The 288,358-nt window shown below is 36.9% G+C and overlaps 3 protein-coding genes and 1 non-coding gene across 4 annotated transcripts in view; all 4 read left to right on the plus strand.

Annotated features, from left to right (window-relative positions):
• The first annotated feature begins 10,379 nt into the window (after positions 1-10,379).
• On the plus strand, positions 10,380-148,205 carry LRRK2 (leucine rich repeat kinase 2). The gene is made up of 51 exons (XM_043563334.1): positions 10,380-10,745; positions 11,001-11,086; positions 15,918-16,027; positions 18,525-18,613; positions 21,583-21,717; positions 24,262-24,396; positions 27,546-27,677; positions 29,423-29,542; positions 30,242-30,381; positions 30,499-30,578; positions 31,902-32,008; positions 36,463-36,592; positions 38,765-38,889; positions 45,153-45,265; positions 51,557-51,701; positions 52,259-52,398; positions 56,835-56,963; positions 57,039-57,209; positions 62,559-62,817; positions 66,259-66,447; positions 73,275-73,393; positions 73,860-73,929; positions 74,437-74,654; positions 77,166-77,416; positions 77,708-77,856; positions 81,038-81,131; positions 83,912-84,098; positions 85,430-85,611; positions 88,425-88,654; positions 89,028-89,155; positions 90,851-91,069; positions 94,415-94,616; positions 95,651-95,739; positions 100,723-100,910; positions 101,759-101,913; positions 103,002-103,148; positions 103,291-103,482; positions 104,937-105,083; positions 108,733-108,833; positions 111,626-111,816; positions 117,289-117,449; positions 128,226-128,396; positions 129,630-129,730; positions 134,940-135,134; positions 136,417-136,610; positions 138,136-138,208; positions 138,995-139,179; positions 142,742-142,894; positions 144,574-144,782; positions 146,859-146,930; positions 147,547-148,205. The coding sequence occupies exons 1-51, from the start codon at positions 10,592-10,594 to the stop codon at positions 147,666-147,668; spliced, it is 7,584 nt and encodes a 2,527-aa protein (XP_043419269.1). The 5' UTR covers positions 10,380-10,591; the 3' UTR covers positions 147,669-148,205.
• Positions 148,206-162,863: 14,658 nt separating this feature from the next.
• On the plus strand, positions 162,864-186,090 carry LOC122473603 (mucin-19-like). The gene is made up of 4 exons (XM_043564257.1): positions 162,864-162,996; positions 183,045-183,209; positions 185,530-185,712; positions 185,847-186,090. Exons 1-4 carry the CDS (start codon positions 162,864-162,866, stop codon positions 186,056-186,058), a joined length of 693 nt encoding a protein of 230 aa, XP_043420192.1. The 3' UTR covers positions 186,059-186,090.
• A 6,836-nt stretch (positions 186,091-192,926) lies between these two features.
• The window catches only part of LOC122473605 (mucin-19-like), a 102,135-nt gene continuing 6,703 nt past the window's right edge, over positions 192,927-288,358 (plus strand). The window contains exons 1-68 of the mRNA XM_043564258.1: positions 192,927-192,977; positions 193,427-193,487; positions 193,713-193,810; positions 197,453-197,663; positions 198,379-198,501; positions 199,174-199,297; positions 200,902-201,037; positions 202,257-202,349; positions 203,307-203,391; positions 203,558-203,695; positions 204,657-204,806; positions 207,722-207,816; positions 208,441-208,567; positions 210,098-210,344; positions 212,059-212,111; positions 212,209-212,309; positions 212,550-212,701; positions 213,419-213,557; positions 214,595-214,699; positions 214,791-214,985; positions 215,977-216,216; positions 216,287-216,443; positions 217,395-217,520; positions 218,811-218,952; positions 219,580-219,611; positions 220,161-220,190; positions 221,443-221,484; positions 222,452-222,496; positions 233,192-233,230; positions 233,996-234,091; positions 236,087-236,182; positions 236,628-236,726; positions 237,967-238,032; positions 246,271-254,151; positions 254,269-260,328; positions 261,688-261,741; positions 263,565-263,600; positions 265,439-265,492; positions 265,638-265,691; positions 266,578-266,631; positions 267,324-267,377; positions 267,496-267,642; positions 267,763-267,816; positions 267,954-268,007; positions 268,735-268,788; positions 268,911-268,961; positions 270,804-270,848; positions 271,283-271,422; positions 272,303-272,540; positions 273,135-273,188; positions 274,906-274,959; positions 275,371-275,406; positions 275,650-275,703; positions 276,468-276,515; positions 276,764-276,814; positions 277,393-277,446; positions 277,536-277,589; positions 278,586-278,639; positions 278,892-278,942; positions 280,682-280,735; positions 281,185-281,238; positions 281,873-281,926; positions 282,541-282,594; positions 283,591-283,644; positions 283,770-283,820; positions 284,312-284,365; positions 284,535-284,582; positions 286,799-286,828. Of these exons, the coding sequence (XP_043420193.1) occupies positions 192,942-192,977; positions 193,427-193,487; positions 193,713-193,810; positions 197,453-197,663; positions 198,379-198,501; positions 199,174-199,297; positions 200,902-201,037; positions 202,257-202,349; positions 203,307-203,391; positions 203,558-203,695; positions 204,657-204,806; positions 207,722-207,816; positions 208,441-208,567; positions 210,098-210,344; positions 212,059-212,111; positions 212,209-212,309; positions 212,550-212,701; positions 213,419-213,557; positions 214,595-214,699; positions 214,791-214,985; positions 215,977-216,216; positions 216,287-216,443; positions 217,395-217,520; positions 218,811-218,952; positions 219,580-219,611; positions 220,161-220,190; positions 221,443-221,484; positions 222,452-222,496; positions 233,192-233,230; positions 233,996-234,091; positions 236,087-236,182; positions 236,628-236,726; positions 237,967-238,032; positions 246,271-254,151; positions 254,269-260,328; positions 261,688-261,741; positions 263,565-263,600; positions 265,439-265,492; positions 265,638-265,691; positions 266,578-266,631; positions 267,324-267,377; positions 267,496-267,642; positions 267,763-267,816; positions 267,954-268,007; positions 268,735-268,788; positions 268,911-268,961; positions 270,804-270,848; positions 271,283-271,422; positions 272,303-272,540; positions 273,135-273,188; positions 274,906-274,959; positions 275,371-275,406; positions 275,650-275,703; positions 276,468-276,515; positions 276,764-276,814; positions 277,393-277,446; positions 277,536-277,589; positions 278,586-278,639; positions 278,892-278,942; positions 280,682-280,735; positions 281,185-281,238; positions 281,873-281,926; positions 282,541-282,594; positions 283,591-283,644; positions 283,770-283,820; positions 284,312-284,365; positions 284,535-284,582; positions 286,799-286,828 (19,672 nt within the window). The 5' untranslated portion in view covers positions 192,927-192,941. The remainder of the gene's footprint in view (positions 192,978-193,426; positions 193,488-193,712; positions 193,811-197,452; positions 197,664-198,378; positions 198,502-199,173; positions 199,298-200,901; positions 201,038-202,256; positions 202,350-203,306; positions 203,392-203,557; positions 203,696-204,656; positions 204,807-207,721; positions 207,817-208,440; positions 208,568-210,097; positions 210,345-212,058; positions 212,112-212,208; positions 212,310-212,549; positions 212,702-213,418; positions 213,558-214,594; positions 214,700-214,790; positions 214,986-215,976; positions 216,217-216,286; positions 216,444-217,394; positions 217,521-218,810; positions 218,953-219,579; positions 219,612-220,160; positions 220,191-221,442; positions 221,485-222,451; positions 222,497-233,191; positions 233,231-233,995; positions 234,092-236,086; positions 236,183-236,627; positions 236,727-237,966; positions 238,033-246,270; positions 254,152-254,268; positions 260,329-261,687; positions 261,742-263,564; positions 263,601-265,438; positions 265,493-265,637; positions 265,692-266,577; positions 266,632-267,323; positions 267,378-267,495; positions 267,643-267,762; positions 267,817-267,953; positions 268,008-268,734; positions 268,789-268,910; positions 268,962-270,803; positions 270,849-271,282; positions 271,423-272,302; positions 272,541-273,134; positions 273,189-274,905; positions 274,960-275,370; positions 275,407-275,649; positions 275,704-276,467; positions 276,516-276,763; positions 276,815-277,392; positions 277,447-277,535; positions 277,590-278,585; positions 278,640-278,891; positions 278,943-280,681; positions 280,736-281,184; positions 281,239-281,872; positions 281,927-282,540; positions 282,595-283,590; positions 283,645-283,769; positions 283,821-284,311; positions 284,366-284,534; positions 284,583-286,798; positions 286,829-288,358) is intronic.
• On the plus strand, positions 279,723-279,826 carry LOC122474107. Its single transcript, XR_006294799.1, has one exon. It is a non-coding gene; the product is annotated as a U6 spliceosomal RNA (small nuclear RNA).

The raw sequence follows: 288,358 nt of genomic DNA on the forward strand, positions 1-288,358 counted from the left end.
GAGAAGGAGAGAGAACAAGCAGGGGAGGGGCAGAGACAGAGGGGGACAGAGGATCTGAAGCAGGCTCTATGCTGACAGCAGAGAGCCCAATGAGGGGCTTGAACTCATGAGCCATGAGATCATGGCTTGAGCCGAATTCGGATGCTTAACCGACTGAGCCACCCAGGTGCCCCTGAAGTACCCTACTCTTGAGGCCACCCCAAAACCACCTCCAGAATATATGCTTTCTTGGCCAGAGTTGAATTTTGAGTTGAACTCATTGACTCTTGACCCCTGTGGTCTGGCTTCAGCCCACACCACTCTCCTGGCATTGCTCTCAGAAGGGAACCACTGATCTCCCTGCCACGAATGCAGACACATGGTGGCACACATGTCCCTTGAGCCTATTGTCTCCCTGATCTCTCACTGCTCATTCTTCAGGCATGTTCCTCCTAACTCTTTGGCTACTCCTTATCATCTTTTTTGGACTCCTCCTTTCTTGTCTTAAGTGCTCCTTTGCTAGTATATAGCTTTTTATTTTTATTTTTTCCTGGAAGATTTCATTTTTTTCTCTGAGTCATTTATTATTTTTAAGTTGGAAGGAAACCTATCTATAGCCCACTTTTTCCTCTTAGCTTCTGACCCATAGCTATAACCACTTACCATTTGTATGTTGCTACAGACACACAACAACTATGATTCTAAAACCGAACTTGTTCCCTGCCTCCTTTCCCCTCCGCACTAGGCCTTGCTCCATTTCTGGTGGTTGTTGGCTTGATAAACAGCACTGCCCTCACTTAAAAAAAAAATAATGTTTACTTATTTTTGAGAGAGAGAAAGAGCACGAGCAGGGGAGGGACAGAAAGAGGGAGACACAGGATCCCAAGCAGCCTCCAGGCTCTGAGCTGTCTGCATAGAGCCCAACCTGGGGCTTGAAATCAGGAACCGTGAGATCATGACCTGAGCTGAAGTCGTACGCTACCGGCTGAGTCACCCAGGTGCCCCAACACTGTTCTCACTTAATTGGTAAAGTTTCATATTTCCTCCTTTGTACCTTTACGTCAAATTCATAACCAAATTCAATCTATTCTGTGATGAAAACTTCTTTCAAATCCATTAAACCCATCCATCCATCCTTCATCAAATCCATCCTTACTGCCATGGCCTTATTCAGGCTACCATAATCTCTCTCCTGGTTTCCTTCACAAGTCTCCAAACACAATCTTCTTTCTTCCAGTTTGATCCTTCAATCTCTTTTCCACCCTAAAACATTACCCTGCCATAGGGATCACTCAAAAACACAAATCTTTGTACATCACTATTTTAAGCAAAACTCTGCAGTACCCACTCTGTTGTTCTTAGGTTAAATCCGAAGTCACTGATTTACAAGGCCCTCCATGATGTGGTTTTGGCTCACCTTCCCAGATTTATCTCCCATCTTTCTTGCGATCATGCTGTGATTAATCTACTAGACCTGCCTTGAGGACTGGAAAGCTTTATTCTGCCAGCTACAGGGACTATTGTTAGCAGACAGCCCTCAGCTGTAGTCCCTTCTCAGAATTATCTTAGCTGAAGAGAATTCTCTTACACAAGGTTGGCACTCTCCACTACAAAAATTGCCTCTATCCAATGGCTGGTCTGCATAGAGTAATAAAGACTTGGTCTCATTATCACAACTCAGAAAAACCCTGAGGGCCATCTCAGTTCCAGAGCTTTTGGGGGGTTTGTTTGGCCTTCTCTCATCTTACTTTTCTATCCAAAAAGTTTCTCTTTTTAATATATTCTTATAGTAACTTATACATTCCTCATTACAGTACTTGCTACTCAGCACTGTAACGTCCCTAGATTGTAAACTCTATGTTTAGTTTTAACTAAACAGTTATGTTATATGCCTAGCACATAACAGATACTCACTAAACAACTGTTGAAGTAATTTATGTATTCATAGGTTCCTTCCTTTTTTCCTTTTCTTCTTTCTTTTTTCCTTTCCTTCCTTCATCTTGGTGATAGCATAACTTCATCAGAGGGTTTAAAAGCTAATGGTCAAGACACGCTATCCAACAGGGCAGTCTGCTTTTGCGTCACCGTTCTGTCAGAGTTTATCCGAACAATGACTTCTCCTGGATAAGCACTAAAGTTTACCTATTTTGTTCTTCACCTATATTTCCCTAGTTGACCTCCAATACCAATCAGATAAATACATTTGTTCTTTAGATATGTTAATATATTTCATTAGGTAAATATAGTGTTGCTAATCTGGGTGAAGGTGTTTCTCTGAAATGATTTCCATGTATCATTTTGGTCTTTTCTGCTTTTGTTGATTTTGTGCCTCATTTTTCCCCAAGTTCTTAAGGGGGTTGGGAGCTCCTCTCTCTGGTTCCCATGTTCTGGCTGCCAGTAACAACATACCCCTGGGGGTGTAAGGGACTGTGTCAATATTTTTCTCTCTTGGTTCTTTTTCTAGCTCACAATAAAACAAATAAATTTTCCAACTGTTGGTGGCAACTTAGGTTTTGGTTTTTTTTGTTGTTGTTGTTGTTTTTTAAGCAGGAGTTTTACTTGTAAATGGAAAGAAATGCTAATTTAGGGGGAAAGGTTAACATTCCAATATAGAGATAATCAGAGGCAAGAATTAGAGTCGTCTTACAGACATATACAATGTGAAAAACAGCACCTCAGTAATATCCAAATAATACCTGAAGACTAACACCACTTGTAAAACACTCATGCATTCCCATCTCTGTAATTGAGCTTTAGATTTCACCACTGTGCAGAACTGTTCTCCGGTGTTACCCAATTCAAAGGGTACTTTTAAGTCTTTCCTGCTCTTGACCTTACTGGTAAACACTTCCCCTTCCACATACTTTCCTCCATTCTCCCCTATTTTTCCTTTCACTCCCTCACTGTATACCTCCTGGGCCATTTGTTTCTCTTTCACTCCTCACATTCCAGGGTTCCCTCTCTTCCTCTGTTTACATGCATGGTGATTTCGTCAAGCCTCAAACATTTGCTAGGCAGTCTTGGTCCTTTCCTTTCTTCCCTTAGAATAATTCTGTGCTGTATTGCTTCACAATTGTCTGAAAATTGGTCTCACTAGACTATGAGCTACTATAGAGTACAGATTGTGTCTTTTGGGTCCCTAAGACACAACGCAGAGCTCAAACTGGGTAGGTATACAATATAGCAGTCCTCTCTTATCTGCGGGGGATATGTTCCAAGACTCACTGAATGGCTAAAACCGCAAATACTACTGAGCCCTCTATTCAGGCATACCTTGTTTTATTGTGCTTCCACAGATTCTACATTTTTTTCCCCTTAATTAAGGTTTTTGGCTACCCTGCAAAGACAAGTCTATCAGCACCATTTCCCCAACAGCATTTGTTCATTTCGTGTCTCTATGTCACATTTGCATAATTCTCCAACATTTCAAACTTTTTCATTATTATTATATTTGTTACGGTAATCTGTGATTATGACTTGATGAAAGCTCAGATGATGGTAAACCTACTTTAGCAATAGAGTATTTTTTAATTAAGTATGTGCATTTTTTTAGACATTATGCTATTGCACACTTAATAGGCTGTGGTATATGATAAATGTAAGTTTTATATGCACTGGGAAACAAAAATATTAATTTGACTCACTTTATTGAAATATTCACTTTATTGTGATGGTCTGGAACTGAACCTGCAATATCTCTGAGGTAACACACCTATGTAAAGTTTAATTCATAAATTAAGTACAGTAAGAAATTAGCATACTAACTATAAGAGTACAATTATAACAGCATACTGTAATAAAAGTTATATGAATGTGGTCTCTCTCAAAATATCTTATTGTACTGTATTCAACTGTCTTCTTGTGCTAATGTGGAAGATAAAATGCCCCTGGGCTAGATGAAGTATAGTGAAAGACTCAGGCAGGCATTGTGATGTGCCCTTAGGCTGCTTTTGACCTACCCACGGAGGATCCTCTACTTCCTGTCTGCAGTTGACCATAGGTAACTGAAATTGCGGAAAGTGAAACTGCAGATTAAAGGGGCCTACTGTAGTTGTTGACTTACTGACTGAATATCTGGGAATATTCTTCTGTTTATGGTCCAAATTTGTCTTCTTACTAATCTCAAAAAACTACTGCAAACTAATTCGACAATAAAAATTTTTAAATAGTGTAGAAAGATGTATACTCCTTACAATAGATTTAAATAAAATCATCCACTTAGGGAGCACCTGAGTGGCCCAGTTGGTTAAGTGTCTGATTCTTGATCTCAGCTCAGGTCTTGATCTCAGGGTTGTGAGTTCTAAGCCCCACGACGGGCTCAGTGCTGATCATGCAGCCTACTTAAAAAAAAAAAAAATCATCCACTTAGGATAGTCATCTAAATTTTCCAGAAACTAGTATTAGTGGTGGAAGATAAGATTAATATGTATCTCTTCATTTGGAACCCAAGTATGTATGTGCCTTTATATTCTAACTATCTTTGTTAGGGATATGAAACTATGTTCTTTTTTTTGTTTGTTTGTTTTAATGTTTGTTTTTGAGAGAGAGAGAGAGAGAGAGAGAGAGAGAAGGGTGGAGAGAGAAGGAGACACAGAATCCCAAGCAGTTTCCAGGCTCTGAGCTGTCAGCACAGAGCCCAATGCATGGCTTGAACCTATGAACCGTGAAATCATTACCTGAGCTGAAGTCTGACAACCGACTGAGCCACCCAGGTGCCCCATGAAACTATTTTCTAAAGATACCATTTATTTATCAGGTGGTAAAAACAATGTTTCTCCTAACATGAAATTTTTAGTAGCTTTTTTTTCTTATAAAAGAATGTAATAATAAATATTAATCATTTCATTATTTTTATTCTTAACATTATTTTACCAGCAGAGGTTAAGTACCGTGATCAAGAATTTATTTTATTTAACCCCCCAAATATTTTTAATTACTTATAAGGTGCCCAGCATCATATGGACAATGATCTATTGTGGGTGAAATAGATATTGGGTTAATTTTTTATGCTTTTGTTTCTGTTTTTCTATGGCACCCTTAATATATATATGCACTTCTAAAACTTTTAAACAAGGATATGATAACAGCATATAAATTTGGAAGGCTGCTTTCCTGAGCAAACCAAGCATGAAGACTACAGATATTCTGCTGTTATAATCTCAGAGTATCAGATTTGACTTTAATGAGAGATTATTTCAACTGATAGGAAAATATCATATCATGAGCACAGCTGTAATTTTTATCTGTAGTTCAGAAACCAGAAAAGAAAGTTGCTTTCTGAATAAATAAGGCACAGATGATAAAGGGTAAGTGAGGGTTCAGTGATTAGATAGCCTGTCTCTGGCTTAATGAAACTCACCTAAAAAAAAAAAAAAAAAAAAAAAACAAGAAAAAAACAAAGTGATGGAAAAAGTCTGGACGCAGAGTCTAAGAACTCAATGTGATGCAGTTCAGCTCTGCCTTCTAGTGATGACTCTGGGAAGATCATTTTACTCCTCTGGTCTGCCATTGCCATTCATTCACTTATTCCACCAAGTACCGGAAACTCATGGAAGGGTTGTTCTGTTCCAGAGACTCTTTTGTCAGGGTGTGGGTATAGAACGAAATCCAAGATGTTCTGTGGAATATACGACATCCGTGAAATATTTCTGAGAATTAGACTACATTACTTGGGTTATCATCTGTGGGCTATGTAGACTTTTGAATTATAGCACATATCCAATGAGTCCACTGGACTTCAGTAAGTCATATTCTCCAAATAAGTTTTCTACTTTTAAGGTAAAAAATTGTATTTTGTAAATTACTTTGCCTTATTTCTTGTTGTAATACACATTTACTGTGGAGAACTTGAAAAACACAGAAAAAGTATAAATACCATAAAAATCACTTGTAATTCTATCATCTAACAAGAACCACTATTATGCATGAGTTTATTTTATCTATTTTCAGCAGTTTCATTAGGCAGGTACATTTTTATTATTTATTAGCAAAATTTGGATCAAAAGTCTATAAATTTATGTCATAGTTTTATATGTTATGAATAATTTATTCTGTCCTCATGTACAAGCTTACAAATTTCAAAGACTTGTTAATTTGGTGAGTAAAAAGAATTAATCTGTTGCTTTATTGATTATTTTGAGCACCAGGGAAGTTGCACATACATCTGATTGTTTTTATTATGAAATAAGTTAGAAATATAGAGTATAGATAATTATATAATGAACATTCATGTACCCAATAATAAGCTTAAGAGAAAAAGGTTACAGACATAATTGTAGCTTCCAATTCTTCTTGGATGTGTTTCTACTTTCCTTTCCCCAGAGATAACCACTAGCTAGAATTTATTATTCCCATGTATAATTTTTGTACTGTTACTACATATGTATATATCCCTAAAGTAGATGCAACTTTGCATGTTTTATAACATTAGAGTATTGATATCATAGTAGAATATGTATCCTACTGTAACTTTTATAAAAGCCTAGTATTATACTTTCTGCTATTTAGTCATGTTGATACATGGAGCTCTAGTTCAATAATTTACACAGGTTTATATAAGTCCGTTATATAAATATATGCAATATAAGTGTTGATGGGACATTCAAGTGGTTTTCATTTTCATTATAAGCAAAAATGTTGCACTGAACATTTTTTTAGTCTTTTTAAAAATTTTTTTTAATGTTTATTTATTTCTGAGAGAGAAAGAAAGAGAGACAGAGAGAGAGAAAGAGAGAGTAAGAAGGGGAGGGGCAGAGAGAGAGTGAGACACAGAATCTGAAGCTGGCTCCAGGTTCAGAGCTGTCAACACAGAGCCTAATGCGGGGCTTGAACTCACGGACAGCAAGATCATGCCCTTAGCTGAAGTCAGATGCTCAGCTGACTGAGCCACCCAGGCACCGTTGCACTGAACATTTTTATACAACTTCCCTTGCGCATATGTGAGTGTCCCCATGGGATATCTGTGGAGAGAAAGTGCTGGGTCATAGGATGCACACATCTTCAGGTTTACTAGATACTGTCATATTGGTTTCCAAAGTGATTGTCCTGATTTACACCCCTACCAGTTCTGTGTAAGTATTCTGGTTGCTCCATATCCCACCCAATCATTGGTACTTTTTTTCCTCTGGAAAATTAACAAAAGGCAATGGAGGTCCTGACTCAATGTTTAATTGAGCAATTCTCTCACTTTGTCCTTCTTCAAAAGTGTCTTGGATATTCTAGGTCCTTCATTCTTGTTTAAATCTATAACATTTTTTTTTGCTGAGATTTTCATTAGACTTGCATTGTTTTTATTACCTTGTGGAGAACTACCATCCTTTTGACATTTAATCTTCTCATTAATTGACATGGTCCATCTATTTATTTATCCCTTATTAATGCCTTTTAACATAGTTTAATAATTTCTTCATAAGGATTTATTTATTATTTTTTTTATGTTTATTCTTGAGAGAGGAGAACACACGCGCTAGTGGGGGAGGGGCAGAGAGAGAGAGAAAGGGAGACACAGAATCCCAAGCAGGCTCCAGGCTCTGAGCTGTCAGCACAGAGCCCGACACGGGGGCTCGAACCCAGGAGCTGTGAGATCAAGACCCAAGTGAAGTCAGAAGCTCAATGGACTGAGCCAGCCAGGCGCCCCTCTTCATAAGTGATTTAAAAAATGTTACATCTATTCTCAAGTTCTCTTACTTTCTCACTATTGGTATTGTACACACATACACAGAGAATTACATTGTATCATTGTATGTTACTAATGTTGAGGAATACAATTTTTTGTATAGTTATGAACATAGTTTTCTTATTGTCCATTCATAGTGAATGTCCTGTTCAGATCTTTAACCCATTTTTTTCCTGGGATATCTGTGGAGTGCCTTTCCTCCTCCCACTGCCACCCCCTCCCCCAGTGATTTGTAAGAACTTTTAAAAGATTAAGTCTAATTGTTTTTTTTTCATATGTATTGCCCCCTTTTTTAAGTTTACCCTTTGCTTTTTACTCCTATTTTTTTTCCTTGACAGTAGAAAATTTAAGTTCTTAAGGAGTCACATATACTAATCTTCTGTGCTTTTTCTCTTAGCTTTTATGTTTCCCCATAAAATTTTGATTAAATAACTATTATCTATATTTTCTCTTTAAAATAATTTTCATTTAACATTTTTATCCACGTGGAATTTGTTTTAGTGTTTGCTGTAATTAGCCATGTATCTCATTTTTTTCTTCCTAGGAAGTTAGCCAAATATTCCAGCACCATTTTATTCTCCACTGAACACCACCCCTATCAAGAATTTTTGCCTGTAGCCTTCCTTTTCAGTCCTATTAACTATCTGCAGAGTTAATGTGTCTTGGGATTTTAGTTAATCAATTTAACATTTTTGAAAGCTAAGCAGATACTTTACCTGACCACTGCAGTAGTTTGACAGAATGCTTGCCGCAGAGAATTTATGTTTCTGTATTACCTCTCCGACAATCTGGGTAACACACAGTATTCAATAGTCAAGAGGTGGATGAAAGAATTGCGGACAAGAGGAGACACTTTTTAATTTAGATTTATTTTTCTTTGGAAGGGAGGTAGTTTTTGATTTTTTGCAAGAAAATATCCAGCAGACTGGGGAGGAGAAACAGAATCAGAGGAAAGGGGAGGAAGGCATGGAAGGGAGAATTTTTAGGAATGTTTGGAGATATTGATTGGTTAGTCAGAAGTTGAAACAAGTTCAGAAACCAATTAGAAAAGGATGTAATGCAGGTAAGATAAAGATAACAATGTTGAGAGTTTTTTGTTTTGTTTTCATTGTGGCAAATTTATACAGAGTAAATAGTGCCATAGACCACATGAACCCATCACCTATGTTTAACCACTATCCATTCAAAAGTTAGTATTATTTCATCTCTACATCCATCTGTATATATCACCCCTTTCTTCACTCCTGGATTACTCTGAAGCAAATCCTAGCGGTTCTCTCATTTGAACTGAAATATTAGCATGTGTCTGTGAAAGATAAAAACGTTTTTATGACAACATAGCATATTCACAATATTGAGATTGAATTAGAATTTGCAAATTTACTAACATATTAGGAAACCTAGCTCATTGTGATTAAAGGGGTAGAGTGTACAGAACCTTCAGCTTGGCATTAAGAGAACTACCTGGGTCAAGGCTCTCAGCTTCCTATCCGTGAGTGCGACTCTTACAATCGTCTTATCTTATCAACTCTAAATCTCAATGTCCTCATTAGTACAAGAAGGATAAGTAGTCCTCTTATCCGTTTCAGAATTGTCATCAGGATAAGGCAACTAAAGCAAAAGCAAGCCATCTAAAGCTGCAGAGCTAACTTCTGTGTATGACCCCCAGGACAGATCATCTGAAGGCAGTAGTTCATCTTTGTCCAACCTTGTCGACACCGGCTCTTGCTTTCTTGCTTAGGTTTCTCCTCCTGAAAAACACTTTACTTTGGTACTTTTTATTTTTTCTTTTTCTACTTTAGGGTTACAGACACTACTAAGTTTTTTTCAGTACCAACGGAACAATGTATCGGATTGTATGTTTCACCCTTTCTGGTTTTCTGTTTTTCTTTTCATTTCCCCAGTGTTTCTCTTTAGTTTTAATAGTGCTGAGGACTGATTACTTTGGAGTGCCCTGATTACGAAGACCCTACAGAGTGCGAACTGAAATTTTCCTGAAAAGTTAAGTTTAGTGGACTCACTTAAGCCAACAGAGCTTAGATAAGTGTGTGTGTGTGTGTGTGTGTGTGTGTGATTATTTCCTTCCCTGCAAAAAGCCACAACAACCATAGAAAAAAGTCTTCAGTTGGGCTCATTTTGATTGCAAAAATCTCTCTCCATCCCTGGGAGGGGGGGAGGTAGAGAATTACTCATCTCCCTATAGGGGGAACATGTTTTCCTAAAAGGGGCCAACTGGGCGGTGTCCTCCTTTCCCAACGCCCAGATTTCTATTCTTAGATCTGAGATAGGCGGAGGCTTTCCTTTTCCTTTTTCCTAGTTTCCAGACCCTCCGAGGGGCAGAAGGAGCTCAGGCGGTCGGGGTGGGGCGGGTCTCCCGCCGGGCTGCAGACCGCGCGCCTCCTCCCGCCGCGGCTGCGGGGCTCCGGGCCTGGGAGCCCGCCGGGCGCGCTGAGTCAGTTTCTTCCTCCGCGACTCCTGGCTGCGCCGCCACGGCGAGCGGGATCCGGTCCCGGGAGGCGGCGCCCTCCGGGGGTCGGGGGTCGGGTCTCGGGTCTCGGGTCTCGGCCCGCGCGGGGGCCGGGGCCGCGGTCCCCCGGCGGGGCCCCGCTCAGGCGGCGACCCGCAAGCCCGCCGCGGTTCTGCCGGGCGCCGTACCCCGGCCGAGCCTCGCGCAGGCCCCTGAGCTCGTGTTTGGAGCCTGGGTGGGGGAGGAGGAAGCCGAGGAGGAGGGCTGCAGAGAGGGAGGGCAGAGCTGGGCGGGGAGCCGCCGCCTTCCTCATAAACAGGCGGGCGCGGGTGCGGATGGGGCTGGCGGGGAGCGCTGGCTGCGGGCCGTGAACTGCGCTCGTCCCCGAGAGCCGCCGCGGCGCCCCTGCGCCTTGCCCGGACCGCCGGCCTTCGTGCGGGAGGGACGGTCGGCTTGGAGCAGGGTGCATCATGGCCAGTGGTAGCTGTCAGGGGTGCGAGGAGGAGGACGAGGAAACTCTGAAGAAGTTGATAGTCAGGCTGAACAATGTCCAGGAAGGAAAACAGATAGAGACCCTGGTCCAAATTCTGGAGGATTTGCTGGTGTTCACGTACGCGGACCACGGTAATCATCTGCAAGCAAACTATTTGCTTCCCCCCATCCCCCACCCCCGCGCTGCCTCTTTTGCAAACTTTCTCTCTCGCACTTTGGAGCTGCACAGACCTGGACTCTTGAGAAGCCACAAACGCTCTCTACTCCTTAGGGCAAGAAAGGAGCTGAGAATACCAGGAAGGTCTTGCGCCCACTTTTGTTTCCGACCCAAAAGGGGGTGCGTGAGTCCTCACTTTGCTTCTTTTCCCTTACCCCCTTCTTTTCCAGCCTCCAAGTTATTTCAAGGCAAAAATGTCCACGTGCCTGTGTTGATCGTCTTGGACTTGTATATGAGAGTCGCTAGTGTGCAGCAGGTAAAGGAATTGTTTTCATGTTGCCCATTCCCCCTTCTCTTTGGAAATACATGTTTTTCTGTCAATATTATGTGCCCAGAAGTGCTGGGTTATTTCTGACATTTGGCTTGACAGACCACTGACTGTGACTTTAAGAAGGAAGGGTTGTCAAATCATTATCAAATGTTAATGGTGCGAAAGGGCCCACTGAATGCCCCCTAATGGTTTTGTAGAGATGAATTTATACCACAGACCTACAGAACATGGTTGGTGGTGGGCAGGAAATACTAATGGGTTGAGATTTAGTTCTGTTATTGGCTGGATGAGTTCATCAGCATTTAATCAAATTATTCTAAGAATCTTTACCAATGTACAGCATGTCTTAGAGATGACACAAGAGTGAATAGTTTGGGAAAGGAGAATAAGTAACAGTAAGAAAGTTTAGTAATAGTTAAATTATTAAAAAGACGTAACTGGCCAATTTGCTAAATACCTCAAATATGTTAAAAAAAAGGGGGTCCTGAGGTGATAGTTAAGGATGATTTACAGTCAAAACAAATTATTGCCTAATGTATTAACTTCCTTTGTAGATTTTGAGATTTAGAGAACTGAAAGCAGCTTTGTCATTTGCATGCTGCTGGGTGCTAGAGGGAAAGAGATTTGAACTTTGAATTCTGTGAAGGTGTAGTCAGAAAGCCAGTGTTTTTTTTAATACTGGAGAGGTTAAACAGAAGTAAGAAATTATCTGGAGATCTCCAAATCTGTGTCTATCTACCTTCATCTTTTATGTTCATCTCTGTATCCAGCTATGTCTGGTTTGGATGAACCATACACCTACCTTCCTTTATCTTTATTTATTTTTTAAAATATTTTTTAATGTTTATTATTTTGAAAGAGAGAAAGCGAGAAAGAGCGTGAGGGGTAAAAAGAGAGGGAGACACAGAATCCGAAGCAGGTCCAGGCTCTGAGCTGTCACTGAGCCTGATGCGACGCCTGAACCCACAGACCCCAGGATCATGACCTGAGCTCAAGTCGACTGCTTAACCCAGACGCCCCATTCTGTGAGGATATTTCTACCTGGGATAAATGGTTATTTTAATTTTTCTTCAACTGAAATATTTCCCATCTGACTATTAATTTTCAGTTGTTAGCAGACAAAATCATGAAAAGATGGAGGCATGATAAAGACAATGTTCCATTTAGCACCCAGTGTCTGAATTTTGCCCATGAAATATGAGTCACATTGCTCTCCACCCACACCATCCCTTCTTACTTGCCTCTGCTTTTGTGTTCAAAAGTGCCTTGTCTGGCAGCCTGTCTTCCTTGGATTCCATGCTCGATAGAGAGAGTCCCCTTGTTGGGTGAAATTCAGAATCCTCAGGGCCCTGGGAGGGCTTGGTCTGCAGGGTGCAGAGGAGACAGTGCTAAACTTGAGAATCCAGGGGAAGCTGGAACATATGCACCATTTCATTCTTTGTTTTAGAAGCTGCCCAAGCCTGGACATGTTTGTCTGGAGTAGTTATGAATGTCACTTGATATCCTTGTCCAGTGGGTACCAGAGACAAAGGATGCAAGGAAATAAGGAATTGTCTTTTGATTTGGTATTTAATGGAATGAAATTATTAGTTTTAGCGCCATACGTGTATCAGTATGCAAAATGCGTTATGTATTTGACATCATTTGATTCTCACCGGAATCTCCGTGTCCTTTCAGAAATCTCACTGGCCACTTTTACCTCGGAGTTAAGTAGCTCAGTTAGGATCACAAAGCTAATGACAGAGCCAGGACTCAAGTCTTCATATATCTTCAGATTCACTTTCCACCTTGTAGTCCACTAGCTGCTGAATTCACAAGCTTTTTGTACAAGTAAGAAACACAGTGGTTTGCTGCAAATACCGTGGCCAAGCCAGGCACTATTACATTATCAATTTTAATTATCATGGGTCTTATGAAAGAGATGTAGAAACAGGTCTTTCTACTGATATTTAAACATTTTTTTATGTTTATTTATTTTTGAGAGAGAGAGAGAGCATGCAGGGGAGGGGCAGAGAGAGGGACACACACACACACAGAATCTGAAGCAGGCTGAGTTGTCAGCACAGAGCCCGACGCAAGGCTTGAACTCACAGACCCTGAGATCATGACTGCTCACCTGTGTGAGATTGGACGCTTAACTGAGCCACCCAGGCGCCGCTCTCTACTGATACTTTAATACCCCACTTAAAAGGAAGTGGGTTTTTTTTTGTTTCAAATTTCTTCATATTTGTGGCATAATTAGTACAGATATTCTTTAATGCTTTCTACATTGAATTAGTTGGAAGTGCGGAATTGAAACTTACTGAATGATGAATTTAAGAAGGTAAGGTGAATTCAAAAGTAAATATTAAAGTTTGTTTCCAGGGGCACCTGGGTGACTCAGTTGATTAAGTATCTGACTTTGGTTCAGGTCATGATCTCATAGCTCGAGAGTTCAAGCCCTGCATCGGGCTCTGTGCTGACAGCTTGGAGCCTGGAGCCTGCTTCAGATTCTGTGTCTCCCCCTCTCTCTCTGCCCCTCCTCCACATAGGCTCTGTCTGTCTCTCAAACATAAGTAAATATTAAAAAAATTAAAAAAAAAAGTTTGTTTCCAGAGTTCATTTAACATGATATTCCAGATTCCAAATTTGCATTTTCAAGGTCTTTTATATTTTATTAATGCCCCTTAATAAATGACAGTCTTTAGGGAATTAGTAGTTAGGCTAGCTGTCTTGTATTTTCCTTTTTCTGACAGGCATCTCATCATTTCTCTGTGCTCCTTAATTTTACGTTACTTGTATTTATCCACAGTTTCAACGTTTGAAGTAAGGGAGCAAAATAAATGAGAGTGACTAAAATTGCCTTTAACCCCTAGACTCTTTGCCATTGTGCATTAATTAGATGCTGGAATTTACGGAATAATTATAATAAGTGAAACTACCAATTTAATTGTATTATAACTGCATGGGATAGGAACCTTCTCTCTGGGAGATAAGCTTTTAATTGAATAGGTTAATGGGTCACCTGTTACCTCTGCTCTGCTGCCAGTGATTCTCTTTAATCCTAGAGGTTCAGTTGCCTCAGTCTTTTTGCAAAGCAATTACTGATGCTCCTTATTCACCAGCCAAAACAAAACAGGTTTTCTCCTTGAGCCAGTCATGCAGGTACAGAAGTGAGTAGTGCATTCTATGTGATTTGTGATTTATTTTCCACTGGAAGCTGTTCCAAATGTTATTTTCTTAAATACTTGGGAAAAATTCTCAGTGTGTTTTACGCAAGCACAAAAATAGCCAGTTTCTATGACAGCTGGATTGTCAATGTCTCTTCAGCTTACATGGAGGAGGATGTCCTACTTAAATATAGGTAAAAATAGCTGTCAGAAATTGCTGCCTTTTCAAGCAATTTGACATTATGTAAAAGGATGTAATGGCAGAGTAAAGCAATCCATGCTTAATTCAGAAAACATTAAGAAATAATGTTGTAAAGAGATCTTGTGGAATCATTTTTATTTTAGGAAATATACCTTGTTTATTCCTGTAAACAACAAACTTGTGCCATTATCCCTCATTGGATGCGCAGAAATTCTCATGCTGTTATTGAGCTCTGCATCACTTGGGTTCGTTTATGCATCCGGTTTTGTCTAGCAAGAGCCCTCCCGCAGCCCTATCTTTACCATTCAGCACCTTACTCTCCCTACAGCTTATCAGTTTCAGAGGCTTCCATTTCCCTTTTTGAATGCCCAGGTTTCTAATTCCTTTGAAATCTGGCTCAAGTCCTACCTTTCCTATTTTGTATCGTTCTCTGGGTAATTCTGACCAACAGTGAATCCCACTGTCAGGATTCATATAATATCGGCATTTATCACACATCATATTTAGACGCTTTTTCATAAATCTCTAGAGGCTACATATTTATGCATTTTCTATTTGGGTTTTCCTTTTTTGACTATATCAAATCTAGTTCTGTAGTATAGGAGAAAGAATGGAGGATTCCTTAAGTTTAGAAAGGACTATAGAGCGGAATGAGTTAAATTTAATCTCTTGTTTGAAATTCAAATACCGCATTTAAAAAAAAGTTGTATTTAAAAAAATTGTATTTTTCCAGAAGAGCAGCTTATTCAAGTTGGTATCATGTGAACGTACTGAAAGAAGATATATTTAAAATACATCAGTAAGATCATATTTCACTTGGAAATGTGAAAAAGTCTAGGGGCATTTCTGATGCCGACATCTCATCAACTCATATTTAGATGTTCTAAAGAAACCTAGAGGGATCCATTGATAAATTCTACCTCCTGTCTTTCTTACAGCGCCTTTCTCTTCTTCCTGTAACAGACATTAGCTTGCCGTCAGACAGTTCTACTTCTCTGCTAATTATTCTAGCTACCCTACCTGCGCGGGCAGTCTTTCCTAATAACTTACTTTGCTATCAAATCTCCAACTTCCTCTAATCCTCCATTTCAACCACTTCATTTTTTTTCCTACCACCAACTGTCAGGTAGATGTGACTTGAAAATCTTGTACTTCCATAATCTTGGTATGTCCTCTGAAACTACTTTTTGTGTTTCATTTCATTTCTTTTTATTTAGATAATAGACAGTCTATTTCCTTCATCATTCAGAAACGCTTTACTATTTTTTTGTATGCGCTTTTGGTATGATATTTGGAGAAAAATGTATTTTAATTATATGGCTTGCTTTCCTCAGTAAGCATTTTAGGATATCATTTTGTTTTAAAATAATTATTTAAAAATATTGTAGTCACCTATTCCACTTAGAATGAATCTGTTCCATTAGCATGTTTAAAAGATGTGAATATTTGATTTTCTTGCTTTCAGGTGGGTTGGTCACTTCTATGCAAATTGATAGAAATCTGTCCAAATACAATGCAAAGCTTAATGGGACCGCAGGATATTGGACGTGATTGGGAAGTACTTGGGATCCACCAGTAAGTATGACAGACGTGTAAAAACAAACCTTGTTATTTACCTGTACATATGACAGCCCCACCTTTTATATATCATATATTTGTAATCCAAGCCAATCTGGCAAAATCCTTTAAAATGCGGGTATTTTTTCTGAACCGATGGCTTATATTTATAGAGAGCTTTCGACTCAGGAGTATGTTCTCTAATTGAATTAGAAAGCCAGTATTTGAGGTAGAATTTAGGTGCTATTACTATTTTAATAATGTAATGATCCAGTTATGCAGTTGATTAAGTTTTAGATTTTTGATGACTACTTATGAATTCAAACCGAGAAGTATTTTAATTTTTAATTGTAGAACTGATATAAGCCACTAGTTGTTAAAAAAAATGAAGGGTACTGAAAAGTTCTGTAAATAGTAATTTTAAAGTTTATGCTTTACTGTCTTTAAAAAGTACCTTCCTCTATATTCATACATCTATATTTATGAGCTTAAACCACAGCTTTCAAAATGAAGAAAAAAGAGGAAATTACCTTTTAGCACATCTGCAGCCGAATCTTGATAGCTGTTTTACCAGCTATGTTGGTTACGGCAATTTGCAACACAATGACTTCATGGATGAGACCACTTCTTTAGCCATAATTAGTTAAGAAAAAATTTTCTGATGAAAAAAGTGTTTCCAGGAAAATCCCTTTTGGATAGCTTTTTTCCTTGACATTTAAAAATTGTCTTCTGGCATTAACCTTAGGTGTTCCGGGTAACTAATGTGACTTTTCTTTACCACAGAGAAGTGAATACCGATTGCTTTCAATGACATAATAGCTTGTAAAAAACGTTTTTTTTTATGCAAAACAAACGTAACATCTTTGTATTGCTTGTTAGTATCAACCATTGCTGCAAATCTAAACAGATCAGAGATGTTTGTTCATAGGTGACCCTATCTGTGCTTGTTTTTCCATCTTTGAAGTTTTATGTGTTGTTGTTCTTCAGTTTCCAGGATCTAAAGAGTGTTTTGAAAAGGACATATTCACATTTACTGTATGCTAATCATCTCCAAACCAATTTCTGAGATTCTATGAGTCAGTTCTAAAGTATATGGCATTTAATGTGGAATTATATAAAATTTAACTGTAATTAGTAACTGAAATGTTACATGTCCCTTGGTTTGGTTGAGAATTTCCAAAATCCCCAAAGATTAGCAATCTATAACTTAGGGAGTTTTAGAAAACTTATCTAGTCATATTCCAGTACAAACCGACTATTCAAATTAAATTACATGAACATTCCTATAGGGAGTCTCATTGACTCATTCATTCATTTATTCAGTTACCCTCCATTCATCATTTATTCACTCCTACTTTAGGCCTGAGGTAGTGTGAACAAGGTAGACACACTGCTTTCTGTAGTGGAGCATATTAGATCATTCCCAGCAAACTTTATTGTAAAACATAATCTCCCCATATTCAAGGGCTTTTCTCCACCAAAGGCTTACAGTATGAAAGAAGAAATCTGGTGTAGAGATGAAGTCAGGCGTGGGGTGTGGTGCAGGGGCTTGCAGGGCAATGCGGGGTTGGAAGAGAATTGACAGGGAGTAGAGGGACAGAGTGTCTCAGTTTCTCACCTTGCCAACTGGTGAATGTCACCAGGCTCTGTCTTCTAATGATGTAAAGCTAAGTACTAGTAGGTAGAGATAGACTAAAAATTGTATATTTTAGAAATGATTAGCTCAGGGAGAAATTTAATGAATTTGAACTAATTGAATATTGTTGATTAATACTGAGTTCACTATGATAAAATATTATTAATTCCTCTTTCAAAATTAGTAAAAATGAATGATTTAATTATTCATGTGGATTGTTAATTATCTGTACAAACTAACATCTTTATTACACCTCTGTATATTTTAATATATCAACATGCATAACATGTAATTCACAAGTTTATATCACACATAAAAATGAGCTTCATCTCTTGATGTATATAATTCTTTGTGATACTTTGGATATGGAGTTGAGTAAAAGTAATTAATAATTGAATTTGAATATTCGTAGGAAAAAGGTATAACTTCTTTATTGAGACTCATAATATTGCCCTCTTAATTGTTATAAGTCTGGCTCAGTTTTTTTTTTTTTTTAATTTTTTTTTTCAACGTTTATTTTATTTTTGGGACAGAGAGAGAGACAGAGCATGAACGGGGGAGGGGCAGAGAGAGAGGGAGACACAGATTCGGAAACAGGCTCCAGGCTCTGAGCCATCAGCCCAGAGCCTGACGCGGGGCTCGAACTCACGGACCGCGAGATCGTGACCTGGCTGAAGTTGGACGCTTAACCGACTGCGCCACCCAGGCGCCCCAAGTCTGGCTCAGTTTTAATGGAAGTAAAACTACACAAGATTCAATGTAGGGAATGAAATACAATGAGATGAATGAAAATATAGGGGAGTGAAACACAATATCTGAAAAAGCAAACATCTAGATATGATAATTCGCTCTTATCTTCATTTCTGTTTTTAATTACAGACTGATTCTTAAAATGCTAACAGTTCATAATGCCAGTGTAAACCTGTTAACAGTTGGACTAAAGGCCTTAGATCTCCTCCTAACTTCAGGTAATATATACACAGGTATGTTTTTAATGGTGACTCAAATTAAAGAAGTATTTTAAACGATTTGCCAAATGTCTTTTTAAAGAATAAGAATATAACCTAAATATCTGACTTCTAAAATTCTTTCTGTTTCTGTTTTCTCATCTTATCTCTTTTGCATATACTTTTTCCCTCAAAAATCCCACCCAATATCTTTGGCTTTAAGCATCACCTTATGTGTTTTTCCCAAACCTAATTTCTGTCCCCAGCTTTGCTCCCCAACCTGGCCCTACACGTCACATTCCCGTTAGCTTGTTGGCTAAACATGACCTTGTCATTATTACCTTTCTTCATTATATTTCTTATATGTTTTCTGTATATTCTAGGGTATGACATAATAGTAATATTTTAAAACTACATAACATTACTTCTTGAATGCATGTTAGATGCCGGGCTTCACATGTAAAATACTTCACATGCTTTTACAAACGTAATCCTCAGAATGTCTCTTGAGATAGGTATTGATCTCAGTTTTCTAGTGAGGGACATTTAAACACAAAGAGGTCGCCTCAGCCAATAACTAGTAGAAACAGGGTCTGAGTCCACATATCAGGTTCTTTCCTTGAGGACACTTCTGCTTGGAGGATTATGTACCTGAAAACAAAGAATCTTGGTTCAGTGCAATAGTTGTGATCATTGCTGTGATGGACACTTGCTATTATATAAGGTTCTGACAAGAAAGGTTGCTCACAGGGGAGCTAATCATGGTGATAGGGAGGGGTTTTCCCCCTCAAAGTGGTGGAGGGTGCATGCAAATACCCAGGAAGATACCTATCATGCTAAACATGATAAGGATTGAACCTGTTGGGTGGAAAGATTTGAAATGCCCTCACTGGCCCTGTTAAGTAATGAGGACAAGATGGGAGAAAGAGGAAGAAGGAGGGTGAAGTTCAGAGTATGAGAGGAGAGGGGTCAGATAGGCCAGAAGGTCCTCAACACAGCCTTTTATTACAATATACAGTGGGATGTGCCAGCTAGTCTTAACCATGATTTATTTTAAACCCATCCTTGGGAGCCTTTTTTTCTTTTTTGTTTGTTTTCCTTTCGCAATGGACAGGAAACTGAGAGTTTATGAATTTGAAAAATCTCCCAACACTGGAATATATTGAAGTCAGCAATGTGCAGACAATTAGAAAATTTTACATGGGTCTTGAAAAGACTGGTTACGTTAGTATTTTCCATATGACATGTAGAATTTTGCACTGTAAGACCATTTTTAATGTGTTTTAAAGTTCATTTCAGATACTTATCCGAGGTTAACTTATGGATTGTTTTTATTGTTTGGCTTATTAGTTAATTGATTTAGTAGCTGTTGGGCACTTACAGTTGTGCTTGATATCAGAGAATTCTAAGGCAGATGAGGCAACCTTCTTACGGTGTAGAAGTTCACAGTCCAGCACCAGAGTCTAATATAACTTTTTGCAATAAAGGATATGTTGCACCTTTCAGTATCATGGCAAGTAGCCATACGTGCTATCGAACACTTGAAACGTAGGAAACTAAATTTTAATTTAATCTATTTTTAATTAATTTAAATTTTAGTTTAAAAAGCCACATGTGCTTAGTGGCTACTGAATTGGACAGGACAGGCAAAGACATAAAAAGTAGTATAAGAAATCATTTCAATTTAATGAGAAAAGTCTTACAACAGGGAAAGGACAGAAACCACTGCAGGAACATTAGAGAAGAAGAGAGTAGCCAAACCCATTCAAAGGACTTAGGAGTATGGACATAAATTGCCTAAGGAATCCAACTCTGCTTCTTATTAGTTGTTGGACCTTGAACAGAGTCACTTTGGGTCACTTAACCTTTCTGTGCTTTAGTCTTCTTATCTCTAACATGGGGATCACACCTACCTTATGGAGTCGTGGTGGGTTTACATGTGTCGTTAGAGTGATCTGCTTTAACCCGTGGATGACATGTGATGTGCCAGACGTGTGTTTACTACTACTAACACTCCTATTCTGGTACTTGTGTTTATTAACAGGATGGGTGCTGTGTGTGGTTATCTCTTGAATTATGGCAGGAATATGTTTGGTGTGGGAAGGGGCAAGGGCATTCAGTGCAGCAGGTGCAAATGCAAAGAGATATCCAAGAAAGTGTTTAGTGATAAGCAGAAGACTTTAGCATGTGTGGGGTTGAGGCAATGCATAGAGTGAGTGGGGCTGATGAGGTTCATGAAGTGAGTTTGTAAAGGGTCTTGTTTGTCAGGCTGAACAGTATGAAAAGACCTTAGAATATTTTAGCATGGGATTTATAGGATCACATTTGTGTTTTAGAAATACAGTGCAGGGCATAAGCCAGTTAGGGAGGGATTTCAGCCTAGCAAAGCATTAAACAATTGGGTTTGCATTTCAAATGAGAGATGATGAGGTCCTGGATACAATAGGAAGGGGGGGGCACTTCAAAGGGAATTTTTAAGATAGTTAGAAGATAGACTTGAAGGACTTGGTAATGAATTGATTGGTAGGTAGACCAATTTTGGTAGACCAATTACCTACTTTGCTTAGGTAGACTGTAAGAAGAGAGAGGGAGGATGGAAGAAGGAAGATGAGTTGGTAGTTTCTCTCTTGGGTAACTTGGGTGATCGTATCACCGAAGATGATACGGAGCAGGAGCAGGCTAGATATGGGGGTGCCCATGGAATAGTCAAATGATGTTGTCTAAAAGGCAGATAGAAATGTGTTTCAGGAGTTGAGGGAAAGAAGTCTTGCCTACAGGTATTGACTAGGAATCATAGAATTGTAGTAAAGTGTACTGAGCATTTATTTTACTTAGAAAGATCATAGAGCTTGATAGGTCTAACATCTGGGGGAATTAAGTGGTTTATCAAAAAGAAGAGTCCACAGACTATAGTCATCGTGTAAAAACCAACACATTAAATGTTAAAGCAGCTATTTATCTGGGACATGTTTTTTTTTTTTTCCAAATAGGTAAAATCACTTTGCTGATATTGGATGAAGAGACTGATATTTTCTTGTTAATTTTTGATGCCATGCGCACATTTTCAGCCAATGACGAAGTCCAAAAACTTGGATGCAAAGCTTTATGTGTGCTGTTTGAAAGAGGTACTTAAAAATGTCAAAATCTCTATTTTTATATTTATAGAAGAAGCAAGGGTTTATTATGGGAAAAGTAAAATGCAATTATGGTAATAAGAAGGTATGTAAAATTTTATTCTTTATTAAGAAGTGGGAACTGTCAGTCTAGGATACATAATGGGGTTAATTAAGAAATATTGCTTGTTTTGTGGAATGAATTTTATTCATGGGTTATAAATTATGCCATTGTAGTAGACTGTCTTCCATTGCTTAACAAGGCATAAGATTCTCTTTGCAAACCGGATGTGTAGGAGTTAAGAAAGAAAAAATAAAACTATGAAGCCAAAGCATAGATTAAATTCAGATTTATGGTGTTGAGTCATCACCAGGGGTTTTAGAAATTGCTAGAGGCTCAGTATAAAGAACCAAGAGGTTTACAAAGTACCTCTTAGGAAAAAGACAAATAGGTATTTTATGGCATGGCACTAAGATTGATAACAGAGATTATTGTGTAATTTTGGACTTGGTTGGGACCAGTAGTCCTTCCATCAGCTTGGTGAGGAAATGGATTGGAGAGGTGACATGAGCAACGTGCCCATGGGCACACAGCTAGTCAGCACCACTGCAGTTCAATTTACCACCAATTTTCCGAGCATGTTCTGCATCATTAGGAGAACCAACAGTGCTGGAGGTTTAGGATAAGAATAACTTATGTGGGTTCTGTGTCTCTGTCAGTTTGCCATTTTAGTTTCTGGCAGCTCCAGGAATGGAGCTATTTAATTCCCTGTCTCGTTCCAGAAGGACTTTAAACAGCTTATAGTTATTTATAATAAAGGAGAGAAAAATGGATGAGGAAATGTATGAAGGGGAAACAATATAAAGCCTGGTTAAATTTACTGGTTACTTCAGGTCCTGTATACTTGCAGAAATCTGGCTCTCTGCTTCCTATGAGGCAAAGAGTTAAACATCGTCCGTTACAAAGTTACTTGAGATAAAAATAAACCCATTTATCAGGAGAAGTGATCAGTGTCATGGGAGACCTGAGGAAATACTCCCTTGGCTTTCCCTGGATGAGATGATAAAGTACACACATTTTATAAGGAGTACAAAGTGTATTTCAGTGAAAGAGATTCTATTAATAGTCAGAACAGCATGGTCCTGGAACCCAGCTCTCTGAAGATCGGGCTTGGTGGAGAAGACAGCTTACTGTGAGTGGGGAATCGAGGAACATCTTTTGGGATATCTTCTATAAATGTTGTATCTTGGAACTAAGCTTTTGAAGAGAACCAGGCAGAATGAGTCTTGCAAGGCCTGTAATCTGTGTTGCAGTTTAAGGGCATGGTCTCATTCATGGAAGAAGGGTTAACATCATTCTCTCCCCAGCATTGTGGGACCCATCCAGGACATATGGAGAAGGACCAGGGAATGTTAAAAGGAAGCCCTTATTCAAAAGAAATATCATCAGTGCTGACAGTGTTATGATTATAAATATGGAGTAGAAAATTTTCTGAATTTCCCAGGAAATCAAGTTCTCTGGATGTATTGGCACCTGTGAAGTGAATTTTCAAAATTTGAGAGTAGACTGTGGAAACTGTACCATAAAATGAGAAAGTTCCATAATACTCATTTATTAGAACCTAACCAATATCATATCATTTTACATGTACGGTTGGTATCAAGTTGAAAAATAAAAAAAGTAAGGTTGATCCTGAAGAGTGCTGAGTTTTCCAACATTTTTGTCAGCACAATTCTCAGGCTAGATAAACCAGACTTTCATACATGTTTTTGAGCTACCCACCCAATAAAATGACTCCAAATGGAACTCATTGGCTTGATCAAACTATTTTCATTATGAAAATTAATGATAATTCTGATGAAATCAAGGCCATTTAGATAGAGTATTTTGAAGTCTACGTAGTTGTCGTTTGCCAAAGTTCACCCCTCTTGGACTGATGGATTTAGCTGAGCTGCCTTTCAACAGTGTACCATTAACCACTCCTTTGAAGTATTGTGATATGTTCGCTTCCAGAAGGCCATTTAAAAATATTTTTTTTTATTGTTTAAGTTTATTTATTTATTTTGGGAAAGAGAGAGAGCAGGGGAAGGGCAGAGATAGAGGAAGAGAGAGAATCCCAAGCCGTCTCCATGTTGTCAGCATAGAGCCTGATGCGAGACTCAAACTCACGAAACCTGAGCTGAAACCAAGAGTTGGATGTTTAACCAACTGAGTCACCCAGGTGCCCCTCCAGTAGGCCATCTTTATTAGTCCTTGGTCAGTTTTCTCTATAATCTCCCAAATGCAATTATAAATTTTGTTTTTTTATAGAATTGTTTGGTCACTAACACTTCTGCATTTTAAAATATGGAGTAACTAATATAGGTCAAAAAGAAATTATTTTAATCTCAGTAGCTTTTTTTTTCCCATTATGAAATTCTTAGGAAGGATTTTGCTGAAATATGTATTTTAAAATTATGTCTGTTGTATTTACTGTATCTCATGATTGACATGAATATTATGTTTTTGAGTAAGTAAACTTTAAGCTTTTCAGTATTTTGTCTTTATTTTTCTAGTTTCAGAGGAGCAGCTGACTGAATTTGTTGAGAATAAAGATTATATGATCTTGCTAAATGCATTAAAAAAATTTAAAGATGAAGAGGAAATTGTGCTCCATGTAGTGCACTGTTTACACTCCCTAGCAATTCCTTGTAAGTACCCCATGTGCATGATTTCTTTTTTCTATATGAAAAATTACAGTTTACCTCATTTCTGAGTCCATTTTTTTATGTTTATTTATTTTTTGACAGAGACAGAGAGAGAGAGACAGACAGAGCAAGCTAGGGAGGAGGAGAGAGAGAAGGAGAGAGAGAGAGAATCCCAAGCAGGCTCTGCACTGTCAGCACAGAGCCCGATGTGGGGCTTGATCTCAAGAACTGTGAGATCCTGAGCTGAGCCGAAATCAGGAGTTGGATGTTTCATTGACTGAGCCACCCAGGCACCCCCTTTCTAAGTCCATTAATTTTTTTTTTTGATTTTGTAGAAACTTGTAGATACAAAACCCATTTCTTTATTTATTTGGTTAATTTTTATTTATTGATACTCTCCTGCAGCTGGTTCCTGTGCTGGGAAACAGTAGCAGAAAATATAGACATATTTCTTGCCTTCTCAGAACCCATGGCGTACCATGCCAGATATGGATAAGTATGTAGGTGATTACAATGTATTGTAAGGCAAGTGTTGGCACAAGTGGCTGGCCTTATGAGGGAAAAAGAAGGGAGGCAGGATCTCTTGGTAGAGACTTTGAGGAGCTCTTTGAGGAGAGCTTTGTGTGTAGGGATGTCTGAGGTGAAGTGGAAGGTGTAGGCAGAGTGTCCCAAGCAGTGAGCATCCTGTGTCAAGATCCTGGAGGAAGAGAGAGCAAGAGGGTAGAAGTAGCTTAGGAACCTTTGCACTTAAGAGTACGTGTGTGTGCATATGTGTGTGCATGTGCATGCCCAGCGCTGAGCAGAGGGTGTCTGCTTGTGTGTCATTTAATGGAAGCAGGGGCAGGGCTTGATAAGAGTCAGTGGATGAGGCTGGAGACACAAGCAGATCTTGAAGGGCTTGAAAAGCCACAGGAAGGAGTTTGAACTTTATAGTGATGCTTGTTGAGCGTTTTCTTGATGCTTTGAAATCTAGGCACTTTTATCACAAAATAAGTACAAATAAGAAGAAATTAATTTGCTGTGTATGCTACTAGTGATTGTCAATGGGCTGGAATAATGCTTCAGATTCTGTTACTTTTGTTTTGTAAGTGCACGTGAGCATTTTGTCACTATTCATGTATCGCCTGTGCCGGTTCATACAGGAGGTACACGTGCATTTATCTAGTGATGCTTTCATCTTCACACATGTGAAGTTGTGAGGATTAAATGGTGAAATGAGTTCGAAAATACGGAATAGTACCTGGTATGTAATAAGTGTGAAAACGTTTGATAGTATTTATTACATAATTTGTATTTCATACATGTGCACTGTAATGTGTTATGTATAATACACGTACATGGTTTCAGACATGGATATCTGTTGATATCTGCTGAGTTTTCAGTAAAAACCCAATCCCTTTATGAAGTAATGCTCTTTCTTCATGACTGTTATAAAATCCATCATTTTCTTTTCCGTGGGAAATTAAACATTTGAAAGTAGATGGAGTTGCATTACAGTTGAGGATGGACATACTTTAAAATTTCTGAGCCATCCACTGTCAACAAACTGAATATGTTTCTCATTTTACTTGTTTGTGAAACAAGTAAAATTTATTTGTTTTGGGCTGGCTGCTTTGAAATTCATTGTTTTCCACCCACATCTGACGTAACTACAGTGAAAAATGTGTCGATTCATCATACAAAGGTCAAAGGAGGCATCTAAAAATAAGAAAAATGAAATGTTTTAAACACTGAATCTTCTTTTTGTACTTTTTTCTGTTTAAATCCAAGTTAGTTAATATACAGTGTAGTAATGGTTTCAGGAGAATTTAGTGAATCATCACTTACATATCATACCCAGTGCTCATCACAGCAAGTGCCCTCTTAATGCCCATCACCCATTTAGCCCATCCGCTCACAAACGTCCCCTCTATCAGCCCTCAGTTTGTTCTCTGTATTTGAGAGTCTCTTAAGGTTTTCTTCCCTCTCTGTTTTGATTTTATTTTTCCTTCCCTTTCCCTGTGTTCATCTATTTTGTTTCTTAAATTCCACCTATAAGTGAAATCATATGATATTTGTCTTTCTTTGACTTATTTCGCTTGGCATAATACACTGTAGCTCCATCCATGTTGTTGCAAATGGCAAGATTTCATTATTTTTGATGCTGAGTAATATTCCATTATATGTATACATACTACATCTTCTTTATCCATTCATCAGTCTGTAAACACTGATTCTAACTGAAAGATGTTTGCCTTTGGGTCTTAGAGCAAATCATGTCTCATATTCTGAGTAAAGCAAATAATTATTTTCGGAAGCCATTTCTTTTCATTACAACATGTTTTCAATGCTCTTTAAAATACAATTAAACACTAAAAACATATTTTTTGAAAAACGGTTGGTTTGGTTATGCCAAAAAAGGCAGAAAAATGTTCTGTAATCACCTTTTCTGTTTGTTTTAATAATAGTCAACATTATTAAATATAGTTCACACACTCACTCTTGCTGTTGGCTACCTACCTTTCCCAGTAGATTCTTTCCTTCCTTTCTGGTTGACCCGTGTTTGTCTCTTAGTTACACATCCCCTGAGTCCCCCATTCTTTTCTCCATCTATCTCAGAGCCTTCAGGAAGCTTGATTTCGTTTCCTGGTACACTGGCTGCTCTGCTGCCTTTCTGAAATAGACAGGAAATAAGTCATAGCTGACTTTGGCTGTTCTATTATGTGACATGATTTTGGTTTTCTTTCTGTTGGTTTGAGGGAGAGGAACAATGTAAAAGCCATTATCCAAAGGAGTAGTGGCTCATTAGGGAAAGGCCCCACATTCATTTATTTGAAAACTTTCGGCCAAGACATTACGTTTTTAGACTTACATAAAAACACTCTCAATTATCCCTGTATTTTAAGTTTTTAAGCCTAGAAACAGGAGTAAATCAATTTTCCCTTAATGCTAGAGAAGAGTCCTAAATCCTATTATATTAGCAATGAACATGGTATTTTTTACAGCTATTGAGAGAACACTGACAGAACAGTATTGACAGAACATGGTACTTAAATTTGGAAATAGAGCCATTATCCTGCCATAGATTTGCAAAATGTATAGGGTGTTTTTGTATGTATATTTCAAGTGGGAAATTACTACCTTGTGGGTAATTATTATTTCTTTAAATTTAGGCAGTAATGTTGAAGTCCTCATGAGTGGCAACGTGAGGTGTTACAATATTGTGGTAGAAGCCATGAAAGCATTCCCTGACAATGAAAAAATTCAAGAAGTGAGTTGCTGCTTGCTCCATAGGCTTACCTTAGGTGAGTTCTAATTCTTGGTTAATTTGTTGTCACGGTTTATATGATGTAAGTGTATATACCATACATATGGAGGTTGTATGTTGGATAAGTAGCATATTGACATACACTGGATGGAAGTATTGTAAAGTAGCAAACTATCCTGCCATGCTTAGAATTTTTCTTTATTTTTTGAGAGAGCGAGAGAGAGCACATGCGTGTGTGCTATATTTAAAGTATAACTATGTATATAGCTGATCCAAACAAAAGAATAAGCATAACATGTAGAAAACGTGAAGCACAATGCAGAGGAATGCCCCACCCACCTGAAGTATTAGTACATTACCAATGCTGGTGAAGGTCCCCTGGGCTTCTTCTTCTCCCTGCTTTCCCTATAGAGTTAACACTATCCAGTATTAAAAAGCTGTCAACTTGATCTTCAGATAAGGATACCTTTCTTTTGTTCTCATTCATCTGTTAACAGATTATTTGTTCCATTTAATGACTAGAGAATTTATTGCCCCTGTTACTGTTTCAAAAGAAGCTTAACTTTCTCTTCGTAATTAAAAAACCCAAAGTCAATGAATAAATATTTAGCATTTTGTCAAATTATGTAACCTTATTATGGGTTTAATGCACATAAAGGCCTTATATAATTTACTATGTATTTTCATGTAAACTGTCTGAAAGTAAGATAAGGCCAGTGTCCCTGGTATTTGCCCAGAGTCATAGAGTTGGTGGATGGTAGAGCGGTTGTTGGCAGTGGTGTGGCAGGGAAGACAAGGTGAAGGGACAATGCAGGTTTAGAGAAGTTGGTAAAAGTAGAGGAGAGTCTTTTGAAATGACTTTCCAAGACTAGATATCACTAAGGGCGGGGGGGTATGTCTGCTTAGTGGGTGGATGTGAAAGAGGTAAGAACATAGGAAGGTGTTGAAAGAAGAGTTATACCTGATTAAGCTGCCTTTTGATATTGAAGCCGTTGATTGATATTTAGGCTTTTCAGATATATGATCTTTTCCAATTCTGGCTTTGTGTCCTAGGGATTATTTAATTAGACTTACAGCTAAATAGGAGTTTCATTCTTATTTCTGGAAGGAAACTGGTGACTGTTGTAGAGTTAGAAATAAGCTTAATTAGAAGGAGGCACGTATTTCTGGAATATCATTTAAAAATTCCTTCCTCATAATGACTTAGATTTTTGGGTTGTGTGTTGATTTCAGAAGAATGAGTGTAAAAAGGCGTGAGATTTCTTTCTGGTTTGGTTTAGAAGTGGTGAAGTGTTCTCTTACTCTTTTTTTCTAAAATCGCAGACAAAATCAAGTAACGAAGTGTGCCAGTGGCTTTTCTGAGCATTATTCCTTTAAGCGAAAGAAGAGTTCAGCGAAAGCATTTAATGACGAGGGAGGGAGTTTTTCTCCATCTTTACAAAATTAAGCTATTTTGTACAATGACTATTGTAGTGCCATGCATAACATACCATTGTTTTATGGGATGACAGGAGAAGGTGTCAAAGAACAAAAAATTAATGTAACCCAAACATATCATTATTTTTGCCTGGTCAGTTCCATTGTCTAAGATAACTTAATGACTACATGAAATAAATTTTCAAAACTTTATGCAATTATACTAAGCTACTTAAATTATGTATATTTTAATGTCATTAAAAATATTTACTACTCAAATTTGTTGATTTAAATACTGTTATACAATTCAAAGTAATTTAGGTTTCGCAGATGAGAATTCAGCTAAAATCTCACTTAACCTTTTAGGTAATTTTTTTAATATTCTTGTATTAAACGATGTACATGAGTTTGTGGTGAAAGCTGTGCGGCGGTATTCAGAGAACGCCACGTTACAAATTGCAGCGCTCAGCTGTTTAGCACTCCTCAGTAAGTAACTTTACTAAACAAGAAATTGTTATGGGGCATTTGATCTTGAATGGGAACCTTATAACAAGACAACATTATCGAGACAGTCATATGTAGGGAAGGAAGCATTAAATGCCTTTTCTGTCCTTATGTAATTTCTTTTCTTTTAAAAAATTTTGTTGAGTTTATTTATTGTAAGGGAGAGAGAGGAGGAGGAGGGACAGAGAGAGGGAGAGAATCCCAAGCAGGCTCCCTGCTGCCAACGCAGAGGCAGATGCGGGGTTTGATCTCATGCACCTTGAGATCATGACCTGAGCCAAAATCAAGAGTTAGATGCTTAACTGACTGAGCCACCCAGGCGCCCCTGTAGTTTGTTTTCTCATAGAAGATACTTTCAAGGGAACTAACAGTTGTGATTAGTACACCTTTCCTCTTCATACATGAGTAATTACATCCTTGATTTAGCTTTGTTAGCAGGCAGCTAATCTCAGTTCATCTTCCTCTAGTCTGTTAGTTTTGTTTGGTGTCCTCTTCCTCATTTGATCATTTGACTAACTGGAATAGCATTATTATGAGGTGTGTAATGTATTTTTTAAAGTCTTTGTAATGAATCAAGACCACTACTAAGGAATACCTCACTTCGTTCATAATGTTTCAAAATAGGGACTTCAAGTTGGTCATTCAGACTGTAAGTAAGTCATATACTTAAATTTTTTCAAGCTGAGACCATTTTCCTAAATCAAGATTTGGAGGAAAAGAATGAAAATCAGGAGAATGATGATGAGGAAGAAGAAAAATTGTTTTGGTTGGAAGCCTGTTACAAAGCGTTGACGTGGCATAGAAAGAACAAGCACGTGCAGGTCAGACACTTTTGTAAATATTATAGTTACTCAGAATTGTGCTTGTTTAATAATTTGTATTTTGACAGGTTCAATAATTTATATTTTGACAGGTTTCTTTTTTCTCCCCTGATCCAGGAAGCTGCATGCTGGGCCCTAAACAATCTCCTCATGTACCAAAATAGTCTCCATGAGAAGATCGGAGATGAAGACGGCCAGTCAGTAGTTTTGATTTTACATGATAGAGAATTGCAGTTACATTTTTAATCAATCCATATAAAATACCGTAATTGTAACTTTTATTTTTAGAAACATTTTTGATGTAGGCATATATGTTTCAAGTGTTGCCACAAAATAGTGGTGTATCCATAATATTTTGATCCCTAGTGTGATTGAGAATTATTACCCAGCGATTTGGAATCAAACATCATTCAGAAATTATGGGTCATCGAGAAAGAACCTTTCAGTTTTCTAGCTGATCATTAAAAATGCTGTATTAATTAATCTCAGGTGACAGAGATTGCAGAGCCATCTGTGACCTTCTCTGTTGCAGTGACTAGCCAGCAGGTTGTCGATATCAGGAGTTCAGTGTGGTCAGAAGCCTCCAAATTGATTCCCTACTTGATGTTGCAGTGTTGATGTGTCTTCTCTTTAGAGGCTTATTTGTAGCTGTCAGCTCTGGAGGAGGCTTTCTATGGGAGTGCCATTCAAGCCTCCTAAGAGCAGCCCTCTCTCTCAAAGATACAAACTGTAAACAGGAGTTTGGTGTGTATCAGAGTTGTTTCATGGCCGCAAGGCTCTGTGCTTTATGGCAATGCTTATACGTGTGATGTTTGCCCTGGGTATGCTCCTGCTTTAAGAACTTTTGAATGACTTTTCTTGGAAACTTAAGTAGTGATAGCGTACATCTCAAATCCTGGAAACCTGGATGCATATGGGTCCATTGCCCGTCGGGAGAGAATTAATGACACAAATGCTATTTAATTATATATCTCCATTTTAAAAGGCAACAATAATACTTTAGAAAACTGTATGTTAAACCAGCATCCTAATCCACTTTGAGCAATCTTTTTAAGATTAAGTTCTTGTTGCAGTTTATAAATTTCAGCTCATAGCACACTGATTTCCTTAATATCCATAGGAAACCTTTAAAATATATTAAAAGAATATATATTATGCTCTACACTTTTAAAACTCATGTTGTTTCTTTATGATTTTTTTCTTGTTTCCATTCTTTTTCTCACTTTATCTTTTTACTCTTAACACCTCTTTATATATTTGCTGGATCTTTTTCCCCCTTTACTGCTTATCAACTTTGAAGGAACAGAGAAATACTAATTTATTAGTATTTAGTGGATTTGAACTACCTTTTAAATGTAAAAACTGTTTACCTGTAATTCACAAAGTGACTTGTTAAAGTGGAGGTGACATGAAATCCTGTTTAAAGGCCTTGTTTGTTGTTAGAGTAGATAATGATAAGGGAATATTTGAACTAATTATTCAAAAGGTTCCCGTTAATATTGTGATTGAATTTGTGAAAGGTTCCCAGCTCACAGGGAAGTGATGCTCTCCATGCTGATGCATTCTTCATCGAAAGAAGTCTTCCAGGCCTCTGCAAATGCGTTGTCCACTCTGTTAGAACAAAATGGTAAGGAGTACATCATTTTTGAATAAAAGGAAATGCATTTTGTATTGTTTTAAACTTGTAAAGGTAATACATTACAAAAAATTCACATAAGTAGATATTTATCTGATATGTAGATGTGTTGATATATAGGTAAAAAGATAAAGAAGAAAAAAAACATTTTGATTTTTTTCCTGAATTTCTATGTGTGTAGTCACACATAACATGTATTGTATATATGTACAACATACATATATACAATATGTACAATATATTGTATATTTTCTATGTTTGCAGAAATGGGATAATATTAATACTTTTATAAACAGGTTGTATATGTTTTCTTTTTTGTGTTGATAAATGTAAAATTTTGTATTATCATTTTTTTAAAATTTTTTTTTCAACGTTTATTTATTTATTTATTTTTTTGGGGGGGACAGAGAGAGACAGAGCATGAACGGGGGAGGGGCAGAGAGAGAGGGAGACACAGAATCGGAAACAGGCTCCAGGCTCTGAGCCATCAGCCCAGAGCCTGACGCGGGGCTCGAACTCACGGACCGCGAGATCGTGACCTGGCTGAAGTCGGACGCTCAACCGACTGCGCCACCCAGGCGCCCCTGTATTATCATTTTTAATAGCAGTGTAGCTTCCCACATACACCTATACTCTATTTTATGAACCATTTTCTCATTGATAGACTTTTACTTTGTGTTGAGTGGGATTTTTTTTTTTTTTGGTACCTATAATAAACACCAAATGGTCACTTTTTTCCATTTTCTTTCATGTACTGTTCCTGTTATTTTTTTTTTAAAGAAAACTTTCTAGATAATGCAATGCGTAGAGAGATAGTCACCATGGTAAAATCTGTTAAAATTGTCCTTTACATGTAAGCGTTCTGTTATTAGGGAGAGAAAAATGGCTGTTATACCTTTGGAAAGACTCTGAGGTTTAAAATTGAGGCTCTGGATGTTCAGATTCCAGGCTCCCATGAACAGGAAATCCTGCCAGAAAATCTTGGGAGAAAACTCATCATAAAGGCATTTGGACTTGGCAGCTCTTTCAGAATATTTTTAGAGGGAGCAAAATAGAGAAAAACACTGAAAGCCCGAACCAGAGACCAGTGTTTGCACCACCTGTTAGTAGAGAACCTCCATAGAAGTGAAGGGAATCAACAAAACAGTCCATGCATGTTTCTCAATGCTGTTATTAAGTCGAATCAAGAGGAAAATAATTTATTCTTCCTTTTCCTTCTTTCTCACTTTACCTCTCAGGTGGCATTTTATTTATTTATTTATTTATTTGTTTGTTTGTTTGTTTGTTTGTTTTTAAGTGTTTGTTTTTATTTTTGAGAGAGAGAGAGAGCGGGAGAGGGTCAGAGAGAGAGGGAGACCCAAAATCAAAAATAGGCTCCAGGCTCTGCGCTTGTCAGCACAGAGACTGATGCAGGGCTTGAACCTGTGAGATCATGACCTGAGCCTAAGTCAGACGCTTAACAGACTGAGCCACCCAGGTGCCCCTCAGGTGGCACTTTAATAAAAAAACTTGAGCTGGGAAGAGCCCTCACAGACAGATAGGGGTATCCCTCTGGGATAGTAAGTCAGAGCAGGAGTGTTAGGAAAGGGAATTGCTGCCCTTAAATCTCCCATCTTCTACTGTGCGGAGACCTGGATAGGGATCTCCCTCCTGAAAATGAGGACCAGAGCCTCACTTGGTTGCTTTTGTGTGGCACATCGAGTAGAGGAGAGTAACCTTGGCTATATACAAATGTTGTGCTGGTGCTGTTGTTCTTTGCCCTGTGGAAATCTTTGATACGCCAACAAAACGACCAGTGTCTGAGGATTAGTTACATGTGGAGTCAGCTTTGATTTTGATCAGAATCAGTGCCCTGCTCTTCCTTGTTCCTTACTTCTTTGTTCTTGGCCACCTGCTAGGTAAACTGTACTCAGATCCCTTGTATTATTCTTGGAGTTCTGCCTTAGGAGAGTATTAAGACCTTGAGCAGCTTGGTCACCAACCTCTGTGGGCAACTTCTCATTGAAAGACACTTGGAAACATGGAGTATGCAGGGTTGGAATGGGTTTTCTTGAAAACCAACAGGACTGGCAGGCAGAACTGGTTTCTGCCATGACGTTACCCAGGCCAAAGCTTGAACATCTTGTGTGACATTTCCCTCAATTAATTAGTTATCTACTTAATGAATTAAGTTAATATTTATTGAGCTCCTGCTAGACAGTGACCTAGGCATTTGGATTATCATATAAATAGGATACTCCCAGGTTCAGGGAGCTTCAACTGTAGTGGGGAAGACAGATAATAAGATTATATAACATATGTGTGAGGTAGCTACGAAAGAAGAAAATGAATCAGAGAAGAAGGATGTGTGTGAGGGGTCAGAGGAGATAAAATGGTGACGAGGCAGCCAGGGAAGAAGGTGAATATTGGATAAAGAGCTGCAGGAAGTTACATATTATTATTGGCCTTTTAAAGCAGATAATTTATTACTAAAATGGAGCAGAAGAGGTCAGGACTTTATGCAGATATAAGGTAAAGGAGATAAGGTGTCTAAAATGTTCTGTGAACTCTGAAGTCACTGCATGATGTAATTTCTATTAGGTCCAGTGTTTGATGAAATTTCTGTTCTCAATTTTTAAGTCAAAGGTTAGGTGAATGTCTAGGACAGTATGGTGCCTGGACCAGTAACATCTCCAGGAAACTTGTTAAAAATGTAAATTCTAGGGCCCTGTTCAGACCTGCTGAACCACAGCCTCTGGGGTTAGACCCAGCAATCTGTTTTTCAGCAAGCCTTCTGAGTGATTCCACGTTTCTCTGCAGTGTGAGCGCTGCTGGTGTAGAGGGACTTCCATCTTTTAAAAGTATCCTCTTGGTTAGAAGTTAACCACTTTAGGAGGGGTTATTGAACCTTCTGACATGACCAAGCAAAATAACCCAACTTACCATATTTTAGTGTGTGTTATTCTGGGTGTCTTTAAAAGGTATGAATTTTTCAGATTTTGGCAGTATTGTAGAATGTGTATATCAATTCCACTTGTTTCTGACTTTTCCCGATTTTCTATCATTTCTTCCTGTCCCAATTTGAGGTTGATAACTCATTTTCAAAATACAGATCTTTCTTGACTTATGATGATGGGGTTTTGTCCAATAAACCTGTCATAAGTAGAAAATGTTGGAAGTTGAAAATGCATTTAATACACCTAACCTACTGATCATTATAGTTTAGCTTTGCTGAACTGAAATGTGCTCAGAAGACTTATGTTGGCCTGTAGTTGGGCAAAATCATCTAACGTGAAGCCTGTTTTATAACAAAGTGTTGAATGTTTCACGTAATTTACTGAATGCTATACTGAAAGTGAAAAACAGGATGAGAGGTAGAGTGTAAGTGCATCGGTTGTTTACTCTTGTTATTTTGTGGCTTGCGGCCACTCCCCAGCATTAAGAAAGAGTATTGTACTCTGCCTGAGAAAAGATCAAAATGCAAAATTTGAAGTATGGATTCTACTAAACGTGTATCACTTTCACACCATCACAAAGGTCGAAAAATCGATGGTCGAGCCATCTGAAGTCGGGACCCTCTGTGGTACTTAATCTAAGTTTCATTTCCTGCCCCTTTCCGAGTGTTGACCTGCAGTGTGTAATGTTGGAATGATATTTATACAGAGTCTTCAAGACAGTTTATACTTAAATAGACAGTATAAGATAATGTGCATTTAGTGAAGGAAGTTTATAACAAAGAAAAATTATTCTGTAATCATTATTGCTGGGATATAGTTATCTTCCCACATAGAGTATAAAATCAGTTGTAAAGCATATTTATTAAGCTTTGGCATTGTGAAATTATGTAATAATTTTGTCAGTGCTTTCCGTCCCTTTGCACATGATGGTGTACCTATAAATAATGTTTGTACAGTTCGCTGGGATGCATGGAGAAGGTAGCTCAAGGCTGAAGGCAGCCTGACATGGTTCCAGCCCCTGTCCCACCCTACTCCCCCTGCCCCCGCAAGGTTTGAGTGGATGGTCAGTACCTGCATGCACCTATAACTTATTCCCAGCTCACTAGTGTCTAACGTGCCTAGTAAGTCTGTGTAAGTGCGGTTATTTTGTGACACTGTTACAAATATTAGAATGAAATGTTAACTTTCATTCTTATTTTGGAGGGCATTATTTTAAAATATTTTCCTGCAAAAACACTCCTTTCACAGGGATAGGATTATATTGGAACCAGTCTTGTCTATGAATAAAACTTTAAAAATCAAAACCTCAACTGAAATTGTGAATAAGTGTGAAAAATTGAAAATGGTGCACATTTGAAAGATAAACATTAATGATCTTTAAGTTGCAATGAAATATAAATTCTACATGTACTTTTTTATGAATTTGGACTATCTTAGCATTTTGTGTCTACTGCAGAATTATGAAAGTGTGCTTTTATTTCTATGAGTAACGTTAAAAACATTTTATAGTTAATTTCAGAAAAATCCTCTTGTCAAAAGGAATATACCTGAATGTATTGGAGTTAATGCAGAAGCATATACATTCTCCTGAGGTTGCAGAAAGCGGCTGTAAAATGCTAAATCATCTTTTTGAAGGAAGGTAATACAGATTCATGAACTTATGCAGAATATATAAGGTTGGGCCAGGAATATATCAATGTTTCAAGCATATTTGTAAGAGTTAAAAGAAAAACATAAGACATTTGCAGATTGAAACATTGTGGAATATAATCTTATATCACCAATACTGTAGACTTATTTTATCTGACTGTGGAAAGGGATGGCAGAGATTGTAGAAACACGTTGAATTGGCTTTTGTACTTTGTGCTTGGTGCTGACCACATTTTGGAAAATGGCAGTTGTACAATCAATTTTTCAAATTATTGTGTATGAAAGGCATGAGATAAAATCAGAATATGGCTTCTGTTTTTTTTCACAACAAATATTTATTGCGATTCTTTCATTTGAATTAACCTGGTCTTCTCTTCCTGCTCTCATTCCTTAGCTGGGAAGTCCAAAGATGTTAAGATTCTATGGCTGGTTAGAGGCACAACAGGACCAGATCTGGGGTGGACGATAGGGCAGGGTTGGGGGGTAGAGTGGTGAGTGGGGGGGCTTAAGAAAAACCCGTTTAAAAGGCTAAAACTGAATTATGTACAGAAGGTGCCTACTGCAGGATATGCTCAGTGCCTTTTTGCATTTTATTAGGCCAAAGAATGGGAAGTAACTTTGGCCTAATCTGTGTGAATCTCAAACAAAAAAATAAGCTCTCTAGGAAACTGTAATGTGTAAAAGAAAAAATAATTAGCACAAATGTTGCAGTAGAAAATGATTTTGTGTCCTGGCTTTCCCACTAATTTGAGCCAGCCATTTGATGTCTAAACATCAGGTTCCTCTTTGGTAAAGAGGGATAAATAGTAATAACCTCATCAGTTGTAAGTTTATAATGTAAATATTAAATCACTTACTTCTTACAAAGTTAAGATAATGCCTATACATTGTAAGCACTCAATAAATCACAGCTATTATTATTAATACTGTTCTTAAATATGAATAAATGAAATGCAAATAGCATGGTAAAATGTATGTAGCACATTGGTAGGCTTTTAAGGAATAAGGTTATGTTGTTTTTAACATCCATCCAGCTAATTTATTTATGTTTATATATATCATATCTTTGAGTCATATTTCTTTTATTTAAATGTTGCTATTGAATATTTAAATGCAAAGTTGATCTCCAATGATGATTTTTATGGTCCCGGAAGTGTGCAAACCTTTATAAATGAGACAAAAACACCATGGAATAATCTACCCTTTAAGATTCTGTAGTTTATGTGCAATTAATGCTTCTGGCTGTTTCCTCATAGGTAAAATATACAGTTTTAGTCCTGGGGATTCAAAGATAACTATGACAGTGGGCGTGCCACTAAAAAACCCACTGTCTAGTTGGGGAGACTGATGTGTAAAGAGACAGTTACAGTAAATACTGTGTGATAATGCAGTGGCAGGGATGAGTAAGGGCACAGTGGTTAGAGGAGAGTGAATGAAGTGGGATGACCAAACAAGAGAAGCTTACCGTGACCACAGAACCACGCGAAGTGAGGGCTTGGTTGGAGTAATGCACAGGTTTCAGTTAACATGGCACTGTGCAAAGCAAGGCCTGCCTGTTTTACAGTTTGTAGTACCTACTGAAATCTAATCCAGTGGGATTTCTTCATATGGAAGAGAAAGAATAGACAAAATACCTTAGAGAAACTCAAGACTTCAACGCAGATGAAACTAATTAAGAATACCATACAGGGAGTCCAGTGGTGTTAATTTGGAAGATGCAGGTTGGTATGCTCTAAAGATCCCTGACCTTGGAGCTCAGACAGTTTTTGTGTTCCAGTCCTGGCTCTGTCACATTCTAGTTATAGGACCTTGATACGTCACCTCTGTCAGGCTAAACTCTTCATCTGGAAAATGCAGATAATAACACCTACTTTTTCAGGGTTGTTGCCAGTGACCCATGTGCAGATCAGAAGGGAGCTGTGTCTTGTGAAACTAAATAAAAGAATTCCCAGGTTATTAGGAATTCCACTTCTTGAGGTCAGGGTTTAATTAAATAATAATTAAAATAGGTGTGCTCATATTACTGAATGCAAATGCATTTCCATATCGCCTTTTCTGGTAAAATAGAATGGTTCTGTTTTCCTGTATTTGTTTAACCTGGGTGTTTGTACAATGAAATAAGATTGTACTTTTAATAAGCGTTTCAATCTTATATTTCCAGTAATGCTTCCATGGATACAATGGTGGTAGTGGCCCCCAAAATAATAACAGTTATGAAATATCATGAGGCATCATTATCAGTGCAGCTGGAGGCACTTCGAGCTATTTTACATTTTATAGTTCCAGGTAAGTCACATAATGGATATGGGAAGAGATGGCAATTTCAATGGATTTTTTTTGACTTCTTCCGAAATACCAACTTTCTAGGCGAAAATGAAAGGACCAGCTTTTCTCAACCAAAAGCAAATCTTCCCACTAATCCAAAAGTAAAAAGAGAGGAAAAATGATGACGTGGAAGGGTCAGATTAATTTATAAGAAAATTGGATAATTTATTTATACAAGCAATCACTATAATATAGAGTATGGAGCTTTGCTTCCAAGGAGAGTGTCAACCTCTGGTAATTTTTTCTATTTCTGTTGCCATCCAAGTTTTGTTTTGCTTCCTGTCTGAACTATAAACATAGCAAACTAATTTTCACACTTTCTCTTTTGCCTCTTTCCGGTCCTTCTTTCACTCTGTGGTTGAATGAATCTTTCTCAAATATAACCCTGTGGCTTTTATTTATTTACTTTTTAATTTTTTTTTTCAACGTTTATTTATTTTTGGGACAGAGAGAGACAGAGCATGAACGGGGGAGGGGCAGAGAGAGAGGGAGACACAGAATCCGAAACAGGCTCCAGGCTCTGAGCCATCAGCCCAGAGCCCGACGCGGGGCTCGAACTCACGGACTGCGAGATCGTGACCTGGCTGAAGTCGGACGCTTAACCGACTGCGCCATCCAGGCGCCCCTGTGGCTTTTATTTATTAACCTCAGTAGCTTCTGTTCTCTCCCCTTTACCCCCTGCTTACATCTGTTGTGACCTCACTTGTCCTTCCAAGCCTGTTTATTTTGTATTTATTTATTTTAATTTATTTTATGTTTTATATTTGAGAGAGAGAGAGATAGACAGAATGTGAGCAGGGGAGGGGCAGAGAGATGGAGACAGAATCTGAAGCAGGCTCCAGGCTCCAAGCTGTCAGCACAGAACCCGACGCAGGGCTTGAACTCACGAATGGTGAGATCATGACCTGAGCCGAAGTCAGACACTTAACTGACTGAGCCACCCAGGCACCCCCAAAGCCCATTTAAAACAACTGTTCCTCCATTCATTCAGTATATATTTATTAAGAACCTCCTTTGTTCTAAATATTGTGATGGCTGCCCAATGGTGAAAAATGAATGAAGAAGACATTACGGTACTGTTATTGGAGCTTAGAGGTAGATGGATATGTAAATAGATAATTACCAGACAGTATGAGCAGAGCTGTTACTGCCATAGTATAAAAGGCTGTGAGAATATTGGTGGAGGCACAAGTAATTTAATCAAAGGAGTAGGTCAAGATTGAGATATTTGAAGTTGAAGGGTGTGTGAAGCTGACCAGGTAGGAAGGTTGGGCAGGACCCTTCAGGCAGAAGGACAGAGTGCACATGGTCTTGGGTGAGTAAGGTGTGAGGAGATCAGTGCCTGTGGATGAATGTGGAAGGACTGGCGGAGGCCTGAGGTTAAGGGCCTGACCACAGCACTGAGCAAGTGTGTGGCTTTTTTGAACAGAAGTCAGTTCAGATTTATTAAAGGTGTTCAAAAACTTTAGTGTCATGAACAAGTCTGCAGTTTATAGTGAAAGCGCTGTGCTGTGGAGGATGATTGGCAGGGAGAAAGCCTCCTCCAGGGAGATTGCGTTGGAGGCCATGATGGTCAGGTGAGACGTGGTGGGGGCCCAGCGATGGAAGCAGGGGAGACGGTGGATCTGAGAGACAGTGAGGACATTCGTTTGATAGGACTTTCTGACTGCTGAATATCAAGGACGTAATTACTTTTTGTTGCTCTGTAAAATTCCTATTCTTTTACAGCCCAGGTTTGTTTTTTTTTTTTTTTTTTTGTATGCACTGTTTTTAAATGAAATCCTCATAAATCTACCACTATCTTTAATCATAATTGTATTTTATGTTTCTAAGAATAAAAGCATACTCGGTACAAGAATATACATTTTTTCAAGGAGGGGGCTTTCTTCAGTCGTTGTCGTTGTTGGTGTTTTTAATCCCCTGGCGTATTGAACTAAAATAGCTGTTCAATTAGTAGATTTTGAATTGAATCATGATGTGCTATTCATAGTTGTCATGCAACTTTTAAGGTATAACTTAACAGACATAATTTTGCTTGAAAATATTATTACAGTTTTTTTTGAACTTTGTAGATTGTAAAAAACAAAACAAAACAGAACCATTTTGATCATCCTTAAAGGTGCCAGCCTTAATCTTTTAAATTTTAAAGGTAAGCAGAAGACTTTCAGAATCAAATCTGTTAGTTAATAAAATAATATTCTTTTGGTTAAGAAACAAGTTTTGGGGGTGCCTTCAAGGCTGTCAGTTAAGTGTCCAACTTTGGCCTATGTCATGATCTTGCAGTCTGTGAGTTCGAGCCCTACGTCAGGCTCTGTGCTGACAGCTTGGAGCCTGGAGCCTCCTTCAGATTCTGTGTCTCCCTCGCTCTCTGCCCCTCCTCCACTCACACCCTCTCTCTCTCTCTCTCTCTCTCTCTCTCTCTCTCTCTCTCAAAAATAAATAAATATTTTAAAAAATCGTACTGGGGTCGCCTGGGTGGCTCAGTTGGTTAAGCGTCCGACTTCGGCTCAGGTCATGATCTCACAGTTCGTGAGTTTGAGCCCCTCCTCAGGCTCTGTGCTGACAGCTCAGAGCCTGGACCCTGCTTCCATTCTGTGTCTCCCTCTCTCTCTGCCCTGTCCCACTCACACTCTATCTTTCTCTCTCTCAAAAATAAATAAACATTAAAACATTTTTTGAAGATAATTTTGTTATTGTTTTTAGAATTGACTCTGAAGCCACATTGATAGCAATAATCATTAGATATGTGAACTTATGTATTTAAAAGGTCAATTAAGTGATTTTCTTATAATGATGTTTAGATCTATTAATGGGTACCCTTGGAAATAATTTTATAATTTTAGGGTTGTATTTCATGTGTAGAAATACGTATTTGTTGACACATTTATAAACATATCATTATATAAATACATTTCTTTATTGTTATCTATTTTATTCTATGCTCCCATACCGTATTACTATACCATACTACACAGTAATTTGCTGTATCTTAACCATTCTATGTATCAATGAGTTAACTATAGTATCAGTACCCCAGTAGTTTTGAGGTTGAATATGATTCTGGTTTGAGCATGTTAAGTTGAGGTAGGTGCCTATAATATCTCAGTTCATTTATTAACTAGCCCATATTCAGATTGTCTTAATTGTAACAAAGGTGTGTGTTATAGCAAATTTATATAATTCAGTGTCCAGTTCAGGCCCACATATGCATATGGGCTGTTAGGTTTCTTAAACTTCTTTCAATGTAGTAGTTTTCAATTTTTCCTCTTTTTTGGAACAATAAGTTACTGAAGTGATTGACCCGGTAGCTTTGTAAGATTTGTTTTTTTAATGTTTACTTATTTTTGAGAGAAAGAGAGGCAGAGCACGAGCAGGGGAGGGCAGAGAAAGAGAGGGAGACACAGAATCCGAAGCAGGCTCCAGGCTCTGAGCTGTCAGCACAGAGCCTGGGGTGGGGCTGAAACTCACACACCACAAGATCATGGATGCTTAACTGACTGAGCCACCCAGGAGTCCCTCCACTTTCTTCATTTTTTAAGATGAAGTAAACTTCACTTTACCCAAACTCCTTATAGTTTCTACAAATCTTGGGCACCTGACTTCATTTCTTTTGGTCATTACTTCTTCTTTCCCTTTTATTATTTGCACACACCTCTATTTTGTTAACCACTATAATAGTTTATTTACATATGTGTTCTAAAGCTAAGCATTGGGCTCGAGAAAGGCAGAAACTAGGTCTTCCTGTTCTATTTCAGCTACTAACACAAACCAGGATGAGAGTAGACCTTCAACTGTCTCTTTGAATGAAATAGTAGAAAGCATATGTGCAAAAATAGAACTTTTGGCAACTTTACCTATTACCCTTCAGAGGTACAAGATCAGAGTTGATGTAATTTCTGTCTTCATTTTATTTTTTTTATCAATGTGGACTGAGCTTAAAATGGAAGTCTAATTTTTTTTTTTTTACATTTTTTTAATGTTTATTTATTTCTGAGACACAGAGTATGAGCGGGGGAGGGACAGAGAAAGAGGGAGACACAGAATCCGAAGCAGGCTCCAGGCTCTGAGCTGTCAGCACAGAGCCCAGTACAGTACACAAACCACGAGATCATGACCTGAGCCGAAGTCAGATGCTCAATGGACTGAGCCACCCAGGTGCCTGACTCTGTGGCTTTAATAAAATGATAAGACAGCTATTTTAATAAAATATTGCGTTGGTTATTTTTCTTGACTTGGTGTCAGATCTAGAAGGAATAATGTAAAATTCTTTAAGAAAGGACTTATGCAAATTGGGAATTATATAGAGGAAGGTGATTATGAGTATAAAACCACATCTGAAAGAACATTAAGAGAAACTGAATTTGTTTAATCAGGAGATGGCTTAGGATGCTATGAAAACTGTAAAACACCCCATTCATTTGTAGTTAGTAACAATATGCTGAAAAACATGAAGAATTAAAATGTGTCAGGCATTGTTCAAAGTGCTTGATGTGTATGAATTTTTAAAATTCTCATAGCAACCCATGAGGCAGATACCTGTTTTTGTGTGTGTGCCATTTTACAGATGATGAAACAAGCATGAGAAGTAGAGATTTTAAGGTCACAACTTGTATAATGGAGTCAGGTATTCAACCTATGCAGCCTGACTCCTGAGTAGGCACTCCTATGTATACATTTGTGCAACAGGCATACATTGAATAACAGATCTAAAACACTATGCTTGGAACTCTTGGTGATCTGGAGATGATTAGGTTATGGATCCTGCCCTCAAAATTTTGCAGTATGTACAATTTAAAGGACTGTTACATGGAGAGGAGATTATATCCTTTATGGATAGTAAAAACTCAAGTGATATAACAAAGACCAGAGATGAAATTTATGGTAATGTTCATTTGGTCTTAATGTAAGAAGGATGTTTATTAAGACTTATTACATGTGATAAAGTTTTTATTACTCAACAGGCCTCCTCTTAGTGGTTACATCTGCTTGCGATGTAATCGGCCGTTTCAGAAATTAACGTGGGCTTGGTTACTGAAAATAAGGCAGAGAGTTTAAGCGACTTGCCTAAGGTCATACAGCTGTAGTGAATGTCTGAACCTGTCTGAATATATTCTAAAATGAGGACTGAAAGCTACAGGAGGGTGGAGATCCACCCAGCCTTTGTTATTCATTGTGTTATTCCCAACATGTAGCAACAGCTCTGGCATGTAGTTAGCATTTAAGTTTTTTTTGTTGTTGTTGTTAGGTAAATGAAAAGCTATATATGCAGCCAGTTAATAGTTTGTGTTAATAAAAATAATTTAAAAAATATTTTTTAATGTTTATTTTTAAGAGAGAACGAGCACAGGGGAGGGGTAGAGAGAGAGGGAGACACAGAATCGAAAGCAGGCTCCAGGCTCCAGGCTATCAGCACAGAGCCTGATGTGGAGCTGGAACTCAAGAAACATGAGATCATGACCTGGGCCGAAGTCTGACGCTTAACTGACTGAGCCACCCAGGTGCCCCTTGTTAATACAGATTATTAAAGTGAAAGATTATATAAAGAACTGCTTATTAATAATTATTTCTATAGGCATAGGTTTTGGAAACATCATCCATTCATAATAATTGTAGTATGCAGTATCAATTATGTAACCACTATTTTTTGACTTCTTATTTTTTAACAGTTTTAGGATAGTTTAATTACCATGTAGCTTAATAAGGAATATGTTTCCTGTGAGTAACTTAATACTATTATACAGCCTTAGAGGACTTTTAACAAAAGTACATGCTCTTTACCACCGTAACGCTGAAACTGAAATCTTTTTTCTTTTCACTGTTGTTCCAGCTGTTCTTTTATGTCTGCATTTCATATCTGACCTTTTTATGTGTAGCCCAAATAACTGAGCTTTTCTCAAGCTGTCCATTGTTGCATAAACATCTTGTATGAATACAGAGTATTCAGACAAAAAAAGTATTGTTTGCTCTAGAAAACCTCTCCAGGTAGTAGCTCTTGCTACTTCAGTAAACACCCACACACGTTGCATCTATTTTACATTCAATGATAAACTTTTTATAATTTCTGTAAAGATAAGGGTTATTTCTTTGATAAGGAACTATGCATTAGAAAATAGTACAACATGTGTATGTATTGTTAGGTTAATTATGATCACTTCTAGGAAGTGACAATCTGCTCAGCCTAAATCTTTATGAGAAACTTATTATTTATTTGTTTACTTATTTAGGCATGCCAGAAGAGTCCAAGGAAGATACAGAATATCAACATAAGCTACATATGGTTAAAAAACAGTGTTTCAGGAATGATATTCACAAACTGGTCCTAGCAGCGTTGAACAGGGTATGTACAATATAAGTTTTCTGCCTTTATACCATTCCCTGGACTATGGGATTTGGAGAAATAGAAGGGCTGTTTCAGTTTCAGTTTTCCATCTTCTGTTTACTATGATAGTAGGAAGTTATGTGGGTGGAGATGTAAGATGCCAACAGGGATGCAAGGTGTGAAGAGATGTACCATTCCAGCTGAGGGGAGTATACTATTGACCACACACGTGGACAGGTTCTTTAGATTGCTGGTAACATAAATCCACTCCAGTCTACTCAATCAGAGAGAGAACTAAAGAGCTAGATGTTAAGCTAAGCCTCATGAGTGATGTCAGGAACTGTGGCTGCTGTTGTCTTTCTTTTGGGTCTTTTCTGGTCTGAAAGGTTCAGTCCATGAAGACACAGGGCACAACATTAAAAGCTTCTTCAATTGCCTGGGCTCACTTTCATTGCTCTCCTCAGAGATAACCTCTGAAATGGTTCGGTGTGCATTGTTTCTGACCATTTTTAGATATTTACATATCTATATGCATTTACGTGTATTACATATATTTACGTATCGATCTACATTTGCAATAATATAATTACTATAATCAACAATCATACTAAGTATGAAAAAAGCAGGGAATTAAATCTACATTGTGAAATGCAAAAGGAATTGATGGAATTAAGATGGTTTGGAGGCTTAATGTAAGATGAATTGGTCTTTATAAAAGATGCAAGAGTAAAGATGTAAAGAATGATTAGAGTTAATGTTTTCGTGAGAGGAAGAGAGCAGTCAAGGTGATTAATGGAAATGATTCCTTGTGATTTAGTATACTTTGAAAAATGTCATAAATCAGAATAGCCTGTAGAGAGATCTCCTTTAACAATTCAATTTAAACTGAACTTTATAATGTAATTGTCTATGATATATTTGAGTCATTTGTACTGAAACCTTAGTATGATTTTTGAGTATAGCAATATAATGGCTTGAATTCAATTCCGGAAATATTTGATGAAAACAAGTATGTGGAAGGAACTGTGTTAGGCACTGGGAAGACAAAAATGAACATGATTTGTGCCCTTCTCTCTTGGATCTCACAGTTGGGTGAGGAGAATAACAACAACAGCCATGCGTAAACCACATGTTCTGCATTGGGACTTACGAACTATACTGGCTTTATGGACAATAGGCGTGTAGAGGAGGGGGTGGTTAATTTTATTCATGGTATATGTTGGTGAGAAGCAAGAGGTACCAGAACAACTTCACAGGTAACTGTGATTCTGGGTAGCCCATCTTTTCTAAAGTTATTGACTATAAGTGTGATATCGTAGAAGGAGTCAGCGATCAGGAGACCCCACCCTGTCAGTAAATACCGTGATGCCAAGAAAAGCTCCCAGGTCTTCCTTTCTTTTGCTTGCTACTTCCAGAAGCAGTGGTTGAGAAGCCTACCACTGCCTCCCCTATGTGTTCCGCCATTTCAACAGCTGAGCAATGACAAGGCATCTCACTAAACAGCGACTGTCATTTGGAGGCAGGGAGTTAAGGTCAGGGGAAATAGAAGTGACAGTGTTTTAGTTTTAAAAACCTCCCCTGTTTTTAATTCCTAAAAGTTATTCCCCTAATTCCTCACCACTTTTGAGGAAAAAAAATACTCTAAAAGAGGAATATAAGTATTTCTTTAGCTCTAAAATTCTGTGATTGCATGTCTCACTCTGAATAAATGTTACAAAGCATCAGAGATTTTGGGCCCAAATACTGCAGACACCTGAAACAAATCACCTTTAAAAGTAAGTCTATTCTTGGAAAGCAGAATTCCCAATTAGATAGAATTTGAGATTCAACTAAGGTTACAGTGCAAAGACTATTAAAAGTATTTATTTACTTATTTGTTTTGTTTTTTTTTTAATGTTTTAATGTTTTTATTTTTTTACTTTTGAGAAAGAGAGAGAGCAAGAGCAGGGGAGGGGCAGAGGGAGGAAGACGGGGGCAGAGGATCCGAAGCAGGCTTTACACTGACAGCAGAGAGCCCAGTGTGGGGCTGGAATCCATGAACCAGGAGATCATGACCTGAGCTGAAGTTGGACACTTAACCGACTAAGCCACCCAGGCACCCTGGAAAGTATTTATTAAAGTGAATTTATGTTTGGATATATATAAAACTCCAGTAACATTCAGACTGAAGTTCAAATCTTTTGTTCAAATGCTTTATATTTGAACTCTTGAAAAAACAGTTTGGTTGGGTGTAAAATATTGGGGTTTATTTTCTTTAAAAACTTGTAGGCATTTCACTGTCTTTTAGTGCTGAATGTTTTAGGGGAAAAGTCTAAAACCAGCTTGATTTTTTTTTTCTCACTTTAAAATGAGTGATATTTTCACCTGGATACCAAAGGATTCTTTTTCTTGAAATCCAGATATTTTATTATGTTGTATCTTTTTTTTTTATTTAAATTTTTTTTTTAACATTTATTTATTTTTGAGACAGAGAGAGACAGAGCATGAACGGGGGAGGGGCAGAGAGAGAGGGAGACACAGAATCCGAAACAGGCTCCAGGCTCCGAGCCATCAGCCCAGAGCCTGACACGGGGCTCGAACTCATGGACCGCGAGATCGTGACTTGGCTGAAGTCGGACGCTTAACCGACTGCGCCACCCAGGCGCCCCTGTTGTATCTTAATTTTAGTCCTGGACTACGGTGTCTTCTTGTTAGCTATACATTCCATATTTTTATTTTTTCTGGGAAGTTTTCTTGAATTGCAGTTGACGTAGCTGGCAGCTAGGAAAGAGACTATTTTTGAACCAGGTGACTTGAGCTGGCTAGTTAGCTCATTGAGGAAACCATTTTAATTATTTATGTATTTTCTGAAAAACTTGGAAAATTGTGGGGCATAGGCAATAAGATGTTTCTGTTTAACATCTCTATGTGTCCTTCCACTGGCATTTCCCAACATTTCATTCGGATAACATTGCTAAGTATAAACTAGTAAACTGATTTTAATTTCCATTTGAACAGCAATACATTATATCACTATTTTCAAGACAGAATATTTGATAACTGAAAGAGAAGACTACTGTAGGCTTGTAAATACAAATATATACATGTAACATACTTTTATAAGTTTATTTGGTTGGGGGGAGAGGGCGAGAGAGAGAGGGAGAGAGAGAGAATCCCAAGCAGGCTCTGGGCTGACAGTGTGGGGCTTGGTCTCACAAACTGTGACATCATGACCTGAGCTGAAATCAAGAGTTGGGAGCCTAACTGACTGAGCCACCCAGGTGCCCCTGTATAAATATTTTCAGATTTATGAATTGGTCAGAAGTCAAATACCACTATTTTAAATTATCCAACAGTTTATCTGCGCTCCATCGTATGTAGTAATGTGAAGCTGTCATTCTCTTTGCATGGACCAATCACAGGTTTCCTGATGTAAGGGAGTCGTTAGTCATCATCCAACTGTACCTGAAATAAATAGTTCAAGATTAGAGGAGTTTAAGGTAGCAGAACCAATAGTTGAGTAGAAACTTGTTAGAGGGATGGTATTAAGAACAAATATGTATGCTTTATAAATATCTTTTTATTTAATTTTTAGCGTAAAAAAATAAGCCTATGATGCATTTTGAGGTTAGGACTGGCTACCTGATTTGTGGGGCCCAGAACAAAATGAAAATGCAGGAATCCTTGCTTAAAAACTAAGAATTTCAAGATGGTGGTAGCAGAGCATTATACCGAGTGTGGGGCCCTTGGAAGCACAGAGAACTATGGCTGCGCAGGTGCGTACGCAGGAGGCTGGCCCTGCCTAGGAAGTAGGAATGGTGGTACTATTCGTCACACAGAAAGTTCAGACAGTCTACAATCTAACATTTTCCTTTTTCTGTTTTCCTGATAAGTTAATAAACTTTTAGCTTTGAACATCCGAGTTTAAGATACTAGCGTCAAGCATAGAGTAATGTGGGCTTAGAGCTTAAGAGACTTTAAACTTGTGCTCTGAGTTATCTGCTTAAAGGATTCCGAGTCTCAATTTTTTTCATCAGTGACATAGGGCTAATAATGGTGTTTCTACATTATAGGGTTATTGTGAGGATTACATGGGTTAATATATAAGAAGTGCTTAAAAGGATCTCTGGCACATAGCGAGTACTGCATAGATTTTGGTATTATTGTTGTGGTTGTCGCTATTGTTGTTACGGTGACATGAACCATGTTAGTGTACGAAGTCCCATCCATAAGTAGAAGGGTTTTAAGAAAAGAACTTTGGAAAAAGTTTGACATTGAAAGAAGAGATTGTAAAGGAGATGGGCAAATGAATGGTTTTAAAGTTTGAGAATAATTAGGGGTGTACCATGTCATGGAAATTAAGGGAGGAAAAAGCAGCAGTTTGGTTGTTAAAGGACTTTTTTCTTTGAATGGTTTTAATTCAGAGTGGTAAGGACAGAAGTCTGATTATATGAAATTAAGGGGTAGGGAGAATGTGGAGACAGTGGGCGTAGATGTTTCTATTAATAAGTTTAGAAATGGAGGAGAAATAGTAGCTTGATGGAATGGAAAACCAATTAAGGGACATTCTGTCTCCTGTTAGAAGTTTTTCATCTATGAGGAGGGTGGTTAGCCCAAGGCCTGAACCGTGGCCATCACTCAGGGTTTGTTGCACAGAAAGTGAGTCATCTCATTTCATCCTCATAACAACCCTCGATTTTTAGGATCAGTTTAAGGTGAGGAGGCAGAGACACATGAGCCATCCCTCCAGCTTCACTTTGAACTACTTTGAATTTCTTTTCATTTCTTGAATAATACCTTCTGAGTAAATACCATTAAATGTTATTTCATTAATTTTTAATGGAACTATTAAGTGAAAAGAGGTAGAATTTAAACCTAAATTTAACTGGCTCCAAATTGCTACTCAGAGAGTTGGTAAGATGGAAACAATGACAGGAAAGAGTATGAAGTGGGGCAAGGATATGAGTGTGTTGTTGAAATGATAGGTGAACTGATGTCCGAGCTGAGCAATTAGGGTGGAAGAGAAAGGCACAGGATGACAAAATGATGCTTCTCCTCATACCCTATGAAGAAAAAAAGATGCTGAATAAGGACAATTGAGAGGCATTGGAGGACTAGATTGGAAAGGAATGAAAGTCTGTTCGTTGACAGTATGGAAGTGAGAAAGGTTGGAGGGTAGATGGTTTTGGTTGAAAAAGCTGTAACAGAGCTTGAGATCTGACTTGAAGCTCTCAGCTCCGTGGTGTATACCCACAGTAGTGCCAATCACACATTTGGAGTAGAGATACCATGAAACCAGTGTCTGTGTAAACAAAAGTGCTGTGAAGGATAGCATTGTAATTTTTGAAAGGAAAGCTATTAGGTGGGCATTCATATCATGGAAAACATTATGGAAAAGCAGAGATGGCCCATCCCATATAAGAGTTAGCTATATGCCACGGGCTTTTAAGAGAGAAGGTGTAACTGTGATTGTCCATGGTTGGGAAGTGTATTGACTGTTTCTTCTTAGTTGATAAGTAGGATAGTTTGGAAAAAGAAGTGGCCTGTATTAGGATACCTGTAAATGATGTCAAATCATCTGGAAGAGTTGAGATTAAAAAGTTGGAAGAGGTAGCGATTAACCTCCTGTGCTTTCTTTTCTTTTTCTTCTTCCTCTTTTTCTTTTTTTTGTTGTTTTTTTTTGTTTTGTTTTTTGTTTTTGTTTTTGGCTCCTGAGTTTTTAAGGGAGACACATTTATATTAAAGTCCTAGACCTGACACATACTAGCTTTGTGATTTGAGCTCTTCATGTTCCCATATCTTTGAAATTTGGTGAATCTATCACATGAGGCTGTTGAGGGGTAATAAATGAGACATGACATATAAAACACTTAAAGAGTAGATTCTCGATTAGTATTTTCTGTAGGTGAGTGTCAGCATTGCATTTTACTGGCTAATACACAGTATACAGGCGAAGGGCTCCAACATCCCTGATTTGGTCTCATCTCAGCAATGTACAATCTGTGTGACTTTAGGAATATGCAACCTCTCTAACCCCCAGTAAACTCATCTGCTATTGGGAGTGATATTAGTATGGACTTTAGATTCGTGTGAAAAGAAAATGCATGTAAAGTACTAAGCATGCTGTGTGGCACAGAAGAGGTACTCAGTATTAAAATGGTAGCTCTTACCCTTAATCATAATTAAAAAGTAATTAGTAATGTAAGGCAAAATCAAAGGTAATAATCTTTATTTGGACTAGTTTGTATTTTGTCAGTCTGTAGCTGGCTTTAACTGAAGTATTAATAATTCATTTTAAATAGCAAATATCAATTGTCCTTTTGATTTCAGTTCATTGGAAATCCTGGGATTCAGAAATGTGGATTGAAAGTAATTTCTTCCTTAGCACATTTTCCTGATGCATTACAAGTATTATCCCTGGAAGGTGCTATTGATTCGGTACTTCACACACTTCAGATGTATCCAGATGACCAAGGTTGGTACCATTTGAAGTCAGGATTTAGGATAGATTTTTTAATGGTTTTATTTATTTATTTTTGAGAGAGAGAGACAGAGAGACAGACAGAGAGAGAGACACAGAATCCAAAGCAGGCTCCAGGATTCAAGCTGTCAGCACAGAGCCCGATGCAGGGCTCGAACCCATGGACCACAAGGTCATGACCTGAGCTGAAGTTGGATGCTTAACCGACTGAGCCACCCAGGCACTCTTAGGATAGATTTTTTTTTAATGTTTATTTATTTTGGAACGGCAGGGAGGGGCGAGCGGGTGAGGGGCAGAGAGCATCCCAAGCAGGCTCCCTGCTGTCAGTGCAGAGTCAGTGCAGAGCCTTATGCAGGGTTCGATCTTGTGGGTGAGATCATGACCTGAGCCAAAATCAACAGTTGGATGCTTAACTGACTGAGCCAGGCACCCCAGGATTAGGATAGATTTTGTATAAGCCTTTAGCTATTGGCTGGGTGTCTTCAAATTTTTTCTTTAGTTTTGAGATTTAAAACCACTAATTTTATTATTTTTTTCTTTTATTTTTCTAGAAATTCAATGTCTGGGTTTAGGTCTTATAGGATGCTTGATTACAAAGAAGAATTTATGCATAGGAACTGGGCATCTGCTGGCAAAAATTCTGGTTTCCAGTTTACAACGATTTAAGGATATGGCTGAAGTACAGATTAAAGTATGTGCATTTATCTTGAAAGGAATTTGGGATCTTGTGAAGATTTCTCTTTCAGAGCAGCTGGTACAATTCCCACTTTGCATTAATGGAGATAGTCTAGTTAATTGAAACCTATTTATCATTTTGTATTATTTTAATTATAGGTGAAGAGAATTGGATTGAATTGCAGAGATCCTGTGATTCATTATTAAATCTCTAAAATCAGCATATTTATTTGCCATTTGTCTTTTTCATGAAAGGGCAGAGAATGTGCTAGAGAAAGTCTAGCCAGCTGAGCTTTACTTGTTTAGATTTTAGGTAAATAGAAGTTATAATTTTTCAAGGTTTGTCATTCTCAATGTTTTATTATGGGATGCTTACCTCTAGTAGTTTTTCTCCTTGATATTTTTTTTCCTTGCAGTAAAATATTTTAAGTATTTTTCATCAAACAACATTTCACATGTGATATATAATAAGTGTTCCTTATTAAGAATGAAAGATGTTGGCTTAGGGGAGATTAAGAAAGAAATTGGCTCAGATTTTTTTCCCATCACATATTTATTTATTTTTATCGAAATATAATTGGCATACAATATCCTATTTTTTTGTTAATGTTTATTTATTTTTGAGAGGGAGAGATCATGACCTGAGCCGAAGTCAGGTGCTCAACTGACTGAGCCACCCAGGCGCCCTGACATACATTATCCTATTAATTTTGCATAGTGATTTGATATTTTTATGTATTACAAAATGATCTCCAATTTAAATGTAGTTACCATTTATCATCATATAAAGTTACTACAAAATTATTGACTATATTCACCATGCTATATGTTATATCCCCATGACTTATTTATTTTATTACTGGAAGTGTGTACCTCTTAATCCCCTTGACCTGTTTCACCTGCCCCCAACCCCTCCCCACTATGATACTGACAGTTTTTCCCTTTTGTCTATGAGTCTTTTTCTGTTTTGCATTTTTTGTTCATTTGTTTTGGTTTTTAGATTCCATGTATAAGTGAAATCATATGGTATTAGTCTTTCTCTGTTTGACTTGTTCCACTTAGCATAATACCCTCTAGGTCCATCTATGTTGTTGTAAATGGCAAGATTTCATTCCTTTTATGTTTGAGTAGTGTTCAATTTTGTGTATATGTGTGTACCCCATCTTCTTTATCGATACATTTGTCCATCAATGGACACTTAGGTTCTCATATTGGCTATTATAAATAATGCAGAAATGAACATAGGGATGCATATATCTCTTTGAATTGATGTTTTTATTTTCTTCGGGTAAATACCCAAGAGTAGAATTGCTGGGTCATATGATATGGGTATCTTTAATATTTTGAGGAACCTCCCTACTGTTCTCTATAGTGGCCACCCTAATTTACATTCTCGTCAACAGTGTACAAGGGTTCACATTTCTCTGCATATTTAACAACATTGTATTTTTTGTCTTTTTGATAATAGCCAATCTGATAGGTTTGAGGTGATATCTCATTATAGTTTTGATTTGTGTTTCCCTGATAATTAGTGATGTTGAGCAGATCAGCATCAACAGACATTGACCACATGTCTGTCTTCTTTGGAAAGATGTCTATTCAAGTCCTCTGCTCATGTTTTAATTGGGTTGTTTGTCTTTTTGGTTTTGAGTTCTATAAGTTCTTTATATATTTTGGACATTAACCCCATATTGGATGTATGATTTACGCATATCTTCTCCCATTCATTAGATTATATTTTCATTTTGTTGATGGCTTTCCTAGCTGTGCAGAAGCTGTTTGGTTTGATGCAATCTCATTTGTTTATTATAGCTTTTGTTGCCCTTCCCTGAAGAGTATGGTCCAAAAAAAATATTGCTAAAGCTGATGTCAAAGAGTTTACTGCTTGTGTTTTATGGTTTCAGGTCTTGCATTCAAGTCTTTAATCTATATTGAATTCATTTTGTATGTGGTGTAAGATAGTGATCCAGTTTCATTCTTTTGCATGTAAGCTGGTCCAGTTTTCCCAACACCATTTATTGAAGAGACTGTCTTTTCCCCTTTGTGTGTTATTGGTTAATTAATTAATCATATATACATGGGTTTATTTCTGGGCTCTCTGTTGTATATTATTGACCTATGTGTCTGCTTTCATGCCAGTACCATACTGTTTTGATTACTATAGCTTTGTAGTATAGTTTGAAGTCAGGGAGTGTGATACCTTCAACTTAATTTTTCTATCTCAAGACTGCTTTGGCTATTCAAGGTCTTCTGTGGTTCTATACAAATTTTAGAGTTTTTTGTTCTAGTTCTGTGAAAAATGCCATTGGTATTTTTATGGGGAATGCATTAAAGATGTAGATTGCTTAGGCCAGTATGGATATTTTGACAATATTGATTATTCCATTCTATGAGTATGGGGTATCTTTCCATTTTTTTGTGTTTACTTCAATTTCTTTCATCAGTGTTTTATAGTTTTCAGTGCAAAGGTCTTTCATCTTTTTGGTTAAATTTATTTTTAGGTGTCTTATTCTTTTTGATATAAATATAAATAGGATTCATTTCTTAATTACTCTTTCTGATAACTCATAATTAGTGTCTAGACATATAATCAATTTGTGTATTTTAATTTGTGTTCTACAACTTTACTGAATTCATTTATTAGTTCTAATGGTTTTCTGGTGGTGTCTTTAGGGTTTTCTATGTATAATATCAAATGATCTGCAAGTAATGACAGCTTAAATTCTTCCTTTCTAACTTGGATGCCTTTTATTTCTTTTTCTTGTCTAATTGTGGTGACTAGGATTTTTAATACTATGTTGAATAAAAGTGGTGAAAGTGGGCATCCTTGTCCTGATCTTAGAGGAAAAGCTTTCAGCTTTTCACCATTGAGTATGATGTTAGCTGTGGGTTTGCCATATATAGCTTTTATTATGTTGAGGTAGGTTCCTTCCATATCCACTTTGCTTTGAGTTAAAAAAAATTTTTTTTAATGTTAGCAAAACAAGTAGTCTCTTTAAGAGTTTCTGCTTTGGTTTTGTTTTTTTTTTGTTTGTTCGTTTGTTTTGTTTTGTTTTGGTAATGGAATTTGCAGCTTTCATAAACCACACTCAACCAATGTTTTCATAAATGGCAGAATTGACCAGGAATAAAAAAAAAATCCAGGCTATAACCTTGTCGCAGACATTACTAGTAAATGAGATAATGTATGTAAAGTTTTTAATTATAAAGTGCTGAACGTGCAGCATTCTTAGATTAAAAACAACAATGTGCTATATAAATCTGATTTTTATAATTTGCCTCAGGCAAGGATGACTAAAGCCAAGCCAGAACTGATTAAAAGTAATCCTAGAAAAAAGAGATAAATCTGTACAGCTATAGAGCTCTCAGTTTACTCAGTATTAATACATAAAGGTATAAATGTTAGGATCTCTGTAGTAGAGGTTTTCAACTATTGACCAATCGGCTAAATTTGGCCTGTCAACATATTTTATTTGGTCAGTTCAGTGTTTATAAGTTTTTATTTTGAATTATGTGCCTTCTGCACATTTGTATTACTTGCTTTTCTGGTGCATTCATTTGAATTTGCAGGGACCTCTAGTCTAGTGGTGGGTGGACCACATGTCCCTCAGACCTGCAAAAATTAAGACTACTTCTCTTATCAAATGTTAGTATTTGTCAAAATTCAGCATCTTAAAACCACAAAATAGTAACTATTAGACAATTTCATTAATATATTATATTGAAAGATAATAAAAATTTTTTAGGTTAAATTGATCTTTGATGAGTTTACCCAAGCTAAATAATAGTAAATTCCAAAGCTCATTCTTTCCTGAAACTCTCTCATGTGTGGAGAGCCCAGACAACTCTTAGGAATATGCTTGAGGTGGTTCTGAAAAGTAATGATGTGACTGACTAGTTCTTTATAAATAATTTGCTACAGAGGTGTAAACCTCAGACTGCCTTTAGAGCTTTTCTCAACTATATTCAACATGAATGAAATCTAGGAGCTCATATTCATCTTTTGCAGCTGAAATTTCACAAGAAGGCACCAAAATGTTAGCGAAATGCTAGGCTATCTAGAGAACTTAATCTGTAGTCTTGTAATAAGAAATACACTTTGCTGGCTGATTTGGGTATGTTGCTCTGCTGATTCAGCTCTTCTAATATTAATTAATATCTTGCTTTCATCCTGTGAGTATGGCTTATTTTTAATTCATTAGGGATTTTTTCTGCCTTGCTAGACAATGGCTTGTTAGCTTGCATTTTATTCTCTGTGTGCCTGCTCTATTTCTTAGTAATGAGAGAGCAAGCTTTGCTTATGGGAATGTTCCAAGATTTATAGCTTTTAAGTACAAACCCAATAAATATTATCTAGTTAGTTATCACATACAAATTATCTGTTTTATACTATTTATTTTTTATTCTTTTGGCCCAGAATTGCTTATGTTATTATTTTGGTCCCACTTTCAGGGATTTCAGACAATCTTAACAATACTGGAATTGTCAGTGTCTTTTTCCAACCTGCTGGTGCATCATTCCTTTGATTCGGTGATATTCCATCAGATGTCTTCCAGTATCATGGAACAAAAGGATCAACAGGTACAGTGTTTCTCACCTGTATGCTAACTGTTAATGGATTTAGCTCACTCTAATGCTCGTTTCCATTCTTTTCAGTTTCTAAACCTTTGTTGCAAGTGCTTTGCAAAATTAGCTATGGACGATGAGTTAAAAAGCGTGATGTTAGAGAAAGCATGTGATCAGAATAACAGTATCATGGTTGAATGCTTGCTTCTATTGGGAGCAGACGCCAATCGAACAAAGGAGGCAACTTCTTTAATTTGTCAGGTAAATATTCAAGGCCTAACTTTGGTCTTTCTGTGTTATTTGACTCTACCATTGTACAGCTCTTGCTTACATCCTGTTATTCTTTACTACAGAATTCACCAGTTTATTTCACAATTGCTTGTGATTTGTAGTAGGAATTTAGATTCACAGAATTTCAGAGGTAATAGGGTCCTTTAGGCATATCCGGTATAATCCTTCATTTTTTTTTTTAAATTTTTTATTATTTTTTTTAACGTTTATTTATTTTTGAGACAGAGAGAGACAGAGCATGAACGGGGGAGGGTCAGAGAGAGAGAGAGGGAGACACAGAATCTGAAACAGGCTCCAGGCTCTGAGCCATCAGCTCAGAGCCCGATGCGGGGCTCGAACTCACAGACCGTGAGATCATGACCTGAGCCGAAGTCGGCCGCTTAACCGACTGAGCCACCCAGGCCCCCCAATATAATCCTTCATTTTACTTGTTTACTTACCTTGTTATATTGTTAATAACTTTCCAAATGTGTCTCCTACAATGTATCTCTGTCCAGATTCTTTTCCAGGCACACTCCACACAACATTTGGTTCGGTTTGGTAATCTTTCAACCGTTTTCTCTCTGTTTCCAGTTTCTCTGATAGCAAATTCTCTCCTCAGTTGTACTGCATGTGGCCATGCAGGCGGTTACTACACCCCTTTGGGGACACTGTTCACGTTGGCATCCCCTGCCATTGACCACCCCCTTGGTTGTGTAGCACTGTGGTCCTGCCTTCCTTCCCTCCCTTCACTCATGCACTGGGCAAGCACCTCTATCTAAATGTTCTACTTTACCTTCAAAATCCAACCCAAATGCTCTTTCCTCAGTAAAGCCCTGCCGGCACCCCTGACCTCCATACAAAATAAAAGATTTACTTCTTTTGAGTCCATGACAATATATGTGATATACACAATGTATCTTTTATATTTTGTTAGTTGTATGAAAGTGGAAATGTACAGTGTTCATCTTCATGTCATTTAGAATACCTAACTCATTGCTTTACATACAGTGTGAATTTAGTAAGTATTTATTAAAGTGCATTACATGTTATTTCAGGGTTGTCATTGCATAAATTTCAGTTTATAATAGCATTTGGGTAGCACCATGTATATTTTCTAGAAATTAATAATATTTCTAACAAAGCAATTATGCAGTGATTTAATGCACATTATTAAATAACCAACAGAGTACTGTATTTTCCAGTAATTTACTTTAAAAGCCTTACTTTATTTAATTTCCCACTTGCCTATAGATTCAATTCAATTTGTCAACTGTAAATTAAGTTAGTACTAATTAGTACTCTACATAAAAAGGAACTGAACCTGTAACTTATTTTCATGCACAATTAATGTGTACATTAAGACCAAATAAATAATCAAATTACTTACATTTAGTCAAATTTCATTTAAGAAATCCACCTTAAAAATAATTGCTTCTCTATTATTAAAAGTAATTAAATTATTTCCCTCAATAATATAATACATTTTTATTGTGTATCTTTTGTGTGATCTGCACATCTTTGCACTAATATTACTGGAATATGCCAAGGAACTGAAAAGGAATTTCCCCTTCAAATTTTTTTTTTAGGGAAATAGCATACCCAAAGCACCCGAGTGTAATAATTTTAAATCTCTGACAGGAAATGCTTCCTGCTCTTCTCTCAATTTACCTAAATCTTTGTATAGGAGCTTTTTATTTTATTCTTCTTCTTGCATTCTTTTGGATTTAAGCACTTATTTATATATTTTTAAGCAAAATCAGATCTTTGCATCCATGGGTATGTTAAATTTAAAGAATTTATCATACTTGTCAGAGATTATTTGCCTCTAAAAAATATTGATTAAATTTTGTGGATAGATTGAACATACATTATTTTAGATACTAGTGTATAATGAGGTAATCACTATTTATGTACCAATGCTGTTTAATTAAGGACTATTCGGAGCAAAGATGGAGTTAATCTTGTTAGGCTTTCTGAGGAGAATTTAATGATGTAATATACATGATTCATATAGAAGAATATGGAAGACTGATACTGGGCATGAAAATACATGGATAGAGATCCAAAGATGAAAACCATCAGATCATGGTAGGAAGAACAACTGTGATGAAGTCTGAATAAAAGTAATAACAAACTGTTGTGGTATTCATTACCACCTGGGCACTGCTCTGAGTCCTTTACACAATTTAACCCTTGCAACAACCTTAGAAGTGGGGTCTAGTATTATTCCCATTTTACAGGGAAGGAATTGAGGCACAGACAGGTTAAGTAACTTGCCTAAGGACACTCTCCTGGTAAGTAGTGGAAAGTCGGCTTCCCAAATGCATGCTTTAATCTCATCTATACCATAGATTCTTGGTAGTGGTGGTGATAGGGAGGGGAGTAGGGAGAGTTGCTCACTGATTCTCAAAGGCTAGTCTAAAATATTTGGTTTTTATCATGGGCTGCATTATTGATAAATTTGAAGATGAGAGAGAAGATTGCAAAAGATAGTAAATTATACAGTTTTTAAAAGTTTATTTATTTTGGGAGAGAGACAGAGCATGAGCAGGGAGACAGAGGATCCCATGCAAGCTCCAAGCTGTCAGCACAGAGCCTGACATGGGGCTTAAACTCATGAACCACAAGGTCATGACCTGAGCTGAAACCAAGAGTTGGACACTCAACCAGCTTGTCTTTTGTCTGATACACTTTCTTATACATCTCTGGCTTCATCCCCATGTACCTAAAGTCAGCTGGGATCTTTTGGGCCCTCAAGGAAAATACTCTTTAAAAGTGTATTGAGCAATTTCTAGGTGGAGGGCACAGTGCTAGATAAGTAGTAAAGAATATACAAGGGTTTTTCTGTTTCTGGATGGATTCTTTCCAAGTGTGTATTGGGAAAGGAGAGAGGATAAAATGTAAATCATTTTAATATGAGGTAGGCAGTAAGTGCCAATTTAGACATAAAAAATTTGCTAGGCCACAGAGAGGGCATTTGTGATTGAGTTTTTTGGCCCCTCTGTCCCTCCGTCTTCCTTCCTCCCACTCCTTTTAAATTTCCTGGGGCGCCTGGGTGGCTCAGTTGGTTAAGCGTCCGACTTCAGCTCAGGTCACGATCTCGCGGTCCGTGAGTTCGAGCCCCGCGTTGGGCTCTGGGCTGATGGCTCAGAGCCTGGAGCCTGCTTCCGATTCTGTGTCTCCCTCTCTCTCTGCCCCTCCCCCGTTCATGCTCTGTCTCTCTCTGTCTCAAAAATAAACATTAAAAAAAAAAATTAAAAAAAAAATAAATTTCCTGTGGGCTTTTAAATAGGATATTAGTGATTTGTTAGTTAAATGAAAGATATTTCCTAGGCATTGTACTAGGCTATGGAGGTACAAATTGAATTGCAATAGCATCCAAGCCTTTCATTCTAGTTTTAAAACTGATAGGCGTTTTTGGTTTAGTGTGCTACGTGCTATGTGTAAGCAAATGGGACAGGAGTCTGGAGGAGGAAGAGTGTGTGTGGCTTTGGAGCTTAGTAGCAAGGACTTACCGTACAAGAGATTATGAAGCTGTTCCTTCAAGAATGAACATCTTTTGGGGTGCCTGAGTGGCTCAGTGAGTTGAGCGTCCACGTCTTGATTTTGGCTCAGGTAATGATCCCTGGGTCATGGGATTGAGCCCTGCATTGGGCTCTGCACTGAGCCTGGAGCCTGCTTGAGATTCTTTCTCTCCCACTCACGCTGTCTCTCTCTCTCTCTTTCTCTCTCTCTCTCTCTCTCTCTCTCTCTCAAAAAAAAAAAAAAAAAAAGGAATGAACATCTTTTTGCTGGATGCAGAGTAGAATTAGATATTTAGGGCAGTAGAAATAGTATAAATGAAGGTAATGAAGTTTTAGAAAAACCTCATGTTGTGTTTGGGGGAATGTCTTAGAGCAGAGGGGTTTAGAAGATTTCCGGGCAGTGACCTGCTCCTATCTGAAGTAGAAAGGTATGATAGTGGCTCTGGGGAGAATGGGTTGAAGGTAGGTAACCTGGAGACTAGTGGGCATTGAGTTGGTGCCATGAAACCACAGAATGATCCCCTCAAATCTCTTGAACATACATAATTCTAGAGAATTCAGGAATTTTCCCCAGTCTCCTTCCCCTCACCTGGTACCTTCGATCTTAGGGTCTTGGCTTGAAAAGAAAGAAAAGAAAGGAGAAAAGAAAAAAAGAAGATAAAAGAAAAAAGAAAAGAAAAAAAATTAATCCTTAATTATGGGCAGTGAAAGGAGCACAGGCTTGACTTGAAATCCAAGTCTCTTGTTGATTACCTCTAATAGGTTTGGAAAAATCACATACTTTTTCTAAATATTCATCTGTAAAATGGGGATAATAATTTTTATGACATAGACTTTTTTTTTAACGTTTATTTTGAGAGAGAGACAGAGCAGAGAGAGAGGGAGACACAGAATCTGAAGCAGGATCCAGGCTGAGCTGTGAGCACAGAGTCCAAAATGGGGCTCAAACCCATGAACCGTGAGATCATGACCTGAGCCGAAGTCAGATGCTAAACTGACTGAGCCACCCGGCGCCCCTGACAAAGGGTTTTTAATAAGGATTACAAATCAAGTGTATACAGAATTTAGCACAGTTCCTGACATACAATATTTCTATTATCTATTACTTTGATCTTCTTGTTAGCAGACCATCATTCCTTCACCTTTTAGAAGCTGCTTCTGTGTAGGCCAGTATGCTGTAGGTTGCTAAGCCTTCCCTCTGCTTACTGTGGTCACTGTAGTTTTTGTAGCATCCAGCATGCGAACCTACCTTGAGCACATGCTCTGAAAACAGTATTCAGGGGAAGGTAGAAAACAGATAAGAAATTTCTTTGTGGAAATTCAGGGTCTTGTGCTGGAAAGCCAGAAGCCTTTGTATGTGGCATTTACAAGTTTTATGATGTTCATATTCTCGTTTAGATATTCTATATCATGAATGAAGGCAGGGCAGTAGCCTTTACTGTGTATGGTACTAGTTTCCCAGATGTCTTACAAGGAGCAGACGGAATCCCAGAAGGTGTAAGCAATGTGTATCATTGGTGAGGCCTCAGCTTTCTTAAGTCAGGTGTTAAGAGCTTTTTCTCCATATGATGGTGCCTTTTTCATAATACCTGACTCATGTGGCAGATTATTTGGCTTCTGCTACTCTGATATTTGTGGTGCTAACCTTATTGTATTTTCCTAATCTATTTCAAGGATGAGTTTTGCCTTATTTTATTTTATTTCTGTCTAAATGAGGGTGTAGAGAAAAATCACACCAAATTCAATTTACATGTCTACCAAAAGGAAGACATACAGGCTTTTAATATGGTCACCTTCTTTTTTCCTTTAATAGGTATGTGAGAAAGCAAGCAGTCCCAAATTGGTGGAACTGTTACTGAATGGTGGTTCCCGTGAACAGGATGTCCGGAAAGCTCTGACAATAAGCATTGGAAAAGGTGACAGCCAGATCATCAGCTTACTCTTACGGAGACTTGCCCTGGATCTGGCCAATAATAGCATTTGCCTTGGAGGATTTTGTATAGGAAAAATCGAACCTTCATGGCTTGGTCCTTTGTTTCCAGATAGGACATCTAATTTAAGAAAAGAAACAAGTGAGTATTAGCAGGACGATTTTGTCCAAGTCTGGTTTTTATTAGTATTAAAAAAAATTTTTTTTTAACGTTTATTTATTTTTGAAACAGAAAGAGAGAGCATGAACGGGGGAGGGTCAGAGAGAGAGGGAGACACAGAACCTGAAACAGGCTCCAGTCTCTGAGCTGTCAGCACAGAGCCCGATGCGGGACTCGAACTCACGGACAGTGAGATGACCTGAGCCGAAGTTGGACCCTCAACCGACTGATCCACCCAGGCGCCCCTATTAGTATTTTTTTTTAAGTCACTAATATTTTCATTAGGTTTATTTCAATTTGGTACAACTTAAGCCAAAAATATTGTGAAGGTTTGGGTATCTTTTTGTTGTTGTTGTTGTTATCTTTTTTTTTTTTTTTGGTTATGAAATGCTTGAAAGTGATATTGTATTTAATTCTTCGTTTCCTAGCAAATGTTTTATAAAGATAGAGTGGGACAGTGGGATGTTTCTGAGCAGTTGCTTTTTAAAGAAACATATATTTTTTTATTATAAAACTAATCCATGCTCATTTTAAGAATAGGAAAACACATAAAAACTATAAGAAAGAAAATGACTATTTTGTCCCTTATCAATGTAGATTTTCTTACCAGATTTTTTATATGCTTACATATACATATGCATTAAAATGTATATGCAGAAACTTATACACATATATACTTTGAAAAAAAAATTTTACATTTATTTATTTTTGAGAGACAGAAAGAGACAGAGTACAAGTAGGGGAGGGGCAGAGAGAGGAGGAGACACAGAATCCGAAGCAGGCTGCAGGCTCTGAGCTGTCAGCACAGAGCTTGACGCTGTGCTCGAACTCATCAACCATGAGATCATGACCTGGGCTGAAGTTGGACGTTTAACTGAGCCACCCAGGTGCCTCATTCATATATACTTTGCATCTTCATATTAACATATTTAGTTTTCAGTTTTTCAATATTTCAGCTAAAAAGGTATTTTCTTGAAATTTTTGAGTTAATATATGTTTTGTACATATTAAATATATTAATGACAAGTTAGCATCATCCTCTGTTAAGATTTCTGTTATTTCAGATGTCAGTCACTCACGCTAAATGTGTTCTTAAAGTTTGAGCTCCCTATTTCCCTCTGTTAACTTAACTTCCATGCCTGCTTCCTTCCCTACAGTGATCGTCACCTTAAGTACTCTCTTGTTAACAACATGTTAGCTTTCCTGTCATTTTTCTGGTGCATTTACCTGGCAATATCCTATTCCTGTTCAGTCCAGTGGTCTGCTTTTTCCCTTCCCTTCACCAAGGTTGCTGAAAATGCTGCTGGAAGAAAGTATCCATCCATGCTTATTAGTGCCTCTACAAATTCCAGGTTTCCAACATTCTGGTGGGCCCTAGAAGATCCAGTCAGGCTAATTTCCCTAAGTTTCTCTCCTTTTTTTTTTTTTTTTTTTAAAGTAGGCTTCATGTCCAGTGTAGAGCCCAACACGAGGCTTGAACTCATGACCTTGAGATCAAGACCTGAGCTGATATCAAGGGTCAGATGCTTAACTGACTGAGCCACCCAGGCTCTCCTTCCCTCGGTTTCTAAAATGTGTCATAAAATGTGTCTAAATGTGTCATGTGTCTTCCAGTGTTAATGTAGCTACCTGCCTGCTTACCTTCTATCCACTTGTCTGTCTCTTCATTTCTATTTTTTTTTTTTTTTGCTTCAGCCCCAAATCACTTTTTAGAAGAAAACATTCCTGCCCATATGAAATCTGTGTGGAAGATCATCCTCCATATTCCTGTAGCACCTTGTTTCTTACCTGTAGTAGCATTTATTACATTATATAATTGTATTTTTTCTTTTTATGATCTACCTTTTGGTAGATTATATGCATCATGAAGTCAATGTCATTTTTTTCCAGTGTTGTAACTTTAGCATCTAACTAGTACTTTGCACATAGTAGGGCTAATTAAATATTCATAATATTGGCAAAAATAAGAAATTGGTAATTGTGTGGATAAACATAAGTGGAAATAGGCATTTCACACATTATTGATATAAATTCAAATTATCCTCTTTTGAGGACAATCTGGCAATATCCATTAATATTTTAAATGCACATCCATGCTTTTTTGACCAGCTACATACTGATAGGAATCCATGATGCAGGGGTGCACAATAAAATATTGTTTATAATACCCAGAGATTAGGGGAAAAATTCTAAGTATCCTTCAAAAGGAAGTATTTGAATCAATCATGGGACATTCATGCAGTGGAATGCTTTGCAATCATTGGAGAAAAAACCATCTAACAAATCCAAATGGTCAGATAGAGAGTGCATTATTAAGTAAAAAAATAATAAAAATAAAGAAGCACAGAGCAGTGTTTTTAGTATACTGATGTTGGTGAGATATGGTAGTCATAAATGTTTGAATATGAAAAGACTCTGTCACAAGAAAAACCCCAGAAATGTATTACTTGATTTCCCTCTGGGGACTTTGGAAACTAATGAAATATGATTAGATCCCATGTTCTATCACTTCAGTCTCCCGCCAGCAACCTGTTTACTTAAATCTCTGATTTCTGATGGACACTGGAGAGGGAAGAAGGGAGATTTCCTATCCACTGTATTCTCTTGTTCTACATGAAGTTTTTTACCTTTGATAAGTCTCACCTAATTAAAAAAATACAGTCATGTCATTTGATTGATTGGAGGGTATGACCATAATTATATTAGCGGTTCATCTGAGTAAAGAACATTTTGAATTCATAGCTTCAAAACATTTTTCAGGTACTACTTGACTGAGTCTCATACACGTCAGTCATGTGAGCTATGGAAGTAATATTTGAAGAGATTTTCCAGGCTGTACATAACACAATGAGAGTTCTGCCAACTAATTTCTTCATAACAAAGCATAATATAAGATGTAATAAAATAGGATGTTAACTTTTGAATTTCACCAAATTTCCCAGTAGAATGAATCACTTAGCAAATAGTTTATAAAAAAGTAACTATATCATTTATTGAGCATCTTCTGTGTTCTAAGCATTGTGCTAAGTAAACATTTTATTTTCACCATTTCCTTTAATATTTTCCATAATCCTACATTGTCATCTCCATTTCCCAAGTGAGGAAACTAACACTCAGAGAGCTTATGTAACTTGCAAGTGCTGTTACTGTTATTTGAGCACAGGTCTGTGTGGCTTCAAAGCCCAGGCTCTTTCCCGGGTCAAGTTCGTGTCATAAATATTCAGTTTTGTCACTTCCACCAAAGCTTTGAGTAAATTTTTATGATTTCTAAAAAATTTAAATTCACTGCCTGCTTTTTATGCAATATCATGGTTACAAAGTGACTTTGGAAAGAAGAATAAAAATTTCTCTGGAAAGAACTTTGGTATGATTTGTGTTTATGTTTGTTGATTTATAACTTGCTGGTGTATCTTTTTATTGTAGATATAGGATCCACCCTAGCAAGAATGGTGCTCAGATATCAGATGAAAAGCGTTGTGGAAGAAGGAGCAGCCTCAGGCAGCGATGGGAATTTTCCTGAAGAAGTTCTTGATAAAGTTGATGAATGGACCTTCATTCCAGACTCTTGTGTAGACAGTGTGTTTGGTCACAGTGACGACCTGGATAGTGAAGGTATGTATTACAAAGAAATATTCCCTTTATGTTTTAAAAAATTTACGCGCTGGTGTTGAACGACAGAAACTGAGACAAGAATCTGATTTAATTCGTTTGTAAAACTTGAGGAAACGTGTTCATCATTGGAAATAGTTAATGCTCACTAATTCCAGTTAAGGCAATGACTCAAGAAAATGTATCTGCACTTCCAAAGTATTAGAATATTAACCATGATCAGTTAATTGTGACTAATGTAGTGAAAACACTGAATCAGGCTAGAATTGGATTCCATGTTTCATCAGTGACAAGGTCCTTTTGTGGGTTTGTATGCTCCTCACCCTTACTGAAGATAGTGTTGCAAATCTTCTAGCATTAGAAAAAATGTATGTAAAATGTCTGGGAGAGTGCTTGCCAAATAGGAAATGCTTCATTAAAAAATTTTTACCTTTAGAGGAAATAAAGTAATTTTAATATTTTAATAACTCTCCTGAAATAACTTAAAATAATTGACATGGCAATATATTTAATGACAGTAACTAGGGTGGACATATTTAACATTATGCAATTTGGTAAAAATGGGGTGTAGTGCTTTTTTATTAACAGTATGATTGAAAACTTTGGGTGACCCATAAAGGTATTTGAGAAGGCAAACAGTAAGAGTTCTCCCCAAATCTCAAAATCTCTGGCCCACATATTTTCTTTTTTGGCCCAAGTATTTTTTAAAACCAACTTTATTTATATATAATTAATATGAAATAAAATGCACCCATTTTAAGTGTGTGTTTTCATGGGTTTTGAAAAATTTGTACATCCATGCAGTCATCACCACTATTAAATTATGCAACATTTCCATCATCTATAAAAGTTCCTTTTATGCCTTTTCACAAATCCCCCAATCCTTGGTCCCTGCAACTACTGATCTTTTTGTCGCTATAGATTAAATTAGTATTTTCTTAAGTTTTATATGAATAGGATGATACAGTATGTTCTCTTTTATGTCTGGTTGTTTTCCAAAGTAGTTACACCATGTACACTTCCTTCAGCAATATGAACTCTCTAGTTGCTGTACATCTTTGTCATACTATACTGCTTGATATCATCAGGCACTTTAATTTTAGCCGTTCTAGTGAAGGTGTAGTCCTAACTCATTTGGGCTTAATTTTCATTCCCTGATGACTATAGATATTGAGAATATTTTCATGTTTTTATTGACAATTCACATTTGTTTTTGCAAAGTATCTTTTCAGAACTTTTGCTGACTTTTAGTTGGGTTGTTGTCTTACTATTGTATTATAAGAGTTCTTTATGTCATAAAGAGTTCTTCATATTTAGGTAGAATTCCTTTGACAATATATAAATTGCAAATATTTTCTCCCTGTCATAGTTTGTCTTTCATTTTATTAATGTTATTTTTTAAAGAGCATAGATTTTAAATTTAGATAAAGTACAGGTTTTGAGTTTTTTCTTTTATGGTTTGTGTTTTTTATTCCTTTTAAGAAATATTTCCTATCCCAAATTTGTGACTATTTTTCCCGTGTTTCCTCATAGAAGTGTTAAAACCTTAGCTTTTACATTTAGTCTATAATCCATTTTAAGTAATTTTTATGTATGTCACTGAAGGATTGACAGTACTTTTTTTTACATATGGATATCCAGTTTTTCAACATCATTTTGTGAAAACACTATATTTCTTCATTGAATTAATGGCATTTTTGTCCAACTTAATTGACCATATAAGCGTAGTTCTATTTCTGCATTCTTTATTCTGTGGGATTAATTTATGTCTTCATCTGTATGCTGATGACATACTGCCTTGATTACTTTAGCTTAATGGTAGGTCTTGAAATCAGATAGTGTAAATCCTCTGGTGTTTTTTGTTTGTTTTTTCCAAAATTGCTCTCACTATTCTAGGTTTGTTGCATATCCGTATACATTTTGAGTCAACAAATTAATTTTGTGCTGGAGTTTTTATTAGAATTAAATACATACATTTAATGTAGAATTACCCTATTAATTATATACTATTAATATTACATAATATAGAATTAACATATGAATAATTTCTTCAGATAAATCTATAATAAATCTAGGAGAATTGATATCTTAATATGAGTCTTTTGACATATAAATGTATATATTTTCATTTATTATTTTAAGTTTCTCTAACCAATTTTTTTATTGTATATTTTCTGATGGTATTGTAAATAGTATTGTATTTGAATTCCAATTTCCAATTGTTCACTGATGGCATAGAGAAATACAGTTGATTTCTTTGTATATTAATATTGTATTTTGTGGACTTACTTGTTTAATGTGTGTCTCTAACAGCTTGTTGTTGACTCCACAGTTTTCTATGTTCACAATAAGGCCAATTGCTAATAAAGACAGATCTCTTCCTTTCTAATCTATATGTCTTTTTTGTTTTTCTTGTCTTATTGCATTGACTAGGACTTCTAGTACTATGTTGAATAGAAGTGTTCAGAGTAGGCATTGTTTCCTGGTTTCCAAATTTAGGGGGAAAGCATTCAGTCTCTCATCATTAAGTATGATATTATCTATACTTTTTTTCATAGATAGCCTTCATCAAGTAGAGGAAGTTCCTTTCAACTAATTGCTGAGCATTTTTATTACTAATGGGTTTTGGAAAATGCTTTTTTGCATCTGTTGAAATGGGCATATTTCCCCCCCTTATTCTATTAATATGGCTAGTTATGTTGATTGACTTCCTAATGTTAAACTAAACTTGCATTTGTGGGATAAATCTCACCTGGTGTGATACATTATCCTTTTTTATATATTATTGGCTTTGATTGTCTAAAATTTTGTTAAAGCATTTTGCATCTGTGAGGAGTATTGGTCTGTAGTTTTATGTTTTCTTATAATTATGAGAGTAATGCTAGCCTCTTTTAAATGAGTTGGGAAGTGTTTCCAACTCCACCATTGTCTTTAAAATTTTGTATAATAGAGGTTATTTCCTTCTTAAATGTTTGATAGGCTTCACCAGTAAAGCTATGTAGGTTTGGAAATTTATTTGGGGGGGGGGCTATTTTTATCATAAATTTAATAAGTTTAATAGCTTTATGGTTATTTTCATTTTCTATTACTTCTTGCTTCAGTTTTTGTAATTTTCAACTTTCAAGTAATTTGTCCATTTTACATAAGTTGCCAAACTTGTATTTAATGTCATTCATAATAATTCTCCTACTGTCCTGTTAACCTTTGTAAGAGATACCTGATCTTTAATTCTTTTTTTCAAGAACATTTATACATCTTTTTTATTAGATTAGCTTTAAAAGGAATTTGAGAGGTCTTTCATAATGAAACACTGCTTTTCAAATTGGCTTTATTGTCTATCTGTATATGAGTCCTGAAATTCTTTACCTGGTGTTGATAAAGGTCTGGGTTTTACAACTGGTTACTGTGTTGAGTTAGAAGCTTCCTCTTCAATCAGGATTAAACATATATAGGCCACAAGTAGTTTTAAATTTGTTTTAAAAGAGTCCTGCTTGGTGACAAGCTAATGGTCCCACTTAAATGAGCAGATTTTAAATGGATATTTAAAAAAAAAATGGCTATTCTGGATTTCTTGATCCATTCACAGTGATCTCCAAGAAATTAAATAAAAATTTCCAAAAAATACACAATATAGATCTGCCTAGAAAGCACAATGTATAGATAGTATAATGTGACACTTTGTACAACTCAGAGTTAGATATTTGAATGACACAGGGGCTCCCAGATAAAAAGGCTGTTGTAGTACACCTTTGCAATCACACAGACCAGCCCCCGCCCCCAATCAACAGAACACAATTTCTACTAGACCTCAAAATGCTTTAAATCTTGACATTGGTAATTTGTGTCTTTCCCTTTGTATGTTCATTGGCTCAAGTTTATTAATTTGATTGCTGTTTTCAAAGAATCCGCATTTTGTTTCATTGATTCTTCTCTGTCATTTGTCCATTTTCTTTTTTACTCATTTTTGCTTTAATCTTTGTTTCCTTTATTTTACTTATTTTCATTTGATTTGGCTCTTCTTTTTATAGATTCTTAATGTGGATGCTTAGAACACTGATTTTTAGACCTTTTTGTTATTTTCTAGTATAAACATTTAAGACCAATACAAATTCTTTTGGGGACCACGTTAGCTGCATCCCACAATTTTTGTATGTTCTGTTTATATTCAGTGTTGAAAATTTTCTGATTTCCTTTGTGATTTTTTTGGAGTCATGGATTATTTGGGAGAGTGTTGTTTGTTTTCCATATATTTGGAAACTTTTCCAATATCCCCTTGTTATTGATATCATATATAACTTTGTTGTGGTCAGAGAATCTAATGATTTATAGTCTTTTTAATTTATTGAGACTTGATTTTTGGACTACTGTCTGGTCTGTGTTGGTGAATGTTCTATGTGTCACTTAAAAGAATGTGTATTCCGCTATTGTGGGGTCAATTAGGTCAAATTGGTAGTATTTTTTAGGTCTTCTATATCTTTACTAATTTTTCTCTCTATTGTATTTGATGAATAAATGTTGAAATTGTAACCATGGATTTGTTAATTCTTCTTTTAATTCCATCTGTTTATGCTTTCTGTGTTATGGAGCTTTGTTATTGAATGCACAAAAATTAAGGATTGTAATTTTTTGGTGACTCAAACCCTCCATATGATCCATCTAGTATCCTTTTTTTCCTCTTGAAGAACTCCTGTTCACATTTCTTATAGTGCAAATCTGCTGGAAACCCCTGTGCCAATTACTGAAGCTCTTTTTTCAAGACTCTGCCCAGAACTCCCAGCTTAGTTAGTCTCCATGAGCATTGATCTCCACCTCTTCATCTCAGGAACACCATTGGGCTTTGTTTAAATTCCTTCTCCCTGTGCCTGTGGCCCTTAATGGTCTTCAGGCAGAAAGCCAGGGTGAGCGTAAGGCTTATATAATTTGTATCCCTTCTTTCAGGCACTACAGCATCCTGAACCTTTTGTTGGTTGCCTAGTGTTTGAAATCAGTTGTTCAAAATATTTCTTCCAAGTTTCTAGTTGTCTGTGGGGAGAGTTGTCAGGTTTGCTGTCTGTTACTCCATCATGCCTGAAAGAAGAATTCTTATTATGTATTTTTAAATAAAGAAAAATGTTAGAATTGCTGACATAAAAATAATTATAAAATGCCTTTGTTGCTTCTATAAACAATAAGCTCATAGAACTTTCACAAACATAAAGTGGGATAATTATGAAAATGTAATAATTATAAGATACAAAAATGTAATTAACTTTGAAGTCTATTTTATTAAGTTCCTTAAGCATGAAATAATTAAAATTATAGGGTAAATTAAATTTTAATAGTGAACCAAGTAGGAAGTATCTGTTTCAACTTTAAGATTTATATAAATATTACAAAATTGATTTTTGGATATGTAGATTTTATAATTTGTTTTGAAACTTAAAATTCATTCTTTATGCTTATAAGATAGAGTGCTAGGATTTATGATCTCATAATTTTTCAGTAATATATTTTTGTCCTTAAAAATATATTTATTGATTCTTATTTTGTTGAAAATGAGTAATTTTTTTTTTTTGAGAGAGAGAGAGTGCTAGCAAGGGAGGGGAAGAGGAAAGAGAGAGAGAGAGAGAGAGAGAGAGAGAGTGAATCTCAAGCAGTCTCCATGTTCAGTGTGGAGACCACTGCGGGCCTCAATTTACAACCATGAGATCACGACCTGAGCAGAAATCAAGAGTCACTCAGCCAACTGAGCAATCCAGGAGTCCTGGAAATCCATAATTTTAAAAGTAGTTCTTCTAGGGTGCCTGGTGGCTCAGTTGGTTGGGCGCCTGACTCTTGATTTCGGCTCAGGTCATGATCTCACAGTTTCATGAGTTTGAGCCTCATGTTAGACTTTGTGCTGACAGCGCAGAGCCTGTTTGGGATTCTTCCTCTCTTTCTGCCCTTCTCCCGCTTGCGATCTTTCTGTCTCTCTCAAAATAAATAAATACACATTACATTAAAAACATCTTTTTAATGTGTATTTATTTTTGAAAGAGAGAGAGAGAGAGAGAGAGCGTGAGTGGGGGAGGGACAGAGAGAGAGGGAGACACAGACTCTGAGGCAGGCTCCAGGCTCTGAGCTATCAGCACAGAGTCAGATGTGGGGCTCAAACCCACAGTGAGATCATGACCTGAGCTGAAGTCAGACACTTAACCGACTGAGTCACCCAGGTGTCCTTAAATAAAATTTTTTAAAAGAGAAGTAGTGCTCCTCTCCTCTATCTCAGCAGAATATTGACAACTAAACTCATTATTTTACTTTAACGTCATTTGATAAATGAAACCATATAATATGAAATTTAAATAGAGATGTTGTCAAGATTGCTGAATATTAAATAATTTAGTGTGATCCCAATATTTAAATAAAATTTGAAAATTTGCTAAAAGCAATTCAAAGAAACCAAGAAGAATAACATTGGTCAGATTTTTGTGTAAACTTTCTTTGCTTCCTGTACATACATGTATTTATTATAGCATGTAACTATTTTTTTAGTTGGCTTTTCCTACTGTACTATGAACTCAGATGAGGCATGGATTGTTTTTCCTGCTTATCTTTATTCTGCACTTATTCAGTATCTGGTCTAAGATAGCCATTCAGTAAATATTTATGGATGAAGAGAAATGTAGCTGAATTTTGAAAATGAAAAGCCAACATAGTTTATTATTTCCATTGTAAAACTGTTACAGTGGGAATTGGGAAATTTCCATCAATGAATATATGTGTTATCTTTTATGATTGTACTATGATACTAGCATCTTATGATTGAGTCAGCATTTCTTATTTGCCTTTATTTTATCATTTAAAAATAGGAAGTGAAGGCTCATTTCTTGTGAAAAGAAAATCCAATTCAATTAGTGTGGGAGAATTTTACCGAGATCGTGCCTTACAGCGTTGCTCACCAAATTTGCAGAGACATTCCAATTCATTGGTAAGTTATGATTAATTGTGATTATGTTGTGTGTTTTGTTATTAGTATTCTCTTGATAACTGAAATTATGTGTCAAAGCTAGGAGCTACTGGTACAGCAATTCCCTAATATTTGAAAACTTTATATACAGAATATATATATATATATATATATATATATATATATATACATTTATACACATATACATATAAACCATTCTAAATGTACATTTCTTGAGCTTTTGGGACCATATGTGTACTAAGTACACTTCAAAATGATTTATCTTTTTTTTTTTTTTTTTTTTTTTTTCAGAGCTCCGTATCTATGGAGCCCAGGCTAGGTCTCTCTGTCTTATGGTGTGGCTTGGTCCTCTGAGTACTTTTGCTGGAAGTCTTACAGTGATACTTAAGGAAACCAGATAGGAAACTGTTCTCTTCGCTGCAAGAAATGATAGTGATTTTATTATAAATGTCTATTTGTTTAATAGGGACCCATTTTCGATCATGAAGATTTACTGAGGCGAAAAAGAAAAATATTGTCTTCAGACGACTCACTCAGTAAGTATTTGACAATAATCGTAAATAAATAGATATTTTGAGGAGAATACAGTACTTTGTTAAATTTCCTCTGTTCAATTTTTTTGGGTGTTAATTTCATCGTACATAACCTTCAAATTCTGTGTACCTAATGATATCACACACTGTAGAAAAATGAAATACAGTTATAGATTTAAAACTTTACCTTTTATGATGCTATGTAGGACTGACTCTTTTATCCTTTCTACTACTTTCCTGAAAGGCAAATAGTACCGTCACCAATGCAACTCTTCATCTCTTTCTGCAGGTCTATTGTTTTTTTTTTTTACACTACTAATACCATTTGATTAAATATGTATTATTTATTGTCCACCTCTGCCACTGGAATGTAAGCTCTGTAGTTTGTTTTCTACTGAATCTCCAGTGCCTGGAAGGGATCCTGACAGTAGTAGGTGATCAGTAAGTATTTACCAAGTGAACTTAAATTACTTGCTTATGTTTCCATTGTTTGTTTGTTTTTGACAAAAGGGTCATCAAAACTTCAATCCCATATGAGGCATTCAGACAGCATTTCTTCCCTGACTTCTGAGAGAGAGTATATTACATCATTAGACCTTTCAGCAAATGAACTAAGAGACATTGATGCCCTAAGCCAGAAATGCTGTATAAGTGGTCATTTGGAGCATCTTGAAAAGCTGGAGCTTCACCAGAATGGACTCACGAACTTTCCACAACAATTGTGTGAAGTAAATTTAATTTATCCTTATTACTCTCAGGATATTTGAAGAGCTTTTGCAGTTTGATCTAATTTGCATGGTTAAATCTTTACAAAGAAGGATCTGCTTCTGCTTCATTGGATAGTAATTCCCCCTTTCTTGTAGTTGTCACATTAGTATCAGTCTATGTGGTGTTCAAGAACATCTTTGAGGATGGGGACCTGATGAAAAGGAATGCTAGGTTCTGTCCTGATGATACATGTGTACATGGTAGGATGTATCAAGGCTATACTTTCAGTTATTTACTTCTAGAAGACAACTTAAACTGTTTAAAGTAGGTAGACTGTTACACCTGGTTTAGTGGCACTGGCTCTGGCTTAGCTACCAGCTGTTTAACAATAAGTGTTACTTTGGCTGCTCTAAGCTTTCATTTCCTTACCTGCAGAAATACAGAGGCTCAGCTAAACTATCCGTAAGGCATTTATTGAGTTTTAAAATTATATGAGACTTAAAAGTTGATTCTTTTTGCTCAGAGTTCCTATTTTCAAAAATTAAAGTATTAGATGATCTGCCAATAGAATAGTCCTCTGAATATTGACTTTGTTCATCATTTTTATGTACTGTAGACAAGAGCCAAAGATACACTGATGAATTAAAATAATCTTAATAAAATATTTAAATTATTAAACTGAATTCTTAGACTGAACTGCAAAGTTTGATGAAAAAACTGTATTTTTCTTCCCTTTTCTCACCTATAAAGCTTACGATAATTTTGAGACTTTTTAAAGCAACATTAACGTTGCATTTTTTAAGTATATTTAAGTGGTGTTTTTCCTTTACAGTGTGTGTATTTGGAGAAAGGGAGGACAGTCTTCTTGCAACCCATGTCTGAAATGTGTTCACTCTCTCCTTCTCCCCCTCTTCGCCAGTCTAAATCCACCAAGTCACAAGGGTCCTTACCCTTTTCTTTTCTTCTCCTCTTCATCCCTCCAGACCAGGTTGGCTACACACCCGATTTACATTTCCATGGCATCCATGTTTTTCCCCCAGTGCTCATTCACTTATAAATTTTGATCTAAGGTATATTCTCTTCACTAAATTGTCAACTTCCTGAGAACAGGAACTGTTTCAGGCTTGTTCATGTCTGTTCTCAGTGCCTCATAATGTCTTCCATACAGTAGAGCCTTAATAGATGATTATTGAATTAATTCATGAAGGAATTAATGACTGACACTTGGTACACCTTCAATAAGTATTAGTTACAGAGTAAGTAAAATAGGACTAGAATATAGCTTAGCTAAAAAAAAAAAAAGAGGATTTGAAAAGAGCATGACAGGTTGAAAAACATCAGGGTATTTAAAGACCAGACCAGCTCAGAATCTCTTAAGGAAATTTTAAATTGGCACCAATAGATGGCAGTTTTTAAAATCACCGCTTGAGGGGCACCTGGGTGGCGCAGTCGGTTAAGCGTCCGACTTCAGCTCAGGTCACGATCTTGCGGTCCGGGAGTTCGAGCCCCGCGTCCGGGATCTGGGCTGATGGCTCAGAGCCTGGAGCCTGCTTCAGATTCTGTGTCTCCCTCTCTCTCTGCCCCTCCCCCGTTCATGCTCTGTCTCTCTCTGTCTCAAAAATAAATAAACGTTAAAAAAAAAAATAAAAAAAAATAAAAAAAAAATAAAATCACCGCTTGTAGGTGTCTATGCCAAAAAATTTCCTGGTTAAAATTTGGGAATGAATAATGTAAAAATACATTTTTTTGAATAATCTGGTAGGATCTGAAACAGTGATAGATATTTTGAAACAACTTCTGGGGCAAAGATCCATTAATATAAGCTTTATAATCATGTCAAACTCTAGATTTCTGTGAGGATAAATATATTGGTATATAACGAAGAGCAGAGAGAAGAGATTATTTTTTATATTGTAGCCCTTTGACGACAATCCATACCAAAGATTTAAAACATTGACATATAAATGGAAAGTTTCTTATTGTCATGGTAAAATTAGAAAGTGCTTAAAAATGGAAAATAGAGATTTGAAACAAAAAGTTTTATAAAAAAGAGGAAGTCCTAAAATGAAACCTGTATACAATGACTACTTTTTTGGTTAAGTCATATTTATATTAAAATGTATAACAGTTTCTAAAAGCTAGTATTTAAAAATGTATTCCCAGGATTATGTCATACTGTTTATTCATTAATTAATTCAAATATTTGTTGAGGCTTATTCTGCTTCCATTTCACTCTTTGCGGGAATAATTTGCAAAAACAAAACAAAACTGAAATAAGCTCTTAACCCCGTTTTTCTGAATTGCTTTTGACAGTTACCTGTTATGTTTTCCTGGTTTTTACCCATTTAATAGCAGGGATGGTTGGATTAGTCATTATACTGAGGCTCTCTTATGGATTGTGTTTTCAGGTTTTTGGAAAATTCTTAAAGGTTCTAGTTACCAGCGGTATGGAAGGCAGAAATATTAGCTAATTTGAAGTTTTTCAGATGGTTTTCAGATGGTTAGAGAATTTTAAAATATTGTCTTTCCAGACCCTGAAGTGTTTGACACATTTGGACTTGCACAGTAATAAATTTACATCATTTCCCTCTTACTTGTTGAAAATGAATTGTATTGCCAACCTTGATATCTCTCGAAACGACATCAACCCCTCAGTAGTTTTGGATCCTGCAGTGAAGTGCCCAACCTTGAAGCAGTTTAACTTGTCATATAATCAGCTGTCTTCTTTTCCTGAGAACCTTGGTGATGTGGTAGAGAAATTGGAACAGCTCATTTTAGAAGGGTAAGAAAGGGGCTCATTAAATACAAAAGGGTTGCCTTACATTGAAGTTTCATAAGAATGACAAAATATGCTGACATTATTTCTATAGCAATGGGTTTTAAACCATAATATGAGAAGAGACTGAGGGAATTAATATTATAGTTTCTATCAGTTGACTTAAATTTTTACAACTAATTTAAAACTTAATCAGTCTGCTTTGATGCTATTCTTTGAAGGCAAATTGTTTTGATTTTTTTCTTCAAAGCATATGAATTTATGCAATTTAATCCTCATTTTGTTTCTTATAACTAGAAATAAAATATCAGGAATATGTTCCCACTTAAGCCTGAAGGAACTGAAAATTTTAAACCTTAGTAAAAACCACATTACATCCCTATCAGAAGATTTCCTTGAGGCATGTCCTAAAGTGGAGAGTTTCAGTGCCCGAATGAATTATCTTGGTAAGTATCCTGTGGGAATCTCCTTTTAACCAGTATTAGAGGATGAGTCATACATGGACATTTCAGGTGGGGATATAAAGGTGGCATTTCACTTTAAATGTAATGGGGGAATTTCAGATATAAAGTTAACAGGTCAGTGATTTAAAAAAATGAGTTTTCAAGCCATGAAAACGTGGAAGAAACTTAAACGCATATTGCTGCATGAAAGAAGCCAATCTGAAGAGGCTACATGCTATATGATTCCAACTATATGACATTTTGGATAAGACAGAACTGTGGGGACAGTAAAATAACCAGTGATGGTCAGGAGTTTGGAGGGAGGGAGAGAGGAATGAGGAGGTGAGTGGGATTTTTAGGACAGTGAAACTATTCTGTGTGACGCTGTAAAGTGGGTACGTGTCATCATACATTTGTCCTAGAGGACATACAACATGAAGAGTGAACTTTATTGTAAATGATGACTTTTAGTTAATAATAATGTATTAATATTGGCTTACCAATTGTAACAAATACACCAAGCTATGCAAGTTATTAGTCATAAGAATAAAAATGTGTGTGTGTGGGGAGGGGGAGTGATGGTGAAGAGAGAAGGGCTTTAAGGGAACTCTTCGTACTTTCTGCTCAATTCTTCTGTACACCTGAAGCTACCCTAAAAACTAGTTTATTTTTAAATTCTAAAACATAAAAATTTTTAATACTGAAAAAATTTTCAATTTAAAAAATTGCAGCAGATTGCTGTTGTCATAGACTAAAATGACATTTCCTTGGACTCCCAGATAGTCCTTTATACTGTGGTTCATTTTAGTCTGGAAAACTAAAAATGCATATGGCTGCATGAACTGGTTGAAGCCAGAATACTGAGTGCCCAACTGAGGTTTACTCAATTTTTTGGATTATAAATATAGTTACTGTTATTATTTCTTTTGGAAATAAAATTAATCAGTTAACAGTTTTCAAATTAGTAAGGTTAATGTGTATTCATTGAGCACTTGCTCTGATACTACAAGATATTCTAGTAATACAGAATATGATCATCACTTTTCTTAAAAGTTGGGGAATACTCCATTTTCTCTTAGCATGTGAGATAGCAGGGAATTATGTTTATCTGAACATAAGTTCAGTAGTCTATCTGAACATTCTAGTATTAAGGGACAAAATACTTTTATGGAAATATATGGGGACTCCCCATATTTTATCTTCCTCAAGAAGATAAAAGGAGGCCACGTGTACCTTCCCATCCATGTATACTGACTGACTCTGTAAAATACTTTTTAATACTGCTTAAAAGCAGAATACAATTTGACATATCCTAAAATATTTTATTTTGTTGGAACTTTCAGAAGCTAGTAATGATAAAAGATATGTAAATTTGTATAATATTTTCTTCCTTTCTCCCTTCTTCTAGGCCTCTTCAATATTGCCCATTTTCCTACTATGGACCTGAAAATGGGGGATAGAGTGGTTCCCTCTCTAATGAGCAAAGAAAACCCAGTCTCTGTCCTTAGGGAATAAGTAGTTAGGTTCAGAAGACAGGCATTCAGTAACTAAGCTAAGTGTTGTGAGGAAAAGTTGAGGATGCTACTGGGGTACCTCGGTGGGGAGTGGAGGCTCATATCCAGACTGTGGAGACAGGGAAAGGTTTCTGTGTCTCTGACACTTAAGTTGGATCTGGAAAGAAGAGCATCCCAAGAAACCTGAGGCTTGATTCATACGTCATCTCAGCTGAATCTCATAAAAATCCTATAGGGTAGGATAGGTATGATCTCTGATCGACTGAGATTTTTGTGTGACATAGAGGTGTAGAATGAATTAACTAGTTGTAGTGGAAACTTGAATATAACCAAGTTCAAAAATCTGTTTGCTTTGCACTACAACAACTGTGTACTTTTAGGGTCTTTCATTTGGAAAGATGCCCTAGGAAGGTGATATCTGAGCAGAACCACTAACCATTACAAATAATCCTACGTGAAATATAGTTTCAGTCCTTTGACTTTATGAGTGTATTTTCCATACAGCATCTGAACCTCTTAATTCTTAAGAGGAGAATCATTTATTTTGCCACAAATACTTTTCAGATATAGGTAAAAAATAATAGCATGTTCCTTTTCAGCCTCTCAGGAAAACAGCTTTGAGCAGTGTTTTGGAACACTTTGACTCTTGAAGATTTTACTAGAGAAAATATAACCCATTGAAAATGCTAAGAAGTAATTTCTCAAGCCACTTGCATAGAACCATAGAGCTTTAGATATCTGAAGAATCTCAGAATTCATCTAGTGTAGCTGCACTATTTTACAGATAAAAAATAGGCTGAATGATTTGCTCATTTTCCAAAATTGTGTCCACAGAGTTTTATTTATTATACTTCATACTGTATTTCCTTTTTGGAAGTTCATAAAACATATGAGAATATTGAGGACGCTGAGATATTTCACCTTATTTTACTTAAATGTTTCCCCAATCTCTTAAGATCGATCATATGATCAAAGAATACTTTTATTAAGTAACATCCACTGTTGTTGCATAGAACACTCTTTATTAGGTGGTACTGTAAAGAATTTTTATCTTTACGTTGTATTGTGTATTAGTTTTCAAAGTGTTTTTTTTTTAATTTTTTTTTCAACGTTTTTATTTATTTTTGGGACAGAGAGAGACAGAGCATGAACGGGGGAGGGGCAGAGAGAGAGGGAGACACAGAATGGGAAACAGGCTCCAGGCTCCGAGCCATCAGCCCAGAGCCTGACACGGGGCTCGAACTCACGGACCGTGAGATCGTGACCTGGCTGAAGTCGGACGTTTAACCGACTGCGCCACCCAGGCGCCCCTCAAAGTGTTTTGTTATATTTACTTAAGAGTAATATGAATTAATTTATAATTTATGTACACATAATATCACATAATTTGGAATGAATATTCTAATAATTTTTACTCTGTACAGATGTTGGGCAGAGATTTGTGTTCAGATAATTGTTTAGATTTCAGATGAAAATACTCTTATAAGGATGGTGTATTATTTTAATGTTCAGTGTTAGGAGTAAGGATATTACCTTATTTTAAAAGTCAGCATGAAAATGGAAATTGAATTAAGTGACAGGTCCTTGGTAGCTGTTCTTACTGTCAAATCTAATGGAAATCTAGTTAAAATGATTAAAATGTCCCTTATCTCACTTTTATTTTCTTTTAGCTGCTGTGCCTTTTTTGCCTTCTTCTCTGACAAGCCTAAAATTGTCCCAAAACAGATTTACATGTGTTCCTGAAGCAATTTTAAATCTTCCACAGTAAGTTTGCTATTTTAATTTTAAAACCACATGAGCTGGAACAAAGCCCTCAGAAACATGGTTTTGATTTAGGCATATCAATTGATTTATAATTCATAATTGATTTCTAAAGCTATTCAGTTTAATGTTCTTAAATCTATGAATGTTTGTTTTTTACTAGGCAAAACACCCAAGTTGCTATTTGTGTTCTTTAACTTTTATATCAGGGTGCTATTGTTTTGAAACAATTTAATGTTAATTAATGTTTGCACCATTACAAACGATTGAGGTTATAGTGGCTATCACTTTAACTTTAAAATTTTGCTTGCTCTCAGAGGTTGATATGCTACTAAGATATTATTAACTTTGAAATTATATTTATGTTTGAGTAAAAACTGGAGAAAGAGTGGTTCCCTCACTAATGAGCAAAGCAAACCCAGTCTCTGTCCTCAGGGAATAAGTAATTAGGTTCAGAAGACAGGCATTCAATAACTAAGCTACATGCTGTGAGGAAAAGTTGAGGGTTATACAAGGGTACCTCGGGGAGGATCTCATCCAGACTGTGGAGGCAAGGAAATGTTTGGCGAAGACATTTTTGGTGAGGATTAGGACAATTTATATAGCTCTAGGTATTTGGGGATGTTTCTAGTTAGTTTCATTAAAAAAAATGAAAGCTTCCTATGTTATCTTAAGTACCATTATAACTGTGTTGTATATATTATAAACCAAATCCATAAGTGTATATGTGCAAATATATATATATACAAATATATATATATATATATATGTATGTATAGGCAAATAATGCTTAGTTATAATCTAGCCATAGATGTCAAACAGACATATAATAATTAATTTCAATCTGGCTTTAGAATGTGTTAGACACTGTTTTAAGTGCTCAATGGTGGATGCTGCCTTTAATTGTCCTAATAGAACTGGAAATAGGTGCTGTTATTATCTCCACTTTATAATGAGAATATGATTTTATTAAAGAGATGAAGTAACTTGCCTAAAGTCACAATTCTTAAACTCTGGTGGCTCAACCTTCTAGTCTTAACTCATGTATACAGGCACCTCTAGAATACAGGTGGTCTTATATTTTAAACATAATGTGTTCCTGGGGTGCCTGGGTGGCTCAATCAGTTGAGCATCTGACTTTGGCTCTGGTCATGATCTCATGGTTTGTGAGTTCAAGCCCCGCGTTAAGCTCTGTGCTGACAGCTCAGAACCTGGAGGCTGTTTCAGATCTGTGTCTCCCTCTCTCTCTGCCCCTCCACCACTCATGCTCTGTCTCTCTCTCTCAAAAATAAATAAACATTAAAAATAAAAAAAACATAATATGTTCCTGAAAATGTGTTTGAAAGTCAAATATTTATGAAAGTTAGTAGATATATTACCATAAAGGTTTCTTCCCAAATAACTAAAAATGTTATTTGGTCCTTAATTACTCTATACTTTTAGACAACATCTCCAGATATACATTTCTAGCATTTTGTATATATTTCTTTAAAACAATTTTCTGTGAAACAAAAGAATATGCAGTTGGCCAGCTTAAGTTCCCATTGAGGCTAAAAAGGATTGCTTTTGAACAGTCTGGTGATTCTTGGCTTTATCTAAGTTGTATGGTTTGTTAGATATTCACATCTTTTCTCTAAAACAGTCCAATTAATTTTCTTATTTTCACACATCTTTAATTTTTTTTTTCAACGTTTTTATTTATTTTTGGGACAGAGAGAGACAGAGCATGAACGGGGGAGGGGCAGAGAGAGAGGGAGACACAGACTCGGAAACACGCTCCAGGCTCCGAGCGGTCAGCACAGAGCCCGACGCGGGGCTCGAACTCACAGACCGCGAGATCGTGACCTGAGCTGAAGTCGGACGCTTAACCGACTGCACCACCCAGGCGCCCCATCACACATCTTTATGAGATAGTTAGGGCAGAATCCAGGATAATTGTAAAATGAGAGCAAAAACGTGTAGACCTGAATCTTGGTGTAAATGGTTGAACGACTGCGTGAGCTTAGGTAGAACCAATTCATCATGGTTCAGATATGCTGCATGCAAGGGGTCAGTATATAACTGCAAAAGTCCAGGCAACCTTTACATGGTCAAATATATCACCATCAATCACTGACTGTGTATTCTTCCTACACATGTACGCTTATATGTGACATGTGTTTTTCTGTCGTTTCCTGCAAACTTTGGGGAGTGTATTCCTGCATGAAAGCAACCAATTTGCATTGGGCCTACCACATGCAAGACATCATGTTCAGTGTTGAGATATTTATCATACTGAGACAAGCTGTTAAAAGGTTATGCCCCTGCATGTTATTAATTAGCTCCAGGACATAACCTCTGAAGAATCCTCCCAGTAACGAGGGAAATTGAAAAGAGAAGCGGGGAGCTACATATTTGTAACCCTTGTATAGAAGGCATATTTATAAATCTTGTATAGAAGTGACCATTTTTGCCTTTGTTAATTATGATTTCTCATGCATCATAAACATTGGTAAACACTTGGCTCTTTCATTCTAAGATTGACATTGTCATGGTTCTGAAGTAAGGAAATTATGCTTCAGTTTTGTTTTTAATGGTCCTTATTCATTTAAATGTTGTTCCTAGTGAGACATACTTTTTTCTAGCCCATATATGTCTCTATGAACACACAAGAACACATGCATACTTAAATGTAAATAATGTTAGTTTTAAAGTTGTTTCTCTGGTGAAAATTGCTTGTGATATTATCTCACGTGTTGTGGAAGCACTCATTTGGCTTTTATGTTGACATTGTATTGTTCTAGCTTACGGTCCTTAGATATGAGCAGCAATGATATTCAATATCTACCAAGTCCTGCACACTGGAAATCTTTGAACTTAAGGGAACTCTTATTCAGTTTTAATCAGATCAGCGTCTTGGACTTGAGCGAAAAAGCACATGTGTGGTCAAGAGTAGAGAAACTGCATCTTGCTCATAATAAACTGAAAGAGGTAAGAGGTCATCCTATTTGTTTAAAATGATTGCCGATTTAATAATGTGCTTTTGTGATTTGAAAACATCACGGATTGGCCATTTTGAAATCTGCTTGATATTTCTTATCTTTGAATAACATCCAATCCTACCATGAAGTAAATGGGCATATTAGCGTAGGTTATCTTTCTTAAAAATCACTTTGTGTTCTAGTTTTGAAGAATTATATGGATATATATATTTAATTATGAATATGTGTAATGCTCTAAGTGTTTTATTTTTCGCTAAATCTCTGATCTCATCACAGACTCACAGATACTCTATATTTCCCAAGTTGTTGCTGAGCCATACGCAGTATGTGTTTTTCAGCTGACTTTCCTATTTTCTTAAACTTGTGCATGCCTCCATCATGCTGCCCTTTACCCCAGTGGGTCAGCCTTCTTTGCTTCACTCCATTGCCTCTGTTGTAAATCTAAAACTGATTTTTCCATTCATCCGAGAAAAAAAATATATTTTTGCCAACTTCAAGTTTTTTTGTATATGAAAGCCAAAAAGAATTAAGTTCAGAAAAACTGTGGGGGCACCTGGGTGGCTCAGTCAAGTGTTCGACTTCAGTCCAGGTCATTATCTCACTGTTCATGAGTTCAAGCCCTGTATCGGGCTCTGTGCTGAAAGCTCAGAGCCTGAAGCTTGCTTCAGATTCTGTGTCTCCCTCTCTCTCTGCCCCTCTCCTGCTCACACTATGTCTCTCTCTCAAAAATAAACATTAAAAAAAAAATTAAAAAAAAGAAACTGTGAATATTTTTTGCTACTTGTGTTTTTTTTTATTTTGTCAGCAAATCAATGTTTTCTGTTGTAAAAGTAATGCACACTGCTTAACAATTTGGAAGAGGAAAAAATAAAAAGACCCCCTACCAGGATACTACCTAAAGTGTAAACATTTAGTTGTATTTTTAGAACATTATGTTGTATGTAAGTTTATAACTAGATCTTTATAGTTTTACTGAAGAACATAGTGTAAAGGAACAGGCTGAAGTCACAGATGACTGGATTTAGATAAATATAAAAAACTTCTTTACTTTCAGTGTTGTGAGGAGGAGATGTTTACCAAGGGAGAATGGGTCTTTAAAGATTATAAATAAGTGATATATATTGTTTGGGGTAAGTCATTTATACTTGCATATATTTGTATTGACAACTATGACAGATTCTGCTGAGAGATTATTCAAGTTGCAGATAGGCTCTCTGAGCCTTTCTCATTTCCTAGTAAGCACCTTGTTTCTTGGCAACACACATTTCTTCCTTCCTACCAACAGGATTTGCCCCCCCTTTTTTTTTTTATCTCATTAAGATTCCTCCTGAGATTGGCTGTCTTGAAAACCTGACCTCCTTTGATGTCAGTTACAATCTGGAACTGAGATCCTTTCCTAATGAAATGGGGAAATTAAGCAAAATATGGGATCTTCCTTTGGATGAACTACGTCTTAATTTTGATTTTAAACATATAGGATGTAAAGCCAAAGACATCATAAGGTTAGATAATTTTATTTCCATTTTTAAAATTAAGTTTGCTTCAGATGTTTTTTAGTCTGTGACTTCGATGGATATAATAGTTATGATTTAGGAAATAATACATAGTACTGTTTCATGGTAATATGCTATGTGTCATTTGCCTTTTATTTAATAAATGGGTTCATTTGGTGCCACTGAAGAGCTTTTCATTTTCTCCTAGCCAAGCTGATGTGGAGAGAATGGCTTTCCCTTCTTATCCATGCTTTTCATTAGAAATGGACTCTAAAAGGAAATTATGGCTATTTGGTCTCTTGTTACAAATATATGTTCTAAAGAAATAGTGCAAAGTATAATGACTTCTCAAGCTGCATTTCATATAGTGAATAGTTACCATGTGTCTGTTATATCTTAAAGCATTATAGATACTTAAATGATATAAAATTACTAACTTCGATTTTGCCTGTGAGGGTGAATAACCTACTAACCCTGGTCATTTTTGAAACCACCAAAGCTCTCCAGACATCACTGCTTGTGGTCTTCACACATTATGAACTTCAAATATCTTTGGTAATGGACTGTATCTTACTCTCTGTCACCACTTCAGTGTGTCAGTCTTACTATTACCTACTTGTAAAGTTATTTAATCCCATTTCCACCAAATTACTCCTATCTATATTTATCTTGCAGGCTTCAGCTCATTTGTCACCTCTCTGTATCCATGACTTGACTATAATATCTAGCAGGGCAGGGACCATGGCTGCATTCACTCATAGTGTGATTCTTGTCACCTAACACAAAGCCTGGCATATAATTGATCATTGTTGAATTACCAGTGAACTACATACTTACTTAATTCTCTTATGCTTAATTTTTCTTAAATTACATTTTACTTTTTATCTTTTTATGAGGAAAGATTTGGTTTTCTGTTCCCCTAGACTTGATTTAATTTGCAAAGAAAGGCTTTATCACTAGCTAAACTAAACATGACTACCTTTTATTCTACCTGATTGTTTCCCATGATTTTCTCTCCTGAAACTGGATAGATGTTCAAATTAAAATCGGTTCAATTCTTGGTAAACATTTAGCAGAACTACTTTTTAGTGTATTATGCTGTATGATGAAGCCACTATATCTACTTGTAAATGTGTTTAACATTTTGAGTAGGGGAGACTGGAGTACTTTAGAAATTGTAGGCATCATTTCCTTTTTTGAAGGATGACTTTTTCAAAGTGTGCTGACTTCTTACTAGACATTTGGGCCATCGATATTCTTGCTTATTGATAATAAAAACAGAGGGGCGCTTGGGTGGCTCAGTCGGTTGAACGTCCGACTTCGGCTCAGGTCATGATCTCGCAGTCTGAGTTCGAGCCCCGCGTCGGGCTCTGTGCTGACAGCTCAGAGCCTGGAGCCTGTTTCAGATTCTGTGTCTCCCTCTCTCTCTGCCCCTCCCCCGCTCATGCTCTCTTTCTGTCAAAAATATATAAACACTAAAAAAATTAAAAAAACAAAAACAAAACAGCGTAAGTTGTATGTGAGAAAATGATTTCAATAATAACAGGCACAATATCTGATCTGTCAGGTTGTATTTTCTCAACCATCGAATTAAATCATGAAAAGTAATGATGCCTTTTGTTCAGATCCTTGAGAATGTTGGTCAGAATCCTATTAGATTCTGGATCTAATGGATCAGTCAATATTCCCTAAAATTGACATATTACTTAATTTGCTCCTTTAATTTTAGTTTTTAATGTTTATTCATTTTTGAGAGACAGAGAGAGAGCACGAGCAGGGGAGGGGCAGAGAGAGAGGGAGACACAGCATCCGAAGCAGGCTCCAGGCTTCGAGCTGTCAGCACAGAGCCCGACATGGGCCTCGAACTCATGGACCATGAGATCATGACCTGAGACTAGGTCAGACACTCAACCGACTGAGCCACCCAGATGTCTCAGTTTTGCTCCTTTAAATTTAAACTGTCGCGACATTTCAACATAGTTAAAAATATGACTTTCTATATCCAACATATTTTTAAGAACATTTAAAATCTAGTATTAATTTAAAGGTGGTTTGCTTAGCTACCTACACCACTTCGAATTAGTTTCAATTATTTTTTTCATTAAGATTGTTAGAAAAAGGAACATATTATCTGCTGATAGTATAATAGTTTACATGTATTAACTTATAACATAACCAATATGTTCTCAGTTTCCATTTGTACTATATATATGTATGTATGATATATATGAATGTATACATTATATATACAATATATAGTATATATACAGTATATATACATACACGCACACACACAGGCACATATAATATATCCAGTGAGACCTCACTATCAAAGTTTAGTATAACAGTACGCATATATACTCTATCTTCATTCTCTGTCATAGGGGCTTTGTAAAATTTTATACCTTGTAATTTTTAGGGTTTTATCTGTGTTATTTAAAGAAATTCATATATATATATATGTATACACATATATATGTACATATATATACACACAATGCTAATTACTTCATAATTATTAGCATTCTAATTAGTACTGCAAACATATTTTGATTATTTCTGGTGATAGTATAACAGGTCATTTTTTTGATAATGCTACCAGTCATTATCAACTACATTAACATCGCTTGCTCACAAAATATATGCACTAACAGTGTGTTGAAAGACATGTGCCCTTATTAGGTCCATGAGCTAAGCACTGTTTGGCACTATATTTTAGAACAGTCTGGTATTTTAAAAATTTCAACACCTAAGAATTCACCTATATCTTAAGTAACAGTGTTAAGCAGCTTATTATTTTACTTTTGTCTTTCAAATACCAGGTTTCTTCAGCAGCGGTTAAAAAAGGCTGTGCCCTATAACCGAATGAAGCTTATGATTGTGGGAAATACTGGGAGTGGTAAAACCACCTTATTGCAGCAACTAACGAAAAGCAAGAAATCAGATCCTGGGGTGCAAAGCGCCACAGTTGGTATAGATGTGAAGGACTGGCCTATCCAAATAAGAGGCAAAGGGAAGAAAGACCTCATTCTAAATGTGTGGGATTTTGCAGGTATTTCTTTCACTAGAATATTTTATTCACATTTATCTTTTACTTAGGACAGGGATTTAAAAGCCGAGATTTTGTTCCAATACTGCAACGAGACCTGGTGGATTCTACAGAATTATTCCAAAGCCATTTACTTCTAATTTTACCCTTGCCACCAGGGTGAATTCCATGGAGGGAAATGTTAGGAACCAATAGGAGCCAGCTAAAGCTTAAATACTTGGTTTGGTAGCTGACATATATGCTGAAACTTGTCAATCCCTAGCAAAAACCCAGTGTAGTCTTCTAAACATCGTCTGTTGGCTGTTTTCCTCTCTCTCTCTTTGTATGATAAATAGTGATATTATCACCTAAAACAATGGCTCCAATCTTTATTTAGGTCGTGAGGAATTCTACAGCACTCATCCTCACTTCATGACCCAGCGGGCCCTCTACCTGGCTGTCTATGACCTCAGCAAAGGGCAGGCTGAAGTCGATGCCATGAAGCCTTGGCTCTTCAATATAAAGGTCGTCTGTTCTAATCGTTTGAAAATAGAAAGTAACATTTATTTTAATCGTTTGAAAATAGAAAATAACATTTATTTTTGTATGTGTAAGGTAATTTATTTTGGACAGTTGCTTCAAACAGTCTCCTCAGTTTTTAAAAATGAAGTTGGAAGCACTGAAATTTGGGGGAACCTGGCTGTCTCTGTTGGTTAAGCATCTGACTCTTGATTTCAGCTCAATGCTTGGGATTCTCTCTCTGCCCCTCCTCTGCTCATACTCTCTTTCTCTGTCTCCTCTCTCTCAAAATAAGTAAATAAACATTAAAAAAATTTAAAACTAGGAAGCACTAAAATTTTGAGTTGGGGACTTTTTAGTGTAATTAGGCTGTGACATGAAAATAGTGTGTTCCATATTGATGAATGTTGAAGATACTTAAAACCCTTTTAAGCTATAAAAATTGAAAATATATACATTATATATATATATATACATATAATGGATATATATATATATATACATATAATGGATATATATATATAATGTTTTTGATCATTTTATTTCCTTTTAAAAAAATTTTTAATGTTTATTTTTGAGAGAGAGAGACAGAGACAGAGAGAGAGAAAGTGAGGGAGGGGCAGAGAGAGAGGGAGACACAGCATCCAAAGCAGGCTCCAGGCTCTGAGTGGTCAGCACAGAGCCCAATGCACGGCTCAAACTCACAAGCCGTGAGATCATGACGCGACCCAAAGCTGGATGCTTAACCAACTGAGCCACCCAGGCACCCCAATCACTTTATTTCTTAAATGAAGGACAAACCTCCCTAATTTAAAATAAACTACACTAAACAAAAGCAATCCACGAATCATTAGCTATGCCCTCATTGGTGATTTAGTAGGAAGTCCTTCAGATCTTAAACTTTTAAATGGCACCCTATTAATATGCTCTTATATTTGGAATCTCTTTTTGTAATTTTTCCATTTTGTCCCTTGCTGTCATGCTGTTAGCTATTCCTTGATGTAGTACTTACTGGTTCTTAGAATTGAAATAAAGTAGGAGTGATGCTCTTTGAATGAAGCTTCAGTGGGCTCTTCTGTGAGTCAAGTCCTTAAAAAGGTTTGTGTGAGGACATTTTAGCAGATATTTTGGCTGCGTACAAGCTCATTTTGTAATTTTGGTAATTTTTTTTTAACTTCCTTGTATTGGTCAGAATTAGCCCAAGTGAATAGTGGCAGTGATACTTTAGTGCCTTTTTTTCTTGTTCATGTAGACTACAAATTGGATGAGTTTAAAATAAATTCAGGAGATTGACTTTACAGATAAGGAGGAGAAAATATAAACCATATTATGTCACTTTGATACGGTCTTGCGTTTATTAAATGCTTATTTTGTTTAGAAGTCCAAAGTACACTTAGAGAATAACCCATTTTAAGGCATAAAAGAAAAGAAAAACAGACCACTAGTCTTATACAGGCCACCTGAAAAAATGATAAAAATTGGAATAAGAAGGGGCATAAAAATGACTTCAAAATTTCGTTAAGGTTACATTTTTTCCCCTAGGTTTAAGGAAGGAAAGACAGTTGACATTTTCTTCTTCTTGACGTGTTTGAGTTTTTCAGTTCCTTTCAACTGAATTTCATAAAAACGGAATGTGAATAGAACTGTAAGCAGTCTTGATTTTAAAACAAACACAAGAGTATTTTGTATCATTTCCTGTAGGCCCGTGCTTCTTCTTCCCCTGTGATTCTTGTTGGCACACATTTGGATGTTTCCGATGAAAAGCAGCGCAAAGCCTGCATAAGTAAAATCACCAAGGAACTGCTGAACAAGCGAGGGTTTCCTGCAATAAGAGATTACCACTTTGTGAATGCCACAGAGGAATCTGATGCTTTGGCAAAGCTTCGGAAAACCATCATAAATGAGAGTCTTAATTTCAAGGTAACGTGGTTAATGCCTATTGTGGGCTGGTGGGTAAACATAATTTATTAACTCTCATGCTACACAACTGCTTAGAAATGTCAGAAGTCTTGAGAAAAGAACAACTATCTTAAAATTGTGGTTTTTTCATAGTTGTTAGCATTATTAAAGCGCTTTTAGTTTTAAAATTACTTATGCCATATCTCATTTCAAATGCATAGAAATGAGAATAAACATCATTAGAGGATCCTGAAGGACAAACACTAAGAATGTCTGGGAGACTGAGAGAATGTTTCTGAGAGAATCTGAGAACGTTTCTGATGCCCTTTTTCTCACTTTTTGTCGTGGTGATTCAAAGAATACACATGAATATTGGGATCTTGGGATCATCTTCCCTCTGTTGTTCTTTGTTGTTTCACTTGCTCTTTTCTTTCAGAGTTCCTGTTCTAGCTGCATTTTGATCTATGTGCTGTTCCTTTTGTCTCTTGTCACTGTGACGATACCCATTCCACCTTTTAATCTCCCCCTCAGTATTGTGAGATGGCTCTTTGATGTGGTTGCCGAGGTCATGAATTTGATTTTCAACAATGCCTAAACAATTTTTAGTACATATAAACTGGGTGTTCCATTTTAGAAATTATGTTTTGATTTCCAAAGTTCTGGTAAGCCAAATGTAATTCATAGGGTTCATAAAGCACAAATAAGTTGGTTATCCAGGAGAAACGTTATTTTTAATACTTGCAGGAAAAAGAAATCTTTCCTGAGTTCTGCAGATACGGTGGTATAAAATGCACTGAAAATTCCTCAAATCGTTCAATGTGACAAACACAATGGTGAATTTCATTGTTAGTCCCTGGTGGTTTCGTTCGTTAGCACTAATGATCAAGGCCATGGCTTATAACTAGGGTCCTGTGTAGCCTGGGCATTCCCAGCATAATTAATAGTGTCCTACTACATTCTCAAAAGCATTCCAATTTGGATGATAAATTACACAGTCACCCTGGTTATAATGTGTTGGCCAGTTAGCTTAGTTCTGTTCCATTTTCACAGATTATGCTCCTATCTAAAACCTAATGAGCCATTTATAAATGTGTTGGTCTTTGTGATGCCCAGGGGGAGAATTTGCATGTTTGTATCTTTCAACACATTTGTCACCATCACTAAAAGGTTTTACCAATGGTGGGTCAGTAGTGGCATCTTATGTAAGAAGAATGATACATTGTTTATTTGCAAATTTTCCTACTCTCTAATTGGACATAGGATTAGAAAGTATTGTGACTTGTAAGAAACAAATACACAAAATTCAGACATCCAATTAAATAATTCTTTTTATGCAGGCGGTTTCCTTCTGAGATTGTACCTATACATACAGAACTTTGTTTTTACTTATTATGTTTTAATAGTTCCTATTTTCATCATTTATGTTGGACCATATATCATATTTTTAAAAAGACTTCTTCAAGAATGAGTTTGTTTTGAAAAAGCCTGAATTTAGTTGCAACAAATAGATAAAGTATGGATAGTTTAGTTGAAGTATGGATAAACTGGTTAGTTCAGCTGGCTGGACTAGTACTGCTTTAGTGTAAAGCAATTTATCACTGTCCATCAACAAGACCTGTTTTCCTCCTGAGCTTATGACTGATCACTGAGGCTGATACAAGGAGGTAAAAGAAATGCTTTGAGAAATGGCCATATATTGCTATGGATGTATATTGTTGATGGCTGCACCGTTCTGGCATTTTGGTTTGAAAATCCATTTGATTGCTTTGTAGAATTCTGGCTTTTTCAGGATCACCCAGAATCAATGAGCCTGCCAGAACTAGAATATTGTTTCCTCCTTGAGATGCTTCAACTTGTATTCAAATAGCAGCTTTGAATTTACTGGAGATCACTTTTTGCCCTCTCACTTGTTTTTCATTTTCTCCTTCTCTCTTGGCTCTTCTCTAATCTTTCCCTGTCTTGCCCTTATTAACACGTGCCTTTGCAGACTCTAAAATAATTTTTTTTTATTGGCTGTTGGGGACCTCATAATCAAGCTAAAAGGAGAAGTAGGACAAAACAGAGTTCATTGCCAACATTGCCTCTTTCAAACTTGTCCAGCCCATTAGCAGTGGGATCTTTTGCTGGCCCTGTAACTCAGCCATAAAAAGTTCATCCCTTTGCTGTGTAATTTGCTTTCTGTGAGAACCCCTGTTTACTTCCATATGTAGGTTTTCTTTCTTGAGTTAGAACACAAACTTCAATATGAATTTCTATTTTATCGTAATTTATGAATGATGAGGAAGGTGAATATGAAAAGTGAAGATTAGTGAAATTGTATTTAATTTACTAGGAGGGCATTGGATACAGGAAAACAATGTTCTGAATGACTGGAGGTGAATATGTAAGTGATAGTATGACTGTTTAAATAAAGCCCCTTAAAGTTCTAGTTAGGAGTAGAAAAAAGAGCAAGTTAAATTTGCATGTGTGTGTGATAAAACCCAATTTCTGTTTATAATAAGTTTAAGAAATTAAGTAGAAATTCTCAGGTAAAAAGAATATAGAATATATACATGGGTTGAGAAATGGGGAGAGTTTGCCACCTGGTGGCTTTCAGAGGCATTTTAGTTACTGTTGTTTCAGTGGCATTTCTATTTAAAATTAGATTTTCCTGGAAAAAAGAAAAAATTGGAAAAGATGTTTTATGATAGAAACTATCATCTTAAAGCTATTCTTTAAAAGTTGTTATTTTTTATATGTACGTAAGTAGACAATGATTATATTGTAAATGTAACAGACCAAAAATCATCCTCTCATGTCAAAATTGTTGGCGTGCAGATGGTTTATTATTTTCCCAAATTTAAAATTCCATGAAAAAGTATTTCTTGGGTGAGGAGATTTCGTGTCTCCTCCTGGGGAGACATGGAATATACACATATCAGGTACATTTTGCAAATAACGAGCACAAAATTTAATGTTTTACTTTGGGGCATGGATATTTTCATCTAATAAATAAGGCCCCAAAGCTCTTGTAATACTTCCTGACTTATTATGGTAGCGTATCTATTGCATATATGTTTAATGTCTTAGAAAATAAAAAATCCTTTCTTTATGATTAGTGATTTATCCTGGAGTATATCATGGATTTTTTTGGGTAGTTAAATATTTCCATACTATTTTGTTTGACAGTTATTTCTAAATTGGCTTCTGTGTTTATATTTTTCTTATTTTAGTATCATTTTATTTATCCTTCACAGCTTAAATAGTTTTACATCACACTTGAATAATATATCAATTTCTGAACAACTATTAGCACTGAATTTACCAACCACCTTCAGGCAGATGAATAAAATGGATTTTTACAGCTTGTCATTTGTAATTACACAGATCCGAGATCAGCCTGTCGTTGGGCAGCTGATTCCAGACTGCTATGTAGAACTTGAGAAAATCATTTTATTGGAACGTAAAAATGTGCCAATTGAATTTCCTGTAATCGACCGGAAACGATTATTACAACTCGTAAAAGAAAATCAGCTACAGTTGGATGAAAATGAGCTTCCTCATGCGGTTCACTTCCTAAATGAATCAGGTTAGTATGTTTGTTACATATTTTTTCAAAACTCTGTAGTCATTGTAAAAATGTATCTGAACCTTGTATAGAATTTGCATTCAAAATTTAACAGAATTCTTTGACCACTGACTTTTTCCTTTTGAAAGGTCATCATGTGCAATGACATTGAATCATATGTCATGCCATAGGAAAAAAACATTTAGGAAACCATCTAAGGGCAGTGGTGGGAAAAGTATCTGAGGAGTTAAAACATGTGGGTTCTAGAAATTGACTTAACTATTGAGGAGCTTTGGGACCCCAAGCACAAGCCATATCCTTTCATGGTATCAATTGAATTTACTGTGTGTGGAAGTTATTTATATACTCTAAAGGGTAAGTATTATTGGGATGGTCTAACTCGGCACTTAGAGAATCAGTGGTACCTGAGACAATAAACCTATTGAATGGCAGATCTTGCCTGTTGCATCACTCATTGTCAGCATGGTCTCACAGATAAAGATGCTTATAGTGGCGTCTGTGCTATTTGTGTACTTGATCAGTATAACCCTGCTAAAAACGTGTGAGTTAGTTTGTAGTACTAGGGTAAGTGACTGCAAAGCTGCTTTTAATCCCTAGAGTCTGTTGTATGAAAAATTACCTTCACATGGATTATAATCTGTTCCTTTCCCTCCATTATTCTTAAACTAGTAGCTTTCTGCATTATCCTATGTTTCTTACCTATATTTGAAAATAAGATGGCTTATAGAATATGTTTAGAAAGCCAAAACGTTTTGTGAACTTTTGATTATTTGTAAATATATGAAAGACAGTGCATGCAATTATCTCAAATATGCTTATATATGATCATTTTATGTAGTTCCAAAAATACTTTCTAATACTTGGACTTTAGGGATTGGAAACTGGGATGCTCAGGTTCTAGCCTCAGCTCTTCCACCAACAGTGCTGAGGTTTTCTCATGTGTAAAATGAAGAGGTTGGACTAGATTCTCTCCAAAGTCCCTTGATAATTGTATCTTCTAGATTCCATGTTTCACTGTTTGATTTTTACTACAGGGGTCCTTCTTCATTTTCAAGACCCAGCGCTGCAGTTAAGTGACTTATATTTTGTGGAACCCAAGTGGCTTTGTAAAGTCATGGCACAGGTTGGTATTTTGTATTTTTGTGGCATAAGGGCAATGACTGAAGAGAGGAACAAGTGACACCCGGAGAACTGAGCATTATAGAGTTTGTATTCAGTTAAAGTAGAAAATCCTATAAATGTAGACTACTGTAGAGCAGTTCATGTAGAAGACTGCATAAAGAAGAGCTTCATGGAAGAAGGGAAAATGTCTGAGAGTTCACTTTAATGTCTTTGTTTCCAACTTGTGAACAGATGTTGTACCACTCTGTTCCACAGTGCTTTTCTAGATCCTTATGACACTTTAGTTTGGTTATTGATATAGTCAGTTGAATGGAAGCTTTGTGAAAATTCTTGGGGCAAATATACATAAGAAAATTGAGTCTATGGATGTAAAACCTTTAACTGGACAACATGGAGGGGAGTTTTGACTCTTGAGTGGATTATAAGCTATAAACGTTTATTGTTTTGAAAACTTTGGATGGTGGTGGTTATGGCTGTTTTTTCTCCATTTATATTTCATATGGAAATATTTTTTCTTCTGCCAGTGATAATTACCAATGAGATTATCTTAATAGTTAGCATAACCCATCTCTACAGGTTTGCCACAGAAAGCCATTCAATCAGAACGCACTAGCTCAGAGTTTCTCAGTGTCAGCAATATTGACATTTTGGGCCAGATAATTATTTGTTGTGCATTATAGGATGATAGCAGCATCTTTAGTCTCTACCCTCGAGGTGCCAGTAGTACTGACCCAATATGACAAGCATAAATGTGTCCAGAGATCGCCAAATATCAGTGGGGGTGCAGAATCACCCTGGTTGAGAACAGCTGCATCTAGCTTAATCATGAACTGAAGAGAGCTTGGGGAGGCCATCTCCAGCACATGTATTCACTGGCAGCTATTTTGAGTGTGGGCATAATTTAGAGTTTTGCATGTGACTCCCTGAGACCCTAAAATGATTCTATCTGTTTACATTAGAATCATCTCTTCTAATTAAACCATAGTAGTCATTAAATTCCCTCGGATAATTTTGACTGATAGTTCCTAAATTTTATCTAAAGAAAAAAAAGGCAGGTAGTTTGAAGAGGGAACTCATTTTGGCCTAAATCCTATATCATGGACCTTGAGAGCATATTGAAATGTATTGCAATTGGCAATTGTAATGTGACAGTAATACCTATTTTGGTAGATATTTTTTAAGTAGATTTTCATCCCTCTGAACATATGCCCTGGAAAGTGTGTTTCCACTCATCTGCTAAATGAGAATGGAGCTGGTAACGTTGACTGGTCCGGAGCACAAGCTCTGTAGTCAGCATGACCCGTGTTCAAATCTCTTCTGTATCCATCCCAACACTGTGACGTTTCTTAATATTTTAAGCCTTTGTTTCTTCACTTGTAAAATAAGGATAATAACAATATTATCTTCTACATTGCTTCCCTAATTCAGTGTAAGTGAGAAGTAACTGTTAGCTAATCTTATGTTTGACCTATTTAGTAATTTAAGGATATTATTTTAGGTAATAAAAAATTTTTTCAAAATTGTAAAGATGTATCCATGTAGTTTTAGAATGTGTGTCAGGTATGGGGCTAAATAAAACATATGTGTAGGTGGGTGCCAAGGGAGTTTTTAAAATTTTTTTTTATTTTTTAAATGTTTATTTATTCTTGAGAGAGAGAAACAGAGCATGAGCGGGGGAGGGGCAGAGAAAGAAGGAGACACAGAATCTGAAGCAGGCTTCAGGTTTTGAGCTGTCAGCACAGAGCCTGACATGGGGCTGGAACTCACGAGCCATGGGATCATGACCTGAGCCGAAGTTGGATGCTTAACCTACTGGGCCACCCAGGAGCCCCAGATATAGCAAAGGGAGTTTTAAATATACCCTGAAGATTTTATTGTCCTGTGTGCCACACTATATCAGAAAATGACTAAACTCTATATAGTCAAGGAAAGGCTAAAGTTGCCCCCCAAAATGATGTGTTTCCCTGTGAATTGGGAATAGTTAAAGTTGTACAGATGTGGGTAGTATTAGGGTGTGCGTATCTTCTTCAGTAGAATAAAGAAGTGATTTGTTTCAGAATCACCATCTTCTAACAAAAGCAGCCTTCCATATTACCACAATAAAATCCCTGAAGATTCATGGAGTGATTAAGTTGAAACTCTTATCAGCATAGTTTTACTATAAACATGATAATTTAAGTGAAAATTAAGTCAATAGTTTGAACAGTCCAAAGTTATATTGAGAGATAGATCTAAAGAGCCAGTATGATATTAACTTGAATTTTTTAATAATTTTATAAGTACTATATTTTTATTTATGCTGATATATTAAAATATAATGTCATTTTCACGAACACTTGAAGAGAATGAAAGCTATAAATAATCAAATGAAAACAAGAATGACTTATCTGATACCCATCAACAAAAATAAATAGGCGTATTCACCTCCGTGAATCATCAAAGGAAGGGCAGAAATAATTTCATGGTGCAAAAGCTCTAATGAGCCTCCTACCCTCTCTGTGACCCAGACTATTAGGTCACTAAACTTATTAAAGACATTTCCATCACTGCACAGAGAAGTTTACAAAACTCATTTAAATGTATGATAAAAGAAATATGAAATACACTTATTGAGTTAATCAGGTGGAACATTAAAAAGCTTGCATGGCAATTTAATCTTGATAAAAACTTGGGTGAGGAATCTGGAAAATTCTCTTTTTTGCATAAGTGCATAAGTTAGCATTATAAGTTACTAGGCTGAAGGAATATTAGGTCTTTGAAAGGTGATAAAATTAAGGCAGTGTTTTAGTTTTTTATTGCTATGAAACAAGATACCCCAAAACTTGAGTAAACAAGTAAACTTAAGGTAAAACATCAACACTTTATTGTTTCTCACTTTTCTGTGGATTGACTGTGCTCAGCTGGGTGGTTCTGCTCCACATGGCATTGGCAAGGGTCATTCACTTGGCTTCCTTCATTGAGCGAGGCTGGAAAGTCTAAAAATGCCACACTCACATTTTTGGTATGTTCGTCTTCCTCTGTGTGGCCCCTCATATGACCAGTACTCACAAAGTTTAGGCCCAGAACTGGTAAAATATCAGTTCTGCTATTAGTGACCAGAGTAACCACAAAGCCCGTCCAGATCTAAGAGGAGGAGAATGGATGGATTTAATTTCTCAAAGGATTGAACACCATGCATGTAGAAGATGAGAAGATATTGATGTGTCTATGTTTGTAAACTATCTACTACAAACAGTGGCAGCACACCATAGATCTACTAAAAACTCAAGCACAAACCACCTATTTTAAAATCAATGTGTCTAAATAAAATACATTAGAATAGTATACAATAATGGCTAACATACAAGGGGTTAGTTATGTGCTAATTTAAACATTTTCTCTTGTAATTCTCAGAACAGCTATTTTAATGGTACTATACTAGTCCCCATTTTGAAGATGAAGAAACTGATGGACAGAGAGGTTAAATAATTTATCCAAAGTTACATATTCAGGAAGAAGTATTAGGATTTCAAACCAAGTAGTTTGACTCCAGTGTCTAAAAAACTAACCCCAGGATAAAATGCTCCAAACTTCATTTTACCCGAATTTACTCATCCAACAATATTGACTTGACAACTACAATGTTCCTGATATTGTTCTGCAGGGAACAAGTTTCCTGCATTCATGAAGCTGACATTCAAGTTGAAGGAAACAACCAACAACTAAACTCTTACAGTGTCAGATGGTAGAGTGCTATAAAGCAAATATATAATATGGTTAGGGATAGAGAGTGAGTTGTGAGACAAGGAAACTTTAAGAATGCCAGAACAGGGGCGCGTGGGTGGCTCAGTCGGTTAAGTGCCAACTGCAATGTATTCTTTAATGACCCATTATATATTGTCATTAGACACCATTATGTTCAGTCAGTCATGCATTCATTGATTCAATAAACATTATATGTACCAAATAGAGAAATAGAGATGAGTGAGACAAGTCCCTGGGCCTAAGGATTTTGCAATCTAGTGTTTCACTCAACTGCATGATAATGTTCATAATGTTTGCTCCTATTTAAGTAGCCCTTGAACGTTACAGATCTACCAAAGAAATTAAGCACAAACCTCTTTTAAAAATTAGTTTGGCTAAATGAAATGTGATTTCATTTCATTCATCAAGGAATATGTGGATAGTAATGGCTGACATATGAGGGCATACTATATGCTAAAAATTGTCATATGCACTTTGCATGCCTTACGTATGTTACCTTATTTCAGTGTTATGGCAATCTAAGAAGCAGTCACTGTTATTATCTCATTTAAATTGTGGCTTAAGGAAGTTATATACCTTTCTCAAGGTAACAGAGATGGTAGTAGAGCCTGGATATGACCTGGGTTCTTCTGAATTTCTACTTTTAACTCATGATGATAATCAAAGCTCAAAGTATGATCTCTACACTAGAGTCATCTGAGTTTCTTGTTAAACAGATTCTCAAGCTTTATCCCAGACCTATTTCCGACTGAGTGGAGTCCAGCAAAATTCTGTAGTTGGTTTGTTTGAGGACCACAAAACTGTACTATACTGCTTCTCTTCCCATTGATAGAAACCATTTCCTATTATATAAATGTAAAGTAACATTTCTGTGGCAAACCTGTAGTGAGAACAGTCTGGAAGATAATTTCCCTATGAATGTATCATTGATGAGACTATAATAAGGATGAGGGGTGTTGGATTGATCTGTTAATTGGATCTAGGAAAGCTTAAGATTCATTGATTTCAGAGGATATCTATAACATCTGATCTGAATTCACTCCCTTAATTTAATAAATTTCCTGTGGAGGAGTGGTTGTCCCACTGGGCTTCTAGTAAAGAAATGAGGTCCCATGTTGTACTTGACAATGTTAAAATTGTTCTGATCATTTTCACTGAGCAAAGCGACACCAAATGCTTTAAATTCAGAACTTTTCAGAAAATAAATTGGAGTGATTATTTACAAGTTTAAATCTTTCAGATTTTGACAGTGAAAGTGGAAGGCTATCCAAAACATCCTAAGGGAATCATTTCACGCAGAGATGTGGAAAAGTTTCTTTCAAAGAAAAAGAGGTTTCCAAAGAACTACATGTCACAGTACTTTAAACTCCTAGAAAAATTCCAGATTGCCCTGCCAATAGGAGAAGAATATTTGCTGGTTCCAAGCAGGTAAACCTAAACTTAAAATTTCAATTACCTTGTGGAGACTCACCATCTGTTATGTATTTTAATTGTCAAAATAACTTTTGTTTATGATAAATGTACTAATTTTATTTTGCTTCTGGTGTACACATTCTACTGAAGTATAACATTTACTTTTAGTGAAAACACTGCATTTGACATTTTAAAGATACAGTGAAACTTGTTTTATGTATATAGTTTGGTTTGCTACTGCTTAAATTACTTAAAGGTAAATAGTGATTATTCTGTGTGTGTTCATGTGTGTTCTTACATGGCATTGAGAGATTTATATTAGACAGGTTCTGGGAAGATACTGAGTTTTCACCAGAAGAATTTATGGCAATGAATTTTCAGTGGGAGCGGCAACACAGTGGAGGCCTTGGTTCTAACCTTTTATTATAGAAGGTTGCTTTATATGTTATTAGTAGGAAATGTTATAAGGTATGTGATACTGAAAAGTGTAAATTGCATTGATTGCTACATGATATCCAATTCCAAAAATACATATATACTTTTTTCTAGGACTTGCATTTTTTAAGTTTTATATAATCGCTTCAAACTTGTCTCTGCATGACTAATTGTAATAATTTATTTATTAGTTTAAAGAGGATTACTGAAAAAATTTCATGCATCTGAGCATGCATTTGCATTGATTAAATAGCCATTGAATTTTTTGAGGAAGAAAGGACATGTAGCAAAAGAACATTATAAAAAAAGTGCAATAAGCTAGAATATTTATTCTTCAACTCATTGATTCTCAAGTTGTAAAGCACTTTGGTTAGCATGGTTGGGTGTATTATGAAGCCGTATAATGCTGATGTCCTTTTCTCTTTTAGTTTGTCTGACCACAGGCCTGTGATAGAGCTCCCTCATTGTGAGAACTCTGAAATTATCATTCGACTATATGAAATGCCTTATTTTCCAATGGGATTTTGGTCAAGGTTAATCAATCGATTACTTGAAATTTCACCTTACATGCTTTCAGGAAGAGGTATGTATTTAATGAAGACTTAATATTTGAGAAATTAGGGGGAAAGCATATTAAAATTAATATGTCATTTTCAGAGTTTATTTATTTGTAAGGCCACTGAAAATCAGAAAAGAAGATCAAAAGACTTCAGAGTAGCCAAGATAAAGACAGATAGGCTCATATAAGTTCATGTGGTTTGTCAAAAAGGAAATTTTTCAGGTCCTCACTCAAAGCCTATTTGTTTTTATTTTAGACACATTTATAACAAGTATGAATGTCTTGCTTTCCAAGCCCAAGTAGACCATAAGCAACAATTTTAGAAAGTGAGATTACTAGGAGTCATGGCATATAAACACACACACACACACACACACACACACACACATACATACATACAAATGAACAAAATAAAACTAGAAATGACTGTCACTGCAAAGCCAGGGAGTTTTATTTAACAAGGTAACAGGTTGTGGCCATTCAGACCATTAATAGTTCTCTTCTGCTGCACCATCCCTGAGGGATTTACAAAAAAAAAAAAAGGGGGGGGGGGAATAAAAATGAGTGTTTATAATGCTAGTGCTTCCTTCTAGAAGACAGAGAGATCTTAGTGCTCCACAGGGAAAAATGCCATTTTGGGGGGTTAAAAATCAGCTTTATGGAGGTACTACTATATTCTGAAATAAGCCTTATCTTGCTTGCAACTGATCAGTATATAAGTAGTTACATTGCATTAAAATGAAACATTCAGGAAGTTTTTATTGTAGCCTGGCCAACAACCTCCTTTTAAAAGTTGTAAGAATTTACTTATGATTCTTTATCTTCTATTAATATACATATTACACTACTTAACATCATGAACCTGAAATCCCTCTTAGGTTACCTACTGGGCATTTTGTTTATTTCATTGCAAAATTAAGGATAAAATACTTAATTTCATGTATAATAGATACAGATGAGGACTTGTGTCATTAATGATTCCAATACTTTGTTTCAAACAAATATAGCTCTATTAGTCAAATGTGGTATGTGCAGTGATTTTTCTGCCCCTTTATTTTATGGAATAGTTAATGATTAATAGATTCATTTGGGTCCATTTAAACTTCTTTCAGAACGAGCACTTCGCCCAAACAGAATGTATTGGCGACAAGGCATCTACTTGAATTGGTCTCCTGAAGCTTATTGTCTGGTAGGATCTGAAGTTTTAGACCATCACCCAGAGAGTTTCTTAAAAATTACAGTTCCTTCGTGTAGAAAAGGTAAGGAAATTAATTCAACTTTGAATTGTACCACTAAAGAAATCTAAACTTTTCTTTTTATACTTACAGATCCTCTTTTCTAGCTTTGCAACATGACGAGGTTCGGGTAGGGTGTTAATGAGATCTTTTTTGGATTATGTAGGCTGTATTCTTTTGGGCCAAGTTGTGGACCACATTGATTCTCTCATGGAAGAATGGTTTCCTGGATTACTGGAAATTGATATCTGTGGTGAAGGAGAAACTCTGTTGAAGAAATGGGCATTATATAGTTTTAATGATGGTGAAGAACATCAAAAAATCTTGCTTGATGACTTGTTGAAGAAAGCAGAAGAAGGTAGTGTTGATACAATTTCACATGTTTTTAACTGATCCTTTTAGTATTTGTGGAATTTTGCAATGAATGTAAAAATAATTCTTACCTCTAAGGTATGAGTTAGAGGATACTGCATTCAATTACGGAGATCAAAGGTGGATTGTATTTGTTACCAAAAAGACCTTTGTGTTCTAAATTCAGAAGATTTTTGGTTTGAGAGTTTGAATACTGGCTCATTGAGCAAAATAATCTCATCTGTGAAATGGGAATACTAAAACCTACCTTATAGAATTGTTAATGAGGATTAAAATAGATGATGCATGCTTCCATAATTTGGCTATTGTAAATAATGCTTCAGTAAACATGGGGGTGCATATATCTTTTCAAAACAGTGTTTTTATTTTCTTTGGGTAAATATCTATAGAATCACATGGTAATTCTATTTTTAACTTTTTGAGGAACCTCCATACTGTTGTCCTCAGTGGCTGCACCAGTTGGTATTCCTACCAACATCACTTGAGGGTTCCTTTAGTTTCACATCCCTGCCAACACTTGGTATTTCTTGTTTTTGATTGTAGTCATTCTGACAGGTGTAAGGTGATAACTCATTGTGGTTTTGATTTGCATTTCCCTGATGATTAGTGATGTTGAGCAACCCAAGTGTCCATCTATAGATGTTTTTGTAAAGAAGATGTGGTGTGTACACACACACACACACACACACACACACAGGAATATTACTCAGCCATAAAAAGAATGAAATCTTGCCATTTGCAACAACATGGATGAACCTAGAGAGTATAATGCTAAGTGAAATAAGTCAGACAGAGAGAGACAAATACCATATGATTTCACTCATATGTGGAACTTAAAAAATAGAACAAATGAACAAACAAAGAAAAAAAAGGAGACACAAAAACCCCAGATGCTTACATACAGAGAACAAACCGGTGGTTCCCAGAAGGCAGGTGGGTTGCGGGATGGGTGAAATAGGTAAAGGGAATTAAGAGTACACTTATCATGATGAGCACTGAGAAATGTCAAGAATTTTTGAATCATTATATTATATGCCTGAGACTAATATAACACTTTATATTAATTATACTTGCATAAAAAATAAAATAGATGATACATAGAAATAACTTACAACTTGTTAACCATATAATAAGTGCCCCCATGAAGGTGGTTAAGAGAATAGATTATTTCCTAATCTATGTCAGATAGTCTGCGGCAGTTCTGAACTCTAGTTTCTAATGAGTGAACCTAGGAATGAGTTTTTAACATTCCAGGTAGGTAGGTATTAATTAAACCTTTAAAACTTTCTCAAATTTTCTAGAGAAAAATAGGATTGGTAAGATAACCTAAGAGAGTGATTAGAAATCGTAGGAAATGCGATTATTTTTGTAAGTCAAAAGCGCACATTTATGTTCATCCTTCAAAGTCTGCTTGTAATAAATGTTTTATGTACTTCTCAGGAGACCTTCTAGTCAATCCGGAGCAACCAAGGCTCACCATTCCTATATCTCAAATTGCTCCTGACTTAATTTTGGCTGACCTGCCTAGAAATATTATGTTGAATAATGATGAATTGGAATTTGAACAAGCTCCAGAATTCCTCTTAGGTAACTGTTTTTGTTGGTTTGAGAATAAAAACTAGGATATAATTTTTCCTTATAATCTAGAATATATTCAAATATAATTATATTATCATAGTTTTTAGTGTCTTCATATATTTGTTATAATGGAATGATATTATCGTTATAATGATATAATGTTATTATAGTGATATAATGATTAATGTTATAATTGGAATGATATATTTTAAAGTAACGTGTCACATAAAGAATTTGATTTTCACACATTCTAATAGACTAGGTTCGAGATAAGAATGCGGCTACAATAAAAGCACACATTTGTGAAATATATCCTTGCATTTGCTTTAAGTGCCAGAAATGGGGGAGGGAGATAAGGAGATTTTCAGTTGTGTAATGCAGTCATTTTTCAGTCTCAGACAGAATAAGTAAAGGAAGAACACCTCTAGGTACTCATAGTAGCAGTTTTGTACCTTAGGGTGACAGGCATGAATTCTCATAAAAATATTCATAAAACAATTTGGGATTAAAAATTCAGAAGCATTAATTTGGTGACATACTCAAGTTCTAAGCCTTCTTGAGAGTCATTGGGAACTGTGAAGAGCACTGATTTAATGTAAACTATTTGAGGACAATTCTGGCTTTACTTTGTGGAATATTGGTTGTTGTCTGTGTATACACTTCATTTTAATAAAATTTCCACAGAGAATGCCTGAAACATGTCAATACATTAAAACTATTAACAGAGAATGTCTAAAATTTGGGGCATGACATGTAAAGGTAAATAAACTGCTTGGTACCTTTATTCTTTACATAGAGAATTTTAGAATGAATGTTTTGGAACTCTGGAAATGAATATATTAGTAGTAGTGGGTTAACACCAAATGCTGAATAGTCAATGCCAAATCCTAGATCTTAACCAACACCAGACTTGACCTGTGATTCAAAGGGTGCAGGTAAATACCACACATACATATTCTTTCTCTGAAGGAGTCTCAAGCCATCAGACAAAGCTCCCCAAAATATCTTTTATTAGTGCATTAAGATGAGTTTCATATATAGGACCCTTTGCACAGCATATGTAGAAATGCTCACAAAGTTTGTTTTTAAGCACCTGTGGGATTTTTTTTTTCAGTTTTATTGATATAATTGACATACAGCACTGTAGAAGTTTAAGGTATACAGCAAATGATTTGACTTTACATATATCATGAAATGACTACCACAATGAATTTAGTTAGAATTGGTCATCCCATTTAGATGCAAAATAAAAGAAAAAGAAACAAATACATTTTTTAAATTTATGTTGAGGTCTCATAGATTAACTAACTCTCTTAACAACTTTCAACATGTTGTCATGCTGGACATTCCATCCCCAGTATTTTTTTATCTTATAACTGGAAGTTTGTACCTTTTGACCACCTTCAAAAGCACCTGTGTTCTGTATTTCATTAATTACACAGCAAGTGAAGTGTTTATATAAGTACTCCTCATTCTCTAGTCTCATGCCCCATAGACCCATAAATTTCATGTTCATTCACAATCTAGATCAGGGTTTCTCAAACTCTGCACTGTTGCCACTTTAGACTGAATAAATCTTTGTTATGGGGGCAGTCCTGTGCATTGTAGAATGTTTAGTAGCATCTTTGGCCTCTACCTACTAGATGTTAATGGTATCTCCTCACCTCCCCCTCCCCAGGTGTGACAATCAAAAATATCTTTGGACATTGAAAAAGATAGGGGGTAGGGGTAGGGGAGCAACATCACCCTAGTTGAGAATCACTGATGTAAATAAATGAGATATATCCTTCCAAAAACATTTTATGGGGCACCTGAGTGACTCAGTTAAGCGTCCCACTTTGGCTCAGGTCATGATCTCACAGTTCGTGAGGTTGAGCCCCGCTTTAGGCTCTGTGCTGACAGCGTGGAGCCTCTGCCTCGATCCTCTGTGTCCCTCTTTTGCTGCCCTTCCCTCGCATGCTCTTGTGCTCTCTCTCAAAAATAAACATTAAAAAATATTAAAAACATTTTATAATCAGAGACTCCCCATTCATTATTTGTAGTATGCTAGGGTAATATGATAGAGGTCATTCATTTCCATTTTCCTTGTAGGATGGGAGTGAATTTCAAGCCTTCAGTTGACATTTTCCTTCTGACATAGCAGTTCCTATATGACACTTCTTAATAGATTTGTGTATATTAATAGACTTGTTTTATGAATATATTTTTAATGTGCATTGTTTCTGAACATATAATATATACTTACGTATACTTATAGAGATTAAAATACGCAATTAATACAAATACAAAAATATTTTAAAAATGTAAAATATCTAAGCTTCCCATAGATGCATAATTTCACCACTTAGACATAAGAGGTCTCAACATGGTTCTATTTCTTTGTAGATTTTTCTGAGTTCGTTCACTTATGTCGGTCAAGTGCTTATATTTCAAAACACTGTATGAGAATCACAAATATTGTACAAAGGCTATACTGTATGTCAGTGAAGAGTAATAGCCCATGGAGCTGATCATGGTTGATTTCTCAGGCCTTGCTATCTCAGTATGTATTGTACTTTATAGACTTGATAAACACTACACAGTTGAGATGATGGAGCAATGGAGCTCTTTAAGTAACTGCATAACAAGGGCATGGAAGCCTGAAGATACCAAGCATGATGAGGAGATTTTGGCTCTTTCAGTTTTCCAGGATAGTTGTCCTCAACCCTGGCTGGTTGGTCATTACTATCACCTAGGGAATTAAAAGAAAATCCTAATGACCAGTAACTCCTGTGATTAATTAGGTCAGAATCTTTGAGGGTGGACTCAGACATTGGTATTTTTAGAAGCTCCTCAGGTATCTCCTGCAGCCCAGACCCAGAGCACTACTGGGCTGGAGCCTAGGGAATGAGCAGTAGGGCAGGAAGAGAGCCTCAGGGGAAATTCGGAGCTACAGGTTAGATATGTGCCTGATTTGGGATGTTATTAGGCAGACAGCATAGAATAATTTGTTTTTGAACAAAAAAGTGTCACAAAGTGTGATTATAGGGAGATTGATTTTGCAGGTGAGGTAGACTGAGTTGGAGGTAATGAACTCAGAATGCCTCCATGGTCTAGGCAGAAAGAACCAAGGGAGTGGAAATGGAAAGGAGGCATGGGGCAAAGAGCTAAGATGATTTTTTGGTTTTGAGTCCATAATGACCACAAAAAAAATTTTTTTTTTAAATAAGATATGTGAAATGGAATAAAAACTAGTTTGGAGACAAGATAATGAATGTGGCTTGTGATGGAGCATGGTCGAGATTTGGAAGGGCATGCCAGTGGTCTCCAATGCAAAGTTGTAAATATAGGATAGAGCTCAGAAGTGGCTTGTGGCTGTAAATTAAGATGTGGAAACACTCAATGTATCGGAATTGATGGAGTTAGGGAGTCGGTGACGTAATTGCGTGCGGAGTGTGTAGATGGAAGATGAGAAGGTTGAAACACAATCTTCAGGTGCATTGTAGTTCACACAGTAGCAGAAGGAAGAGGAAGCATCAAAGGAGACTTGATTCAATGAAACACATGGGTCAGATTTCTCTTCATGTATAAAACATATATAATCACAACCAAAATAATTTATCTAGCTTTTCTGCTTAGACAGATTAACAGAAGTGCTTTGTACTTTTCTTTTCAAAAGGTGATGGCAGTTTTGGATCTGTTTATCGAGCAGCCTATGAAGGAGAAGAAGTGGCTGTGAAGATTTTCAATAAACATACATCACTTAGATTGTTAAGACAAGTAAGAAATCCAATATTACTACATTAAATCGGACATGTTAACCTCCTGGAGCTCTGGTTTTGCATGTGTTTATGAAAATGCAAAATGATCACATTTCCCCCCAAAGTCTACCTGAGTTTAGTTATGAAATCCCACTTTTGTCCCTCTTTATGGAGTAAAAAAAAAAGAGATTGTTTTGTTTCTCCTGTTGAAAAACAAAGAAAAGGCAGTATTCTGAGAATTTTTGTCCCAGGCTTCACAGTTACCTCCCCCAAGTACAGAAGAAAAGAAGGTACCTCTTTTGAGGTCCTGTGTTTCAAAGGAACCAAATCCGATACGCATTTAAAAATCTCTCTTGGCTTCACTTATATCACATGTTCTTTTCTCCATAAGCACTTATGTCCAGGATAGTGCTTTGCACCGATGGACTTAGGCCTGTGTTACTCAATCAGTCTCTATGGTAACGTGAATGCTATTATTTAGAATATTCCCACCTTTTCCCGAGGCTGGGGTTAGAGTCAGTTCTTCCTAAGTTCATGGGCTACTGGGGTGAGGATTGAATGCCTCAGCAAAAATCAAAGTACCCTTAGGAGGAAAGAAAAGTGAGTGGATATTGGATGCAAAGCAAACAGTGGTCATTCCAGTACCCTGTCTGGTTTTGAGTACCAATGAGGATTTACTCTGTTTTCTGAGTCTTTCCTGACAGTAGGAATGAGAGAGAGAGAGGGTAAGAAGAGGGGTAAAATCCAATTCAAATTCTGTAATCTTATGCCAGAACTCAACTATGTTTTTGAATCTATTCATTCTTACTTAAAGAAAATAATTTGTGCCTAAATCTAAAACTAAATGACATGTGCAAACTAAAACAAAACAAAACAAAACAAAACCAGTTACAATACATTAATTATGGATTATGAAAATAATTCCATGTCTGTGTAAAATATCCTGGAGTAATTTTATTAGTAATACTAAAAGCTACACTGTGGCTTTACAAATAAGTTAATAAACATTTTATATATAGAAGCAAGTCTATGAACCAAATCTGGGCACAGTCTCTTTCAATCTGTAGGCAATTGGTTGTATAAATTGATTTTTCAGCCTTGGTCATTAGTCTTCAATGTATGTTCCAAATTTTATTCAGTGTGCTCAGGGAACCCTGTTGGAAATCAAAACATTAAGAATGTATACAGGACTGAGTAGTGTGTAGGCAGCTAGGGGAACCAAGGAAATGATAGAAGAAATAGTAAGAGTAGAGCGTACATAATGTGCTTCTTTAAAAAAAAAAAGAAAGAAAGAAAAGGAAAGCACTGCAGTGTTCAGGGCCACATTCTGAGGGTCATTCTACCAGTGGTCATGAACTGGGGCTGATCTATTACAGTCTCCTGCTCCTTTCTCTTTGAAATCAGTGAGCTGCTTTTCTAGGATGGAAAATTTGGATTCAGCTTCTGTCTGTGCCTATGAAAGAAAATGGACCTAACTTGACTGGTTCTCATCAGTTTTAAACAACTGGGATAATCAGACAGAGGCAAAAAAAAAAAAAAAAAAAAAAAAAAAAAAAAAAAAAAAAAAGGTTTTTATCCACTGAGGAAATATGATTGCAGTCTGTAGCTTTTGTTCTTGGAAAATCCCCGCTCAGGGTATTCAGCCTTTCTTCTTCAGCTTGCAGAATTCTCCACACTGCACTTTCCTGACAAATGCAGTTGGCACTGATACTCCCCATCTTTGAAGCTGGTTTTTAAGAAGCAGAGGTTCTGCAGACAGAAATCACAGTTTATAACATGAATCAATTTAATATCACATGAACTATAAATTTCAACTAAATTAGGGCTTCAGAGTAAAGTGAAATATGCAGAATAAAGTATATATGGAATTCACAAACCACATATAAAGGAGATTGTAAAGTCTCACAGGATGTGGTCTAGGGAGAGGATTACATCAGAATGGCGACCTCTCTGTTCAAGCTAAAATGGTATCTGACTTTTTGGAGAGAGATTCTTGCAGCTGGGGATTGCTTTAGCGAGGGTGTTTCAAGGCAGGTTACTCTCAGAAAGTAAGAGTATTTGAGCTAAGATCAGAATGATGAGAAGCCTTCAGAAAGGTGAAGGGGTTTCAGAGCATAGAGACCAGCAGGGGCAAAGGCTCAGTGGCTGGAATGAAGGAGCTGGGCATGTGCAGTGAATTGAATGAACACCAGTGTGGCAGAAGGGTGCCCATGAAGAGGAGAAGACACAGAAGGAGATGGGTTTTGAGAGATGGGCCGGGACCAGATCAGGTCAGGCCATGGAGGCTGTGTGAGTACACAGGGTTTTAATTCAAAAGTAACTGAAAGTTATTAGAGAAGTTTCAAGAGGAGTGATACCATGTATTCCCATGGGCTTAGACACCCATGGGCTTTTCTAGTCATTAAACCAGAAATGATAGGCAGGTGGTACCTCACATGCCCATTGCAGTTGATTAGTAGCAGCTGCTCAGAATCCTGGCCTGAGAAGGACTCTGTGGCTAACTAGGATTCATTAGATAAGATTGACGTGACCTGATCGTGTGACCACAGCAGGGGTACTGACCCTGCATTAAATGTTCTGAAAAACGCAAAGCAATAAGGAAAGATAGAACTTAACATTTTCATTCAGAATACGTTTTTAAAACCAGTCGTTTATTCCTGAATATGTGGAAGATACAAAAAAGATTAAAGAAGAAATGGAACATTTGCTATAATCCAGTTACCCAGAGAAAACCACACTCAAAGTGTTGAGACACTTAAGGAAGGAGGTACTGGGGCTATAGTACTCTTAAATGGTTTTTTCCCTTTGTAGGAGCTGGTGGTCCTTTGCCACCTCCACCACCCCAGCTTAATATCTTTGCTGGCGGCTGGGATTCGTCCTCGAATGTTGGTGATGGAGTTAGCCTCCAAGGGTTCACTGGACCGCTTGCTTCAGCAGGACAAAGCCAGTCTCACCAGAACCCTACAGCACAGGATTGCACTCCATGTGGCTGATGGCTTGAGGTAATTAATTAGGTCATATGGTTTTCTACTCTGTGTGTGACAAGAGTGAGCCTCAACTTCCTCCCAGGGCTTGGAGAATAGCACTTTCCAGTAATATCATGTCCCAGTAACATTTCACAAACAACTTGAGGGAAAAATTACCATTTCCCTGAACAGATTTTGTAATTCCATAAAATAAGAGTAAGAAGACCATGCAGAACGTCATAGTTAGTTGAGTAGAATTTGGGGGGCACCTGGGTGGCTCAGTCGGTGAAGCATCCAATTCTTGATTTTGGCTCAGGTCATATCTCATGGTTCGTGGGTTCGGGCCCCGCATCGGACTCTACGCTGACAGTGCAGAGCCTGCTTGGAATTCTTTCTCTGCCCCTCCTCCACTTGCACTTTCTTTTTCTCTCAAAATAAATAAAATTAAATTAAAAAAAAAAAGAATTTGGGCCCAGGAAACCTGTTCCAGAGCTCATTTTCTTAAAACTGTAGTGACCTCCTTGCCCTATAAAAATACAGGTTAAATTTCAAAGTGCCAAGGAAAGTGTCAGGTATCATGGACAATTCTAATAAGGAAAGATTGGTCCATATTTCTGAAGGGGACTGGAGTGATTTTCTGTGTCCAAGGCATACCCAATCCTGCAGCCAGCTGGTACCACAACAGAGTGCCGGGGAGGCAGCACCAAAGAGCAGAAGGGCCACGGTCTTGGGAGACAGAGGGACTAGGAGAAGTCATGGCTCCACACACATACCTGTGATTTTATACCTCCGAAACTCATCTGTCAGAGTCTGTAAACTGTGACTAATACAGTGTGTGACATTTCAAGGACTTTGTGATAATTGGAGACATCCCAGATTAAAGTCTGGATTTCCTTCTCCACCACTGTCCCCGTCTCCAGTCACACACTTATTTCACCTTGGAGTCGTCCTTCCTTCCTTCCTCTCTCTCACATCCCACACCTAATCCTTCAGCAAATACTTTCAGCAGTGCCATCAAAACCTATCTTCATGAAGCTACTCCTCACAGCCTCTCTGCCCACCTGCAGTGTCTGAGCCGCCGTCATGGCTCCTTGTCTAACCAGCCCACTTGCTCTCACCTTTGCCCCGTATTCCTGTTCACATGGCAGTGGCCAGGGGGCTTTTCTATGTGGAAATTGGCTCAAGTCTTTGTCCTGTTTTCAACCCTCTCCTATCTCATTCTTCAGTCACTGTGCTCAGCCACTTGCTTCTCTGAAGTTTCTCGGATGTGCCCGGGGCTTTATACCAGCTCTTCTCTGGACCAGGAGAGCCTGCCCCCCAGATATCCTCTTGGCTCACTTCTCATTTCTTTCAGGTCTCCTCTCAGAGGGGATGTCCCTGTCCACCTTATGTCTCTCTGGCACCTGTGGCACTGATCACTGCCTGCTGTTCTTTATATTTTCGTTTAAAGAGTTTGTTCATTATCTGTCTCTGCTGCTGGAAATCTAAGGGCCATGATAGGACTTGCCATCTTGTTCACCTTCATATCCCTGGCACCTGGAATGGTGAACCCCCAGTAAATATGTGTGGGCAGTAGAGAGAGATGGAGATAGGAGAGAGGGAAGAATACAGTACCTGGCACATATAACCACACAGTGAATGCAAATTTCTTTCCCTTCCTTCCCTTCTGAAATACGGTGACTATTCCTCTCAGGCAGTGTCCAGAAATGTGAATGGAATAGATGGCAAGGAACACAAAGAAACACTGCTCACAAACAAATAAGACCAAACCAGGAAGATACAACTTAATAGTGTATAGAGACTATAAAAGACACATAAAATAAATAGGTTTTCCTTTTTGGAAAGACTCCGGAAACTGCCAAAAATCATACAGATTATTAATGAAACAGTATTGCGGAGGTTTGGATTTGGGTTGGTATATCTGCTTTTGAACACCAGGGGGAACCATGTGTTAAATTAATCCAGATAACAGGCAACAACGCCTGGTGTATTTCAGAGCGGGATCAGTCACTTTCCTAAGTCCAGATCTTAGTTTTCCCCTAATTCTTGCAAATAATTCCCAGAATGCTTATTTATAAAATGATGAATTTCTATCTTTCATTCACCACCATGTGAAAGACCTCACCTCTAAGGTAGCTTTTCTGGTTCTCTGAGACCTTACTTTAACAACTTCTGCAGTTTCTGATGAAGTAAATGAAATCTCAACATATTTTGCTTTAATTCACCTGATTTCTTCTCAGCCGAATGCCAAGACAGCTTTCTGGGTCTTGTGCCACAAGAAGCTAGTAGATTTCGGTAGCTTTCAGTCTTCTACCAGCACTAAGTATATTTTTAAAAACTGAGCATTAATGTTTGTTTCCTCAAATTTCAGCATAGAACTGTAAATACAGAGGTAGAAAGAGACAATAATGTCACACTCCTCTGGAGTCCCTTAAATGATGGAGCTGTTTAGAAAGATATACAAAACTTTTTTCACATTACATATTCTATCTCTTACAGTATTGCCTACACTCTTAGCTTTCATTCCTAATTCAGTCTTCTCCCTAGAGCTATTTATCGTAATTCTCAGTTACCTATGAAGATATGGTCACTTGTATTTTCCATAAGTTTCTTTGTTTCAGTATTTACAAAATTGAGTTTATTCTCTCTGCTACTTCCTCCCGCCATGAATCTGTTCTTTCCCTTGTGTCTTCCACTTGCTGACGGCAATCCCTGTAGTCACATCTAGGCTACCCCTCTCGTCCCAAAAGTAAGTATCCATTTGGCCACCAGGTCTTTGACTATTTCATATTATCTTTTTCATTTATTTCACATTATCATTTCATTTATCTTTATGCCACTACTGCCGCCTCGGTCCAGTACCTCCAGGGAATTATCAGAATATTTATGCTAAAATAAAAATCTAATTATGCTTGAAATTCCCTGGGAGTTCCAAGTTCTTTGTGAAATACATGCAAACCACTTGGCAGAGCATCAGAACTCTGTGTGTATGCCTCTTGCCTTTCCACTGCCCTCACTCTACATTCTGATCATTCTGAGGTCTTGACTTTTCCTGGACATCCATGTCTTTCTTTCATTTGTCATTCCTCTTTTCACACACTTGTCTGCCTAGAGAATTCATTTTCCTGTAGAATTTGCTCACATACGGTCTCCACGATGAAGCTCTGAATAGATGGTCTCTCTGGCACAAGTTTCTTGGGTTGGCTGTATGCAGGGCTTTGTGTTAGGTGCTGGAGAGGAAAAGGCAGACCTTATGTGTATTATCTTATCAAGGTTGAAAACTTGCAGTTTAGTGGGAGAGTCTGCTTTGCTATCTTTAGCTCTCTTTTTCTCTCTCTGGCTTTTGTAGCATTTGGTACCCACTGCAGTTCTGCAATCTTGTTTGATAACCTGTCTCTCCTAGATTGTGACTGCTCAGGAGTGGAGATATAAGGATATAAGAGATATATAAGATATAAGGATATTATTATATCCCCTAGTGACTGGCCCTCATAGACACCCAATACAGATTTGTTATGTGAATGAATGCATCTCATTTTTTAGACTAATTCCATTTAGGATGAGATAAAGTTTACTTTCAATTATAAAGAAAGGAGTTTCTTAGCAACCCAGATGATAATCACAATTAAAGAATGACTAACTGAGTTTGGACCAGTTTATTTTAATAAAATATTTGACAGTGTTCATTGTCACATAATGCATAAATTACAGCTGAATTATTTTCAGTAAGGCAAGATCTGCACTTGTTAATATATCAAAAGCTATTTTGCTAGTGTATTAGAAGCTATTAAAACTGTACTTTTTAAGATTAAATTCTATAATTGAACATTTTAACTAACCCAGTTAATCTTTCCCTCCCACAGACATTATTTCAAATTAAGTTTAAGTATTTTTTTAACCTTTGAGAAGTATTCTGAGAGAGTCTATGTTCTATAAATATTCTGAAAGAGGCATGCATTAGGAAGGATTTGGATGCTATTCAATTATGCATGACTTGGCTTTAACTTTTTTCTTCTTAATCTCCCAGCTTTTCTCTTCAACGGGGCAAGGGTAGCTAATGGCCTTTCAGTAAGCCCTTAGTAAATTTTCTCTCGAGTCCATTACTTATTGTTAAGGTCAACTTCATTAGTACGTTTATCTTATTTTTCAGCCAAAAATATGTAGAGCGAAATGAGTAGGCCTAACGTCAAATGTCCTGACTACATCCTGGAAGAGAAAGAAACTTGTGCAGTAGCTGATGCAATTAAATGATGCATACACTTCAGGCCATCATGCAATGGAAAGTTTAGAGTATCACTGCCACTCTGCTCATAATCCCTCTAGCAGTGATTCGTATTAGGTAATGGAGTAAATATTTATTGATACAGTGTGAACCCAAACCAAAAGCTGCCAACAAAGAAAGGATTTAAATTTACCTCTATTAAGTTCTGTAAAAAATTGTCCTTTCAAGGTAGGTCATAATTTGCCTGGGAGATCACGTGGAGAGCTATAGCAAATTTGACATCATGGAGCAGGGAAGACTGAGCTGGGGGTGCGGGGGAATCTGAACTTTGTGAATATGTAAGGAAAGGTGGTGATGGAATTACTTTACTTGTTGGAGCACAGGAGTAGCTCTCTTGCTGTGTTGCCAGAATAGACATGACCTGGTTCAGATTAAAACTTCATTGTGTTTTTTAATCTTTACCTGCAGTGTCCAACTCTAGCACTTATATTTAATTGGATCAGTCTCTGAAGGAGATTACTTTAACATCATCCGATATCACCAAGACATTGTTTTACTCGTGCCAACTCTAGGTCCAAAATGTTCTTTGTTAGCCTTAATTCATAATAGAATTGGGTTTAAAGTAAATTACATCTTTGAACAGAATATGATATGGATAGCTAGAAAAGTTTCTTATGTTGATTTGTTATTACTGAAAAAGGTGAAAATATTTTCCCCCAAATTAGGAAACATTTTAGTCAGAGAAAAATAAATATCAAAAGAGAAATGGAATAGAGAGAATTTTAGAAGCTAAGATAAACTTCTATATGGTTTTAACAAAATCAGAACTAGTAAGTAAATGGGAGTTACAGAAAATACTATCAACTCATATTTAACATATTTACATTTTAAACTAATTAAAATAGTCATATGACCTTTGAGAGAATTCAGAATTCCTTTTCAGTAATTATTAAGCATATGAAAGAAAACTCACCAAAAACTGGTACTTTGCTTGGTACCAGCAAACTTGGTTGTGCCTTAAAGTTTAAATCACTCACATATCAGGATTGACCTGTTTTTTTTGTTGGTTTGTTGTTTGGTTTTAAAAGCACAAGCTCATTTTGTAATATTTGGCTTGCATGTTTTCATTCCCTTCTATGATATCTCTTCGCTTTGAGGGGTCAAACTTAGCACAGAATTTTTGATGCTTTGGATAATAGAGGTACGTACATATTTAATGAAATCATGACAGAAATTGTAATAATATAATCACATTTTAATGACTCTGCCTGTGTGTTTTCTGGCAGATACCTCCACTCAGCCATGATCATATACCGTGACTTGAAGCCCCACAATGTGCTGCTCTTTACCCTGTACCCCAATGCTGCCATCATCGCAAAGATTGCTGACTATGGGATTGCTCAGTACTGCTGTAGAATGGGGATAAAGACATCAGAGGGCACACCAGGTACGTGACAAGGTTTGCTTGGTAATTCCTTCCTCAGGATGGATAACCAGGGACTTCAGTTGTAAGTTCAGGAGAATCAAGAGAACGCCATGTCTTATCACGTGGTGAACAGATATTTCTTGTGTGAATAACTGTGGCCAGTACATAGTGATTTTAATCATTGTATTCTGTAGGGGAGAAGTGATCTACTGATATAATTTGCCATGGGGGAAAGTAGATAATGTTTGATGTCAAATTATATATATATTTTTTTAATTTTTTTCAACATTTATTTATTTTTTGGGACAGAGAGAGACAGAGTATGAACGGGGGAGGGGCAGAGAGAGAGGGAGACACAGAATCGGAAATAGGCTCCAGGCTCCGAGCCATCAGCCCAGAGCCTGTCGCGGGGCTCGAACTCACGGACCGCGAGATCATGACCTGGCCGAAGTCGGACGCTTAACCGACTGCGCCACCCAGGCGCCCCTCAAATTATATTTTTAAAAGTTGGATTTTTAAAACATTTTGATACTCCAGAGGTGGTGAAAAGGAACAGCAAAATTTCAATCTAGGTACTGTTCACATTTACCTTTAGGAGACAAACTAAATTCAGATTCCCAAACCATTTCTTGTAACTCTGAAATCCAAAGAACTTGGAAAACCCAAAGAATTTTTTTATAACTGATTTAGTGGCAAAATCTGACCCCAACTACTTTGATGCTTAATACAGTCTTTATTTCTCACACATATTCTCAGTGTGAGTATGCGTATGTTTCATGGCAGAAAAGAGCACATTTGAGTACAGGGTGCTGGCCCCAATCTTAATGAGTTTATGTAATTATATGCATTATTATTAACTTTCTTAAATATGAAAAGGTATGAGTTTCTGAATACTTCTGGCTCTAAGAGTTTCAGATAGGGACTTAGGGCCTAGAGTTTTCAGTTGTACTGTTTTTGATACAGGCATACTTTCTTCTTTCTTTCTTTCTTTCTTTCTTTCTTTCTTTCTTTCTTTCTTTCTTTCTTTCTTTATTGGTAGATTGGTACAGGAGTTTAAGCCTTTAAATCCTGCACTTCAGTTTTCTTTCTTCAAAATTTATTAGTTGTTAATACTTCAATACCTAAAAACAGCTTCTGTCTTTGGCCCTCTATAGCAAGATGAGTCATGGTTACTATGTAAAGTGAAACGTACCCATTCTGGATGCCATTATATCTATTATCTCCAAAAATCAAAGACATTATTTTCTTGCATTAGATTTGAATGTTGCTTTTTAGGATCATCCACAGCCCCTGTTTTTCATGCCTGTTCTAATAATCCTATTACTTCTGTTACCTGACTTTCTACCAGTGAAAATCCACTTTGTGTTCTTGTGTTTGCATGGGCTTAATGTTTAGACGTGTTCTTTCACATTACTTTCTACTCCATGGAATCCTGTTCCTTTCTCAACTCCCATTCTCTTTCTTCTAGTCTCGGATTCATCAAAGTCTCAGGTTCTGTTTAGTAAGAAATAGTCATAGGACAGGTGCTCTGTACAGACATCTTGTGTTTTGGCTTTTAGTTTGAGTGGGAATAGAAGATTGAGGGGTTGACTTATGTTTGGGGGAACAGCTCCATTTTCAGAGAATTTTGTATTGTTTATTATTTGTAAATAAAGTTACAGGTGACTTTACATCATCTTGATGATTGTAGCTCAGTTAAAACAGATGCCTAAAATGGAAGATAATAGGGGATGTCTGAAAGTAGGCAAAAATACTAGTTTGTTCTTTAACCATCCCCCTTCCCTCCTACCCCCCCCCCCCCCACTTACGTACTTAGATGAGCAGATGGCCCCAGCTTCCGATGCCTGGTTTTATTTTTGCTTCAAATATCTATCCTCCCTTTTGTTTTTCATACCTATGTATTGAAAGTAGAGTGTGCCCTCCTATAAACCTTTCAAAGTACATATGGCTGCATGTGTCACTGGGTTTAATAATAATAAAATAATATTATCTCTTGAGCACCTGCTGTGTACTAGGCTCAGTGCCAAGTACGTTAGACACATGATATCTTAGCCTCATGCCAAGGCTGAAAGTTAGCTTTTATCTTCTCATCTGTAAAATGAGGAAGCTGAGGCTCAGAGCAAGATTCTGTACTTGTAGGAAGTCACGCAGTAAGTGGTCAAGATAAGAACTCAATCTAAGTGAGAAATGAATCCAGAGCTATTTGGCTTTAAATCCTAAATCTCTCTCCTCGATTACATGCAACTCTAACACGTACTTAAAAAGGCTTAAATACTTCATCTTAGTTACTAAAAAATCAAAATAAAGCAAAATGATGGGGCCATCAGGAATAGCAGACATTGTCAACTATAGTTTTGGAAGAAGAATCGTGGGAGATGGAATTCCATAGGCCTTACATATTCCTGCCTAGAAAATGTGGGCACAGGATGAGGGGTCTTCTCTTAGGAGATCTGTTCATTACTCTTGTGTGACATGAAAGTGGGCCAAGCCATTCACCTGGGACCTGCAGTTTGTTCCCCCTCCAACTCCTAATCCGGTAATGGTGTTCATGGAGTAGAAATCCTATTGTTGAAACCTTGTTCATCTTCTTGGACAGTTGTTCTTTTTTTTTTTTTTTTTTCAATGTTTATTTATTTTTGGGACAGAGAGAGACAGAGCATGAACGGGGTAGGGGCAGAGAGAGAGGGAGACACAGAATCGGAAACAGGCTCCAGGCTCTGAGCCATCAGCCCAGAGCCTGACGCGGGGCTCGAACTCACGGACCGCGAGATCGTGACCTGGCTGAAGTCGGATGCTTAACCGACTGCGCCACCCAGGCGCCCCAATTGGACAGTTGTTCTATATGGTCCCTGGTGACTATGACCTGGAACTCAAACCTGCCACCTCCCTCAGTGGGCTGGGCTCAGTTCAACTCTGTTCAGACTCATGGCTTCCTGGTTTTGGTCAAAATTTGCCTAAAGTTCAATATCCAACTACTTTTTCACAACAAGCCAGATACTTGTTACTGATCCTTTTAATCTGCTATATCAATGTGTCACAACATACACATGGAGAAAGATCATGACAGAAAAAACCTAAAGCCTGATCCCTTCTATTCTGTCCTCTTTTCCCCCAGGCTGCTTAATACGTTGTAAGCAGTTTTTTCTTGCTATATCCCAGACCTTCTCTTTAACATTACTGAATTCATTATTGTTAGAGAACTTCCGATGGTCTCAGCCCAAAACTTGACCTCAAATTTTAAATAACAGTAACTGTCACCACTGCTAACCACCATCACCAGACTTTTCCTTCCCCAAAGCAATTATGTTTGAGCAGAAAATCATCCCCTTTCATATGATTTCAGTTATCTCCTGTCTTTTCTTTTTAATGGGTTTTTTCCTCTTAATGTTGTAACTTTTAACTTGGAAGCTTCTAGAGAAACAAAAGACCATGTATTTGTTAAACTTGTGTGTGTGTGTGTGTGTGTGTGTGTGTGTGTGTGTGTGTGTTTATACTACCCTTACAGTGGTGCATTCACTCTGTTGTACGCATGTGAGTGTGGGTTCATTACTGTTGTTTCAGAGAAGATGGGAATGGGAGCAGACCTTTTGTGGTATGAACAGTGTGCTGCCTTGTGCTTTGACTTTTATGTGGGTTGATTATCTCATTTAATCCTTTTGACTGTCTGACATAGGTCCTATTACTATTCCTGGTTTAAAGATAAGGAAACTGAAGCCTAGGGACCATTAGAAATGTCTATAGGGTCATACAAGAAGCAAATGCATGCCACCCAGGCGCACAGCCCATGCCAGGTAGTGCCAGAGTTGGAATGCAAGTTAGAAACAATTCAGTTATTGGCAAGGACTGACACAGTGTCTGTTTACATTGTGAAAGGTAAATATGGGATGGATACTTTCAACTGTAAATAACTTGGAGAGCATCAACTTTAACTCAGTTAAATAGATGTATTTATATCATATCCTGTCTTGAGTGCCAGTCAATTCTGGGTCCTGTGACAGTTGCATTGTTGACTGAGGTGGATGGCTGAATGATGGCTTCAACCGTGCCAGCATCCATGGAAATACAGTAGTCTTTGGGCAAATAACAATGTTATTCTCTGGCTATACACTGTTATCTGAGAGAGATTATGAAACATGCTCTACTCATACTTCTCTGAAAGTAAAAAAGGAAAGAAAACATGTTTCTCTGCATGATGTGATATATAGTCAGACCTAACTTACAAATTTCTTAGATGTTTGATCTATGGATCTTTACCTTATTTCCTCATTGCATTTGTTAAAATGCAGGCTTATCTGAAAAAATGTCTAAAAATTGTCTAAAAATGGTGTTTAGACAATGAATTACATTTTTCCAATTATTTTGATACTGTAATTGTTATGATAATTCCCCAGGGAAAATTTTCTTTATTCTTTACTCATTTATTCAGGCATCTGGCAATAATTTATTGAACGTTTTCCAAATACCAAACTGGTGCAACTGCTTCATAGCTGTGTGGTGCTGATCAAGGTTTACTTTTGGGGGCTCAGTTTTCACTTAAGAAAATTGTGATGAGAAAAAATAATGCCTACCTTATAGGGTTGTATTAAGGGTGAAATGAAATAATCCACACAAATAGCATACAACAGGGCTTGGCATATTGTAGTTGCTCTATGTCAGCAATTGCTCTAGTAGTGAATTTGGGGGAATGTGCGTGAATAAATGTGAATTTTACCCTCCAGGAGGCACACATTTTGCCATGACAAATAGGATTACACAAACCAGTAATCATATTTTGTCAGTTTCAGTAGGCAATCAATGTATAGTGATAAGAGCACAAAGGAACAAGTAATTAACTGAGCTGTAAGTTGTCAGGACTTCCTTCTAAGCAGGAAGTTTGAGAAAATAAAACAAAAAATAATAAAAAAGCAGGAGTAGGCATTCCAGGCAAAAGGTACTAAGGTATAATATGACTTGTTTTATTCAGCTAACTGCACAAGAAATTCTTATGGTCTAAGTAATAGATGGAGTATGGGGGGTTATTTAGTTAAGTGTTTTTCAATTGTGGCTGTGTACTGATGACATGTAGAGCTTAAAGAATGTATCTCCTGGGGTTGTATCATTTACAATTCTATTTTAGTAAGCATGGAGTGGAACTCTCAATCTGGCCACAGCCTAGAAGCTCCTAGAGAATTTTCAAATATATGGATCTCAGGACCTCATTGCCAGGGATTCTGATTTAAGTTCTGTGAAGTCTGGGATGGAGCCCAGATATTGATATTATTAAATATCTCTAGGTAATTCCAATGTGCATTCAAGTTCAAGAGCCACTGGTCTAGAATGAGGGTCAAGAACATCTTCAGTGTTTCGAGCACGCAAATATTTCTGATACACAGCCCAGTATGACACTTTTCTAGCTCATGAAGGGCCTTTTAAATCATGCCAAATAATAGCATCTTTCAGTTTGGGGAAGTCATTGAAAAATATTCTTATTTGTTAGCGAAAGGTTTGCATCTCGGCATCATGCCGGCATGAATCGATGATAAAATGGGCAACTGAAGTTTTGGTTCTGTCTCACAGTGGGGGGAAATGTTATTTATAGAAAAACTTTTAACAAGATGATAAGTATTTGCTCTAGATTTTGAAAGTATGTGCCTATGATAGAAACAAAAATTTAAGAGAGTAAATAAATATGAATGGAGTTTGGACTTATATCCAAATTTTTAAAAAGTAATGTCAGCCACCTTCAATTAATCTTTCTCTATGGTGCACATTCTAGGCACCATAGTGGATTCTGGAGATGCACAGATAGATGTGACTTTGTGAACTTTTTGGCTGTCTGGAATCTGTTAAACACTGGCTGTGAAGTCAGACTGAGTTGGAATTCTTGCTCTACCCCTTACTAGCTGAGACCAGAGAAATTACCTTTTTTCCTTGGTTAAACAATAGTAGCTAATAAAAATATCTATTTTAGGGGATTGCTGTGAAAATTAAATTCATATAAAGAAATTCATAAAAAGTGTTTGGTACAATGCCTGGCACATTCTACCTGCCTTTGCTTTCCCCGACTTTCTGCTCTTTCTTCTCAACTTAGAGGGCACCAGGCTCTGATTTTGTTTCCCTTCCCTGTGCTGTGGGCTGGAAACTCTCTGCAGGGCCATCAGAGGACTCATCTTGTTGGTTCGCTGTCTCTCAGGGATCACTCTCCTGTGCTCCTAGTGTCCAGTGTTTCATATATTTTGTCTGGTTATTTCATTGTTTTATGCACAATGGTAAATCTAGCCCCTCTTGTTCCATCTTAGCTAGAGGTAAAAGTGACACATGCTTAAATAAAAGACTTATTTGGACAGCCTGACTTAACAAATGCACATTTAGGATGTCAGTTAGTACTTGACATTTCTAGTCTTTGAGGGCCATTGATGCTAAACAGGGTATTCCTTCAGTGTGGTGATATGGTCCATGAGCATCAGAGGTCATTCATAATATTAGACCATAGATCATGTGGCAGTATGGTCCCTTTGTGAAGATGCAGGAGATGTTCCTATTTCTAACCTTTCTCAATGGCAGGTGATAGTAGAAGTGTTCATTTTCTTCCCAAATTAAATTCAGTGGTGAATAAATTGCATAGCTTGAAAGTTCATTCTTCCTGTTACTACTATGGTGACAAGCATAGTTAAATGTAAAGTGAAAACTTTGGAAGTACTTGCAGCCGCTGTTCCAGGGGACGCCTTGGTGATAAGGTACATGTAGAATACATGGCTTAGACTGATAATCAAACATCATGTTGGCAGCTTAGGTCCTAACGCTCTCAGTCCCCCTCTTCCCAGTCATTTTGGTTTTGAGGTGAAGGACTCCATGATGAGGCATCTCAGGCCAAGTCATTTTATTTTTTTTTAAACTTTATTTATTTACTCTGACAGAGAGCATGGGAGGGGCAGAGGGAGAGAGGGAGAGAGAGAGAGAAAATCCTAAACAGGCTCCACGTTGTCAGTCTAGAGCCCTTTGCGGGGCTCAAACTCACAAACCACAAGATCATGACCTGAGCAGAAACCAAGAGTCTGACACTTAACTGACTGAGACATCTAGGCGCCCCAGGCCAAGTCACTTTAAAGTAATATTTGATTTACAAAACATAAGGGCACAAGGTGAAAGCAGAAAATGCTATTAAGGAGGTCAAAATACGTGTTTCTAGTAAATTAGCAGACATAATTCTTACCACTGTCATAAGATAGAGATATATCTGTATCTAGATTCGATTGTGCTTAAGTTTTTAATAGCTGTATTGTAAATTCTGCTTTAGTTTTCTTTTTCTAATTAATATTTCATGGACATCTTTCTGTGTCAAACATCAGTTTTAGCAGTCGCGTCGCATTTCATTGCTAGTATGCACAGTATTTACTTACTTAACCACATCTTGATGTATATTTAAATTTTTTTCTGACTTTTTGATATATTGACAGTGCTTTAATTGGCATAATTGTAAATTTAAATTGTCCATTTATAAGAAATAATTTTTAAAGTTTATTTATTTTGAGAGAGAGAGATTACATGCAAGCTGGGGAGGGTCAGAGAGAGAGAGAGAGGAAGAGAGAATCCCAAGCAGGCTCTGTACCATCAGCATGGAGCCCAACATGGGGCTCTATCCCACAAACTGAGAGATCATGACCCGAGCCAAAATCAAGGGTTGGCCGTTTAACCAACTGAGCCACCCAGGTGCCCCTGTCCATTTATGAAACTAATTTTTTAAAATTAAATTCCTACGCATGGTATTGCTGGTGTGCATATTTTGAATTTTGAAACATTAATTGCCTCATAGAAAAGTTAGTAAATTAAAATTCCCTTCATACTCAAATTAGAGCTCTCATTTCCCATTCGGGGTTTGTTACTCCTTTTAATCTTCATAAAATTCATAACCAAAAATGAAAATGTTTTATGTTTTTGTTATGTTTAATGTTTTTATTTTTAAAGCATTTATTTGCTTATTTTTCATTTGAGGCTAAGCAATCTTTATTATATAGGACCTATTTTTGCTTTCATGTTCTATATGATTTTGTGTCTTTATTCATTTGTCGATTGTCCTTACCATTCATCAATCTGCGTTTAGTCATGTGTACTCTTTGCCTCTCTTATATTGCAGGTATTTTCAAGTGTAGGGTTTTTCCTTCAACCTTGTTTATGGCATATGCCAATGTAGGGTTTGAATCTTTGAGGTACAGAACTTTTGTTTCTTTTACCTTTTGGATTCTGATTTTCCTGACATGTTTCATCAGTGCTACACCAAGAACAGGGATGATGGGGGTGGTCTGTCCCACTGTAGTCAGTTGTTTATTACTTTTAAATTCTCTAAAGATACTGTGAATTCATCAGGTGAATTTCAAGCAGCATTTAGAAGTGCCTTATATTGTAATTGAGGTATCTCCTGAATATATAAATAAGGATTATGTTCTCCCAGTGGGAATTGTGTCAATGAAGATATTTATTTTGAAAGGAAGAAGATAAGAAGGTTAAAATCATTTCCGTGTTGAAGTCAATATTTCTTTCCATATCCTCACAATTATCTTTCTTAGCATCCCCTGACTCACCAAGAAAAAAAATTCTAACCCTCTGTGCAGCTCTAACATCTGTGGATTGATGCCTAGAGGGCTAAAAACTGTTGCAACAGGATGTGCCTTGGATGAGAATTTAGATTAAGTGACCCTTGAGTTTTTCTGCTCTAAGGTCCCATGATTCCAAATCCTACTGCTTCTAACAGCAAATTTACCAAGAGACAAAATATAGTGAATGTTTTAATAGTCTTTGAATGGTACCTTGATATAATAGATACCCCAAAAATGTGTTGAATGAATAATAAATAATTGGATGAGATTTATTTTAACCTCTAAAATCCCTTTCACATTCTAGAAAGGTAAGCATAAATATTCTTAATGAACTAGCTAATGTGTGAGCAGCTCATTTAAGTACTCTTGAATTTACCATTCATTATCTTTGTGGCCTTAGGAAAACACATAACATTTTTATGTTATTTGTCAAATGGAAAGTCCTCATCTGCCCACCACAGGTGATTTTTGTGCATAGCTAATGAAATACTTAGGAAATTATCTGTAAGGTGCTATAGGAATATGAATTGGGTATTCATATTTTACATTATCTTTTTAAGAACTGTCTTAATTACTTATACAATTCTTGAGTTTAGGGTATGAGTATGAAATTATGGCTATATAGGAAAATTTCCTTATTCTAAGAAAATACATATTATATCTATCCATTGGTCGATTGACAGATTGATCAATATATATATTATATATATGGGAAAATGGTGAGTGTATGTGTGTAGAAAGAGAGAGCATGAACAAGTGTGGCAACATGTTACCTAGAGAATGTTAACGATTAGTGCAATAGGGATTATCAAACTCAAAAATGACATCCCATCTTTCTGATTCTTCATGTCCTTCCTGCCTGGTGAAGGACTGCTGGGCCTCTCATCTTTTGATGGTGAACTCTCTGTCCAACAGAACTCTTTCCAAATTCAGTCATTTCGTTCTTGAAGGCTGTGAGTTCATTATTTCCCTGGCTACATATTTAAACTACAGTAACAATCCTGTTACTATATTATGTTCATTATAGAAAATTTAGAAGTATAAAAAATTAAAAATGGGTAAATAAAAGCTACCCATAATTAGCACATGGATAATAATCATTATTACATTCAGATATATTTGCAAACTGTTTATTTTGAAAATGTTTAAGTCTACAGAAAAGCTGAAAGTATAGTACAATATACACCTATATGCCCTTGACATGGATTATTAACTGTATGCCACACTGTTCTTTCTCTCACTTTATTTGTATATGAATTTGAGACATGAAATTAAATTGCAGACATCATGCTGCCATGCCTAAAAATACTGACATATATTTCCTTAGAATAAGGATGTGTGTTTCCATAATCACAATACCATTATCATATCTAAGAAAATGAACTCAGCTGATTTTTTTCACATATTTGATAAATTTCTGTCCTTTAGGATTTATGTCCTACGTGTCATCTTAAAAATGATTTTAAGTTAATGCATAGTGCACATTTAACCAATTTCCTTAAATAGTTGGATTTCATTAATTGTTGATATTTTTACTATTATGAATCATGTTAAAATTACTTTTTTTTGAAGAATTTAAAAGCAATTTATTTCTATTGTGAAATGAGAGGTTTTATTTACCTTTAAAAGAGTTTCAGTAATGAACCAGCACCTGAGAGAGAGGGCTTTTATTTGTTTTTTAGTCATGGTTTAATTTTTATTTTTCCATTGGGTAGGAAGAGCTGAATCACAAGCCCTGGAAATAATGAGGGCATTGGACTTTAGTCAGGTTAAAGAAGTCTAGAAATCTTGTCCCTCCTGACCCCACCTTTGTTTGCAACACTTTCCTGGGAATAGTTATTTTTAGGAATGAGAAAAATGATATAGGTTTTTTCCCCTTATTAGACTTACTTTAATTATGAAACATGATTTAATAATCATTATTGGATGTTTATCCTTATTATTTTTCAAGATCAACCTTGAGGTGAAATGTAGCACAGGGCTGTTAACTGGCTACATGTCTCCTTATAAGAGGACATAGCCTGGTATAGAGCTCATCTCCTTGACTCTTCATCAGCATATATGCCTAAGAATATTCCTTCTTGGGTGTATGGGCTCTAGTGTTGGGCATATATATATATATATTTTTTAATATGAAGTTTATTGTCAGATTGGTTTCCATACAACACCCAGTGCTCATCCCAACAGGATGGGCATATTTATTCATATATCTGCTTCCTTTCAGGGTTTCGTGCACCTGAAGTTGCAAGAGGAAATGTTATTTATAACCAGCAGGCTGATGTTTATTCATTTGGCTTACTACTCTATGACATCTTGACAACTGGAGGTAGAATAGCAGAGGGTTTGAAGTTTCCAAATGAGTTTGATGAACTGGCAATACAAGGGAAATTACCTGGTAAGTGTTATTTTATGTGCAATAAAGATTATTATTTTTAATATCAGCTTTCTTTCCAAGTTATTTAATTGTGGTTGTAGACTTAATTCATTTCACAACTGATGATTTTTTGTTTAGCACATGAATATTCTTAATTCCTGTGACACAATAAAAATCACATGAGAAAGATAGCAGTTTCAGGCTTTTTAAAAATACCCCAAATTCATATTAATGTATTTGGTATTAAATTTAGAAGAATATTCAGAAAAGGAAATTGCTGTTGGAGCTCCATGCTTAGTGATTTCTGTTCTTATAAAGAGTTACTATGTGCTCATTAGCCTGGAGTGTTTTCATGTTCTTGGAGGGAGATAATTTATATGCAGCAATGGAAGGTTGAATTATTTATAATAATAATTTTTAGTAGTAAATATTAATAAGAATTAGTAAATGATTGTTTAGTGAGATCAGATCTCATTTTGAATGGTTGTCTCATGTTTTTAAGAAATTCTAGGATGTTGTCATTCATTCCTTAATTATTACTTCAGTTCCCCTTACAAAATACTCTTTTAAATATATGTAGCTGTTTTTCATATTTTCCGCTTTTTCTTTCACTTAAGGAATATTTTTGAGTGTATGCTATGTTCCAGGTACAGAGAATATAGCTTTAACTACCTCCTTTTGGGGGACCTTTAAAGATGCCCACTAAAAGAAAATTTATTATTATTTGGATAAACTTTCAACACAATCTAGATCATCACCCTTATTTTACCAGTTATCTTTCCAGTGACAAATCCCAGGTCTGTGGTTTATACCAACCAGAAGAACGGCATACCTCTTATAAAAAAGAAATGTGCACAAACTGACTGTAGGTATATGAGGATTAAATGCTTGCCAAATTTAAGTATTAAAATTAAAAGTAATTCCACAGAAGTCTAATTATTATATGCACAAAATTTTTTTTCACAGTATTTGTGAAATGCAGGTGTGGAATGAAAATCTGTTATTCAATTGGTATTTGTGTCTTTTTTTATATAATAAAAAATCAGGAAGTCTTTTTTGATGTCTCTAGTAGAGATAAGGCTAGAAAAATTATCTTTAAGTTTGTGATATAAGTAGATCCATAATAAATATAGAATTATGGAGATCAGAGTATTTCTTTGCATGGTCTGGGCCTCTCATACACAATGAAAGGAAATGAAATAGTTGTTCTGATTTGTTTAATGTTCTAGCATGATATGTTTTTGAATGTTTTAGATCCAGTTAAAGAATATGGTTGTGCCCCATGGCCTATGGTGGAGAAGTTAATTAAAAAGTGTTTGAAAGAAAATCCTCAAGAAAGGCCTACTTCTGCCCAGGTATGATTATAGTCAGAATTTATCAATATTTTATACAGAACATCAATATATGTATACACATATATAATCTTCACATATATATTCAGATATATAAGTAAACATACACATACAGTTTAAAACAGTCATAATGCAAAACTCCTATATTCCCCACCACCCATGGCACAAAATAAAGAGCATTGCCTACACCCTGGAAGCCCCCATATGCTTCTTCCTGACTGTATCACTCTCCTTTCCCTAGAGATGTAGTCACTTTCTAACTTTGGAGATAATCCCTGCTTTTCTTTTCCTTATGTTTGCTATCCAGTTTAGTTTCCTGTATTCATCTTCTAGTTAAAATGGAATTGTAATCATGTCATCTACCAAGATATTTTCAGTTGCTCTTCTAACCTTATTTTGTAAGCTTTATGGAGGTTGTTAAACATACCCATTGATTATTTACACTGCTGTTCCATTCCACTGTTTGAATGATCAACAGTGTATGTACCCATGGTCATATCTATGGGTATTGGTATTGTTTCCAGGTTTTTGTTATTATGAACAGTACTGCTATGACTATGGTTGTACTTTTCTAGTGCAGAATGTATGAGAGTTGCTTTGTGGTATATACCTGAGTTGAATTGCAGAATCATAGAATATATGAATATCCGTATTATTTTCTGAAGAAGCTGTACCAGCTTAACACTTCTATTACCTGGATGTGAGTGTAGCCATTTCTCTATATATTCTCCCTAAATTTTAGTGCTATCTGGGTTCTTAATTTTTTCAAATATACTGTCTTATGTATTGATTTACATTTTCCTAAATACTACTAAGGATGACCATGTCTTTATATATTCATTGGTTATATATGTATTTACCCTTCTGGGAAATACCTGTTCATTATTTTGCCGATTTTTCTATGGGATTATTTGCATAGAAATAAAATAAGTAAAAGAAAAAAAATACTAATCCCTCGTTGGTTATATATACTTCAAAGTTCTTTTCTGAATTCGTAGTTTGTCTTTTTATTTCCTGTAGGGTGCCTCTTGATGAATAGAATTTCTTAATTTTAATACAGATAAATTTAACAACCCTTTTAATGGTTATTGCCATTATGAGGTCCTGTTTTAAGACATCCTCATATCTCCTAGAGTCACACAAATATTTATCTATGGCTTCTTCAAAGTGGTTAAAAGTTTTGCTTTTGGGGGCGCCTGGGTGATTCAGTCAGTTAAGCATCCCAACTCTTGATTTTGGCTCAGGTCCTGATCCTAGTGTTGTGGGACTGAGCCCTATGTCAGGCTCTGTGCTGAATGTGGTGCCTGCTTAGGATTCTCTGTCTCTCCCTCTGCTCCTCTCCCCTGCTTATGTGCTCTTTTTCTGAAAAGAAAAAAAAAACTGTTTTGCTTTTGGCATTTAAGTTCTTAACCCATTAGGAATTGAAATTTTTATCTGGATCCAGTTTTTTTCCATATGGATAACTAAATTTTCCAGCTTTATTTATTAAATAGTTTCTTCCTTTTTTTTCTGTTGATCGTTTCCCTCTAGTTTTACTCTTTAATATGTCAGATACTCACACATCCACACAGATGTTCTCTTCCATTGGTCAACTTATATGTTCTTCCTCTAATACTATCCTCTGTTAATTCCTGTCACTTTATAAATTTCGTTTCTCTACTTATTTTTCTTCGCTAGGAATGCTTTAGCTTTCTTGGATTTAGTTTTTCTATATAAATTTTAAAATCACTTTGTCAACTTTTATGTAAAAACCTATTGTGACTTGGATTGGCCTTGCATTGAATCTGCAGACAATTTGGGGAGGATTTTATCTTCATTACATTAAGTTTTTCTATTCTTGAATGTGGGTTATCTTTCTATTTATGTTTTCTTGTCTTTCAATAAAGTTTTATGATTTTGCATACAGGTCTTCCACATTTTTTTCTTAATTTTCTTGCTGCAAATTGCTTTAAACTCAGTTCCTGGTTTTAGATTTTTTTTTTTTTTTGAACTACCTAGGCGATGGGAATCTGGTCTACAAATGTTCATGAGAACAAGCTTTTGAATAACAATTTCTCAGGGTTCTTTTCCTTCCTCCCCCTTTGTCAAAGGTAACTTTCCTCATACCAGTGAAAGTGGAAGCATGGGGTGGCTTTATTTCTGGTTCTCATTTACTCTGAATATGTAGTCCTTTGGGGTTCCAGATTTATGGGAACAGGCTTTTATTGGACTCCACTTTGGGAATGCTCTAGATTTAAACTTCTTTCTTGCAGACTGATAAGATATCAGAAACCACACATCAGTTTTTGCCTTCAATAGACAAATGCCTTTAAGGAAATATCTGGCTTTAAGTTTCAGTTGACCTCTCTGTCTTTCATTGGATTCTTTCACTAATATTTTGTCCTGATAAGTCCTATGATGTTGTCAGATCTTTAATATTTTTAAGAGATTAAAAAATAATTTCCTTAGCATTTTAAGTTACTTTTAGATGGGTGGTTTGTCCAAATAACCTTTCCCACCATATTGTCAGAAGTAAATTTTTTACTGTGTCTTAATGTTTATTTATTTTTGAGAGAGAGAGAGATAGAGCATGAGTGGGGAGGGACAGGGAGAGAGGGAGACACAGAATATGAAGCAGGCTCCAGGCTCTGAGCTGTCAGCACAGAGACCAATGCGGGGCTCAAACTCACAGACCGCAAGATCATGACCTGAGCTGAAGTCGGATGCTTAACCAACTGAGCCATCCAGGCGCCCCCTTATTGTGTTTTAAACTGAAAAAGATTTTAATAGATCAAAATAAGAGCTCTCTTTATGTTGTGGGCTCTTGATTTGGTATCATAATTTATTGAAAATCTTTTGTTCAACTTTAATTTTTTTAACGTTTATTTATTTTTGAGACAGAGAGAGACAGAGCATGAACCGGGGGAGGGCCAGAGAGAGAGGGAGACACAGAATCCAAAGCAGGCTCAAGGCTCTGAGCTGTCAGCACAGAGCCCGATGCAGGGCTCGAACTCACAGAGCGCGAGATCATGACCTGAGTCAAAGTCGGACGCTTAACCGACTGAGCCACCCAGGCGCCCCGAAAATTTTTTGTTCAGCTTTAAAATGTCTACTCAAAAATAGCTGAATACATATGCTGATTTTATCAAGAATTATGTCATTATCTTGGCTACTTTCCCTACCTTCCCCTTCCTAATTTTATTGAGACATAATTGACATAAACACTGTGTTAGTTTTAGATTTACAACATGACGATTTGATACATGTAGGTATTCTGAAATTATTACCACAGTCAGTTTAGTTAACATTCATTACCTCAAAGTTATAATTTTTTTCTTATGTTAATAACTCTTAAGATCTACTCTCTTAGCAACTTTCAGATATTCTGTGTGATATTGTTAACATTAGTCACCATGCTATACATTACATTCCTGTCTTATAACCGGAAATTTGTATCTTTTGACCCGCTTCGCCCATTTTACCCACTCCCATGCCCTGTCTTTCACAACCACCAGTCCATTTTCTGTATCTGGAAGCTTTGTTTCGTTTATTTTATTTTATTCTTTTTTAGGTCCCACTTATATAAGTGATACAGTACAGTATCTGCCTTTTCTGTCTGATGTATTTTGCTTAACATTATACCCTCAAGGTCCATCCATGCTATTGCAAATGGCAAAATTTCCTTCTTATTTAATGGCTGAATAATATTCCATTGTGTGTATAGGTACACACATACATATATACATATACGTATATATCTTATTTTCTTTATCCGTTCATCCGTTGATGGACACTTAGGTTGTTTCCATGTTGTGGCTATTGTGAATCATGCTGCAGTGAACATGGGGGTGCAGATATCCTTTAAACATAAATGCTTTCATTTGCTTTAAGTTTATACCCAGAAATAAAAGTTGAATGGTTTTTCTATTTATAATGTTTTGAGAAATTGCATACTGTTTTCCATAGCGGTTGCAGCAATTTACATTCCCACCAACAGTGTACAGGGAATCCTTTTTCTCCACATCCTTGCTAGCCCTTCTTTTTTCTTGTCTTTTTGATAGTAGCCATTCTGACAGGTGTGAAGTGATATCTTGTGGTGGTTTTGTTTTGCATTTCTGATGATTAGTGATGTTGAGCACTTTTTCATGTACGAGCGGGCCATTTGTATGTCTACTTGTCTTTAAATTTTGGTTATAACTGGTATTCATCACATAGACTTCTTGTATTTTTAATTTGTTTTTCACAGTAAAATTTCCATAGCTTAATTATTATTTTATTCTTTACTCCTTTTTAAGTTCATTCATTTATTTTGAGAGAGAGTGTGTGACTGGCTGACAAGCAGAGAGAGAGAGGGAGAGAAAGAATCCCATGCAGTTTCCACAATATCAGCACAGAGCCCGAGGTGGACCCCAAACTGTGAGATCAGACCTGAGCCAAAACCAAGAGTCAGACACTTAACCAGTTGAGCCATCCAGGTGCCCCTACTCTATTCTCCTTTTATTTTCAACAATACTTCACCTTGGTTTTTTTTTTTCTTGTAGTATATGATAGTATTTGACTTTGACCTACCCACTTAATCTTTAAATACAGTATATATTAGACAAGATGGGTAAACTCCTTACCTTTGTCAGATGAGACACTGAGAGAATAAGGAGCTTTCTCTGCATCTCATGAGTGGAAGGCAAGTGGCTGTATCGTGGCTCTAATGCCACTCTCCCGAGTCCTGGTTCTGTTTTCTTACAGTTCTCTTCCCCACCCCCACCCTGTCTCTCTTGTTCTTTAGTGCTTCAAGGAAAAGCATGAAAACAGAATCTAGAATTGATTTCTGAATTTCATTACCAAAGATCAAAATTTCTTTTCCCTGCAACTGGCAGAAAGTCTATTCTGTGGGTGGCCTGTGTTTATCTGTAACATGATGTGGCTCTGCAGTATAGAGTTGAGTGTTGAATAGCTCCAGTCTATACTACATTTCTGTTCAGTTGGCACTTTTGGGATTTTCTCTTTTTTCAAGTTACAAAACATACATACAAAAGAGTATATTTTATGCCTAGTCTAAAACTAAGTATTATTTTAATGTAATTTTATCTGTAGTTTGGATTATTAATCTCGTTGCTTGGATTAGATCACAGTTTGTTATAACATGCAGTTCTACGTTGTGCCCACTAATATGATCTTTCAAGAGGACATGTGTTAACTTGATGCATATTGTTTTGTTGTTTATAAACTTTCTCAGGTCTTTGACATTTTGAATTCAGCTGAGTTAATCTGTCTGATGAGACATATATCGATACCTAAAAACTTTATAGTTGAATGCATGGTTGCTACAAATCATAACAGCAAGAGTGCAAGCATCTGGCTGGGCTGTGGGCACACTGACAAAGGACAGCTCTCATTTCTTGACCTAAATATGGAAAAACACACTTCTGAGGTAAATCAAAATACTCTTTAAATTACAAATACTTTAGAAAATTTATTTTGCAGGTTATGCTAAAGAATGTATCAGTTAAAAAGTTACTTAGAAAGAAGTGAAATGAAAGCAATGTAGGAGTGTTGTTAGGTTAGTTTTCTGATGGAACAAGAGTATTTACATAACATTAAATAGTCTTTGTTTTGTTTTAAAATCATAGTATATGTTTGTCTCCGGTCAGGATCCCTAGAAACAGAGTTTAAGACAAAAGAGTCTTGTACAAGTGATGTAAGGAGAGAGTAACTTTTAAGGAAGTGAAGGAAGCCAATAGAACAGGGGAAGAAATTCCACAACAATGTAGTTTTTGAAGAAGTCTGCTGTCAGTCTTCAGCCATGAGAGACTGGGGTGTGGATATCAACACAGATTGGTCTCTCAAGGCCACCAGTCTTTCATTCCCACATGGCAGTCAGGCATTGGCTGCGGTCAGCCCAAGGGTGGGTGTGGCCACGCCTGCCTGCCATTTCTTTTTTTTTTTTTAATTTTTTTTTTTTTTCAACGTTTATTTATTTTGGGACAGAGAGAGACAGAGCATGAACGGGGGAGGGGCAGAGAGAGAGGGAGTCACAGAATCGGAAACAGGCTCCAGGCTCCGAGCCATCAGCCCAGAGCCTGACGCGGGGCTCGAACTCACGGACGGCGAGATCGTGACCTGGCTGAAGCCGGACGCTTAACCGACTGCGCCACCCAGGCGCCCCCTGCCTGCCATTTCTGACCAAGCCAGCTCCCAGCAGTGGAGGGCAGTTATGTGGTGGAGGGTGCAACTCTGAGCTGTTAGTAATCAGCACTCAACAGCAGCTGGGGGTTGGTGCTCATGACCGAAAGAGAAAATCCGGGTACTGCTCTACAAGATGGGTCAACAAATTGTATTAGCAGAGATAAGATAAACTTCTAGACTTAAAAAATAAGCTAATATTGTGGCTGTTGGTGTGAAATACATGTTATGCCTAATCATTATTCTTAAGGTTGAACAATCCTCTCACATTATTTTGGTGGAGTGAGAAATATGGATACTGAAAAATATTTTTCAATTTTAATTTTAGTTTTAGATGCATTTTAGATAGGCAAAGTTGTTTGCCAGTTAACTTGTTAAATAAAATCGGCATTGTTTTTAAAATTAAGAGCAAGAGAGTAAAAAGAGTTCAGTGTATGGATAACAATGTTTTTATTCTATTCAATTCTAGTCACTTAAGCCAGAATCAAGTTCATTAGAGTGTTGTTTTTTTTTTTTCCTTTTTTTAACAGGAAGTTACTGACAGCAGAATACTGTGCCTAGCTTTGGTGCATCTTCCTGCTGAAAAGGAAAGCTGGATTGTGTGTGGGACACAGTCTGGCATGCTCCTGGTCATCAGTACCGAAGATGGGAAAAAGAGACATACCCTTAAAAAGATGACTGATTCTGTAACTTGCTTATATTGCAATTCCGTTCCCAAGCAAAGGTATGGTAGTGAATCTGACCATTGGAGAAAGTTCCACACCTTTTAGATGACTGATTGTGTGGAAAACTTTGATTGCTTCAGCAAAGACTGCTCATTTTTAACATATTTCTATCAATATGCATATATTAAAGGGCATTGTGGGAGGCCACAAAGATATTCTTATAGATCAAGCTGAGGCAGTATGAGACAGGTCAGTCCTTTTCTTCAGGCCAACCTGCCCTACTGCTGGTATTACCACAGCTCTGATCGATTTCATTACCACCCTTCACATCAGGTTACTTTTCTTTGTAAGTCCTCTTCAGAGATAATTTTCCATTTATTCTTTTTTTTGAATATCAGTAGCCTATTCCATATTGGTTTAAAACATGTCAGTTAACTATCAAATTGGGAAAATACCTAATAAATGAATTCGTAAGTTATTAATAGGTGAAAACGACTCAACCATTCTTGGTTACAGGGATCTCATTTCAAATGAATTTATCTAACTGGCAGAATTTCAGATGTGAATAACAGGCTGATTGTTATAATACTTGGGGCAGGATGATTTCCAGGAGCCATTAAGATTATACCCCATATATTTCTCCTGTTTAAGTCAATACTGGAAAATAAATAAGTACATTAGAAAACCGTGAAACTCAAGTTTTTGGCAGCTGAAATATAAACTCCACTGGCAGTTTTGGAGTTGAAATTATTTGGGTATTGTCAGAGAAAAAATTCATTCATCAGATGGTGTTAAATAAGCAAGGAAGACTTTATTTAAGATTATTCCAATAGGGGGCAGAGATTGAACTCAACTTTACTGATACAAAAGGTGGGAGAGTTTTTAATATTGATGGAGCTAGTGGAAATATACTGCAGGTCATTGTGGGAGGCTCCATGTGATTAATTGATCTGTCTTTGCTAATTGTTGCTCATTGAAGTTAGGCTTCTACCCTCCCATGGAGACTGTGAGGTGGGGCCCTGCTTTTCTTTTTTTGTTTTAATTTTTTTAATGTTTATTTATTTTTGAGAGAGGGTCAGAGAGAGAGCGCACATGCGTGCGCGTGTGCATGGGGGAGGGGCAGAGAGAGAGGGAGACACAGAATCCGAAGCAGGCTCCAGGCTCTGAGCTGTCAGCATAGAGCCCAATGTGGAGCTCGAACTCATGAACTCAGATCATGACTTGAGCTGAAGTCAGACACTTAACCGACTGAGCCACCCAGGTGCCCTGGGGTCCAGCCTTTCTTGATGATTACATTTCAAAAGGAAGGCTCCCAGTTCCTTGAGAAAGACATATCTAGGTTGTAAAACTGACAGGCTGGGAGAGGAGTTACATCTCAAATGTGCAGAGAAAGAATTTACAGTTGTAAATTTTCTAAAGTAAATGCTGTAAAAAAATAAGCAAATTATAAAAAAGGGAGGTCAGGCACCCATAGAGTCATGAAGAAATCTGTCTAAAGTTTAGTCAACCTAGGGGGAACGTTATGGCCATCTTGGTCAATATAAGCATTCTTTTTATAACAATTTTGACATTTTTTTCTTTTAGCAAGCAAAAAAACTTTCTTCTGGTGGGAACTGCTGATGGCAATTTAGCAATTTTTGAAGATAAAACTGTTAAGGTAAATGTTGAATCCATTCTACATCAAAAAAATGTTAAGTTCTTTGTTTTATGTATGCTTATCCCCACTCCCCTTCTAAGTGATTATAAACTCCAGAAGAGCAAAGATCACAAATACTCTTTTCACCTTTTTTTCCCATTAAATCTTGCATACAATAGAACCTCTATAAATGTATGTGGACTGGCTGTACATTTTATATAAATGAACTAAGGATAAAAATGGTAAATGAGGTCTGATTTATAATGTTAGGAATGAAAGTAATTCTATTTTTATATAAATGAAGTGATAATTCCTAATAAATATATTGTGGAAAAAAACAAAACTTAAGTTTTAAATCTGGTTTGCCAAGTTTTTCTTTAGCCTGGAGGAAATCAATTAACTTTCTGTTCTTCAGATTCTCATTTATCAATAAAGCATTTATTCCTCCTTCCATCCATTCATCTTGTGGTTCCATCTATTTATCCAACATCCTACCCTTTATACTCCTTGTTATCAAAAAACATTACTAATGAGAGACAGACAAGTAGACTATAACCCCTGGGTTATTTGCTGTACATTTTTTGCATGGAAATGTAAAGAGATTGGTTATAAGGATAATGTTTTTGCATACCACTTGAATTTGAATACTGTTTTCATAAATCCTTTGAAAAATGTATCCTGAATTTTTATCTTAAGATCTCTAGCCATTTAAAATGGAATGGTAGCTTTTAGAAAGCACAGCAAATTTTACAGTGTTTCATTCTGCAGCTACTCAGTTTATTGAATGTGTTTCTCTTCTTGGCAAAGTGTAAAGGAGCCGCTCCTTTGAAGATACTAAATATAGGAAATGTCAGTACTCCACTGATGTGTTTGAGTGAATCTATGAATTCAACTGAAAAAAACATTATGTGGGGAGGATGTGGCACAAAACTTTTCTCATTTTCTGATGATTTCACCATTCAGAAGCTCATTGAGACAAAGACAAATCAGCTGTAAGTTATTTCTATCTATACAATTAATTTGCTACTTTATTCATATTTATTCTTTTTTTTTTTTTTTTTTTTTTTGAGAGAGAGAGAGAGAAAGAGAGAGTGGGGAGGGGCAGGGAGAGAGAGAATCTTAAGCAGGCTTCACACCCAGCATGGAGCCCTACTTGGGGCTCAATCTCATGACCCCTGCGATCATGACCTGTGCTGAAATCAAAAGACAGACGCTTAACCAACTGAGCCACCCAGGTGCCCCCATGTTTATTATTTATAATCATATTAATAATGTTGTTGCAACCCAAGCAAAAATCTTTTAAAATGCATAATTAATTTTTCTATTAAAAATGTCACCCAGCCTAGTCACGTTTGGGATAAAATATGAAAAGCCGTGATGATCTTAGTAGTATTTGTCAATCTCAATTTTTAACAATTTCATTACCCCTGTATCAAATTAAACATAACTTTGAAAGGTAATAAAGTCAGTATTTTACTTCATCTGTGGGTTTTACATACGTGCTTTAGATAACTTGCATTAAGTATTGATTGTAGGAAACATGCACCTCAGGAATAAAGTCATCTCTAGATTCGGTAATTATACACATACCCTTTCTACAGCAAAGTTAGTGATACCACTTTCAAGCAAAAATAAAACAGAAACCTTGTCCCCATTTGTTCTTTCAATTTTTAGAGTTGTGTTTTAACCAAATCATTGCAGTTGGCTCTCATAAGAGCCACATTCCTCAGTGAGAAGCAGGGTAGGTTGGTGGATAACAGCATAAATTGTAGTTCAGATATTGGCTTTGCTGTGTGTTGGTTATGTGAACTTGGGCAAGAACTACTCAAACATCCAGTCTTCTCTAATCTGAGGATTGTAATATATCGTACCTCAAAGGGATGTTTGGAAGACTAAACAAGAAAATTAATATAAGGAGCTAACATAATGCCTAGCACTTGGTAAGCTCTCAATAAATATTACTCGTGATTAGTATTAGCTTTGAGTCACAAATCCTCATCTCAGGGAATATCCTGGCTTCTCAATATCCATCTAATCACCTAAAACCTAAATTTGAGAGTAATCCTTAACTCCTTTATCTTTTACTCCCTTTGTCCATTTAACTCTTCTAATTGACACTCAAATTCTTTCATTTCTCACTTTCCTTCTACTGCTCCCACAGGCCAGGCTACCATCCATCATCAGTAACCATACTAACAACAGCATCTTTTAACCAGTTCTCAACCTCTGATTGTGTTCCTTCAGTCTGTTCTCAACATTGCAGACAGAGGAGCTCTTCTAAAACACAACTCAGTTGGTGTCAGTCTCTTGCTTAAAACCCTCAGTCACATCCCATTGTCCTTTGTTTGAAGTTCAGATTTCTTAAGGTAGTCTACCAGGCCCTGTAGGATTTAGTCCTTGCTTCCCTCTCTGGATTAGTATTTTGCAGCCTCCTTGCTGCCTGTGCTTTAGACAAGCTGAAATCATCTCAGTTCTCAAAGACAGCCTGCTCCCTTTCACCCCCAACCTGTGACTGTGATTTTTTTTCCTGGACTACTAATATGTTCCCTGCTCGTTTTAATGCAAATGTCGCTTCTTCTGAGTGGGTTGTCTTTGATTCCTCCTGTGCAGATTAGATGCCTTGGATTTGTTCTTCCAGTTCAGCTATTATTTCCCTTCACAACATCTGCCATACATTTTTATAAAAGAATTTTCAAAATGCTCTCTTAATACTGAACTTAACTGGCTCTCAGCATTGGCCCCACTTAGAAACCATGAGGTAGCTGAAAATACTATTATGCCTGGGACTCACCTCCAGACCAATTAAATCAGATGAATTAATCATGGGTGGGGCCCAGATTTCAGTATTTTTCTTTTCAGGCTCTCATGTGATTCTAAGGTCTTTGGGGTTCAGATACACTGCTATGTATTGTAAATTCTCATGGATGAGGACTTTTGTTTTTCTCTCTCATTCACAGATTTGTTTCCTAATGTGTGGTAAATGGATAAATCCATTTTCATTCTGTAATTTCCACTTTTTTTAAAAAACACGTTTTTATTCATTTTAATTAATTAATTTTAATTTTTTGAGAGGGGGGGGGGGAGAATGCACACAAGCTGTGGAGGGGCAGAGGGAGAGAATCTTAAGTAGGTTACATGCTCAGTCCAGTCCCACAATGGTGAGATCATGACCTGAGCTAAAACCAAGCATCGGATGCCCAACCAACTGAGCCACCCAGGCATCCCTGTAATTTCCACTTTTAATCAACCTAAAAAAAAAACCAAAACTGAAAATATTTAAAAAGAAAGGCCCCCAATTTTTTTTTATTTCATAGAGCATGTTATGAGATCATGGGAATCAACTCCCTAAAATTCCACATAAGATTTGGAGTATAAATGCTGTACTAGAGAGAACACCCATAAACATGGCACTTGCAAAGCTGTTCATCACCTGAAAGAGACGAGGATCTGGTTTCATAGACACTTGGAAGTATTTGCTGTCTTCTCAAAAAGTGTCTCCTGTTGCCTTCGTCTCTCCCTGGCTAAGCAGATACCTCATTGCTAATTAGATGCTGCTTCATCCTCATTACCCTCCTCATTGTCATCAGTTCGCGCTGACAGAGGCATGGTGGGTAGTGAGAGATGATGTGGTCTCTGGAGTCACAGGCCTCCAGAGACTTGTCGAGTCCTGCTTCTGTGGCATGCTGGTTATGTGGCCTCGAGCAAGTTATTTAGCCTTTGTTAACTTTCTCTCATTGCAGACATGGAGGTTTGTAGTATTTTGTAAGATTGTTACTGAGGATCAAATGAGAGAACGCACAGAAGCATTTTATAAATTCTAAAATGTTATGTAATATTTGTACTAGTTTGAACTGTCTTCTGTTATAAACAGCAAAAAAAAAAAAAAAACTCAGAAAGAAATTGTCTAGAATGTAGTGGCTCTCTGGCAGCACATATTTTTGCCTCCCTTGCCAGAATAAGAAAGAGGAAGAAAAAAAAAATCTTCCTGCCCTACAATAAACTAAAGGCTTTTAAACGGTGTGACATTTTCATGTCATTTATCTGGTCGAATTGCAACTTTAACCATTTTTACTTTTTCTTGGTTGTTCATTCCTTCTATTAGTTCATTCTGCATCCATCCATCCTCTGTCCGTCTACTTAACAAACTGCCTACTTTGTTAGCTAGGCATTTTTTTCTAGATAGGTTCTTATCTATCTACACTTGTATTTGCTAGATAGATAGGTACTTATCCATGGTGACTCTTTACTGGATTGTGGGTATATTGAAAAGACATGGTCCTTGTCCTTAAGAAACCACATTTGCAGTCTAGTGTCAGGGACACACTAATTAATGAATACGATTTGATACTTAATGAGGTCTGTAGTGTTACAGGTATACCAGTGCGGGAAAGGGAATGACTGGTATATTTTGATAGGTTAGGGAAGTATTCCAGAGGAGCTGACATTTAAGTTAAACATCAAAGGCTAAGTAGAAGTTTGCCATGAAGGTAGGGCCTATGCTAGCCAATCTGTTTGCAAGAAATGAAGAATAGTGACATTCTTTTGTCCCTCTAGGTTTTCTTATGCAGCTTTCAGTGATTCCAACATCATAGCAGTGGTGGTGGACACGGCTCTCTACGTTGCTAAGAAAAATAGCCCATTTGTGGAAGTATGGGATAAGAAGACTGAAAAACTCTGTGAACTTATAGACTGTGTGCACTTTTTAAAGTAAATTGTTTTCTTTAAATTGTATTTTACTGTGGAAAGAACTCAGTGTGAAATTGACCCTCTTAACAAATTTTTAGGTGTACAACATATTATTGTTCACTATAGGTACAATGTCATTGGTTCTTATTTTGTGCTTATTAGAGCCGTTTATATACTTCAGACTTAGAGAGGCAGTATGCCTAATTTTACTTTGTTTCTACCTCTAACTAGAACACTAAACAACTCAGAAACAAAATTGCTAATTCTTTTCAGCACCATCTCTTGCTATCTAGCAAGTAGTTTCATTTTGGAAAACTAAAAAAAAAATAGGAACATGATATATATGGTTTCTTCAAGATATTACAAAGAATATTCACCAATGAAAAAATAGTACGTGATTGAAAGTGATCATACTGGATTCCTTGCTGACTGTACATTTAGTAGTGTTACAATATCAAAGTTTACTACTTGTAATTAGACTACAGGTCCAAGGATACTTTGTTCTAAAGACAAAGTCACGAAACAATTTAAAAAATGGGGGAAACCTACTGCACTGACCAATGCACGAACTGCTTAAGGATGAAGGATCAAGACACCAGACTGACAACCAGTTCTTAGTCTAATCCAGCACATCTCAGACTTTAAATCACGCACATCTTTTGTGTGCTGCTGGTGGGAAAGGGGACCACTCAACCTTATTTGGGGAGGGGTAGAGAGGGAGGGAGACACAGAATCTGAAGCAGGCTCCAGGCTCTGAGCTGTCAGCACGGAGCCTGAACTCACCAACCACAAAATCATGACCTGAGCTGAAGTCAGACGCTTACCGACTGAGCCACCCAGGCGCCCCTGTTTTATCTTGTTTTTATGTATAGATTTTTTATTCTCTGGAGAACATTTAGATTACACACTGTATCTATAAAATGAAACTTCAAGGTTGACTTTCCCAGAATGTTTTCATTTTTCTCTGGATGGTAAGGAGATTGACATTCTGAAGTGTTGACAGTTCTGCCTGGTAAAGGTTCCCTTACTTCCTGAAGTCCTAAAAGTATTAGAACTGTTTTATTTCCGGACACCTCATTTTCGTCATGAATTATTCATTGGCTCAGAGAAACATTTAGTGGTTTGTATTGATATCTTTTACATGTAAATGATTAAAATTTAATTTTCCTTTGTAACTTTTAGACTTCATGGAAAGAAACTTTTTCTATTTATATTGGGCAAATTTATTCTTTTCTTTTACACTGGGTTATATAGGCTTATTATTTATAAAAATTATATCCATTTTTAAAGTTTATATATTTATTTTGAGAGAGAGAGAGAGAGAGAGAGAGAGAGAGAGAGAGAGAGGCAGAGAGAGAATCCCAAACAGGCTCCACTCTGTCAGCGTGGAGCCTGATGCAAACCTGAGCCAAAATCAAGAGACAGACGTTTAGCCAACTGAGCCACTTTATTTTATCCATTTTATTTACTTTAGAATTTCTTGAAGGGGCTGTGTTATCTTTGATAATTTATGTTTCAAGGAGAGAAGCCACTTTGATGTTCTGTATTTAGCAACACTCATTTTGTAGAATTTTAATGATCTATAATGTATACTATTACGCATTCATAATTTAAAATGCTATATATAGTGTGCATGTGTAGACATCTGCTTTATCTCTTAATTGTTGATAAAATTATTAATGCATACTTTATGGTTTTAGGGAGGAAATGGTAAAAGTAAACGCGGAATCAAAACACAAAATATCTTACTCTGGGAGAGTGAAAACTCTCTGCCTCCAGAAGAACACTGCCCTCTGGATAGGAACTGGAGGAGGCCATGTTTTACTCCTTGATCTTTCAACTCGTCGAATTATACGTATAGTTCACAATTTTTGTGATTCTGTCAGAGTCATGATGACAGCACAGTTAGGTAAGTTTCTTTCCTTTCAATCTTTTGTGATATTGTCTAAGACTTTAAAAATATGCTTTTATTTTTAATTTTAGTCTCACTCTCTAATGCCATTGGACATGTCTCAGTAGGTCACATCGTGAAACATAGAACTGGGATACATTTTAATAGGGTCATTAAAAAATGGAGGGAATGGATGCTTTCAGTCCCATTAGAGAAGATTATTGCAGCCGAGCACCGATTCTCTGTTCTACTTTCTCTGTATCTAAGGCAAAAGAGGAAATAGATAATTTTGAGTATTTTTAACTTAAAAATATTTTTGTAATGTTTCTTTATTTATTTTGAGAGAGAGAGAAAGAGAGTGAGTGGGGGAGGGGCAGAGAGAGAGAGTAAGAGAGAGAGAGAGAAATTCCCAGTGGGATGCTCACACTCACAAACTGTGAGATCATGCATGACCTGAGCCACATCAAGAGTCATAGGCTTAACTGTCTGAGCCACCCAGGCACCCTGAGTATTTTTAACTTTTTAACAAAAGGTATTAAAGCAAATGCTTATTTTAACCAATTTAAATTTCCTACCCTTCTTAAATTTGGTTTTTCATTCTATCAACAAATTTATATGCTTGTAACAATATATGCTTAACTCTACAATCTGCAGGTATTGACAATCATGATGTTTTATGCAGACTTTTATGTCTTTTCTTGCTCCTACTTTTCTATTTAAGTATGAAGAAATCATAACAGCACATGAAATATATTTTCTACATAAATACATTCCATTTTTTTCTTTTAACTAATTATTAGGCTTAGAGAATAGTATTAACATATATACTAAGTTGATCACCAAAATAACATGGGATTAGGTTCTGCAAAACGAGAGTTTATATAACTTTAGTAAATAAGTCCTAGTGTGTTTGACAGGTGAAGCAAATGGTCAATTCCTTTTACAGGAATATATTAAGGAGGGACAAGTGTTACTCCTTACTCTCACCCATTTTTTATGACTGGATGTTGAAATTGCACAGGAGTTACACTAGATGCTGTGAGTGATTGGTGACTCTCAGCATACCAGCGTTGTATCTCACAACAATAGTGGGTTGTCTCTCTACTTTTATTCTACCAAGGTTGTTAAGTCCTTTAATTTGTCTGTACTTTTGTACCCAAATCGTTGTTCATTACTGAAATTATGTGGAATTTCAGTGGTTTAATTGATTTTTAAAGTAAAGATAAATTTAAACATAATCCACAGGTGCGGCAGGTACAATGTGGCTTCACCTCACCTTTGTAGCCTCTGCCATTTATCACATTGCTCCCAGTGCTTTCTGATCTGGAGAATGTTCAGTCCCTCTGGGATACCATGCTTCACACTGCCTCAATGTTTTTCATGTGCTGCTCATTCTTTGCTTATTTAATTTCTGTAGTTAATTAAGCCAAGAAGGTACACTAACTCTTTTTTCCAAATGGTAACTCATATGTCAAAACCTTCAGAAGTGAACACTGATTAGGTCAACTTCCCTCTTTGGAGTTCTCATAACATCTCCCTTGCATAGCATACATCCTGGTCACGATTTTTTTTTTTCATTAGTGTCAATCTCCTCACTAGAATATAAACTCCATGTAGGTTGAGTCTGCATGTGTTTGTTTACTTCTTTACTCCCCAGGGCCTTTCCTCCTGTATAGAAGATGTATGACAAATATTTGTTGAGTAAATTAGTGAGTGACTTGAGAAGAACGTATGGTTCTGTGACAGAGTATCAGTGTATCATCCATCCAACTTTGTATCCAAATGATTCACATTTGACTAATGCCAAAGCAGTTTCACACACATCTCATTTAATATTATAACTCTGGGTGTATAAATATTAGACCCATTTTTCAAAAGTTAAATTATTTTCTCAGATTAACACAATTAATAAAAATTATAGCAAGGAATGGGCCACAAATTTTCCAACATTAAATAATTGCTGATCTTGGAGCATTTTATTCAGTATAATTGAAGTGTCTCCTAAAAGCAGAATATACGGTAATTTCTAATGACTTTTTAAAGTTCATCTTATTACATTGTTTTAACAGAAGACTCATATATTTTTTTTTAAAGGAAGCCTTAAAAATGTCATGCTGGTTTTGGGGTATATCCGGAAAAGTACTGAAGGCACACAACACCAAAAAGGTAGTGTTTAATAAGATACTGTAGTCCAAACACAGTACAATGACACTGATGATTATAACATGTTATGTGTTTTATACATTTATAATAAATATAACATATACTATAATACTTCAAGCATTTTAAATTGGTAGCTTCTTTATAGTGTAAATAATTTAAACATAAATTCTCAAAATTAAGTTTTAGTAGTTGAGTAGTATTTTTTCAGATGAAGTAGAAATATCAACCACTATAAAATGAGAAGTAGCCCAAATTTAAACTAAACGTGGTTATTTTTCCTTACAGTTTACCTATATCCATATGAGCTCCGATTTTGAACAGTGTTTGAAAAAACTATTTCTTTCAGAAAGTGAAACATCAGATTATTAAAAGTTCACACTCTTTTTGAAATGTAGTTGTTTCTGTAATACACTTCAAACATTTTCCAAATGTAGTTTCTTATGAATGGCAGTGATTTAGTAAATTTTTATAGCTGTTTTTATGTATATGTTTGTATAAGACAACTAAATATAAATGAACAAAATTGAAATGAAATAAAATAAAATAAAATAAAATAAAATAAAATAAAAAGGCCTTATGGCAGATCTTTGAACCATTATTTCATTTTTTTCCTTTGTAGAGATACAGTCTTGTTTGTCTGTTTGGGATATCAACCTTCCACATGAAGTGCAAAATTTAGAAAAACATATTGAAGTAAGAAACGAATTAGCTGAAAAAATGAGAAGAATATCTGTTGAATAAGAGGGATGTTGGAGATCTTTGCCTTTGGATGCGAAAATTATTCTCCTGTAAATATTTCTTTAAAAATGTTTACATATGAAAAGGACACTTCCACTTTTTGAAAAAGCTCATGTGTATATGAAGGAATGTTTATATATTTTATTTTATTTTAAATATAAATATGTGTAAAAATAATTTCACTGGAAATGTTTTAAAGAATTATTTAAAATATGACATTATATTTCCCACATCCTAATTAATTTTGTGGGTTAAGTAATGAAAGGAAAGCTAAAAAGTACATAATTGCAGGACTCATACCAAAATTTACAAAGTGATTAATTTTTTTGTTTTTATCCATAACGAAAGTAAACTTTATTTAAAATTCTGCATTTAAACGGGACTGCTGTTTGATTACTTTCTAGGTATTTTGCAAAGTAGAATAGTAATATCAGGACTGGTTCACATGTAATACATTCCTTCCTAAATTCCTTTTAAATGCACGTCTCATACATGCTTGTAAACTGAATTTTCACCAATAAATCCCTTCATTGGAATGTGCATCCTCTTTGTTGCTAATGCAAACAATGCGTTTCATGCATCTTCCCTCCATTTAAAAGAAAATGTCACGGAAAGTGCTGATGAGGAAATATAACGTATTGTTCTCATTCCCAGTAAAGACACGGCCACTTTCTCTTTTCCTGTTGTGCAGTTCAATTTTTGAATGTAGATACCCTGAAATTTGTATACTTGGTGTGAATACAGTGTTCAGTCTTCACGTGATATTTTTTATGTTTTAATTCGGGTTTTCAGTGGTAAGCCAGACCACTGGTTACTTGTTTCTAACCTGCGCCCTAACATTTCTACCTACCTACTTCCTAAATTTGTGATTCTGCAAATCCTGCATCACTCAGGAAGAAACCCTATTTCCAGAAATATAGAATTCCACAACTCCCATTGTGACTGTGGGGGCAAGTTTATAACACTCTTTATTTTGATGAAGAAGAAAGGAGTTTCAGGTTATGACAGGTAAAAATACCTGCTAACCTTGTCTTCTAAATTATGCCTAAATTGTTGGAGTATCTTCCCACAGTAGGAGTGTCAGGGCCGAGTGTCTAGGTAACAATTTGAGTGACATTTATGTCTTAAGGAAAAACTTTTTTGGTAAATCCATTGGCCCTCGCCAATAGTCATAAATTCAAACAATTCTCTATGACAGGATAACTTGTCCATTTAATATTCTCAGAACTCACCAGTGTTGTATTATAGGATGATTTAAAAAATAATGGACGAGTTTGTTCCTGTGATATTTCTCGTTGTTACTTTGTATTTATTGTAATTTTTTTACCAAGAAAATTATGAAGAAATACGTAAATGAACATTATATTTAAATGGAATAATAAACATTCTTAAAGCATGTTTAAGAATTTTAAAACTTTGTGATAATGTTTTATTTTTCACATATAGCTCTGTATCTGTCTAATATGAAATTTTTTATTAACCTGTGTATGGGACATCTAAAAAATGCTAACTAAAGTTTTCTCTTGGGGATTTATTCAGTTGCCTGTAGTACACATAGTTTTTAGGATCCCAGAATAAAACCTGATAGGCATGATATATTCCATTTTCAAATTCTCATAAAAATTTTCTTAAAATAGAATTGTTCCCTCTTGAGTACTGAAACAAAAAATGACTTTAGAACAATTTATTAAAAAAATTGGCAGACTCATTTTAAGTTTTCCCTGATTAGTACCCCCAAATGAGCTACTTATCATTATAAAAACATAAGTGTTTGTCTTTTTTTAATTGGATCATCTTTTTTAGGACATTCTGTCAATCTCTACATTTTATATATGTATGTATGTATGTATGTCTGTTTGTATGTATGTATTTATTTGGTTTTCATTTACATCCAAGTTAGTTAGCATATACTGCAATAATGATTTCAGGAGTAAATTCCAGTGATTCATCCCCTGCTTATAACACCCAGTGCTCATCCCAACAAGTGTCTTCCTTAATGCCCCTTACCCATGTAGCCCATGCCCCCACAACCCCTCCAGCAAACCTCAGTTTGTTCTCTGTATTTAAGAGTCTCTTATGTTTTGTCCCCCTCCCTGTTTTTATTTTTGCTTCCCTTCCCTTTTTATTTTTTTAAATATAATTTATTGTCAGATTGGTTTCCACACAACACCCAGTGCTCATCCCAACAGGTGCCCTCCTCCATGCCCATCACCCACTTTACCCTCTCCCCCACCCCCCATCAACCCTCAGTTTATTCTCAGTTTTTAAGAGTCTCTTATGGTTTGCCTCCTTCCCTCTCTGTAACTTTTTTTTCCCCCTTCCCCTCCCTGATGGTCTTCTGTTAGGTTTCTCAGGATCCACATATGAGTGAAAACATACGGTGTCTTCCTTTCTCTGCCTGACTTATTTCACTTAGCATAGTACCTTCCAGTTCCATCCACGTTGCTGCAAATGGCCAGATTTCATTCTTTCTCATTGCCAAGTAGTATTCCATTGTATATATAAACCACATCTTCTTTATCCGTTCACCAGTTGATGGAATTTAGGCTTTTTCCATAATTTGGCTATTGTAGAAAGTGCTGCTATAAACATTGGGGTACACGTGCCCCTATGCATCAGCACTCTTGTACCCCTTGGGTAAATTCCTAGCAGTGGTATTTCTGCGTCATAGGGTAGTTCTATTTTTAATTTTTTGAGGAACCTCCAGACTTTTCCAGAGCAGCTGCACCAGTTTGCATTCCCACCAACAGTGCAAGAGGGTTCCCATTTCTCTGCATCCTTGCCAGCATCTGTAGTCTCATGACTTGTTCATTTTAGCCACTCTGAACAAGTGAGGTGGTATCTCAGTATGGTTTTGATTTGTATTTCCCTGATGAGGAGTGACGTTGAGCATCTTTTCATGTGTTGGTTGGCCATCTGGATGTCTTCTTTAGAAAAGTGTCTATTCATGTCTTCTGCTCATTTCCTCACTGGATTATTTGTTTTTTGGGTGTGAAGTTTTATGAGTTCTTTATACATTTGGATACTAGCCCTTTATCCGATAATGTCATTTGCAAATATCTTTTCACATTCTGTCGGTTGCCTTTTAGTTTTGTTGATTCCTTTGCAGTGCAGATTTGCTTCACTTCCCTTATATTCATCTGTTTTGTATCTTAATGTCCTCATATGAGTGAAGTCATATGATATTTGTCTTTCTCTGACTAATTTCACCTACCATAAAACCCTCTAGTTCCATCCACGTTGTTGCAGATGTCAAGATTTCATTCTTTTTGAATGACGAGTAATACTCCATTGTGTGTATACACACACACACACACACACACACACACACACACACCCTATCTTCTTTATCCATTCATGGTCGATGGACATTTGGGCTCTTTCCATACTTTGGCTATTGTTGATAGTGTTGATATAAACGTTGGGGTGCATGTGCCCCTTCGAAACAGCACACCTGTATCCCTTGGATAAATACCTTGTAGTGCAATTGATGGGTCGTAGGGTAGTTCTATTTTTAATTTTTGGGGAACCTCCATACTGTTTTCCAGAGTGGCTGCACCAGTTTGCATTCCCACCAACAATGCCAAGAAGATCCTCTTTCTCCACATCCTCGCCAACATCTGTTGTTGCCTGAGTTATTAATGTTAGCCATTCTGAACAAGTGTGAGGTGGTATCTCATTGTGGTTTTGATTTATATTTCCCTGGTGATGAGTGATATTGAGCATATTTTAATGTGTCATTTGGCCATCCGGATGTCTTCTTTGGAGAAGTGTCTATTCATGTCTTTTGCCCATTTCTTCACTGGAGTATTTGTTTTTGGGGTGTTGAGTTGGATAAGTTCTTTATAGATTTTGGATACTAACCCTTTATCTGATATGTCATTTGCAAATATCTTCTCCCATTCTGTCAGGTGCCTTTTAGTTTTGCTGATTGTTTCCTTCTCTGGGCAAAAGCTTTTTATTTTGATGAGGTTCCAGTTGTTCATTTTTGCTTTTGCTTCCCTTGCCTCCAGAGATGTGTTGAGTAAGAAGTAGCTGTGGCCAAGGTCAAAGAGGTTTTAACCTGCTTTCTCCTCGAGGATTTTGATGGCTTCCTGTCTTACGTTTAGTAGGTCTTTAATCCATTTTGAGTTTATTTTTGTGTATGGTGAAGAAAGTGGTCCAGGTTCATTCTTCTGCATGTCACTGTCCAGCTTTCCCAGCACCATATGCTGAAGAGACTGTCTTTATTCCATTGGATATTCTTTCCTGCTTTGTCAAAGATTAGCTGGCCATATGTTTGTGGGTCCATTTCTGGGTTCTCTATTCTGTTCCATTGATCTGAGTGTCGGTTTTTGTGCCAGTACCATACTGTCTTGATTACTGCAGCTTTGTAGTATAGCTTGAAGTCCAGGATTGTGATACCTCCTGCTTTGGTTTTCTTTTTCAAGATTGCTTTGGCTCTTGGGGGTCTTTTCTGGTTCCATACAAATTTTAGGATTATTTGTTCTAGCTCTGTGAAGAATGCTGGTGTTACTTTGATAGGGATTGCATTGAATACGTAGATTGCTTTGGGTCATATCGACATTTTAACAATATTTGTTCTTCCTATCCAGGAGCGTGGGGTATATTTCCATTTTTTTGTCTTCTTCAATTTCTTTCATAAGCTTTCTATAGTTTTCAGTGTATAGATTTTTCACCCCTTTGGTTAGATTTATTCCTAGGTATTTTATTGTTTTTGGTGCAATTGTAAATGGGATCGATTCCTTGATTTCTCTTTCTGTTGCTTCATTGTTGGTGTATAGGGATGCAACCGATTTCTGTGCATTGATTTTATATCCTGCCACTTTGCTGAGTTCATGAATCAGTTCTAGCAGTTTTTTGGTGGAATCTTTTGGGTTTTCCATGTAGAGTATCATGTCATCTACAAAGAGTGAAAGCTTGACCTCCTCCTGGCTGATTTGGATGCCTTTTATTTCTTTGTGTTGTCTGATTACAGAGGCTGAGACCTCCAATACTATGTGGAATAACAGTGGCATGAGTAGACATCCCTGTGTTTTTCCTGACCTTAGGGGGAAACCTCTCAGTTTTTCCCCATTGAGGATGATATTAGCATTGGGTCTTTCATATATGGCTTTTATGATCTCAAGGTATGATCCTTCTATCCCTACTTTCTTGAGGGTTTTTAGCAAGAAAGGATGCTGTATTTTGTGAAATTCTTTCTCTACATCTATTGAAAGGATCATATGGTCCTTGTCCTTTCTTTTATTGATGTGATGAATCACGTTAATTGTTTTGTGGATATTGAACCAGCCCTGCAACCCAGGTATAAATCCCACGTGGTTGTGGTGAATAATTTTTTTAATGTATTGTTGGATCCGGTTGGCTAGTATCTTGTTGAGGATTTTTGCATCCAAGTTCATCAGGGAAATGGGTCTATAGTACTCCTTTTTAGTGGGGTCTCTGGTTTTGGAATCAAGGTAATGCTGGCTTCATAGAAAGAGTTTGGAAGTTTTCCTTCCATTTCTGTTTTTTGGAACAACTTCGAGAATAGTTGTTAACTCTTCCTTAAATGTTTGGTAGAATTCCCCTGGAAAGCCATCTGGCCCTGGACTCTTGTTTTTTGGGAGATTTTTGATAACTAGTTCAATTTCTTTACTGGTTGTGGGTCTGTTCAAATTTTCTATTTCTTCCTGTTTCAGTTTTTGTAGTTTTATATGTTGCTAGGAATTTGTCCATTTCTTCCAGATTACTATTAGTATATAATTGCTCATAACATTATCTTATTGTTATTATTTCTCTGTGTTGGTTGTGATCTCTCCTCTTTCATTCTTAATTTTATTTATTTGGGTCCTTTCCTTTTTCTTTTTGATCACACTGGCTAGTGGTTTATCAATTTTGTTCATTCTTTCAAAGAACCAGCTTTTGGTTTCATTGATTTGTTCTACTGTTTGTTTGTTTGTTTGTTTCAATAACATGGATTTCTGCTCTAATCTTTATTATTTCCTGTCTTCTGTTGGCCCTGGGTTTTATTTGCTCTTCTCTTTCCAGTTCTTTAAGGTGTAGTGTTAGGTTGTGTATCTGAGACCTTTCTTCCTTCTTTAGGAAGGCCTGGATTGCTATATACTTTCCTCTTATTACCACCTTGCCTGCGTCCCAGAGGTTTTGAGCTGTGGTGTTATCATTTTCATTGGCTTCCGTGAACTTTTTAATTTCCTCTATAACTTCTTGGTTAGCCCATTCATTCCTTAGTAGGATGGTGTTTAGTCTCCAAGTATTTGTTACCTTTCCAAATTTTTTCTTGTGGTTGATTTTGAGTTTCATAGTGTTGTGGTCTGAAAATATGCACAGTATGATCTCTATCTTTTTGTACTTGTTGAGGGCTGATTTGTGTCCCAGTATGTGATCTATTCTGGAGAATGTTCCATGTGCACTCGAGAAGAATATACATTCTGCTGCTTTAGGATGAAATGTTCTGAATATATCTGTTAAGTCCATCTGGTCCAGTGTGTCATTCAAAGCCATTGTTTCCTTGTTTATTTTCTGTTTAGATGACCTGTATATTGTTGTAAGTGGGGTGTTAAAGTCCCCTAGTATTATGGTATTATCATCAATGAGTTTATGTTTGTGATTAATTGATATATATTTGAGCGTCCCACATTTGGCACATAAATGTTTACAATTGCCAGGTCTTCTTGGTGGATAGACGTCTTAATTATCATATAATACCCTTATTCATTTCTTGATACAGTCTTTATTTTAAAGTCTAGATTGTCTGATATAAGTATGGCTACTCCAGCTTTCTTTTGTCGACCATTAGCATGTTGGATGGTTCTCCATCCCCTTAGTTTCAATCTGAAGGTGTCTTTAGGTCTAAAGTGGGTCTCTTGTAAACAGCATGGATCTTGTTTTCTTATCCATTCTGTTACCCTATGTCTTTTGATTGGAGCATTGAGTCCATTGATGTTTAGAGTGAGTCCTGAAAGATAAGAATTTATTGCCATTATGTTGCTTGTAGAGTTGGAGTTTCTGGTGGTGCTCTCTGGTCCTTTCTAGTCTTTGTTGCTTTTGGTATTTTTTTTTTCATTTTTTTTTCTCCCCTCAGAGAGTGCCCATTAAAATTTCTTGCAGGGCTGGTTTAGTGGTCATGAACTTTATTTTTGTTTGTCTGGGAAATTTTTTATCTCTGCTTCTATTTTGAATGACAGGCTTGCTGGATAAAGAATTCTTGGTTGCATATTTTTCTGATTCAGCACATTGCATATATCCAGCCATTCCTTTCTGGCCTGTCAAGTTTCTATGGATAGGTCTGCTGCAGACCTGATCTGTCTTGCCCTGTAGGTTAAGGACATTTTTTCCCTTTCTGCCTTCATGATTCTTTCCTTGCCTGAGTATTTTGTGAATTTGACTATGATATGCCTTGTTGATGGTCAATTTTGCTGAATCTATTGGGAGTCCTCTGTGCTTCCTGGATTTTGATGTCTGTGTCTTTCCCCAGGTTAGGAAAGTTTTCTGCTATGATTTGCTCACATAACCCTTCTACCCCTTTTTCTCTCTTCATCTTCTGGGACCCCTATGATTCTGATGTTCCTTTTTAATTTCCTCTATAACTTCTTGGTTAGACCATTCATTCCTTAGTAGGATGGTCTTTAGTCTCCAAGTATTTGTTACTGATTTCTCTAATTCTTAAATCAGGCTCTTTTGGCTTAGTCTCCCTCTTTTTTTCTGCTTCATTATTCTCCAGAAATTTGTCCTCCATAGGTGATTCACTGCCCTACCTCATCCATCCTTGCTGCTGTGGCATCTGTCTAGATTGAAGCTCAGTTATAACATTTTTTATTTCATCCTGAGTAGCTTTACTTATTTCATCTCCACAGTAAGAGATTCTAATCTATTTTTGACCCCAGCTAGTATTCTTATTATTGTGATTTTAAATTCCAGTTCAGACATCTTGCTTGTATCTGTGTTGATTAAGTCCCTAGGTGTCATTTCTTCCTGCTCTTTCTTTTGGGGTGAATTCCTTCAATTCGTCATTTTGAAGGCAGAAAAGGAATTAATAAGGTAAAAAAAAATTAAAATTAAAAAGTTAAAAACAACACACCCCCCAAAAAAATCAAATAAATAATGCTAGGTCCTAGGTGTGTTTTGGTCTGGATGTTGAAAGGGGCTTGATAGATTAGAGGAAAAAAGGGAAAAAGAAAAAAAAAAAAAGGAAAACGTTTGAAAATTTGAAAAAAAATGAATACAATGAAATAGAATGAAATGATGGAATTAAAATAGAATTTGAAAAGTTTACAAAAAAGTAAAAAATATAGTATAAAAAAGAAAAAAATAGTTTTAATAAAAGTTGAAATAAAAATTTTTTCTCTTTCTATATTCAAGAAAAAGAAATGAAAAAGAAAAAAAATGAATAGATGGGCTAGCGAACAGACTGAAATACGATTGAAATTACATTGTTTTCTCCTAGAAGTCAAACAGTGAAACACTTGATAGTCTGTAAACTAAGCAGGTGGGGAGACCTGTGTTCTTGAGGATAGAGGTTGGCCCAGTTGGGCGGGCTTAGTGTAACGGCTCCGTTACCCACTAGATGGCGCTGCTTAGCTTACTGTGGTGGATTGTGGCGCTCATAGGTGTGTATGCGCATGCGCGGGAGAGGTGAAAATGGCGTCAGTCTCTAGTAAGGGAGCTCTGTTCTCCCCTATCAGCAATCGCGTACCCATCCTTTGTCTCCAGCTTCAGTCCACAACCTGCTTTTACACTGTTTGTGACCAAGCCGTCAGATTGCCAGGCAGCACCTCCCTCCTTTTATATCAGATGCGGCTGTGTTTCCCGCCCCCCCCTCACTTCGGGTGAGGGGACTGTGGTTTTGACCCTTTCTGACCCTCTGCGGGAGTGTCCCATGGAGCAATGGCCGGGTGCCGGCCACACTCAGGAACATTTGCGGGACCATGCTGCTGCCGATGTCCAGAGACTGCGGCTAAGTGCCAGCCCGCCTCAGAAAACATTCACGCAATTGTGTAGCAGAAGAGTTTCAGGGATTATGGAAAATCGCCAACACACATCGGGCACCAGGCTTCACCCTTAACAACCTTGTTCCAGCACCAGTGAATGTGGTTGTTTTATGGGGTCTGCTGGGACCCCTAGGGCTGCACAGACTCTACCAGATGTCCTCCCAGCAGGGGAACTGCCTCTCCACGCGTGGCCTGAAGACCTTGCTCTCTGCTCCTGGGGATTCGCCCTTCCCACCAGAGCACCGCCAGGTATTAAGCTGCAGAGTTTCAGACTCTGCATTCCCCCTGTTTATATAGTCTTAATGGAATTTAAACTCTCTCCTTTCTCCCCTCTCCCTTTTTAGTTCAGTCCCTGTGGCTATTTCCACTTTTCTACTTTCTCTCCAGCTGCTTTTGGTAGGGAGGGGGGGAGTGCTTTTCCTGTATTCTCCCCCTGTCTGTCCTCTCTCAGCATGCAAAAACGGCTCCCTGCACTCCGTGGCTTCTCTCTCCTCCCGTTCACTTCTCTGTGCCACGTACCTGCTGAGTTCTGTGATTCAGGTGGTGCAGATTGTTGTGTTAATCCTCAAATCAGTTTTTTAGGTGTGCAGGATGGTTTAGTGATGATCTGGCTGTATTTCATGGATGTGAGATGCAAAAAAAACCTTCCATGCTGTTCTGTCTTCTTGGCTCCTCCCCATAAGTATTTAGAAAATATTTTTGGGGGGAAAGTTTAAGTTTAAAAAGGGAACCCCTGGAATCTAATTCTGGCAAGAACTATTGATTATATGTGAACTACTTTAAAATGAAAAGTAGCAAAAGTAGGAAAAAATCTTGATAATTTTCCTAAATTAAAGGTGAATGTACAGATGTTCAGATGAGAGTAGATAAAATCTAAAACAGACTTTGCATCTTTATGTAATTCATCACTGTAGATAGCTTAACACCTATGTTGGGAAACCCAATGCTTCTCATCAGCAATATAGTAAATTCTTAAACTGTGCCATCTCAGGAGAAATTGAAATCCTCATTCTGCATCTTCCCAGTGTCCCAGCCTTGGCGCCATTGTTTCCAGTAGCAATTCAGAATATGGCTGTTTAAAAGTACACAGGTACTTGGTTCTTCCAATTCTTGAAGGTATTTGGAGTACAGCTTAGTTTTCAAGTGGGAGCCAGGCCTGTAGTCTGAATGCACTGATTGGTGATCAGCGATTGGTTTTCCCTCTGTGCTGTCCTCTCTCTTCCCCTGGTTTCCAGGGTAATTGGGGAGTCTCTGCTTGGGGGAGTCTTGGCCTAAGACAAAGAGTGGGGAGAGGGCAGCAAGTATCAGCATCTGGGTTGTGGGGGCTACTGCTTGGCCTCCAGAGAATCCACTGTCCCATGGCAGTAGGGCTCAGAAAAGCACATTTCATGGACTACCTTATTTGTGTCACTGTGATTGAGGCTTCGTTACATGTATCCATCCCCACTGAGAGGAGGTTGTTATTATCCACATTTATTTATGAAAATACAAACCAACATGTTAAATGCCGTGTTAGAAGGATTATGAGATAAAACAAATGATCATTGGAGAGAAAAAAAGGAGAGAGAAACCAAGAAACAGACTCTTAACTGTAGAGAACAAATTGATGGTTACAGAGGGGACGTGGGTGGGGGGAGGGATTAAAAAGGTAATGGGGGTTAAGGCATGCACTTGTGATGAACACCCGGTGTTAAGTGTTGAATCACTAAATTCCACTCCTGAAACTAATATTAGTTTCTTTACATTTGCTAACTGGAATTTAAATAAAAACTAAAACAAACAAACAAACAAACAAAAGGAAGTATTATGGGAAAATAGAGAATGTGTCCACCCAGCCAGAGTGGAGGATCTGGGAGGATCACACACACAGAAAAGCTAATTTTGAAGCAGACCCATTGAAGAGTTTTCTGTTACGCTGTTCTGAGTTACATGTTAGCTTGTAACAGCAAGGAGATTTCCTCTTATCAAAACAAAAGTAGAGGGGCGCCTGGGTGGCACAGTCGGTTAAGCGTCCGACTTCAGCCAGGTCACGATCTAACGGTCCGTGAGTTCGAGCCCCGCGTCAGGTCAGGCTCTGGGCTGATGGCTCAGAGCCTGGAGCCTGTGTCCGATTCTGTGTCTCCCTCTCTCTCTGCCCCTCCCCCGTTCATGCTCTGTCTCTCTCTGTCCCAAAAATAAATAAACGTTGAAAAAAAAAAAAAGTAGAGTTGCAAAGGGCTATATGAGGGTTTTTATTCTTTATCTGCTATCAACACATTAAGTGCAACACTATCCATGACTTTAACTGCAAACATGCTTAATTTGCTACTATGTTGATCAGTGCAATTGATAAGATTTGTGATGTTCTCTCCTCCCATGAATTGCCTGTAGCTGCTTGGATAATGTTTTGTGCATCAGAAGAGAGTAAGATTGATCCTGTTGTTGTTTTGAGGGGTGTAGGGTTGGGAGAAGAGAACATTGAGGTTGAGGTTCATCTGATAAAAATTCTGCCTTAGCACAGAATTGCTTTTTCCATGTAACTTTTACGCATTACAATAACCTCTCTGATTTCTCATACAATATGGGGTTTTGCTATTCATCTGTTTCGTATCTACTACATCTGAGCTACATGACTGACTGGCACAATGTCTGTGGCACATAATTACATACGGGAAATTAAACTGGCATTCAAAACCTTCTAAGGATTGCTGATAATTTCTAGACAGTTCTTTCTTCTTGCAGTAGGGAATTATAAAATAAATGAGATCATTTCAGTTTTATGTCAAGCATGCTTGAGTAAGGCTGGGAGTATCTTCATTTAGCAAGAGGGATTTTATTTCAAAGATAAATACAAGTTTTAGCTACATAAAATAGAATGTCTTCATTGACACATATTTATTTCAAAAGTAAACATAAGTGGTAGCAATATGTAGTAATATCCTAAGTGAACTACTATGTTAAGCTTTTAAGTCAACTCAGTCACATTTTCATTAAATGCTCTCAATTATTTTATACAGTTTGGTGTTCCCATAAAGATGATTAGTGTGTGTCAGTTATAGTGAAATAAGTAGTCCTTCATCCACTGAATAATGACATTTCACTTTTTACAACCTCCTTTTGGGTTATTCACTGTATATTAAAGTGGTTTTCCAGGTATTGACTTATTTTTTAGATATCAAAATATAAATTATTCAATTGTTTCTTCAAATAATTTTTACACTTTCAAGGTAATGTGAATAGGAGGAAAGAAAATTGACAATTTGAAATACTGACTGAAGATTTTTATAACGTGATTGCACATTATGGAAAAAGTGAAGAAATATTCAACTTAAATCTTTAATCATTGGTTGAAGGCCTGTGTGTCAAAAACTTGTGGGAAAATCTCCCTTATAAGTCTATATAGAGAGAAGAATTATTTTTTTTCCCCTTTTGTGCATCAGAATTAATGAAACTGGGGGAGTGAGGAGCATGGGCTCTGGGGCTCATTGTTATCCTGGCTGTCCTGTTCAATCTCTTTTGTGTCAATGTCCTCATTGTAAAAGAGTAAAAAATACTATCACATATAGCTGTGAAAAACGTATTCTCGGATCCTCCTTATCCTCAAACCTAAAAGAACTTTTAGCTGCTTTATATTTGTTGATGGAAGGAAGGTGAGTTTTGAAGTTTGCAGCTGGTATATGGAGACAATATTCCGATTATTCATTCTGTTGAGTTGCTTAAGTGACAGACGGTGGCCTGTGGATCGTGTATCGCAAGTATCAGCAGCTGAGAAAGTAGTAACTTGGTATCCCATCCAACTAACACACTGAGTATTTGTTCTGCCTTTATTCAATGACAGCTAGGAGAAACTGATTTTGTGTGAATAAAAATTATATGAAAACAAATTGACCTTGGCTTCATTTCCAGTAATATGGCAATGATTTGGAGAAGTCCACCTGTTGAAAACTAAAAAGTTTAGATGAAAAGGAAGATCTGACAAGATGTATGGAATTATCAGTGAGGGTAGGAACACAGTGATGTAAGCAGAGCACCAAAGCTGTCCCCCTCCCTGGGGGGAGCATTTGATGGTCCTAGGGAACTTGAGCTTCAGATGCCTCAGCTTTGAGTGGATTGGAGGGCAGAGACTATATCCCAACACACCCACACTTAGGACTCAAACAGACGGCTGTTTCCATTAGGCAGGGACACTGAAGGGCTACATCTCTATGTAAGTGGGAAGCAGGCATAGAACTGCCCCATCATCTCCCACTGTGGGGGACAGCCCAAGAGTTCTCCTTCCTGGGGCTGCAATCCAAATTCTCATCATCCATAGTTTAAGAACAAAATCACTCGAACTATTGATTAAATTAAAAATGTCTTAAAGTCCTTGAATTGACAAGGAAGATGGCAAAGACATTTCAATTTATATTTTGATAAATAGATATGTGTTGTCCTTTCTAGAGTAACCACTAAAAGAATAAGGACAGAATGTGTAATTTACAAATTAGTTGAGGAGAAAAAAAGAAATTATAAAATATTTTTCAATCCAAATGAAGGCAAGAAATGAGTGAACTAGAATCTTAAAAAAAATCAGACAAAAAAATATAACCTAGGTGTACAATCCAATATATCAGTTTTTACATTAAATGTAAATATACTTGGTGATCCAATTAAGAAAAGATTTTTCAGACTTGATAAGAAATAAAAATCCATCTGTTCACTATGAGATACAACTAAATTTTAAAAATACATAAATGTTGGGCACCTGGATGGCTCATTCCGTTAAACATCTGACTTTGGCTCAGGTCATGACCTCCCGGCTCATGAGTTTAAACCCGGGTCGGGCTCTGTGCTGACAGCTTGGAGCCTGGAGCCTGCTTCAGATTCTGTGTCTCCCTCTTTCTCTGCCCCTCCCTCGCTCATTTTCTCTCTCTCTCTCACTCTCTCCCACTCTCAAAATAAATAAACATTAAAAATTTAAAAATACATAAATGTTGAAAATAAAATTATAGAAATACACACAGACACACAAATGGTAACCAAAATGAAACCAAGGAAGCTATATTAATAGACAAACTAAACACTAAGGCAAATATCATTACTAGAAGTAAAGAGGATCACTTCATGATACAAAGTGTTTAATTCATTTTGAAGATGTAACTTTTAAATATATATGCAAAATATGCATTTGAATTTATATAATCACACATTTTCAAATAAAGTAAAATTAGCAAAACTGCACAAAATAACTAGACACATAAGAGTGAGAAATTTTAACAAACTTCTCTCAGTAATTGATAGAGCAACTTAGAAGAACAAATCAGGACAGAGGTTTGAATAGCACGATGAGCGATTTTGACATGATGGAAATAAAAAGAATATTGCAAACTATATCTTTACCATATGTGTTTTTTTTTTCAACCACACAAAGAACATTTATAAAAACTTACCATAAACTGGCTCACAAGCCATTAATTTAATCATTTAATTTTATTTAAAAAAAAATTTTTTTTTCCCAACGTTTTTATTTATTTTTGAGACAGAGAGAGACAGAGCATGAACGGGGGAGGGGCAGAGGGAGAGGGAGACACAGAATCGGAAACAGGCTCCAGGCTCTGAGTCATCAGCCCAGAGCCTGACGCGGGGCTCGAACTCACAGACCGCGAGATCGTGACCTGGCTGAAGTCGGACGCTTAACCGACTGTGCCACCCAGGTGCCCCTAATCGTTTAATTTTAAAGGGCTGAGATCATACAAGTTTATTCTCTCACCAGAACGTAATTAAGATAAAAGTCAATTGCGAAAATGTGTCACAGGTTGGCAAGCCAACTCTGATCTAGGAATTTGTGCAGGAAGTTTTTCAGGGAGTACTTTACGGGTCCACATATGGATGGGGGGTGGGTAGAAAGGAAGCAGGATGGGGCAGAGGAAGAAGTTGGGTGTGCCACACACATGACAGGACCTCCGTTAACTTCATGAAGAAATTTGTACCCACGTAGACCAGGCATTATGTGGGATGCCTGGAGAGGGCAGAATGAACTTGAGCATGACAATACTCTGAGCAGAGACATCTGTAGGAAAGGGATTAAGACAAGTTGACCAGCTCCCAGCCAACGAGGAAAGGTGTCTTTCAGTTCTGGGTGGCATTGAGCAACATCTATGGGAGATAACCAAAGTCACTATACATCTCTAAAGTAGTAAAACACATATATCCATCACCATTTGCTTTGAATGCATTTGTTCATTCCAGTATGATTGGGATGAGGTTTTGTAGGACTTATGGAGCATATGGGACAGAAGACATAAATGAGGATCTACCAAACGTGGGAGTCGAATTAAAGATTCATTCCTCAAAGCTGCAACCCCAAAGAAGTAAACTCTCAGGTAAACCAGATCCTACTCACCCCACACGTTTATAGCCCTTCCCTCCAAGTAAAATTGTGTTGATGTTGAGCATAGCAAGGTGGTGATAAAAGAATCAGAGCCATTGTAGCTCTGAAGTCATAATAGATTTATAGACCAGATTTACATCACATGTGTTTCCAAAAAACATCAGAAGATTTGCTGCCAAAAGTAGTTCCACCGGTGGTGTTAGGGACCTGGAAGAGGAAAACTGGCATTTTCTCTGAAGGAATATACACTTATTCTATCACCCAATTAATATAAATAAGTTTTTAAAGACAATAAGCAGTATTATACAGTCCAAATAAACAAAGGCTACAAGAAATAAGACATGAGAGAGAAGATTCAGGATCATCTCAGAGCAGGAGACCAGCTAAAAGTTTAAATATGTGAATAGTGAAACATAAAATCTGAGATAATAACAGATGTGAAAATATATATAGGGTGCAGGAAACTGTAAGTATGACAGGAGATTTGGCTTGCAAATTGTCATCTTCTCCTTGTATCTCTGACCATCTTTCCTGTGTATGTGTCTGTGTTCAAATTTCCTCTTCTTTTTTTTTTCTTATTTTTTTAAATGTTTTTTTTTTTTTTGAGAGAAAGAGAGAGAGATACAGACAGGGGTGAGTGGGGGAGGGACTGAGAGAGATGGAGACACAGAATCTGAATCAGGTTCCAGGCTCTGAGCTGTCAGCACAGAGCCTGACATAGGGCTCGAACTCATGAACCATGAGATCTTGACCTGAGAAGTCGGATGCTTAACCAACTGAACCATGCAGGAGCGCCTCAAATTTCCTCTTCTTATAAGAACACAAGTGATAGTGGGTTAGAGTCTACTTCAATGACCTCATTTTATTTTAATTGCCTCTTTAAAGGCCCTATCTCCAACTATAGCTACATTTTGAGGTGCTATAGAATTGAATTTCAACATCTGAATTTTTGAGGGGATGCAATTCAGCTCATAATACCATCATTTCAAAATGGGGGAGAGGATGAGATGGCAGAGAACATATTGGGGAAAAAGGCTCTGGAAAACATCCATATTCAGAAACAACAGAAAGAGACAGACAGAGACATAGATAGTTTAAAGAAGGAGATGATCAGTGGAATCGAAAGTGGGGGGATAGTCCCTGAGGATCCATCTGGGCTGAATAAAGCAAATGAGTGTGGTGATGAAGCCATTATGTGATGATCATTTAGAGACAGTTTATAGAATGAAAAGCTAACTGAAGTGGGTAGAGAAGAATGTGTAACTATGAAGGCACAATGAGGATGAAAATACAGCCATGAATGTTAAGAAGTAGAAGAAAGCTGGAAAGAAGGAATTGATATAACAACCATGGGGGTAATTGTGGAGGACAAATGATAGGGTGATGTTTAAAAATAGGGCTTTAGGTTGAGCACAGGAAGGCGTTTCAGTGATACTAATGCAGAGAGAAAACACAGATAATAAAACTTTGTCTGGAATATGACTTACTATGGACCACCTTATCAAGAGAAGGCCAGTGTCCAAATTCTTCTTAAAATTTTACTCAGGAAAGCGGATGCTATAGCTGTATCAATGCCAATATCATATCCTACTCAGAACCCTGACAGAATTTTTTACTCTCTTATAAAATCAATATTTGAACATTTGTTCTGGGGCACCTGGGTGGCTCAGTTAGGCATCCAACTCTTTTTTTCAGCTCAGGTCATAATCTCAACAGTTGATGAGTTCGAGACCCACATTGGAAACCTCCAGTGCAGAGCCTGCTTAGGACTCTCTCTCTCCCTTTCCCTCTCTGCCCCTCTCCCACTCGTATGCACTCTCTCTGTCCCTCCCTCAAAATAAATAAACAAACATTAAAAATAAAAAAGAAAATCTGTTCTGATATTACCAGTTTCGTCTGCCTGCTAACTATTACTATACACAATTTTGAGGTGTTAAATTGGAGGCGGTAATTTACTACGAAAAATTGTGTATTATCAATATCTGATGTTAAGCACAATGTATTTTAAATAATTATATTAATTTAAATAATATTTATTCAAGAATTTAATTGTATTTTTATTTTTCTTGGTGTGAAACCTCCCTTATAACAACAATTTTCGAATTTCCACTCAACTTTCCAATATAAGAGCACAATATATATGAAAGTAAGGAACTTCTTGTCCCATAATCCAAATAAATGCTGTTTAACATTTTCTGTATTTGCTTCTGGTACAACTGTTAGTTAAAAAAAATAAGCTGTCTTGCCCATACTGATGCTATTGTTCTTTCAACTGTTGACTTTTCCTTTGACAGCATATCATTAAGTGTACGGACACTTAAGCCACATCCTTTTAAATCAAGAAGGAAACATTTGACTATTGTTCTTTTTGGTGGATATGCTTTTACACTATGTACAGTTGTTATGCAATACATGTTTTAATATTATTAGATGGTTTTATCTGATGGGTATGTTGTTACAAAAGAGTTAAAGTGTTTAATTTCCTTATAAAATACAAGCTAACTAATGAAAAATTCCAGAACTAAAATGAGCCAGCCTCCCAGAAAACTTAATTTCTTTCTAAGAACCCTCTTCAACATTTGCCAAGTTGGTAGTTTTAATTCATTTTAAAACTGTTCTCTTATAGTAATATCAATCATGGATACTTTAAAATTTTAGAAGGCAAAAAAGAAAACCTGCAGTGTAGTCTTGAAAGGAGTGGCTTGGGGAGGACAGAAGCACTAGAATCCAGAAAACATCGTTTGTAGCTGTCACTGCAGAGCCTGAAGGATCCTCTGTCCCCCTCTCTCTGCCCCACCCCAGCTTGCGCTCTCCCAAAAATAAATAAAACTGGGGCACCTGTGTGGTTCTATCGGTTAAGCATTCGACTTTGGCTCAGGCCATGATCTCTTGGTCTGTGGGTTCAAGCCCCATGATGGGCTCTGTGCTGACAGCTCAGAGGCTGGAGCCTCCTTCAGATTCTCTCTCTCTCTCTCTCTCTCTCTCTCTCTGTCTTCCCCTACCCAGCTGATGCTCTGTCTCTCTCTCAAAAATCAATAAATATTAAAAAACGTTAAAAAAAAACTCATGGAGAGGCAATCAATATGAATCTAGTATATTGGCATTTTATTGTCTTCTTGACTTTCAGGGACATGGTTTTGGGAGTGCAGACAACACTGACTCCATCTTGTTCATGCCCTCACAATGATCTCCCTGGGGCTACGTGTTCCAGGCCCCTTGGAGATTAATGTGTGCCCTGACCTGAGTGAAGGAAGGCTTGTTCTGATCTTCCCTAAAGTGGCACACAGAAAACACCACTTTAGATAACTAACAGAGATGACCTGTGCACAGGAGTTCCCATTTTAGATAACTACCCGTTGGCTTCATCCCAATGCCCCTTGCTTTACAAAAACTGTGGATTACGGTCCAAACTGGGCTGAGAATAGCTGCACAACACTGGGGTTGCCTGCTTCCACTTCAGTAAGTCACCCTGACTGACCCTGTCAATGTATCAAAGTGGCTTGCTTCACTTCTCGGTCTTAAAGTAGTTTCTTAGGGTGGAGGATAATTTACTGTCCTGCCTCCACCTTCTCACAACTATAAACCCAATTTCTTTGGTAGTTATTAACATGATAGTGAAAAAGATCTGGGACTTTGGACTATTTATTTTACTATAGGCAACTGAGCTGGTGAAATGAAACAAAACACTGCTGTTAGGGCATTTTCCCCTAATAATAATTGAGGGTGAATCTGGACTAGAAGTTTCAAATGGTGGTAACTTTTTCCTAACCGTCAGTATTTCCCCAGTTTTACTGTAGTGTGTCTAACTCAATATATTATATTGAATTAAATCTCTTTATAAAGGGCTTCAATACTAAAATGTGTTTATCATTATTATTGCCATTATTATTTAATGTAATCTTTATTTTTGACCACAATAAGTTATTCCTTAAATTACTTATTCAATATTTAGTGAGTACCTAGCATGTTCCAAGCTCTTTTCTAGGCACTGGGACTCTGCAGTGAACAAAACACATAAAAATCCCTGCCCTAATTGAATTTAAATTCTAGATCAAGTTAGGGTGGCTCAGTCAGTTAAGCATCTGACTTTAGCTCAGGTCATGATCTCGTGGTCCGTGTATTCAAGCCCCACATCGAACTCTGTGCCAACAGCTCAGAGTCTGGAGCCTGCTTTGGTTTCTGTGTCTCCCTCTCTCTCTCTCTCTCTCTCTGCCCTCCCCGCCCCCTCTCAAAAATAAATAAACATTTAAAAATTCTAGTTCTAAAGACAGACAAAAATTAAATGTATTAAACAGATTAATTAAAAACATACATTAGATGGTGGTAAAAGCTATGGAGAAAAATAGAACAGAGAGTAGAGGACAGGTCAGGATCCCCTCATGGGGCTCCTTGCTGGGTGTGGAAGCTGCTTAAGATTCTCTCCCCCTCTTCCTCTGCTTCTCCCTTATGCTCTCTCCCCCTCTCTCTCAGAGAAAGAAAGAAACAGAAAAAAGAAAGGAAAAGAAGGAAAGAAAGAGAAGGAAAAAAGGAAAGAAAGGAAAGAAAGAAAGAAAACAAGAAAGAAAAGAGATTCGAGGGAAGAAGTGCTGTTCGGTGAGGTTTGTAAAGTATTCAGAGAAGGTGTCCATGTGAAGCTGGTTTTTAAAGACTTAAATGAGATGAGGAAGTGATATCTATGGGAAGAATTAGCAATTATATAGACATATAAATGACTTAGAAGACATTTAAAAGAGCATTAATTTGTTTTGAAATTAAAATATTTAGTTTTAATAGTATAAAACATTGATGGTGCCAAAGAATTATGTTATGAACTATCTTTTTGGACATCTGTTTAAAACATATGCAAACTATCCATATTTAAGAACTTTTATATATAGATAGGCTTTAACTCACTAAGGCTAAAGTTTAATCATAACCCTAAAAAAGGTTATTTTGGTGGAAAAATAATTATAGCATGTAGAAGTGGATACTAGCTATTTGCAAAGTATGTCATTAAAATGCAAGTTTTAATGAGGTGAAAGAGCACATTCTGTGGATACCTGAGGGGAGCGAATTCCAGGGAGCAGAGACAGCAAATGCAGACACTCTGAGGTAGGACTGCCTAGTGAGCAACAGTGACAGCACAGAGGCCTCTGAGCAAAGTGTGACAGCACAGTTTGGAACAGAGAGAGTGAGAGCAAGCAGGCAGGAGGTGAGATCAGCATTGGGGCTGATGGAGTAGGGTCGTGGAGACCATAGTGCTGGTTTTATTTGGTGAGGGGGGGTGGTCCCTGAAGGGTTTTGAGTAGAAGAATACATAGTATGAGTCAGTTTGCACAGGACCATGCTGGCTGATGTTCTGAGATTATAAAATGGAAACTAGCTGGAAGTCCATGGTAGTAATCTAGGTCAGAGGTGCTGGTGGCCTGCATGAGGGGAAGCAGAGGAGGTGGGTGAGATTTTAGTCTGGATGTATTTTAAATTGAGAATCAACAGGATTTTCTGGTGCAATAGGTGTGCGTGGGAGGGATGGTGAAAGAAAATGAAAATTCAAGAATGGCTATACATTTTGGGGGAGGTAACCCAATTAACTGAGATACAGAGGACACTGGGAGAAGCGCATTTGTGGAAGGAGAGAGTTTGGAGTTTCATTCTGGGCACATTAAGTGTAGTTGCCTATTAGACACACAGGTGAAGATGTGGAAAATAAGCCTGGAGGCAGGGGAATAGTCCAGGGCTGCATTTATAAACCCGGAGGTCATGACTATCTGAGTGGTATGTAAATCCATAGAACTTGGGTACAATCACCAAGAGAGTGAAGTGTCTAGAGAAAAAGAAGAGCTCCAAAATTGAGTCTCAAACCTTCATGTTCAGAAGTGCTGGACATGAGGAGGATTCAGCAGAGGAGAATGAGAGGGAGCAGCAAAGGAAGAAGGAAAACCATGGAAACTGCAGAAATCAAAGTGTTCTAAGAAGGAAGAATTGATCAACCATGCATCAAATGTTGAGAGGTCAATAAAATGAAGACTGACTACTCCCCACTGGATTCACAAAAGATCACCTGTGCTCTTTATTTTTGTGCCATAATGGAGTGAGAGCTTAATGGGTCATGGGAGAATGAGAAATCAGGAACTGGGGTCAGTGAACACCAGTAACTCTTGTGAAGTCAAACAATTAAGGGGAGAAGAGAAATGGGAAAAGAGCAGGGAGGGAAGTAAGTTCAACAACTTGTTTTTTAAAAATAGCTTCATCGAGATATAATTCAGATACCATAAAGTTAATTTTTTGTTATATTTATTTTTCTTAGTAAGAACACATAACAGCAAGTATTTATACTGTTGGAATTAATCCAAAAGAGAAAAGAAGCCTTAGTGATGTGGACAGAGGTGAACAAATTACTGGCATTAATGTTCTTGGAGGGAATCCAGTGTACAAATGGGAGCATTGACCTTCCATGCTGGCACAGAGACTTCTTGTGTATTAACGAGAAGGCAGGCAGAACAGGGTCCAGACACCAGTAGATGGATATACTTGGGGATGGGAGTTTATAGAGTTTCTCCTTTGATGGCTTATATTTGCTCAGTAAAATTGGAAGTAGGGTCATTAACTGAGAGGGAGGATGGAAAGGAGGCATTGGATATTAGAGAAGGGAAGAGAAAATATGAAGAGTGTGAAAGCAAATAGACTAGAAAATATAAGTGCCTGACTATCTTAAGGGCCCATTTGGGGTAATAGATTTAAGAGAGACAATTAGCATGACTATATTTTTGTACTGTCATGTTCATCTGCATGGTTTAGGTAGGGAAAGGAAATGAGTTTAATTTAAACCATGGTTGGGGTTTTGCCAAGAAAGCAAGAACAGGGCGGGGTGGGTGGGGGGACTCAATGGAATTAAGAGCACATGAAGGGAATGATGATAATAACTCCCTATAGAATGTAAGCCAAGTATGAGGGTACTTGAATTGTTGAGAGGAGTGAGGATAAATGAAATGAAGCAGGATCAATGGATTGTAGGCCCCAGGAGAACCAGCAGATTCTTGGAATCGCACTACTAGAATGAGTGACCTAGAAAGAGAAGTGGGTGACAAGACATTAGAATGCTTGAAATTGCATTTGACTTTTTTATAATGCATGTTCCACTTGGAATCCTCTGTGATTCTGCATGTCCAGGTTTTATCTACTTTTCTCAGGTTCAGTCCTTAGACTACCCTCTCCATGGAATTTTCCCTGATTCTCACAAGCTAAAAGAATGCCACCTTCCTTCGAGCTTCCATAGCATTTCAGCTGAACTCTGTTTATGGAAAAGTTCCCATCTTGCATGTATTCTTAGTTACCCCAAAGTCTCAAAGTAAGTTTATTCCCTTCTGGTCTATGTAGGCCACTGTTGACACATAGCAGAATAATAATGTTATAATGATAATCTGAGAAATGGGCTCTCTAAGACCAAATCTCCTTCACAATGCAGTCATGTATGATTAAACAACAAATACATAAATGTCAAAAGGGAAACGTTGCCCCTTAACTATACCTTTTTTTTTTTCTGTGTTGGAGAAAAGTCTTCAATACACAGTCTTTATCTGCAAAATATTTAAACGGTCAGAGCTGGGGTTTGGACAAAGTCAGCGAAGTCGGTCTTTAGCCCCTCCAACCTGTTACCTCCTCTTCTGTTCTTGGAGTGCGTCCTCTCCACAGCACTCCTATGTCTATTGTTTGCCCACCCTCAAATCCCTGCCCCATGAAGAAAACTCTGATACTGCACTGATGTCAGATTAAAAAATGCATGGACTTCAGTAAATGCATTACCTTCAACAGGAGAATGCATTTAAAATATTTAAACCGGTTGAATTCTGTCCTATTTCAAAATGACTTAAGGAATCACTTAGTAGACTAAGATTTGATGAGGACAGGAAACACATGAATAAAAGCATTCACTCTATATTGGTAAAGCCCCCTGAGAATGCAGGGCTCATTTATTTCCTTCAGGTTAGTTGAGAATGAGTGGATAAAGGGGAAGGAAAGGGATGCTTATCCATAGTTTTCCCCTTTTCCTGGGATTTTTCTGCTTTTCTGGAGAGATTAACTGAGAATTGTTTTCCCTTTGGCTACTGAAATCCTTTTCTTTTTTTATTTTATTTGAGGATAGTGGACACACAATGTTACATTAGTTTCATGTTTACAACCTAGTAATTTGACAAGTTTATACATTATGCTATGTTCCCCACAAATGTACTGAAACCGTTCCTTGACGGTGATTGGGAGCAGATGAGAAACAGAGACATCATCAAAGCTATGGAGTTGACCCTTCTATGTTTCAGGTCCACCTTTGGTGGTCAGTCATCTCTACCCTTCTCAGCATGGACTAGACCTCAAGACCATGACTTGAACTTCCTCCTCCTACCCTAGAATATCTACATGTATAATTCATGGGTGGTATTTTCTATTTAATTTTATTTTTGTTCTATAACATTCTTTTTCTTTTGTTCTCATTTTCATGTCTTCTAGTTATTTATATACTTTATGATAAAGGTCATGGTAAACATGTAGATCATTGGAATATCATGTGTCCTTGTGAGTAATAAAGCATTACAGTAATAGTAGTGCATTGTATGTCTTAGTATATCTACTCCTATACTTATACCTATGTGATAATTACATATTTCTGCAAGGAAATACCTAATAATATATTGGTAGGCAAAGAGTTCTTTGTTTCAAGGTAGGTTAATGTTTAAAATAAATTTTGTTGTTAAGGGAGAGATAATATTACAATATTGAATCACACTATTTGAGTTTCTTGAGGTATTAAGACTTTTACAATGATTAATAGGGTACAGACAAACGTATACCATTGGCATATTTGGTTTTTAATCCTAGAGCTTTTTGTTCCTGCCTTTGCTGTTTGCACAAGGGTTGCAAGAAGGCATGGTCTGGGTTTGTCATGAGCTGGACCTGATCCAATATAGAAGATGTCACAGAAATAAGACACTAAACTGACTTGAAACGGATTTCATCTTTGGCATGCTATTATATTTATCTTTGCTCTATCATCACTAACTTTACCACACCTAGCCCATGACGAGAGACAGAGGTAATAGAGGGTATAAAACCTACGGTTACAGGGTCCCTCACAGATTTGGTTCTTCACGATGACTGGTCCCCATTTCTAGGTCCCAAATCACCACCATGAAGTTAATTTTTTTGTATTTGGTTGTGGCCCTTTGCGTCTTCTGCAAAGGTAAGGGACTAATTTAAATAATCATTTCAAATTTGATAGACCCATTTATACATTTGCTTAAACGTTTAGTGTCAAACTTTATCTCTATCATAAAATTTTCCTTTACCTCAGTAGGATAATGGTAAGGATAGTAGTATAATAAGAAAACTAGATTTTCATCCTACTCAGGCTTAATGAGTTTATTTTAAGGAAATATTAATGAATAGGTTACTCTAGATGCACATGGTATTAGTTTTGTTATTTATCTTATCACAGTTTATTTTTTGATGACTCTATCTTGAACTTAAAATCCTCATTTAGACTAAAGACCCACACAGGTAATTGCAATTTTTACAAATCACCAATTAAAAGGCTGGTTTGTCACAAAAATTTTTTTTGTAGGGAAAATATTTCTTAAACTAACAACTTTTCTGGATATTTCACAAAGTCAGTTAATTAATTTCTAAAATTAATTGAAAAGTAGGACATCATTAATTTTGTTAATTAAAAATTGAGCAAAATGGAAAAAAATCTTTAGAAACAAATGTATTTCTTGCTCTTTAGTTCTATTTATAAACAGAGAAGAAAAGCAACAACATCTGAACATAAGGAAAAAATTTCGGTAAAAGGGAGAAAATTCATTCTGTATCTAAATTTAAAATCTATTTTTTAAATTTGCGAGTAGAGTACTATTTACTTTTCTATGAGAAGCTAGAATGTGGAGGACTATGATTATTTGCTGTGATTAAGAGAAAATATTTTTATCCTTAATCCAACTACCTGGGAAATCATCTGATGGACCATTAGAAAATGACTATTCAAGTAATGGTGACTTTCATAATCTTATATAGCAGTTTGTTATATTCTTTGCTTCTACTTTGCATAAATGTGTTTATTTCTTAAATAACAATGCACAAAACACATTATTTTCAAAGCATTTATTAAATGATATTGTATCACAAAAAATGTTTTAAAAGTATTTAGTGAAGTATATTAAGTTCACCGGAGAATTGGAAACAATTTCTAAAGTAAATTCTTAAATATCTAAGGTGGCTTTAAGAATGATTACAAATATTTAAATAGGATTTCCATAGATTGGTGATTTTTTTAAATGTTTATTTATTTATTTTGAAAGAGAGAGCGAGCATGTGCGTGAGTGGGGAAGATTGTAGAAAGGAAGGGAAAGAGAATCCCAAGCAGGCTCTGCACTGTCAGTGCAAAGCCTGTCCTGGGGCTCAATCTCATGAACCGTGAGATCATGACCTGAGCCGAAATCAAGAGTTGGACATTTAACCAACTGAGCCACCCAGGCACTCTGGTTGTTGTTGTTGTTGTTGTTGTTTTAGACAAAAACAAGAGATTATATGTATTAATAAAGCCATGTTGAGATATAAGAAACATACCTGGAAAACGTTCTGCAGAAATTACAGGTGCCTTAGTTGAAATGAATTTTTGTTCCTTTGTCAATCAGCTCCATAGTCCAAACAGACTCCCTTTATTTTCTTTTTTTTTTTTAAATTTTTTTTCAATGTTTATTTATTTTTGGGACAGAGAAAGACAGAGCATGAATGGGGGAGGGGCAGAGAGAGAGGGAGACACAGAATCGGAAACAGGCTCCAGGCTCTGAGCCATCAGCCCAGAGCCTGATGCGGGGCTCGAACTCAAGGACCGCGAGATCGTGACCTGGCTGAAGTCGGACGCTTAACCGACTGCGCCACCCAGGCGCCCCTCCCTTTATTTTCTTTACATTATAGAATGGTAAAGACTTCAGGAGTGGAAGTCGGTAAAGGCAGATATGTGGGAGGCATTATGTGTTCAATCAAAAGAAAAAATTACATTGTTTAACCATAACTGTACTAAGAAAAGGAAAAAACAAAACAAAACAAAATAAAACAGTACCCTGGCTAAGTGGAAAAAAAACTTTAGTGATATGAAATATAGAACTGGCATGAAATAGATATGTATAATCAAGTATTATTTTTTATGTTTATTTGTTTTTATATATTTTTTAAATTTTTTTTCAACGTTTTTTATTTATTTTTGGGACAGAGAGAGACAGAGCATGAACGGGGGAGGGGCAGAGAGAGAGGGAGACACAGAATCGGAAACAGGCTCCAGGCTCTGAGCCATCAGTCCAGAGCCTGACGCGGGGCTCGAACTCACGGACCGCAAGATCGTGACCTGGCTGAAGTCGGACGCTTAACTGACTCCGCCACCCAGGCGCCCCTGTTTTTATATTTTTTAAGTTTACTTATTTTGAGAGAGAGCAAGAGACAGTGAGAGTGTGGGGAGGAGCAGAAGGAGACGGACAGAGAGATTGAGAGAGAGAGAGAGACAGAGAGAGAGAGAGAGAATCCCAAACAGTCTCCCATCGCCAGCACAGAGCCCAATGCAGGACTCGACATGGGGCTTGAACTCAGGAACCATGAGATCATGACCTGAATGGAAATCAAAAGTCGGAGACTCAACCAACTGAACCACCCAGGTGCCCCTATTTATTTATTTTTGAGAAAGAGAGTGAGAGAGTGCAAGCAGGGGAGAGGCAGAGAGAGACGGAAACAGAGAATCCCAAGCAGGCTCTGTGCTGTCAGTACAGAACCAGATGTTGGGCTTGAACCCATGAACTGTGAGATCATGACCGAAGCTGAAATCAAGGGTTGGATGTTTAACCCACTGAGCCACACAGGCACCCTGACTGAGTATTACTTTTCCTGCATTATCCTGTTTTCTCAGTAGAGTAAAATCTATATAATTACTTTTTTCTTTCTTGTTCTTTTCTCCTTTTCTTTCTTTTTTTTTTTTTTTTCGTCTTTTGTCCAATTCACTGCTTGTGAAGACACTAACCAGAAATATTTAGGGCAAAATCAAATCAGGTGAAATTTCAATCAGAAAATATACTTCAGATTAACAGCAGTAAAAGGCTTTGATAATGTGAAAAAGATATAAAATATTGACTAATATAAATTTGTGGTTTCAATTTAGTTGGCCATATGTTTTTCCAGTGAGTTGACATTGAAAACTTAGATTTTTAAGTATGTTGATAGGTAAATAAATTACCTACATTTACATAAGAAAGTTCCGAAATAATAAATTAATGCTGAAAAATAATAATTTTCAGATATAAAAAGTAGATTGCTTGGATTGAACTTAAAAGAATGGAAACAAGAAGAATATTATTTTCTTATAAAAAATATGGTATGGAGAAGTATAAAATGACCTAATTGTTAATACTTTTTCTTCTTCTTTTTTTAATAGATGGAGAAGCCCTATTTTACAGACAAGAATCAGGTCTGTATCTTCCAGAAATTTATCTTTACTTTGAGACATCAAGGTGTATTCTGAGCCTGCTTCTTTTGGAACATAAGGATTTTTTTTTACAGGTTTATTGAGATACAATTGACATATAACACTTCATAAGTTTAAGATATACAACATGATTTGATACATGTGTACGTTGTAAAATGATTATCACAATACAGTTATTCAACACCCTTACCATCTCACATAATCACCTTTTTGTGTGTATGTGTGGTGAGAATTTTTAAGATCTATTCTCTTAGCAACTGTCAAGTATACAATACAGTATTACTAACTACAGTTTAAGAGCTATTAATTAGATCCCCAGAACCTATTCATCTTAGAACTAGAAGTTTGCACCCTTTGATAAACATCACCCCATTTGTCCCAACCCCCAATCCCTGGAAGACACCATTTTACTTTGTTTCTGTGAGTTCAATGTTTTTAGATTCCACATACAAATGAGATTATACAGTATTTGTCTTTTTTTGTCTGACTTTTTCCCTTAGCATAATGTCTTAAGGTCCACCCATGTTGTCCCAAATGGCAGAATTTTCTTTTATTATGGTTGAATAGTATTCCATGTGTATATATGCGACACTTTCTTTAGCCATTTGTCTGTCGATGGACACTTAGGTTGTTGGCTATTATCAATGATGTTGGAATGAACATGGCAGTGTCGATACTTCCTTGAGATAGTGATTTCATTTCCTTTTGGATATTTACCCAGAAGTGGAATTTCTGGGTCGTATGGTCATTGTATTTTTATTTTTGAAAACCTCCATACCATTTACTCTAATAGCTGAACCAGTTTACATTCTTGCCATCATAGAAATCAGAAATCAATGTGTTTTGTATAAACTTGATTTGGGAATGAAATACTATGACTCCTTACTCATTTATCTCACATGACTGTAAACTCCTCACGGATAGGATTTTGGTCTATGATTTTTGTTGGGTATTCACAATACTGAGAACAGAAGCTGTAATGAAACAGGTAATTAGATCATACTTGTTTTGAATTAGAAATATAATTTGGGATTGTTTATAGTGTTCATTCTGCATACAAGAATTTTCCATATGAAAATAACCAACTTTTTGCAAAGTAAAATTTCTGAAATGAACTGCAGATACTCTATCTTTTTACCCAAGAATACAAGGAACTTCTGAACACAGCCTAATCTTTTTGGGGAGACATAAAAGTGAATGCCAGTTATCACATTATATATCATGCAATGATGCCCTTGGGATCTAATGCTGTGTGGAAGATAGTTGGGCCCTACCCTAAAGATGGTTTCTAAGTATATGCTTTTGATTTGCCTTTCTGTCTTCTCATTTCTATTGAACATTTAACTCTGTATCTTTTTTTTTAAATGTTTATTTATCTTAGAGAGAGAGAGAGAGAGAGAGCACAAGGGAGGGGCAGAAAAAGAGGGAGACACAGAATCTGAAGCAGGCTCCAGGATCTGAGCTGTCAGCACAGAGCCCCACATGAGGCTCGAACCCACAAGCCATTAGATCATACCCTGAACTGAAGTCTGATGCTTAACCGATTGTGACACCCAGGCACCCCATTAATTCTGTGTCTTGATAGGGTTATGATGTCTGTTTTTTATGCCCAGTTCCAATTTTTATTCCTTGCTTTCAGTCTGTTGGGATGATAATACCGTTGATTCAAGCTCATTAGTCTTTTTTTTTTTTAATGTTTATTTATTTATTTTGAGAGAGAGAGAGAACACGAGCAGGAGAGGGGCAGAGAGGGGGGAGAAAGAATCTCAAGCAGGTGCTGCACTGTCAGTGTGGACCTGATGTGGGGCTGTTCCCAAGAATGGTGAGATCATGACCTGCATCAAAATCAGGAGTCCTGAGCCGCTCAGGCACCCCAAGCTCATTAGTCTTGCATCTGTTTTAAGACAAAGTGTGCTGAGTGGGGCCCATGGGATTTCTTTCTGATGGGTAAAGTTCATGCATGGGTTTTGTAACACCTCTATTTATTGCAAGAGGATTTGGGAATGACTTTTGGACTACAAACTACATTTTAAATAATTAGAATTTTCCAGGTATTTAACCTATATGGAGAATGTTATTGTACAATTTTCTTTCAAAGGATTTATATTAAGTATCTCCAGACCATTTCTTCATAGCCTTTGGCTAAATATGTGTATATGTAGTTGTATGTGTAATTACATACAACTTGGTTTTGGCAACAATTTATCAGAACACGTGGGAAACTCTTTATCTTATAACTGGCTCTGTTTCCGGTTTGACTTAATTTATGCCTTTGTTTCTGGCATAGGTTTGCTGACCATAAGTCCTGGATTTTCTAGGACAGTCCAATTTCTGCAAGGTTATCTTATTTGAATGATGTAGGCAGTTTGGTTTTAGGAAATTTTTCAAGATTATAGAGCATGGAGAAACATAAAAAAATCTACAATCCATTAAGTACCAAAATTAAAATGTTATACAAAAAATGTGGTTTTTTTTTTGAGGTTTCTTGAATGTGAATTTATGCAAAATTCTATTGCCATTGTTAAATGTTTTTTTTTATATTTGAGAGAGACAGACAGAGAGAGAGAATGAGCAGGGGAGGGGCAGAGAAAGAGGGAGACAGAGGATCTGAAGCAAGCTCCGTGCTGACAGCAGATGCCCATTGCAGGGCTTGAACCCATGAACCGTGAGATCATGACCCAAGCTGAAGTCCAGTGCTTAACCAATTGAGCCACCCAGGCACTCCCCATTGTTAAATGTTTTATTTCACATAATTTTTGAAAAAAATCTCTGGGAAACCAGTGCTTTTATGTATATGATGAAAATAGGTTTATCTTTAAATATAACATGTGTACTTCTATGTAAATTGTCATTCATTATACTCACTCTTATTGTGAGTTTTTGACTCAGTTATACTATAACTTGACAAGCTTGCAAATTTGCATGCCATTTACTTAAATATGAAGAAAATTCACCTTGATGATAAGAAATCATTTGTAAGTAGCATGTACATGACTTTTATATTCAGTGGTGCAATAGAAATTGTAGAATTTTATTCAAATTAACTGGTTAGTTATATCGAATATTTTTGAAAAAATCTCTTAACTAAAACTTCTGAATTTCACAACAGAATAGTAATTAATGCTTTACACCTTTTCAGCCATCCCAGAATTATTGTTTGTTTGTTTGTTTGTTTGTTTGTTTGTTTGTTTTTGCTATGCTCTAATTCCTCCATCTAGGCTGTATTTTAAACCAGCTGGGGGACCAGTGGAGACTTTACCCTTTATGGGGGTGTTCTGGAGGGGTATAAATACACCAGGGTCAATGGATAATTACTATATTCATGCCTGAGTATTGAATTCAGTGAGAATATCTGTGGGAACACTTCCCAAGGACAAGAAATGGCTGTAATCAAAATTCATTTTCTGTTGGCAAATCTGTCAGAGAAACTACTAATGACAGCAATTCTCCTTTTTTTTCTCCAGATGGAAAAATAGCTGAAAGCACATCAGGTAAATTGCTTTTTATTTTTCTTATACTGTTTATACTAAACAACAATAAAGTGACTGCTTTTATTTTGAGGGAAGATAGATCTCCTCTGAAAAAAACACTAAAACATTTAAAATGAAATATTCCTTGTTACAAACAAACATACTCTAGTGTGTTTTTATAGAATCTGGGCCAGATATTTTAATAATTAATCTCATAAAGGTGGTGACATTTAAAATAGAAAATTTTAAAACCCGTAAGTGAAATGTGGATCTAGATTTAAGGATTTACTTTCCTTAAATAAGTACTTTGTATTACAGGATTAATTTCTTAGTGAATTGTTTTAATTAAAATTGATCCTAGTCTTATTAGTGGTACTACAGATTCCCCCAGAACATTGAATAACATTGAATATTACCCATTATTTTGTTTCCCTATCCACCAATATGAAAAATTGGCCACAACAAATCAAGACTGCATTTATGTTTTTTTCTTAAATTGAACAAAAGGATTTTGGCTAATGTCAATATAGATTGAATTTGATTCTGGTCTAACATATATACCAATCAAAATAGACCAAGATTACTTTTATATGTTTTTATTATGTGATATTTTAGATCTCTGTGTCTTTCTACAACCTAAATACAATAAAATGCAATTGGAAAATGTGTTCTTTGAGGTAAAGGCAAACTGAGAATAAGTAGGAGGTCAGTTGTCTCAGAGACCTCAAAATCACCTCATCGTAACTATGGACAGGTTCATTAGGTTTCACTCTAATGATAGAACAAGAGTTTATCTACTTCCAAGTGTAGAAAATCTGAATGTTAATTAGAATAGTCTTGAGCATTCTTCTGAAAGTCCTTATTCAAGAAGTTTGGATGAAGAGAGGGAGAACTTGGAATTCTATACTTCTCTGAGAATCTTCTGAAATTATTAGCAATTGAGTTTTTTCCTGTGTCTTTCAGGGAACATTGCAAGGCTGGGTATTATTTGGGAGGGACTTGAGGATCTTTGAGGCTAGAGCAGCATTGGATGAATAAAAATGCCAAGCAATGATGCTTCAACCAGCCACTCTACCAGCCGACATAAAACTGGTCAAACTCCAGAGCAATGTTATCCCCCACAGTCTTTATTCCTTAATGAGACAAAGATTCACATATTTGAGAAAAGTATCCATAAGGCAGTATAGGACTTTGTTTTTTGATATTTTTAGATTTTACTGGTTTCAGACAATGTAACTTGTTTGTTGCCATTCCTTTTAAAAATCTCCCCTTCTCTGTAGTTCATCCATATTCACCTCTGTCATCCAGCAGTTTTTCTCCATAGAATGAAGGTAGAGGAACAGAATTATATCTATTTCTTTTTTCTATTTCATGTTGTGGTCTGAAGTGTAAGTTAACTCTTCCAAAAATTTGTGCAAAATGTATGCAATATAAATGAATAAATTGTACCTATCTTTGAGCTATGAGGTAAACATTTTATTTATCTTTAAGCATTGTATAAGCAATCTATCTTTAAACGGGGTGATGGCATTATACAGTTTGCATAAGAAAAAAGGATTTCTTGGCAGATTTTACCTTGTGATCTTAGACAAGTCATGAAACCTCTTAAATATCAGTTTTCTCATCTACAAGTGAGGAAATGATAATAGTATCACCCTTATAGACTGTGAGGATTAAAGAGATAAGATATGGAAGGTACTGTTACATTTCTAAGATGTGGTACATACAAAACACACACTAACCGTTACTGCTAGTCACCCCGATGACAATGTATTTCTGAGTAAGTTTTGTATATAAAAAAGGGACAAATAAGTTAGTAGAAACAAACATGGCCCACTGGCTAAGATACCAAGCCATTCATTTCAACAATAGAATGAATAAGTTCAGTGGAAACATTGGTTTAATAAAATGAAAGATCTAATATACCTATGGGGTTGAACTCAGGAGAGGTATAAGTATAGTGAATATTTACCATGATTTAATAAATTAAATAAAAATTCTACATGAGTTTGATGTGATGTTTGTTGAGTAGAATAAAATACATTAAAAGATACAGTCTCTCTCTATCGAGTACTTATTTTTTTTTTTTACAAGTTTATCTATTTTTGAGAGAGAGAGAGACAGAGCCTGAGTGGGGGAGCCCAGAGAGAGAGAGGGAGACACAGAATCTGAAGCAGGTTCCAAGCTCTGAGCTGTCAGCAGAGAGCCCCACGTGGGGCTCGAACCCACAAACCGTGAGATCATGACCAGAGCCAACTGAACCAAAGTTGGGTGCTTAACTGACCCAGGCACCCTAGCTCCATATTGAGTACTTATTATCATTTATTATGTAGTCTCCATTTAACAGACAAAGAAACTTTGTTTCATAAGTATTAAATGTATCCAGGGGCATAGCTAGGAGCAAGAATAGCACATGCATAAATAAAGGAACAAAATTTAAAATAAAATGTTTTTTTTTTTTCTTCCAACTTGACAAAACTTAGTCACCACTTAGAACTTTGTCACCACTTAGAAGGCCTGATTATAATTGCAGAGTTTTCAGATCACTGGATTCCATGCAGGAGCCAAGTGGGTAGTGGCCTTGCCAATGTGTCCCTCTCCCTGCTCTTTCCATTTCTGGCTTTGTCCTACACAGAGAGATACCCTTGCCTGCATGTCTCAGCACAATCTATTTCTTCTGCAAACAAGCACTCCCTGATCATTCCCCCCAGGCCTAGAGGTTCTCGTCACTGCAGTGTGGTCTCACCTTAGGGGAATGGTCTTGGGAAGGATGCTTATGAAGATCCTGAGAACAGGCTTGGGACTATAGGGCTCTGGGGACTTAGTAGGGTCTACAGTGAGGGACGGAGGAGGGCACAGGCTCTGGGTTGGTGTATCTTGACCCCTCTGCCCTTTTGTCCCCCTTTTGTTTTTTTAAATTTATTTTTGAGAGAGAAAGCATGAGCTGGGGAGAGGCAGGGAGAGAGGGAGTCAGGAACTGAAGCGGGCTCTGCACTGACAGCAGAGAGCCCAATGCGGGGTTTGAACTCATGAGGCATGAGATCATGACCTGAGCCAGAGTTGGTCGCTTAGCTGACTAAGCCACCAGGTGTTCCTGACCCCTCTGTCTTTATTCTTTGCCCTCCAAGGAGAACCATGGCATGAAGAAGGTCAGAGTGAGACTTGAGTGGTTCCAAGTAGGAACCCCTCTTGCTTGAGTCTAAGAGAGACATTGTCAAAGGCCATTCTGATGGCAGGTCTGGGAGTCCAGATGGGTTTGATTCAAAAGCCTATAGGTTTCCCACGACTGAATGCTGCCTTATTTCTCTCTGCTTTGGCATCAAACTAAGATATTTAGATATTAAGATTCAGAATCTAGACACCTGGGATACCTTAGTGACGAAAACAGGCAAAAAACCTTGAGTTCATAGAGCTTAAAATCTAGATGAAGGAGACAGTCAATAAGCAATAAACATAAGTAGTAAACACGGTATATTACAAGGTGATAAAATCTCTGGAATAAATTAAAGTAATACAATGATAATTGGGAGCGTTAGAATGGGGGTGGAAACTTTAAATTGTCAGAGTATACCTCATTGAGATGGCATTTAAGCTGATACCCGAAGGAAGTGAATGCTATAATTTATAAATAAATACTTTCACCTTTTTTTCTTTGCAGAAAAACAGAAAAGAGAATTAGGTATGTTATCTTAACTTTACCAGCTCTTACTAAGCCAAGGACAGCGTGGCTTCAACACAACAGACAATTTTGATGGGGGAAGGTGGGACACTGGAACTCGGGGCCTAGCAATGGCGAGGAAAACAGCTGGAGAGGTGTCTGCCCTGTCTGTGAGGAGAATGTCTAGCACACAACAGTGAAATCTTCACAGCTCTATTTATCTCTCTTTGTTGAAGTCTTAGAACCATGACAAAAAGATATGGTTATGGCAATGAAGTCAATAAGCAGTGTATGTAACTCCAAGGACTGCCAGAAAAATGAGGAAAAAAACATATGCTTTCAAAGCGTCACAATCAAATCACCTTCTTGTGTTAGCAATACAGTTTTCAAACATGATCTTCTGTTATTCACATTAGGTGGCTTTTTGTTCAGTAATTTGAACTTTGCTGACCCAAACAGAAGAAAGAAATCTCTTGTTGGTTCACTCCTTGACCTTGGATTTAATGCTCGCGAAAGGGCTGAAGATCGGTGGAGAAAACATCGAGATACTGATAGTTTAGTGTTAAAAGACACTCCAGCAGGTACTGTTAGAGAAAAATGCTTACCTAGGAAACAAGTGCTTTTTTTCATTTAGGACAACCTGATAATTTTTGTATTATTTGCAGCACATGGCCTTAATATTAATAGTGGAGAATATAAAAAAACTAATTTCAGGGCCAATGAGACTGATGAATTCTGTCTTTAGAGAATTTTGGCCAAGATGTTTATATTAAGTTACATTTTTTTCCTGATAGGTTTAATTTTCTTATGCTACTTTTCTACTTGGTGCTATTATTATAATTATAAATCATTTTTATATTGTTTAAATTAATTAAGATACTTCTGGGACCCAAATTTAGTGTAAGGTTTCTCTACACATGTTTTTGTCTCCAACCACAGTTTATTTTCAATACCATGATTCTCTCTTTAAATTACATACTCAGTTGTCTGAGTGATACTATAAAACAGGGTTTCTAAACATTTTATAGACTGCAATTTTGTTTTGTTTGAGAAAAAATTAACTTTCTATAGATGAAACATGTTCTCTCTGCTTCTACATACTTCTCCCAATTGGCCAACTTTTACTTTACTTTCCTAGCCCCTGAAATCTCTATAGTTCATACCTGTAAACAAACAAACAAACAAACAAACAAACAACCAGAAAAGAAAGAGATCCAATGAGGAAAATAACTTCAATATTTATATTGAAATTTGAGTCCGAGTGATGACAACTGAAAAGGGAGAAACAGCTTTGGATGCAAGGGTGCAGTTGAAATATTTCAGGAAGGGTAGAAGTTTCCTGTCTGTCCAGTCACCTGTCTTGGGACTGACAAATTCAGTATGACCTATAAGTTAATGCAGATATATTTGCTCTTGTTTACAGTACCGAGGTGTTAATTGTTTGCTCATGTTCTACAGAACACAGTGAGATTTTCTTAAATGGCCTCAATACTTCAGTTTTCTTATGGAATTCTCAAACCTCGTGGTAAATTGGTTGTCACGCATACCCCTGATTACACTTTGTGGAATTATATATGGAAAGTTGTATAGAGGGGAGGGATATTTTTGAACCTATAATGAAGGCCTAGTTCAAGTAATGTATATAGATTAATTTGTTGTACGTTATGAATGAATGCAACTTTTCTCTGATAATGATTGTATTTTTGTGTGGTAGAGAAAACCCGTTCAGCAAGTGGTTTTGCCAATGGTATCTCTGGTGGTATTGAATTTGGTGGCACTGCTTCAAATCAAAATGACATTGGTAGGGGTCCGTCTGGCCAAAGTGGATTTGATGTGAATGCAGTAAGTGGATTAGCTGACTCTAATTCTGCTCCCAGTGAAACAGGTATTCTAAGTTGTTTCTTAGTTTCTGCTTTTGACAGAAAAAGTCAATCAATTAGCAAAGCAGGGTGTTTCTTTTGACCAATACAGATTTTAATATTAGAGGAACTCATGGAAATGATTTTTAAATTCTGTTGGATTCTTAAAGGATCTGTATTATCTTTAACAGAAATCAGCAACTTAAACATTTTAATGAGGAGACAATTAGATTTAATGCTTTTATGAAGGAGCTTGAATCTGGTAGGGAGAGATCCAGTTTCTATCCCCAATCTTTCCTGCTAACCTTCTGTGGACTTTGGGAAAGCCACTTAAGCTCTCTTGTTCCCAAGTTTTGTCATAAGGAACAGAAAAATTTTGGTCACATGTTTCCGTACTTTTGTGATGCTAACTTCTGAAGTTTCAGCACTCCTATTTTAACTAGTTTCTTGAAAAAGAATGCCAGGAAAAAAAAATTTACAAAAGTGTGAATAAATAGCATTTTATATTTTGGAGATTACAGTTGGTGGAAGAAGTTAGGGCCAATAAAGTACATTAAATCTAGCTATTTTTGTGTCAGAGAAATTTATCTTAAAAGATGTGGTAATTGGTGGAAAACGGAAGAATAGAAAGGAGTTTGTTGGTAAATCCATGGGTTTTGGCTCTTATATCAGTGCTCAGGAATTCGGATTCAGACCTTTAAGAAAAAAATACAAATAATTTACATCCTTTGGTTTTGCTCTTGACAACTGTTGAGTTTTACACTTGCCTTTTGATTTTGGTCTTGGTGGTGGAAAGAAGGACGAATTTGTATGTGGTCTTGGTAATTCTGGCTCATGTGGAGTGGGTGTCAGTGGTTTTGAACAAAAAGACTTTGCTAAAAAATGAAATAGGGAACATTCATAAAAATGAATAGGGAACTGGAAAATCAAGTTCCAGTGATCTGAGTATTATTATTTAGGTTTTGTGCATAAAAAGCAGAGTCGTAAGTTGTATTTAATTATTACCTGGTAACAATCTTTTTTTTTTTTTTCATTTCAGCAGATAACACCAACACAAGACATAGGGATGGATTTAGTAGCAGTGTCTCTGGGAATTTGGGATTTGGTTTGGGGACATCTGATCAAAAGGGATTGGACATTGGTAGAGCTGACTGGAGTGAAATGAGCAACAGACGATCTGCTGGGGGTGAATCAATAGGTTTTGGATTTGATGCCCGTAGCCCAGGTATTCCAACTAAGACTCATTCCAGAAAATTTAAAATTAATTAACTACTTGTTTAAAAATACACTTTTTAAATATTTAACAATCAACTAATTATGTAAAATTAATTTTTAATAACATTTTAATTTTTCTGTCAGTTGGAACCGGGTCTTTTGGTTGGGAACTTGGAAAAAGGAAGGGCGATAATGCATTTGGTTTTGGAGCTTCTGGTTCGAGTTCATTTGGTGGCAGTGGCATTAATAGCAAAATAAAAATTGAAGGAAATCAAGTGGGTAGTTCTGGAGGACCCATTTCCAATGATCTAGGTATTGATATCTCATTTTTATGCATAAAAATTTCTGAATCATGAAATGTTTTCAATGTACTCTGTGACATCATTTTATATTCTGGAGGTGATGCTGGTTTAAGAAATGCTGATAGCTCAAGTATTCCACTCAGTCTCTGTTCCTGAGAAATCCAATTGGATTTTCAAACAGTCATTCTTTTATTTTGATATTATTTTGAATTTTCTATTAGTGGGAAGGCCTGGGTATTTTGATTTTGGACTTGAGGGAAAGATATTTGGAACTGATTTTGGTTTTGGAGATTCTGGTTCAAATTGCTGTGGTGACATTGGACTTAGTGAAAATGGGGTAAAATATAATGATGAATATAGTTCCATGTTTTAGGTGTTGATGTTTAATTTCTGTGCATAAACAATATTTGAATCATAAAATTTATTGGAAAATGTTCTGACAACAATCATTTTACATTCTGCAGGTGGCATCAGTGCAAGAATTAGAGATAGTCTTTTTGATGGCATATCAGAAAGTTTGAGATATGGTTTTGAGAAGTTTGGTCAAAAGGGATTTGGAAGCAGAGGATCTGACTGGAGTAAGAGCAGCAGGGACTCTGATGTCAGTGGCTCAGGTAGCCTAATCTTGGACTCTGCTTAGGTGAAATCTAAATTGATTTCAGCCTTTCATCTATTATTTTATAACATTTTTATTTCTCTGTTAGTGGAAAAGTCCTCATCCTCTGATTTGAAACATGGAGAAAGGAAACGTGAAGCTAAATTTGATTTTGGAGATTCTGGTTCAAATCGATTTGATGACATTGGCCTTAGTGAAAATGTAATAAAAGGTACTAGAGAATCTAATTTTAGTGGTATGAATGTTGACAGTTAATTTTTTGCTTAAAAACTTCTCAATTATAAAATTTATAATTAATGAATTTAATAATTTATAATTATTAAATATAACCTGTTGACAAACTTTTAATATTCTGGTAGAAGTACCAGTGCAAGAAGTGGTGGTGAGCATGCTGGTGAAAAGTTTGAATATTCGGGATTTGGTATGTGGGTATTTGGTAAAAAGGAATTTGGAGGCAGGGGATTGACAGAATGAGCAGCACCATGTGTGTTTTGTCTGGATCCTTGAATCTCAGGTCCAATGCCCACAACTTGGGCATTCTCCTAACCTGGACTCTTGGGGAAACTGAAATAGGTTTCAATTTTTTGATCATTTTTATTTTTTTTAAATGTTTATTTATTTTTGAGACAGAGAGAGACAGAGCATGAACGGGGGAGGGTCAGAGAGAGAGGGAGACACAGAATCCGAAACAGGCTCCAGGCTCTGAGCTGTCAGCCCAGAGCCCGACGCGGGCCTCGAACTCACGGACCGCGAGATCATGACCTGAGCCGAAGTCAGATGCTTAACCGACTGAGCCACCCAGGCGCAAAGTAACACTAAGAATTTTCCAATAGAGGGAAGGACTTGTTGTCTAATTTTGAAAATGGAGAAAGGAAAGGTGAAACTCAATTTCGTTTTGGAGATTCTGGTTCAAATCAATGGCCATGGTGGTACAGACTTGGATGGAAATAGATTAGGAGGTACTGGAGGCTATAGTTCCAGGGCTCTAGGTATTTATGGTTAATTTCTGTGCAGAGAAAAATTCTGAATCATGGTATGCATAAAAAATAATTCTCATGACCATCATTTTGTATTCAGCAGGTGACTCAAATGCAAGAAATGGGGATGAATATTCTAGTGGTATCTCTGAAGACTCAGGATTCAATTTGGGGTCATCTGATCAGCAGGGATTTGGAATCAGTGGAATTGGTGGGAATGGAGAGAGTGGCAGTGGAATCGTGGGGGCTGGATACTTGAGTCCTGGATCTGATGTCAGTGGCACAGGTATCTTCACCTGGACTCTGTTCCCAAGAAATACAAATTAGTTTCTTCCTTCTTCATTTCTTTTAATCACACTTTTAATCAATTAATTGATTTTCCATTAGGAGAAAATACTCGGTCTTCTGGTTCTGGAAGTGGTGGAGGAAGGAAGGGTGCAGCTGGACTTGGTGTTGGTACTTCTGGACCAAATGAATTTGGTGAAACTGGCGTTAGTGGCACAGGTACCTGTGATACTGGAAAGGATGTTATTGGGTCTGGTTCCCATGGCCGAGAATTGGGATTTATGTCTGGCGTTTAGAGAGTCAGGATTCTAACATATGTTATAAAATAACAATGAAAATCATAAACATCAATAATGATATAAAAAGCAAGACAAAATCCTGAAATGATAAACTGTATTTAGACGTGATCAGGAAAAAAAATCATTTAATATTTTTTGTAGAATGTGGAATGGATTTTGTGGCTGTGATTATATTTATGTGGAGTTGTTTTTGTTGCCTTCATGCAAAATTGATTTGGAGTCACATATGTGAAGAGGTGATTTGTTGGGTTTGATCTTTGTGCTCTGGATCTGGACTTTAAATTATTTTGCAAGTTTATTTCTGATAAGAGTAAACAAATTCCATCCTTTTTGAACATCTCAAACTTTAATATTTCTTAATGCAAGCATTATAGTGAACAGTCTAAGAATTTTTCGTAATATTTATTGTGATATGGGGACTATTTTGATTCTTCTATTGGAAAGTCTTGGGTGCCACTAGACTAAGTGATCTCAGAACTGTGGGCAGTAGATTCACTTCTAATGACTTAAGTGATCTGAAAGATATTCAGGATTCATACTTAGAAATCAACTTTGGGATTGATATGTTTTTAAAAGGTAAAGTCTAGTTAGCAAGAGATATACTTAGTGTAGTAATGGCTGACCTCAGTCAGGACTGACTATCAATGAATCTGTTCAGAAAAGGCTTGGTTATAAAGAAATAATAATTCACTTTTGGATTGTTCTTAATCTTTGGACATCAGTTTTGAGGTCAACACTTCAGTGGAACTGAGAAATTTGAGATCCCTGATTATTTATTGCCATTGACCTTGTTTAAAACCAGTTAGTAAAATGGTTTAAGAGACACTGAATTTTTAACCCCTAGATCTGCTGCCATTAGCTCAGGTATTCCAGTTTAGGATGTGTTCCTGAAAAATGTATTAAGAAGTAGTTGTCTCTCCTCTTACTATTGTGGAGTGGTTACCAATCTGAGACTTCTCTGCTGTTTGGATACCAACTTTTGACTGCTTTCATGTTTTTCAAATGAGACAGACTTGTTTTAATTAGTGTTCTTTCCAGTAGTGTATCTAATAGCAGTAAATCTAGTGGCTTTGAATGGCAAGTTCTGGATCTGTTGGCATTATTGTCTTAACATTAGACAAGTTGAGATGAACTCTCAGTTCAACTAGATCAGTTGTTTTCAGACTTCCAGTTTCTGTGAGTGCAGAACCCTTTGTTCAGTTGACATCTTAAAATGGTAGCTAGATTTTCCAAATGTAAAGCAATTCAAAGTGGGAGTGTGACTGAAACTGGGATAGGAGACCCTGGACCCTGTTTATGCAAACCTTTCTCTTTTCCTAAACACATTTTAAGGCAATTGATCTGGAGTAAGTTAATTTGATCATTTCATTTTGTGGCAAGACATTTAATTTTGTTACTCCCACAGGTTGTTAAGTTGATTTTATATATATATGTGTGTGTGTGTGTGTGTGTGTGTGTATATATATATATATATATATATATATATATATATATACAGCTTCACATTGTTCTAAATCTGCTGGCATTAGTATTGCTGAACTTGGATCCATGGTTTATCCATCAGATTTTAAAAACATTTTTTTTCATATTTTACCAAGTAGTATGTATATACAGACTAACTATTTCGTATTAAAATAGGTGTCACAAGCCCAGCCGACCACAGTACCTCTGCACCACTCACTACACCAGGTAGTTTGACTTATGACTTCCAGTGCTTAACAATGCATATATATGATGTATGTGTATATATCTGTGTGTTTATACATATATACATAATTCTGAAATTTAAGTGTACTGTGGATTATTGATTTACTAGGACATGATATTATTATGTGTTTTCCATGTTGAATTGAGCTTCTAAATGCTTCTCTTTGAGTACTAAAGTTTAGATCACCAACTGCATATTTTAAATAATTTCATTAATAAGGTAGATTAAATTATACTTTAAGGGAACCTAAATAAAGCATAATACAACTTCTCCTTTGTCATTTTAGATACACTATTTTTAAATGGCTTTAAAAATAATTTATAAAGATATTATGTTATATTATATTATATTATATTACCTAAGAAAAGACAACTGTAGTAAAGGCAAGTGGCCTCAAGATACACAGTAAATAACATGAGAAAAATATTTTATACTTCTATCAAAATATTCACTTGTGTTGTTGTTGCTTTTCTATTCTGCTTGCTTAACTGCTCTAAGATTTCATATAAATTTACTTGGTTACATACAAGGGTCAATGCATTAAAAATAATCAGGGGAAGGTTTCAAGGTATATGAATTTTCCCCTTTGATCAGTAGAATGAAGTTCTCTTCATATATAGATAATTGAATTATTAGTATTACACAGTAGACTGATTTAGTACAGTCTACCTTGGGCATGTTTAGCTAGTGACTCCCAATGAAAGTATGCTAGCAAAGTTCTGCTTATGAAGTTGAAAATATAGTTCTGTAAGGGATGCAGCATATGTTAGTAATTGTACATGACTCAAAATGAATAAGCTCGTAATGATTTCTGAAAATACTATGGCTAATTGTACCAAAAATATGTTAAAATTCAGAGATCATCATGTACATGACTGTGGCAAATCACAGTTCTCACAAAATCAAATTATATGATCAGGATAAAGAAACCCACTGATGGCCTTCAATATCAGCTTCTAAATTCCTACATAGAAACCCAAATATTCTGTATATTTAGAATCAATGTATGTTTTTAAGTTTAAATAATCTATGCATTATGTGAAATAGAAAAAGGATCCCATATTCCAGAAGCAACTCCGAAATACTCAGAAACAAATACAATTATTGGTAAGTAAAAAGGACTTTGATTTCTACCCATATTTTTATGTCCAAGCCAGCCAGTACCTAACCAATATTTTGAAACTAGTTGTAAACATTTGCCCGTCACCTATCCATTTTATCATTTTATGTTTGAATGACATCACATTCATACTATTTTCCTCAAAGATACATATACACACATATATACATAACACATATACATGAACTATATAACATACATACGTATGTACATATACATGTACATAGAGAAACAATATTCTTTATACTTAATTGATATATGGTAACCAACTCGTATAACATTAGAAAGACTATTTCTACAAAAAGCAAAATAAACAGGCAAACAGACCACAACTCCGATCATATATATCTCCCCACAAGTAGAGACAATTTCCCTTTCCCATAGGAAACAAGATGTTTTTATTCATGTTTTGTTTGAGACAGAACAGCAACCTTTGTGTATTCCCAAGGATTCAGGCACTACTTTTAGTGTGTTTTTGCTCTGTGTGAGAAAGAAAAGTTCTTATTTAAGGTGGTGGCTGGGGAGAGCAGAAACTTTCAGTAATGTTTTATCTTGGTACACAAACACGTAAAAAAAACAAAGAACTCTGAATATTCTACTCTAAATATTTTGTAGGCGAAGCTTCTACTTGGGGCAAAGGAGCATATAAAGCTTTCAATGGCCGCATCTTTTCCTTTGACTCGTCATGCGCATACACCTTCTGCCGTCATTGCGTGGAATCCGGAGAAGATTTCAATATTGAGATCAAAAGAAACAATAATAGTGATATTGAAAAAATAATAGTTAAAATCGACACTAATGACGTCTCTATTTTTGGTGATATCATCCTAGTTAATGAAGAAAGGTAAATGCCACAGTGTTATGGAAAAATACTATAGAATGACTTAACCTATCCTGAGCAAAAAGAGGGGTGCCTGGGTGGGTCAGGTGGCTAGGCATCCAACTTCAGCTCAGGTCATGATCTCCTGGTTCCTGGGTTCAAGCCCCGCATCAGGCTCTGTGCTGACAGCTCAGAGCCTGGAGCCTGCTTCTGATTCTATGTCTCACTCTCTGTCTGCACTACCCCTGCTCATGCTCGGTCTCTCTATCTCTCTCAAAAGTAAATGAACATTAAAAAGATTTACAGTAACCTGAGCAAAAAAGAGAAAAGGTTGACTAGGAAAAGATGATACTCTTTTCCTATTTTGGTGCTCATATTCATTACATTAAATTCTTGGACAGGAGTCTATATTTATTCCTATATTTATTCCTATAACAATTTATTTATTCCTATATTTATTCCTATAACAATTTATTCCTATAACTATATTTATTCCTATAACATGGTGGGGACAAACAACTAGTTTTGTTGTTTGACTATTTTGAGTACTTAGATTTGGGACAACATGCATATTCAACACCTCTGTTAATAGAGTATTTCAATTTTCATTTGTATGTTTGTTGTTTAAAGTATGAGATTTTTCAATAGATTAAATTTAGGTCATTGTTTTTAGAAGTAGCAATTCATATTTGGAAGGGTGTAATATTTGAATAGTTTTCAGGATAAGAAGTTGAGACATGATATTCTACTTGTGAACATTTCAAATTATTTGATCATTTATTCCTTACACTGCACCAGTTTCTTCTTTTTAATTTCTCCAAAGCCCCAAAGATTTATTCATTGTTCTTTAAAAGTCTTTCAAAAATTGGAAAAACAAAGCCATTGTGTCTCTTCTGAAATGGTAGGAAAAACAAAGCTGCAATATTTACTAGCCAGTATTATATTTGTGATACTAAATATAGAACATGAATTATTAGAAAAACATATACTATTCTTACCCTTATGTGTACTTGTGCTTTAAACTTTTCAGTATACAGATACCATATAACAATAAATTGATACACATTAAAAAATATGGAGAACATAATGTCCTGAATAGCCGCAGAGGAATCATGTCTTTAATGTGGGACAAAAATAACAAACTCTCAGTAAGTCTGTCTCTGATTTTCTTACATTCTTGGGCCTTTTGTTCTTTGCTTTCAGTTATGAAAAGAATACATTATAAGGAAAATAAGAGCTAACGTTTACTGAGAAATCTCTATATATTATTCACGTGCTAGGCATTATCTTATTTAATATTTAAAATACATTGAAGTACATACTGTTATTAATCTTATTTTATAGGTGATAGAACTCAGGAAATTCAGGCTAATAAGAGTTAAATTATCTACCCAAAGATACATAGTTAGTAAGAGATGGAGTCAGGAAATTTCCAACTTCTAGATCCTGGTCATTTAAAAAACGTCCTATAGTACTTCCTAAGTAACCAGCTTAGATAGAATTGAAAATGAATGGACACTGTCCTTTGGTTTGGGTAAATTAAATTTTGAGGTATTTTCAATATTGTATAAACATGTACATGTATTTTTTTTAAAAGCTTACTCTTCACAAGAAATATCCAACTTGTGGTCTCTGTGGTAACTTCAACAGCACTCCAGGTAAGATTTCAATGCATTAGGTCTAAGAAAATTGCTTCCTGAAAGAAAATTAGAAAATAATTACTCACATTTGGATAAATCCAACAGAAATTTGCATTTGTCTAAAGAATAAGAAATCATTAAAATAAAACAAAATTTATGTTGTCAACTTAGCTATATTTAGCTTGAAAATAATGTATATGTACATAATGAATCTCTTGAACTAAGCATTGTTTTCATTTTCAGGAGATGATATCAATGAACACATTGCCAATAGTAAAATTCCTGGTGATTGTCCCAAAGCTGTTAGTAAAAGCTATGATGTTTGTGAAGATGGTGTGCAGGTAAGAGATTTATATTTCACCTAGCAGCAAATTTCAGCACTATTTCCCTTTGTTTCAATTTAGATACCCAACATCCTCTTCTAAGCATTCATGCCTTATTCTTGGAATTGTGCAACTACTTTTTCTCTAATGTCCTTATAGTCTATTTCTCAGCTTTAGTTTAGCTGTAGATGCTAAAATAAGTTTTTTCCTAAAACATTATGATATTTACTATATATTAGTGTAACAATTCTGATTTTCTTTGCACAGAGTTTTAGTTTGTCCGTAAACTGACATGCTTCACCTCTCCATTAAGTCTGCTGATGGATATTGATGGGCTCTTATGCTGTGGAAATCCATGTCCTGTGTCCCTAAAAACTACTTTCTGTTCTCCCTTACTTTTGCCCCAGATAGCCAATCTGAATTGTCATACTTTGTATACTTTGCTTTCTTTTTGAAAGAGTAATATGTAATTATTTTGACTACAATACTTGAAAATAGCCCTCTCTGAATTTTCTGCACTTTTGTAGTTCTGTCACATTGAATTTGATAGGTTGCATCCTTCTGTCTATCTATCTATCTATCTATCTATCTATCTATCTATCTATATCTATTTATTGAGAGAGCACATGTGCACACATGTGTGCACGTATGTGAGGGGGCGGGCAGAAGGAGAGGGAGAGAGAATCTTAAGCAGGCTCCACACCCAGTGTGAAGCTAGAGGACATAGGACTCCATCTCACAAATGCGAGATGATGACCTGAGCTGAAATCAAGAGTCAGACATTTAAATGGCAGAGCAACCCGGGTGCCCCCTGTTGTTGTTGTGTTATTGTTGTTTAGGACAGGTTGCATTTTTTTTTAATATTTTCTTCTTTGTAGTATTCATTTATTACCTTTAATTTATTTTTTTTTAATTTTTTAATGTTTATTTTTTGGGTTTTTTTTGGGGGGTTTTTTTTCAATATATGAAGTTTATTGTCAAATTGGTTTCCATACAACACCCAGTGTTCATCCCAAAAGATGCCCTCCTCAATATTCATCACCCACCCTCCCCTCCCTCCCACCCCCCATCAACGCTCAGTTTGTTCTCAGTTTTTAAGAGTCTCTTATGCTTTGGCTCTCTCCCACTCTAACCTCTTTTTTTTTTCCTTCCCCTCCCCCATGGGTTTCTGTTAAGTTTCTCAGGATCCATATAACAGTGAAACCATATGGTATCTGTCTTTCTCTGTATGGCTTATTTCACTTAGCATCACACTCTCCAGTTCCATCCACGTTGCTACAAAGGGCCATATTTCATTCTTTCTCATTGCCACATAGTACTCCATTGTGTATATAAACCATAATTTCTTTATCCATTCATCAGTTGATGGACATTTAGTCTCTTTCCATAATTTGGCTATTGTTGAGAGTGCTGCTATAAACATTGGGGTACAAGTGCCCCTATGCATCAGTACTCCTGTATCCCTTGGGTAAATTCCTAGCAGTGCTATTGCTGGGTCATACGGTAGGTCTATTTTTAATTTTTTGAGGAACCTCCACACTGTTTTCCAGAGTGGCTGCACCAGTTTGCATCCCCACCAACAGTGCAAGAGGGTTCCCGTTTCTCCACATCCTCTCCAGCATCTATAGTCTCCTGATTTGTTCATTTTGGCGACTCTGACTGGCGTGGGGTGATATCTGAGTGTGGTTTTGATTTGTATTTCCCTGATGAGGAGCGACATTGAGCATCTTTTCATGTGCCTGTTGGCCATCCGGATGTCTTCTTTAGAGAAGTGTCTATTCATGTTTTCTGCCCATTTCTTCACTGGGTTATTTGTTTTTTGGGTGTGGAGTTTGGTGAGCTCTTTATAGATTTTGGATACTGGCCCTTTGTCCAATATGTCATTTGCAAATATCTTTTCCCATTCCGTTGGTTGCCTTTTAGTTTTGTTGGTTGTTTCCTTTGCTGTGCAGAAGCTTTTTATCTTCATAAGGTCCCAATAGTTCATTTTTGCTTTTAATTCCCTTGCCTTTGGGGATGTGTCAAGTAAGAAATTGCTACGGCTGAGGTCAGAGAGGTCTTTTCCTGCTTTCTCCTCTAGGGTTTTGATGGTTTCCTGTCTCACATTCAGGTCCTTTAGGATAGGTTGCATTTATTTTATGACTGAATAAATGTTCACATATTCCTGTTTCAATCTAGAACAAAATTTTCCAGATCAAGATGTATGGATAGAATGGATAGAAGAGACTTTTTGTTTTCTCGACAATGGATGTTGCATTTCTAACCATCTTGTTACCTTCTAGCAAAGCAAATTAAGCCATGACTTTCTGTATCATCTTCTGTCTTTCTTGTGAAACCCTCTTTGGTTTTCAGTTAGAATTGCCTTCTCTTTTTCCTCTGTTACCCTATGCCACTCCTTACTACTTACGATAAGATACCATCCACAAAAATTTCCCATGTTTTTATGTTCCCTGTAAGATTATGCATTCGATGATGACAAGACTTATGTTTTATCTGTTGTGGTAGTTGCAAAATGTATGAGAACTTACTCCTGGTTGCTCAAAAATGTCAGTTCAGTGATTATATAAATTTATATTAAAGCTAATGCAGGGGCTCCTGGGTGGCTCATTCGGTTAAGCCTCTAATGCTTGTTTTTAGCTCAGGTCATGATCTCATGGTTCATGAGATTGAGCCTTGCATTGGGCCCTGTGCTGACAGTGCAGTGCCTGCTTGGGATTCTCACTTTCCTTTTCTCTGCCCCTTCCCCACTCATGCTGTCTCTATGTCTCTCAAAATAAATACACATTACGAAGCTAATGCATATTTACTAAAGACCTGCTACATGCAAGATATTGTGGTAAGTTAAGAGGATACAAAGTTCTATTTTTTACTCTAAAGGAACCTGTAATTTAGTGATAAAACTATACAAAAATAATAAATGATAATCAATCCGTGAAGATTTTATTTCACTTAATCTTATACCTAACCTGGAGAATGTTATCAGTTGTCTTAGGCTTAATTGGTACAAATTATACATTTGCTTAACAGTGGTTTTTATATTTCTCTGTTACAAACATGTTAAGAAAGAAAACAGCTACGTGGTAGTTAAAAAATGTAGACATTTAAATATTTTTGGGTTCAGTAATATATGTGCTTACTTTCTTAACCAACATGAGAACAAATATGTTGTCTCTGGCGCCAACTCACATGTCCCCCACTAAGAAAGCACACATTCGCTCTATTTTACTGCCATGGTTGCTCATCAAATATAAGAATATTAATAGATAAAGGGCCGATGTCCCTTCTGTCTATTGTGGTATCAGTCATTTACCATCCCACTCTCTGGCATCAACAATCTTTATTTTTTCTCACCCTTCCATTTTCTCAAGTTGTAAACTTCATGTCACCTTTAGAGAAATTTTGGTTGAGTGTAGGTACAACAATTTTTGAAGCTGTTGTACAACAATCCAAAACACCATAAGTGAAGTGTTCTTTTAGGAGTCACTGTACCGAGTATAATACTTTAAAACTCTCCGTTTCAACCAGAAGTCAACAACTCTTCCTGCCAAAGCTACAGGTTATCATGCAGAATCAAACATGTCTGAATTTATCTTTTCATAAATGTTTATTTGATTGTCCATTTTTTTATGTTTCAATAAAACTTCATGCTTTATTTTGTAGCACTGTGACAAAATTATTGGAACTTACTTTGAGAAATGTAGAAAGGTCACCACTTTATCCAATGACTACAGAATGATCTGCATTGATGAGTACTGCCAAAATAGAGACAAAAATTCTACGTGTGACACTTACACAGAATTGTCCCGCCTCTGTGCCTCAGATGGTCCCGGTCCCTACGTATCCTGGCGAGATGATTCTGATGTGGTTTGTGGTAGGTTTTAAATTGTATTGCAGATTCCAAGACAGAAAGTGTCTATAGCACTTTAAAATTGAACTATATTTCAAAGTAATCTTTTCAAATGACTGTAAGCCCTGAAAGGGATCTTAGAGATGTTAGAGTCCTATCTCTCAGATACTTGTGAGGAAACTGAGACCTGTATTGGCGAAGTGACTTGCCGTAAGTTGCACCGCTTTGTGTTACGATCTCAGTTAGGAAATTTATAGTCTTTACAATTAGTAAAAGTTACTGGGAAAAATGAGAAATTCTGTAAAAATTGAAAATAGTGGAAAAGTTATCAAAAGTATATTGATTAGTACTATGATTTCCTTTCAAAAAAATAAAACATAGAGATGAGTTTCACACAAATATAAATATACTTTCAACCTATGTTTAGCTAAATCCTTAGAAGTTAAAATATGAGTAGAATATCAATTCCAAAGTAAGATGCAATGATATATATAAGTACATTTCCTCCTAATTTTTGTCTTTGTTTTTTTATTTTTTCTCCAGATTAAATATTGTATCATAAAATAATGCATGAAAAATTGGCACAATTTAGTTGTGCTGAATATTTTTAAAGACTGACTCATATCTTGAACATTAGACTCAAAGAAGCTCATTTGAAAAGATCCCCATTAAAGTATTATCTATTTATCACATTCATTTCCTCTAATTTCCATGTATACCTATATCTATATTTCTCTAGAAAAACCTAGATGCCCAGAAAAACATATCTACAAAGAATGTGGTCCCTCAAACCCTGCAACTTGTTCTAATGTGGCTCCTTTTCAAGACAGTGAATGTGTGAGTGGCTGCACCTGCCCAGAAGGTAATACACCCTATGAGAGTATTTACACTGAAACAACTGAAAACAGTGCTTCTGGTATGGTGGGTCTTATTTCTAACTAGATATTTAATGAAATCATCTATTCATAATCCATCCTTCTAGCAAACTGCAGAAGAGGGCAAGAGAGAGACTTACAAAGTTAATGTGTATGGCTATGTCTATGGTACCTGAGGGCCATAGTGCTCCACAGATCATCCTCTAGTCTTACATTGCGCTCAGTAGAAATACTCTATGGCTCAGAAAATTATACTCTTGTCAGTTCTCAAACTGGAGTAATTGCTTAAATGGAACTTACCATTTCAAGTGCATGTTTACACTTGAAGGAACTAGTTCAGGAGCACCTGGGTGGCTCAGTCAGTTAAGCGTCAGACTTAGGTTCAGGTCATAATCCCACAGTTGTGGGTTTGAGCCCTGAGTCTTGCACTGAGCTCTGTGCTGACGGCTCAGAGCCCGGAGCCTGCCTCGGATTCTGTGTTTCCCTCTCTCCGCCCATCCTCCACTCATGCTCTGTCTCTACTTGTCTTAAAAACAAATATACACTTAAAAAATTTATTAAAAAAAAAGAACTAGCTCAAGAGTGATTTCACAATTCACTGCTTGAGAATTTACTGATGTTTATATAATTCTGAGATTAATATAATATATTTATTCCAGGTTATCTATTGGACGATATTGAAGAAAAAGGTAGATGTGTATTAAAGGCTAAATGTCCCTGTGAATCAAATGGAAAGATCTATCAGTCAGGAGAAGTCCGAGATGGTCCTTGTGGTTCTCAGTGGTAGGTGCATGCTTTTTGCCCACATTTTATTAATAGCAAAATAATACTAATAGTTTAATCAATTTTAAATATTTCCTAAGTACTTAAAATAAACTTTCCAGAAATAAAATGCAACCTCACTGTATTTTCTGTGTTCATATTTGCCTTTTATCTTTTAAGGAAAGTTTAGTGTGTTTTTAAAATAAAATGTATACGCTTTCTATGTATCTTTAAAAGGTAATGCTTTTCACTAACTGAAGTAGTGTTTCAAATTGTAAGCCAATTAGTGGTTGCAAATATAGAGCAAAGAATAATATAAGAGTATGGTTACAACAAGGAAACAATAATTGTGCAAAATGCCAAGAATATTTAATCAGAATGTATATCAGAAACAATCTAATGTATAATCAGAAACAATCTAATACTTTTCAAATAATTTTTATGAGGCTACATTGGTGAAGGCATATTTAATCTTTATTTATATATTTTTATTTATGTATTATATATATTTATAATATTTATGGATATATTTAATGAGTGAATTTTAATGTGCCAGAAATTAGTGTGGACTATTTGAGTTCAGCAGCAATATGTTGATCAGAGAGAGTTCCCCATTCCTCATTACAACTTTTCTCTGAAACTCCAAATTTGTGCAGAAGTCCAGAGGACTTTTCTAGAAATGTATTATGCCCTTGTAGGGAAATAATCTGACTCAATGAAAGCTAATCTATTATTGATATTATAATATGTTCTTTATAAATGAGAAATGTTCTTGTTAGTGTGGTCATAATGCATTAGTAATAATTATATATAACAATAGCTATGATTTATTGAATATCTATGACAGTGCTATCCAGGAGAAATATCACGTGAGTCACAAATATGACCCACATATATAATTTAACACTTTTTAGTTGATGCATTTTTAAAAAGCAAAAAGAAAGAGGTAGAATGAATTTTAATTCTGTATTTTATATACCCAAAATACAGTATTATCATTTAAAAATGAAATTAGTATGCAAAGTTAATGAGAGATTTTATGATCTGTTTTTCAGATTAAGTCTTAGAAGTCTGTGTGTATTTTACATTTACAGCAGATCTCAATCTGGATGAGTCACTTTCAAGTAATCAATAGCTATATGTCTCTATGCTATATTGAACACTGCAGGTCTACAGTGTGGCATTTAGCAGGTGTCTTAGTACTAATAGTGAAATGGGTTCCTTTTAAACAAACCTGAAATCCAGTTTAAATGTTTTTATATGTTTAATTCAGGCCGAAGCTATTATTTTAGTCCATGGCATTCAAGTCTTTTAAAAAAACAGGATGCCACCATCAATGAGACGTTTGATCAGAGTTGAGATGTTGAGTGGGAAACAAAGGTGGTCTAATAGGGGCTCCTGGCTGGCTCTGTTTGAAGACATGTGACTCTTGATCTTGGGGTCATGAGTTCGAACCCCATGTTGGGTTGTAGAGATTACTTAAAAACTTAAAACAAAAAAGATGGTCTAATAAAACTTAAGTAAATGTCTTAGTTTAAATTTTGATTTTTAATGTTGGGATATTTATTTTGGCCATAGAGAAAACACAGCTGATGACCTTTAATGTAACCATTGCATTTTACCAGCACATGCCAAGAAGCAAAGTGGTCTTGCACTGAAGCATTATGTCCTGGAAGATGTAAGGTGGAAGGAAGTTCAATCACCACCTTTGATGGTGTTAAATATAACCATCCTGGAAACTGTCATTTCTTGGCCATCCACGTATGTAATAGCCTGGAACAGTTGAGAAAACTGATGCATGTGCCAAGCTGTTTTTCATCCAATTTAAAACACAATCTTCATTTCAAATTACTATTTAAAAAATAAATAACAAGCAGCCCTTCAATTATTTGTTACATATTTTGGTATCTGTTTTCTGTCACATGTTGACATTGACCATAAGTATTACATGCACTTCTTAGAAATTCCTTGCTAAACAAACCAACAAACCCCAAAATTCCCTTCATCACTAATAATTTTCTAAGTACACTGGAAAAATATTTTCTTCTACTTTTCTTTGCATGTTTTCACTAGTGCCTCAATTGAAACTATCTTTTATGTCCATGAAACATCTTCCTTTTTCATAGTTACCCCTTTACATTTATTTTTAGTTTTTATAATACAATATCACTAGTATGATAGAAGCTATCCTGACTTTTAAATTCTGTTCAGTACTAAAATTTTAAGTAATCTGGATTTCAGTAAAGGGGAATTCCATCTTGTATCTTGTGCCTATAGCCAGCCTGAAAATAGAATTTTGTTTAATCTTTTGGTAAGGAACCAAGATGAGCAGAATTTGTTACTCCTAAAGCGAGAGGGATGGCTCAAGTCCAGTAGTCTGAAAAATTCTGTCCTGGCTACTAAAAGACCATTTTCCAAATCTTTCTTCCTTTTATGCTCCTCACATAATCTGTGAGGGTGGGGGATGGGCAAACTGAAAGGGAAACAACACCAAAATATGTGGAATAATTGCTTCTCCTATATTAGATTCCTAGATCGTGCAGAGAGAACTGGAAGTCAATGTTTGACATGACTTATATTTTGGTTTTACAAATTAAATACCTTTCACATTGGCTTTAAACAGACATTGTGGATTGTCCAGAGAATAAACAAGCTATGTCATCTCTAATTCCTATCTGTCTCTGCAATGCAGCACATTCCCTTGGAGGAGATGACAAAAAGTAAAGATAAAAGAAAAAAATGAGGACTATGAAAACCCACCAATCAGATATAGTTTATGGAAGATACTTGGACCTTCTGTAAAGTGGCCATTTCTACACTTACCATGGACTGAATGAGGTTTTACTTTCAGAGCAGACAGATTATATGTAGGAATTGTACATGTTTTAAATGCAAACATGCATTGTGAATGAATCATGCAGTAATAGCATATAATCAATGACATTTAATAAATATATCAATGAAATGCGTTTTTTAACAGGATAAAGATTGGTCTGTTAGCGTTGAACTTCGTCCCTGTCCAAATGGTCGGTCAGGAACGTGCTTAAATAGTGTTACACTCCTCTTGAATTCGGTGAGTAGTCCACTCCCTAAAGTTTATCCAGAGCAAAATAAAATCAATTACTTCACAAATTCAGAAGTTTTGTGGTAGAAGAGAGGCTTTACTCTGTAAATTGAAATAACAAGTGATATTGTACAGAAAATTGATAATGTCCCTGGAAGAGGTAGATACTTCTAAGGATCCTTAAGTACATAAAAGTTATCATACGTATACAACTAATGCACTAATTACAGATCAACTTATGTGCTTATTAAATTATTAAACTCTGTGGGCCATTTAAAAGGCAATTATATTTGTTTAGAATTTCATGTATTTGGAAGTGACATTGTAAAAGGAAATAGACCTAAATGGTGAGGGAGGACATTGAGACTTGCCTTTGGTACTTAGAAGGCTTCTGACATTTAGAAATGTAAGTTATCTTCTTGAGTTTCAGTTTCCTCATCTACAAATTAGGGATGGAAATTCCTTTACAATACTTCTCAAAGAATTGGTATAAGAAGCAATGAAAAAACATATGAGGAGTGCTTAAAAAATGTTCTATATTTTAGATATTAAAAATTAATTTAAGGAGTGCCTGGGTGGCTCAGTCGGTTCAGCATCCAACTTCGGCTCAGGTCATGATCTCCCCGTTCATGGGTTCAAGACCTGCGTCAGGCTCTGTGCTAACAGCTCAGAGCCTGGAGCCTTCTTCAGATTCTGTGTCTCCCTATCTCTCTGTCCCTCCCCCGTTAGCACTCTGTATCTGTTTTTATTATTAGTAAATGATAATTATTATTTATTTCTCATCACCATAGTAATTATATATAATAAAAATATAATATTATTTTATTTAATAGTAAAATAATAATAAGATAAAATTAATCTAGTAAAATTAAACACTTTATGGCATAAAAATGAAGGTGCATATATTGCATTAAAATGAATTAGTATTACAAATTAACATGAACTAACAATTGTTTTAAATATCAGTCTGTTTCAGTTGACAAATATATATTCAATAGAGATGGAACAGTCACAAATGATAAGATTAGAAATCAAGGTTATTATTATTCAGGTAAGTTTAATAAATCCACTTAAATGTAAGATGCATTCACTTATTCAATTTTTAAGGATATCAAATGTGTGTTTTTTAACACATGAAAATATAAAACCATTTTAATGAATTAAAAATTGTTCACTATTTAAATTATTATTCTTAATGTTAATAATTATTTTAACAGACCAAATGCAGATCTTCAAAGCATCTTCCTCATACCTTCAAGTAGAAACAAACTTTCATGTAAAGATGCAGATACAGATTGTTCCTGTGATGCAATTATATGTTTCCATGCCACCCAACCAATTCACAGACACTGTAGGTAAGTCCCCTGGATATGTTTTTATTTCCAAGGTTCTAATGTTACTATCACTTATTTTAATTTTCAATTGTTTCTCAATTAATGACATTATGCATAAAGCATTTTTACTTAATCTTCCTTTCAATATTGCAGTAAAACAGTTTCAACTTACAGTAAAGATGGTTTTATTTATTACAAAACCTATTCCTAAATGGTTTTCCACAAATTTAAGGTTTTTAAATTAAGGTGTTTTAAAGTCAGGTTTGATAATATAGGATATATATCACTTTGCTAATGTAGATTACCAGAGCTTTTGCCTGTAGAAGATGAAAATATTATACTTAGACATCTTTTGAATATCAAGTTTCAAACACAAACGACATTACAATTTGTCTTCCTGCTGATAGATCACATGTTCTTATCTTTCACTGCTGTTTTCTGTCATAGAAATCAGCTCCCACATAGTGTCATGGATGTCAGATAAAACAAAACAGTGGCAAATCCCACAGCTACTAATTTCAAAAGTCTAAGCTTTTGCACCATGTCTTTACTTGAAAAGGTGACTTATTTATACATAGGGAAAAAAATGTAATCCCTGGATCCAGATCAAATGCATATGGCCCTTAACATGATTCAACTCTCCACACTACAACTGAAAATGTGCAGTCCCAAACATCCTATTTGTAAGCACGTTTCCCCCCACCTTGTCAGAGGAGGTTAAGTAAGCTATAGTGACAAACAGGAAACACACAATATTTATGGAAAATAGTGTCTCAGTGCTCCTGGTATTTGAATAAAATGGGATATTAATGTGAAGTGTCATGAATTTTGCTTGTATGTGTAAAGACTAACCAAGACATACACGCTCAGGTAGCTTCTATGTGTTTTGATTTGAGTGAAGAACTGAATATGAGGTGAGACTATGAATCCAAAAAGGTGAGTAGGGGAGGAAATGTTAAAATTTGTTTTGTGCTCTATACAGGACTCTGTGGTTCCTACAACAACAGAGCAGAGGATGATTTCATGTCAAGTCAGAATATATTGGAGAAAACGTCTCAGGCATTTGCTGATTCTTGGGAAATGATGCCCTGTCCTAAAGGAAACCCCACTTCGTGCATCAGTATAGAAAAAGGTATTGGTAATTGAACATTAAACTCTGTGATTAAATATTTGGTACTAGGAATTGTATACTTATTCTGTTAGTAATATGAGACTCTCAGATAATCCTGCTTTTAGCTAGTGCTTGTTTTACTGTACCTGTTTTACAGGGAACAGCGGAGAAACAGTCTGGCTGGCTGAGAGCGCAACTAGAAAACACATCTTTCATTGGGGAGGGGGATCAACATATTTGTCTTTTTCTATACGCATTCTTTTCCTTCTTTGACAGTTTTCTTCATAGCTATAGAGTAGTAGGGTTAGAGGAAATTTTACAGATCATTTCATTTATTATTCTTACCCTTTATTTTAGGCATGGAAATGATCATTGGTTGAAATGATGAGACTCCCCCAAATTGCTCAGCTACTTAACAATAGAGCTGTAGCTAGATCCACATCTCCTAACTACTGCTGTCATGTCTGTTAATTATACCAACCCCCAAATACAGATCTTACGAGGAAAACTTTACACTTGTAGGATTCAGCTCATGTTTTAGCTTACCGAAGATTTCCATAAATATTGGTTCCATTTATTCCCACAAACACTCATGAAGAGCACGGACGTAGTTATTATCTCCATTAAGGTTGATGTTGATAATGGACTCCAGATAGAGTGTACTTAATAAGGGTTAAAGATGAATCTGTCACCCAAGTATTTTATTTTTATTTATTTAATTAAAATATTTTTATTGAAGTACAGGTAACACCCAATGTTACGTTGATTTCAGGTGCACAGCATTGTGATTCTACGAGTCTATACAATATGTCATGCTTACCACAAGTGTAGCTACTGTCTGTCACCATACCATGTCATTACAACACAACGGATTACATCCCCTATACTGTACCTTTTATCCCTGGGACTTATGCATTCCATAACTACAAGTCTGTATCTCCCATTCCCCTTCACCCATTTTGCCCATCCCCCAATCTCCTTCCCCTCTGGCAAACATCAGTTTGTCCTCTGTATTTATCGGTCTGTTTCTGATAATCCAAGTATTTTGAATCAAAGACTTGCTCTGATTGTTCCCATACTTAGTGTTGTTGATTTTAACAAATACTTTAAGTTACTTCTTTCGTAAATAATGGAATTCAATGGAAAGTAAGTTAAAATATGTTGTTTATATGTTAATCAGTTGTCTCTAAATTAATCTCCATATTTGAAGCAAATGTCTGATCAGCTTTTGACAATATTTAAAAATTACAAAGCAATTTCTTTTGAAAGTTTCATCTACTTGTTTTGACTAATGAAAGGAGTTGATAGAAGCATTAACATCCACATGGTAATATGCATTTGAAGGTTCAATTTTCATGTTATTTTGTTTTGCAGGTGTTGCAATGAAAATAATTAAAATGCGAATAAATGAAAACAAATATATATCTCATAAGAACCCAAGCCAATTTTTGTTAAGGAGACTATATTAACACTTTTGAGAGCTATATAAATTAACTATTTCTATTTTCAATCTTTTATATTTAACTTAAAATAAAATAAGAAAATGAAACTATGCCGTAATAAGCTGTTAGTAATATTAACATAAAAAATGGTAAAACCTGGTTACAAGTTCGTCAAAATTTTAGGAATAATTGGCCTCAATGTCCTTTTATTTTTATTTATTTTTTAAATGTTTATTTATTTATTTTTGAGAGAGAGCGAGAGCACAAGCAGGGGAGGAGCAGAGAGAGAGAGAGGGACACAGAATCCAAAGCAGGCTCCAGACTCAAACTCACAAATCATGAGATAAAGTCAGATGCTTAACTGACTGAGCCACCCAGGCACACCTAGAAACAATTGGCCTCAATGTCCTCTTAATAGATTCAGTCAGCTTCTTTATTGCATCCTGGTGACAGTAACTTTTAAAGGCCAATTGAAAGATGGTTAAAAAAATTAGCAATCCTTCTTTTAGTCACTGACATCATCTTTAAGTATTTGCAAATCATTGAGCAAAGCATTTGTTACTCAGATGTTATTTTTGTGAACTTCATTTTCTGTTAATTTAATACAAGAAGTGATTTACGAAGCAACCAAATATCAATTCAGCCCGTAAAAAATAAAATGTGTGTTTGAATTGTTGATACTGCTTGTCCTAAAACTGACATGATTATTGTGGCAACGGGGCGAGGTGGTGCTGGTGTTGTGATGATTTCATTTTACCCACTTGCTATGTACCTGAATAAATAATCTGGTTCCCTTAGTCCCATTTTTTTTTGGTAGAAATTGCATTTTGCAAACAGGTTAACTGATTTAGTACAAATATATGAAGCTAATAAAGATTTTTCCACTTATTCCAGTTATGGAATAAGTAAGTCATTGGGTTGAAAGGAACAGCATAGGGAATATAGTCAGTGGTATTGGTATTGGAATAGCATCGTATGGTGACCGATGGTAACCACACTTGTGAACGCAGCATAATGTATAGAGTTGTCTAATCCCTACGTTGTACACCTAAAACTAGTGTAATATTGTGTGTTTGTACTTCAATTTAAAAAAAGAAAGACTTTGCCTCTTAGTTTAAGGTGTTTCTGGTTATATCATGCTATTTTTGTATATATTGATAATAAGTTAGATATGTTCTAGCAAAAACATTTTACTGTTTAACTTTTTAAAGTTTATTTATTTTGTGGTGGATGGGGGTTGGGGATGCAGCGAGGGGCAGAGAGCAAGGGAGAGAGAGAATCCCAAGCAGGCTCTATGCTCTGCTCAGAGCCTGATATGGGGCTTTATCTCATGATCCTGAGATCATGACCTGAAGCAGAATCAAGAGTTAAGCCCTTAACCAACTGAGCCACCCAGGTGCCCCGCAAAAACACTTTAAAAACACAATCACACATTTTAAATTAAAAATTATGACATTACTGATACTAATTTTGAGTGCATTAAATTTCTTCCAGAAAGATATGCTGAAAAGCACTGTGGAATTCTTCTTGATTCAAGTGGGCCTTTTGCTTCCTGCCATCCAATTGTGAATCCTAAACTATATCATGAGGTATGTGAGGGTCTAAGATTAACAGCTCTTTGCAAACTATTCTGATAATATCAATAGAAGCCTGTAGACATTAAAATTTTTCAAATAACAGGCACTGCCAGTACATTAAGACATAGCTTTAAACTTAACATTATTCAGTTGTTAGATATACTAATTAAAAAAAAACAGTACTGGCAAATAAGTTGGAATGAGAAAAATCTTTTTTTTAATGTTTATTTATTTTTTTGAGAGAGAGAGAGACAGAGCGTGAGCTGGGGAATGCAGAAAGATAGGGAAATAGGCCCTGAGTTGTCAGCACAGAGAACGACATGGGGCTCGAACCCACGAACAATGAGCTCATGAACTGAGCTGAAGTTGGACACTTAACCTACTGAGCCACCCAGGCACCCCTGGAATGAGAAAAATCTTGAATAAGTTCCTCTTTCTGAGTTTTCTAAGTTTGTGGAAAACTTAGTTAATAATTGATTTACTACTTTGCATATTTCAAAAGGAAGTATTTCCCAAAGTTCAAGACAGATTATTTTCAAGGAAGAGGAGTGGTTATAAACTGAATTAAGATACCCAGTTTACCTGTTCTTGTGAACATTTTCATAAAGTAATATGCATTTATTTCTTACCTTAAAGGAATGCAAAAAATACACTTGCACTTGTGACAACAGTGAAGATTGTTTGTGCACGATTTTAGGCAACTATGTAAAAGCGTGTGCTGAGAAAGAAACATACATAGTGGAATGGAGAACTGGACTATGTGGTGAGCAGGACAGGGGCTTTAGATGACTCCCTTCTCACTTTTACTATAGTGTGTGTGTGTCAGTGTGTGTGTGTGTGTGTCTGTGTGTGTGTGTAGTTTAGAAACATGTATTTACAAACTTGTACTTGTTTCTTTCAAAGATGATTTCCTGTTTTTTTTTAAATATGTTTGAGTTATCCATGCAGTTTTACTTCTTGAGTCTTTGATCTTGATTTAAATAAGAACAGAATATATACATATTTATATATTAACATGGGTTTCTGTTCAGTTATTATATGCTGAAATTTAATATTCCAACTCCTACTACATTTTGAAGTGTTAAATATTAGTGACATTTTTAAGAAAATAAAAATAACTAAATTAGGAGTTCAACTATCATATTTATTGAATCTTGCATTTTTTTAACATATTTATTGTAGTATTTGAATATGACTTCAGAAAAATACATGGCTTACCCAAAAAAAGAAAACTTTATAGAAATACATCTCTTGTAGATCACAATACCTCATAGCTCATTTCCCATCAAAGGTCTGTCAAGTTCACCTCCAAAATTTCTCTCAAATACATTCACATCTCTCCATCTCTATGGCCACCAACCTACTTCAAAAAAAAAAAAACTCTTTTTTTTTTTTTCTCTCTCCTGGGTTATTTCAATTGCTTCCTTTAATATCCACTTTTTCTACAAAGAAGTCAGGATAATCTTTAAAGTAAAACCAACTAAAACTAACCTGATCGGAGTGCCTGGGTGGCTCAGTCAGTTAAGCGACCAACTTCGGCTCAGGTCATGATCTCACGGTTCATGAGTTTGAGCCCGCGTTGGGCTGTGTACTGACAGCTCAGAGCCGGGAGCCTGCTTCAGATTCTGTGTCTCCCTCTCTCTGCACCTCCCCTGCTCATGCTCTGTCTCCCTCTGTCTCTTAAAAAATAAATAAATGTTAAAAAAAAAAACTAACCTGATCATTTGATATTTCAGTCTAAAATGAGTCAATGGCTTCTCATTGCTCTAAGGCTAAAGAGCAAACTAAGAGGGCCCTGCAAGTTCTAATTACTGATTTTGTGTCTGGGCTTATACCTTCTATTCTTCTTGCTCTTTGAAAGAATTTCCCTGTCTTCTGATGTAGGCTGTTCCCCAGGCATAGAATTACCTTTCTCTAGGAAGCTTTCATGCTCTACATGGACTGCAAGTTCCCAGTTGTACATACTTAGAGCTTCCCATCTTGCTTCTTTATAGCACGTGCCACAATTGTCCTTTCCCCAGAAATATAAGTCACATGATAGCAGTGTATTTCCTATCTTGTTTATGGGCTTTATCCCCAGCAGAATATGTAAACATATAGTAGGGACTCAATATTGACTGCAAATAAAAAAAGAATGAAAAATACCAGTGAACAGCAAGTAACTTTTTCTTGACTATTCATAACCTCAATTGTGAATAATTCACTATAATATCTATAAACATCAAGATGAAATAGAATTGCTACTTTTTCTGGATGCATACATATTTAATATTTTTTATTCCTATACCAACAGATCACTCTTGCCCAAGTGGCCTGGTTTTCAAGTACAATGTAAAAGCCTGCAATAGTTCTTGTCGATCATTGTCAGAGAGAGATAGGAGCTGTGATGTAGAAGATGTTCCAGTTGATGGGTGCACTTGCCCTGATGGAATGTACCATAATAATGAAGAGAATTGTGTTCCAAAATCTCAGTGTGACTGCTACCTAAATGACGAGGTCATACAACCAGGCAAACTCATCCATATTGATGACAATAAATGGTATGGAAATTGCATATATACTTGTTATGACTTTGAAATCAGGGGACTGTCCTTTCCAGAGAAATAGATGTCTCCTAAAGTCTTCTTTAGATCTACCACATTTTAAAATTTGTATTTATTAAAGTTAGTTATTGCTCCCTTTAACCTGATGTGCTCACGGCATCATAATGGCTCTAACTGATTTATTCTACTTTTGTTTGATTTCAAATACCAATATAAAAACATTCTAGCATGCCCTACATACAGAGGATGCAAAAATGATTTTATATTCAAACGATGTTTTCTAGTTGTCTCTCAGCATTCACCATTCAACAAACACTTATTAAATAGATATTTGCCATGTTCCAGGCCTTGTGCTGAGGGCTAGAATTACAAAGATGAAGGAACATTGCCTTTGTCTCACAGAATGAGCAGAGTGCTCACTTTTGCAAGGTTTGTATACTATAATATGGTAGCAGAAAGAGCCAGTTAGTGCCTGAGCAGATAAGAAGAACTTTTCAGAGGAGACTAGCACTTGAGTTTTACTAGGATTTGAAACTTTTTCCAGACAAAATTGGGGTAGGAAGAGAGATTTCCAATAGCGTAAACAGAACACACTAACATAGGAAATGCTTGAAAGTATTGCGCATGTAGGTTCTTGTTGGGCTGGAAAGGATTGGGCTGGAAAAGTAGACTGTGGCCAGGCTGTACTCAAGAATTTGAACTAAGTTCCTGGGCAGTAGGAGAAGTTGAAGAATTGTGACTTCTTGTAATGGCTAAGGAGATTGTGATTCTGCAGTTTTGGGCAAAGTTATTTATCTGTATCTTTAATTCCATAGGCAGAGGTAGCAACTCTTAACAATGTAACTGTAAAAATGAAGTAGCCATTCCAAGAAATTTTGGATACACCTTATCTCTTTTCTTTGGTTCCATGAAACTATCATTTAGAAATGGATGATTTTTTCTTGGCCATTTAAAAGGAAAGCATAGGTAAAAACCTCTTTCTATTCTATTCTAGCACACAAGACATTTGGTTGGGCTTTGATCATGATACTTTCTCTGTAGATGTTGAGGAATCAGTAGGTAGATTACCTTTTTAGTGAAACCTGGGCTACCGCCTCCAAATTATGGTTCCCTTTATCATTACCCTATTTCAGATCCCCATCACTACCATGATGGTTAAGTTGGCTGCTCTTTGCCCTGTCTCTGTGTCTCATATTTCTTGCACTACCTCTATAATGACTAACGTGAAGCATTATTCTGATTGTGCCACTTACCTGCTCAGGAGCTTTAATGGTGACAGTTGCCTGAAGAATAGACGTAAGCTTGCACGTCATTTAAGACCATCCAAAATCTGGCCCTGCCTTGCTTTTACCACTTCTCCCTATCCTACTTACTGCTTTCAATCCAAACAAGTCATTGGAACATACCTTGTTGTTTCCTGCATCACAGCTTTGTATCTTATGAGCAATTATCTGTTGGATCTAATTCATCCATCAAGATACAGCCATCCTTTTCATGTGTTCTCTGATACCCATAGAACCTTGCTTGTATATTCCTATAATATGCACAAGGCTGCATGTTATAACTGGGTGCGTGTTATTTCTGGGCAGTGTGTCTCATCCATCTACTTGGATAAAACTTGTGAATGAGGGGTAAAAGTTTCTCTAACAGTGTATTAAGAAGTTGTCATTGAAGTTTGATGTTTAAATGTATAATTTTCTTCTATTTCCAGTGTCTGTCGGGATGGAATTCTTCTTTGCCAGACTCCCATTGATTTAACCCTACGTAAGTGTTGAAATCATAATTTAAGCTTAAAATATCTACTTCGGTTAAACCAAGCACATCAAGAGGCCCTTGATTAACAACTTCCTTTATCCTGCAGAGAACTGTACCGGAGGGACTGAATTTGTTGACTGCAGGGACCCGAAGGCACAGAGAAGAGTTGACAGTACCTGTAGCACTCGGAACATACCTAGTTTTGATGTAAGGAACATGGCTGTGCAGTTAAACTTTTTGAAACTTTTCATTGTGTCAGGATAGAAGCCAACCAAAACATCATTGAAAAAGAATTCGAAGGTCATATTTATTGTGTGTTATTTTGACTTGTCAAATGTTGGCTCTAAATGGATACTTGGTATATAGTTATGCATGGTAAATGGATGCTGATAATGTGACATGTTACAGCAGCACCTGATGATGTATATTTTTTATTTGTTCCTATAGGAGAACTTGCCTTGCAAACGTGGGTGCTATTGTCCAATTGGCATGGTTCGAAATTCTAAAGGAAACTGTGTCTTTCCTGAAGACTGCCCATGTTCTTTTGGTGGACAGGAGTATGACCAGGGAAGTGTTACCTCGGTTGGCTGCAACAAATGGTGCATAATAAAGAATTACTATAGGGGTATCTGGGTGGCTCAGTTGGTTAAGCGACAACTCTTGGTTTTGGCTCAGGTCATGATCTTGCATTTTGTGGGTTCAAGTTCTGCTTGGATTCTGTGCTGACAGTGTAGACTCTGCTTCGAATTCTCTCTTTGTCCCTCTCTCTTTGCCTCTTTCTCTGTCTTTCTTGAAATAAATCAACTTTAAATTAAAACCTTAAAAAATAAAAGACTATTTCATATGTTTTGGATATTAGAAAGTATAGTCTGCTCTTATTTTATAGGAAAGAAGTCATACTTTGAGATATTGAAGAATAATGGTCAAATATAGTTAAAATGCTATTTTTTAAATAGAAACTATAATTTTATTTTTTATTGAAGTATTGTTGACATACAATATTTTATTAGTTTTAGGTGTACAGCCTTGTGATTCAACAATTGTATACATTATGCAGCGCTCACCACAATAAGTGTTGTTACCATCTGTTGCCATACAAAGTTATTACAATATTATTGACTGTATTCCCTAGGCTATATTTTATGAAATAGAGCCTTTATTTGGCATTTTCTATGGTTAACATGATATAATGAAGACAACTGCCAAATTTAAGTCAATATAAAACAAGGTTTTGTGCTTCTTTACAAAAACAGTGTGAGAATGTGAATCTTGGCATAATATAATTACCTCACTCTATCATTTTTTTTTTCTTTTAGTACTTGCATAAAAGGGTCTTGGAGCTGTACACACAATGAATGTCAAACCACTTGCCATATCTATGGGGAAGGTCATGTTAGAACTTTTGATGGAAAAAGTTACAGCTTTGATGGTCTCTGCCAGTATTCATTTCTTGAGGTAATTACTAGTGTGTTTTATCACAATTCTTCTATACTTAATAATTATTATTTATCTGCAGATGTTCTCTGGAGAATTTTATTCTCAAAATGTGAAATTTAAACAAATGGCCCCTTAAGTCTTTCTCAAAGACAGTACAATATAACAGTATCATGCTGACTTGGGAGGCGGTAGGTCTAGATTTCAACCTTGGCTCTACCCTTTCTCTGTTGTGTGACTTTGGGCACATTCCTTAATCCCTCTGTGTCTCCGTTTCCTTATCTATAAAATGGGGATGGAAACAACTTCCTTGAAACCAAATTTGGGCAAATATTGGAGCACATACTAAGTGCTCAATGAATGCTAGATATTTAACAACAGCGCTATCAGCAATGACAGTTACCACTTTATGAGTGCTTCTTTGCCAAAGCAAATTGATTACATTTAATCACTGCAATACTCAAAGGCTGATATTATTATTCCTATGATGCAGATGAAGAAATTGAGGCTTAGAGAGGTTAAGCAACATGAACTAAGTAGAAAATGTCGTATTCAAAACCAGATCTGTGTGATTCCAGAGTTCACACTTGTTACATGCTACTAAGCTGCTTCCTAAGTAATATCTAATTTCCTGAAATTTGGATTGTTTTATGCTTTAAACTTATATTGTTTTATATTTATGCAAATTTCATAAAAATCAGTGAGGGGAAATAAACAACTTTATCTAGTTATGTACAGAGCCTAGAAATAAATCAATGATTATAAGCCATGTTATATCATTTAAATACTTATGTAATATGTTATAATTCTAAACTTTTATAAAATATTACAAAAGGACCGAGTGAAAGCAAATTAACTAGGTTGGATTCAGCCAGGGAGGGCTACCTCTCCATATATGCAGTTAAATTATTGTCTTCTGGACATTCCATAACACAGCATATGGTAATTTATTGAGTTTAAGGTATCACTGTCTAAGAATTCTTTGTCTGATGCAAATATTGTAATTGAGTTCCACGTCCCTGATATTTATAAAGTATTATGATAATTTACTTTTAAAGGATTATTGTGGTCGTGAAAATGGCACATTCCGTCTCTTAACTGAAAGCGTCCCATGCTGTGAAAATGGGCTTACATGCTCAAGAAAAATCATAGTTGCTTTTCAGGTATGGTACTGTTTCTCTTTATATATTTTTTCTCTCAGATTATGAGTGGCCAAATAAAACTGATATTATAAGTCTGTCTTTTAATTTATAGGATCAGAATGTTGTTCTGCACGATGGGAAAGTAACAGCAGCCAAAATTACAGAAAGTAAGGAATGTGAAATCAATGGAAATACATATTCTGTACATACTGTTGGCCTGTACTTGATTCTGAAATTTTTAAATGGAATAACCATAATTTGGGACAAGAATACAAGAGTTTCTGTTATACTGGATCCACACTGGAATGTATGTATATCACTAATAAGTGATTAACGGGGAAACAAAATAACTTCTGTTTCTGCGAACTAGAGACAATTCATCAGTGGAAAGTGAGAGAGTGGTAGTTTCTTCCATAGAATAAGCCTTCCACAACTGTTCAACCTTATGATGAAATAAGAAATGTAATCAAAGATGATAGGACCTGGTGAAAACTAAATGCAATAAACCTGAAGCGTTCTAGTTTAACCATATTTGGTTACTTGAGATTATTGCATAATACAATTTTAAGGTAGCTGGTGAATATATAGAATTAAATATATTTCTTAGAACAAAAATTCTAAGAGGCTAAGAGTCTACTCATGTATGATTTGAAGCTAGTGAATATAATTATTTTTTAATAATTCTTAATGCATTTATATTATTTGATACTAGATCATTTTGTGATATAGGATATCGGGTTAAACAGTACCAGAATCTTATCCACAGATTTTAATTTCCTTCTAAAATTTGGAATTTAAAATGGATTTATGGTGGGGGCACCTGGCTGACTCGGTCAGCAGAATATGTCAACTCTTGATTTCAGGGTTGTGAGTTTAAACAACATGTTGGGTATGGAGCTTACTTAAAAAAAAGGGGGGGGCACCTGGGCGAATCAGTGGCTTGAGTGTCTGACTCTTGATTTTGGCTCAGGTCATGATCTCATCGTCATGAGATCGAGCCCCGCATGGACTCTATGCTGAGTTGGAGCCTGCTTAAGAGTGTCTCTCCCTCTCCCTGTGCCCCTCCCCCTGTCACATGCTCTCTCTTCAAAAATAAAATAAAATACAAAATAAGAATAAAATAAAATAAATAAAGTAGATCTATGATACTATAAATGATCATAACATCTTTACATATCTGTCTCTGTATACCACTATAGTGCAACTCACTTGTTAATTTTCCCTTCTGATCTCATCTCTTCATATATCTATATCCCTACTACAACCTACTTGTTAACTTCCCTTTCGGATCTCTACAGGGCAAAGTATGTGGTCTTTGTGGAAATAACAATGGTGATCTCAAGGATGATTTCACAACACGATATTCATCAGTAGCTGCTGGAACACTGGAATTTGGAAATAGCTGGAAAACCAGTCAAGAATGTTCAGACACAGTAGCTCAAGCTTTCCCGTGTGACTCAAACCCATACTGTAAGGCCTGGGCTGTGCGGAAATGTGAGATCATCCGGGACAGCACCTTCAGAGACTGCCACAGCAAGGTAGTATGGCTCTGAGAGCAGGGACCTGCACAGGCTTTGCTCCCAGAGACTCATGGGCCGTGTTCTCTAGGTGGACCCCAATGCCTACTATGATGCATGCATTGAAGAAGCCTGTGCATGTGACATGGAAGGGAAGTACCTGGGATTCTGCACAGCTGTGGCTATGTACGCAGAGGCGTGCAGTGCGGTTGGAGTCTGTGTCAGGTGGAGAAAACCAGAGCTCTGCCGTAAGTGAGGTCCATGTGTTGTTCTTATAAAAGGTAATTAGATAGCATTGTTTGGTTAGGTGATCAATCTTCTTTCCATATTTTCTATAAAATACATACTCTTGTGCCTAGAAAGTTTTCAAAACATGTTAATATGTTTATGATGGGAAAAATCCCTATTTTAAAAAGTATAGCACCTGGCACAGTACATCAAATTCAGTTGGAGTTTCTGAAGTTCTTATAACAGGGGAGAAATTAAATACTGATGGAAAGTATCTCTTATTCATACTTAGATGAACAATGAATTGTTTACCTAACTTGGTGTAGCCATATATCCTTGAACATTTACCTCATCTACTTTGGGTTCAAGTCCTTACACATTATCTTAAAAACGTTTATAGAGCCCTGGTCTTGATACATATATTGATATATATGGAATGTGATAATTTTAGTAGAAATCAGCTCTTTCCCTTCTAATGGAAAGTATTACGAGAGAAAATATGACAGATGAGAAATATTGACATTGAATCCACATTTTATTCTTTATTATGCGAAGTGTTATATTGAAATCTTTAGTTACCTCATTCAGGAACTGTTATTTACATATTAAAGGAGCCTTCTTTTCCCAGAGATTTATTTTTGCTATTTAGTCTTGAACAGTAAAACTATGAATCTAGACTGTGACCTAAAATACCTTAAAATGGGAAAATTAGTGTTTACTTTTCTACCCCAAACCAACTTTGTGAGGTGTCAAAGGAAAGTGCTGTTTTGATCCTATATGCTCCCCCTCCGTTTTTTGTGAGCTATTTTGGCTTATCGGGCAATTTGGATAAAGCCAAAGGAACCTGATAAGATAGAATGATATATGCTAGGTCTGTTTATTTGTTAATATCATTCAAAAATGCTTTGGAAAGGGAAAGGTGAAAATTGTTACATAATAGATGGAAGTAATTTGATACAATTAAATTACAGCTGTCTACTGTGATTATTACAATGCCCCTGGGGAATGCAGTTGGCACTATGAACCTTGTGGTACAGTGACTGCAAAAACTTGCAAAGATCAAGTTATTGGCCAGAAATTTTCTGCACTTTTAGAAGGTAAGGTAAATTTTAGTAATATCCATGAAGTAGTGCGAATTATATTGATATTTGAATACTGAAAATGTTATTTCTGCCAATTCAGAATCTTACATTTTACTATTTATTTATATATTCATTCATTCATTCATTCATTTACTTGATGTTTATTTATTTATTTTTGATGGTGAGGGGAGAGAGAGGGAGACAAAGAATCCCAGCCTGGCTTGGTACTGTTCCTGTAGAGCCTTACACAGGGCTCCATCTCACAAACCACGAAATCATGACCAGAGCTGAAATCAAGAGTCAGATGCTTAACCGACTGAGCCACCCCGGTCCTCACATTCTGTACTTTAACGGATAGGCATTTATACTTGTTATGACATTAATATTTCTACATAAGAAACATTTTCTCTAGGGGCCCTTGGGTGGCTCAGTCGGTTGAGTGGCCAACTTCGGCTCAGGTCATGATCTCACGGTTTGTGGGTTGGAGCCCTGCATTGGGCTCTCAGGTGACAGCTCAGAGCCCGGAGCCTGCTTCAGATAATGAGTCTCTCTCTCTCTCTCTCTGTCCCTCCCTCATTCATGCTCTCTCTCTGTCTCTCTATCCTCAAAAATAAATAAACATAAAAAATGAAACATTTCCTCTAGACATATATTATCTGTTTAATAAGACAGACAAGCAGTGGGGAGAATGCAGTGCTTCGGTCCCATTGTCAATTTTTATACCTTTCATTAGACAATATAGTTTGTTGAGAACGTAGTTTCAGAATGCAATGTATTATATAGTCCAATTAACTATATCCCACACGTCATCAGCACTTTGTTCTTAGCATTTCATATCTTGGAAAGGAAGAAGTGGCAAGAAAATAAGAAGATGCAGTAACTTCCCAGAGTCACCTCTGTGTTAGATCCCAGTCTCTGAGATCTTTTCAGCTCATTTTATTATGACACCTGGATCTTCATCTATCCTTACAAAAAATAGATATTTAGAATTGGCATTCGCTTTTCAAGATATGTATTTATCAAAGTGTTGTATTACATTCAACATCATACCATCATTAAAGTTGCAAATTATTTTAAAATACTTCAGGAAACATTTTAGAAAAATAAATCAGTGAAAATGTATAAGTTCTCAGTTCTTAGGTTGATATTCCATTGCAAGAAGATCTGAATCCTGAATCCAAAATGATATCATTTTGCTATTATCTACTTCAGTTCATGTAGGCATTTAAGTAACTTTACAAATATGTAATGCAATGTGACAAGTTTCTGTAAACAGAAATGAACCATGGGTCATCTTTCATACAGGATGTTATGCTAAGTGCCCAGATAGTGCTCCTTATCTGGATGAGAACACCATGAAATGCGTCAGTTTATCTGAGTGCAGCTGCTTCTATAATGATATCATACCAGCAGGTGGAGTGATTCAGGATAACTGTGGAAGAACATGGTACATTCTCTATTAACTTTCTAAGAAGCAATTCTGTTCCTTGCATTTTCATTTATAAAAAAAATTAAGTATACATGTATAATTTTTAGCTTTCCTGTTTCTAAATGATAAGGCTAGCATTAGGTTCAATTTTCTGTCAGTAATGCTAGTTATTTCATATTTTCAGTAAATCCATGTGTCAACAAATGGCTTGTTAAATCTTATAATGAGGAAAACAGGAACAGAAAATGTCACTGGTAATTTTGGGTAAAAAGAAAGTTTTAATTCTATAAATGCAAGATCATGTTTACAGGCTTCAGACAGTGACATGGAAGCAAATAGGAGAAGTCTCTACAAGAGCAGCATGGCCAAGATGTCAGGTTTAAAGCTGAAAATGTAAGAACTAACTGTACAGCTTGACTGCAAAGCATTTTTTTAGGTGTCAAGAACACTGCAGTGAAATGATTAGGAATAATGGTACAGTACACCAAAAAATAAACGTCCTTTGGGGAAATGATTATTTATTGTTCCCTTATTTGGTATTGTTTCCATTCTCATGGTTAGACTATTTTTTGTTTCAAATTCAGGAGGTGTATGCCAGTAGGAGTTAAAATTTCAACCTCATTTTTTTTTTAATTTAACTTTCAGCTATTGCATCGCAGGAGAGTTGGAGTGCAGTGGTGAGTCTTTGCATTTTATTCTAATTGAATTAGGGAAGACAAGGTATGGGGTTTGGGATCCTTTCAGATCATCAACAGAAAAAGGAGTAGGTACTTAAGGCTTAAACTGCTCCTCCCTCAGTGGTTTGGACAATTCCATTGCTGTGTATTTGTTCATGTTGTGTCATTTCAAAACCAATGCTGCCAAGGCATTTCCAACAACTAGCAAGTAGGTAGTCCTCCTGCTGCATGGAAGCCCTTGCCTATCTGTAGGCTCTGGGAATTAAGGCAGTAAGACATCACTCAAAATAGATTCATGAAGGGATGGAGCTGAAAGGTCAGGATTAGATAAGATAGAATTAAATAATTGAGGGATCACTCATGAGCAACAAATCTTAAAGATGAATCTCAATAAGCTTTAAAAAAATATATGAGCTACTCCCTGGTTTGTATTAGAAATTGCAGGGAGTAAAATAAACAAGATACAAATAATTCATTGGCAATTTGAGATTTTAGACTTTTTCACCCTTTTTCATTCTTCTCAATAATAGTAACTTATGTTTATTTCAGAAACTGCTCCTACAAATTCAACATTCACAGGTAAAATCATCATGGTTTTCTTTTTTAAAGTTTTAAAATGTTTATTATTTTTGAGAGAGCGAGAGCAAGAGAGGGAGACACGTAATGCTAAGCAGGCTCCAGGCTCTGAGCTGTCAGCACAGAGCCCGACACAGGGCTCAGACTCGTGAACCATGAATCGTGACCTGAGCTGAAATCTGACGCTTAACCACCTGAGCCACCCAGGTGCCCCAAATCATCATGGTTTTCAATGTGTAGCTCTGATTTCTTTTTGTGGATAATCCTTTACAGTTTCACATCAGTCTATGCCAGTGAAAAATATGGTGGTAAATCTGATACAAAAATTTCAAATTAGAATGAACAGTTACTAGAAAATCTGTCAAAATGTTATTTCATTTTACTCTAGTGTATTCAGCTAGGAATATGATTAGAACATATATTAGGTAATATATGCTTATTAGTTAAATATCATCATCCAAAGCTTGACATTTTTAGATAATAATTGGAACACGTGGAATGAAAATGAGTTAAATGTGGTCTCCCATGGAGTAAAATTTTAAAATCATGATTACACCGGGAGGTAATTTAAAAATATAGAAATAAAAAGTTACTTTCTTTTTCTTAACTCTTATATCGGCTGTAAGCTCCAAGGACGTTTCAGTCATGTCCACTCAGGAAGAGCGCTGACAGAATGCAGTCTAATTTTAGCTTTGGGACTTGCAACTTACTGGCAATATAAGCATAGTTAGAGTTGCTGCAGTACACTTAACCGTATTCCTGTTCTGTGTGATGCAGGGGGAGTTTTATTTCCTGTAGACCGATATTCAGAGATATCAGTGAAGAGATCGTGGAGTAAATTGGAAGCCTTATATTTTGATACTATATTTAAAGTTGTGTTATTGTCTGTAAAATGTTATTTAAATTTTTAGTTATTATTGATCACTTACTTACAGCTAAGGTATCCCACGTCAGGGTTCTGAACTTTATTTCTTGGTCCTTAAATAGGCCTTATAAAATTCCTGTGAGATTTTGGTTAAATGATAAAAACAGAAAAATTATTTGGGGGGGCATACAATAAATACATAGAATTATTTGTGTTGATTTATTTTTTTATTTTTTTTTTATTTAAATGAGAGATTATTTTGTCACTTAACCTCTGAACACAGGTTTAGAAATTTTCACTTAGTTTATGGTAAGTGATTTTTTAAACTAAATTTCCTGGTAAAATTATCCAAGTAATTTACTTTTCTTCAATAATTTCTTCCCTACACAGTTTCAGCTACAACAGCTACCTCCATATTAAGCACTGAAGCAGGTAAAAAAAAAAAAAAAAAGTTTGCCTTTTAGCTTCTAAATCAGCAGCAAAGTGAATTTGCAATGTGGCAATTTGGCCCTTTTTTCAAATTTGTCATTCTCTATTTATTTCCTAAATGCCAGATAGCAGGGTCTACATCCAGTTATAATATTAGTGAAGAGCATCTTCCCTATTCAGAGGTTATGCATCCTAAAAAGAACATTCTCCGTACTAGTTTGGAGAAAGTGAAGAAAATTCTACTACTGAAGAGCATTCTATGTTAAAGTCTTTAAAAATGATTTACAACTTATCCTTTACTAATATCAAAGAATCTCAATGTTAATTGAATGATTTGTAGTAAAGCAATAGCCTAAAGACTACAAAAAGTGTTTTGAAATGTGTGGACATCTGATTAATACATTTAACTGTTACATTTAATCATTTATTTGCATTAGACATATATGTAAATACATCTTTAAATAAATACTTTTAATTTTGTCTTTTAACACAATTTTAACATACATTTCCAAATATTTGCCTCCTTCTTTGTATAGCAATAACATTGGTGACCAGGAGCTCAGGTGCAGGTAAGCCATAATCTTTACCCACAACTTAATCAAGAGGGCATTTACAAAAAAACAAAACAAAACAAAACAAAAAACCCAAAAAACAAAACTTCTTTTTGCACTATTATATCTTTCTAATGACATTTTATGGGGACTTTTGTTTTGTTTGTTTTTAAGAATGCTTTAGAGGAAGACCTTGGAAAAACTGTTATGCAAAATGTGTTTTCTTGACCTTTTACTTGTGGTCTATGGATTTGAAAGCTTTAATTTTATACTTTAACATCTATCCACCTATATGATTAAATTTCTTTGAAACATTAATTTCAAGTTGACCCATTTTATACATGACCATAGATGTTCTCAGAAGCATAATGTTCCCTCTGTGCAAAACTAATTATTTTCCATTGTTTTCTCTAAATCAGCAGCTTCCATTCCAGTGATTACAACATCAAGCAGCGAAACAATAGGTGGGTGAATCAGAAAACTTGTAAAATACAATGCAGGGTTTTTTTTTACATATATTAAACTTTTTTTTAACTTAAAGCCTATTTTAATCAATATACCCACTTGTTTATATTTAGGACTTTTTCTTCCCCACCTGAATACTTTCACTTTCTCCTATTATTTATTACTTTCTCTATTAAAAAAATGGATATATATTTACATGCACGATATGTTTTGAGGTAAAATTGACACATACCATTATATTAGTTGCCGGTGTACCTCATAGCAACTTGGTATTTATATATATTGCAAAATGATCACCATGATAAGTCTAGTTTACATCCTTAAAGTCTCAGACCATGTTTTGCCATACCTGTATTCCCAAATGCACCTAGTCCCAAGCTGTGTAATAGTTATCATTCATTAAATATTTGTAGAATAAATGAATGACTCTTCTTTTTCCCCGTCCCAAATTTATAATTCAGGTATTTTTTAGGGTGGGGGGGCAATAGAATTTCTGGTGAAGGTTAGACTATTGGTTAGCTATTATTGTATTGAAACTCTTACAGTTTATACATTCATTCATTGCAGTTAATCTTCTTTCTATAAAATGCAAATGTACACTGCAAAATCAAGACTACTTTTGGATTATAATTTTATATCATGATATAGAATTACAACTATAATTTTGGGTATTTTGTAATTATCATCAGTGTCTGATTTATTTGGTAATTAATATATTTCTTATATATTCAAAGGGCAAATATACTTCTTAAGTATCAGCCCATCACAGTATGGAATATCATTAAAAATGCCTAAACTAACATGTTTAATTTTTGTCAAACTCTCTCTCATGTTGCATGTTATTAGCAACACTAAGCACTACTGAGTTGTTCAGTGTAAATCTTGGAAAGACTGACAGGTTTTAGAAGTATTTTTCTCTATTCTACAAGTGTAAGTGTATTTCCCAAGACATAGTAAAAATTTCATCCCCAAAGTCCTTCTATGTTGTTTCTTATACTGCAGAAAATTTTTCTGGCCATGTATTATTTCAGTCATTAGCAATGACTAAACTTCTAATTCTCATCCCACTTCTGTTTCCATGAAGATTAATTTCATTTTATATAGCTCTCTTTTAGTTAAAATCATTTGTTCAGCTATTAAAACTTTTGAATATTGTGACCATTTAAAGAAATAGAACTACTCTTGACTATGGATTTGATGCATTGTACAGTTGTGCATGAGTCATAAGCAATTTTGATAACTATTTCAATGTAAAGATGTTATCTGCATCCTATATCACAGTAGGTATTCAGAAATATGAAAACTGGCTTGATTTTTGTTTAGTTTATACATGTATTTCCTTTCATTGTTTTTATATCCCCAAGAATTCAGTTTTGAACATAATATTATGGAAATTTCATTTTGTCGACACTTTGTATTATAGCAAGCAAATTTTTATATAAAACAGCAGGTCATGAATAGATTACTGAAGTAGTTTTTGTGAACAACGGATGAAATTGTAGATGTAAAATGTTTAATTTACCTTAAAACACTACAAAAATTTCATTAATTATGTTCACCATAGTATTTAAAAAATCATAAATCTAATGTATAGTTGAATTATAGGAGAGATTACCTGGCTGATTTTCCCCCCCAGAATTCATGAGGTATTAATTATAATTTATGCTTAGGCTTCCCAAATCCTAGTGTTTTATTTCATTTCATTGAATTTCTAGCAGGTATTTCATGTTCCAGAAGTATAATATTAATAATTTACTAAAATGCCACTTTAGTACTATTTTGTAAGATATAGCTAATAACAACTTTTTAAAAACAATTTATTTATTTTTTAATTTACATCCATGTTAGTTAGCATATAGTGCAGCAATGATTTCAGGAGTAGATTCCTTAGTGCCCCTTATTCATTTAGCCCATCCCCCCTCCCACAACCCCTCTAGCAACTCTCTGTTTGTTCTCCATACTTAAGAGTCTCTTATGTTTTGTCCCCCTCTCTGTTTTTATATCATTTTTGCTTCCCTTCCCTTATGTTCATATGTTTTGTATCTTATAGTCCTCATATGAGTGAAGTCATATGATATTTGTCTTTCTTTGACTGACTAATTTTGCTTAGCAAAATACCCTCTAGTTCCATCCATGTAGCTGCAAATGGCAAGATTTCATTATTTTTGATTGCTGAGTAATACTCCATTGTATGTATATACCACATCTTCTTTATTCATTCATCCATCGATGGATATTTGGGCTCTTTCCATACTTTGGCTATTGTTGATAGTGCTGCTATAAACGTTGGGGTGCCTGTGCCCATTTGAAAGAGCACACCTGTATTCTTTGGGTAAATACCTAGGAGTGCAATTGCTGGGTCATAGAGTAGATCTATTTTTAATATTTGAGGAACCTGCATACTGTTTTCCAGAGTGGCTGCACCAGTTTGCATTCCCACCAGCAGTGCAAAAGAGATCCTCTTTCTCCAATATCTTTTGCCAATATCTGTTGTTGCTTAGCCATTCTGACAGGTGTGAGGTGATATCTCCTTGTGGTTTTGATTTGTATTTCTCTGATGATGAGTGATGTTGAGCATTTTTTCATGTGTCGGTTGGCCATCTGGATGTCTTCTTTGGAGAAGTGTCTATTCATGTGTTTTGTCCATTTCTTCACTGGATTATTTGTTTTTTGGGTGTTGAGTTGGATAAGTTCTTTATAGATTTTGGATACTAACCCTTTATCTGATATGTCATTTTCAAATATCTTCTCCCACTCTATTGGTTGCCTTTTAGTTTTGATGATTATTTCCTTTGGTAATAACAACTTTAAAGGAGGGTTTACTGTATTCCAGTGATTAGATACACTTTTTCATTCATTATCTCATTAAATCTCAACAATTGCCTGATTAAGTAATATTCTGTGGACCCCTCTGTCTTCATCATTTTGCAGGGAATGAGATACAAAGAGCTAAAATAATTTTTCCAGAGTTATAAAGATCAGAAGAAAAGGAATTTTCTGGTGTGATACAGAGAGAAACTAGCATTGTTTTTCTTTTCCTTATTATCCATGAAATACAGAAATTATTATCAGAAATTATCATTTCAAAGACATAAATCATTAAGGTCTCCCCAACATTATTCTAAAATCAGGAGACAAAAACAATTTTTTATGTTAAAATTGTCCAATTGTGCCACAAATTGTGTGTGTTTTTAAATAAATTTAGTCAAATAATCCCAATACACAGAAAACATTGCTTATCAAGTTATCAAATTATTGAGACATTTTCAGCATTCGTTAATAATGTATTTATAGCTTATCTTGTTGCTGGAATAAATCTGCAAATGCTTTTTTCCCAGATGAACTGAGGCAGACAAAATTTTGATTATTAATTAAATCTCAATTTTAAATGAATGATAGTGGTAAAACTTGATTTAAATTTTAGCTTCTCATTCACTGTCCCATATCTTTTCTGAGACTATGCCTATATCATTTATATCAAGAGGAATTTAGAAGTTACTCAAGTAATAACTTATTTAGTTTCCCCCAAAAAAGCTGTGACTGGTAGGCTTGGCTCATACCTCTCATTCATCTTGGTGGATTCTATTAACTGGACAATCATAAATTGTCTACCTCAGCATGTGCTATAGACTCCTGGACTGGGTACAAAATATTCAGAATAAAATGGAAGTTTCTGAATTTTAACAACCATAAGAGACAACATGTCCATTTACTCCCAACTCAGGAATCATAACAATCTACATGAAGTGAGGATGTCAATCAGAACAATCTTAGAAAATACCAATCATATGTTTACTGGGAATTTTATTTTGAAGTTCTAAAAGGAAAACAAAAAAAAAAAAGCCAAGCCTGGTGATGTTGTTTTTCATTTTCCATGTAAGAATAAGATATTTCATTTTAAGACATACCAACATATGTTTCCTTTTTAAACTTGTTTTTTCTAAATTCATCCAATAAGCATCATAATATAGTAAAAATAAAACAGCTTATAGTATTTGCCTTTTAAAAGAAATACATTCTTTTTGTGGAGTAGTTGCCTTACCAATTGTAGACTTGAAAGCTACATTCCACTTCTTTTACTGACGTCCATGGTTTAAAAGTTGAACAGCATTTGACAAACTGGGATGAATCCATAGCTACATAATCATTTTTTGTTTTTCAGCTTTCTAGGGGTGAACTGCTTGATCAGTGATGAGAAAATGGGTGCTGAAATAAGGGTTTTGTCCTCATCACTGGCAAAGTTTCTTGTTACTTTCTGAATATAGTATACATCAACTAAAATATTTAAATGGCTACTTAAAAGTAAACGTTTAACATTTTCCAGATATTATAGCTAGGAAGACACATCATTTTGAATATGTACTGTCTCTTCATGAACTCTCGGAAGTAGGTAGAGAGATTTCATTCTTAGATATGGGAACCCATTTCACCCAGAATTTTGGTTTATAGTCTCAGTGTTCTAAGTGTAGTTTCATTTTGGATAATATGTTAGTATGTTTGAATTGAACCAGTGTGATTCATGGGTTGATTTAATTTAGTCAAAGCTTTTCTACTTTTATTTTCTACTTTGTCTTAAGATTTCAATTTACAGTTATAAAATTTATAGGTATAAAAACCTATATTTCTTGAACACATAGGTAAGGCTTATTTTTATCTTTTTTAATGTTTATTTATTTTTGAGAGAGAGCGTGTGTGCTTGCACACAAGTGGAGGAGGGGCAAAGAGAGAGGGAAATAGAGGTTCCAAAGCAGGTGCCACACTGACAGCTGAGAGTCCAATGTGGGTCTCGAACTCATGACCTGAGATCATGACCTGACCTGAGCCAAAGTCGGATGCTTAACCAACTGAGCCACCCAGGTGCCCCACGATTGATTGATTGATTGATTGATTGATTTTTTAAATGTTCATTTATTTATGAGAGAGGGAGACAGAGCATCTGAAGCAGGCTCCTCACTGACAGCAGAGAACCCAATGCAGGGCTCGAGCTCACAAACTGCAAGATCGTGACCTGAGTGAGCCAAAGTCAGACACTTAACTGACTGAGCCACCCAGGCGCCCCAAGATTTATTTTATTTTTCGAATATAATTTATTGTCAAATTGGCTTACATACAACACGCAGTGCTCATCCCAACAAGTGCCCTCCTAAATGTCCATCACCCATTTTCCCTCTCCCCACCCCCCCCATCCACCCTCAATTTGTTCTCTGTAATTAAGAGTCTCCTGTGGTTTGCCTCCCTCCCTCTCTGTAACTTTTTTTTCCCCCCTTCCCTTCCCCCATGGCCTTCTGTTAAGTTTCTCAAGATCCACATATGAGCAAAAACATATGATATCTGTCCCAAGATTTATTTTTTAAAAGAGACTGGGCAGAAGGGCAGCTGTTGGCCATTGTCTTGTTCAGTGGGTGAAGTAATTTTGATCAGGTACTAGATGAAATACTTCCCTGAATCAAGTACTTTTTACTGATCATTATTATTTTTTAATCTATAACTTGAAAAGATTAAACAAATTATTTTAAAGTTTCTTTCCGGGGCGCCTGGGTGGCGCAGTCGGTTAAGCGTCCGACTTCAGCCAGGTCACGATCTCGCAGTCTGTAAGTTCGAGCCCCGCGTCAGGCTCTGGGCTGATGGCTCAGAGCCTGGAGCTTGTTTCCGATTCTGTGTCTCCCTCTCTCTCTGCCCCTTCCCCGTTCATGCTCTGTCTCTCTCTGTCCCAAAAATAAATAAACGTTGAAAAAAAAATTTTTTTTTTAAATTAAAAAAAAATAAAGTTTCTTTCCATAAATTCAAATGACATTTCTCAAGTGGATGGAAGGCCAGATAAGAGAAGTGACTAGGTCCTCAGGAGAGGGATTGATGATTTATTTGATTTTATATTCAAGCATCTTGTATAGAAGTTATGGTATGATTATACTGTTGCACATTTCTTTGAGTTAAATAGCATAGGAGTGAAGTGTACTTTTAATTAATTTAGAAAAACATTGAAGAAAACTTTAAAATCACAAGGGAAGCAATTTGCAAAGCTTAAGCTTTTCTCCATGCATTATATATCTATTTTTTTTCTATACAGTAAATGCTTTCAAAGGGTTAAAATATCCTGAGAGATGCCTAGCCAACCATTCCAATAAGTATGTTAGTTTTAGAAGAAATATTATGCAATTATGGTTTTTTTTCCTGTTGAAATTGACAGATCTTGACACAGAGCTAACACTTACTGAGCAGTTTTCTAAGTATTTGACACATATTATCTCATTTGATACAGAAAACTCTGTGAAGTAAGTGCCATTATTTTCCCCAATTTACAAATGAGGAAATGGAAGCACAAGAAGTTTAAGTTATGTGTCCAAGGTTGTCTGCTAATAAGAAGCACAGAGAGGATTAAAATTCAGGACATCTTTTTCTAGATTCCAGTCCTAATGCTGCTGTGTATTTAAGAAAGAGAATAAAATTGAATTTAATATAAATTAGTTATTGAAATAGTTGCATATAATTTCAGATTCCAATTTCAATTTGGTAGTTGTGTTAAAATTTATGATTTATGTAGTAACTTTCTATTAAACTATAAAAAAGCTCATTGACCATATGGGATATTGGTTCATATAATTAAAAAGTGGGTTTTGTGACATAATGATTTGATATCTTAAAATACATTTTTTTTTACTTTCTCAAAAAGTTAAAATCTTAGAGTGTTACAACTAATTTGCATAAGGAGCTTATTCTAAAATAGTATCCATCATAGAAAGAAAATAATTACATTGGGATATTATAGAGAGTCACCTCAGTGTAGTGGGAAGTAGAAGCAGAAAAATAAGAATTTGAATCTCTTCTGTTCTATTTACTAGCTGTATGACCCTAGTTTAAATCTTCAAACACTCTGAACATTAGTTTTCTCATTTATTGAGTGGGAAGGATATAATATCTTTATTATAGGACTTGAGTAAAGAGTAAATGTAATGGTGCAGCTTAGAATAATACACAGTAAGACTCAGTAAAATCAACTCTATTATTACTAAGTTTTTTTTTAAGTTTATTTACTTTGAGAGAGAAACAGAGAAAGCAAGTAGGGGATAGGCAAAGAGAGGGAGAGAATTCCAAGCAGGCTCTGCACTGTGAGCGCAGAGCCTGATGTGGGGCTCTCACTCACAAACCGTGAGCTCCTGACCTGACCCAAAACCAAGAGTCAGACACTCAACTGACTGAGCCACCCAGGTGACCAGTTACTATTAACATTTTTATAAAGAATAATTTATTGTGTAAATGAACTTAGATTTTAGCAAAGGAGTTAAGTATCTTTTATAATCAGAAACCCAACTACTTTCTGGATCAAAACCTGGGTTATTTTTTTCGGAAATACCATATTTTAGAAAAACTGCAAGCTTTGAAGTACCAAAATTGTTGTTTATTAGGGAAATATTATGGATACTCCTTAAGCTTATCTTTCTGAAGTTAATATTAAGCAAAATGGAATCCACTCAGGGAAAATGGCAAAATAATACTTTTATAAAAATTAAAATGATTCTTTAATCAGAAAATCTTAGTAGTAGCTGGAAAATTAATTGCAAGATTTTATTTTAATTATTCAGTCTATTATGTGGTGGAAAATAAACAAGGTAAATTAAGTTATTTTTTAATTAAGCTTATGAGGTAAAAATAAATCAACACAATCACTTTGAAAATTTTTGGAGTGGATTATTAGTTCATAATGCACAGAGCTATCAATATTTTGGCAGCTCTTATTATGAGCAGTTACCTCTTGGCAACAAAGCAGCTGATACATAGTAATTCACAATATCAAGTCCTTTAAGCATATGTGTTCATTTGTAAGTGAAGGAAAATATTAACTGTGATTGCAGCGGTTATGGATGCCAAAATTAATGAGAACAGTAATGCTTTATCAGTTTTGGTCATTAACCCATGAAGAAAAGTGGATTCTTCTCTATTCATGTTAGTAAAAACTTATCCATATTTTTATCACTATATCAACAATTTTAGACATATCTTCCGAAGTTTATTTGTGGGGGGAAATAACTGCTATATTATATATAGTAGCCCAACTGGCATGTACTCCAATCTGTGACTAGTTTAGATAAATCTTCTGGCCCTGATTTAAGATGGGTCCTGGAGATCCACTTTGGAGCCTGTTGCCATGTTAGCCATACCAATCGCGAGGAAAGGCCTATAAATGTGTTTTCTCCTTCGTATGCTAAAAATATTTGCAGTCTGTGCTCTACCATCTATGGTGAGCCACTGTGTTCCCCTTGACTCCATTTGATCAGAGAATATTCAAATGTGGAAACTGTGGAGAAGATTTTGATTCTGTTCCATGTGATAATGCTGCTTTTAATTAAATGTTATTGTGCTCAATTTGAAAGAGCTCAAACTGGAATCACTGCAGTTCCCTAAAGGTTATATCTATACTGGGAAATGAAATCTGCAACATATTCTTTTGAAGTATCACGATGTATCCTGCTGCATCATTATAATCTTGATAGTCTCTGTGGGCCATGGAACAATAGTCTTTCTATGTGATCCTTGCATCCAGATCAGCAAGGTATTTTAATTCAATGTCCAATTAATGTGTTCATCCATGAGAAAAGATAAGATCTGAATTGGTCTGTTGGTGGTCTTCTTGACACTGATTTAAAAATTCTTCTCAACTAAAGCTTGACACTAATTTTGAGAATTTGCACATAAACCTTCTCTCAAACTACTTAACATATTTATAATATCCATTTTTTTTCAACGTTTATTTATTTTTGGGACAGAGAGAGACAGAGCATGAACGGGGAAGGGGCAGAGAGAGAGGGAGACACAGAATCGGAAACAGGCTCCAGGATCTGAGCCATCAGCCCAGAGCCTGACGTGGGGCTCGAACTCAAGGACCGCGAGATCGTGACCTGGCTGAAGTCGGACGCTTAACCGACTGCGCCACCCAGGCGCCCCTATAATATCTATTTTTGAAGTAATCAAGAAAGGATATTTTATTATTTATTTGATGTGATATTATATATTTCTAGTCTAACATAACATTTCCATTGATATAATGAATGGATAATTAAAAAAACTACAAGTGGTGGTTCATTATACATAGATATTTTATACATAATATTTTTATATTATATAAAAAGCCATTTGGGTTATAGTCCTAGGTACTGGATGACTTGGATTTAGTCCCAGCGTTGTCACTGACTAGCATCTATCTTGTACAAATCACATAGCTTTTCTGAGCCCAATTCTTTATATGCAGAATAAGCATAATATTTTTCCTTCTTTCCTTCTATTATCAAATACTTATCAATCACCTATTAGGTGCTAGGCACTCTGCTATCATTAGAGATATAAAGATGAGTCAAAATAGGTACAATCCCTGTGTTCATAAAACCTATAGTCTAGTGAGAAAGATGGATATCAATCAAGCAATTACAAATACAAATGGAAATTTCCGTCAATGACAAGAGCTATGAAGTGCTTAACATGGGGGTGAGTTAGGTGGAGAAGAGATTTGAACAAGTCAAGATGGTCAGGAAAGGCTGAGGAAAAGATGAGTTGAGAACTGACCAGTGAAGGTTTAACTCAGAGAAGAATAAGGAACTGTGTTCCAAGGCCAGGGAACTGCAAATAGCAGGTATGAGACGCTGAAAAGCAGCCATGGTGGCTGAACAAAGGATGAGGATCAAATAGGGAGGTTGTGTGAGACACTTTTTCTTCTTCTTTTGTAAGTTGCAAAATACTATAATATTGTAAAGTGTGAATTTCCATATAAATGATAGACTTGCAGGGCTTTTCAATAGAGACTAAGATGAAAATACAGAAAATAGCTGATTTTGCTATTTATGAAAACCAGAGATTAACAAAGGCTTAATTTTGAGTACACCACACCCCTGTCAATAAACAGTTAATAAGCTGTTAATGTATTCCTGGCAGGAATGGTTGGAGGGGCAGGCACTGGGAAGGCAAAGTAAAAATATGGCCTCTTCCTTCAGGAGTTTACTGGTAACTACAAATTTATCTCCATAAACCTACTATATAAAATTATAAAAACAAATCCTAAAAAATATTCCTTCTTCCCACTACTCCAAATATAGACTAAATGCCACTCGGTAGACAACTATGGAAGGCACTGACCACCAGAAATAGAGTAAAAGAAGTCATTAACTTCAACATTAGCTTCTGCTAACACAGAATTAACTTTGTCATTATTGATATACATTTATTGCATTTACCTTGCATTTGGAATTCAGCATATGTGTGTATAGTATACACATGCATATCCATGCCCCTTCACACATACACATATGCATTGTAAAGTACATTATGATATCATTATTTAATTTTGACGTTTTTTTATTTTTGAGACAGAGAGAGACAGAGCATGAACAGGGGAGGGTCAGAGAGAGGGAGACACAGAATCTGAAGCAGGCTCCAGCCTCTGAGCTGTCAGCACAGAGCCTGACACGGGGTTCGAACTCACATACCGTGAGATCATGACCTGAGCTGAAGTCGGACGCTTAACCAACTGAGTCACCCAGGCGCCCCATGATATCATTATTTTAAAACTGAAATCAAATTTTATTATTAACTCTCAGTGCTAAATATATTACAAACTACTACATATCGAAAACTAACAATCCAGCAATCTTTCCAGTATTTTCCCTTGAGGTCAGACAAATTTACATCATTTCTCTTTTTCTTATCAGGGACAACTCTAACTCTTCTGGGTGAACCTTTTACTACAGGTTAGTATATTAATTCCTGGTTTTATATGTGAAAAAAAATCTAACAGGGAAAATTATTAGTAACTTTGGGGTTTTAAGAAAGAATTTATATGAGAGTTTTGCTTTTGACACAACGTTGCGAACAAGTAATTTATTAAGCTTTTCCCACTGATTTAAAATTCTTTAAAAAGCCTGAATTTATCTTGTTTTTGACCAGTTTATATTGGCTGGCTATAATATGGTTTCTAGTTTTATTTTTTTTCCTTATCAGTAACTATTAGTAGAGTATAACAGAAATAAATAACATCAAGCTCAAAATTTAAAAATGTAATATATAGGATAAGAGAAAACATGTGTATATCGAATGATGTATTTTGCTCTTTTAGGCATTCTAAGTGTAAAAGTAGCAATTAGCTCTTTCATGATATTTCATCATTGTTATTATCCCTGAGTGACAGTGTGATTAGAGCTTAAGATTCCATTTATTTGAAAGCAACCTCATTGAGACAAATATATGAAGACTTAGCATGACCCAATTTAAGATGCCTAGAACATAACTGTAAAAAAAAAAAAAAGCAATAACAACAACAAAATAGTAAAAACTAAACCAAAATCTTTGAGGAAATTATAGTAGAACAAAATCTTAGGGAACTCTGGACAAAAAGTCACTGGATTCACACTTTCATTTTCTGGAGTGGGAACTGACTGAATAGTTAAATCACCCACCCATTGGAAACAAAATCCAAGTATACTTGACATGGGAAGCTCATTTCATGTTTTTCGCAGGTGTTATTGGAACTCCCGTTCCCTTGACCGTCAGTGCTGGCACTGCAGGCACGACTGTAGTGTACCCCGCCCCGACCAGTCCTGGGCACATGGCAGGTAAACTGAATTCAGAACAAGGTATACCATCCACAGCTAAGCAACTGGTTTCAGGCAATGCTTCTCAGGACAATATTGTATAAAATAAAGATATCTGAGTTAGGTATAATATCAGCCTTAGGTATTTTTTATACATAATTAAAATGTAGAACTTTAGGGGGTGCGTGGGTGGCTCAGTCAGTTAAGCATCCAACTCTTGATTTTTGCCTCAGGTCCTAATCTCACCGTTTATACCATGGAGCCCCACACTGGGCTCTGTGCTGACAGGGCAGATCCTATTTGTGATTCTGTCTGTCTGTCCGTCTCTCTCTCTCTCTCTCTCTTTGCCTATCCCCCACTTGCACTTTATGTTGCATTTATATATTCAATAATATTTATATGGCACACTAAAACTTCTGAGTTATTCTCAAATGGAAAATATGTAATTTAATTCACATTAACACCATTAAGTATTTTTATGCCCAGAAAGAAGAAAATAATAAAAGGTCTCAAAACTGGCAGAGGCAGGATTAGAACCCAGAACTCTTATCCTCCTCTGTAATGGCCCCACAGTTTTGTGATCTGTGCATAAGAGCATGCATCCAAGAAAAGCCAGTGAGAATATGCTTATCATTGTGCATCATTGACTAAATTTTAACTATTGTTGGTTTCAAGAATAAAATATTATTGACATTTTTTTAAGCATAGATGATTTTAATTAAAAACAAACAAGCCTGCCCCTTAATCAGTCAGTAATTTCAAACACCTCTTAAAATTCCTCTGAGTCACATTTGCCTCTGCCTCTTGCTCAGGTGTTAAACAGTTTCCATTTAATACCTGCAGTTGTCCACATGGCTCATCTTCCTCCAACACAGGTGTTCAAAGTGTGGTTCCAAGACCAACAGCCTCAGTGTCTCCGGGGAATTTTTTAGAAATGCAGATTTTCAGGCCCATCTGCTTTGATTCAGAAGCTTTTGAAGTGAAGCCCAGCAAACCATATTAACAAGCCCTTTAAGCAACTGATGCATATCAAAGTTGAGAACATTTCCACTCTTTCCCCACTTCTGTCCCAATTTACTCTTTAGTCAATACCACGCCAGAATGAACTTCCAAAAATTCAACTGTCTTCAGGTCATTCGACAATTGTTCTGATTGCTTTTAGGATAAATCAAAACTCCTTTACATACCATTAAAAATCATTTCTTTAGTATACGCAATGGGACTTTGCTTTACATATTTATTAATGAATCCATGGCCTGGTTTTATTTTCCTACATTTGTTTTCCTCTAGCAGATTTCTTGATTTAAAATTTTTGTTTTAAATACTATAATAAATTACAGTTTACATAAAAATAACATATTAAAAGATATAATGTACAGTAGCACAAGTCAAGAAACTGGTCGATTCCAGTTAGATCAGTGAATTTACTGAACTCTTAGGGTAATGACCATCTAGTTTATATTTCCAAAAATTTGAATCAGAATTACTGGGTCATGATGATGAGTCAATCAGCTATCTCTTTTGGGGATCAGACAATCTGTACAATGGTTTTGAGCAGGGCTGCTCCAAGTTTGGTCCACAAAGGTATGCCATCCAGAACTGTTTGTTTTACTGGTCCATGATGTGGTAAGAATTGAGCAGCGGTTTGACACAGTGATTTCGTATCTGTTGAATAAAATTTTATGTTTTCTTTGGTTTCCCTTTTAAAATTTTCATTTCTTCACTTTTATGGCATTCTCCCCCTTCCTCCTCCCAAAATAAGGCAGATTGGAAATTTTACAAAATTTCTCTCTTACCACAGTTGATTTGAGAAGCACATTTGGAGTATCAACTCCAGGGTGAGACTGCCTGGGTTTGGCTCCTGGATCTGTTGCCAAATAACTGGGTGGCCCGGAACACTTCACTTCACCACGTCATCAGTGGGAATGATAATACTGCCAGCTCTGGCGGATTTCTATAAGATTAAAGGAGTTGATTTAGGTCTAGTGTATTTCTGAAACTGCTGTATTTTATCAGGAGGAACAACAGGCAGCCCTACTGCACCAGCAAGAGGAGTTGAAGACAGCACACCCAGGGAACCAAGCACAGGGGCGACAAGCCCAGGGAAACCAGGCAAGTCAGATAGATACACATTTTAGCGCCTATTAAATACACTGAATATACCACAGGTTGAACTAAAGATTAAGCTCTATGTGGGGCACCTGGGTGGCTCAGTCGGTTAAGCATCTGACTTCAGATCAGATCGCAGTCTCACAGTTTTTGAGTTCAAGACTCACATCAGGCTCCAAGATGCCCTCGCGGAGCCTGCTTGGGATTCTCTTTCTCTTCCTCTCTCTCTGCTCCTCCCGCACTCTCTCTTTCTCTCAAAATAAATAACCTTAAAAAAAGATTAAGCTCTATATGATATTAGGCTGATATTAGATATCTAGCTGCAGAAATCCTAGGAGTCCTTTAAGATTCTTTTGTCTTGAAACCTCAATACTGTCCTATCAGAAAAGAGTGATATATAGAATCCTGCAACTTGAGAAGTAAACCCCTTTCCCCACTGTTGTGTCAGGGACCCCAGAGGTTTCAGAGGGCTTCACAACAGCACCTGGGCATGAGAACACAAATGGAGACACAACTGCCCCAGGCTCAACCGTGGGAGGCAGACCAGGTATGGAAGTGCAAGGTCTAAAGCATCTTCTTATTGACCTTAGGGAAGCTGCCAGTGGCTTCTGAGTGATTAGTTTTAATTATTGCAGCACATATTCAGTATCCCTGTTTTTATGAGCTTAATGGCAGTGTTTCTCCAACATCAGCTCAGATGTGATATAGAGCAAAACATGATATATTTTAAACTGCTAGATTCCTGCTTGAGGACTTCTGAAACTGTGAGTCTGGAGTGGGATTAGGGTCATGGTTTCCAATCTTGGCTACAAATTAGAACTGAGTAGAGAAATGAACAAATATATGAAACAATATGTAAACAAATATATGAAAAGTATTTTGAAAGCAGAGAACAGCACAATCTGTTCTGCTTCACCAAAGATCATGATTCATATTTAGTTTTTATTTTGAAAGGGACTACCGGATCATCAGCTAGTGATACAACTAGACCCCCAAGTAGTGAAGTGACACAATCTGAAGGCAAGTTAGGTGAGTAGAGAATGTCATTCAGAGACCATGGTTTTTGTAAAAACAAAACAAAACAAAACAAAATCCCCCAAACAAAACAGAAGAGTCTTTTGTCAGAACCCTGCTGATTTAACTTGTTTTGGTTAATCGAATGCCCAAGAAGGATGTTGAATGGTATAAAAAGAATTAAGTTTTCAGTATGATATTTTTTTTCTGGTTTCTCCAAATCTTCCCTTCAAAAATGCCAAAGTACTAGATTAAAGCTACAGTAATGTACATGCTTTCCCAGTACTGTGTTTATCAAGTGTAATAGGAGAACCTGTTGGAACTACCACTGGAACTGGTGATGGCATCACAACTAGATGACCTTTCACTGATTGCAGCCCAGCTGGGAATTCAGCAGACAAGGCACAGGCTCACCTGGGCATTTTGGTGGTGCTCCATCATGAGCTTAGCTGAGACCTCAAGTTTTTATGAGACATTTAAATGAATTTAGCAATGGCTATAGTTTTAATGGCTGTTATTTTAGGACAAATGAATATGAGTAGCTTGGGCATTTTCATTACAACCATCGATGAAGACTAGAATTTCCAGATGAAAACACAGGATGTCATTTAAATTTGAATTTCACATAAATAAAGAATACTTTGTTATAAGTATGTCCCATTGGGATGATTGTTGTTTATCTGGAATTCCAATTTAACTGGATGTCTTGTGTTATCATTTGCTAAATCTGGCAACCCCACTGTGGACTGAGCACCATTGTTCTTCTCAATTAGGAACAACTGAAGGGGAAAATGCAGCCACCACTGGAACTGTTGGTGAAAACACTTCCCGAGCCTCAGGTACTGAATGAACATAATCAGAATGAATCCGGACAAGAGAAATGTGATTTCTTTACTTACGATTTTTACAGAGACAAAGCTTCCTGAAGAATTTAATTATCATTATTTGTGTAATGCAAAACTGAAGAAGATCAGAAATAAATCAAGAGCTATTTGTTGTGTGTGTAACATCAAACTGATGTTACACAGAGCATCAGACTGATGCTCCAGAGAACACAGGAGAATAGTAATGTACTTGTTTTCTTAGAACTTGTTTTTTGAGCAGGAGAAATGAATATTTATATACATGCAAAGGCAAATACCATGTAAGACAGAAAACAGTCAATATCAAGGAAATGTTCAGTGACAAACATTGGAGTGGGAACTCAAGAGGAAATTCTAGTAAGAGAACTGATTAGATAGGGTTAAAAACAACAGGATTATTCTAGTTTGAACATTATATGATATTATGATCAGTGTACTATTACTATATCTATACACTTTAACAAGCAAAAACTCAAAACATAAGTGAGTTGGGTGGAATTTTAGGGATATATTCAATTTCATGGGAATAACAACAGTCATTTTTCAGTTGTTGCGGTAATATGTTTGAAAACAAAATCTTCTCTCAGCCCAGAGACCCAATCCATAAAGGTAGTAGAGAAAGAAAACAGTTTTATAATTGAATGAGCCTTAACCTAGAAAGTGATGCAAATTACAGACAATTTACTAAGAGATTCTAAAAACAGAAAGGAATCTCACCAAGCAGACAACCTTTACATACATATTCTCAAGAAAAATTATTACTAGTTTTGAAGTAAGAGGACCTTAAAACCCCATTTATTATACATAGTTCATCTTAAATTCACTTAGTAGTTGGGATGACAATTTGGTTAGTTGATTTTATACGGGAGAAAATAAACTCCAGTCTTGAAGGAGGAAGGTTTTTTTTTTTTTAATGTTTATTTATTTTTGAGTTTATTTGAGAGAGAGAAAGAGAGCACCAGCAAGGGAGGGGCAAAGAGAGAGGGAGACACAGAATCTGAAGCAGGCTCCAAGCTGTCAGCACAGAGCCCCAGACTGGCTTCAAACCCAAGAACTGAGATCATGACCTGAGCCAAAGTCTGACACTTACCCACTGAGCCACTTGACAAGAGGAAGTTTTATAACTAGAGGGAGATAAGGGTACTATCTCCCTTGATGTTTACATTTCAAAGAGCCCCCAGGTCCTTGAGAAAGACCTAGAATGACCTAGGTCATTAGGCCTATTTAGATGTTTTGAAGATTTGCACACATTTCAAAGAAAAAAACCTAAAATTACAAATTTGTTCTAAGCAAAGGAAAGGGAAAGTCTCTTTCCTTACTTTCATCAGAAAGAATTAAGCCTTTTGTTTTAAATTTTCATTGTCCTTATATAAACCATCCTCAAAAGATGATCAATTTCATATTTTAATTACCTAATTCTTCTTTCTATTGTAAAATTAAGCCATGCCTAGGGTATTGCCTAAAGCCACTTCCAGAACCAGAGGTGACAACACCCCTGGGGAAGCAGGCACTAGAACTCCAAGTCCTGGGAAAGCAGACAACGCTGGTCCTGACTTTCCAGCTGTGTTCAACCATACCTTCCTCAGCAGGGTGTGATCTGGACTAACCTGGTTTTTAATTTGCTTTTATGGTCTTAGAATTGAGTAGCCTTTAAACTCAAAGACCCAATGGGGAAAAAGGAGTCAGGAAAATGTTGGCTGCATACATTAGATCTACACACACTTCCTTCTACAAACCATAAATATCACAGAGCCCACACCTAGAGTGGTTAGAAGGAGAGAGGAGACTAAGACTTCAATGACTGGGAAAGATGACTCTGGGGCTCATAGTGGAGCTGAGATTCAGGTCAGGGCATCCAAGAAGAAAGGAGAATATAAAGAAGTGCTTAATAGTGGAAGAACATAGATAGCATCAACTAGGATTTATCCCTGGAGGGAAAGGGCCGTACCCTGAATGGAGACTACTGAGAGAAGATCTGAGACCTCACAAGTCAGAGCTCTTGTGGATGTGGAGTTGAAAGAAATAAGATTGGAGAGTTCATGGAATGAGGACTGGCAGTTATAGAACCATGAGAAGGCACTAGACTGTGTGAAGGCAAGGGAAGGGCACTGGAAGGTAGAAGAATCCTTGCGGCCTGGGTGTCAAAGAAAAAAGAGAGATATATTTAAAGCCGAGAACCTCAAGAAAACAGGATAGTAATTAAGAATTAGAAGACAGACAAAGGAAAGAAGCCACTTAAAAAGAAGTTTCTCGGGGTGCCTGGGTTGAACATCGAGCTCTTCATTTTGGCTCAGGTCATGATCTCATGGTTCATTAGTTGAAGCCCCACATCAGGCTCTACACTGACAGCATGGAGCCTGCTTGGGATTCTCTCTCTCTCTCTCTCTCTCTCTCTCTCTCTCTCTCTCTTTCTCTCAAAATAAATAAATAAACTTTAAAAAATAAATAAAAAGAAGCTTCCCTTCACCATAACCTAAGACGAAGCTCCTGATCTGCAAAATGTGGTGAGCCATTGCAAAAGCCTCTCTGTCCCTACTGCATAGGATCTCCTGCCATCATTGTTTCAAGAAAATCCAATACAAAAAAAAACATGAAAAAGAAAAAGAAAATGCTAATATCTATATAAAGCTATTCACTCATATATATTTTGAACAATTTTCAGCAACAGCAAGCAAATTCTAAAAATCTAGTCATGAAACAGAGGAAACAGAATTTAAATTAAGAAATAAACTGCAGATATAGGTCTCAGAACTATAAATTATGAAACTTGAGGGTAAAAATAGATAAACAGTAGGAAGAAGTTAAATTGGAACTAATGAAAACTCAGGAGTAATATTGGAAAAAAATTATCTTAAAAATAAGGACCAAGTTACAAGCTACCCAAAAGAGAATATACATGATATTGAAATCATAGCAGGAGAGGCAGAAGACAGAATTGAAAAGATCCCCCAAGGGGCGCCTGGGTGGCGCAGTCGGTTGAGCGTCCGACTTCAGCCAGGTCACGATCTCGCGGTCCGTGAGTTCGAGCCCCGCATCAGGCTCTGGGCTGATGGCTCAGAGCCTGGAGCTTGTTTCCGATTCTGTGTCTCCCTCTCTCTCTGCCCCTCCCCGGTTCATGCTCTGTCTCTCTCTGTCCCAAAAATAAATAAATGTTGAAAAAAAAAAAAGAAAAGATCCCCCAAAATATTTCAGACTTAAAAAAAATAATAAAGTGGATCAGAGAAAGACATAGTTGCAGGAACTAGACAAAAATATCCAACATATATATATATATATATATATATATATATATATATATATGTATATTTCAGTTTCTGGAGAAGAAAAAACAATGAAACAATGTGTAAAACTGTAAGTCAGGACAAGTGTCCCGTAATTAAAAGGGAAATCCTAAATTTACATGTTGAAAGGATCTTCCATATATCAGGAAGAATTAATCCTGAATGGTCAATTTGGTGAGTTATTTTAGAAAAGTGTCAGATTTGAAAGATACAGTCTCTGGACCTTGAGGCAAAAAGAAAAAGTCTTTTAAAATGAAAGAAATTCAGGTTGGTATCAGGCTTAGTGAGATAAAGTAGGATCATTAAGAAACTCAAGGAAGAGAAATGTAGGCTAAGTGTTTTTAAATCGAGCTAAATGTAATTCAAGTATCAAGCTATCGGGAAATACTTGAAAACATGAAGGAATTCAGAGAAATATACACCCATGGAGACCTTCATAATAAAATCACTGTAGAGTGAGTGCATTAAGCAACAAAGAGATGCTTTGAAAATGACCAAAAGTTATAGCACTATTTCCTTTTAAAGTTTATTTATTGGGGCACCTGGGTGGCTCAGTTGGTTAAGCATTCGACTTAGGCTCAGGTCATGATCTCACTGTTTGTGAGTTCAGGCCCCTTGTTGGGTTCTGTGCTGACAGCTCAGAGCCTGGAGCCTGCTTCGGATTCTGTGTCTCCCTCTCTGCTCCTCCACTGCTGGTGCTCTGTCTCTCAAAAGTAAACAAAAGTTAAAAAAAAAAAAAGAATTGTGAAGTTTACTTATTTTGAGAGAGAGAGAGAGAGAGAGAGAGAGAGAGAGAACACTAATGGGGGAAGGGGAGAGAGAGAGAGAGAGAGAGGGAGAGAGAGAATTCCAAGCAAGCTCCTCACTGTCAGCACAGAGCCAGGAACCTGACACAGGGCTCAAACTCACAAACCATGAGATCATGAGCTGAAACCAAGAGCCAGTTGCTTAACCAACTGAGCCACCCAGGTGCCCCTATATAGGGCACTATTTTTAACTATATCTAAAATTAGAACAAAAGTTGAAAGAAAGGCTGAAGAAAAATACATAAATGTTACATATTTAACCAACTAAAAATATCATATTAATAAATAGATAGGAATAAGAAGGAAGATGCGATAATCTTATTGATTAGATAGTAGTCAAATTATTTAAAGCCCATGAGCCAGATAAGAGAAATTCACATTTATTAAAGAAGTAAAAACAATGAATATTAAGAAAGAAAATGGTATTTAAAGTGGAAAGCACAGAAGAAGAGAAGGGAAGAAGAAATAATAATACTTACATTAATAATAATTATTATATAATGATAAGTATGTAATAATTATTATTATTTGTTGAGAAACAATAGATACTACCTGAAAGAAAATTGGGAGTGTGCTAATGGGATTATATAAAAGTGTTACTGTGAAAATAGAACCTATCAAAATAGAAATAAAGAAGCAAAAAGCAAAAAAAAAAAAAAAAAAGGGAGCAATTTAAGAGTGCATAGCAAATGACAAATGGCTGAAATTGGAATCCAAAAGCACACTAAAATAATGTTTAAAAATAGTTTCTATTAAGTTTTGGTGAAAATTTTTTCAAAATTAGGAAGTCCACTGATACAGTTCATAATAGGGCCACCTGGGTGGCTCACTTGGTCAAAAATCCAATTCTTGATTTTGGCTCAGGCCATGATCTCACTGTTCATGTGTTTGAGCCCCTGAGTTCAAGCCCCATGTTAGGCTCTGTGCTGACAGTGTGGAGCCTGCTTGGGATTCTCTCTCTCTCTCTCTCTCTGTCCCTCCCCTGCTCTCTCTCTCTTAAAAAAAATTATATATATTTATGGTTCATACTAATAGAGCTAAGAGAAATAAAAAAAACTAATTATCTACATTCAGGCTAAAAATACATTTGATAAATTTTCAATAACCATTTCAGATGGGAAGAAAAAAAAAATCCCGAGTAAACAACCTGCCTGAGCAGTATTCAAATGTCAATACTTTTCCTAGAACCAGTATCATGCAATTCATTCAATTAAGTGAATGAATCACTTAACATCTGTAACTTCAGTTTTCTTATCAGTAAAAAATGGGAATGTAATCTATTCAGTAGGATTGTGATGAGAATCCAGTGAAAAAATAAATAAATGTATGTCAAAGCACATCTTTGGAAATGTATAAAGGGTAATATCATTGATGTAGAAAAACAGATATTTTGGTAATCTTTGGTTGGAAGTTCATTTAAGTCAGATTTGGTTATCTCATAGCTTAAGATATTCTGGGAATGAACCCAATCCATTTTTCCTTTATAGCAGGTACAACTGGAACATCTGGTGGTACTAGAAAGATTGCCATTAAATTTTTTGTTGTTCAGTATTTGTGCACTGTTGGGTTTTCAGAACAGCACATGACAGTGTGACAGTGATCTGACAGTTCAGGTGTTCCCTGTTACTAAACAAGACAAATGCAGCATTTTGAATCTGATGTGGCCAATGCAGAAATCACTGGAATGTTACCTGATACAACTATAACTGAGTTAATTAAAAATGTAATAGTAACCATCTAACATTTCATCTTATATTTGGTCCTTAAATGTTGTTTTTGAGTTAGGGATGTTTCCTCATCCAGTTAGTTACATTTCTTCATCTAAGGTTTGAGTGGCTCTACAAAAAAATCACTTACACAACAAACAAATATAAATACAAAAGTACTAAATAATAGTATTTCCGCATTTCATTGATTGATAATATGATTTTCCCATAACAGAAATATTTGAGAGTTCAATAAATTCTTTTCTTTGTTGAATAATAGGCTTCTGGATATTAAATGATTCTCAGCCATCAACAGGGATGTTCAAGTTCAAGTTAGAATTTTTCTTTTTGCAATCTATTTTCAAAAACCCGCTATCTTTAGTATTAGAAAAATGTCATGGTTCTTTAGTATTAAAAAGTCATGATTTAAAATATTAATATATTTCTTTATAAGTTCATTATTGAATAGAAAAATGATCTAGAACCTTGATGAACAGCTTTCTCTTTTCTAAGAATATTCAGTAACATTGCCTTCTGAATTGTCTAAACATTCAGCAAATAGTTTGCTCCTTAAAATCTCTACACTTTGGTTTAAAAAATTCTTCTTTTCTAGAATTTGCAAATAGAACATGACTCTACATACCTCATTTGCTCAAAACTCACCTTACAGGAAAATATACAATGAGGGTATGCAATATGCAATGGGTATAGCCACACCTTACTAAACAATGTTTGTGTTTCATAATATTTAAATTGTTTCAAAGGATCAAAGATACGGACCAGAGAGAAAAAAAGAGAGAAGGAAAGGGGACTGGTAAATATTTCTCATGAAATAGGAAAAAAAAGTGCTTAAAAATTTAATTAGTAAAATAAAACTGTTTTTATACTTTGTTTTTTACTGGATATATTGAGTACAACTTATTCAATGAAATAAAGATATGAGGTAGTCATTTACCATCGTATAATATCATTTGTAAGTCATCTTAACCTGTTTTAGCAAAAAATAAAAATGATAATCACATAAAATTATACTAAGTATAAGATGGACAAAGTGTTTTCACATATATTCACTTACTCGAATCATATAACCACCTAGTGCAATTGACAATATATTAGTGATTATTCAAATTTTATAAATAAAAAAATCAATGTGTTTACTTTAGTCATAGGTGAATATGTTTGGAGGCTAAAACAGGGCCTAGATGATTGAATCTTCATCCAGTCATTTTCTGTTACTAGACAGCCACTGTCTAGTACAATGGTGAATTACTATCAAAACTAGAGAAAGGTCTTGTTACCTTGCCTATGCTAGTTTACATTTGCATTCCCAGTGCCTAGCTTAGTGCCTGACTTAATAAATATCTGGTGGATATCTGGTGAATATGTGAAATGATGAATAAGAGTTCCCAATCTGGTAAAGGATTCAGAGGCTTTACTTTTATTAACAAAATAAAACAACAGGTTCTATGAAAGAGAACCTTCCAGAAGGATTGAAGATATGGTAGGCAGTAGGTTATTTGCTGCTATTCCCAAGTAATGAAGCTTTGATGTAAATAGGCACCATACACACACACTACTGTGTAGATCCATGTCTCAACAAATCCAAGGTTTCCAACCTCATCTGTTCCCTTGGTGGAATTCTTGATATAAGGGTCTCATATCAGAGTATTCTGGGTGATGCCAAGTTGTTGGCATGTCCTCCCTGTAACCTCCAATTTTCCAAGTACATTCACCTTCTACTTCTGCTTTTCTAGCACAAATAGTTCATTTCAGCCTTATGGCTTTTGCCCTAGCTGTTCCCACTGCCTGAGTTCTATTTCCCTAGAGTTTCACATAGTTTTCTGCTTTTTTGTCATATCTCAAAATAAAAGACATTTTTTTCAGTGAGGTCTGTTATCCAAGCAGTCTAAAATAGAATCCCAGTTGCTCAGTATTACCTCACTTTATGTTAGTGCTTTGACACTTTTCTTGTGTGTGGATTTGTTTGTTTGGATATAATTTAATTTATATGTCTGTTATGTCTCTTCCATTCAACTAGGAATGCTTCATGAAACTGAGAACTCTCTAATTACTAGCTACATCATTTTTGAAAAGCTATTTCAACTATATTTGCTTTAGTTTCTACTCTATCAAAAGGGAAAGTAGTACTATATATGCCATAGGGTAGTTCCAATGGTAAAATGAGTAATATTTATATGTTTCTGAGAACTTATACAATACCACACAAGATACCCAGTAAAGTACTGCTAGATGAATAAACAGAAAGAAGTTACACTGTAGAATAAAAGGTATGAAATATGGTGGTGCCCATGAAGATGCTTGAAAGCTATAGTGGAGAAAGCTCCTAGTTTAACAACAACAACAAAAATCCCACGATATATCTTAAAAACAAAATTGTATTTTTACTATTTATTTTTACAGGAACAACTGGACACTATGTTGAAGGAGGAGGAACAACTGGGCCATCTGAGGGAAGATCAGGGACAACTAGAATATCAGCTGAAGAATCAGGGACAACTGTATTGTCATCTGTAGTGACAGGGAAAACAGGACCATTACTGGGAGGATCAGCAACAACAAGATCATCAGTTACAGGATCAGAGACAACTGAACCATCTGTTGTAGTTTCAAGAACATCTGTACCATCAGAAGGATTGACAGGAGCAACTGAACCATCACTTGGGTTAACAACACCTGGACCATCAGCTGAAGGATCAGGGACAGCTACATTATTTGCTGGAGTATCACAAACAACTGAAAGCTCTGTTCTAAAGTCAGGAAATACTGGACCATCCATAGGAGGATCACAGACAACTGGACGATCAGGTGAAGAAGCACAGACAAGTGGACTAGCAGCTGGAGGATCAGGGACTACAGGACCATCCACTGAAGAATCAGAAAAAACAGAAACACCTGTTCTGGGTTTAGGGACAACTCAAACATCTGAAGGATTAGGAACAACTACATCTGTTTTAGGTTCAGGGACAACTGGAACATCATCTGGAGTGACAAGAACAACTAAATCATCATCTCAAGATTCAGATACTACAGGACCAACAGCTGAAGTATTAGGAACAACTAAATCAGCATCTGGTATATCAAGCACAACTGCACTATTGTCTGGTGGGTCAGGGACAACTGGACCATCTGTTGTAGGATCAGGAACATCTGTACCATCAGCAGGATTGACAGGGACCTCTGGTCCATCACCTGGGTTTGCAACAACTGGGCAATCATCTGTAGGATCGAGGACAACTGAGTCATTGGCTGGAAGATTAGAAACCACTGCAACCTCCATTGTAAGTTCAGGCACTACCAGTCCATCCACAGGAGGATCACAGACAACTGGACTGTCAGCCAAAGAAGCAGGGACAACAGAACAAGCAGCTGGAATATCAGGGACCACAGGACCATTCCATGGACAATCAGGGACAACAAGACAATCTGTTTTAAGTTCAGGGATGACCTTACCAACTTCTAAAGAAATAAGGACAACTAGACCTTCATTGGTAAAGTCAGGTACAACTGCAGTATTGACTCCAGGATCAGCCACAAGTGGACTGTCATCTGGAGTATCTGAGTCCACTGAACCATCATCTGAAGCATTAGGAACACCAAGATCATCAGCTGGTATATCAGAGACAACTGGACCATCAACAGCTGGATCTGGGATGGCAACAGGACCATTTTTTGTAGAATCAGGAACAGCTGTATCATCGGTAGGATTGACTGGGACATCTGGCCTATCACATGGGTTAGGAATAACTGGGCCATCAGCTAAAGGAGCAGGGACAACTGGATCATTTGCTGGAAATTCAGGAACAACAGTAACCCCTGTTGTAATTTCAGGGACTGCTGGTCCCTACACAGTAAAATCACAGACAACTAGACAATCTGCTGAAGAAGCTGGGACAACAGGACCAACAGCTGGAGGTTCAGGGACCACAGGACCATTCCATGGAGGATCAGGAAAAACAGGACAATCTGTTTTAGGTTCAGAGACAACCAGACCATCTGTTGTAGGTCCAGGAACAACGATACCTTCAAGTAGACTATTTTTTGTAGGTTCAGGGACAACCAGAGCATCATCTGAAGTGAAAAGGACAATTGGACCATCATCTGGAGAATTAGGAACAACTAGATCATCATCTGGTATGTCAAGGACAATTGGACCATCAACTGGAAGGTCAGGGATAACCGGACGTTCAGGAACAGAATCAGGAACATCAGTAACATCAGTAGGATTAACAGGGACATCTGGATCATCATTTGGGTTAGGAACAACTGTACCATCAATGAAAGTATCACAAACAACTACAGCACCTATTGCAGGATTAGTAAAATCTACATCATCTACAAGATTGACAGGGTCAACTGGATCATCAGTTGGAGGACCAGAGATAACTGGAACAGCAGCTAGAGGATCAGGGACCACAACACTGTCAGCTGGAGCATCAGGAGAAACTGGAACATTAGCTGAAGGATCAGAAACAACAAAAACCTTTGTTATAACATTAGGGATTACTGAAACACCTGTAAGAGGATCACAGACAATGGGATGGTCAACTAAAGATTCAGGAACAACTGGGCAAGAAGCTAGAGGATCAGGGACAACAGGGCAATTCATTGGAGGATCAGGAACATCAGTGTCATCTGTTTTTGTTTCAAGGACAATTCACCCATTATCTGAAGAATCAGGGACCACTAGACCATCTGTTTTAGGTTCAGAGACAACCAGACCATTACCTGGACACACAGAGACCATGGGATCATCATCTGGAGATTCAGACACCACTGGACTATCAGCTGAGGTATTGGGGACAACTAGATCACCAGCTGGTATATCAGAAACAACTAGACTATCAACGGGTAGATCTGGGATGACAGAAGGACCATCTGTTGTAGGGTCAGAAACATCTGTACTATCAGTAGGTTGGACAAAGATATCTGGCCCATCACCTGGGTTAGTAACAACTGGGCCATCAGTTGAAGGAGCAGAAACAACTGGATCATTTGCTGGGAATTCAGGAAGAACGGCAACTGCTATTGTAAGTTCAGGAACTAGTGGTCCCTACATAGGAGGAATCCATACAACTGTACTATCACGTGAAGAGGCAAGGACTATAGGACCAACATCTGGGGGATCAGGGACCACAGAACCATTCCCTGGAGTATCAGGAACAATGGAACAATCTGTTTTAGGTTCAGAGACAACTAGACCATCAGTTGTAAGTTCAGGAACAAGTGGAATATCATCTGGAGTGATGGGTATACCTGGACAATCTACTAGAGTCACAGGGAAAATTGGACCACCAGCTGGAGAATTAGGAACAACTGGATCATCAGCTGGTATATCAAGCACAACTGGACTATTGTCTGGTGGGTCAGGGACAACTGGACCATCTGTTGTAGGACCAGGAACATCTGTCCCATCAGCAGGATTGACAGGGACCGCTGGTCCATCATCTGGGTTTGCAACAACTGGACAGTCATCTGTAGGATCGAGGTCAACTGAGTCATTGGCTGGAAGATTAGAAACCACTGCAACCTCCATTGTAAGTTCAGGCACTTCCAATCCATCCACAGGAGGATCACAGACAACTGGACTGTCAGCCAAAGAAGCAGGGACAACAGAACAAGCAGCTGGAAGATCAGGGACCACAGGACCATTCCATGGACGATCAGGGACAACAGGACAATCTGTTTTAAGTTCATGGACGACTGGGCCATCATCTGAAGAATTAAGGACAACTAGACCTTCATTTGTAAAGTCCAGCACCACTGGAATATCAGCTACAGGATCAGCCACAACTGGACAGTCATTTGAAGTATCTGAGTCCCCTGAGCCATCATCTGAAGTATCCAAAACAACTAGATCATCAACTCGTACATCAAGCACAACTGGACCATTGCCTGGTGGGTCAGGGAAAACTGGACCATCTGTTGTAGGACCAGGAACATCTGTCCCATCAGCAGGATTGACAGGCACCTCTGGTCCATCACCTGGGTTTGCAACAACTGGACAGTCATTTGTAGGATCGAGGACAACTGAGTCATTGGCTGGAAGATCAGAAACCACTGCAACCTCCATTGTAAGTTCAGGCACTACCAGTCCATCCACAGAGGGATCACAGACAACTGGACTGTCAGCCAAAGAAACAGGAACAACAGAAGAAGCAGCTGGAATATCTGGGACCAGAGGACCATTCCATGGACGATCAGGAACAACAAGAAAACCTGTTTTACATTCAGGGTCGACCTTATCAACTTCTAAAGAAATAAGGACAACGAGACCTTTGTTGGTAAAGTCAGGCACAACTGGAGTATTGGCCACAGGATCAGCCACAACTGGACACTCATCTGGAGTATCTGAGTCCACTGAGCCATTATCTGACGTATTGAGAACAACTAGATCATCAGCTCGAAAATCAAGCACAACTGGAACATTGTCTGGAGGTTCAGGGACAATTGGACCATCTGTTGTAGGATCAGGAACATCTGTCCCATCAGCAGGACTGACAGAGTCCTCTGGTCCATCACCTGGGTTCGCAACAACTGGACAGTCATCTGTAGGATCGAGGACAACTGAGTCATTGTCTGGAGGACCAGAAACCAGTGCAACCTCCATTGTACCTTCAGGCACTACTAGTCCATCCACAGGAGGATCACAGACAACTGGACTGTCAGCCAAAGAAGCAGGGACAACAGAACAAGCAGCTGAGGTAGCAGAAACCACAGGACCATTCCATGGACGAACTGGAGCAACAAGACAACCTGTTTTAGTTTCAGAGACGAACTTACCAACTTCTAAAGATATAAGGACAATGAGACCTTCATTGGTAAAGTCCAGCACCACTGGAGTATTGGCTTCAAGATCAGCCACAACTGCACTGTCATCTGGAGTATCTGAGTCCCCTGAGCCATTATCTGAAGTATCCAGAACAACTAGATCATCAACTCATATATCAAGTACAATTGGACTGTTTTCTGGAGGTTCAGGGACAACTGGACCATCTGTTATAGGACCAGGAACATCTGTCCCATCAGCAGGATTGACAGGCACCTCTGGTCCATCACCTGTGTTTGCAACAACTGGGCAATCTCTTGTAGGATCGAGGACAACTGAGTCATTGTCTGGAAGATTAGAAACCACTGCAACCTCCATTGTAAGTTCAGGCACTACCAGTCCATCCACAGGAGGATCACAGACAACTGGACTGTCAGCCAAAGAAGCAGGGACAACAGAACAAGCAGCTGGAATATCTGGGACCACAGGACCATTCCATGGACGATCAGGAACAACAGGACAATCTGTTTTAAGTTCATGGACAACTGGGCCATCATCTGAAGAATTAAGGACAACTAGACCTTCATTGGTAAAGTCCAGCACCACTGGAATATCAGCTACAGGATCAGCCACAACTGGACAGTCATCTGGAGTATCTGAGTCCCCTGAGCCATCATCTGAAGTATTCAGAACAGCTAGATCATCAACTCAAAAATCAGGCACACCTGCCCTATTTTCTGGTGGGTCAGGGACAACTGGACCATCTGTTGTAGGACCAGGAACATCTGTCCCATCAGCAGGATTGACAGGGACCTCTGGTCCATCAACTGGGTTTGCAACAACTGGGCAATCATTTGTAGGAAGGAGGACAACTGAGTCATTGGCTGGAAGATCAAAAACCTCTGCAACCTCCATTGTAAGTTCAGGCACTACCAGTCCATCCACAGGAGGATCACAGACAACTGGACTGTCAGCCAAAGAAGCAGAGACAACAGAACAAGCAGCTGGAAGATCAGGGACCACAGGACCATTCCATGGACGATCAGGAACAACAGGACAATCTGTTTTAAGTTCATGGACGACTGGGCCATCATCTGAAGAAATAAGGACAACCAGACCTTCATTGGTAAAGTCCAGCACCACTGGAATATCAGCTATAGGATCAGCCACAACTGGACAGTCATTTGAAGTATCTGAGTCCCCTGAGCCATCATCTGAAGTATCCAGAACAACTAGATCATCAACTCAAAAATCAGACACACCTGCCCTATTTTCTGGAGGTTCAGGGACAACTGGACCATCTGTTGTAGGATCAGGAACATCTGTCCCATCAGGAGGATTGACAGGCACCTCTGGTCCATCACCTGGGTTTGCAACAACTGGACAGTCACTTGTAGGATCGAGGACAACTGAGTCATTGTCTGGAAGATTAGAAACCACTGCAACCTCCATTGTAAGTTCAGGCACTACCAGTCCATCCACAGGAGGATCACAGACAACTGGACTGTCAGCCAAAGAAGCAGGGACAACAGAACAAGCAGCTGGAATATCTGGGACCACAGGACCATTCCATGGACGATCAGGGACAACAGGACAATCTGTTTTAAGTTCATGGACGACTGGGCCATCATCTGAAGAATTAAGGACAACCAGACCTTCATTGGTAAAGTCCAGCACCACTGGAATATCAGCTACAGGATCAGCCACAACTGGACAGTCATCTGGAGTATCTGAGTCCGCTGAGCCATCATCTGAAGTATTCAGAACAACTAGATCATCAACTCAAAAATCAGGCACACCTGCCCTATTTTCTGGAGGTTCAGGGACAACTGGACCATCTGTTGTAGGATCAGGAACATCTGTCCCATCAGGAGGATTGACAGGCACCTCTGGTCCATCACCTGGGTTTGCAACAACTGGACAGTCACTTGTAGGATCGAGGACAACTGAGTCATTGTCTGGAAGATTAGAAACCACTGCAACCTCCATTGTAAGTTCAGGCACTACCAGTCCATCCACAGGAGGATCACAGACAACTGGACTGTCAGCCAAAGAAGCAGGGACAACAGAACAAGCAGCTGGAAGATCTGGGACCACAGGACCATTCCATGGACGATCAGGAACAACAGGACAATCTGTTTTAAGTTCATGGACGACTGGGCCATCATCTGAAGAATTAAGGACAACCAGACCTTCATTGGTAAAGTCCAGCACCACTGGAATATCAGCTACAGGATCAGCCACAACTGGACAGTCATCTGGAGTATCTGAGTCCGCTGAGCCATCATCTGAAGTATTCAGAACAACTAGATCATCAACTCAAAAATCAGGCACACCTGCCCTATTTTCTGGAGGTTCAGGGACAACTGGACCATCTGTTGTAGGATCAGGAACATCTGTCCCATCAGGAGGATTGACAGGCACCTCTGGTCCATCACCTGGGTTTGCAACAACTGGACAGTCACTTGTAGGATTGAGGACAACTGAGTCATTGGCTGGAAGATTAGAAACCACTGCAACCTCCATTGTAAGTTCAGGCACTACCAGTCCATCCACAGGAGGATCACAGACAACTGGACTGTCAGCAAAAGAAGCAGGGACAACAGAACAAGCAGCTGGAAGATCTGTGACCACAGGACCATTCCATGGACGATCAGGAACAACAGGACAATCTGTTTTAAGTTCATGGACAACTGGGCCATCATCTGAAGAATTAAGGACAACCAGACCTTCATTGGTAAAGTCCAGCACCACTGGAATATCAGCTACAGGATCAGCCACAACTGGACAGTCATCTGGAGTATCTGAGTCCACTGAGCCATCATCTGAAGTATTCAGAACAACTAGATCATCAACTGGTATATCAAGTTCAACTGGACTATTTTCTGGAGGTTCAGGGACAACTGGACCATCTGTTGTAGAACCAGGAACATCTGTGCCATCAGCAGGATTGACAGAGTCCTCTGGTCCATCACCTGGGGTTGCAACAACTGGACAATCATTTGTAGGATCGAGGACAACTAAGTCATTGTCTGGAAGACCAGAAACCAGTGCAACCTTCATAGGAAGTTCAGGCAGTACCAGTCCATCCACAGGAGGACCAAAGACAACTGGACTGTCAGCCAAAGAAGCAGGGACAACAGAACAAGCAGCTGAGGTAGCAGGAACCACAGGACCATTCCATGGACGAACTGGAGCAACAAGACAACCTGTTTTGGTTTCAGGGACAACCTTAACAAATTCTAAAGATATAAGGACAACAAGACCTTCATTGGTAAAGTCAGGCATAACTGGAGTATTGGCTTCAAGATCAGCCACAACTGCACTGTCATCTGGAGTATCTGAGTCTACTGAGCCATCATCTGAAGTATTCAGAACAACTAGATCATCGACTGGTATATCAAGTGCAACTGGCCGATTTTCTGCAGGTTCAGGAACTTCTGGACCATCTGTTGTAGGACCAGGAACATCCGTACCATCAGCAGGATTGACAGGGACCTCTGGTCCATCACCTGGTTTTGCAACAACTGGACAATCATCTGTAGGAAGGAGGACAACTGAGTCATTGGCTGGAAGATCAGAAACCACTGCAACCTCCATGGTAAGTTTAGGCACTACCAGTCCATCCACAGGAGGATCACAGACAACAAGACTGTCAGCCAAAGAAGCAGGGACAACAGAACAAGCAGCTGGAATATCAGGGACCACAGGACCATTTCATGGACATTCAGGAACAACAGGACAATCCGTTTTAAGTTCATGGACAACTGGGCCATCATCTGAAGAAATAAGGACAACCAGACCTTCATTGGTAAAGTCCAGCACCAGTGGAATATCAGCTACAGGATCAGCCACAAGTGGACTGTCATCTGGAGTGTCTGAGTCCACTGAGCCATCATCTGAAGTATTCAGAACAACTAGATCATCAACTCGTATATCAAGTACAACTGGCCGATTTTCTGCAAGTTCAGGGACACAGGGACCATCTGTTGTAGGACCAGGAACATCTGTCCCCTCAGGAGGATTGACAGAGGCCTCTGGTCCATCACCTGGGTTTGCAACAACTGGACAGTCATCTGTAGGATCGAGGACAACTGAGTCATTGGCTGGAAGGCCAGAAACCACTGCTACCTCCATTGTAAGTTCAGGCACTACCAGTCCATCCACAGGAGGATCACAGACAACTAGACTGTCAGCCAAAGAAGCAGGGACAACAGAACAAGCAGCTGGAAGATCAGGGACCACAGGACCATTCCATGGACGATCAGGAACAACAGGACAATCTGTTTTAAGTTCATGGACGACTGGGCCATCAAGTGAAGAAATAAGGACAACCAGACCTTCACAGGCAAAGTCCAGCACCACTGGAATATCAGCTACAAGATCAGCCACAACTGGACAGTCATCTGGAGTATCTGAGTCCGCTGAGCCATCATCTGAAGTATTCAGAACAACTAGATCATCAACTGGTATATCAAGTTCAACTGGACTATTTTCTGGAGGTTCAGGGACAACTGGACCATCTGTTGTAGGACCAGGAACATCTGTGCCATCAGCAGGATTGACAGAGTCCTCTGGTCCATCACCTGGGTTTGCAACAACTGGGCAGTCATCTGTAGGATCTAGGTCAACTGAGTCATTGGCTGGAAGATCAGAAACCACTGCAACCCCCATTGTACCTTCAGGCACTACTAGTCCATCCACAGGAGGATCACAGACAACTGGACTGTCAGCCAAAGAAGCAGGGACAACAGAACAAGCAGCTGGAATATCAGGGACCACAGGACCATTCCATGGACGTTCAGGAACAACAGGACAATCCGTTTTAAGTTCATGGATGACTGGGCCATCATCTGAAGAAATAAGGACAACTAGACCTTCATTGGTAAAGTCCAGCACCACTGGAATATCAGCTACAAGATCAGCCACAACTGGACAGTCATATGAAGTATCTGAGTCCCTTGAGCCATCATTTGAAGTATTCAGAACAACTAGATCATCAACTCGTATATCAAGTACAGCTGGCCTATTTTCTGGTGGGTCAGGGAAAACTGGACCATCTGTTGTAGGATCAGAAACATCTGTGCCATCAGCAGGATTGACAGGGACCTCTGGTTCATCACCTGGTTTAGCAACAACTGGACAATCATCTGTAGGGTCGAGGACAACTGCGTCATTGGCTGGAAGATCAGAAACCACTGTGACCTCCATTGTAAGTTCAGACACTACCAGTCCATCCACAGGAGCATCACAGACAACTAGACTGTCAGCCAAAGAAGCAGGGACAACAGAACAAGCAGCTGGAAGATCAGGGACCACAGGACCATTCCATGGACGATCAGGAACAACAAGACAACCTGTTTTAGGTTCAGGGACAACCTTACCAACTCCTAAAGAAATAAGGACTACGAGACCTTCATTGGTAAAGTCCAGCACAACTGGAGTACTGGGTACAGGATCAGCCACAACTGCACTGTCATCTGGAGTATCTGAGTCCACTGAACCATCATCTGAAGTAATTGGTAAAACTAGATCATCAACTCATATATCAAGTACAACTGGTCTATTTTCTGGAGGTTCAGGGACAACTGGAATGTCTGTTGTTGGATCAGGAACATCTGTACCATCAACAGGATTGACAGGGACCTATGGTCCATCACCTGCATTTGCAACAACTGGACAATCATCTGTAGTATCGAGGACAAGTGAGTCATTGGCTGGAATATCAGAAAGAACTGAAACCTCTGTTTTTAGTGCAGGGATTACTGGTCTGTCCACAAGAGGATCTCATAGAACCGGCCCACCTGCTGAGGAAACTGGGATAACAGGACAAGCTGGTGGAGCCTCAGGGACCACAGGACTGTTCCATGGATTATCAGGAACAACAGTACATTCTGTTTTAGGTTCAGAAACAACACGAAAATCTGTTGTTTTGTCCGGAACAACTGTACCATCATCTGGAGTGACAGGAATAACTGGACCATCAACTATGGAATTGGGAACAAGTAGATCATTAGCCGGTATATCAGAGAACACTGGGGCATTAATGAGTGGATCTGGGGTGACAACAGGACCATCTTTTGTAGGATCAGGCATATCTATACCATCAGTAGGATTGACAGGGACCTCTGGTCCATCACCTGGATTAGCAACAACTGGATCATCAGCTGAAGGATCAGGGATAACTGGAGTATATTCTGGAATATCAGAAACAACTTCCACCTCTGTTGTAAGTTCAGCGACTATTGGTCCATTTATAGGAGGATCACAGACAACTGGACTGTCAGCCAAAGAAGCAGGGACAACAGAACAAGCAGCTGGAGAATCAGGGACCACCGGACCATTCCATGGTCGATCAGGAACAACAAGACAATCTACTTTAGGTTCAGGGATGACCTTACCATCTTCTAAAGAAATAAGGACAACTAGATCTTCGTTGGTAAAGACAGGCACAACTGGAGTATCAGCTACTGGATCAGCCACAACTGGACTGTCATCTGGAGTATCTGATTCCACTGGACCATCATCTGAAGTATTAGGAACAATCGGATCATCAGCTGGTATATCAGAGACAACTGGACCATCAACAAGTGGATCTAGAATGACAAGAGGACCATTTTTTGTAGAATCAGGAACATCTGTACCATCAATAGGTTTTACAGGGATGTCTGGTCCAGAGCCAACTGGATCATTCATTGGAAGATCAGAAACAACAGCAACCTCTACTGTAAATTCAGGTACTAGTGGTCTCTACAATGGAGGAATCCAGACAAATGGGCTGTCAGCTAAAGAAGCAAGGACAACAGGACCATTTCGAGGAGGGTCAGGAACAACTGGAAGATTTTTTGTAGGTTCAGGGACAACTGTGCCATCATCTAGAGTCGAAAGCATAACTGGACCATTATCTAGAATGACAGGAATAACTGGACCATCAGCTGAGGAATTAGTAACAACTAGTTCATCAGCTGGTATATCAGAAACAACTGGATTATCAATGGGTGGATCTGGGATGACAGCAGGACCATCTGTTGTAGAGTCAGGAACATCTGTATCATCAGTAGGATTGGTAGGGACATCTAGCCCATCACATGGGTTAGGAATAACTGGGCCATCAGCTGAAGGAGCAGGGACAACTGGATCATTTTCTGGAAGATCAGAAACAACATCAATCTCTATTATAAGTTCAGGTACTAGTGGTCCCTACATAGGAGGAATCCAGACAACTGGAAAATCTGTTGAAGAAGCTGGGACAACAGGACCAACAGCTGGAGGTTCAGGGACCATAGGACAATTCCATGAAGGATCAGAAACAACAGGACAATCTGTTTTGGTTTCAGGGACAACTAGACTGCCTGTTGTAGGTTCAGGGACAACTGGGGCATCATCTGGAGTGACAGGCATAACTGGACCATCATCTGAAGTGAAAGGGACAATTGGACCATCAGCTGGAGAATTAGGAACAACTAGATCATCACCTGGTATATCTAGGACAACTGGACTATCATCTGGTGGGTTAGAGACAACTGGATTATCTGCTGTAGGATTAGGAACATCTCTCCCGTCAAGATTGACAGGGACACCTGGACCATCAGCTGGTTTAGCAACAACTGGACCATCAGCTAAAGGATCAGGGACAACAGAATCATTTTCTGGAAGATCAGAAACAACTGAAATCTTTGTTGTAAGTTCAGCAACTATGAGTACATCCATAGGAGGAACACAGACAACTGGACAATCTGCTGAGGAAGCAGGGGCAACAGGTTTAGAATCTGGAGGGTCAGGGACTACAGGACTATTCCATGGAGGATCAGAAACTACAGGACAATCTATTTTAGGTTCAGGGATGACCTTAACATCTTCTGAAAAATTAAGGTCAACTAGACCTTTATTGGTAAAGTCGGGCTCTACTGGAGTATCTGCTACAGGATCAGTCACAAGTGGACTGTCATCCTGGGAATCTGGGTCCACTGGATCATCAACTGAAGTATTCAGAACAACTAGATCTTCTGTTGGAATATCAAGGACAAGTCAACCATCTACTGGAGGATCAGGGACAACTGCACCATCCGTTGTAGGATTAGGAATACCTTCATCAGCACCAGGATTGACAGAATCAACTGGACCACCAGTTTTAGGATCAGGGACAACTGAAACAGCAGCTAGAGGATCAGGGACCACAGGACTATCAGCTAGCAGATCAAGGACAACTGGATCATTAGCTGGAGTATCAGAAACAACCAAAACCTCTGTTCCAATGTTAGAGACTACTGCAACATCTATAGTAGGATCATGGACAACTGAACAATCAACTGAAGAATCAAAGACAACTGTACAATCAGCCCTAGGATCAGAGACCTCAAGACCATCTATTGGATTGTCAGGAATGACAGGATCATCAAGTTTTGGTTCAGGGACAACCCTGCCATCATCTGAAGAATCAAGGGTAACTAGACCATCCGTTATAGGTTCAGGCACAACTGAACCATCACATGGAGTGATTGGGACAAGTGGATCATCATCTGGAGATATATCCATCACTGGACCACCATCTGAACTATTAGGAACAACTGTATCATCAGTTGGTATATCAAAGACAACTGGACAATCAATGGGTGGATTTGGGACAACTGGACCATCTGTTGTAGAATCAGGAACATCTTTGCCATCAGCAGGATTTACAGGGACATCTGGAACATTACATGAGTTAGGAACAAGTGGACCTTCAGCTGAAGGATCAAGGACAACTGGAATATTTTCTGTATTATCAGAAACAACTGAAACCTCTGTTGTAAGGTCCGAGACTATGGGACCATCCATAGGAGAATCACAGACAACTGGACAATTAATTGAAGAAGCAGGAACAACTGTACAAGGATTTGGGGCAGCAGAGACCACTCAGCCATCTGTTGGAGGATCAGGAACAACAGGACCATCTATTTTAGGTTCAGGGACAACTCCACAATCATCTGAAGGATTAGGGACAACTGTACCACCAGCTATAGAACCAGGAACAACTGGGCCATCGACCAAAGGATCAGCCAAAACTGGATCATCAGGATTACAGACCACTGAATCAATTGAAATATTAGGATCAGCTATATCATCAGTCAGTGATTCAAGGACAATTAGACCATCAACTAAAGGATCAGGGACAACTGTAAGATTACCTGAAAGAGCAGAGACAATTGGACCACCTGTTGTAAATTCAAGGATAACTGGACCATCTGTAGCATCACAGAGGACTGGGCCATCAGCTGAAGGTTCAGTGACCACAGGATCATCATCTGGAGGATCAGGTACAACTGCCCCATCTGTTATAGGTTCAGAGACAACTGGACCATCAGCTGGAGCACCAGGGACAACTGGAATATCATCTAGAGGAGCAGGAGCAACTGGACTACTTGTTTTAGTTTCAGATACAGCTATCCCAGCATCTGAAAGATCCAGGACAACTGCATCAACAGCTGGAGGATCAGTGACAGCTGGACCATCAAATGGAGAATCAAGAACAACTAGATCAGCTATTTTAGGTTTAGGGACAACTCAACCATCATCTGGAGCATCAGGAACAAATGGACCATCACATGAAATTTCAGGGACAACTGGACCATCACCAGAAGGATCAGGGACAAGTGGATCATCAACTGGGATAACCACTGGGATGTTAAGGAATGAGGTTACCACATCTGAAGGCAAGTCAAGTTCACTGAAAATAGACCATTTATTGTAAGCAATTTTAATTTTGTCCAGATTTCTACTTTTGAACTATATACATTTGTCAGAATTACAATATTTAGAACTCAACTTGTTTACTAAAGATGGGAGCTTTGTAGAACATTATTGTTTTGAAGTGAGTCCACAGACTTCTTAAGAAGTTTATGTTTTTATCCCTCCTACTTTTATTTTTGACCATGTACAACCAGAGTGTCAGTGGGAGCTACAACAGGTTCAGACAGGGGAAGCACAGCTGGAGCATCAGACTCTATAACCACCACTGCTGGGAAACAAGCAGTCAAGGCTTACCCAGGTATCTGTTGGTATTCCAATGCAAGTGTAGCTTAGACTCATCATGATAATGAGTTTGTTATATTAATCAAGCACCAAATATTTGGAGAAAATATTAAGAGATATTCTAGGTTTAGTATTAACATCTAAATTTTAAATATACTTAAATAGTGGTAGGTTTGTTTTTCCTAAAATGAAACACATAATTTTCAATTATCTCATTAATCAGGTACAACTGAAGAACCATATGGTTGGGGCGCCTGGGTGGCGCAGTCAGTTAAGCGTCCGATTTCAGCCAGGTCACGATCTGGCGGTCCGTGAGTTCGAGCCCCGCGTCGGGCTCTGGGCTGATGGCTCAGAGCCTGGAGCCTGTTTCCGATTCTGTGTCTCCCTCTCTCTCTGTCCCTCCCCCGTTCATGCTCTGTCTCTCTCTGTCCCAAAAATAAAATAAACGTTGAAAAAAAAATTAAAAAAAAAAAAAAAGAACCATATGGAGAAACCAAATCAGGTGAAAGCATAACCAGTTTAACTACACCTGGAAAATCAGGCGAGTGGGAAGGGAAAGTGTTGGCCCAGGTTGTAACACAAAATAAGGTTTCCTGATAAATCTAATGATGAATATTATTGTATTTTGAGTAGAAATCAGAAAATCAGATCCAAGTCATCTGGGATTTAGGACCTTATATTTTGTTAGGTGTGTTTACACCAGGTACTGGAACTGTAACACCTGAACTCAAAGTAGTTACATTGTTAAATGTCTAGGTAGTGTCCCCATAAAATAAGAACACTGTTCATGACTTTCTGGGTTTTTTTAATTTTTAAAATGTTTATTTATTTTTGAGAGAGAGCACAGGTGATCATGAGCAGGGGAGGGGCAGAGAGAGGGAAAGAAAGAATCCCAAGCAGACTCTGTGCTGTCAGCTCAGAGCCAGACTAGGAGCTTGAACTCACCAATTGTGAGATCATGACCTGAGCCAAAATCAAGAGTCAGCTGCTTAACTGACTGGGTTACACAGGCGACACATTACTTTTCATTTTAATTTCAGGTTTCACAGAAGCTGCCCCTGGCCCAACAATTGCACCAGAAAGTTCCACTACTGGTAAGTAAGCAGGGGATGTCAGATTTTTTTTTTACACTTTTCATGCTTATTGGCTAATTAAAAATGGCAAAATAGTTAGTAATAATTCCAGTTACATAATTATAGTGTCCTTAAATATATTCTCTCATTTAACTATTAGAATAAATTTTGTTATCTCGTTTTACTCATGGGGAACTTAGAAAAGATACTACCTAGGGGCGCCTGGGTGGCTCAGTCGGTTAAGCCTCGGACTTCGGCTCAGGTCACGATCTCGAGGTCCATGAGTTCGAGCCCCGCGTCGGGTTCTGTGCTGACTGCTCAGAGCCTGGAGCCTGTTTCAGATTCTGTGTCTCCCTCTCTCTCTGACCCTCCCCCATTCATGCTCTGTCTCTCTCTGTCTCAAAAATAAATAAACGTTAAAAAAAAGATATGACCTAAATTTGTTCATATTCTACAGCAAATCAAATATTGGAGCCAATATTTTTATCCATTCTATACTGACTCCAAAGACTGTGCTCCTACCCACAATGTCCATCCTCCTGTAAGGCAAATATAAAATGGTCTTTGATGATCCATCAATAAGACCTTGCTTTTAATATTTATAAAGCTCAAATTTTCTCCATTTCCAAGCCACAGCAGCAGGTACTAAAAAGGGGTTTAAATTTTTATATATAATGACAAACTGTGGCATTTGTCAATTCTAAAACATTGGCAAAAACTATAATACTATTGCTTTATAAATAAAAACTTTATCACTTCATTTCTTTTTACAATCATTCCAACTTACGAGGCAATTATTTTTCTTACCAATAAATGAAAATGTATTATAGATGATAGCACATTAGTATTTAAATTTTTGGACTAGTAATATATTATAGTACTTGAGAAAGGCATTATTTCTGTTTGTAGGTTATCTCACCGAACCTAGCTGTTCATGATGAAATTGTCCATTATTTAAGGAAAAGATTGTTTATGCTTTTTTTCTTGTAAAGTATTATGCTACACTTATTCTAACTACTTTTACAAAGATGACTTATATAAATTTATTTTACAAACTAGTCACTAGAAAATAGTTCAATAATTTGATTCAGATTAAATTTATAATTATTCTTTATTCAATCTGTGGCTATGTAAATGTAAATAAATTGAAATGTTTCAAATTATATATTGAACACCATAATTATATTATAAATTAATATCATGGCTACTAGGATGTGACTATTGGACATAGTATGTACTTTATTGTTATTGACAATAGTACTCTTGCATTTTCCAAATTTAAGACCTTAATCTTTAATTAAATGGCAGCAAACAAGAATTATATTTGTGTAAATATTTTACTTGGGAAAAAGGCAATGGTTTTGCTTTCAGTTTGATAATTTGTAATTCATAGGTGATTCCTTACAGAGCACTTCGCAGCTTCTCTCCCAAGTGATCTCGCACTCTGACTTCAATTTCTAAGATCAGCCTCTATGAAAATATCATACCTCTGTTTTTTAATAAAAAAATTATATATGATGGCAGTTGAAGCACCAAAGGGATTTTTAAAAATGGAATTCAAGTATATTCTTTTTTTTTTTTTAATTTTTTTTCAACGTTTATTTATTTTTGGGACAGAGAGAGACAGAGCATGAACGGGGGAGGGGCAGAGAGAGAGGGAGACACAGAATCGGAAACAGGCTCCGGGCTCCGAGCCATCAGCCCAGAGCCTGACGCGGGGCTGGAACTCCCGGACCGCGAGGTCGTGACCTGGCTGAAGTCGGACGCTTAACTGACTGCGCCACCCAGGCGCCCCTCAAGTATATTCTTTAATGGAAACATGAATTTAATCTTTCCTTTTTTAGGGTCAGATAAGAGAGTTCCACCAGTATTAATTGTAGGTAAGTCAACATTAAAATGACAAAAATATGCTCTGTAGGATGTGGCTTCAGCATTTTTATGTTTTCCATTTGGACACTGAAAAATATATGAGACTGTGATATTCTTCCCAAATTATAATCTAATATAAATTAATCTTTTCATGAAAAATTAAAAATGTGCATTTATAAATATAGCTTAAGTTTTAGTGACGTCAAAATAGCTTGCAGTAACAGGTGAGAAAATATGAAATTGTAAATGTGCATCTGGAAAAAATTGGTATTGCAGTAACTAGACTAGAGAATATAATAGAAATCTCAATTTTATCAGATTAATAAAACATGAACTTCAAATTAGATTCTGGTAGCATAGGGCTTTTGATTTTTCTATTCTTATGCCTTCTTAAATCATAACAAAGTCATATTGATTCCCTTACATAATAGTTAAATTCTACACCAGTTGTGTACAAATGTGCAAAATCAATCAAATAAATGAAAATAACTCTGAAATATGCCCCTTATTAAAAAAAGGCAGCTTTTTTTCTCAGCTTATTAGCGTTATTTATCACCTATCCTTTCCATGAAAATTTTTAGCTTTTATTGCATCCTGGTATCTCTTTTTAGACTTAACAGTTTTAAAAGAAGTTTAATCTTTAGAACATCTCACTTTTTCTCAATTGCTCTCATTTACATTCTTTCAGTACATACGTTCAAATGTTAGCTCCTTGAAGACAGGCATTTTTGTCTTATTTCATTCACTGATATAAAATTCCTTTGGGGTCCTTATCTGATGAAGTGTTTGATTTCAATACTTATCCACTTGATCCATTAGATTCTCCCTTTGTTGATTAAGGACCATTCAACATGTATCACTCAGTGAGCCACTCAGTGCCTACTACCAGAGAAATCTGTTAAAACAGGCATTCCCAAGACAGGTTAAAGTTGAAATAATAAGAAAGCCATCTGTTTGGACACTCTGGACATGAAGCTTTTTGTAGGATTGTGGTGATTAAATAATACAAAATATCTCTTTCCAACCACCCAAACACCCAGAACTTACTGTTCCATTTCCTCCCTCAAGAGGTCACAACTTCCACAGAAAGTGTTGGCACCAGTGGAGGTGGATTCAGAACAGGTGAGAGGGACCAGTTCCTGTCTTCTTGTTACCACTAATTATGGCATTTGTAGGAGAGCCTAGAGAGAGAGAGAGGGTTTCTGGGGAGCAGTCCATATTTACCTTATTAATATTGCACATTTGGCCAACTAATTCTTTTTCAGTTTTGAACTTTTTTTTCCTGAAAAGCTACTAATAACAGGGTCCACCATCTTAGCTGTAATCCCTGAAGATGGGATGATTGTACTAATTATTCTGAGAATTATTTCCTGTGGAATTATAAACCTTATAAGCATTTGAAGAGGGAAGGGTATGAAAACTTGGTATTGTGGAGAAATGGAGAAGAGCTACATGGACCCTGGAGACATGTCTGCCCTATATAGATAGATGTTTGCTTTTCACAAGAAAGCAATGAAGAGTGAGATATTTTCCCAATGTCTGGGGTTCTGAGCACACTCATACCTTCTGTTGCCACTCCACAGCAGGTACCACTGTAGCATCAGCAAGTCGTCACTGAGAGTAAAACAGGTGAGCGTAACAAGACATAGAATTCTGGAAAAATTATCTTAGGTTGACAACATTGTGACTCTGGCTTTGTAATAAAATGGTGAAAAGAAAATACATAGGGCTCATCATCAGAGAAGGGCCAGAGAGTGAGCCAGTTAGATATAAAGAAGACATACTTGGGTTACTTTTAGAGGCATGTTTTTAGGAAAGAAACATGAGCACTGCTGTTCCTTTGTTTCAGGCACCACTAGGGTAGCCCCTGGCATAACTGTTGTCCCTGGAAATTCTAACACAGGTGAGTCAACAAGATGGTAGGGAACTTTCCACATGTCCTCCCATAAGTTAGATGTTTCCTCTGGTATTAGTCTTTGCAGGAGTACCATCTATCTTTTCCATGACCCTAAATATTCTCCAATTAACTCTTTCCTCCTCTCCATCAGAGGCCACAACTTTCCTAGGAGAAAATGAAACAACCAGAGTTGGAATAGCCACAGGTGAGTGCTGCTAATCTAATACCTGCACTTCATAATAACTTCTTAAAACAGTCTTCTGAGCACCAACTGATGAATGAATAAAGAAATTGTGGTTTATATACACAATGGAATACTACTTGGCAATGAGAAAGAATGAAATATGGCCATTTGTAGCAATGTGGATGGAACTGGGGAGTGTTATGCTAAGTGAAATAAGTCATACAGAGAAAGACAGATACCATATGTTTTCACTCTTATGTGGATCCTGAGAAACTTAACAGAAGACCATGGGGTAGGGAAAGGAAAAGAAAAGTTAGAGAGGGAGAGAGCCAAACCATAAGAGACTCTTAAAAACTGAGAATAATCTGAGGGTTGATGGGGGTGGGAGGGAGGACAGGGTGGGTGGTGAGTATTGAGGAGGACACCTGTTGGGATGAGCACCAGGTGTTGTATGGAAACCAATTTGACAATACATTTCATATTAAAAAAAATAAAATGCTAAGAATTGATATAAAAAACAGTCTTCTGAAAAAAATCTACACTATATATGTTATATTAAGCAAATTCATAAAAAAGGACAAGACAGTCATTACGTTGCCTCCTTATCTCCTGAGCTTACAAGAACCTTCAGTAGACCATCATGAAGTCAAACTAATGACAGATGGACAGGTAATGTGGAGGGAAACTTCCTATCTCTCCTCCCAAAGAAAGGGACATGAGAGTCGAGAACTTTCTCAGTAAAATTATTGTAGAAAGAAATATTACACGGGGTATATATGAATTAGTTCTTGGAATTCAAAGTCTCGGGGTTATAGTTTACTGCTATATGGAAACTTTAGATTCCTATTTAAATCCCATAGTGGACAAGCAATTGAACTGAGTGACTGCTGCCCCTTTTTTGTTTTAGGTACTACTGGTATAGTCTCTGAGAAAACTGTGGAACCTGGAAATTACAGCACAGGTAAGTCTGAAAATACATGCAAAATTGGGCCATTGGATGATAGATTCTGACAACAGCACAGTGTGTACTTTCCCACACCCTAGTCTTTACTCCTTCCTTCCTTCCTTTTCCCTATCAGAGGCCACGAATTCCACAGGAGGAAGTGTGACCACCCAAACAGAACTTCTAGGAAGTGAGCTGTTTTAGTGTGAGGCTTTGGGGGTTTTATCAAATCTGTTTGTGTGGCTACAGTGAACACCTGACCTGGGAAAGGGCCTTGCATTTCATCTAGGAAACATAACATGCCAAGAGTCACACACCTGGGCCTGCTTAGAAATTCCATAGCCTCAAGATATCTCCATATGGATTTCCAGATGCCCAGTGTTGCAGAGCTAGTCTTTGGATAGCAAAGATGAAGGCAACATGCTGGTCAGCCCCTGCCTTCCAAAGCCCCAGAGCTTTTACATAGTTTGCTGTTTTCCCATACCACTTCCTAATATCTGTCACACTGTGTTATTTGTCCTGTTGATTGTTCACTGATGGTTTCCAGTTGCTAGAATATAAGCTGCATCAAGGGAGGGATCTTTGAATATCCTGCTCACTGATACATTCAAGGGCCAAAAACAATATTGCACATAAGAGATGTCTATAAATACTAGAGTAATGATAAAATGTATACTTACTTTAAAGCTTCACTCTATTTGCTTTAATAGGTACCACCATGATTTCACCTGGAGCTAGTAGAAGTTCACAGAGTTCCAAGCCAGGTATAATGGACTAAATAAACTCATCATATGAGAGTATTAGAGTTAAGGAGTGCTATTTTAAACATCTGACTACCCAAACACCTCAAATAATTGATCATCTGCCTTTTTATTCTTTTAGTCACCTCTCACTCCTGGGAGTCCAGGGGCTGGAAGAGAAACTGGGAGGGTGACATAAGGTCTCCTTCTGCTTTCAGTGGGATGTATGGAAAGGCAACTCCAGTAGAACAAGGATTAGTAGGTGGGTCAGGAAAAGAAATTGTGGGAAGTAATTGATGGTTCATTTCCTTTAGAAACAAAGATCCTCAGGAAAGGTCTTCCAGTGGTTCAACGCCATATTGATCAGGGAGATAATGCTGTGTTGATCCCTTTATTTTTCTTCTTTTAGGTCTTACAGAGGAATTCTCTGGGATAACTATTATATCTGGAAGTTCCCACACAGGTAGGTTAATAAGAAATAAATCTCCATATTTAACCTCATAATATAGTTAGTAGACCTGCTCTGAAAAATATCAACATAATTCTTTCCCTAATATCCCAAATCCTCAGACCTCATCATTCATCATTTTCTTCCTTCAGAGGCCACAACTTTAACAGAAGGCAGTGGTACTTCTGGAACTGGATCCAGATGCAGTGAGAATAATTAGCTTACAGTTTGGGGTTTAGTGTGAATTATGGCTCTCCCTGAAGTCACCTGTTGGGAGGTGTGCTCTCCTACAGAGTAGTTTGTATTTATTTTCAGCATTTTCTTAGATTTCACATATTTAATATATGGAAGAGCTCTTAACACCAGCATCTAGCCTCACAGTGGCTATTTTTTAAAGATGTGCTGGTGATGTAAACTGTATGATAGGTTTCTCCTGTGATGGCTTATATCACTAAGATGTCAGGGGGAGCTGAGGAATATTATACACTTGGGAAGAAGTGAAAATGATGTGAACTCCTAAATAGGCCTGTCCTATATAAAGATTTTCTTATTCAAAGAAACAGTATTGATGCTCAGTATTTTCCTTGGGAAATTCATTTTTTTTTTGTTTGTTTCGTCTTACGGTAGGCACCACTGCAGTACCGGGAGGCCAAGCAACTGGGAGTGTGACAGGTGAACACTTGGAAGAAAGCCACCTTATTCTCTGTTTTGAAATCATGGGATGTTTGAGGAGGTTGCCTCAACTTGGAAAAATTATTATTTTGATTGCTTTCTTAATGCTATAGGTCACAGGAAAGGTATATGATTCTCACTTTCATCAGGAAGCAGTGAAAGGGCCCCTTGATATGAGATACATCCAGATTTCCTTCTAGAGACAGGTATTCAGGAGATAAACATGAATCACTGTGATGACTTCAGACCTTTGTGTTTCAGGCACCACTGGGGTAGCCCCTGGTACAACTGTTGCCCCTGGCAGTTCTATTACAGGTGAGGCAACAAGACAACAGGGAATCTTCCACATGTCCTCCCACAAATTAGATGTCTCCTCTACACACTCCTTTCTGTGGTCCTTAAATAGTTTCCATTCAACTCCTGTTTTCTTCTCTCAGAAGCCACAACTTCTGTGGGAGAAAGTGGAACAAGAATGAGGATCATCACAGGTGAGCCCTGTTAAGGCACTAATGGTACTTTCTAATAACTTCAGTAAAAGGCCCTGACTGAAATATATCAAAGCTCTTTGGGTACCTGGGTAGCTCAGTCGGTTAAGCATCTAACTTCGGCTCAGATCACGATCTCACAGTTCGTGAGTTTGAGCCTTGCTTCGGACTCTGTGCTGACAGCTCAGAGCCTGGAGCTGGCTTCAGATTCTGTGTCTCCTTCACTATGCCACCACCCCCCCCACAACTTATGCTATGTCTCTCTCTAAAAAGTAAATAAACATTAAAAAATTTAAAAAAGAATAAGAAAATATATATCAAAACTCTTTGGATGTTCCATATTTAGCAGACTGGTGAAAAATTTAGCAGTTGTTCAATATTTGACATCAATAAAATCTGTTCAGACACTTTAATTTTTCCTCTTTGTGCTCTAAGGAGCCTTCATCAGGGCATTATGGGGTCCATTACCTGACAGTTATACACAGGATGTATACCTAGGACGTATTATACCTGAATGTCCTGTGCACACTCCAAGTCTTTACTTTTTTTTAATGTTTATTTATTTATTTGTGTGTGTGTGTGTGTGTGTGTGTGTGTGTGTGTGAGAGAGAGAGAGAGAGAGAGAGAGAGAGAGAGAGACAGAGACAGAGAGAGAGAGAGAGAGAGAGAGAGAGAGAGAGAGAGAGGGAAGGAGGTCATGTGTGGGAGGAGCAGAGAGAGGCAGACACAGAATCCAAAGCAGGCTCCAGGCTCTGAGCTGTCTGCACAGAGCCCGAGGTGGGGCTTGAACTCCCAACCATATCATGACCGGAGCCAAATCTGATGCTTAACCGACTGAGCCACCCATGTGTCCCTAGCCTTTACATTTTCTTTTTCCTTTTTCTTCTGTTAGAAGCCACAACTTTCACAGGAGGGAGCGAGATCACCCAAGGAGTACTGCCAGGCAGTGAGCTTTTCAGTGGAGGTCTAAGTCTCTCATTATTTCTCTGTTTGGGTTAAGCATGAAAATGGGAGGGAGTGTGAGAAAGGGTCCTACATTTTCCCTGTGGCCCTATTTGTTGGTTTGCAAAACTAGGGAGCTTCCCAGGTAAAGTCTGAGCCTGGCCCTGTACACAAACAGCGAAGAGAATGGAAGAAAGAAGCAGGCCACTCTGGATTGGTAGGTGACAGGTGTAATAAGGGAACTTACCTCCGAGCCTTGTCCTGGGTGGCCACAAGATGAGTAGATCTCTGCACCCACCACCAGAATCTTAAAAGCTTATGTGGAGATCTTAAGTGGGTTCAGTCACTCTATACCATCCAGATGGTCTCAATGACACATTTCCCTCTCAAGGCTGCTTCCTTGAAAACGGCTCCAGCTGTGGAAATGTAGGCAGAACATACATCCCATACTTCCATTTCCAGAGTCCAGCTCATAGGTCAATTGACATTCATGTCCTTTCAATGACCTCCTCTAACAATATTGTAGTATACCAATGAGAGTATATTCAAGTTATTCAGCTTGGGAATTACAAGCCTAGGCTGTCCTCTATGTTCTGACTCACAGAGGTGTTTTTTTTTTTTGTTGTTGTTGTTGTTGATTTGTTTTGTTTTTCTGAAGAAAGGTATGAGTGCATATTGAATATATCCTAACCCCCAATCCTCCTAATCCTCCTTACCCAGTTTACCTTCTCCCCAGGGCTTGCCACTTCCTATCATCTCTCTCGTATACATGATGCTTATTATTTATTTTCTATCCTTTTTCACTAGAAGGCTTCATAAAGACAACTGATTATCAAAATGCTCCAAGTTACATCAAAGGTTACTACTTATAAAAATTAAAACCATGCTTAATCCCATCCTTAGGCACCTCTGGCACGACAGGTGGATACGTTCCTGGAAGTGAGGCAGGTAAGGGTGATTTAAAGACCTGCTTCTTTTTAACACATAGTGAAAGGGAAATCCATAGCAACACATCCATCCCAGTTTGATCTGAGAAATACAATGCTGTGAAGTTGTTCATTTTCAATTTTATTCATAGTCTTCAGGAAGGAGCTTCAGTGCTTTAGGGCCACATTAATGATTCTAAGATGAACTGGGAGTGTGAAATGCTCTACTACTCTGTTTACCTTTTTGCAATTTAGGTACCACTGGAGAATTGTCTGGAACAACCATTACATCTGGAAGTTCTAACACAAATAGGTTAACAAGGAAGAAATTTCGCTTATTTAATCTCAGATGTCATGATCTTGCTTTCAGGGCTGTTATAATAAAGAAATAGCACAATATATTTTCCCAATATTTCAAATTCCCAGATTTCATCTTTCTCCTATTTCTTTCTTCAGAGGCCACAACTTCCACAGAAATGACTGGAACTGGAGCCCAAACAGGTGAGCATGAAGAGCCCATGATTTGGGGGTCAACAGATTTAGGACTGTCTCGGCTTTCCTTTGGAGAGTTTGCATTTAATTTAGGGGTATTGCAAGTGAGTCAAAATAGGTTTAATAGTAGGGATAAAAATCTTTTTGAAAATCTATAAATTCCAGCACTGAGTTTCATTGCTCTAAGTCTGAAGATATGATGGGATTTCTCCATTGGTATTGCAAATAACACCAGAAAGTTTTCCCTTTTTTTTGTGAATTCCTTCTAGTAATTTAAATTGGCTAAAATAAACACAGAATGATTTCTGACCTATGGAAGTCTTTATCTAACCCTCCAAATTCCAGTGTGTTAATGGTTTACCCTAATCATCCCTAAGTTTATATCAGGCAGAATATCTCTCCCCACCCCCATCTCTTTTCTCCTCCTCAGGAGTCCCGACTACCATACCAGGTAGCCAGATCTCTGACATTCAAACATGTAAGCATGAGAAAATGTGAATATCTCCCTGATATTTACCAATATTCAGAATGAGAATTATAATGTGAAACAGCTTTTTTTTTTCTTTTGGAAAGAAATGTTCTTGTGAAAAGATATATGAGGAACCCTAGAATAAGCCTTCTATGAATTAAAAGAAGCTTGTAACATTTTTCTTCTTAGCTTTTCTTTTAATGTAAAGGAAATAACATATCAATCCCTTCCCTTTTGCGATTCTAGGTACCAGTGGAGTAGTCTCTGGCACAACTATTAAATCTGGAAGATCCAGTGTTGGTAAGTGAATGTATTCAGAGGCAATCATTCCTTGTCTAACATCAAGCAGAAATATGTCACCCCAAACATACTTTCTACTTTCCTAATTTTTTGTTTCCAGAGGCCAAAGCTTCCTTAGAAAGCATCAGAGACCCTGTGATGAAATCAATGAGAATTAGGAGTGCCAGATGTTAGCATTGCCATTGATTACGATCATGAGTTTGCCTCTGGATCAGAAAGACTGTTATACAGGAAAGGCAGGTCCTCCATCGCACACCCAGGCCAATGGTGCTATTGATTCAGACTCCTCTGCTGGTTTCTGGACAACCCTTTTCCAGTGCCTGGCCATGTGGTGTGGATTTCTGAATAGGGTGGTGGTAGTAGTAATTTCCTGGAAGATTAACCCACTGGACATGATTGATGTTATTGCAGAATCGGCAGGAGTCAACACTGTCCCAAAAGCTTCTATCTCAGGCAAGTAGGTGACTAAAATGAAAGTAGAAATTTTTTGCCTTCCATTTGACTTTTTATCTTGAACTTTAAACTCTAAGTTGCTTAATGACTGGTTGCCTCGGAGGTTGATTAAAGTGATAACATACTCAAAATATTTTTCCTACTTTCAACCATTAAGAACTACCTCTGGAGTATCAATCAAGTCGCTAAAAGTAAAACAGATAAACATGGTGAAAAACTCTTCTGTTCCCAGTTGAAAATAGTGTAATATTTGCTAAGTAAGCCTACTAGAAGATAGACTTCTTAAGGGAAAAAAAAGTCTTCATTTATTTTATTTATTGGTGAATTTCTAGTGTTCAACAGGCTCAATAAATATTTTTGAATGAATGAAATATTTGATACATGGGAAAAATTACACGATTCAATCCAGGAGCAGAAAGGCATGCTCATAGAGCTTCCATATGGACAAAATAGTCTCTATGAATGGTCCTTCCTGGAGTTGTCAATGTGTAATATAACTGAAGATATGGCCCTGGAAATATACACTTACTTTATACTCAGATTGCCTCAATGCAGAACATTCTCTGTGATGATCCCATGACATTCTTATTTCAGGTACCATTGGTGTGGCCTCAAGTACAACTGTTGCACCTGGACGTTCCCATACTGGTAGGTTAACAAGCTGGGAAGAAAGCATCTTTCCTAAAAATAAGGTGAAAAAATGTCTTTCACATGGATCTTCTCATGTAAGAGCACCGCACCATATTTTCTTTTCTTCCTAAATACCCAACCTTTATCTGTTTCTTCTTTTTTTTCTTCTAGAAGCCATACTACTACTAGAGTCCGTTAGGAAACAGATGGAAATTAGTGTGTGTGGGTGTAGGTGTGTTTGTGTGGCAGGGGGGACTTTGGTTGATTATAAATTACTTTTTTGTTTCTTAGTAGGATAATTTCTTGAGGAGGGGCTTTTAAGGAACTTACATCTAAGATCAACAGTGTTTTCCTTTTTTACTTGATTTTGAATCAGTTGGGGCAGATTTTTGAAATATCTTCATTTTCATGGTCCAGCCTCCATATATACCTCCCTGAATATGAGAGTGAAAGTGATAATTGTCTAGGGAGTTTTCTTTTTCTATTTGTCATCTTAAGTATCACCATGATATTAGCTGATGGAAAGATGGTGGCAGAGCGTTTTATTTCAGGTAAACAGAAGGCCACAACAAACACAGAAAATTTATCTCTATTCATTATGTTCTTCTTTGAGCATAGAAGTAACTGAAATGTGCAGTGGTTATCCCAGTAACTATCTATCTTCATGCTTAAGTTTTAAAAATTTTCATTCTCGGGGCGCCTGGGTGGCGCAGTCGGTTAAGCATCCGACTTCAGCCAGGTCACGATCTCGTGGTCCGTGAGTTCGAGCCCCACGTTGGGCTCTGGGCTGATGGCTCAGAGCCTGGAGCCTGTTTCCAATTCTGTGTCTCCCTCTCTCTCTGCCCCTCCCCCGTTCATGCTCTGTCTCTCTCTGTCCCAAAAAAAAAAATAAATAAACGTTGAAAAAAAAATTAAAAAAAAAATTTTCATTCTCATAGGAGCTACTACAGAAGTATCCATAAATAAAGGAACTGGAAGCACATTAGGTGGCTCCAGTGGGAAGCGGATCAGAAGAACAAGAGGCAGAATATGAATAACCCTTGTTTTTCTGCCATTAAATCTCAGAAAAGGGGACTTCTCTGTTGAGGAATTTCCATCTTTATTTGATTTGGGAATAAAACTATGCATAAGAGAACAGAAATAATTTATCACTAGTTGAAAAGGCCCACAAGATAAGCAGAATTCCCACCCCCAACTCCATGAGGGGAAAAGCCACTCTTCTTGTTGTAGGTACCCCTAGGGTATCTTCTGGCACTACACTTGCACCAGGGAGTTCAAATACAGGTGAGCCAGCCAGCTGAAGAGAGTCTTCCACAGGAAAACTTCTAGTAGTAAAGTATCTCTCATGGTACAGTGGCCCAGAAAAATACATAATAAACTTGCCTCAGAACACCAAATCCTCAAAATAAGTCAGTCAGAGAAAGACAGATAACATATGTTTTCACTCGTATGTGGATCTTGAGAAACTTAACAGAAGACCATGGGGGAAGGGAAGGGGAAAAAAAGTTACAAATAGAGAGGGAGGGAGGCAAACCATAAGAGACTCTTAAATACAGAGAACTGAGGGATGATGGAGGGTGGGGGAGAGGGGAAAGTGGGTGATGGGCATTGAGAAGGGCACTTGTTGGGATGAGCACTGGGTGTTTTATGTAAGCTAATTTGACAATAAATTATATTTTGAAAAAACATTAAATCCTCTTCACCTCACATTTTTTCTACCTTTCCTCTGTCTTAGAAGCTACAACACCCCCTGGAGGCAGTGGAAGCACAGGAATTGAAATTAATACAGGTGAGTTCAGAAGCTTCCTAACCTTGCCACTTTTCACATACAAGCGCAGCAATAACAATTAACAGTTTCAAGCTCTAAGTATGTGCCAGGCATTATCCTACACCCTTCTTGCTATTATTTTAAACCTTACCCCAAACTGAGGTACTATCATTTTCACAGATGAGAAAACATGGCTTAGAGATATTAATCAACTTGCCCAACGTCATACAGCAAACAAACAGGCTTCAACTCAGGCAGTCTGGTTCAGAAGTCTAACCTCTTAATCATGATACTATATTACTACTACATTATATCACTAGATTTCTTTGTCACATGTCTAAACATTTCTAGAACATTAAAATTTCTATAACATCAGTACTTCACCCAAATGTAAATTTAATTGGTGATCAATCCTGTTGTTTCTTCTTCTAGGGGGATCCAGTAGCCAAGTCCCTGGCATTCAAACAGGTAAATAAAGGAAAAATACCTTTGTCTTGAGACTCTCCACCACTATCCCACATTGTGCTCTCCCACCACTATTTTGGGAATGGAACATTAGAAAGTGCACAAACAACTCTGAAACAAGCTATTGCCAAAAATAATCTTTTTTGCATAATAAAGAAGTTGTGTAGCTTCCCCACCCTTTTCTATAATATGCTTTTCTTATAGGAGTAAAGTTCACATGATCATATCATTCCATTTTGCTTTCAGGTACTATTGGAGTGACCTCAGAAAGTACCATCTCACCCAGAATTTCCAACACAGGTAAGCCAACGAGGAAGGATGTGCTATAATTTCTTTCTTGGGACTAGCTCTGGAGGAATAGCATGTGATTCTTTTTTATGACTTTCCATTAGCCATCACTACTTTCTTTTCACTGTCAGAAGCTACAACTTCCATTACAAGGAAGTATAACCAGTGAAAGTGGAATTGGTAACTCCTTTTAAAAAATATATTTATTTATTTTGAGACAGAGAGACAGTGTGAGCAAGAAAGCATGGGCATGAGTGGGGGAGGGTCAGAGAGAGAGAGAGAAGGGAGGGAGGAGAGAATCCCAGGCAAGCTCCATGCTCCATGCTGAGCCCGTCACGGGGCTCAATCTCACTACCTTGAGATCAGAACCTGAGCCAAAATCAAGAGCCAGACGCTTAACCCACTGAACCACCCGGGTGCCCCAGGATTCGGCAATTCTTGAGTTCCTGATGATTTATTCTGTCTTTGCCTTTTCTTGGGGGACATTTGTTAGAGGAAGTTTATATTTATGAAAATGATTTCATTTCTTCTGGGGGCAAACCTTATATGGTAATTCTTATTACCATAAGGGGAGTTCAGAAAGGTCCCTTTTTGATATTGAAGATATTACCCCAGTATCAGTTGGAGGCAGTATGTCCATGTAGTTCTATTTAGGGAAGCAAAGATGACAGAAATAACTGGAAGTTTAGGTCTAGAAAATTTTGGATTTCAGATGTTATTTCATTGAATACAAATAAATACATTTACACAAATATTGTTTCTATTCTTGTCATCAGGAGCTACCATTGGTGCATCTGAGACACCAAGCCCTGGAAGTAAAACAGGTAAGCTTTGGAAAGGCCTGGAGACTCCTGATATTTAATCCTAGGGAAGCTAGTCATCAAAGCTGGACCGTAAGCCACCATGTTTATTGTGGCCCTGAACTTAAAAATAGAGAATGAACTTCATCTTGACAGGATAGCTCAAAAAAGATCTGCTACTTTCCAGTCACAGACAGTCTGGTTGGCCATGCTCTTCTCAGAAAGGTAAATGCATCACCATTTGGATTCTGTCTTTCTCTTTTCTACTGCAGGCACTACAGGTGTAATCACTGGCACAACAGCATCTGGAAGTTCCAACACAGGTAAATCAATAACCTAACAGGGAATGTGACGAGCTTCAGTAATGGAAAACTCACTCCCCTGCCTCCTGCTTCAACATCTCCTCCCAATCACACTTTCCCTACCATTCCCTGGGAAACCACCATTTCTCATTTATATGATCCTTCTGAATTCACTTTCCTTCTCCTTTCTTCCTTTCACTTAGGGACCACAACTTCTTTTGGAGGTGGTGGAAACACCAAGGGTGGAATTAAAATAAATGAGTATGAGCAGTCAAATAATATTTTTCTCTACATCTTAAAGTCAATCACAGTGACTGTAATGAACTTAGAGGGAATTCTATTCTACCTTACCTTAATCTCTCTTTGAGTACAAATTGTCACGATGTTAACTCTTTATCCCATGTGAATTGTCTTATATTTTGTAGACTTGTAATAAAATGGTATAATAGAAACCAGTATTGATATATCACTTAAGACAAGGAAGTTCCTGATCTAAACCTTTTAGTTGATTAGAGGAACCCATCAATGTCTTCTAAACTAAATCCTAATTTTAAGTAAAAAGGAATTAATACATTGATTATCTCCTTTTGTGCTTTCAGTTACCACTGGGATAACCACAGGTACAACCATCGCACTTGGGAGTTCCAACACAAGTAAGTTGTGAAAAAGTTGAGGAAACCTGCTTCTATGAACTTTAGCCAAATTTCTGCATTTCATATTGCTTTCTCCTATTTCCTCTCAGAGGCTACAACTTCTACAGAATTTGAAGCTACCACTGTATTTGGAATGGCCACTAGTGAGTGGTTTGCTTTCAACCTTTTGTGTTCTCAACAGTTTTATGTTTAAGTTTGTGTTAGATGATGAATGAGTGAGCAGACCAGCTAAGCTAGGGTTTTGTATTCCATTTGAAGAGACCATATGTTAGGTCAATCAGACGTGGACTTTGTTCTTCAGATTGATTTTCTCTATACACCAGCCTTTTATATTTTATGAAGCTAAGAATGATATATTACTCTCAATTCTTTATCCATCTTGCCTTAGCAGATACTACTTCAGAGTCAGCTGAAGTTTCCAGGGGTCCAGAAAATTCTAGTCCTGGTTAGTAGGATTTAATTCATCAGCCTTAGACTTATCTTGCACATAAAAACCCTTTCTTCTCAGGTTTTCCTCATAACTAAGGTCTCAAAAAATTAAAAAAAAATTTACATGCTCCTTCACACACCTGAATCCCCACTGAAGCATCAGGAAGACAAGTCACAGGAGGGAAAACAAATGAGCAGAGGAAAAACGCTATTACAAAAAGCATTAAACCACAGAGAACAAAGAGCTCCAGAATGAAACTTTACCATATATTGGTTTGGAGAAATGAAAGAGTCTGTGGGAGAGCATGGTGTTTGCTTCTCTGTGCATAACGAGACCCCTTTATTGCTTATTAGAAACATGTGAATTTATCTTGTCCATGATATTTTAAGGGCATAAAAAGTATTACTGTGGTCTCTCTCTCTCTCTCTCTCTCTCTCTCTTTCTCTCTCAATTTCACGGTATCTTTCTCATTCTTTTAAATCTCATTTTCATTTCCATTTCAAATTCCGCCAGGGTTGTCTTTCACCACACTTATTTCTGGAAATGCCAACATGAGTTAGTCAAAGTTACAAAGAGACTAATACTCTTTATTAGTATCTCAGTCAAAAGCCATCTTCTTTGAGAGTATGTCTTCTACTTTCATAACATACAACTTTTTTCCAGATTTCAAAATTGTTTAAAATCACCTTAAATTTTTGTTTATTCACAGGGGCTACAACTCTGGGACTAAGCCGTGACACCACTGTGCATGTAATTCAAACAGGTCAGTCATGGCATTGCAGAATTGTTGAGATTTCACTGATTACTCATAGGATATTGGTAGTGACAGAAGATGATAAAACTTTTAATTTGAAGACTTATGAGATAATTGGGGTTGTGATCTTAATGTACTAGAATCTCCTGGACTACAGACTTCATCATATGCACATTTATTAGGATGTAGTTTCTTAGTGGTACATTTCTTAATGAAAACAGGAGTCTTTTTGGTAAAATATTTTCCTACTTGTCTTTATAGGTACTATGGTCATAGGTGAAATCACAGGTTACTCAAAAGTTTCTAACCCAAGTAAATTAAGATGACTAAAATAAATTTAGGGCATTTTTTTAAAATCTCACATTAATATTTTTTGTCTACTCAATGAAAATGATCAAGGAAAGAAACATTTATTAAAAAGCATGGGAGTATAAAATAGGAAATTATAATAATCTAAACTTGTGGAATACAACTCAGATATTGGGAAACCATCGCAAGAGCAGATGTTGGGAGGTTTGTCAAAATTTCTGGTTGTCAAAGTTGTGACAGAAATGTCCTGAAAAGGGGGAAAAAAAGGAGATCACCCATCAGTTTTGTATTCCATAATATTATAGGATTCAGTTATGAAAAAATTAAATTGTGATTCCATTGACAATAAGGAGAAATTGAAAGGTTTTTGGATAGATTGACTATCATGCATAGATTTACTTTTTTGGAAGATTAACTAGGCATAAGTTAGGCCTGATTTAAAGGGGAGTAAGAAAGCAAGTGTTGGAGGTATGTCATCCAGTTTGAGACTGTTGGAGGTAAGACATGATTACAGACAGATTACAGAGGCAATCATGTCGGAAAATGGAGGTCACAAAGAATGTGCAATATGTTGGCAAGTTGGCATTTATTATGATGCGATGGAGAGGTGAAGGAGAGAAGGATGTTTTGGGTGAATCTAGCTCATAGTTTGGATGCTTAGGTAGACGGATGGAAGTGCCATCCCCAAATTTGGGAATATACTGGAGGAGGAAAAAAAATTGATAACTGATAGAAGATATAGTGAGGACAAATTTGGGCAGTTTGAATTTAAAATGCTCTGAGGTGTTCGCTTCAGCAGCACATATACTAAAATTGGAACGATACAGAGATTAGCATGGCCCTTGCGCAAGAATGACATGCAAATTCAAGAAGCATTCCATATTTAAAGAAACAAACAAACAAGTAAATAAAATTTAAAAAATAAAATAAAGTGCTCTGATGTATTCAGTAGTATGCTCAGGAGAAGTGTTAAGTGCAACTAGAGTACAGAAGAGAGGCCTACATTGAAGATACACATTTGTCAGCCGATTGATTACAAATGATATTTAAGTGCTGGGTGCTGGTGAGTTTATTTAGGGTAAACACACATAGTCAGAAGACCAAGAAGTTAAAACATGATACCCTGGCTCAAAGGGTGGGCAAAGATGCGGGAAGGGGAGTGAGAGATAACAAGCTTCCAGCTATGGAGTGAATATGTCATGAGGATAAAAGGGACGGCATATGGAATATAGTTAATTGTATTGTGACAGTGTTGTATGGTGATGGATTGTAGCAACACTGGTGGTGAGCACAGCATGATGGATAGACTTGTTGTTGAATCACTGTTGTACATGTGAGACTAATGAAACTGTGTCAACTATACTGAAATTTAAACAGTTAAAACAAAAACACATATTCAAAGTAAATTTAAAAGGTGTTACAAAAAAAGGGCTTTGTAAAGGCAGAGGAGCCTGGAAAAGGGGATAGTTTGGGCTCAGCCAGTATGGATTAAGTCAAGTCTATAAGACAGAGTGCTGGAGTCCTGGGATGTGACTTAGGAGACTGTTCTGCTTCTAATCTGGGGATTCAGAATCCCAGATCAAACAGGAGCAAACAGAATTTTCAGACAACATATGTAATTTTTAGTAAGATTCATTTTTCAGAGGGCCTGACCTAATAGATATAAAACTTTGAAATAGGAAGGGAGAACTGTTTTGAAATAATTAAAATGTCAAGATTCTTAATTCTTTTCATTTTTTAAGCTTCAGGAGTCACCAACCTAATTCCAGGGAGCCAGTCTACTGGAAGAAAAATAGGTAAGCATGGGGAAGTGAAAAAGGTGAAACGGGGAAGGCACCTATCTCCATGATACTAATTCCAGAAAACAGGGATCGTAGAAGAATGGAGTTTACCATAGGGGATAAAACAGAGCAAGAAAAAATGTTTATTTTACTTTTGGGGGCAAGGAGTCCTGGAGAAGGAATATGTTGTTTCACAGAAACACATGGATTTTTCCTAAATGATCATCCCCATCCAATAAGAAAGTCAGTGCTCACATTACTGTCTCTTTCTTCTCTCTCACATCCCAGCTACCACTGGGACAGGCTCTGTAAATATATCATCACCTGCAAGTTTCCAAGCAGGTAAATCAGGAAATTAAAGGAATTCCCCTTTAAGGGCCTATGGACAAAATTGCACACTGCCGTATATTCTCCTATTTTCAAATTCTTAATCTTCTCAATTTTTTTCTTCTTTGCTCTTATAGAAACCACAACTTTTAAAGAAGGTGTTGGAACTATGGAAGCAAGAATTTCATCAGGTGAATTTTACTGGATTTTGGATTCTCCATGGTTTTTTTCATTTGAGCTCACTATACACAGATAGTGAATGAAAATGAACATCACTGGAAGTGGTTCCTTTTCCTTTAATAATAGCTCATAGGGTCAAATTAGGTTAGTTCCCTGAGTTTTCCTAGGAAACATAACCATAGATGTAATTCTCTAGACACACCTTTTTTTAAGAAACTTTACCCCCTTTGTTTTGCCAGGCAATACTCCAGAATTAGTGAAAGTCACCACCAGCCAAGATATGTATAGATGCAGTTGTTTTTCTCTGGTTTTCTTCCACTGGAGAGTGAAAGAGTTAAGTCACTGGAAGTAAACCATGTGAATATAAGACAGACATTCTCTCCTTTACTAATAAGATTCTAGATGATTCTGGATCTAGAGAAATAAGATTTTTGACACAATTGTAGCTTTTCCTCTTATATTTTCTTTGAACATTTCAATCATGAGAAAGTGCATTAGAAAACATGTCAGGTTTAACACATGATACAAGAAAAATTGTTTTAAATTGTTTTCTGTTGCTTCAGAGAAATAGGAGCACTTGCCAATTTTACACTTTTCTTAGGGTGAGAAAGGGTTTGTGAGGCTCATCCTTCCTTCTTATTGCAGGTACCACTGGGGTAGCCTCTGGCACAACAGTTATTCCTGGAAGCTCCAATACAGGTTAGTAGATATTTAGTAAGTGGCAGAGTATCTAAGTTAAAAAAAAATAATATCCTTTCTCTAGAATTAACTGTTGCAACATCAACAGAGCAGTCCTGACCTCATTCTTGTTTGCCTCTCTTAGGGGCGACCACTGGAGTTGAAATGTAAATAAGTAAGAGTCAGTGATTCAAATCTATTGAATTCTCATTAAAGACTCCTAAAGCTTCGATTCGGTGTAGGGGAATGTTGAGAGTAAAAATAAAGGGCCACGAAATGGGGCAGAATCTCATTAGGAATGTACTTTTTTCAGCCATTGTTATCTTCTTGCTCTGAGTTTCTGGACTCAGACCAGAGCACCCAGGTAAGTTTGTATAGGTAGGTACACAGGACACAATGCTGAAAGGAGGAATAGATGCTGAAATCCAGCCAACATTCCTCTAAAAAGGCATAAATCTATGAGGCCACATCTGCCCAAAAAGGGTGTGTTTTGTAATTCACAAGGGGAATCTATGGGCTGGATACAGTATTGACCCAGACTTTCACCCGGCTTACTTTCTCTTCTCACTGTTAATTTTTGGGGATGGCCATAGGAGGTGTGTCTGATATGAAATGTTTTTCATTTGCCTTCGTAGGTACTAGTGTGGCATCAAGTAGAATTACTGGTGTCCCAGAAAGTCCCACCCAAGGTAATGGAAATGACTTCAAATGAAGTTTATATCCTTGACATTCTTCTTTTTCACACCTAAGTGTTTCAGATAACCGATATTTATCTCTATGAATGAATGCCAGACTTGAACTCGAAAAGAAAAATTGCACCAGATGGAATTTAAATGGCAATGAAGACTTTATTTAAGATTATTGTAATTATTGTAAAGCCCATTGCAATAGCAGTGAGGTTTTACCTCCTCTTTTCTGAAATAAAATCCAGGGGATATTTTAAGGGCTGGGGTGAGCTAGTGGGAAAAGTACTGGAGGGGAGGCTGGTCTATACGATTAAGCCACCTAAGTTTGCTAATTGGTGCTTATAGAATAAAGTTAGGCTCCAACTTCCCATAGAGACAAAGAGATAGGGTTACTGTTATTCTCAGTGATTATATTTCAAAGAGGTGGCTCCAAGGTCTTTGGGGAAGACATTCTTGGGTTGTAAAACTGTCCAGAGACTAGGGAAAGATTTGTATCTCAAGAGGACAGAGAAAGAATTTATAGCCACAAATTTTCTAAAGTAAATGCTCTAAGAAAAGAGAGTCCAGGGCCCTTTAATCAGGAAGATACGTCTATAAATTTAGTCAAGCTGAGGGGAATGTTTAGGCCATCTTGATCAACACAGATGTTTTCTCATTTTTTTTTTTTTTTTACTCTCATAACTTCACTGTCCCAAAAACTAATAGAAGAGAACCAGGAAACAAAGAATTAGATGTGAAAAAAATTTGTATCATTTAGAGAAGGAGACCTGTAAGTGTGAAATTTACCTGGGTTGTGGGAAAATATTCAATTCATTTCTGTGATCAAGGAGTTTCTAAGATAGGGGCCTCTTATGTTTCAATTGCAGGAGGATGTCCTAGCATTAGTAGATGCATTGGTACATGCTAGGTGCTCAAAACTCTTGTCTCATGTAGACATGTCTTAGGACATTTTCTTGTGAGACAAGAAAAAGCGCATTGCTCTTCCTGTCTTTATTTTAGGTACCTCCAGGGAAGCATTTGAAACAACCACTGCTCCTGGAAATTCTACCACAGGTAAGTAAAATAATAATAAATGAACTTTTCTTGGTGACATCTCAGAAGACAGACCAGCTTATCTGAAGACAAAGTCTAGCTTCTCCAGTCCCCTATACTTACTGCTTTTGTAACTCCCTTAGCAGCCACTGCTTCCATTGGAGTCAAGGAAACCTCTGGAACTAGAATGCAAACAGGTGACTGCTGGCAGTACAAATTCCTCAATGATCTGTGCACCTATGATTATATATGAGGAGTTGGGTTTGGGGAGAGGAAAGCTAGAAGAAACAGGAGAGAAAGGCCAGGAAGATTTTCCCAAAGTTTTGGAACATGACTTTGAAGTTCATTTATATATATATATATATATATATATATATATATATACACACACATACACATATATATAAATATATACACATATATATAAAAAAATATATATAAATATATAAAAATAAATATATATAAATATAATATATATAAATATATATTTATAAATAAATAAATAATAAATAAATAAAATATATATATATATATATATAAAATCTAAGATTGTTTTTGTTTTTGTTTTTATTGTTTAGGCTTTCACCAAAATTCCTCATCTGAAGACTTAATTATGGAGCTTGAAATCTCTGGGAATGGGATTATGAAATGTGCTATTCTTGAAATTTTTTTGTATTTCCTTTTGTAGGCTCCACCTCCTTGTCAACTAAAATCACAACAAGACCCAAAGTATCCTACCCAGGTAAAATGAAATGACCCAGCTGTGCTGGAATGACTTGTTTATTTCACACAAAGCTTCCTTTGAGCATGACTTTGCACTGTCATTTGTGCATATACACAGAGAGACTTGATATGCATATGTGTTATCCTAATAAATAAAATGACAATACCATTAGTTTATTTCTCTTTAGAAACCACTCTAGTCACAACAAGAGACCAAGACACTGAAAATAAAACAGGTCAGTATGGGGCAAATCCCAATTTCTTTACTTATCTAACTAATATTTCTTTACATATGCTAGACTTGTAGCAGAAGCTAATAGCAAAAATATCAATAAAATAAAGTCCTTGCTGTTTTATTACTTTTGTATATTTGTAGGTAGATTATTATGGGCACAGATACTATCATTACAGTATATTTAAAGCTAACCCCCAAACATGTATAATCATTATGGTCCCAGTTGTATAGTGAGAATAGAATATTAATTTCTGCTTATTAGTTGGTAATGTTGAGTGAAGGCATCAGAAAGGAGATGACTGAGTTTAATATTGGCTGGGGTGAAGAGGGAATTCCTGCCAACCAGCCATGAGAAGACAGAGACATGTGATATCATGAATGAGTTCAGGAATCAGCCAGGTATCGGTCATGAATGTATGAGGTTCAGGGGATAAATGAGATTGGAAAGTAGAAGCAAGTTCAAGAAAAACCTTATTTCTAAATTTAAATGAGACATATCCATATACTAAATGGGATCCCCTTAAGGATTTTGTCAAGAGAATGAGATGATCAGAAAGATGTTTTAGAGAATTGACTCTGACAGCAATGTGGAGATTAGGAGATTGTTCTTTATGGCTCCTCTTACAAATGTCTTCAATGAACCCTTGGAATTCTGATCAGGGAAGATTTTCTGCTGTATTTATCCCTAATAGGACATTTGTCTCTCTGGTTGCTGTTTTCTGCTAATCTGTTAAGCATTTATAATTGGGGATTAGTTTAGCCTCCCTCAGTTAAAAGAGACATTTGACCCCCAAGCTCCCACATCTTTAACTAATTTTCTTTCTGTTTCTTCTGCCCCTATTGGTTGTTGTGGCCCCTTTACCTCAACATGTAACAATTTTAAGTTCTTTCAAATATTCTAGGCTGGACTTTTGTTTGGTGGGTAGAATTAAAATATTAATTTGATTTTTTAGAAGTTTGGAAATACAATTTGAACTTTTTGAGTGAATTGTTGGGTTGACCAAAATATGTGATATGTGAAGACTTAAAAAGAAACATATGGCCAGCTTATGCCATCTGGTGCAGGTGGAGATGGAATAAGATTGAAATATTTCAGGAAGTTAAAAAAAGGATAAAAGTTCTTAAAGGATTAAAACTAGATTACTAATAACACATTTTCCTATACCTGAATTATCCTTTTCCTTTTTGAATGCATATTTTACTGTCCTTTTAATAGGAGGTGTCTGCCAAAAAAAATCAAGGAGTAGTTTACCTTGATATTTTCTCATTTCTCCTTTAGGCTCCCATTTTCCCCTCCCATTCAAATTTGAGGTCCAAAGGGATTTTTCTCTAAGGTGCAATTTGAAATGCCATGAGAAGCAGAAAAGGAAAGTGTCATAGACTCTGGGTCTTGAGTTCTTTCTTGTCTAGCAAGAAAATGGGACACAGGATTAAAATGTGGGAGATGACTAATGTCCGGGAGAAGACGAGAGCCCCAATTAAGGGTCCTTGATCTATTTTCATTAGGATCGGAAGGCTTACAAACATGGTGATGGACATGCACAAAGGGATAATGAAACTGTCAACATTAACTCATGGACATGAGGGAAAGGGGGTTTTGAAAATATGAGGGGTTAGGGGTTTGGGTTAATACAAAACAAAATCCTTGTGCCAGGAGGTCAGGCAGAAGGTTGTTTACAGCAGAGGTGAGGCACCACCTCTGTTTAACTAAACTGGTCTAGGGGACAAGAAAGACAGAGCACTCAACCTCAGGGTCAGCCTTTCTTTTGTTAATTAGCTCCGCTCTGGGCAACTTCCCCTTTGCCCTATTTACCTGTTTACCTAATTTGTTCCTTCCTTCCTGTGAAAGCAGCTTTCTGCTATAGTACTAAGTTGGGGGGGGGTGTTTCTGCCCTGAATACCTAATCTTGTTTACCTCATATACCTTTGTTCCATATTGGGGCGTCTGCCCTGCCCTCTCTATACCTATTTACCTAATCTTGTTTACCCAAACTTGGATGTACGAGCATCCTATGGCTTTGTAATTCTTTATGCCTTGTTAACCCATCAGTGCAGGCTCAGGGAATGCCTAAGCTTATTCCCCACAGGAAGGTAGACAGAAATAAGTCTGTAAGACTAGCAATGTAGCCAATTATTTTCAGTTATTAGATAACTATTTTACCCCAAAACAATTTCAGTAACTTTAGAGGCTAACATGAGGTGCCTGTTTTCACACAGGATGTCCAGCATCACTTCCACCACCTCCAGGTAAGAATACTTCCACTCAAGGGGCACCTGAATGGCTTAGTCAGTAAAGCCTCTGACTTCAGCTTGGGCAATGATCTCATGGTTTGTGAGTTGAAGCCCTGCATTGGGCTCTGCACTGACAGTGTGGAACCTGTTTGGGATTCTCTCTCCCTCTTTCTGCCCCTCTGCTGCATGCATTCGCTCTCTCTCAAAATAAATAAACAAACTTAAAAAAAACAAGAATACTTCTACTTGAAAATCAACCATTCTACATTAATGATTCTTCTTGTAAATCAAATATCAGAGGTCATGCCTATGAAAGTTGCTAGCTGTGGAAATGTTTCAGAATAGGAAAACTGGAAATGGAGGAATTTAGCTTTTATTCACCAAATACATAGCAAATGGTAGTCTGTTTTCTCATCCACAGACTAATGCAGCCAAACCAAACAAATACCTCTTGTTACTTACTCAAAATAGAGTTTACTTACTAAATAAAGTGTTTTATTTAATTATATGATAGCTTCATCAAAAGATTGTCATCAAAAAATTGTTTAAAAAATAGTATTTTTTTAAACCAGATAATTCCCGATTTTTTGAGGAGTAAGGGAAATTAAAGTTAACCAAAGTTCGATAATTTTAGAGGATTTTGAGTCCCCACTGTTCTCCAGCCAATGTGATGTGCTTTTTAGAAAGTGACAGAAGTTACCCGCCCCCTCCCCAAAAAGAAAATCATTCTCTAATCTTAGGATATAGTGGAAGAAGGGATATTTTTTTAAAGAAAAACAGTTTTCATATAAGGCTGAAAATAAATTTCACAATAAAAAAGACTTGAAATATGTATTATATAGAGAGCACATATTATCTGTCATGTATATATTACATATATTGTATACTTTGGAGGAATCTTTAGGTATTTCACTACAGAATTGGAATTTGAGAGAAACATGTAGGCTAGGCTAGTCCAGGGCATGTAAATGAGAGAATGAGACTAAGTTGGGAAGATAGATTGGAGCCACATTGTGGCAGACCTCAGAAGCTAGAATGCTGAAATTAGGTATTTATTTTATTAGTCTATTAGAGGCCATCCAAAGTTTTTAACCCAAGGCAAAGATGAGGTGAAAACTAGGCATTAGAAAAACTGTTCTACCTGCGGTATAGAGAATTGATTGGATCAGGAAGAAATCTGAGTCAGAGTTACCCCTGGAAAAGCCCACATATGCTAGATTAAAGATAACAACATCCTGGAGTAGTACTGTAGCAAGTACAACCAGGAAAGCAAGGGAATGAAGTAAAGATGAAGATACAGAATTTTGCAGTCGATTGGGTGCCAAGTGATGAAATGGAAGGAATCAAAATGACTCCTAAGTTTTAAGCTCAAATAATTGAAAGAATACTTTGGTTCTCAATAGGAAGAAGTCAGTTTAGATGAGAAACTGGTTTTAGGGGCAAGATGATATAATCTGTTTTGTGCTTATTGAGTTTGAGGGTCTCAATAATGCCATTTATTAGGTCTGCAATGCTATTTATTAGGCCAAGGGAAACCTGGGCCCA

Source organism: Prionailurus bengalensis, chromosome B4 (assembly GCF_016509475.1).
Source record: "Prionailurus bengalensis isolate Pbe53 chromosome B4, Fcat_Pben_1.1_paternal_pri, whole genome shotgun sequence".
NCBI lineage: Eukaryota > Metazoa > Chordata > Mammalia > Carnivora > Felidae > Prionailurus > Prionailurus bengalensis.

Bases quoted from the DNA above. Each gene is read 5' to 3' on its own strand.
- LRRK2 (XM_043563334.1), top strand. From the start codon at position 10,592: ATGGCCAGTGGTAGCTGTCAGGGGTGCGAGGAGGAGGACGAGGAAACT. The intron at 129,731-134,939 runs GTATGATTATAG...AAACTTTCTCAG, and splicing joins AAAGGCCTACTTCTGCCCAG to GTCTTTGACATTTTGAATTC. The intron at 144,783-146,858 runs GTAAGTTTCTTT...TTTTTTTTAAAG, and splicing joins CATGATGACAGCACAGTTAG to GAAGCCTTAAAAATGTCATG.
- LOC122473603 (XM_043564257.1), top strand. From the start codon at position 162,864: ATGATTGGGATGAGGTTTTGTAGGACTTATGGAGCATATGGGACAGAA. The intron at 162,997-183,044 runs GTAAACCAGATC...TATTCACATTAG, and splicing joins CCAAAGAAGTAAACTCTCAG to GTGGCTTTTTGTTCAGTAAT. The intron at 183,210-185,529 runs GTACTGTTAGAG...TCATTTCAGCAG, and splicing joins GTTAAAAGACACTCCAGCAG to ATAACACCAACACAAGACAT.